This window comes from Natator depressus, chromosome 13, assembly GCF_965152275.1.
Source record: "Natator depressus isolate rNatDep1 chromosome 13, rNatDep2.hap1, whole genome shotgun sequence".
In the NCBI taxonomy this organism is placed as follows: Eukaryota; Metazoa; Chordata; order Testudines; family Cheloniidae; genus Natator; species Natator depressus.
In genome coordinates, this window is record NC_134246.1 from 38,170,908 (window position 1) to 38,445,796 (window position 274,889).

Consider the following 274,889-nt stretch of genomic DNA (forward strand, 5'->3'; position numbering starts at 1 on the left):
CGCCTCCTTCCATTCATCCATCTCTAGATGTATCCATCCATCTGCCCATTCCCATTCACTCCTCCATCCATCCATGACCACAAACCACCCATCGATCCGTCCATCCATGACCACAAACCGCCCATCGATCCATCAGTCCGTCCTTAGATACCTCCATCCATCCAACTATTCCTAGATACACCCCTCCAGCCATCCACTTTTAGGTACATCCATCCATCCATGACCAAAACTCATCATCCCTAGACACACCCCTCTATCCATCCATCCATCCATGATAGCAACTCCCCCATCCATCCAGCAGTCCATCCCTAAGACGCACCCCTCCATCCATCCACCAACCCCTGCCCGCTGTGATGAAATGAAGGATGCAGAGCCTCCCAGGTCTCATCTCACTCGTCCCATGTGGCCGTGGCCCTACACCCTGGCACTGAAGCTTGTTGAATTTCTCTGTGCCTCAGTTTCTCTGCCTGTGAAAGGAGGCTCAGGATCCCTCTGAGGTGGGCGAGGTGCCGGGATGCTGCCATGGTGCAGGAGCTCCCTACAGACCAGGATGGATGGATTTCACACGTGTGCCTCTATGACCCTGATCCCAATGTAACTATACACCCAGAAGCCACATCAGATGGAACGCAGCCACCTCTGGGCCTGTTTATACAGGGCTCTCTTGCCAACCTGGAGTTGCCTCGTCTGTGGGGATTTTGAACACTGTCGTTTTTAAGAACAGAGCCACAAGAATTTTAAGGATGGGATCTAATGTTTCTCTCTGATACATAATAGATGCTGCTCCTTGAAGCACGGTCCCCCCTACTGAGCCCTCTGCCCTAGAGATGTCTGGAGAACAGGTGCATGGATCTGTGTGGGTGCATGTTTGTCTCTCTCTGTGTTGTGTGTGTCTCTGTGTGTAGAAACACGACAGCCCAGGTGGGAGGGTCCCTGGGTCATGCCATGTTACAGGTGTGTCCATCTGCACTGGACTGAACTCTCTCTCAGCCAGCCCGCACACTCTTTCTCTGTGTGCCCCTGCACGGCCCCCAGGATAACAGCCCTAACACTGCCGCTGCAGGCTACCCACTCTTTAATGCCAGGTGCGAGCTCTGTGTGCTGCACTGGTGGGTTTGAGCCCTGCGCTCGCCCATCCAGCCTTGGGGCTGATACACACATGGGGGGGAAGGTGTGTGAGTGAGGGGCTGGGTAGGAGACGGTACTCATGTGGGGGGCCATAGGGGTATCTGCATCATCTGTCCCACCCCACTGCCTGGGCCCCCTATGTCACCAGAGCTAGCGAGACTTTAAGTGAGTCCCTGCTTAATGTCCTCTCCAGATAACAGCCCTACTACTGCTGCTACTTTGTGGGGACTGAGTCCCAGGAGCTGATCCCTGCTGTGAGGTGTTTGCCTTACGTTGTCCTATCTCCCCGTCCCCAGCTGCCACTGAGGGTAAGGGGTGGAGGGAAACCCCTTAGCCTCCTAGCCAGCAGAGGAGGTGGGTGTGGGGGTCATGGTATTTTAATTACCTTCCCACCACTGACTCTTTTTGGCAAATCTCCATGGGGCATCTGCTTCTCTCTGAAGTGGACGGGGGTGTAGGGTAAATTCTGATCCTGATACGGTGCCCCTCTGGGTATGCATGGGTTATAGCCTAGAGGGGATCTTGCCTCATTGAGATGCCAAGGATGGCTTGGCCATCCACCGAGACACCTACTCACCCAGCCATCCCACACTCCATCCATCCTTATCTCTAACCATTTTCTATATCTTCTGCCCATCCATATAGATCTATACCCATCCATTCTCCTACCTCCACATCCATCCATCTCCATCATCATCCCTACCCATCTATCCATTTATCCTCACCCATGTCTTCCATCCATCCATGCAACCCCATCCACTTATCCATCATCCCTTTATATACTATCTATATCCAACCATCTGTCACCATATGTCTCTATTAACACACTCAGTCGTCCATCCATCCATCGCCACATTCACCCATCCATTCATCCTCGTCTATCTGTCACTCACCATCTGTACCAGCCCATCCATCCGTCTGTCCATCACCATCCATCTGCATCGGTACTGATCCATTACCATATGCACCCCCCTACCCATTCATTAATACATCCATCCATCCCCACCTATCCCCATCTCTAGCCTTCCATCTATCGCAGTCCATCTACGGCCATCCATTTATCCATCCCTTCATCCTTCAGAAGGGGTACCCCTCCTACCTTCACCATAGATTTATCCATCTATCCCCATCCACTTATCTATTGGCACCCCACCCGTGAACCATCCACCCATCATTCCCGCAGTGCAGCGCAGTCTAGTGGGATTGGGTGAGACTCTGAGGACACCTGGGTTCTGTTTCGAGCTCAGTAATGGACGTGACCTTGGGCAGGTCCCTTCCCCTCTTGGTGTCTCTGTCTCTTCTCCCTCCTTCTCTATTTAGGTGTGACACTCTCACTGTGTCTGTGCCATACCCAGCCCAACAGAGCCCTCTCTGAGTTGGGGGTGGAAGTGCTACTTTAATCCAAATAATAATCTCTCTCTCTCCTTCTCTCTGTGATATCTGTTGGTCTATTAGTCCTTCCCTCTGAAGTATGTATGTATCCATCTAACCATCTCTCTGAACACCGGGCCTTCCAACTGACCTGGGCTTGGATATGGGCTCTGTAGTATGTGTGTGTGTAACTGTCCATCTACCCCCCTCTCCATCACCGCTTCTGTGTTGTTTTTGTATCCATGTAGCTACCCATCCTTCCTTCCTATGGCACCATTCCATCCTTCCTTCCATGGCCTTTACCCATGGATCTACCCATCCGTCCATGGTGTATATGTATCCACCCATTCAGGATCTGGGAATTGGCATCCCCAGACTTGTAGCATCTTGGCTTCTCCCAGTCTGCAACCTGGGACCTCGTCCACCTTGGGCGACCTGCAGATTTCACCCAGTGACACCACAACAAGGAGACCTGGGGGTGAGCTCAGACTCGTTCTGTTTATTCACTTGTTGTCATTGCGGGCACAGAGATTATTTACAGGAAGCTGTACTGGACAATACTAGCAGTGGGGCTGGGAGGAGATGTCTTCATTTACCGGAGACTTTGCTGATGCTGCGTTGGATGAACTTCATCTGCAGGGCTTCGTGGATGACCATGCAGGTGTAGGTGTCCCCGCTGTTCCAGCTGGCCTTGCTGACTTTCAGCTTGCTGTAGAGGAAGAAGTTTGAGAGGCCGGCTCCGTCCTTGATGGGCTGGGTGGTGAAGTATTCCATGCTCTCATTGGCTTTGTGGTTCTTCATCCACTGCACCGAGATGTCCTCGGGAAGAAGCCCCGCACCAGGCAGGTGAGGCTGATGGAGTCTTCGGAGCTGCTCAGCTCATCGTTGTGGGGGTGCAGGAGGTAGATGCCTGGGCCAGAGCGCCTGCCTTCGGTGCGTGGGGACGGAGGACACAGGGGAGCCATGCACATCACTCAGCTGGGGCCACGTGGGGAGAAGGAATGTGGGTGTGGGTGTGGGGGTAGGAACATCCCCTCTCTCCTCCAGGATGGAGGGGCTGGGGACTGGGAGCTGGTAGTCCTGGAGAGCAGGATGGGGGATAGGATGGTCTCCATCTCACGTGGGGATGCAAAGGGACCCAAGGCCTGGATCCCAGGTTGTTGGGCATTGGGGCTTCCCCTTAAGGAGCATCCCTCCCTGCTGGCGGTGGGGATAGGGGAGTCTCTCCCCTTAGGGACCCTGCTCTCCTCCTACCTGGCTTCTTGGAGATGGATTTCACAAGGGGCGAGGGCAGCTCTGAGTGCTCCACTTTGCAGGTGAAGGTCTCTCCGGCATCCCAGTCGCGGGTGAGGATGGGCATGGAGCTGGAGGCGGTGAAGGTGCCGTTGAACTGCTCACCGATGTCCAGGCGATCAGGGCTAATGGACTCTGGCTTCTCCCGGGACCAGACCACCCGGAGGCTGGAGTTGCTAGGCAGGTTGACCACCAGGCAAGTGAGCATGGGGCTCTGGGCCACATAGAGGGCGGCGGGAGACGGGCGCACCAGGAAGACCTGGATGTTGCTGGGAGATGTTGTTTCTTCTGGGGATGGGAGAGCCCAGGTCAGCCACTAGCCCTGGGTTCCCCTGCCCAAGCCCATCCCAGTCTCCTCTCCCCCCTGGAGCCCAGCCCGGCATCCACCTCCCCAGAGGCGGATTTCCAGTAAAACACAGATTGCCCTGGCACAGGGCCCCCCAACAACAGGGGGCCCCAGGGCAGGGCAGCTGCGAGGGCAGAAGCTTGGTCCTGCCCAGTGGGAGATTTAGAGTTAGTGGGGCCCTGGGCTCAGTTTCATTTTTGGGGCCCCTCCTTGGGACCCAGCCAAGAAAAAGATCATTCTCTCTTATCCCCTCCGCCCCCATTTCTCTCTCTTGTTTTCTTCATCCTCCTCCTGTAAGTAATAGCAAGTAAATGAAAATAAAGGGAGGTACCTTGACTGTTGTTGTCGTCAAACTTATTTTTCCACAGACCACTTGAAAATCCCTGGCGGTCTTGGTGCACACGTAATGATCTTTCCAAATATTGCGTGTACCGTTCGCTAACGATTGTAAAGCGCTTCGGATAAGAGCCCTTTGTAAAAAAATGTAAGAAAAGGTGGGGTGAGGGGTGTGGCCAGGAGTTAGGGTGTGGGAGGGGGCTCAGGCAGGGGGTGCAGGCTCTGGGAGGGGGCTCAGGGCTGGGGCAGGAGGTTGAGGTGTGGAGCGCTTAGCTGGGGCAGCTCTGTTTGGTGCTAGGGGTGCAGGTGGGGATGTGGGGGGGTGCAGGAATCAGGGAGGGCGGGGGGTTTGAGGGGTGTGAGGGGGCGCAGGAGTCAGGGCTGGGGGTGCAGGGTCTGGGAGGGAGTTAGGGTGCAGGAGTGGGCTGGGGCTTGGGGCAGGAGGTTGGGGTGTGGAGCACTTACCCGGGGGCAGCTCCCGTTTGGTGCGAGAGGTGGGAATGTAGGGCAGGGGGTGCGGGAGTTCCTGTTTCATGCTCAGTTCAGGGCTGGGGGTGTGGGGGAGTGCAGGAGTCAGGGCCTGGGGTGGGAGGGCTGGGTGTGTGTGTGGGGGAGTGCAGGAGTCAGGGAAGTCAGGGGGCTGGGAGTGTGTGGGGGAGTGAAGGGGTCAGGGCTGGGGGTGCAGGGTCTGGGAGGTACTTAGGGCATGGGAGGGGGCTCAGGGCTGGGGCGGGAGGTCGGGGCACAGAGCGCTTACCTGGGCCAGCTCCGTTTGGTGCGAGGGGTGCAGGTGGGGATGTGGGGGGGGCGGCAGGAGGTCTTGTTTGGTGATCGGGGCGATCCGGGGCGGTGCAGGTGTCACGTCAGGGGGTGGGGGAGCTGGGGGTGCCTGTGAGGGGGTGCAGGAGTCAGGGCAGGGGGCTGGGGTTGTGGGGGTGCTCCCAGCCCCCTGTCCCGAGCGGCTCACAAGAAGGGGTGGAGGGGGTGGCGTGTGTAGGGGGAGGGCCTGGGCCCTGCCTTTGCTCCACCTCTTCCCCCGGCACGCTTTGGCCCCACTCCTCCCCCTCCCTTCAGGAGCGCAGCCCCACTCCTCCCCCTCCCTTCAGGAGCGCAGGCCAACAGCTGTTCGGCGGCGGGGGAGGGGCAGGGAACAGGTGCGGGAGGGGGAGCTTGGCTGCCGGTGTGGGCGGAGCCTGCAGCAGGAGTCCCTGGAGCCAGCGGGACCAGACGCAGATTTACAGTAAAACACAGGGGTCCCCACACTCCCCCTACACATACCCCTGCCCCCCAGCCCCTTGCCATGAACTGCTCAGGGCAGGGGGCTGGGGTGACTTAGGGCAGGGGGCTGCCCTGACTCCTGCACCCCCCCATCCTCACCGCCACCCTGAGCACCAGACAGGAGCTCTTGCACCCCCCACATTCCCCCCTGCACCTCTTGCACCAAATGGAGCTGCCCCAGGTAAGCGCTCTGCACCCCAACCTCGTGCCCCAGCCCTGAGCCCCCTCCCACACCCTAACTCCCCCCCAGACCCCGCACCCCCAACCCTGAGACCCCTCCTGCACCCTAACTCCCCCCCAGACCCCGCACCCCCAGTGCTGACTCCTGCTCCCCCCACACCTAAAGCCCCCTGCTCCCCCGTACGCCTGCACCTCCTCACACCCCTCCTGCACCCCTCACACCATAAAGGAGCTGCCCCAGGGAAGTGCTCCACACCCCAATCCCCTGCCCGAGCCCTGAGCCCCCTCCTGCACCCTAACTCCTGGCCAGACCGTGCACCCCAACCCCCAGCCTGCTCGTGCACCCTAACTCCCTCCGAGACCCTGAACCCCCCACCCTGAGCCCCTTTCCGCCCCCAACTCCCTCCCAGACCCTGCACCCCCAACCCTGAACCCCCTCCCACACCCTAACTCCCTCCCAGACCCCGCACCCCCTGCCTGAGCCCCTCCCGCACCCTAACTCCTGGCCACACCCCTCACCCCACCTTTTCTTACATTTTTTTACAAAGGGCTCTTATCCAAAGTGCTTTACAATCATTAGCGAATGGTACACGCAATATTTGGAAAGATCATTACGTGTCCGCCAAGACCCCCAGGGATTTTCAAGTGGTCTGTGGAAAAATAAGTTTGACGACAACAACAGTCAAGGTACCTCCCTTTATTTTCATTTACTTCCTATTACTTACAGGAGGAGGAGGGAGAAAACAAGAATTAGAAATGGGGGCGGAGCGGAGAAGAGAGAATGATCTTTTCGTTGGCTGGGTCCCGAGGGGGGGCCTCAAAAATGACGCTGATCACAGGGCCCCACTCACTCTACATCCGCCACTGCCCCGTCTCTTCCGAGGCAGCCTAGCGGGAGTGACCGTCACCTTCGCACTTGCGGGCATGGTCCTGGCTTGTGGTCTTGGTGTCCGGCTGGTGCACGTGGCAGGTGTACGTCTTGCCCTCCAGCCACTCGTCCTGGGAGACACTGGCGTTGCTGCGGGTGCTGAAGGTGTGGCCGTCGGCGTCCTTCTTGGCAGAGTCGGTGTCACCATGAAGTACCCCACGCTTGCCGTCCACCAGCCATTCCACCGTGAAAGGCTCGGGGGAGAAGCCGGAGATGAGGCACACCAGCTGCACGGTGCCTGGCTTGGCGGTACAGGAGTGGAGGACTTCCACCTTGGGTTCAGAGTACGGGCCCTCTGGCAGAAGGGTGGCAGGGGTTAGTTTTTGTACAGACCCCTGCTGAGCCCCCCCGCCTTGCTCCCCGCAGCACGGCGCCCCCGACGGAGCCCCCCTCCCCCCAGACCACGGCGCCCCCGACAGAGCCCTCTGCCCCTTTCCCTGCACTGCAGCACCCATCACTTCTCTCGGCGTGGTGTCTCTCCCTCTCCGTCCATCCACCCACCACAGCGACTCCCTTGGCTCACAGCGCCGGCAGGCTCCCATCCTCTCTCCCTGCAGCAGTCTCCGGATCAGGGACCTGAAAGACCCCCAGCCCCTCCCCTTCCCCCCCCGGGCTGCCCCGCGCCGTCCCTACTTGGGATTTCCTTGGAGATGCTGGAGCTGGTGGGCTGGTGTTCTACGTTGCAGCTATAGGTGTTAGACTCCCAGCTGCTGGACGGGACGGTGACCTGGCTGCTGAGCGTGTAGAGGCCGCTGGAAGGTTGCAGCAGGGAGGGATAGGTCTTCACGCCCGAGGGGGTGATGTTTGGGCTCCACGTCACGGTGACCGGCTCGGGGAAGTATCCTTTGGCCAGGCAGCCGAAGGTGACCTGGGGGGTGGTGCCTTCACCGATGCAGGAGGTCAGGGGGAAGACAGACGGGGCCGTGGGGCTAACTGCAAAGGGAGAGAGAGCGAGGCCATGAGACGCAGCCCCTACCCGGCTCCCTGCAGCACGGGGGCCCTAGCGTGGCACTGGGCCCAGCACTCAATGCCGGGGGAGAGCGTCCCCTAACGGAGCCCCACTCTGCTCCACTCAGCACAGCAGACAGCTTGTGGTGAGACTGTTGCAAGGTCTTGTTAATGTCTGTGCGTAAGTGGGTGCCTGAGAGAGGCTGCCCCCCGTCTTCCTGGTTGTGTCACAGAGTGACCAGGATCAGGGCCCCCAAATCACTTAGTGCTAAACAGACCCTGTCTGTGATCGGGGGCCCCATTACACTGGTGCTGCAGAGAGACACAATGACAGACAGTCCCTACCCCAGGAATTAGGTGCCGAAGTGCTCAAGTGGCAGAGAAATTCTCCTTGGAGAAATCACAGCGTCTGCAGCTAGAAAACAACCAAGTTTTCTACCAAGGAACTGAAATTGGGGGACACTTCTGGGCTCTTGGAAGAAGTGTGGTACCAGAAACGTTTGGGTCTTCCGGTCTCCAGCTGGAGACATGCAGATGTTAGACCAGCAATTTTAGCTTGGGTACGAATATTAAATGTTATATTCTCACTAGGCTCCTAGGTTCATTGCTAACATCATCAGTCCCTAGTGGCCAATTAGCAATTCTGTCGCTCAAACACACGTTATTAGAGTCCTGGGAACTCACTTGAGACACTGGTAGGAAAGACTGGGACTGTCCAAATCAACCCGGGACATTTGGGCCCTTTGGGTTAGAGTTCGGGTTATCATTATACATATGGGAGGAGGATTAAGGGTTAGGGTTAGGTGCTGGGGTTAAGGGCTAGAGGTTGCTGTGGTAGAATTAAGGGTGATGGTTTAATGGTGGGTCAAATATATTTCCACTCTCAAGTTCAATTTTTGACATGTTGTGATTGGATTTCTAGCCAACTTTGCAGCCATTGATCCATCAGATTCCTACCGGTTGTGCTGCCATTTCCCAGAGGGAGTTAGTGAGACTCTTGGGTCCTATTCCTCTTGGGTCCTATCCCAAGGGGCCAGTTTGCCATGATGACTGGAGACATGGAAACCCTAGTGCTCAGAGGGTGAAGGTGGGGAGGTTAGGGTTAGAGCTGGGGTTAGGGTTAGGGGTATAATTGGTCGTTAGTACTTGTATCACAAGTGTCATATTAGAAAACCTAATCTAGGATCAGGGACCCATCGCGCCAGGAGCTTTACAGAGAAATAAGGATGAGGACTTTACTGATCCCAGGACCATTGCAGCCTAAGCAATCTAAAGTCAGGGTTGGGGGGATCAGGTTGGGATGTTAGGGTTTGGGGTTGGGTTTGATGAGAGGATCAGAGTTGGGGAGTAGGGGCTAGAGAGCCGGGGTTCAGCATGAGGATAGGACTATAGGGAGAGGGCGAGGATTAGGGTGTTGGGGTTAAGGAGTTGGTGCATCTGTCCACTGGGGTTAGGGTCCTGGTTAGGGAGTTAGGACAGAGTTGGGGGTCTAAGTAGTTGGGTTTAAGGTTTGGTTTAGGGTCAGAGTTCTGGGGTTAGAGTAAAAAAGCTTCCCTCCCCCAAACTCAGTAGTCGACTGGCTTTCACGTCCCTTCGCACACGACCTTTCTAGCCAGATTCCCACTCAAGAAACACTCATATTCTAAGCAATTTGGATGAAGATTTTGCTGGACACTTTCCTAAACTCTACAGGAGAAATCTCCCAAGAATTCCAGCGGTCTCACTTTCTAGAAGCCCAAACTTGAGGCGCCTTGGGGAGCAGTTACCGGGGTCTGCATCTCCAGTGGGCTTTAGCTGGAGACGTCAGAGCTTGTCCCCCCTGGAAAGGAAGCCCAACGCGTCTCCAGCTGAGTGCGCCGCAAAAACGGAGCCAGCTCAACTCAAAGGCCAAATTAGGAGCCTGAACTCTGAGCTGTTGCCCGAAGAGGGGCTGCCAGTTACGTCCGGCCCCAGGCAGCCAAGCTGACATCTAGCTGTGCTGGGAACTCCCCACGCTCGGCCCTCAGCATGGAGCATGAGCACAGAGCTGGTGGAGGGAGGCTGGGACGGCTCAGAGAGACGTGTTCCTGCACTCGGTGAGTTGAGGGTTTTACCTCTGACAAGGGACATGCTAAAGGGAAATTTATGCCTCAGTTTAGAAAGTTTTAGGTTGCAAATATTTGCTACTGGGCTAAAGAGAGGAGACAACAAAAGTCCCTTAGAAACAACTCAGCTGTTCCCCTAAACCTCTAGTTTCAGCCCCCCAACCCTGAGCACCGCATGTCTGCTTATGTCCCTGAGTCCTGACCCCCAGCCGCCTGCTAGCCCAGCCCTGGGCTCCCCCCAGACCTGCCAGTGCCTCTCACTCCCAACCCATAGCCCCTGCTAGCCCCGCTCTGCCCCACTGCCCTGCCGGTGCTCCTCACTCCCTACCCGCAGCCCCCTGCTAGCCCAGCCGTGGGCTCCCCCCAGCCCTGCCTGTGCCCCTCACTCCCATCCCACAGCTGCCTGCTATTGCAGCCCTGGCTCCCCCCAGCTCTGCTGGTGCCCCTATCTCCCAACCTGTAGCCCCTATTAGCCTGGCCCTGGGCTGCCCCCAGCTCTGCTGATGCCCCTCACTCCTGACTCGCAGCATCTGGTAGACCAGCCCTGGCCTCCCCCCAACTCTTCCAGTGCCCCTCACTCCCAACCTGCAGCCCCTGCTAGCCCAGCCCTGCCCCCCACCCAGCTCTGCTGGTTCCCCTCACTCCTGACCTGGAGCCCCCGGCTAGCCCAGCCCTGCCCCCCAGCCGTGCTTGTGCCCCTCACTCCCCACCCGCAGCCCCCTGCTAGCCCAGCCCTGGCTCCCGCCCAGCCCTGGCTCCCACCCATCTCTGCGGGTGCCCCTCGCACCTGAGCAGCAGCCCCTTCTAGCCCAGCTCGGGGCTCCCCCACCCAGCTCTGCCTGTGCTCCTCACTCCCGACCCCCAGCCCCCTGCTAGCTCAGCCCTCGGCTGTCCCTAGTTCTGCTGATGCCCCTCACTCCCGACCTACGCCCCTGCTAGCTCAGCCCTGCCCCCCCCCAGCTCTCCTGGTGCCCCTCAATCGTAACCTGCAGCCCCTGCTGGCCCAGCCCTGGGCTCGCTCCCTACAGTTCTTTCAAAGCTGTTATCCCAGCTTATAGGTGGAGTGTGAGATAAGCACCTCTGTTCCCCTGTCTCTGCGGGGGCCGGGGGGCACAGTCTGGCCTCCCCAGCTTATCCCCATTTATCTCTCATAGGGTTAAAACACCCTCTGCACTCATGTGAGAAGCCAACAGCAAGCACTTTCCTGTAATTCACTCACCATGTTGGGTCGTGGTCCGGCACTGTAGACCGGGGGGTTCTGTCCGGGAGTCCAGCTCTGCTCTGTGTCTGTCACATAGCTCTTCTGAGGTATCTTTGCCTGTCAGACATCCCCTCTCCTCCCCCCAGAGGGTAGTCAAGATAATTATAGATTGAAAACAAGAGATGATACCCACTGGGGAGCTTTTACTGTTACAGCTGGTGAGAAGGTGTGAAAATTGGACAGGTGGGTGAGCCCAGGGGCTAAAACCGGGGTGAAAAAACAACCTCAGTGTGACTTTCACTTGTGTAAACTTCCCCTTTTCAGTCCATGTTGTTTGTTTGTTTGTTGGTCGGTTTTCCCCAGAGATTCAGCCAGGAAGGTCCCAAAGCTCAGAAAAGATTGAGGCCTCCTGGGGGCTCTTTTTGAGAACCTGCCGTGCGGGAGGGTGAAGAAGGAGACTTTATGGCTGCCCTGGAACTGGGGATAGAACCGAGGAGTCCTGACTCCCAGCCCCCCACTCTAACGTAGGAGATCCGTGACCACTCCCAGAACTGGGGACAGATGCTAGGAGGTGACATTTCAGCCCCATCTGTACTAACCTTTTAAAGACCAGAGAAAGAACCCAGGAGTCCTGACTCTCAACCACCCAGGATGGATAGATTGATAGTGGGTGTGTTCGGGGATAGATAGATGTCCTGTACCTAGGTGCACACAAGTATCATGTCTCCTCCTAGCCATTTTTCTTTCTTTTAGTGTCTCCTGGCACTTTGTCTTTATTATACAAAGGGTCTCTTCTGGTCCTTGCTCCTGTGAAGGTGGTGAGAAGTAGTTGGGTGGTTCCTCGCACCATGACTGGTGGTGGAATGTCCACTGCAATTTCACCTGTTTAGAGCTCATCAATTCGTGGAGTTTCAGGGCCGAGGAAGGGATCACCAGGATCGGCACGTCCCCCGGCAATCCCTGGCCCAAGCCCCCACCTTCTGGTCGAGCAGAGCAGTTAGAAAGAGAGGCCAAAGCTGGCTTTAAGGACTCCGTGTCATGGAGAGTCCACCAGAATCCAGAAATAAGGACTGCAACCCCCAAAATACTGTAAAATTGGGAAAGCCAGCTGGGAGTGAATATTTCATCCTCAGTGAATTTCCCCTGGACCTGTCAGTGTCCCGGAGAGGCAGATTGAAAAGCCCAGAATCCGAGGTGTATGGTTTGAAAGATGTGTTTGTACAGAAGGACAGGGACCGGAGGAGAAAGCGCGCGTGTTGAGTTATCTCATCCATCCATGACTCCTGGAGGGCTCTTCCCTAGCTTTAACAAACGGTCTTGTCATCAAACAGGAAGGGGCTTAAGGAGCTGGCTTCGGTTCCCAGATCTCCCACAGACTCCCCCTGTCACCTTGTGGAAGCCACGTCATCTCTCCAGGCCTCAGTTTCCCCATCTGTTCAACAACAGTACTGATGCTCACTTCACACTGGAGAGCTGAGGAGGGCTGGACTCAAATTGTGAGGCGCGTGGGGAATATTTCTGCCTTCTAAAGGACCAGAGTCTCCTTTCAGCATCACTTGCACAAAACCAGAGCGAGTCCTCTGGAGTTGCTCCAAGTTTACACTGGAGCAGCCGAGGTCAGAATCCCATTTCTCGTGTTTTTCGTCCATCGCTCGGACACCACTTCACAATGGAAAGTTAAAGGGCGAGAGAAGGTCTGCGACAGGCCCACGGTCCCACAGCAGCTGGGAATAGAACCTAAGAGTCCTGACTCCTTTCCCAGTGAATTGGCCACTGGGCCAGGCAGCCATCAGGCCACAGAGGGAGGTGGATGGACGGATGTAGGTAGATCAGTGGCCTGGTTTTCAGAGTTTCCCCCCTTTTGATGGTTTCTCTCATATTCTCTTTCTTTTTCCAGCGACCCCCACAACCCCCTCCGTCTTCCCCCTGGTTCCCTGCTGCAGCAAGACCGGCAATGCGCTCCCGGACACCAGCTTGGCCTGCCTCGTAACTGGCTATTTGCCATCACCAGTGGACATCAAGTGGAATTCTGGCCAAGTGACCAAGGGGGTCAAAACTTTCCCAGAGGTGACGATGAGCAATGGGCTCCACACCCAGAGCAGCCTGCTGATCCCCTCTGACAGTTCCCGGCCGGGCGACCCTTACCAGTGCGACGTGACGCATCAAGGCACAGCAAAGACAGTGTCCGGGAAGTTCCCTCAGGAATGTAAGACATGCTGCGGGGGGAGGAGGGGGCAGCCAGGCTGAGATTTTCAAAGCGCCGAGAGGGTCTGGGAGCCAGTTAATCTTAATCCACATCCCGTAGGTGCCTTTGGAAAATCTCACCCTGAAAGAGTGGGGAAAGTTTGGCCCCATGTTGAAACACACTGAGCCCTGGTGCTTTGTCATTGCAGAACTCCCACCCCCAGCTCCCCTCTCTGTGGGCCCTGGAATGAGGCAAACCTCAGGGTGAAACGCACCCCTGGGCAGAGACCTATGTTCCGCTAAAGGGGAGATTTTTCAGCCCTGCCTAAAATATTTAGGCCCCGGTTCCCCTGGGCACTTGGCATGTAAATCCCTCAGGCACCTTGGGAAATCTTAGACATGCAGCTGGTCTGAAATGGCACCTAAGCCTCATGCTGCCCTTCTGTACAGGGGAAATCTTCGGCTCACTGCCTTACTCCCTCACCCTCGCCCAAACCCAAACTCCTCCCACCGGGGGGGTAGAACAAAGCCCATTCGCTGCTTCAGTCCAAAGGCCAGGTTTGTTCACACACAAGGACTCAAAGCAAAACCAGTGCAACTCAGAGCACAGGCTCCCAGCCACCTGGGGCCCCCCCAGGGTTCAGCCGGCTGAATGGGGAGCACACCCCCCCCTTTCCCACTAGGTCCCCTTTCCCGCATGGTTCCTAGCCCTCCTGCCTGGTCCGCATCTAGAGATTTCCCCCTCAGGTGCTTTCCTCAGCACTGAGCCAGAAGCTTTCCCTTATATAGACTGCAGCAAGCAGCCCCATGAAACTCCAATTCCCAGGAACCGCTGGCCCTATCGGGGCTACACCCCCTTACAAGCTAGCACTCGCTTATACCTCTTTGTCATGGAGCTGTGTGTGATTCTTGCACTCCGGCTGTTCTCGGGCATCTTTTGAAATGGATACAACCCCAGAGCAGCAAACCTAGGCCTTCTGGGGTCAGAACTTGAACGGGTGTAAATCGACTGATCTCCACGGAAGGCAGTGGCCCTGTGCCAACTTACATCAGCTGAGGATTTGACCCTTTTTTCCGTAGTCAGACACAGTCAGTCCTCTCCCAGGTTTTCTTCTGATGCCATGTCATGCTCTACAGCACCACAGTCCCCCTTAAACAGGGGACATTAATTGAGGAAAAGAAGTTCAAAGAAACACAGCTCAAGTTCCAGCTTTGTCCCTGCTGTTTACCAGGGAGAACACACTCCATGCAGCATGTAAAAAAAGAATGCACAGAGGCATTCAGTATTTGCCTAAATGATTTAAGGGCCCTGTTCCCATTTGTTTTAATCCCTTACATGGCTGTGAAGTTAATCCTTAGAGGGCTGAATAAAGTACGCAGTGTAAACACAGCACAACAAGGTGGGGATTTTGCCAGTGCTGGGAGGACTGTAGAGTTAGCACTCTCTCCCGGAAGGGGCGTGGAGATCTCCGGAGAATGACACTGGACTGTGTTTTCCCCTCTCTCTGCTCTCAGCGTGTGGTTCGACCATGCCACCCCAGGTTCACCTCCTGGTCCCCACCTGCGAGGACAGCACCACAGAGAGCCAGCTGGAGCTGGTTTGCCTCCTCCTGAGCTTCAGACCCGGGAAAGCCGATGTGAAATGGCTGGTGAATGGAAAGGAGAGGAGCCCCCCCACCCCGGCCTTTTCCTCTGCAATGGGCACAGATGGCTCCTACATGGGGCAGAGTCGCATGACCGTCACCAGGCAGAGCTGGGAGACGGGGGACATCTTCACCTGTCAAGTGACCCACCCAGCAGTGGGAACAGAGCTCTCCATGCACAACGCCAGCAAGTGCTTGGGTGAGGGGCTACGCCCGTGCATGGTGGGGAGGTGGGGTGGAGAGTTACTCAGAAACCAGCCCTGCCTAAGGGTAGGTGGGACTGCACCTAGATGCCAGTGTGATGGGAGACATAGGAGTACCATAGAGAAATTGATACTGTAGGTGGATGGGAAGAGAAAGAGATATAATGGGGGGATGGATGGATGGATGGGATGGATACTACCAGTGTTCTGTTGGGGATGGATGGATGGATAGATTAGATTAGATTAGATTTCGATAGTCTTTTTCTGCCTTTCCACATTATTTATGCTGGTCAATGACATCTCTTTGAATTTCTCAGCCTGCCTCAGAAGTTCACTTGACCCAACCATCTACTTAACCAAACCCTCCTATGAAGACGTCATCAAAAATTCTGGTCATGTTACCTGTCTAGTTTTGGGTTATGACTTAGCAGCCAGCAGAATCGCATGGAAAGTGGATGGGCAAGTCAGCTCTGCGGCGAAGACAGAAACTCTCAAGAAGAACAGCAACGGGACCACCAGCCTTGTCAGTTCTCACCCTGTGTCACTGGCCCAATGGGGACAAGGCACCATATTTACCTGCAAAGTGACCACACTCTGTTCTGGAGAACTAACCCAGGACATAAGCATGAGCAATACAGGTGAGTAGCCTTGGCATGTCAAAGGGAAAGGCAAACTCCAGTCATTGTTAATTGGGATTAGAGGGTGAAACTCACCCCACACAAGTCCTAGGCAGCCTCTAAGTCCCAGTTAACCCCCCGAGAAGTAGGACTTTAGCGGAGCCTAGGCCCTCAGCACAGGGGTGTATTGCAGGTATAATTATTATTTCTCCTATGAATCATTCTCTATCTCTCAGTAATTTCCACTTGCACAGTTTCCCCAGTATTCCCTGCTTTATCATTAATTTCCAGATTCTCCAAGAATTTCACTCCCTCCGCTCCCTGGGATCCAGCGATGTGGCCTGTTAGGGACTCTGGTCTGATGTGCATATGTACTTCTTACCTCTGGAAATCAGGCTGGTGCTTGTCGCTGGCATCTGGTCTTTCAGGGATATTTCTGATGAGAATCTCTAAGTCTCCAGTGGAGTTAGGTGCCCAAATCCCATTGAAATACCCAAGGTGTCCAAGTCCCTTAGCCAGCCTTTGAAAAATCTCAGTTGTGTTGAATTTTGCTGTAAGTGTTTGAAGGAGGGAAGAGGCTCCATCTGAGTGAGCAAATGGGTTGGTGACCCAATGTCATGATGATGCATGGTGGAGACTTGGGGTGAAGAGGAGATAATGTGGTTCAAGGTTTGGGGTGAGGATTCAGGTTTGGGACACAGGACTAGCTCAAAGCCCCCTGCCCATCTGCGTTACTGTAAAACTAAGCTGAGGATAACGATTAGGATGATGATCTCGAAGGGGATGAAGATGATGATGATGACAATGAAGAAGGAAATGAAGATGCTGAAGGAGAAAAAAAGAAAGAACATTAGAATGCTGGAGAAGATGAAGATAAGGAGGAAGGAAGTGATTCCAAAAACAAGGGAGGAGAAGCAGATGAATATGATGATGTTAAGTTGTTGCCGTTGAAGGTTGAGGATCTGGAAGTTCACTGTGCATTCTGCGGGGAAGGCTTTGGATTTCAGTTGAGTCTTTGGGTGAAGATCCAGACTCTTTGAGCTTCAAGGGAGATGATGCTCAAGGGTTGGGTTTTTATTTTGCCTGGTTTAGCTTCACACGTACCCTGAACAACTGCCCTCCCTGGCCCCTTCACACAGTGATAGCTGCTGGATATAAGTCCGTAAATTAGACAGGCAAACCAAGTCTTATTCTTCTCTTGCCCCTCTTCCTTTTCATTTAGGCATCAGTAAGAAGGAGCCCTCAGTCACTGTCTCCCAAGCCTACCACGAAGACATCTCCGGGAACAGAGTCTCCTTGACTCTCATCTGCGAAGCTAGTGGCTTCTACCCTGAAGAGATCAGCATGTCATGGTTGAAGAATAACTCCCCGGAACTCAAGTCCAGTTACAACCATGGCCCTGTGTCAGGAAGTGGCACTTTCTCTGCCTACAGCATCCTGAAGGTTGAGCAAAGTCAAGGAGAAGGAAATTACACCTGCGTGGTGCATCACCCGGCCATGGAAGAGCCCAAGAGCATTGTGCAAAAGGTGTCCCTCGGTAAGTGGGTTCTCAGAGGCAGGTATTAATTTGGGGATGTCCACATGTGTTCTTATCCCGTCCAGCCAATGGCATAAACAACCGCATGACCCCATGTGAGCCCTGGTGGGGGGAGGGGGCGTGGCAATGAAGGATTTCTTTCTCCATTATGCTGTCGTCTTTGGTGAAACCAAGATTTATTGCAACCTGAGCTGGGTGGGAACCTCCCCTCCACTCCAGTGCAGGAGAGTTCCCTGTATTGCCAAGGCATTATCCAGTCCGAAATGCCCCAAGTAATGGGGATCCCACCCCACTCCTGGAGGAGATGATTCTGCAGCTTCATAGACCCCATCACCGCTAACAGAAATGCAGGAAAACTGTCCTAAGTGCAAGAGGGAATTTAAGGGAGGGTGCAGAATGTAATCTCATTGGGCTGTGATTTGGCCAAGACATTGGGATGGACACTCTTGCTCTTGGGGAAAGTTCACAGAGGACTTTCATGGCAGGGAGGTGGTTCACTGAAAAATTTCTTTCCTTCTTAACCATGGATCCCCCTGGGAGTTGTTTGCTCCACACTTGGATATGGATTCCCAAGGTGGCTGATTCACAATTTTGACCTTATTGTCCCTTTTTATTCCTCAAATTTGTTGCTGGCACATGAGGAATGTCTTCATGGATCTGCAGCCATGACAGGCACCCAATTAAAATCTGTTCTCAAGGAAAAGATGAGCTGGGGTGGGGCAGATTCCATATCGGATTCAGAAGCTGACGAATTCATGCAAACAAAGGAGAGAAACCCCTCAGCTCCATTGCCCCACAGTGGGGCTTGGGCGTCCATATGAATCTGGACTCCCAGCTCCAGCAACATCCACTTTAGAAACTAATCTCATGAGCGACACCATGCATATCCTTCACACAACATTCAATAGAGGATATTGTCCCTGGGTGCCAGGACTCCCGTCAATCTGGGCTTCCCTGCTGAGATTTCTAAAGTGATTCGAGGTCTCCCCTCCTCCATCGGCTTGCAGTGGGAGTTGAGGGACTCATGTCCTGAGGGACCTCAGCAGAGCAGAGGTGTGAAATATAAATGGCCCTTCTGCCTGTGCAGAGGGTAGGGTTTAGGGAACACAAGTTCCGTCCTGAGCCGTGGGTGCAGTGTGGGGTCTAGTGGTTAGAGCAGGAGGATCTGGGTGCCAGTCATGACCATGGGCAGGTCATTTGTCCTGTGTTCCAGCTGCCCTGGGAAATGGGGGTAACTGCACTGAGCTCAGGTGGGTCATCAAGCTCATGAATTTCTGGCTGGAAGGACCCTGAGTTGAGCAACCACGGCGGGTCTGTCCCTGGCCATGTTTTCCACAATGGGGCTTTCTCCCGACAAAGCCGGAGACCTTCAGATTTGCTCTTGGGACCCAGAGACCCAAATAACAATAATTGGACCCAGGAATCCCAAGCCCTCGGTTGGTTGGAAAATCTCAGCCATTTTCCCCACTGCTCCATAAGATGAGGGTCCCGCCCCTTCTACCAGGGAACCCAGTGCCCTATTTCCACCTCCAATGACCCTCAGCCCCTTTCCCAAACAGCCCCTGGGCTTTGCGCCCCTGAAAGAGAGGCACTCAGTTACCACCTCATGCCTGTTGAAATATTTGCTCAGCCCAGCCCTCAGCGCTGCCTCCTGCCCCCCACCAGGTGTCAGCAACTGTAATCGACACCCTCTGGAGGTCTCTCTCCTTCCCCCTTCCCTGGAGGACCTCTACATAGGGCAGAATGCCACCATCAGTTGTTTGGTGAGTGGCATGGAAACCCCCGGCAGCCTGGAGGTCTCCTGGAAGCGGGGTAGTGGGGGCCCGTTGGCCGTGGTCTCCAGGGAGCCAGTGCTGCAGGAAGATGGCACCTACAGTGCAACCAGCATCCTGCGGGTGTGCGTGGAGGAGTGGCAGGCGGGGGAGGAGGTCACCTGCACCGTGAAGCACCAAGACATCCCGTCGGCCATTGTCAAGAGCATCCGCAAGAGTCACAGTAAGAACTCAGCCTTTCCCCTGTAGGGGGCGCCAGCTCCCATCCAGCTGCAGGCTTGGCAGAGTGGCTGGCTCAGGATGTGGGGAATGGGACACGGGACCTTCTGTCTCTAGGGGGCGCTAGCTGTGATCCGGCTTGAGGTCTTTGGGACTGGGAGTCGCAAATTTGTGTTTGGGATGTAATGGGCTAATTTATGAGACAGAAGGGGACAGAGTCAGGACTCCTGGGTTCTTTTTCTGTCTCTGGGAGGGGAGTGGGATGTCGTGGGTTAGAATAGGGAGACTGGAAGCCATGAGTCCTGAGTTCTTGCCCCTTTTCAGGGAAGGTATTTGGATCTGGTGGATTAGTGTGGCCCGAACTCCTGGATTGTATCCATGGGTCTGGGTGGGGAGTGGGGGGTCTTGTGGGATATAGCAGGGCGATGAGGGTGGAGGTTGGTAGCCAGGATTCCTGGGTCCCAATCCTTTGCATTAACCCTTTGCTGTGTCTCATGGCAGTGGTTTCCCTCCGGGCCCCTTCTGTCTACATCTCCCCTCCTCACGCTGAGGAGCTGGCTCTCCGGGAATCGGCCACCATCACCTGCCTGGCCTCCGGCTTCCGGCCCAGAGACATCTTGGTGACATGGACCCAGCAGGAGCGGCCCGTGCCCCAGGAAGCCTACACCAACATTGGCCCCGTCCGGGAGGCCGGGAAGGAGGAGCGCTACTTCATCTACAGCAAGCTCAATGTCTTGGCATCTGAATGGGAACGGGGGAACACGTACGCCTGCGTGGTGGGGCATGAGGGTCTGCCCATGACCTTCATCCACCGGAGTGTGGACAAAGCCTCCGGTAAACCCAGCGCCGTCAATGTCTCTGTGATCTTGTCCGATACCGACGTCACCTGCTACTGAGGAGCAGAGCCGCGTGGGCTCCTCACGGCGTATCTGAGATGGCCAGGGAACCTCGTGGGGTCTGGGATTCCTCTTAGCCTGTGTGTAAAGCTGTGGGAGCTCTGGTGTACAGAGCGTGCCTGTGTGTGGAATATGCCCAAATAAAAATGCAGCATGCTAGAGTTTGTGATGAAGGGTGTGTCTTCTGGCGGAGACTGTCTCTGTGTCTCATCCACCCACCCACGCTTCCTCCCACAATATCTAGATGTATCCCCCCACCTTTCTTTCTTTCTTTCTTCCTTCCTTCCTTATGGATTGTCTACATCAATTCACCCTTCCACAGGATCTATCCATCCATCCTACCCTCTGCAGTACCTGTTTCCTTGATTGCACAATATCCGTCCATCCATGCATGCAAAATTATGCAATCTCCTCTCTGCATCCATCCATCCATCCTCATGCAGTGTCATGTTTCTACCTGCCCATCCCTCTGCAGTGAGTTGCGATCCATCCATTATTATTCATGATATTGCAGCTCCTAGATCTCCTGACTGATGTCAGCGCCCCACTGCATGGGCCCTGTACGAACACAAGCAGAGCAAATGTCCTGGAACCAAGGAGCTGATATTTTGGCAGAAAGGGATTAAAATTGGGAAGCTAAAAGGGAACGAGACACCCAACTCCCATTCAATTGTGAGTTTATTTCACTGGCATCTAATTTCCTAAGAGTCCTTTAAAGTCCCCAGCCCAAGTGGCTTGTCTCTGGTCACACTGCAGGTCAGTGAGAAAGGTGGGAATAGAGCCCTGATCCCCCATCTCCAAGACTTGTTTCTTAACTATTGCACCTGTCCAGCAATGCAGCCCTAGCCACACTGTCGTGGGAACCCTTAGGAGACGCGTCCTCGCTTGACCACATAAGGTTAGAGGCAGAGCGCCCAGGAATTTGGTGTTATGTCTTCAGGGAGATAGGCAGGAGGGTGAGACTGAGTTAGGAGCCTTCATTCCTCCCAGCTCTGTCCCTGGATGTATAAACATGGGGTTGGTGTGCAGGGGAAGTGATTTCACCTCTGTGTACAGGGTTAGGGAGACCAATACTGGAATACAGCATTCAGTTCTTGAGTCAACACAGAGTGACAGTCAGAAAAGGTAACAATGGTAGGAACCATTAGGATGTATTAGAAATGGAGAAGGTACAGAGAAATGGGACAACATTGATCATGGGGATGGAACAGCTTCCGACTGAGGAGAGATTAGACAGGCTGGGACTTTTCATCTTAGAAAAGAAATGACTAAGGGGGATATGACAGAGGTCTATAAAATCATGGCGGGTGTGAAGAAAGTAAATCAGGAAGTGTTATTTTCCCCTTCACATAATACAAGAACCTGGGGTCACCCAATGAAATTAAATGGCAGCTGGTTTAAAACAAACACAAGGAAGAACTTCTTCACACAACAGAGTCAACGTGTGGAAGTAGTTGTCAGGGGATGTTGTGATGGCCCACAATATAAGTGGGTTCAAAAAGGAAATTAGATAAGTTCCTGGAGGATAAGTCTGTTAAAGGGCACCCATGAGCACAGAGCGGTGTGGCCTAGTGCCCATGGTGAATATATCAGCCCTGAAGTGCAGGACTTTGTTTTCTTGGGGCTAGAGTCAATCTAGCAGCCCTTGAGTGTAGGGGAGTGTGGCCTAGCGGCCAGAGTGAATAGAGAGGACCTCAAATGCAGGGCAGTGTGGTAATGGCCAAACCCAGGGGCTGTCACCGGAGGGGATGAGGCAAGGGCGGTGGGACACGGGCTCACCTGAGCGCTCATCTAGGCCAGTCCCCTGCACTCATGGCAGGACTAAGTATTATCTAGACCACGCATGACAGGTGTTTGTCTCACCTGCTCTTAAAAATCTCCAATGATGGAGATTCCAAAACCGCCCTAGTCAATTTATGCCAGTGCTTAACCACCCTGACAGGAAGTTTTTTCTAGTGTCCAACCGACACCTCTCTTGCTGCAATTTAAGCCTATTGCTAATTGTCCTACCCTATGAGGTTAAGGAGAGCAATTTTTCTCCCTCCTCCTTGTAAGAACCTTTTATGTTCTTGAAAGCTGTTATCATGTCCCCTCTCAACCTTCTCTTTTCCAGCCTAAACAATCCCAATTTTTAATCCTCCCTGAAAGCTCACATTTTCTAGACATCTAATCATTTTTGTTGCTCTTCTCTGACTTTCTCCAATTTGTCCACATCTTTCCTGAAATGTGGCACCCAGAACCGGACACAATACTCCAGTTGAGGCCTAATCAGCACGGAGTAGAGCGGAAGATTGTTCCTTCCCAAGTGGAGTCCTTTGCTTTTTTCCTTATTGAATTTCATCCTTTTTACTTCAGACCATTTCTCTACTTTGTCCAGATCATTTTGAATTTTAATCCTAACCTCCAAAGCACTTGCAACACCTCCCAGCTTGGTATCGTCCACAAACTTTATACGTGTGTTCTCTATGCCATTATCTAAATCATTGATGAAGATATTGAACAGAACTGGTCCCAGAACTGATCCCTGCGGGACCCCACTCATTATTCCCTTCCAGCATGAGTGTGAACCACTGATAACTACTCTCTGGGAACGGTTTTCCAACCAGTTATACACCCACCTCATAGTAGTTCCATCTAGTCTGCATTTACCGAGTTTGTTTATGAGAAGGTCACACAAGACTGTATCAGAAGCCTTCCTAAAGTCAAGATATACCATGTCTATCGCTTCCGCCCTATCCACAAGGCTTGTTCCCCTGTCAAAAAAAGCTATCTGGTTGGTTTGACACGATTTGTTGTTGACAAATCCACGCTGTTACTTATCACCTTATTTTCTTCTACATGTTTGCAAATTGATTGCTTAATTATTTGCTCCATTATCTTTCCGGGTACAGAAGTTAAGCTGATTGGTCTGTAATTCCCCAGGTTGTCCTTATTTCCATTTTTATAGATGGGCACTAGATTTGCCCTTTTCCAGTCTTCTGCAATCTCCTCCAACTTCCATGACTTTTGAAAGACAATCACTAATGGCTCCGATATCTCCTCAGTCAGTTCCTCAAGTATTCTGGGGTGTGTTTCATCAGGCCCTGGTGACTTGAAGACATCTAACATGACTAAGTAATTTTTAACTTGTTCTTTCCCTATTTTAGCCTCTGATCCTACCTCATTTTCACTGGCATTCACTACGTTAGACGTCCAATCACCACCAACCTTGTTGGTGAAAACAGAAACACAGTCGTCATTAAGCACCTCTGCCATTTCCGCATTGTCTGTTATTGCTTTCCTCCCCTCATTGCAACTTGCTGACCTTAGACGGGTGGGAGATACCACTCCCTCCACCTCCCCGGGTCACTTCCTACCGGGCTTCCTGAAGCTGCAGTCCATATCACGTTGGGGTCTGCGAGCTCCTCGGAGCAGGTAATTCCCTGGGACTGCGACTGCAGCTGGTCAGCTGAAGGCAACAGGTCCCAGGTCTGTGTCTTGAGATGTCCACCTTCCACAGGCAAGGGCTGTAATGGCTCCTGGGTTGGAGCCTCGACCAAGTGTCCTTCCTCCTTGGTGGTCAGTGCAGAGTGAGCTGGCCTGCTCCTTCTTACCAGCACAGCATTTGGACCTTGCTCAGCATGGTGTGAGGTGAAGGACTTCCTCCACCCCACGGGTGAGATTAACCCTTTCCTGGCTGGTGCGGGTATGCACACCCTGCCACCGGCACAAAATCTGGAAGGGCAGGATTGGAATGAACTGGCATTGGCTGGGAAGATGCCGCTGTTGGATGGGGGTGCATGGCCCCATTGAGCTATGCATTGGCAGGTCTCAGCCCAGCTCTGTTGCTGGCCTGGGGAGGGGAATCGCATGCTCGGGGTGGCTGGGGTGTGTAAAGGAGCCAAAGGGCATGAAATTTAATGGAAGTTGGGGCTGAAATCCCTGAGGCTGCTGTGAGAATTGCAGCCTGTGATGGGGGGTCTCCACCTGCAGCCTGCCCGGTCTCCCCTGGCAGGGACCCTCTGCCTCTGGCCCTGGACGGGGATCTCTTGCCAAGAGCACAGATCGGAGCTCCCCGCTGTGCCCGCTCAGCTCCCTGGGTTAACGAAGAGGCCTCTCTAACCGGCACGTGTGTCTCATCCCCAGCTCCTCTCTGCCTCGTGGAGGACCAAGGCGTCTCTGCTGAAGGAGGAGAGGAGGAATCTGACGGTCTCTGGACACCTGTTGCCTTCATTGCTCTCTTCCTGCTCAGCCTGTTGTACAGCGCCGGCGTCACGCTGCTTAAGGTAAGAGCAGCAGCGACCTTCATGGTCCCGCGTCACTGCTGAGAGCAACAACCCGTGCTCAGGAATCGATCCCACGCCATCAGCATGCAGCCAGCCGCCAGCCGCCATCACCACCCATAGTCAGTGATTGTCAGAGGCCAGAGCCAAGGGCGAGAGCCACAGTCAGGAATTGGAGCCCAGGGTTAGGCGCATGGCTGGACCCAGACGGGAAGAAGGCAGCAGCCGGGCTGCACCCCGACGGGAAGAAGGCAGGAGCCGGGCTGGACCCAGACGGGAAGAGGGGAGGAGCCGGGCTGGAACAAGCAGTCACAGCTGCTATGGCAGCCCTGGGGAAATTCTTTGGGCAGCTGCTTAACTTCTGCTGGGCTCATGAACCGGGCTGCTGACTCTGCCAAGCAATCAGGGCGGAGCCAATCAGGCAGCCGGCTCCAGGCCAGGTGCGCAGGTCAGGTTGCCTGGGACTGGCTCTGCTGCCAGCCCTGATTCCTGACAGTGACCAACGATCAATGAGAGAGAATCAGGAACGATTACTTATTAATAATCCACCACCTGTCATCACTAATTAATGAGCTGACATCAAGGTTAATATGGCAGTGATCAATACATGAGAATCAACAGTCTATTATCAATTCCAATCATTTATCACTGAGAAATCAAAAATCACGGATTGGCTGTCCCTGGTCAGTACCTAGTGATCTGTACTTAGTGCTGAATAGCCATTAATCTGCAATTAATTATCAATAATCAATACTCACAGATCAGTAATTAATGTTAAAGAATCGAGGATCAAGCATCAATAAGCTGCTAATAATTATCAATTGATAAGAATCACTTGTCAATAATGAGGAATTAATGATCAATGACCAAAACTGAATGATCCCTAATTAAGATGCAAGAGGAAATGTTCCAAGAGCAAGGCTCAATGAGCGTCAATCAATAAGCACTCAGCCGTGATCGCTAAGGATCAGTCGTCGGGCCCAGAAGCACAAAGGGCCAGAGGTGCCCGTGAAGTCGGTTCTGTGCCGGGCCGCGGTGCAATGGGGCTGGTACCAGAAGCAGGGAGAATCGGCGGAGGCAGCTGCGGCTCCCCAGGGACTTGGTGTGCGGCACCCGCTGGGCAGTGGCTGTTCCCTGAGGCGGTTTGACAAGGCTGGTGTCTCTGTCTGGAAGATGAGCTCCAGCTCAAGCCAGACATCCTGGCAGGACGCAGGCGTGGCTGGGCGAGGCTAGATGGTCCCAAGGGTCCCTTCTGGCCTTGCTCTCCCAGCCGAGGATGCTGCCCGTGAGCGGCACCGGCTGAACCCCTCTGCTCTCTGTGTCCCACAGGTGCGGTGAGTGCCCGGCTCCGGGCTCCTTGGAGGGGACAGCACTGCTTCGTCCTCTTCATTCCCTCCCTCCATCTTCAGCCCTCCCAGGCTCTGGCCCCCTCTCCGGGCTCCGGCCCCCTCTCCGGACACCGGGAGGGACCATGTTCCACGGCAGCGCGGAGGGCGCGACAACGGCCGCTGAAGGATCTGAGCTCCGCAGAACCCAGAGCAGGGAGGGCAGAGTCCTTCCCCGGACGTCCCCGTGGGGCAGCCCACGCTGGAGCTTGAGCTCAGCCCCGTGCCCCTCAGTCCTCCACCCCCATCCCACGGCAGGGACTGGATTTCCTTGTGTGTCTATGTGTGTGTGTGTGCAGGTCTGTAGTGTTCTGAGGTTTGGTCAACGTGGACTGTGGCGGGGGCGAATAATCTCATTTGCTCCATCGTTTAACTTGCAACTTACATAGGAATTGTGTGTTTGATCTAAAATAAAAGGAGTTAAGAATTGGTAGCTGCATTTCAGGGTGGTGTGGGGGGATTTAACCAAGGAGAACGGTACCCACTGTATGTCCCAGTCCCCCGGTGTCTATCTACGCATCCGTCCATTCTCAGACATACACTCCTTCCTTCCTTCCTTCCATCCATCCATCCATCAGTGGTATTCCCTGCCCCAGAGATCTCCCCTTTCTGCCCCTTGGTCCCAGCTCTCTGGATTCGTAGCTAGGCCCCCATTTCCCGTTGGGGCCAGTGCAGCGGGCATCCTTCATTTTATTCTCCATGCCCAGAGGCGCTCCCTACAGACATGACATGACCCTCTGGAGGGTGTCAGGGGTCCCTGAAAGTCGGGGATGGGGGTTATGAATGAGATGGAGCCTGATTTGTATATTTATTTATTTATTGTCACTCAGTGCACACAACAAAAGTCACACCCACACACCACCCATAAAAATCCCAATGAAGAACTAAATATGCAACATACAGCATGACAGACACAACTCTGGCTATGATCCTGCCCCAGGGCGGGGGGCTGGCTGGCGCAGGGGGTGGGGAAGGGGATATGGGGCCTTTCCGCTCTAGGGGGCGCTGGCTCTGATCCAGTCCCAGAGCAGGGGGCTGCTGGTCTCAGGAGGGTGGGAAGTGGGACTCGGGTTGTTTCCTCGCTAGGGGTGCTGGTTCCCTGCATGAAGCGAGTTGTCTGGTCTCAGCCCAGCTCCCAGGAGGGCAGCGTCCCCAGTGGCTGAGGGCGGATTAGGCCATGTGGGGTGAGCTCCTCGCTCCCCCCAGGGAGGTCTCCCAGGGGCACAGCGCTAGCGGGGGGCAGCTGTGGGACTCAGGGTGGTGTCACCAATAGAGCCGGGAGTCCCGGCCCCTTGTCTCCGGGCGGACGGGGGCAGTGGCCCCTACACCACGCGCTGGATCACGTTCTTGTACTCGGGGCCACTCGCCTGCCTCAGCTGCACCATGGCGGAGAACAGCCACTTCACCTGCAGGGGGCAGAGAGAGCAGGGGTGAGAGGGGTCAGCACTGGGGGAGCTGCTCGGTCTGTCTGTCTGTCTTTGTCATCCCTTCCTGCTTTTATGTCTGTGTCTCATTCACTCAGTCTCTCTCTTATGCACCTATTCTTCTTTCTCGTTCTTTCTTTCCCTTCCATGCTGCCCTCTGTGACGTTATTGAGATGAACTGTGACCGCATGGATCATTGTTGCAACCACTGATATATATTTGCAGGAAATGTTGTACGAAGGTTGTTGTATGAGGTGTCTATGACAAGGTTATGATTTGCTGGTTGTGATGATCCTGTGTGTGTATCATTTTTGTAGCTGAAGTTATGGATATTGGCTATGGACTTGCATCTCAATGTGTTTTGATTCTAAGTAGCCTCAGTCAAGCATTTGCTCAGGTTCTTGGGAAAGGACTATTCTCAGTAAGTGGCCAGTCAAGAAACACTTAACTTACAATGAATTTGGGAGATGCCAATCCACGTCTGAGCTTTCCTGGGAACGTTCAAACTAACATGTAAACAATGGCATCGGCCTGCAAACTGAGCCATGCATGGACATGTGACTTGCCCATGTGACTCCAGACTCCATCTTGCTGCTGTGATTTTCCACAGTAAGAAGAAAGGACAGAGAATATAAAAGGCCCGGAAAACCCCTCCATTTTGTCTTCGATCCTGCTTCAGACCTCTGGAGGAACCCTGCTACAAACTGAAGCTCTGAACAAAGGACTGAATGACCCATCCCAGCTGTTGATGGACTCCAGAGACTGGATTTGAACCTGCATCACTGCTACAAGCCTGCACCAAGAACTTTGCCATTACTCTCTGTGTCATAAATAGAAAGGGAAGGGTTCCAACCCCTCTGTGTGCAGTAACATAAAATCCCTCCTGGGCAGAGGTGCAGAATCGCTTACCTGTGAGGGATTAATCAGTTCAATTAACCTAGTTGACACCTGAGCAGAAGGAACAATGGGGAAAGAAGATACTTTCAGATTGTTTGTGCTCTCTTTGTTGTTCCCTCTCAGAACAAAGAGAGAGATGGAGCAGGTAACCCAGCTCCTAAAAAGATCCTGAAATAATATGTCTAAAATGACAGAAATTGTATGTAATAGCAAGGAAATGTGTTAGATTGTTTTTGTTTTAGCTTGTGAATTTTCCCTATGCTAAGCGGTAATTTTATTCCTGTTTTGTGTCTGAGAAGCAGAGTCAGAGGGGAATCCTCTGTTTTAAATCTTTTTATTTACCCTGTAAAGTTATCTTCCACCCCAATTTTGCAAGTGGCTGTGCTTGACCAGTTTGCTGGGGAGACGAGGTTGCTGAGAGAAGAATGTCTCCGTGCTGATTCTGTAAGTGAGCTGTCTGTGCTTCAGGGTCTGAGGACAGATTTGGCTACAGGGAGGAGGGATAGCTCAGTGGTTTAAGCATTGGCTTGCTAAACCCAGGGTTGTGAGCTCAATTCCTGAGGGGGCCATTTAGAGATCTGGGGCAAAAATTGGGGATTGGTCCTGCTTTCAGCAGGGGGTTGGACTAGATGACCTCCTGAGGTCCCTTCCAACCCTGATATTCTATTCTACTAATGTTTTAGAGCCAAACAATTTTATGGCTGAAGGCTTGAGGATGCAGGGGAGAGACAAGCAAAGTTTCACCCTCAGACTGTTTGGATTGGTGCGGTATCTCTTCAAGACAGAGTCCAGCCTTGGAACTGGTAGCAGTTAAGAATCTGAAAACTGGTGAACAGGCTCCTGTCTGTGTGGATGCAAATTACCTTGGGGACTGGGGGAAGAAAGACTTGCTAATAGCTGTTAGCACAGAGAGCCCACCCTAGCAGCCAGTGAATTCTGTTAAGCAAGAGAAATCAGGGTTTGATCCTTCAGAACAAGGAGGAAAAAGAGAACTTAATTTTGCAAAGGGAAGCCACAGGGTAACCCTAAAATGCCAAAACCCCAGTGGTATTGAGCCAAAGGTGGGGCATGACAAAAATGATTGTAGATGGACACTTGCAATGAATTTGTTGTTCTTGCTCATGGTAATTTTTGTAACGAATGTGTTGCTATTACCAAGAACTGTAAAAATGGGGGTAAGATCTGATTTGTATATTGACCTGGGTCTGGGACTTGGTCCTTTGGGATCATGAGAATTACTGGGTATTGGTTTTGATAACCATTTGTCCCCATAACGAGTGGCATGGGTGGTGATACTCGGAAAGTAGAGAGTCTAAGGGAATTGCTTGTGTGACTTGTGGTTAGGCAGTGCGGTAAAACCAAAGTCCTCTCTGCTGGGCTGGTTTGGTGTGCCTTAGAAGTGGAGAAATCCCAGCCTTGGGCTGTAACTGCCTTGCTCTAAGCAATTTGTCCTGAATTGATACTCTCAGAAGTGTCCCACCAAAGGCAGCATTGTTACAAGAGGCAGCATCGTTACACCCTCTACTGTGCTAAACTCGTTCATTGCTTCATTCCTATGTTCTCTCTCTCTCACCTTGAACAGGGTCACGGTGGCGCTGTAGCACACGCTCAAGAGGAAGAGGGTGACGAAGACCGAGATGGTGGACCAGAGTCCGTCTAGCTCCTTGTCTCCGTCCTCGCTGCAAAACTCACCTAACACGATCACCTCTGTTGGGGGGAGAGAAAGAGACATCAACTCCAACTCAGCCACTGTGACAGAGAGAGCTCAGACTGTGAGTCCAACACCAACCCGCCTATCCCCTTCTCTCTCCATCCTTCCATCCCTCCACTCATCTATCTCTGGATACATCCACCCATCCCTGACCACAAAGCATCCATCATTCCATCCCTAGACACACCCCTCCTTCCATTCATCCATCTCGAGATGTATCCATCCATCCGCCCATCCCCATTCATCCCTCCATTCATCCATGACCACAAACCATCCATCCATCCATGCCTGCACCCATCCATCTGTAGATACTTCCATCCATCCATCCATGACCACAATCCATCCATCCATCCATGCCTGCACCCATCCATCTGTAGATACTTCCATCCATCCATCCGTGACCACAATCCACCCATCCATCCATGACGACAAAACCCCCACCCATCCATCAGTCCATCCCGAGACACCCCCCCCCCTCCATCCATCCATGACCGCAAACCACCCATCAATCCATCCATCAATCTCTAGACACCTCCAACCATCCCAAGACGCACCCCTCCATCCATCCACCCACCCCTGCCCGCTATGATGAAATGAAGGATGCAGAGCCTCCCAGGTCTCATCTCACTTGTCCCATGTGGCCGTGGCCCTACACCCTGGCACTGAAGCTTGGCCGCATGTTGAATTTCTCTGTGCCTTAGTTTCTCTGCCTGTGAAAGGAGGCTCAGGATCCCTCTGAGGTGGGCGAGGTGCCGGGATGCTGCCATGGTGGGGGAGCTCCCTAAAGACCAGGAGGATGGATTTCACACGTGTGCCTCTATGACCCTGCTCCCAATGTATCTAAACACCCAGGAGTCACTTCAGATGGAACACAGCCACCTCTGGGCCTGTTTATACAGGGCTCTCTTGCCAACCTGGAGTTGCCTCGTCTGTGGGGATTTTGAACACTGTCGCTTTTATGAACCGAGCCACAAGTATTTTAAGGATGGGATCTAACGTTTCTCTCTGATATGAAAGATGATGCTCCCTGAAGCATGGTGCCCCCTACTGATCCCCCTGCCCTAGAGATGTCTGGAGAACAGATGCATGAATCTGCTTGTCTCTGTGTGTAGAAACATGACAGCCAAGGTGGGAGGGTCCCTGGGTCATTCCATGTGACAGGTGTGTCCATCTGCACTGAACTGAGCTCTCTCTCAGCCAGCCCGCACACTCTCTTACTCTGTGTGCCCCTGCACGGCCCCCAGGATAACAGCCCTAACACTGCCGCTGCAGGCTACGCGCTCTTTAATGCAGGTGCGAGCTCTGTGCTCGGCACTGGTGAATTTGAGTCCTGTGCTCGCCCATCCAGCCTTGGGGCTGATACACACATGGTGGGGAAGGTGTTTGAGTGAGGCGCTGTTTAGGAGATGGGGCAACTGCATTGTCTGTCCCACCCCACTGCCTGGGCCCCCTATGTCACCAGAGCTAGTGAGACTTTAGGTGAGTCCCTGCTTAGTACCTGCTCCAGCAGCCCTACGACTGCTGCTGCTTTGCGGGGACTGAGTCCCAGGAGCTGATCCCTGCTGTGGGGTGTTTGCGGTATGTTGTCCTATCTCCCCCTCCCCAGCTGCCTCTGAGGGTAAGGGTTGGAGGGAGACCTCTTAGCCTCCTAGCCAGCAGAGGAGGTGTGTGTGGGGGTCAGGGTATTTTAATTACCTTCCCCACACTGACTGTCTGGAAAATTCCCATGGGGCATCTGCTCCTCTCTGTGGTGGATGGGGGTGTAGGGTAAATCCTGATCCTGATACAGTGCCCCTTTGGGTACACATGGGTTAGAGCCTAGAGAGGATCTCGCCTCGGTGAGATGCCAGGGATGGCTTGGTCATCCACTGATACACCTACCCACCCAGCCATCCCACGCTCCATCCATCCTTATCTCTAACCATCCTCCATATCTTCCATCCATCCATATAGATCCTTACCCATCCATTCTCCTACCTCCCCTTTCATCCATCCATCCATCTCCATCATCATCCCTAACCATCCACCCATTCATCCTCCCCCACGTTTTCCATCCATCCACGCAATCCCGTCCACTTATTTATCATCCCTTTATATATTATCCATCTCCAACCATCCATCACCATATGTCTCCATTAACACAATCAGTCACCCATCCATCCATTGCCATATTCACCCATCCATTCAACCTCATCTATCTGTCACTCACGATCACTACCAGCCCATCCGTCCATCCATCCATCCATTCTCATTTTCCTATCACCATCCATCCCCATCGGTACTGATCCACTACCATATGCACCCACCCATCCGTTCATTTATACATCCATCCATCCCCACCTATCCCCATCTCTGGCCATCCATCTATTACAGTCCACCTATGGCCAGCCATTTATCCATCCCTTCATCCTTCAGAACGGATACCCTTCCTACCTTCACCATAAATTTATCCATCCATCCCCATCCACTTATCCATTGGCACCGCACCAGGGAACCATCCACCCACCATTCCCGCAGTGCAGCGCAGTCTAGTGGGATTGGGTGAGACTCTGAGAACACCTGGGTTCTGTTTCTAGCTCAGTAACGGACGTGACCTTGGGCAGGTCCCTTCCCCTCTTGGTGTCTCTGTTTCGTCTCCCTCCTTCTCTGTAAGGTGTGAGCCCTTTGACACAGGGACAGTCTCCCACTGTGTCTGTGCCATACCCAGCCCAACAGGACCTTATCTGAGTTGGGGGTGGAGGTACTACTTTAATCCAAATAATAAGCGCTCTCTCTCTCTCCTTCTCTCCTGTGATATCTGTTGGTCTATTAGTCCTTCCCTCTGAAGTATGTATGTATCCATCTAACCATCTCTCTGAACACTGGGCCTTCCAACTGACCTGGGCTTGGATATGGGCTCTGTAGTATGTGTGTGTGTAACTGTCCATCTACCCCCCTCTCCATCACTGCTTCTGTGTTGTTTTTGTATCCATGTATCTACCCATCCTTCCTTCCTATGGCACCAACCCATCCTTCCTTCTATGGCATCAACCCATGTATCTACCAGTCCTTCCTTCCATGGCATCAACCCATCCTTCCTTCCATGGCCTTTACCCATGGATCTACCCATCCATCCATGGTGTATATGTATCCACCCATTCAGGATCTGGGAATTGGTATCCCCAGACTTGTAGCATCTCGGCTTCTCCCAGCCTGCAACCTGGGACCTCGTCCACCTTGGGCGACCTGCAGATTTCACCCAGTGACACCACAACAAGGAGACCTGGGGGTGAGCTCAGACTCGTTCCGTTTATTCACTTGTTGACATTGTGGGCACAGAGATTATTTACAGGAAGCTGTACTGGACAATACTAGCAGTGGGGCTGGGAGGAGACGTCTTCATTTACCAGAGACTTTGCTGACGCTGCGTTGGGTGAACTTCATCTGCAGGGCTTCGTGGATGACCATGCAGGTGTAGGTGTCCCCCCTGTTCCAGCTGGCCTTGCTGACTTTCAGCTTGCTGTAGAGGAAGAAGTTCGAGTGGCCGGCTCCGTCCTTGATGGGCTGGGTGGTGATGTATTCCATGCTCTCGTTGGCTTTGTGGTTCTTCATCCACTGCACTGAGATGTCCTCGGGGAAGAAGCCCCGCACCAGGCAGGTGAGGCTGATGGAGTCTTCGGAGCTGCTCAGCTCATCGTTGTGGGGGTGCAGGAGGTAGATGCCTGGGCCAGAGCGCCTGCCTTCGGTGCATGGGGACGGAGGACACAGAGGAGCCATGCACATCACTCAGCTGGGGCCACGTGGGGAGAAGGAATGTGGGTGTGGGTGTGGGGGTAGGAACATCTCCTCTCTCCTCCAGGATGGAGGGGCTGGGGACTGGGAGCTGGTAGTCCTGGAGAGCAGGATGGGGGATAGGATGGTCTCCATCTCACATGGGGATGCAAAGGGACCCAAGGCCGGGATCCCAGGTTGTTGGAGGTTTGGGCTTCCCCTTAAGGAGCATCCCTCCCTGCTGGGGGTGGGGATAGGGGAGTCTCTCCCCTTAGGGACCCTGCTCTCCTCCTACCTGGCTTCTTGGAGATGGATTTCATGAGGGACGAGGGCAGCTCTGAGTGCTCCACTTTGCAGGTGAAGGTCTCTCCGGCATCCCAGTCGCGGGTGAAGATGGGCATGGAGCTGGAGGCGGTGAAGGTGCCATTGAACTGCTCACCGATGTCCAGGCGATCAGGGCTAATGGACTCTGGCTTCTCCCGGGACCAGACCACCCGGAGGCTGGAGTTGCTGGGCAGGTTGACCACCAGGCAAGTGAGCATGGGGCTCTGGGCCACATACAGGGCGGCGGGAGACGGGGGCACCGGGAAGACCTGGATGTTACTGGGAGATGTTGTTTCTTCTGGGGACAGGAGAGCCCAGGTCAGCAGGTAGCCCTGGGTTCCCCTGCCCAAGCCCATCCGAGTCTCCCCCGCACTCCTCTCCCCCCTGGAGCCCAGCCCGGCATCCACCTCCCCAGAGGCGGATTTCCAGTAAAACACAGAGTGCCCTGGCACAGGGCCCCCCAATGGCAGGGGGCCCCAGAGCCTGGCAGCTGCGAGGGCAGAAGCTTGGTCCTGCCTAGTGGGAGATTAAGAGTTAGTGGGGCCCCTCCTTGGGACCCAGCCAGGAGAAAGATCACTCTCTCTTATCTCCCCCCGCCCCCATTTCTCATTCTTATTTTCTTCCTCCTCCTCCGGTAAGTAATAGCAAGTGAATGAAAATGAAGTGAGATACTGTGACTGGTGTTGTCGTCAAACTTATTTTCCCACAGACCACTTGAAAATCGCTGGGGGTCTCGGCAGACACGTAATGATCTTTCCAAATATTGCGTGTACCATTCGCTAACGATTGTAAAGCGCTTCGGATAAGAGCCCTTTGTAAAAAAATGTTAGAAAAGGTGGGGTGAGGGGTGTGGCCAGGAGTTAGGGTGCGGGAGGGGGCTCAGGGTTGGGGTTGCAGGGTCTGGGAGGGAGTTAGGGTGTGGGACGGGGCTCAGGGTTGGGGGTGTGGAGTCTGGGAGGGAGTTAGGGTGTGGGACGGGGCTCAGGATTGGGGGTGCGGGGTCTGGGAGGGAGTTAGGGCGCGGGACGGGGCTCAGGCAGAGGGTGCGGGGTCTGGGAGGGAGTTAGGGTGCGGGAGGGGGCTCAGGGTTGGGGGTGCGGGGTCTGGGAGGGAGTTAGGTTGCGGGAGGGGGCTCAGGGTTGGGGGTGCGGGCTCTGGCAGGGAGTTAGGGCGCGGGACGGGGCTCAGGCAGAGGGTGCGGGGTCTGGGAGGGAGTTAGGGTGCGGGAGGGGGATCAGGGTTGGGGGTGCGGGGTCTGGGTGGGAGTTAGGATGCAGGAGCAGGCTGGGGGTTGCGGTGCAGGGTGTGGCCAGGAGTTAGGGTGAGGAAGGGGGCTCAGGGCTGGGGCAGGAGGTTGGGGTGTGGACCAGTTCCCTGGGGCAGCTCCATTTGGTGCGGAGGGTGGGGGTGGGAATGTGGGGGGGTTCAGGAGTCAGGGCTGGGTTTGTGGGGGTGCTCCCGGCCCCCTGCTCCTGGCGGCTCACGGGGGGAGATGTGCAGGGGGAGTGCGGCGGCCCCGAGCGCCGGCAAACAGCTGTTCGGGGGCAGGGGCAGCGCTGGGGAGGGGCAGGGAAGAGGCGGGGGAGGAGGCAGCTGGATGCCGGTGGGGGCGGAGCCTGCAGAGGAGCCCCTGGAGCCAGCAGGAGCAGACGCGGATTGACAGTAAAACACAGGGGGGGGGGCCCAGGGCCGGGCAGCTGCGGGGGAGAAGCTTGGTCCCCGCACTCCCCCTACACATACCCCCCCAGGCCCTGCCGTGAGCCGCTCGGGGGAGGGGACTGGGAGCACCCCCATGACCCCAGCCCCCTGCCCTGATTCCTGGACACCCCCACATTCCCACCTGCACCCCTGGCACCAAATGGAGCTGCCCCAGGTAAGCGCTGTGCACCCCAACCTCCTGCCCCAGCCCTGAGCCCCCTCCCGTGCCCTAACTCCCTCTCAGACCCTGCACCCCCCACAGCCCCCCAGCCACCTGCCCTCCCTGTCTCCTGCACCCCCCCACAGCCACCTGCCCTCCTTGTCTCCTGCAGCCCCCCAGCCTCCTGCACCCCCCCAAAACCCCCCCAGCCTCCTGCCCTCCCTGACTCCTGCACCCCCCCAAAACCCCCCCGCCTCCTGCCCTCCCTGACTCCTGCACCCCCCCACAGCCCCCCAGCCTCCTGCCCTCCCTGACTCCTGCACCCCCCCCCAGCCCCCCCAGCCTCCTGCCCTTCTTGACTCCTGCACCCCCCAGCCCCCCCAGCGTCCTGCCCTCCATGACTCCTGCACCCCCCCACAACCCCCCAGCCTCCTGCCCCCCCACAGCCCTCCAGCCTCCAGCCCTCCCTTACTCCGGCAACCACCAATCCCCCCACCTCCCAGCCCCCTATCCTCCCTGACTCCTGCAGACCCCCACATCCGCACCTGCACCCCTCGCACCAAATGGGAGCTGCCCCAGGGAAGTGCTCCACACCCCAATCCTCTGCCCCAGCCCTGAGCCCCTCCCTCCCCCTAACTCCTGGCCAGACCCTGTACCCCAACCCCCAGCCTGCTCGTGCACCCTAACTCCCTCCCAGACCCCGCACCCCCAACCCTGAGCCCCCTACCTCACCTTAACTCCTGGCCACACCCCTCACCCCACCTTTTCTAACATTTTTGTACAAAGGGCTCTTATCCGAAGCGCTTTACAATCGTTAGCGAACGGTACACGCAATATTTGGAAAGATCATTACGTGTCCGCCGAGACCCCCAGCGATTTTCAAGTGGTCTGTGGGAAAATAAGTTCAACGACAACAAAAGTCAAGGTACCTCCCTTTATTTTCATTTACTTCCTATTACTTATAGGAGGAGGAGGAAGAAAACAACAATGAGAAGCGGGGGCGGAGAAGAGAGAATGATCTTTTTCTTGGCTGGGTCCCAAGGGGGGGCCCCAAAGATGACGCTGATCACAGGGCCCCACTCCCTCTACATCCGCCACTGCCCCGTCTCTTCCGAGGCAGCCTAGCGGGAGTGACAGTCACCTTCGCACTTGCAGGCATGGTCCTCGTTTGTGGTCTTGGTGCCCGGGTGGTACACGTGGCAGGTGTATTTCTTGCCCTTCAGCCACTCGTCCTGGGAGACACTGGCGTTGCTGCGGGTGCTGAAGGTGTGGCCGTCGGCGTCCTTCTTGGCAGGGTCGGTGTCACCATGAAGTTCCCCACGCTTGCCGTCCACCAGCCATTGCACCGTCAAAGGCTCGGGGGAGAAGCCGGAGATGAAGCACACCAGCTGCACGGTGCCTGGCTTGGCGGTACAGGAGTAGAGAACGTGCACCTCGGGTTCAGAGTACGGGCCCTCTGGGAGAAGGGTGGCAGGGATTAGTTTTTGTATAGACCCCTGCTGAGCCCCCCCACCTTGCTCTCCCCTCCCTGGCACCCCCGATGGAGCCCTCCTCCCCCCGGACCACGGCGCCCCCGACGGAGCCCTCTGCCCCTTTCCCTGCACTGCAGCACCCATCACTTCTCTCGGCGTGGTCTCTCTCTCTCTCCGTCCATCCACTCACCACAGCGACTCCCTCGGCTCACAGCGCTGGCAGGCTCCCATCCTTTCTCCCTGCAGCAGTCACCGGATCAGGGACTTGAGAGACCCCCAACCCCTCCCGTTCCCCCCCCGGGCTGCCCCGCACCGTCCCTACTTGGGATTTCCTTGGAGATGCTGGAGCTGGTGGGCTGGTGTTGTACGTTGCAGCTATAGGTGTTAGACTCCCAGCTGCTGGCCGGGACGGTGACCTGGCTGCTGAGCGTGTAGAGGCCGCTGGAAGGTTGCAGCAGGGAGGGATAGGTCTTCACGCCCGAGGGGGTGACGTTTGGGCTCCACGTCACGGTGACCGGCTCGGGGAAGTATCCTTTGGCCAGGCAGCCGAAGGTGACCTGGGGGGTGTCGTCGCCGGTGCAGGAGGTCAGGGGGAAGACAGACGGGGCCGTGGGGCTAACTGCAAAGGGAGAGAGAGCGAGGCCATGAGACGCAGCCCCTACCCGGCTCCCTGCAGCACGGGGGCCCTAGCGTGGCACTGGGCCCAGCACTCAATGCCGGGGGAGAGCGTCCCCTAACGGAGCCCCACTCTGCTCCACTCAGCACAGCAGACAGCTTGTGGTGAGACTGTTGCAAGGTCTTGTTAATGTCTGTGCGTAAGTGGGTGCCTGAGAGAGGCTGCCCCCCGTCTTCCAGGTTGTGTCACAGAGTGACCAGGATCCGGGCCCCCAAATCACTTAGTGCTAAACAGACCCTGTCTGTGGTCGGAGGCCCCATTACACTGGTGCTGCAGAGAGACACAATGACAGACAGTCCCTACCCCAGAGAACTTACAGGCCAAATAGGCAAGGTAAAGGAAGGGTTAGAGGGGAAACTGAGGCAGAGGGTGAGGAAGGGGCCTGGTTACAGCTGGTCAGTGGCACAGCCAGGTACAGAACCCAGGAATTAGGTGCCGAAGTGCTCAAGTGGCAGAGAAATTCTCCTTGGAGAAATCACAGCGTCTGCAGCTAGAAAACAACCCAAGTGTTTGACCAAGGAACTGAAACTGGGGGACACTTCTGGGCTCTCGGAAGAAGTGTGGTACCAGAAACGTTTGGGTCTTCCGGTCTCCAGCTGGAGACATGCAGATGTTAGACCAGCAATTTTAGCTTGGGTACGAATATTAAATGTTATATTCTCACTAGGCTCCTGGGTTCATTGCTAACATCATCAGTCCCTAGTGGCCAATTAGCAATTCTGTCGCTCAAACACACGTTATTAGAGTCCTGGGAACTCACTTGAGACACTGGTAGGAAAGACTGGGACTGTCCCAATCAACCCGGGACATTTGGGCCCTTTGGGTTAGAGTTCGGGTTATCATTATACATGGGGAGGAGGATTAAGGGTTAGTGGTTAGGGTTAGGTGCCATGGTTAAGGGCTATAATTAAGTGTGATGGTTTAATGGTTCGGGTCAAATACCTTTCCACTCTCAAATTCGATATTTGATGTGTTGTGATTGGATTTCTAGCCAATTTTGAAGCCATTCAACCATCAGATTCCTACCGGTTGTGCTGCCATTTCCCAGAGGGAGTTAGTGAGACTCTTGGGTCCTATCCCAAGGGGCCAGTTTGCCACGATGACTCATAATTCTGATGCTGGGATGCTTGATACCCAACTGGAGACACGGAAACCCTCGTGCTCAGAGGGTGAAGGTGGGGAGGTTAGGGTTAGAGCTGGGGTTATGGTTTGGGGTATAATTGGTCGTTAGTACTTGTATCACAGTGTCTAGAAAACCCAATCTAGGATCAGGGACCCATCGCGCCAGGAGCTTTACAGAGACATAAGGGTGAGGACTTTACTGATCCCAGGACCATTGCAGCGTGAGGAATCTAAAGGTTGGGGGGATCAGGTTGGGACGTTAGGGGTTGGGTTTGACGGGAGGGTCAGAGTTGGGGGTCAGAGTTAGGGAGTAGGGGCTAGAGAGCCGGGGTTCAGGATGAGGATAGGACTATAGGGAGAGGGCGAGAATTAGGGTGTTGGGGTTAAGGAGTTGGTGCATCTTTTGGGGGTTAGGACACTGGGTTTAGGATCCTGGTTAGGGAGTTAGGTCAGAGTTGGGGGTCTAAGTAGTTGGGTTTAAGGTTGGTTTAGGGTGATAGTTCTGTGGTTAGGGTAAAAAAGCTTCCCTCCCCCAAACTCTGTAGTTGACTAGTTATAATGACTTCTAGCTCACGAGCTTTCTAGCCAGATTCCCACTCAAGCAGTTACTGGGGTCTGCATCTCCAGTGGGCTTTAGCTGGAGACGTCAGAGCTCGTCCCCCCTGAAAAGGAAGCCCAACGCATCTCCAGCTGAGTGCGCCGCAAAAACGGAGCCAGCTCAACTCAAAGGCCAAATTAGGAGCCTGAACTCTGAGCTGTTGCCCGAAGAGGGGCTGCCAGTTATGTCCAGCCCCAGGCAGCCAAGCTGACATCTAGCTGTGCTGGGAACTCCCCACGCTCGGTCCTCAGCATGGAGCATGAGCACAGAGCTGGTGGAGGGAGGCTGGGACAGCTCAGAGAGACGTGTTCCTGCACTCGATGAGTTCAGTGTTTTACCTCTGACAAGGGACATGCAAAGGGAAATTTATGCCTCAGTTAGGAAAGTTTTTGGTTGCAAATATTTGCGACTGGGCTAAAGAGAGGAGACAACAAAAGTCCCTTAGAAACAATTCAGCTGTTCCCCCAAACCTCTAGTTTCAGCCCCCCAACCCTGAGCGCCTCACGTCTGCTTATGTTCCTGAGTCCTGACCCCCAGCCTCCTGCTAGCCCAGCCCTGGGCTCCCCCAGACCTGCCAGTGCCTCTCACTCCCAACCCACAGCCCCTGCGAGCCCCACTCTGCCCCACTGCCCTGCTGGTGCTCCTCACTCCCGACCCGCAGCCCCCTGATATCTCAGCACTGCCCCCCCAGCTCTGCTGGTGCCCCCTCACTCCTGACCTGCAGCCCCCTGCTAGCCCAGCCCTGGGATCCACGTACAGCTCTGCGGGTGCCCCTCACTCCTGACCCACATCCCCTACTAGCCCAGCACTAGGCTCCCCCACCCAGCTCTGCCAGTGACCCTCAATGCTGACCTGAAGCCCCCTGATATCTCAGCCCTGTCCCCCCCGGCCTTGCTGGTGCCCCTCACTCCCGGCCCACAGCACCGTGCGAGCCCAGCCCTGGCTCCCCCACAGCTCTGCGGGTGCCCCTCACTTCCGACCCGCAGGCCCTGCTAACCCAGCCCTGGGCTCGCTCCCTAGAGTTCTTTCAAAACTGTTATCCCAGCTTATAGGTGGAGTGTGAGATAAGCACCTCTGTTCCCCTGTCTCTGCGCGGGGTGGGGGGCACAGCGCTGCCTATGTTACCCATCCCGAGCTCCCCAGCATATCCAGGCTCTGCAGGGGAGCCATGTTCTGCACCCTGCCCTGGTTTTGGGTCCACACAGGGGGCGTACCCCACTGCCCTTCATAGGTGAGAACAGAGCACAACTGTGCTGGATCCCTGACCCGCTGTTTTAACCTACTAGACCCCGCCCCCCTCCCAGAGCTGGGGAGAGAACCCAGGCCTCTTGCTCCCCTCTCTAGCACACTCTGCCCCCCATTTATCTCTGATAGGGTTAAAACACCCTCTGAACTCATGTGACAAGCCAATAGCAGCCACTTTCCTGTAATTCACTCACCATGTGGGGTCGTGGTCCGGCACTGTAGACCGGGGGGTTCCGTCCGGGAGTCCAGCTCTGCTCTGTGGCTGTCGCGTAGCTCTTCTGAGGTATCTTTGCCTGTCAGACATCCCCTCTCCTCCCAGCCAGATGGTAGTCAAGATAATTATAGATTGAGAACAATAGATGACGCCCACTGGGGAGCTTTCACTGTTACAGCTGGTGAGAAGGTGTGAAAATTGGACAGGCGGGGAAGCCGAGGGGGCTAAAACCGGGGTGAAAAAACAACCTCAGTGTGACTTTCACTTCTGTAATCTTCCCCTTTTCAGCCCATGTTGTTTGTTTGTTTTGTTGGTCGGTTTTGCTCAGAGATTCGGTCACGAAGGCCCCAAAGCTCAGAAAAGATTGAGTCCTCCTGGGGGCTCTTTTTGAGAACCTGCCATGCGGGAGGGTGAAGAAGAAGACTTTACGGCTGTCCTGGAACTGGGGATAGAACCCAGGAGTCCTGACTCTCAACCACGCAGGATGGATAGATTGATAGTGGGTTTGTACGGGGATAGATAGATGTTCTGTACCTAGGTGCACACAAACATCATGTCTCCTTCTAGCCATATTTAATTCTTTTAACGTCTCCTGGCAGTTTGTCTTTATTATTTGTCTTTATTGTCTCTTCTGGTTCTCGCTCCTGTGAAGGTGGTGAGAAGTAGTTGGGTGGTTCCTCGCACCATGACTGGTGGTGGAATGTCCACTGCAATTTGACGTGTTTAGAACTCATCAATTCGTGGAGTTTCAGGGCAGAAGAAGGGATCACCATGATTGGCACGTCCCCCGGCGATCCCTGGCCCAAGCCCCCACCTTCTGGTCGAGCAGAGCAGTTAGAAAGAGAGGCCAAAGCTGGCTTTAAGGACTCCGTGTCATGGAGAGTCCACCAGAATCCAGAAATAAGGACTGCAACCCCCAAAATACTGTAAAATTGGGAAAGCCAGCTGGGAGTGAATATTTCATCCTCAGTGAATTTCCCCTGGACCTGTCAGTGTCCCGGAGAGGCAGATTGAAGAGCCCAGAATCCGAGGTGTATGGTTTGAAAGATGTGTTTGTACAGAAGGACAGGGACCGGAGGAGAAAGCGCGCGTGTTGAGTTATCTCATCCATCCATGACTCATGGAGGGCTCTTCCCTAGCTTTAACAAACGGTCTTGTCATCAAACAGAGGAAGGGACTTAGGGAGCTGGCTTCGGTTCCCAGATCTCCCACAGACTCCCCCTGTCACCTTGGGGAAGCCACGTCATCTCTCCAGGCCTCAGTTTCCCCATCTGTTCAATAACAGTACTGATGCTCGCTTCACACTGGAGAGCTGAGGAGGGCTGGACTCACATTGTGAGGCGCATGGGGAATATTTCTGCCTTCTAAAGGACCAGAGTCTCCTTTCAGCATCACTTGCACAAAACCAGAGTGAGTCCTCTGGAGTTGCTCCAGGTTTACACTGGAACAGCCGAGGTCAGAATCCCATTTCTCGTGTTTTTCGTCCATCGCTCGGACACCACTTCACAATGGAAAGTTAAAGGGCGAGAGAAGGTCTGCGACAGGCCCATGGTCCCACAGCAGCTGGGAATAGAACCTAAGAGTCCTGACTCCTTTCCCAGTGAATTGGCCACTGGGCCAGGCAGCCATCAGGCCACAGAGGGAGGTGGATGGACGGATGTAGGTAAATCAGTGGCCTGGTTGTCAGAGTTTCCCCCCTTTTGATGGTTTCTCTCATATTCTCTTTCTTTTTCCAGCGACCCCCACAACCCCCTCCATCTTCCCCCTGGTTCCCTGCTGCAGCAAGATCGTCAATGTGCCCCCGGACACCAGCTTGGCCTGCCTCGTAACTGGCTATTTGCCATCACCAGTGGACATCAAGTGGAATTCTGGCCAAGTGACCAAGGGGGTCAAAACTTTCCCAGAGGTGACGATGAGCAATGGGCTCCACACCCAGAGCAGCCTGCTGATCCCCTCTGACAGTTCCCGGCAGGGCGACCCCTACCAGTGCGACGTGACGCATCAAGGCACAGCAAAGACAGTGTCCGGGAAGTTCCCTCAGGAATGTAAGACATGCGGCGGGGGGAGGAGGGGGCAGCCAGGCTGAGATTTTCAAAGCGCCTAGAGAGTCTGAGAGCCAGTTAATCTTAATCCACATCCCGTAGGTGCCTTTGGAAAAATCTCACCCTGAAAGAGTGGGGAAAGTTTGGCCCCGTGTTGAAACACACTGAGCCCTGGTGCTTTGTCATTGCAGAACTCCCACCCCCAGCTCCCCTCTCTGTGGGCCCTGGAATGGGGCAAACCTCAGGGTGAAACGCACCCCTGAGCAGAGACCTATGTTCCGCTAAAGGGGAGATTTTTCAGCCCTGCCTAAAATATTTAGGCCCCCGGTTCCCCTGGGCACTTGGCATGTAAATCCCTCAGGCACCTTGGGAAATCTTAGATACGCAGCTGGTCTGAAATGGCACCTAAGCCTCATGCTGCCCTTCTGTACAGGGGAAATCTTCGGCTCACTGCCTTACTCCCTCACCCTCACCCAAACCCAAACCCAGACCCAGACTCCTCCCACCGGGGGGGTAGAACAAAGCCCATTCGCTGCTTCAGTCCAAAGGCCAGGTTTGTTCACACACAAGGACTCAAAGCAAAACCAGTGCAACTCAGAGCACAGGCTCCCAGCCACCCGGGGCCCCCCAAGCGTTCAGCCGGCTGGATGGGGAGCACACCCCCCCTTTCCCACTAGGTCCCCTTTCCTAGCCCTCCTGCCTGGTCCGCATCTAGAGATTTCCCCCTCAGGTGCTTTCCTCAGCACTAAGCCAGAAGCTTTCTCTTCTATAGACTGCAGCAAGCAGCCCCATGAAACTCCAATTCCCAGGAACCACTGGCCCTAACGGGGCTACACCCCCTTACAAGCTAGCACTCGGTTACACCTCTTTGTCATGGAGCTGTGTGTGTTTCTTGCACTCCGGCTGTTCTCGGGCATCTTTTGAAATGGATACAACCCCAGAGCAGCAAACCTAGGCGTTCTGGGGTCAGAACTTGAACGGGTGTAAATTGAGTGATCTCCACGGAAGGCAGTGGCCCTGTGCTGACTTACATCAGCTGAGGATTTGACCCTTTTTCCGTAGTCAGACACAGTCAGTCCTCTCCCAGGTTTTCTTCTGATGCCATGTCATGCTCTACAGCGCCACAGTCCCCCTTAAACAGGGGACATTAATTGAGAAAAAGAAGTTCAAAGAAACACAGCTCAAGTTCCAGCTTTGTCCCTGCTGTTTACCAGGGAGAACACACTCCAGGAGCATGTGCAGAAAGAATGCACGGAGGCATTCAGTATTTGCCTAAATGATTTAAGGGCTCTGTTCCCATTTGTTTTAAACTCTTACATGGCTGTGAAGTTAATCCCTAGAGGCTGAATAAAGTACGCAGTGTAAACACAGCACAACAAGGTGGGGTTTTTGCCAGTGCTGGGAGGACTGTAGAGTTAGCACTCTCTCGGGAAGGGGAGTGGGGATCTACAGAGAGTGACACTGGACTGTGTTTTCCTTTGTCATAAATATAAAGGGAAGGGTAAACCCCTTTAAAATCCCTACTGGCCAGAGGAAAAATCCTCTCACCTGTAAAGGGTTAAGAAGCTAAAGGTAACCTCACTGGCACCTGACCAAAATGACCAATGAGGAGACAAGATACTTTCAAAAGCTGGGAGGAGGGAGAGAAACAAAGGGTCTGTGTCTGTCTGTATGGTGCTTTTGCTGGGGATAGAACAGGAATGGAGTCTTAGAACTTTTAGTAAGTAATCTAGCTAGGTATATGTTAGATTATGATTTCTTTAAATGGCTGAGAAAAGAACTGTGCTGAATAGAATGACTATTCCTGTCTGTGTGTCTTTTTTGTAACTTAAGGTTTTGCCTAGAGGGATTCTCTATGTTTTGAATCTGATTCCCCTGTAAGGTATCTACCATCCTGATTTTACAGAGGTGATTCCTTTACTTCTATTAAACGTCTCCTTGTAAGGAAACTGAATGTTTTTTCATTGTTCTAAGATCCAAGGGTTTGGGTCTGTGGTCACCTATGCAAATTGGTGAGGATTTTTACCAAACCTTCCCTAGGAAGTGGGGTGCAAGGGTTGGGAGGATTTTGGGGGGAAAGATGTGTCCAAACTAGGTTTCCCAGTACACCCAGTTAAAGTTTGGTGGTGGCAGTGGAAATCCAGGGTCAAAGGATAAAATTAATTTGTACCTTGGGGAAGTTTTAACCTAAGCTGGTGAAAGTAAGCTTAGGAGGTTTTCATGCAGGTCCCCACATCTGTACCCTAGATTTCAGAGTGGGGAAGGAACCTTGACATCTCCTCTCTCTGCTCTCAGCATATGGTTTGACAGTGCCACCCCAGGTTTACCTCCTGGTCCCCACCTGCGAGGACAGCGCCACAGAGAGCCAGCTGGAGCTGGTTTGCCTCCTCCTGAGCTTCAGACCCGGGAAAGCCGATGTGAAATGGCTGGTGAATGGAAAGGAGAGGAGCCCCCCCACCCCGGCCTTTTCCTCTGCAATGGGTACAGATGGCTCCTACATGGGGCAGAGCTGCATGACCATCACCAGGCAGAGCTCGGAGACGGGGGACATCTTCACCTGTCAAGTGACCCACCCAGCAGTGGGAACAGAGCTCTCCATGCACAACGCCAGCAAGTGCTTGGGTGAGGGGCTACGCCCGTGCATGGTGGGGAGGTGGGGTGGAGAGTTACTCAGAAACCAGCCCTGCCTAAGGGTAGGTGGGACTGCACCTAGACCCCAGTGTGATGGGAGACATAGGAGTACCATAGAGAAATTGATACTGTAGGTGGAAGGGAAGAGAAAGAGATATAATGGGGGGATGGATGAATGGGATGGATAGTACCAGTGTTCTGATGGAGGTGGATGGATAGATTAGATTAGATTAGATTTTGATAGTCTTTTTCTGCCTTTCCACATTATTTATGCTGGTCATTGACATCTCTTTGCATTTCTCAGCCTGCCCCAGAAGTTCACTTGACCCAACCATCTACTTAACCAAACCCTCCTATGAAGATGTCATCAAAACTTCTGGTCATGTTACCTGTTTAGTTTTGGGTTATGATTTAGCAGCCAGCAGAATCGCATGGAAAGTGGATGGGCAAGTCAGCTCTGCGGCGAAGACAGAACCCCCCCCAAAAACAACAATGGGACCACCAGCCTGGTCAGTTCTCACCCTGTGTCACTGGCCCAATGGGGACAAGGCACCATATTCTGGAGAACTAACCCAGGACATAAGCATGAGCAATACAGGTGAGTAGCCTTGGCATGTCAAAGGGAAAGGCAAACTCCAGTCATTGTTAATTGGGATTAGAGGGTGAAACTCACCCCGCATATGTCCTAGGCAGCCTCTACGTCCCAGTTAACCCCCCGACAAGTAGGACTTTAGCGGAGCCCAGGCCCTCAGCACAGGGATGTATTGCAGGTATAATTATTATTTCTTCTATGAATCTTTCATTCTCTATCTCTCATTAATTTCCACTTGCACAGTTTCCCCAGTATTCCCTGCTTTAACATTAATTTCCAGATTCTCCAAGAATTTCACTCCCTCTGCTCCCTGGGATCCAGCGATGTGGCCTGTTAGGGACTTAGTGTCCTATTTGTGACTCTGGTCTGATGTGCATATGTACTTCTTACCTCTGGAAATCAGGCTGGCACTTGTCGCAGGCATCTGGTCTTTCAGGGATATTTCTGATGAGAATCTCTAAGTCTCCAGTGTAGTTAGGTGCCCAAATCCCAGTGAAATACCCAAGGTGTCCAAGTCCCTTAGCCAGCCTTTGAAAAAATCTCAATTGTGTTGAATTTTGTTGTGAGCGTTTGAAGGAGGGAAGAGGCTCCATCTGAGTGAGCAAATGGGTTGGTGACGCAATGTCATGATGATGCATGGTGGAAACTTGGGGTGAAGAGGAGATCAGGTTTGGGACACAGGACTAGCTCAAAGCCCCCTGCCCATCTGCGTTACTGTAAAACCAAGCTAAGGATAACGATTATGATGATGATCTGGAAGGGGATGAAGATGATGTCAATGACAATGAAGAAGGAAATGAAGATGCTGAAGGAGAAAAAAAGAAAGAACGTTAGAATGCTGGAGAAGATGAAGATAAGGAGGAAGGAAGGGAGGTGAAGAAGATGAATATGGTGATGGAGATGAAGATGATGATGATGTTAAGTTTTTGCCGTTGAAGGTTGAGGATCTGGAAGTTCACTGTGCATTCTGCGGGGAAGGCTTTGGAGTTCAGTTGAGTCTTTGGGTGAAGATCCAGGCTCTTTGAGTTTCAAGGGAGATGATGCTCAAGGGTTGGGTTTTTATTTTGCCTGGTCTAGCTTCACACTTACCCTGAACAACTGCCCTCCCTGGCCGCTTCACACAGAGATAGCTGGTGGATCTAAGTCCTTAACTTAGACAGACAAACCAAGTCTTATTCTTCTCTTGCCCCTCTTCCTTTTCATTTAGGCATCAGTGAGAAGGAGCCCTCAGTCACTGTCTCCCAAGCCTACCACGAAGACATCTCCGGGAACAGAGTCTCCTTGACTCTCATCTGCGAAGCTAGTGGCTTCTACCCTGAAGAGATCAGCATGTCATGGTTGAAGAATAACTCCTCGGAACTCAAGTCCAGTTACAACCATGGCCCTGTGTCAGGAAGTGGCACTTTCTCTGCCTACAGCGTCCTGAAGGTTGAGCCAAGTCAAGGAGAAGGAAATTACACCTGCGTGGTCATCACGCAGCCATGGAAGAGCCCAAGAGGTTGTGCAAAAGGTGTCCCTCGGTAAGTGGATTCTCAGAGGCAGGTATTAATTTGGGGATGTCCACATGTGTTCTTATCCCGTCCAGCCAATGGCATAAACAACCACATGACTCCATGTGAGCCCTGGTGGGGGGAGGCGGAGTGGCAATGAAGGCATCATAATGGAGAAAGAAATCCTTCTTTGGTGAAACCAAGATTTATTGCAACCTGAGCTGGGTGGGAACCTCCGCTCCACTCCAGTGCAGGAGAGTACCCTGTATTCCCAAGGCATTATCCAGTCCGAAATGCCCCAAGTAATGGGGATCCCACCCCAGCCCTGGAGGAGATGATTCTGCAGCTTCATAGACCCCATCACCACTAACGGAAATGCAGGAAAACTGTCCTAAGTGCAAGAGGGAATTTAAAGGAGGGTGCAGAATGTAATCTCATTGGGCTGTGATTTGGCCAAGACATTGGGATGGACACTCTTGATCTTGGGGAAAGTTCACAGAGGACTTTCATGGCAGGGAGGTGGTTCACTGAAAAATTTCTTTCCTTCTTAACCATGGATCCCCCTGGGAGTTGTTTGCTCCACACTTGGACATGGATTCCCAAGGTGGCTGATTGACAATTTTGTCCTTATTGTCCCTTTTTATTCCTCAAATTTGTTGCTGGCAAATTAGGAAAGTCTTCATGGATCTGCAGCCATGACAGGCACCCAATTAAAATCTGTTCTCAAGGAAAAGATGAGCTGGGGTGGGGCAGATTCCATATCGGATACAGAAGCCCATGAATTCATTCAAGCAAAGGAGAGAAACCTCTCAGCTCCATTGCCCCACAGTGGGGCTTGGACGTCCACTTTAGAAACTAATCTCATGAGCGACATCATGCATATCCTTCACACAACATTCAATAGAGGACATTGTCCCTGGGTGCCAGGGCTCCCATCAGTCTGGGTTTCCCTGCTGAGATTTCTAAAGTGATTCGAGGTCTCCCCTCCTCCATCGGCTTGCAGTGGGAGTTGGGGGACTCATGTCCTGAGGGACCTCAGCAGAGCACAGGTGTGAAATATAAATGGCCCTTCTCCCTGTGCAGAGGGTAGGGTTTAGGGAACACAAGTTCTGTCCTGAGCCGTGGGTGCAGTGTGGGGTCTAGTGTTTAGAGCAGGAGGATCTGGATGCCAGTCATGACCATGGGCAGGTCATTTGTCCTGTGTACCAGCTGCCATCTCTGGGAAAGGGGAATAACTGTATTGAGCTCAGGTGGGTCATCAAGCTCATGAATTTCTGGCTGGAAGGACCCAGAGTTGAGCAACCACGGCAGGTCTGTCCCTGGCCATGTTTTCCACAATGGGGCTTTCTCCCAACAAAGCCGGAGACCTTCAGATTTGCTCCTGGCACCGAGAGACCCAAATAAGCATAATTGGACCCAGGAATCCCAATCTCTCGGGTGGTTGGAAAATCTCAGCCATTTTCCCCACTGCCCCATAAGATGAGGGTCCTGCCCCTTCTACCAGGGAACCCAGTGCCCTATTTCCACCTCCAATGACCCTCAGCCCCTTTCCCAAACAGCCCCTGGGCTTTGCGCCCCTGAGAGAGAGGCACTCAGTTACCCACCTCATGCCTGTTGAAATATTTGCTCAGCCCTCAACGCTGCCTCCTGCCCCCCACCAGGTGTCAGCAACTGTAATCGACACCCTCTAGAGGTCTCTCTCCTTCTCCCTTCCCTGGAGGACCTCTACATAGGGCAGAACGCCACCATCAGTTGTTTGGTGAGTGGCATGGAAACCCCTGGCAGCCTGGAGGTCTCCTGGAACCGGGGTAGTGGGGGCCCATTGGCCGTGGTCTCCAGGGAGCCAGTGCTTCAGGAAGATGGCACCTACAGTGCAACCAGCATCCTGTGAGTGTGCGTGGAGGAGTGGCAGGCGGGGGAGGAGTTCACCTGCACCGTGAAGCACCAAGACATCCCGTCGGCCATTGTCAAGAACATCCGCAAGTCACAGTAAGAACTCAGCCTTCTGTCCCTAGGGGGCGCTAGTTCTGATCCGGCTTGAGGTCTTTGGGAGTGGGAGTCGCAAATTTGTGTTTGGGATGAAATGGGCAAATTTATGAGACAGAGGGGGACAGAGTCAGGACTCCTGGGTTCTTTTTCTGTCTCTGGGAGGGGAGTGGGATGTCGTGGGTTAGAATAGGGAGACTGGAAGCCATGAGTCCTGAGTTCTAGCCCCTTTTCAGGGAAGGTATTTGGATCTGGTGGGTTAGTGTGGCCCGAACTCCTGGATTGTATCCATGGGTCTGGGTGGGGAGTGGGGGGTGTCGTGGGATATAGCAGGGTGATGAGGGTGGGGGGTGGTAGCCAGGACTCCTGGGTCCCAATCCTTCGCATTAACCCTTAGCTCTTTCTCATGGCAGTGGTTTCCCTCCAGGCCCCTTCTGTCTACATCTCCCCTCCTCACGCTGAGGAGCTGGCTCTCCAGGAATCGGCCACCATCACCTGCCTGGCCTCCGGCTTCCGGCCCAGAGCCATCTTGGTGACACAGACCCAGCAGGAGCGGCCCGTGCCCCAGGAAGCCTACACCAACATCGGCCCCATCTGGGAGGCTGGGAAGGAGGAGCGCTACTTCATCTACAGCAAGCTCAATGTCTTGGCATCTGAATGGGAGCGGGGGGACACGTACGCCTGTGTGGTGGGGCACGAGGGTCTGCCCATGACCTTCGTCCAGCGGAGCGTGGACAAAGCCTCTGGTAAACCCACTGCCGTCAATGTCTCTGTGATCTTGTCCGATACCGACGTCACCTGCTACTGAGGAGCAGAGCCGCGTGGGCTCCTCACGGCGTATCTGAGATGGCCAGGGAACCTCGTGGGGTCTGGGATTCCTCTTAGCCTGTATGTAAAGCTGTGGGAGCTCTGGTGTACAGAGCGTGGCTGTGTGTGGAATATGCCCCCCAAAAATGCAGCATGCTAGAGTTTGTGATGAAGGGTGTGTCTTCTGGCGGAGACTGTCTCTGTGTCTCATCCACCCATCCACGCTTCCTCCCACAATATCTAGATGTATCCCCCCACCTTTCTTTCTTTCTTTCTCTTTAGCCATCCTCCTTTCCTTATGGATTGTCTACGTCAATTCATCCTTCCACAGGATCTATCCATCCATCCTACCCTCTGCAGTACCTGTCTCGTTGATTGCACAATATCCGTCCATCCATGCATGCAAAATTATGCAATCTCCTCTCTGCATCCATCCATCCTCATGCAGTGTCATGTTTCCACCTGCCCATCCCTCTGCAGTGAGTTGCTATCCATCCATTATTATTCATGATATTGCAGCTCCTAGATCTCCTGACTGATGTCAGGGCCCCATTGGATGGGTCCTGTACGAACACACACACAGCAAACGTCCTGGAACCAAGGAGCTGATATTTTGGCAGAAAGGGATTAAAATTGGGAAGCTAAAAGGGAACGAGACACCCAACTCCCATTCAATTGTGAGTTTATTTCACTGGCACCTAATTTCCTAAGAGTCCTTTAAAGACCCCAGGCCAGGTGGCTTGTCTCTGGTCACACTGCAGGTCAGTGGGAGAGGTGGGAATAGAGCCCTGATCCCCCATCTCCAAGACTTGTTTTGTAACTATTGCACCTGTCTCGCAATGTAGCCCTAGCCACTCTGGCATGAAAAGCCTTAGGAGATGTGTCCTCACTTGACCACATAAGGTTAGAGGCAGAGCACCCAGGAATCTGGTGTTATGTCTTCAGGGAGATAGGCGGGAGGGTGAGACTGAGTTAGGAGCCTTCATTCCTCCCAGCTCTGTCCCTGGATGTATAAACATGGGGGTGGTGTGCAGGGGAAGTGATTTCACCTCTGTGTACGGGGTTAGGGAGACCAATACTGGAATACAGCATTCATTTCTGGAGTCAACACGGAGTGACAGTCAGAAAAGGTAACAATGGTAGGAACCATTAGGAAAGGACAGATATTATTAAAACAGTAAATCTCATAATGCCACTGTATAAATCCATGGTATGCCCACAGCTTGAATACTGCTTGCAATTGTGGTCGCCCCATCTCAAGGAAGATGTATTAGAAATGGAGAAGGTACAGAGAAAGGGGACAACATTGATCATGGGGATGGAACAGCTTCCGTCTGAGGAGAGATTAGACAGGCTGGGACTTTTCATCTTAGACAAGAAATGACTAAGGGGGATATGATAGAGGTCTATAAAATCATGGCGGGTGTGGAGAAAGTAAATCAGGAAGTGTTATTTTCCCCTTCACATAATACAAGAACCTGGGGTCACCCAATGAAATTAAATGGCAGCTGGTTTCAAACAAACACAAGGAAGATCTTCTTCACACAACAGAGTCAACATGTGGAAGTAGTTGTCAGGGGATGTTGTGATGGCCCAAAACATAAGTGGGTGTAAAAAAGAATTAGATAAGTTCCTGGAGGATAAGTCTGTTAAAGGGCACCCATGAGCACAGAACGGTGTGGCCTAGTGCCCATGGTGAATATATCAGCCCTGAAGTGTGGGACTTTGTTTTCTTCGGGCTAGAGTCAATCTAGCAGCCCTTGAGTGTAGGGGAGTGTGGCCTAGCGGCCAGAGTGAATAGAGAGGACCTCAAATGCAGGGCAGTGTGGTAATGGCCACACCCAGGGGCCGTCACCGGAGGCGATGATGGCAAGGGCAGTGGGACACGGGCTCAGGTAAGCGCTCATCTAGTCCAGTCCTCTGCACTCATGGCAGGACTAAGTATTATCTAGACCACCCATGACAGGTGTTTGTTTCACCTGCTCTTAAAAATCTCCAATGATGGAGATTCCAAAACCCCCCTAGTCAATTTATGCCAGTGCTTAACCACCCTGACAGGAAGTTTTTTCTAGTGTCCAACCGACACCTCTCTTGCTGCAATTTAAGCCCATTGCTCATTGTCCTACCCTATGAGGTTAAGGAGAGCAATTTTTCTCCCTCCTCCTTGTAACAACCTTTTATGTTCTTGAAAGCTGTTATCATGTCCCCTCTCAACCTTCTCTTTTCCAGCCTAAACAAACCCAATTTTTAATCCTCCCTGAAATCTCATGTTTTCTAGACTTCTAATCATTTTTGTTGCTCTTCTCTGACTTTCTCCAGTTTGTCCACATCTTTCCTGAAATGTGGCACCCAGAACCGGACACAATACTCCAGTTGAGGCCTAATCAGCACGGAGTAGAGCGGAAGATTGTTCCTTCCCAAGTGGAGTACTTTGCATTTGTCCTTATTGAATTTCATCTTTTTTACTTCAGACCATTTCTCCACTTTGTCCAGATCATTTTGAATTTTAATCCCAACCTCCAAAGCACTTGCAACCCCTCCCAGCTTGGTATCGTTAACAAACTTTATACGTATGTTCTCTATGCCATTATCTAAATCATTGATGAAGATATTGAACAGAACTGGTCCCAGAACTGATCCCTGCGGGACCCCACTCATTATTCCCTTCCAGCATGAGTGTGAACCACTGATAACTACTCTCTGGGAACGGTTTTCCAACCAGTTATACACCCACCTCATAGTAGTTCCATCTAGTCTGCATTTACCTAGTTTGTTTATGAGAAGGTCACACGAGACTGTATCAAAAGCCTTCCTAAAGTCAAGATATACCATGTCTATCGCTTCCGCCCTATCCACAAGGCTTGTTCCCCTGTCAAAAAAAGCTATCTGGTTGGTTTGACACGATTTGTTGTTGACAAATCCACGCTGTTACTTATCACCTTATTTTCTTCTACATGTTTGCAAATTGATTACTTAATTATTTGCTCCATTATCTTTCCGGGTACAGAAGTTAAGCTGATTGGTCTGTAATTCCCCAGGTTGTCCTTATTTCCATTTTTATAGATGGGCACTAGATTTGCCCTTTTCCAGTCTTCTGCAATCTCCTCCAACTTCCATGACTTTTGAAAGACAATCGCTAATGGCTCCGATATCTCCTCAGTCAGTTCCTCAAGTATTCTGGGGTGTGTTTCATCAGGCCCTGGTGACTTGAAGACATCTAACATGACTAAGTAATTTTTAACTTGTTCTTTCCCTATTTTAGCCTCTGATCCTACCTCATTTTCACTGGCATTCACTACGTTATACGTCCAATCACCACCAACCTTGTTGGTGAAAACGGAAACACAGTCGTCATTAAGCACCTCTGCCATTTCCGCATTGTTTGTTATTGCTTTCCTCCCCTCATTGCAACTTGCTGACCTTAGACGGGTGGGAGATACCACTCCCTCCACCTCCCCGGGTCACTTCCTACCGGGCTTCCTGAAGCTGCAGTCCATATCACGTTGGGGTCTGCGAGCTCCTCGGAGCAGGTAATTCCCTGGGACTGCGACTGCAGCTGGTCAGCTGAAGGCAACAGGTCCCAGGTCTGTGTCTTGAGATGTCCACCTTACACAGGCAAGGGCTGTAATGGCTCCTGGGTTGGAGCCTCGACCAAGTGTCCTTCCTCCTTGGTGGTCAGTGCAGAGTGAGCTGGCCTGCTCTCCTTCTTACCAGCACAGCATTTGGACCTTGCTCAGCATGGTGTGAGGTGAAGGACTTCCTCCACCCCACGGGTGTGATTAACCCTTTCCTGGCTGGTGCGGGTATGCACACCCTGCCACCGGCACAAAATCTGGAAGGGCAGGATTGGAATGAACTGGCATTGGCTGGGAAGATGCCGCTGTTGGATGGGGGTGCATGGCCCCATTGAGCTATGCATTGGCAGGTCTCAGCCCAGCTCTGTTGCTGGCCTGGGGAGGGGAATCGCATGCTCGGGGTGGCTGGGGTGTGTAAAGGAGCCAAAGGGTGTGAAATTTAATGGAAGTTGGGGCTGAAATCCCTGAGGCTGCTGTGAGAATTGCAGCCTGTGACGGGGGGTCTCCACCTGCAGCCTGCCCGGTCTCCCCTGGCAGGGACCCTCTGTCTCTGGCCCTGGACGGGGATCTCCTGCCAAGAGCACAGATCGGAGCTCCCCGCTGTGCCCGCTCAGCTCCCTGGGTGAATGAAGAGGCCTCTCTAACCGGCACGTGTGTCTCATCCCCAGCTCCTCACTGCCTCGTGGAGGACCAAGGCGTCTCTGTTGAAGGAGGAGAGGAGGAATCTGACGGTCTCTGGACACCTGTTGCCTTCATTGCTCTCTTCCTGCTCAGCCTGTTGTACAGCGCCGGCGTCACGCTGCTTAAGGTAAGAGCAACAGCGACCTTCATGGTCCCATGTCACTGCTGAGAGCAACAACCCGTGCTCAGGAATCGATCCCACGCCATCAGCATGCAGCCAGCCGCCAGCCGCCATCACCACCCATAGTCAGTGATTGTCAGAGGCCAGAGCCAAGGGCGAGAGCCACAGTCAGGAATTGGAGCCCAGGGTTAGGCGCGTGGCTGGACCCAGACGGGAAGAGGGGAGGAGCCGGGCTGGACCCAGATGGGAAGAAGGCAGGAGCAGGGCTGGACCCAGATGCGAAGAAGGCAGGAGCAGGGCTGGACCCAGACGGGAAGAAGGCAGGAGCCGGGCTGGAACAAGCAGTCACAGCTGCTATGGCAGCCCTGGGGAAATTCTTTGGGCAGCTGCTTAACTTCTGCTGGGCTCATGAACCGGGCTGCTGACTCTGCCGGCTCCAGGCCAGGTGCGCACGTCAGGTTGCCTGGGACTGGCTCTGCTGCCAGCCCTGATTCCTGACAGTGACCAACAATCAATGAGAGAGAATCAGGAACGATTACTTATTAATAATCCACCACCCGTCATCACTAATTAATGAGCTGCCATCCAGGTTAATGCGGCAGTGATCAATACATGAGAGTCAACAGTCTATTATCAATTCCAATCGTTTATCACTGAGAAATCAATAATCACGGTTGGCTGTCCCTGGTCAGTACCTAGTGATCTGTACTTAATGCTGAATAGCCATTAATCTGCAATTAATTATCAATAATCAACACTCACAGATCAGTAATTAATGTTAAAGAATCGAGGATCAAGCATCAATAAGCTGCTAATAATTATCAATTGATAAGAATCACTTGTGAATAATCAGGAATTAATGATCAATGACCAAAACTGAATGATCCCTAATTTTTTTGAAGCAAGAGGAAATGTTCCAAGAGTAAGGCTCCATGAGCGTCAATCAATAAGCACTCAGCCGTGATCGCTAAGGATCAGTCGTCGGGCCCAGAAGCACAAAGGGCCAGAGGTGCCCGTGAAGCCGGTTCTGTGCCGGACCGCGGTGCAATGGGGCTGGTACCAGAAGCAGGGAGAATCGGCGGAGGCAGCTGCGGCTCCCCAGGGACTTGGTGTGCGGCACCCGCTGGGCAGTGGCCGTTCCCTGAGGCGGTTTGACAAGGCTGGTGTCTCTGTCTGGAAGATGAGCTCCAGCTCAAGCCAGACATCCTGGCAGGACGCAGGCGTGGCTGGGCGAGGCTGGATGGTCCCAAGGGTCCCTTCTGGCCTTGCTCTCCCATCCGAGGATGCTGCCCGTGAGCGACACCGGCTGAACCCCTCTGCTCTCTGTGTCCCACAGGTGCGGTGAGTGCCCGGCTCCGGGCTCCTAGGAGGGGACAGCACTGCTTCGTCCTCTTCATTCTCTCCCTCCATCTTCAGCCCTGCCGGGCTCCGGCCCCCTCTCCGGACACCGGGAGGGACCATGTTCCACGGCAGCGCAGAGGGCGCGACAACGGCCGCTGAAGGGTCTGAGCTCCGCAGAACCCAGAGCAGGGAGGGCAGAGTCCTTTCCCGGACGTCCCCGTGGGGCAGCCCACGCTGGAGCTTGAGCTCAGCCCCGTGCCCCTCAGTCCTCCACCCCCATCCCACGGCAGGGACTGGATTTCCTTGTGTGTCTGTGTGTGTGTGTGTGCAGGTCTGTAGTGTCCTGAGGCCTAGTCAACGTGGACTCTGGCGAGGGAGAAGAGTCTCATTTGCTCTATCGTTTAACTTGCAACTTACACGGGAATTGTGTGTTTGATCCAAAATAAAAGGAGTTAAGAATTGGTAGCTGCATTTCAGGGTGGTTTGGGGGGATTTAACCAAGGAGAACGGTACCCACTGTATGTCCCAGCCCCCCGGTGTCTATCTACGCATCCGTCCATTCTCAGACATACAGACCTTTTTCTTTCTTTCTTTCTTTGTTTCTTTCTTTCATCTATCAGTGGTATTCCCTGCCCCAGAGATCTCCCCTTTCTGCCCCTCGGTCCTAGCCTGTATAGGCTGAGGGACGAAGCCCCAGCTCTCTGGGTTCGTAGCTAGGCCCCCATCTCCCATTGGGGCCAGTTCAGTGGGCAGCCTTCATTTTATTCTCCATGCCCAGAGGCGCCCCCTACAGCCACGACATGACCCTCTGGCGGCTGTCAGCGGTCCCTGAAAGTCGGGGATGGAGGTTATGAATGAGATGGAGCCTGATTTGTATATTTATTTATTTATTTATTGTCACTCAGTGCACACAACAAAAGTCACACACACACTCACACACACCACACAAAAATCCCAATGAAGAGCTAAATATGCAATATACAGCACGACAGACACAACTCTGGCTATGGTCCTGCCCCAGGGTGGGGGGCTGGCTGGCGCAGGGGGTGGGGAAGGGGATATGGGGCCTTTCCGCTCTAGGGGGCGCTGGCTCTGATCCAGGCCCAGAGCAGGGGGCTGTTGGGCTCAGGACGGTGGGAAGTGGGACTCGGGTTGTTTCCTCGCTAGGGGCGCTGGTTCCCCGCATGGTACGAGTTGTCCGGTCTCCGCCCAGCTCCCAGCAGGGCAGCGTCCCCAGTGGCTGAGGGCGGATTAGGCCATGTGGGGTGAGCTCCTCGCTTCCCCCAGGGGGTCTCCCAGAGGCACAGCAGTGGTGGGGGGCAGCTGTGGGACTCAGGGTGGTGTCACCAATAGAGCCGGGAGTCCCGGCCCCTTGTCTCCGGGCGGACGGGGGCAGCGGCCCCTACACCACGCGCTGGAGAACGTTCTTGTCCTCGGGGCCCCTCGCACGCCTCAGCTGCACCACGGTGGAGAACAGCCACTTCACCTGCAGGGGGGAGAGAGAGCAGGGGTGAGAGGGGTCAGCGCTGGGGGAGCTGCTCGGTCTGTCTGTCTGTGTCATCCCTTCCTGCTTTTATGTCTGTGTCTCATTCACTCAGTCTCTGTCTTATTCACCTATTCTTCTTTCTCTTTCCTTCTTCTGTTCTTTCTTTCCCTTCCAAGCTGCCCTCTACTGAGCTAAACTCGTTCATTCCTTCGTTCCTACGTTCGTTCTCTCTCTCACCTTGAACAGGGTCACGGTGGCGCTGTAGCACACGCTCAAGAGGAAGAGGGTTACAAAGACTGAGAGGCTGGACCAGAGGCCATCAAGCTCTTCATCTCCGTCATCGCTGCAAAACTCACCCGACATGATCATCTCTGTTGGGGGGAGAGAAAGAGACATCAACTCCGACTCAGCCACTGTGACAGAGAGAGCTTGGACTGTGCATCCAACACCAACCCGCCTATCCCCTTCTCATCCTTCCATCCCTCCACCATTCCCTCTCTAGACATATCCAGCCATCCTAAACCACACACCCCTCCACTCATCCATCTCTAGACCGACCCTGCCATCCATCCATCCATCCCTAGCGATGTCCTGCCCACCTATCTGTGTCAAGATACAACCATCCATCCATCCCTCCATACACTCCCACACAGCCCTCACCCGACCCATCCATGACCACACATCCCTCCACCCATCCATCTTTAGAAAGAACCATCCATCCATGACCACACACCCCTCCCCCTATCCATCTCTAGATACAACCATCCATCCATCCCCACCCACCCCTCCACTCATCCATCTCCAGATACAACCATCCATCCATCTTTAGATGGAACCATCCATCCATCCCCACACAACCCTCCACCCATCCATCTCTAGATACAACCATCCAGCCATCCCCACACACCCCTCCACCCATCCATCCATGACCACACATGCCTCCACCCATCCATCCCTATACACAACTGTCCATTCATCCAACCATCCATTCCACACATCTTCACTCACTCTCTCCATTTGCACACGTTCTCCATCCCTCCATTCCCACAAGCGAGGTGACTCAGGATCCCTTAAAGTGTGTGTGAGGTGCTGGGATGCAGCAGCGACGGGGGTGCCCCCTAAAGACCAGGATGGATGGATTTCATGTATGTTCCTCTATGACGCTGATCCCAATGTACCTAACACTCAGGAGTTGCTTCAGATGGAACGCAGCCGCCTCTGGGGCTGTTTATTTAGGGCTCCCTTGGGTGGCACTGGGATGGTGGCATCTGGTGGCTGTTCATAGGGGGCTCTCTCGGCCGGCACAGAGATGTGGCCCCCTTTGGTGTGGGACACAGGGGCTGTTTAGATAGGGACCCCTTGTCCAAATGCCAAGCTATAGCTGACATGGGGGCTGCGGAACAGTGTCGCTTTGAGGAACAGAGCCATGAGTAATTTAATGATGGGGAGGCTCAGGATCTCTCAGAGGAAAGATGGTGCCCCCTGCAGGATGGCGCCCCCTAGCACAGCAGTGGGGGCATTGACGTCAGCTCTGACTGTGGGGGGAGAACCCTCCATACTGAGCCCACTGCCATGCTCCCTGCAGGTGTGCATGGCTTCTGGATGACGCAGGTCTCATTCCCTACGTGAGGGGGATCCAAGGACTTGGTTGGAGTTGGTAGCTGCTTCTTAGAGATGGGTGAGATATCCCCATATAAACTGACCCCCGCATACCCCACCCAAGAGTCAGACATGTCTCAGTGCTCGGTGAGGGGTCTGTGTACAAACAGCCCCCATGTTCCACCCCAGAGGGGAAGCAACTCAGCACGGGGTGAGGGATTCCTGTAACACCTGTCCCAGAGACGGCTGCATCTTAGAGCTGGCTGAGAGTGGAGGGAGAGCAGGCTGTGTGGCTGCTTCTGGGTGCATGTTTGTGTCTCTCTGTGTTGTGCGTCTCTGTGTGTGTACAAACATCACCGCCCAGGCGGGAGGGTCTCTGGGTCATGCCATGTTACATGTGTGTCCATCTGTACCAGATGGAGCTCTCTCTCTCTCTCTCTCTCTCTCTCTCTCTCAGCAACCACTGCAGTCTCCTACTTTGTGCGCCCCTCCCTGCTAGCAACTGCACGGCCCCCAGGATAACAGCCCTAACACTGCTGCTGCTGGCTACGCTCCCTTTAGCACCATGCGTGGAGCTCTGTGCTTGGCACTGGTGTGTTCGAGCCCTGCGCTCGCCCATCCAGCCCTGGGGCTGACACACACACACACACACACATGTGCCTGTATGTGTGTGGGTGCCCTGTTGGGGCTAGGTAGGAGACAGGGCTCATGTGTGGGGCCATAGAGGAGTCTGCATCCTCTGTCCCACCCCACTGCCCGGGCCCCCTATGTCACCAGAGCTAGTGAGACTTTAGCTGAGCCCTGCTCAGTGTCTGCTTCAGATAACAGCCCTACTACTGCTGCTGCTTTGCGAGCACTGGGTGCCAGGAGCTGATCCCTGGAGCGGGGTGTTTGTTGTATGTTGTTCTATCACCCCCTCCCCAGCTGCCACAGAGGGTCGGGGGTGGAGGGAGACCCCTTAGCCTCCTAGCCTGCAGGGGAGGTGTGTTTAGGGGTCAGGGAATTTGAATTGCCCTCCCTCCACTGATTCTGTCTGGAAACTCTCCCTGCTCCTCTCTGGGGTGGGATGGGATGTGGGGTAAATGCTGACCCTGACACAATGCCCCTCTGGGCATGCACAGGTTCTAGCCTAGAGGACCTTGCCTCAGTGGGATCCTAGGGATTGCTTAGCCATCCATCCATCCTTCTTCATCCATAATCATCATCTACCCATCCCTCCTGATCTGTACCATCCATCCATCCTTGCTCATCCCTAACCATCCATCCACCCTCATCTGTATCTTCCATCCACCCACACAGATCTGTACCCATCCATCCATTCTTGTTCCTAACCATCCAGCCACCCAATGTCCTGTCTGTCTGTCCATCCATCCTCATCCCTCACCATCCATCCATGCAACCCCATCCACTTATCTGTCTATCCCTTTCAGTATTCATCCACCCCTGTCCCTCCATCACCATTGGTACCCATTGACACTAATCCATTCATTGCCATCCATCCTTTCCCAAATATATGTAGTCAGCCATTATCATATTTACCCATCCTTTCATCTCCATCTATCACTCACTCACTATGGGTAACAACCCATTCATCCATCCACCTTCCCATCCCCATCGGTACCAGTCCAGTGCCATATGTAACTACCAATCCATTGACATTCATTTATACATCCATTCATCCCCATCTCCTCCTGTCCATCTATGACAGTCCATCTATTTATCCATCCATCAATCCTTCAGAAAGTGTACCCATCCAACATTCACCATCCATCCATCTATACCCCCATACGCACCCCTCTCTCCATCCGTCCACCCATCTGCGGATCCCCATACATTTTTTCTATCCCTCGGCATCTGTTTATCCATTGGCATCCACCCTCTTTGAGCCATCCAACCATCGTTCCCTGAGTGCAGTGCAGTCTAGTTGCAGGCACACTGGGTGGGACATTCAGGACACCTGGATTCTGTTTCTAGCTCTGTCATTGACATGCTCGGTGATTTTGGGCAGGTCCCTTCCACTCTTGGTACCTCTGTTTCTCCTCCTCCTCTTTCTGTATTTAGGTTGTGAGAAGGACTGTCTCCCACTGTCTGTGCCGTGCCCATCCCAACAGGGTCCTGGTCTCAGTTGGGGGTATAGGAGTTAATTTAATCCAAATAATGATCTTTCTATTTCTCTCCTCCTCCTTGTGATATCTCTTGGTGATATCTCCTGCCCCCTGAAGTATGTATCCATCTAATCATCTCTTTGAACACCTGGCCTTCCAACTGAGATTGGCTTGAATGTGTCTGCTCCTCCGCAGTATGTACGTGCGTATATGTGTAACTGTGCATCTACCCCCTTCTCCATCACTGTTTCCATGCTGTGTCTGTACTCATGCATGCATTCATCCTTCCTTACATGGCATGGACCCACATATCTACCTATCCTTCCTTCCATGGCATCGACTCATCTTTCCTTTCATGGAATCTACCCATGTATCTATGTATCCATCCATGGTGTATATGTATCCACCCATACAGGATCTGGGTATTAGCACCCCCAGCCTTATAGCATCTGGGTTTCTCCCAGCCTGCAACTTGGGACCTTGTCCACCTTGGGCGACCTGCAGATTTCACCCAGTGACACCACAACAAGGAGACCTGGGGGTGAGCTCAGACTTGTTCCGTTTATTCACTTGTCATCACTGAGGGCACAGAGATTATTTACAGGAAGCTGTACTGGACAATGCTACCAGTGGGGCTGGGAGGAGACGTCTTCATTTACCAGAGACTTTGCTGACACTGCGTTGGGTGAATTTCATCTGCAGAGCTTCGTGGATCACCATGCAGGTGTAGGTGTCTCCGCTGTTCCAGCTGGCCTTGCTGACTTTCAGCTTGCTGTAGAGGAAGAAGTTCGAATCGCCATCTTTTTCCTTCATGGGCGGAGTGGTGATGTTGTCAGTCTCATTTTCACCTTCATGGTTCTTCATCCACTGCACCGAGATGTCCTCGGGGAAGAAGCCCCGCACCAGGCAGGTGAGGCTGACAGAGTCTCCTTTGCTCCTTAGCTCCTCGTTGTGGGGGCGCAGGAGGTAGACACCTGGGGTGGAGTGCTTGCCTTCGGTGGATGGGGATGGAGGACACAGATGAGCCAAGCACATTACTCATCTGGGGCACATGGGGATAAGGATGGGGTGTGTGTGTGCGTGTGTGTGTGCGTGTGTAGGATGGTAGGAACATCCCCTCTCTCCTTCAGGATGGAGGGGCTGGGGACTGGGAGCTGGTATCTCTGGAGCACAATTTGAGGGTGTGGATTTGGGGATGGAAAGGGACTCAGGGGCCAGGATCTCAGGTTGTTGGGGGTTGGGGCTTCCTCTTAAGGAGCATCCCCCCTGCTGGGGGTGGGGATAGGGGAGTCTTTCCCCTTAGGGACCCTGAGCTCCTCTTACCTGGCTTCTTGGAGATGGATTTGATGAGGGGCGAGGGTAGCTCTGAGTGCTCCACTTTGCAGGTAAAGGTCTCTCCATCCTCCCAGTCACGGGTGAAGATGGGCATGGACCTGGAGGCGGTGAAGGTGCCGTTGAAGTGCTCACCGATGTCCGGCTCATCAGGGCTAATGGACTCTGGCTTCTCCCGGGACCAGACCACCCGGAGGCCGGAGTCGCTCGGCAGGTTGACCACCAGGCAGGTGAGCATGGGTCTCTGGGTCACGTACAGGGCGGTGGGGGATGGGGGCACCAGGAAGACTTGGATGTCGCTGGGAGATGTTGTTTCTTCTGGGGATGGGAGAGCCTGGGTCAGCCACTACGCTGGGTCTCCCCTGCCCAAGCCCATCCCGGTCTCCTCTCACGCCCTGTCCCCTAAAAAGCCCATCCCAGTCTCCCCCCACCACTCCTCTCCCAGCTCGAGCCCAGCCCGGTGTCCCCTCCCCTTCCTAGGCAGCCTGGCCCCGCTCAGTGTCACCTCTGCACTTGTGGGCGTGGTCCTGCTTTTTGCTTCCGGTGCCCGGGTGATACACCTGGCAGGTGTACATCTTGCCCTCCAGCCACTCGTCCTGGGAGACACTGGCATTGCTGCGGGTCCTGAAGGTGCGGCCGTTGGTGTCCTTCTTGGCAGAGTCGGTGTCACCAGAAAGTTGCCCGGGCTTGCCGTCCACCAGCCATTCCACCGTCAAAGGCTCGGGGTAGAAGCCGGAGATGAAGCACACCAGCTGGATGGCACCTGGCTTGCTGGTGCAGGAGGAGTGGAGGACGTGCACCTCGGGTTCAATGGGGATGGGCTCTGGGAGAAGGGTGGCAGGGGTTAGTTGTTGTACAGACCCCTCCTGGGCCCCCCTCACTCCCTGCAGCACAGTGCCCCCTACTGAGCCCCAGCACCCTGTTGTCCACAGCATGGCGCCCCTTACTGAGCCCCCCACTCCCTGCAGCACTGGGCTCCCTACTGAGCCCTCTGCCCCTTTCCCTGCATTGCAGCACCCATCGCTTCTCTTTGCATGGTCTCTCTTTTCGTCCCTCCACCCTTTGGTGCGTGGCCTCTCTCTTTCCATACCCAACACTATCTACCTGTCCCCATTCACTCCCATCTCTCTGTGGTGTCTCTCTCTCTCCATCTCTCCTCCCACAGTGGTGACTCCCTTGGCTCACAGCACTGGCAGGCTCCCATCCTCTCTCCCTGCACCAGTCACCAGATCAGGGACCTGAGAGAGCCCCAACCCCTGCCCTTCCCCCCACGGGCTGCGTCGCGCTGTCCCTACTTGGGATTTCCTTGGAGATGCTGGAGCTGGTGGGCTGGTGTTGTACTTTGCAGCTATAGGTGTTAGACTTCCAGCTGCTGGACGGGACGGTGACCTGGCTGCTGAGCGTGTAGAGGCCACTGGAAGGTTGCAGCAGGGAGGGATAAGTCTTCACGCCCGAGGAGGCGACATTTGGGCTCCACGTCACGGTGACCGGCTCGGGGAAGTATCCTTTGGCCAGGCAGCCGAAGGTGATCTGGTGGGTGTCGTCGCCGGTGCAGGAGGTCAGGGGGAAGACAGATGGGGCCGTGGGGCTAGCTGCAAAGGGAGAGAGAGCGAGGCCATGAGACGCAGCCCCTACCCCGCTCCATGCAGCATGGGGGCCCTAGCGTGGCACTGGGGCCAGGACTCAATGCCCGGGGAGAGCGTCCCCTAACGGAGCCCCACTCTGCTCCACTCAGCACAGCAGACAGCTTGTGGTGAGACTGTTGCCAATTGCAAGGTCTTGTTAATGTCTGTGTTTAAGTGTGTGCCTGAGATTGGAACCCCCCATCTTCCAGGTTGAGTCACAGAGTGACCAGGAGCAGGGCCCCCAATTTAACTTGTGCTGCACAGACCCTGTTGTACTAGTGATTTTAGCTTGGGTAAATCTCATTAGGTTCCTAGGCGGTAACATCTTTGGCCCCTACTGGCTCGTAAGCATTTCTATGGCTCAAATGCACATTGTTAGATATCCCCAATGAGTTCCCAGGACATTGCAGGAAAGCCTGGGGCTGTTCAAGTCAACCCAGGACATATGGGCCCTTTGGGTTAGAGTTAGGGTTATCATTATACATAGGGGAGGAGGATTAAGGGTTAGGGTTAGGTGCTGGGGTTAAGGGCTAGAGGTTGCTGGGGTAGAATTAAGGGTGATGGTTTAATGGTTTGGGTCAAATACCTTTCCACTCTCAAGTTCAATATTTGATGTGTTATGATTGGATTTCTAGCCAATTTTGTAGTCATTCAACCATCAGATTCCTACCGGGTCTGATGCCATTTCTCAGAGGGAGTTAGTGAAACTCTTGTTTCCTAACCCAAGGGACTAATTTGCAAGTTCTGATAGTTCTTGTTTTGGGATGCTTGATACTAGACTGGAGACATCAAAGCTCTGGTGCTTAGAGGGTCAAGGTGGGGAGGTTAGGGTTAGAGCTGGGGTTATGGTTAGGGGTATAATTGGTCGTTAGTACTTGTATCACAGTGGTCTAGAAAACCCAATCTAGGATCAGGGACCCATTGCACCGGGAGCTTTACAGAGAAATAAGAATGAGGACTCTACTGATCCCAGGACCATTGCAGCCTAAGCGATCTAAAGTCAGGGTTGGGGGGATAAGGTTGGGACGTTAGGGTTAGGGGTTGGGTTTGACGAGAGGGTCAGAGTTGAGGGTCAGAGTTAGGGAGTAGGGGCTAGAGAGCCGGGGTTCAGGATGAGGATAGGACTATAGGGAGAGGGCGAGGATTAGGGTGTTGGGGTTAAGGAGTTGGTGCATCTGTCCACTGGGGTTAGGGTCCTGGTTAGGGAGTTAGGACAGAGTTGGGGGTCTAAGTAGTTGGGTTTAAGGTTTGGTTTAGGGTCAGAGTTCTGGGGTTAGAGTAAAAAACCTTCCCTCCCCCAAACTCAGTAGTCGACTGGCTTTCACGTCCCCTCGCGCACGACCTTTCTAGCCAGATTCCCACTCAAGAAACACTCATATTCTAACCAATTTGGATGAAGATTTTGCTGGACACTTTCCTAAACTCTACAGTAGAAATCTCCCAAGAATTCCAGCGGCCTCACTTTCTAGAAGCCCAAACTTGAGGCGCATTGGGGAGCAGTTACTGGGGTCTGCATCTCCAGTGGGCTTTAGCCGGAGACATCAGAGCTCGTCCCCCCTGGAAAGGAAGCCCAACGCGTCTCCAGCTGAATGCGCCGCAAAAACGGAGCCAGCTCAACTCAAAGGCCAAATTAGGAGCCTGAACTCTGAGCTGTTGCCCGAAGAGGGGCTGCCAGTTACATCCAGCCCCATGCAGCCAAGCTGACATCTAGCTGTGCTGGGAACTCCCCACGCTCGGCCCTCAGCATGGAGCATGAGCACAGAGCTGGTGGAGGGAGGCTGGGATGGCTCAGAGAGACATGTTCCCATGCTCGGTGAGTTCAGGGTTTTACCTCTGACAAGGGACATGCTAAAGGGAAATTTATGCCTCAGTTTAGAAAGTTTTTGGTTGCAGATATTTGCGACTGGGCTAAAGAGAGGAGACAACAAAAGCCCCTTAGAAAGAATTCAGCTGTTCCCCCAAACCTCTAGTTTCAGCCCCCCAACCCTGAGCACCGCATGTCTGCTTATGTCCCTGAGTCCTGACCCCCAGCCTCCTGCTAGCCCAGCCCTGCCCCCCACAACTCTGCCCATGCCTCTTACTCCTGACCTGCAGCCCCTGCTAGCCCAGCCCTGGGCTCCCCCCAGCCCTGCCTGTGCCCCTCACTCCCATCCCACAGCCACCTGCTATCGCAGCCCTGGCTCTCCCAAGCTCTGCTGGTGCCCCTAACTCCCAACCCGCAGCATCTGCTAGACCAGCCCTGGCCTCCCCCCAATTCTTCCGGTGCCCCTCACTCCCAACCTGCAGGCCCTGCTAGCCCAGCCCTGCCCCCCTGAGCCCTGCCGGTGCCCCTCACTCCTGACCTGCAGCCCCGGCTAGCCCAGCTCTGGGCTCCCTCTACAGCTCTGCTGGTTCCCCTCACTCCTGACCTGCAGCCCCCTGTTATCCCAGCCCTGGGCTGCCCCCAGTTCTGCTGGTACCCCTCACTTTTTACCCACAGCCCATGCTACTCCAGCCCTGGGTTCCCCACCACTCTGCCAGTGCCCCTCATTCCTGACCTGTAGCCCCTGCTATCCCAGCCCTGCCCCCTAGGCCTTGCCTGTGTCCCTCACTCCCGACCCACAGCCCTTGCCAGCCCAGCCCTGGGCTCCCCCACAGCCCTGCCGGTGCCCCTCACTCCTGATGTGCAGCCCCTGCTAGCCCAGCTCTGGACCCCTTTCAAAGCTGTTATCCCAGCTTATAGGTGGCGTGTGAGATAAGCACCTCTGTTCCCCTGTCTCTGTGGGGGGCGGGGGGCACAGCGCTGCCTATGTTACCCATCCCGACCTCCCCAGCATATCCAGGCTCTGCAGGGGAGCCATGTTCTGCACCCTGCCCTGGTTTTGGGTCCACACAGGGGGCGTACCCCACTGCCTTCATAGGTGAGAACAGAGCACAACACTCCTGGCTCCCAGTCCCCCTGCTCTAAGTCACTAGACCCCACAGCCCTCCCAGAGCTGAGGAGAGAACCCAGGAGTCCTGGCTCCCAGCCCCCCTACTCTAATCTGCTCCCCTCCCAGAACTGAGGAGAGAACCCAGGAGTCCTGGCTTCCAGTTCCCACTGCTCTACCCACTTGTCCCAGCTCCCCTCCCAGAGCTGGGGATAGAACCCAGGAGTCCTGGCTTCCAGCACCACTCCCGTTCTAACCACCAGACCCCACTGCCCTCCCAGAGTTGGGGAGAGAACCCAGGAGTCCTGCTCCCCTCTCTACAAAGTTTTCTTCCCTAAAGGTGCTCACTCTGATAGGGTTAAAACACCCCCTGTATCACCCCAATAGCAGCCGCTTTCCTCTAATTTACTCACCAAATTATCAGCCATGGTGGGTTGCAGCCTGGCCCTGGAGACTGGAGGGTTCTGTCCATGTGTCCCACTGTGGTCTGTGTCATTTGGATTGTTCATCTGAGGTTTCTTTGCCTGTCGGACATCCCCTCTTCTTCCCCCACAATGGTCATCAAAGATAATTATAGGTTGTTATCTATCAGTGACGCCCACTCAGGAGCTTTTAGTGTTGAAGCTGGTGAGAAGGTGTGAAAAGTGGATTGGATGGGGCGAGTGCTGGCGTGAAAAAACAACTTTCACTTGTCTCAACTTCCCCTTTTTGGCCCATATTGGTTGTTTGTTGGTTTTCACCAGAGATTCAGTCATGAAGCCTGCAGAGCGCAGAAAAGATTGAAGTCTCTGGTGTGTGTGTGTGAGGGTGTCTTTTAGAGAACCTGCCATGGGGGGCGTGTGTGTGAAAAAACAGACTTTACTGCTGTCCTGGAGCTGGGGATAGAACCCAGGAGTTCTGGCTCCCAGCCCCCCCATTCTAAGCCACAAGACCCCACTCCTCTCGTAGGTCTGGGGATAGACTGATCCTGGAAAGGGAAGGATAGTGAGATAATAGCTATTCAAATGTTTCCTTGCAGTGCATCTCTCTGTATGCATCACAAGCTCTTCAAGGAGTGAGTGATCTAGCGGGTTTGTGTGTGTATGGGGGTTGGGAGCCAGGGCTCCTGGGTTCTCTCTAGGACTCTGGGAAGGAGTGGGGTCTGGTGGAATAGAGAGATGAGCAGGCTTACAGCCAGGGCTCCTGGCTCTGTAGAGCCCCCTATGAGGTTGGCGTCCCACCATTCTTTGGGTTTAGGCTTCTCAGTTCTTCACGTCCTGACTTGCCTTTCTCTCTGACAGAGCTCCCACAACCCCCCTCTGTGTTCCCTTTGTTCCCCTGTTGTGACGACATTGCTGGGAGCTCCACTTGTGAGGTGATTGTAGCCTGCCTCATGACTGGCTATTTCCCGGAGCCCGTGGACATCAAGTGGAATTCTGGCACGGTGACCAATGGGATCAAGACCTTCCCAGCCGCGGCACAGAGCAGTGGCAGGGCCTTCACCCTCGTCAGCCAGCTCACCGTCCCTGCTGGGACCTCGTGAACACCACCTACCAGTGCAGTGTGGAGCACAGTCCCTCCCATAAAAAGATAGATGTGGAGATCACGAATGGTGAGCTACATTAGGATGCCAGAGAATGAAGAAAAGACTGAGGCAGAAGTGTGCAATAAAGTGTCAGAGGGAGTGGGGCAATAGAATGACAGAGTCCATGGAAGGGAGGATAGAGAAGAAAAGGGATGGATGTATGGATGGACAGTGAAGAGGGAAAGATGTAGGGAGTGAAAGAGAGAGGGATGGATGGTATGGAGAGTGGGCTAGGTGGGTGGACTGATGGAGATACAGAAGTATGGATGGATACAAGGAGGGACGGCTGGAGCAATGACCTAGACAGAGTGATAGATCGATGAAATGGTGCAGAGGGAAGGAAGGAGGGAAAGGTAAAACTTTCCTCTCTCAGTTGTCATTCAGGACTTGAGCACATTGTCCTCAGAGCTGTAAAACTGCAATTGATTCATGCCTCTGACCTGGTATCCATTTTCTGTCTTTGCTCCCAGTATGTGAGGCTCTCATTCATCCTGAGGTTCGCCTCCTAGGCCCCTCCTGTGAGCGCAACTCCTTGGAGAAGCAGCTGGAGGTGGTTTGCCTCCTCCTGAGATTCAGCCCCGGTGCAGCCAAAGTGGAATGGCTGGTGAATGGCGAGAAGGGCAACCTTCCCACCACGGACTTCTCCATTTGGAAGGACACAGATGGCTCCTACATGGGCCAGAGCCGAGTGAACGTCACCAAGGAGAGCTGGGAGAAGGAGGACGTCTACACCTGTAAAGTGACCCACCCAGCGAGGGGAACGGAGCACTTCATGCACAACACCAGCAAGTGCTTGGGTGAGGGGCTATGGCCATGCACGGTGGGGTGGGATGAAGGGTTACTCAGAAACCAGCCTCGCCTAAGGGTAGGTGGGACTGTGCCCAGATCCCAGGGTGATGGGTGAGATGGAAATACAATAGTGAGATGGATACTGGGAGTGGGTGGGGAGAGGGATGGATGGATGCAGTGATAGATATGGTGGTTGGATGGATAGAGAGATAGATACTGTGGCTAGAAGGATGAATGACTGGAAGGAAAGATGGATATGATGGTTGGATAGAAAGATAGGTCTGATGGATGGATGGAGTGAGAAAGGGGATGTATATATGTGAATAATTATTAATAAATAGATGGAGCCATAGATGTTGCACAGGAAAGTGTAGATGGAGAGGCAGAAAGGGATTGTTAGATAGCTAGAAAGAGGCTTTTTTTTCAATAGTTTCTCTCTTCCTTCCTTCTAACATCCCATGAAATTGAGGGATCACAAAATTAGGGGAATGACAGTATCTCTCTAATCTTCTGTAACGCCCATCACTGTAGTATCCTTCAATGCCCAGGGAATTCATGGAGTCTTCTGCTCTTCTTTCCCTATTGAGATGAGTCCTTTGTATTTCCTCAGCCTGTCTCAGTAACTCAGTGGCTCCATCCGTCTATGTCACCGAGCCGTCCTACGATGACCTGATTGGGGAGACAGCCCGTGTGACGTGCTTGGTGCTGGGCTATATCTTGGTAGATGTTCAGGTGGTTTGGGAAGTGGATGGGAAAGCCAGCTCTGAGGTGGAGACAGGAGCCCCGGAACAAGCCAATGGGACTCAGAGCATCACCAGCACCCACAAAATAACCTTGGAGCAATGGAAGAGCAGGACCAACTTCACTTGCAAAGTGAAACTTCCTTGTTTTGGAGAAGGAAATGCCACTCATGGACACGAGTGAGTATGTCTGTGTTTAAGTCCTGACTCCCTTTGCAAACTCAGCCAAAATCACTTTACTCTTGCTCTGTGCCTGAGCCTGCAAAGTGGGGATAAGGCTCCTTGGTTTCTTTCAGCCAGTGTCTGTTTCTGGAACGGAGCTCTCTTTCACGTCCGTACATCACCTAGCGGGAGGGGGTTGCAGTCTCGGTTTGGGCCAGTAGACCCCACCACAATAATAGTAATGGTGAATGTTTTCAGACCAGCTTTGGCCATGGAAAATGAAGCCCTTGCAATTCACTAGAATCCATTAGGGTTGTGAGGAAATAGAGGAGGATCTGGTGGATATTTCCTGGGTCTTTCAAAGTGACGATTCAGCCAGAGCCTTCACAAGAGGTGATGAGGGACAGAAGATATAAAGTAGGGTTAAGATGGTCCATAAAAGTTAGATTCATTGAGTCTGAGGCCGGAAGGATCATTAGGTCATCTAGTCTGACCTCATGTTTCCCTGGCCAGAGTATTTCACCTATTTACCCCTTTATCAAGTCCAATAACATGTCTTTGACTAAAGCTTCATCTAGAGACACATCCCGTTTTGATTGGAACCCCTCAAGGGATGGAGAATTCACCACTTCCCTTGATAGTTTGTTCTGATGGTTTTCTTCCAGTATTGTTGCCTTACAACGAATTTGAATGTGACTGGTTTCAATTTCTGGCCATTGGTTCCTGTTCTGCCTTTTCTGCTAGATTAAAGAACTTTTTAGTACCCGACATTTTCTCTCTGGGAAGGTATTCATACACTAATCAAGTCACTTCTTCAGTTTGCCCTGAACTGAACTAATATAACTCCTTAAATCTCTCATTTACATCTGTTGAATCGTCATTGAGACTCTTCTTTGAGCCCTTTTCAATTTTTCAAACCACAAAGTTGTGAAATGGGTGCAAAGAAATCTAGAGATTTTAATAAATGTTGGGTTGCTTTTATTTGCTTTCTGGTTGGTGAGCCAGGAAGCTAAAGGGAGTGGGTGGGGATCATGTTTTCAAACTTTTCTTTGCAGTCAGTGGGGACAGACCCTTCCTTTTTTGATTAAATGAAAGCTGAGATTCCCTGGCCATCGCATGAGCTGTGGATTTAAGGAAAAACAGCAAATACCATAATAAATATGGCCAAGGTTGGTCACCCCTCACATGTTTGACTGAGGGACTCAGTGGAGACATATTCCATCTCCGGAAGAGAAATTAGCTTCATATCACATCTCTGTCCCTTCCAGCCTACCCTGCCCATGAGCCTACTGTCTCAGCCACTGTCTCCTGCCCAGACCCAGAGGAAACTCCAGGGAAGAGAGATTCCCACACGTTCCTCTGCGACGTCACTGGATTCTTCCCAGCAGACATCAGTTTCCGCTGGGAGCACAACGGCTCCATAGTTCCTGCCTCCCAGTACAGCAGTGGCCCCATCGTCAGATCTGGCCGGGCCTACTCCGCTCAGAGCATCTTGAGAGTCCCCAGGCCCAAGGGGGAAGGAGAAGCGGGGCCCCAGTATTTCTGCCTGGTGTGGCACATGACGCTGAATGAAACCTTGAAGGTCAAGGTGAAGCCAGGGAATTGTGAGTTGAAGCTTCCAAAGGGTGATGAGAGGGTTGTTCATCCCAATATGGTCAAGGCCCCCATTACCTCCAGGGGCTAGTGAGGGAGCTAGCACCAGTTCAGGCTTCAATGCTGGGGTTTCCAAAGGGATTCACGCTCTCAACTCCCACATCGGCTTGCAGTGAGAGTTGTGGTCTCAACCCCTGAGGGACCTTGGGAGACCAGCAGCCAGAATATCACTGGGGTAAAATATAAACAGCACCTTCTGCCTGTGTAGTGGGGAGGGGTTTCGGGGATGCAAGTTGTATCCTGAGCTCTGGATGTGGGATCTAGTACTTCCAGCAGGGGGCCGAGAGCCAGGACTCCTGGGTTCTATCCCCAGCTCTGGGAGGGGAGTAGTGTCTAGTGATTACAGCGTGGGGGAAAGGAGTCAGGAATTACCATGGGCAGGTCATTTCTCCTCTCTGTGTCCCAGTTGCCATCTCTGTCATCTTCATTGAGCTCATGAATTTCAGGCTGGAAGGACCCTGAGTTGAGCAAACATGGCAGGTCTGTCCCCTGCCATGTTTTCCACAATGGGGCTTTCTCCCATCGGAGCCAGAGACCTTCAGATCTGCTCATGGGACCCAGAGACCCAAATAATAATAATGGGGCCCAGGAATCCCAATCCCTGGGTGTGTTGGAAAACCTCAGCCGTTGTTCCCGACACCACATGAGATGAGGGTCCTTCCCCTTCCATCAGGGAACCCAGTGCCCTATTTCCCACCCCAATGACCCTTGGCCCCTTCCCAAAACAGCCCCTGGGCTTTGCACCCCTGAGACAGAGGCACTTAGTTATCAGCTGGTGCCTCTTGAGTATTCACTCATCTCAAGCCTCAATGCTGCCTCCTGCCCCCAACCAGGTGGCGGAAACTGTAATCAACATCCTCTGGAGGTCTTTCTCCTTCCCCCTTCCCTGGAGGATCTCTACATAGGGCAGAACGCCACCATCAGTTGTTTGGTGAGCAGCATGGAGACCCCCGGAAGCCTGGAGGTCTCCTGGAACCGGGGTAGCGGGGGCCCATTGGCCGTGGTCTCCAGGGAGCCGGTGCTGCAAGAAAATGGCACCTACAGTGCAACCAGCATCCTGCGGGTGTGCGTGGAGGAGTGGCAGGCAGGGGAGGAGTTCACCTGCACAGTGAAGCACCAAGACATCCCATCAGCCATTGTCAAGACCATCCACAAGATTCATGGTAAGAACCTCCTTTCCCCCGTAGGGGGTGCTAGCTCCAATCTGGCTGGCTCAGGGTGTGGGGAATGGGACACAGGTCCTTTTGTCTCTAGGGGGTGCTAGCTCTGATCTGGTGTCAGGTCAGTGAGACTAGGCATTACACATTTGTGGGTGGGATGAAATGTGCAAATTTATGAGACGGAAGGGGACGGAGAGTCAGGACTCCTGGTTTCTTTTTCCAGCTCTGGGAGCAGAGTGAGGGGTGGGGTCCAGTGGGTTGTAGCAGGGGGGTTGTGTGGGGGATGGCAGCCAGGACTCCTGGTTCTCATCCCTCACCATGAACCCTTTGGTGTTTCCTTGTTGCAGTGGTCTCTCCCCGTAACCCTTCTGTCTACATCTTCCCTCCTCACGCTGAGGAGCTGGCTCTCCGGGAATTGGCCACCATCACCTGCCTGGCCTCCGGCTTCCGGCCCAGAGACATCTTGGTGACATGGACCCAGCAGGACCGGCCCGTGCCCCAGGAGGCCTACACCAACATCGGCCCCGTCCGGGAGGCCGGGAAGGAGGAGCGCTACTTCATCTACAGCAAGCTCAATGTCTTGGCATCTGAATGGGGACGGGGGGACACGTACGCCTGCATGGTGGGGCACGAGGGTCTGCCCATGACCTTCGTCCAGCGGAGCGTGGACAAAGCCTCCGGTAAACCCAGCGCTGTCAATGTCTCTGTGATCTTGTCCGATACCGACGTCACCTGCTACTGAGGAGCAGAGCCGCGTGGGCTCCTCATGGCGTATCTGAGATGGCCAGGGAACCTCGTGGGGTCTGGGATTCCTCTTAGCCTGTGTGTAAAGCTGTGGGAGCTCTGGTGTACAGAGCATGGCTGTGTGTGGAATATGCCCAAATAAAAATGCAGCATGCCAGAGTTTGTGTTCAATGGGATGTCTTCTTCTAGCAGGGGCCATCTCGATGTCTTATCCACCAGCCCAGCCTCCCTCCTACATCATCTATATCCATTCACCACCCTTCTTTCTGAAGTATCTCTTACTATCCATCCAGTCTCCTTATGCATTATTTTATGCATTATCTAGATCTATTCATCAAAGCTTCCTTCTGCAGGATCTATCCACCCATCCTATCCTCTGCCATACCTTTGTCTGTTTTTCCCTCTTTACTAGCTGTCCATTTTCCTGCCCACCTGCAGTCTCTCTCTCTGCACTATGTCTGTTTATCCATCTTTCCCTTGGCAATATTTGACTTTGTCTGTTCTCCCTTTTGCAATCCCTGTCCATCCGTCCAACATCTGCAGTGTCATCTGTCTACCTTTGCTTCTACAACATCCATCCATCCGTCCGAAATTATGCAATATCCTCTATGCATCCATCCATCCTCATGCAGTGTCATGAGTCTGGCTGCCCATCCCTTGGCAGTGACTTGCTATAGTTCATGATATTGCAGCTCCTAGATGTCCTGACCAAGGTTAGGGCCCCATTGTGATGGGTGCTGCATGAACACACAGAGCAAACATCCTTAATGCAAGGTGCTCACAGTCTCAGCACAGAGAGGCTGGGAGGGGGTATTTTGGCACAAAAGGATTATATCTGGGATGCTCGAAGAGGTGAGACACCAATCTCCCCCTGGAGTTATGAGTTTATTTCAGTGGCAACTAATTGCCTAAGAGTCCTTTAAAGACCCCAGCCCAAGTGGCTTGTCTCTGGTCACGCTGCAGGTCAGTGGGAGAGGTGGGAATAGAGCCCTGATCCCCCATCTCCAAGACTTGTGTCTTAACCATTGCACCTGTCCAGCAACGTAGCCCTAGCCACTCTGGTGTCAGAACGCCTAGGAGATTCTTTCTCACCTGACCACATAAGGTGGAGGCAGAGCCTCCAGGAACCTGGTGTTATGTCTGCAGGGAGCTAGGCGGCAGGGTGAGACTGAGTTAGGAGCCTTCATTCCCAGCAGCTCTGTCCCCATTGTCCCTGGATGTGTGAACAGGTGGGTGGTGATCAGGGGAAGTGATTTCACTTCTGAGTACGGCACTGGGGAGACCGACACTGGAATACAGCATCCAGTTCTGGGGTCAATGTGCAGGAATGGTCAGAAGCGGTAACAGAATGTTAGGCTCCATTAGGAAAGGGACAGATAATAAGACAGTAAGTACCATATTGCCTCTGTATAAATCCACGGTATGCCCACAGCTTGAATACTGTGTGCAGTTCTGGTCGCCCCATCGCCAAAGAGATATAATAGAAATGGAAAAGGTACAGAGAAGAGCAACAGGGCTACGGAGCAGCTTCCATTAGGAGAGATTAAAAAGGCTGGCACTGTTCATCTAAGGAGACAGCTAGGGGGGATTTGAGAGAAGTCTATACAATCATGGCGGGTGGCGAGAAAGTGAATCAGGATGTGTTATTTACTCCTTCACATAAAACAAGAGCCAGGGGTCACTCAATGAAATTAAATGGCCACAGGTTTTAAGCAAACACATGGAAGTACTTCTTCACACAACACAGAATCAACCTGTGGATGTTGTGAAGTCCAAAAGCATAACTGGGTTCAGAAAAGAATTAGGTAAATTCATGGAGAATAGGTCCATCAGTGGCTATTAGCCAAGATGGTCAGTGATGCAACCCTATGTTCTTGGTGTCCCTAAGCCTCTTACGGTCAGATGCTGGGACTGTATGAAAGTGGATTAATCACTCGATAATTGCCTCATTCTGGCCATTCCATCTGATGCATCTGGTATCAGCCACTGTTGGAAGACAGGCTACTGGGGTAGATGGATGACTGGTCTGATGCAGTACCGCCATTGTTATGTCAACATATTCAAAAAGAAGTTTGAAAAATTGGAGAGAGTGCAAAAGAGAACCAGAAAAATGATTAGAGGGCTGGAGAAAATACCTTCCAGTGAGAGATGGGAGGAGCCGAATCGGTTGAGCTTATGAAAGAGACATTGAAGAGATGGCTTCATTGATATGTATAAGTACCTCCATGGAGAGTGACCGGGGTCCCTGGTGGGCCATGCTGAGATCGCCCAAGTAGGGCATATTGCAAAGAATAGGGCAGACAATCCCCCAAACTGGTGGTTATTCTGATAGATTCACCAAACTAACAACAAAACAGCTTCTACAATACCTTACTGATTACCCAGAATCCAGAAATACAGTTCCCTTAAAGCAACCCAGCCTTGAGCTCCCACCCAGACAGCCAAGTCAAATATGATGAGGATTACTGAAAATCTTGTTAATCATATAAAAGTTCTGCCAATCCCAAGGGATCGGAGACATTGCCCATCAGGTCAAGGAATATTTCAGATCTTACCCAAATAGATGCTTACAGCCAATTCTTATTAACTAAACTATAATTTATTAAAAAAGAAAAGAGAGAGAGAGAGAGAGAGACTTCTGGTTAAAAAGTACAGGTAGGAATAGAGTTCTTAGGTCAGTTTCATAGCAGAGATGGTTAGCTTCAGAGTTGCAACGAGTCCCTTCTAGAATCAGTTTATCAGGTTATAGTCCAATGTCCATGGCCAATATCAGGGTGATCCAGAATAGAACTGGAGGCCTCTGTCTTATGACTCAAACTTCCCCTGACAAAGCTTAAGCAAATCTGAGAGGAAAGGATCAGGGCCCAAGAATTTTTATAGACCCCTAACAAGCTACTGTCAGCCTCTTGACAGCAGGTATTCCTTGGGTGAAGGATAGTGTCTTTGAAGTAACTTCCTATTTCCTAAGCACCACCAGTAATTAGCTACATGGATTAACATAAAGCAATTGCCTACTTCCCACCATTTGCAGGTACTTTACTGTATCTTCTATGATTCTATATACTTAAATTCTCTTTGAAGACAGTGATATCACTACATTCACAGTTCATTTAAATGTCAATATCTCCTTTTGATTTCTGAATCAGCAGAGTACAGTGATAGACAGGAACTGTTTGGTTACATTGTCAACCTCTAACAATATATATGTAAACACACAACACCCAAAGGCGCTGACTCCGTGGGTGCTCCGGGGCTGGAGCACCCATAGGGAAAAATTAGCGGGCGCTCTGCACCAAGCAGCAGCCAAGCTCCCCCCTCCTCGTCTCCTTCTCCCACTCCCCCGAGCGTGCCATGTCCCCCTCCTCCCCCTCCCTCCCAGCTTCCTGCTTCCCCCGCTGCCTAACAGCTGTTTGGCGGCGCTTAGGACTTTCCGGAAGGAGGGGGAGGAGTGGGGACGCCGTACGCTCAGGGGAGGAAGCGGAGAAGAGGCAGGGCAGGGGTGGGGACTTGGGGGAAGGGGGTGGAATGGGGTGGGAAGAGGGCGGGGCTGGGGTGAGAAAAGGCAGGGTGGGGCTGGGACTTTGGTCAAGGGGTGGAATGGGGGTGGGGCAAGGGCAGTGCAGGGGCGGGAAGAGGCGGGGCAGGGGTGGGGCCAGGGGCAGAGCACCCACCGGGCAGAGGGGAAGTCGGTGCCGATGACAACATCACAAACATTATCTACTACTATGTCTCTAAAGAGAAATCTGGGGAACCATTGAAAGACTTGCCAGAAACAGACAGGAGTGGAGGAGCTTCATCACTGCCCGAAATGTCAGAGGCGTAATGGGACCTAACTAACTATGTCTCTGAAGCTTGAATCTGGGTTAAGTAGCCTACTAGTTGTGTAACCCTTTCTGGCCCTGTGTCACAGCGAGACAACACTGGGCACTAACGGTGTCTAACTTAGTACAGAAAGGCTTAAGAGGTGCCAATGGCTGGAAGTTAAATGCAGAGAGAACAAATTAATAATAAGGCACAACATATGGAAGGAAACCTTTGGAACTAACTTCCAGTGGAAGTGGTGAAGTCTCCATCTCTTGAGATTTGTACATCCAGCCTGGGGTCCCTTCTGGAAGATATGCGCCCATCAAAGACAAGTCATTGGGCTCCATAGTGGGCTAGCTGGGTGAGACTCTCTGGCCTGTGGCATACAGGAGGTCAGACTTGATACTGTAACGGTTCCTTCTGGCCTTAAGGTCTACAAATGCACCAGTCAAGGTTTCAGAGCTAGGAAGGTCATGTCAATTATCCACCACCGAACTCTATGGCCCAGGTCATAGAGTGCGTTGGTGGGAGAATTAAGTTTTCAGCCTGTACATCCGGAGAGCTGTGGTCTTCCACTGTAGCTGTAAACCAAACCCAGAGGGAATCACTGTCTCTGGGCCACGATGTTTCAATAACTGTAGTTTCCCAGATAAAGCGGAGAGGGACTGTAATCCTGATGTCCCTTTGAGTGCCCAGGTGTGTACAAAATTAAGGAGGCTCCAGGCCATTTCCCAGGCGATGTTCATGCCATTGACAAGACACATGAACAGGCTCAGGGAATGCTGGGCTGTGAGTCCTTCCAGCTCTTGGGAACGGGTTCCCAGCGGAGCCCAGGCTGGTGGTGAGTGAAAGGGGCTCTGACTGAGTGGTATGCCATGTGGGATGAGTTGGGAGAGGTCCTGACTCAGTCCCCATGACACAACCACATAGACGGCTGAAGGAATTAGAAATGGGCCATGGAGCCATCTGCCTACAGGGACTGAGGTCACTGCTGTGTGATGGTGGCAGTCGCCCCAAGGGAGAAGTCAGTTGGGGGCCATCATTTCTGTTTCCAGTGTCTGACAATATGGGGCAGCTCAGGGTGTTGCTGATGGGGTGGCCGTGCCTTCCCCCCTTTTCATAGGGCTTGAGGGTGGGCTGGTCAAGTGTTGCCCAAATGTGGTGATGGGCTACAGATCTTTCCCCTTCTACGAGCATGGGTTGAAATGGAGTCCAAGGGGGTAGTGGCTTAAAAGTTGTTCCCATCAGATGGCCCCGTTATTAGGTGAATTACAGTCGTGTGTAGAGGTCTCCACTGAGTTTGGGACCCCAATGTGCTAGGAGCTGCACACCCAGAAGAGCTTAATATCCAAACAGAGAAAGGGTGTGAAGGGAAACTGAGGCAAAGAGAGGGGAGGTGAATTTCCTGAGGTTCTGCAGTGTCAATGACAGAGCTGGGAATAGACCCATGGGGGTCCTGAGTCCCATCCTAGTGCTCTGTTCACTGCCCGTGGGATGATACGAGTTGAGGAAGGTCTCAGAACAGCTCTGTGGGTAAATTCCCCAGGTCCCCAAAATAGGGATCGGGGGGAATTGGTGCTTCTGCTGCCCGGGAACTGGTCCCAGCACGGCTCAAGCTGGCATTGGCTGGGAAGATGCTGCTGTTGGTTGGGTGTGCATGGCCCCATTGAGCTATGCATTGGCAGGTCTCAGCCCAGCTCTGTTGCTGGCCTGGGGTGGGGAATCGCATGCTCGGGGTGGCTGGGGTGTGTAAAGGAGCCAAAGGGCGTGAAATTTAATGGAAGTTGGGGCTGAAATCCCTGAGGCTGCTGTGAGAATTGCAGCCTGTGACGGGGGGTCTCCACCTGCAGCCTGCCCGGTCTCCGCTGGCAGGGACCCTCTGTCTCTGGCTCTGGACGGGGATCTCCTGCCAAGAGCACAGATCGGAGCTCCCCGCTGTGCCCGCTCAGCTCCCTGGGTTAACGAAGAGGCCTCTCTAACCGGCACGTGTGTCTCATCCCCAGCTCCTCTCTGCCTCGTGGAGGACCAAGGCGTCTCTGCTGAAGAAGGAGAGGAGGAATCTGACGGTCTCTGGACACCTGTTGCCTTCATTGCTCTCTTCCTGCTCAGCCTGTTGTACAGCGCCGGCGTCACGCTGCTTAAGGTAAGAGCAGCAGCGACCTTCATGGTCCCGCGTCACTGCTGAGAGCAACAACCCGTGCTCAGGAATCGATCCCACGCCATCAGCATGCAGCCAGCCGCCAGCCGCCATCACCACCCATAGTCAGTGATTGTCAGAGGCCAGAGCCAAGGGCGAGAGCCACAGTCAGGAGTTGGAGCCCAGGGTTAGGCGCATGGCTGGACCCAGACGGGAAGAAGGCAGCAGCCGGGCTGCACCCCGACGGGAAGAAGGCAGGAGCCGGGCTGGACCCAGACGGGAAGAAGGCAGGAGCCGGGCTGGACCCAGACGGGAAGAAGGCAGGAGCCGGGCTGGAACAAGCAGTCACAACTGCTATCGGAGCCCTGGGGAAATTCTTTGGCAGCTGCTTAACTTCTGCTGGGCTCATGAACCGGGCTGCTGACTCTGCCAAGCAATCAGGGTGGAGCCAATCAGGCAGCCGGCTCCAGGCCAGGTGCGCACGTCAAGTTGCCTGGGACTGGCTCTGCTGCCAGCCCTGATTCCTGACAGTGACCAACGATCAATGAAAGAGAATCAGGAACGATTAGTTATTAATAATCCACCACCCGTCATCACTGATTAACGAGCTCCCATGAGTGTTGATATGGGAGTGATCAATCAATGAGAATCAACAATCTTTTATCAATTCTAATTAATTATCCCCGAGAAAGTCAGTAGTCAGGGATCTCTGGTCAGTACTTAGTGAGCTGTAATTAATGCTGAATAGCCATTAATCTGCAATTAATTATCAATAATCAACACTCACAGATCAGTAATTAATGTTAAAAATCAATAATCAAGGATCAACCATAAGTAAGCAGGAATTAATGATTTGTTGATGATACGCTATAATCACCTGTCAGTAATAACCAATTAAAAATCATTGAACAAAAGTGAACAATCACTCATTAAAGAGCAAAACTAAATTTTCAAAGAGCAAGGATCAACTAGCATCAATCAATAACCACTCAGTCGCGATCATTAAGGATCAGTCGTCGGGCCCAGATGCACAAAGGGCCAGAGGTGCCTGTGAAGCCGGTTCCATGGCAGGTGTAACCGTGCCTCAGTGGGTCAGAACTGAGGATGCCCAAATTCAGGATGAACTGCTGAGAAATAGGGCAGATACACCCCCAGACTGGTGGCTTATTCCCCATAGGATATACCAAACCAGCAACAAAAGTAAACTCCTGTTTCACCACACTGGTTAACAAGGAGTCATAAAAGCCGTTTCCTTGGCATTTCAGTTCTTATATCACCACCAAAAGCACTGGGTTCAGAGATGAGTGGTTCTTTACAACCAGTTTCATCAAATAAAAGGTTCTTCTGATCCCAAAGGAGGAGCCACACACCCAGGTCAATATATAACTTAGATCTTACCCAAAAATCACGTTGGTACCAATCCTTTAGTATCTAAAAATCTAAAGGTTTATTCATAAAAAGAAAGAAAGAAAGGCTAGAGTTGGAATTGGTTAAAGGAATCAATTACATCCAGTAATGGCAAAGTTCTTGGTTCAGGCTTGTAGCAGTGATGGACTAAACTGCTGGCCTAAGTCAAGTCTCCGTAGTGCATCCACAGCTGGGATGGGTCATTCAGTCCTTTGTTCAGAGCTTCAGTTTGTAGCAAAGTTCCTCCAGAGGGAAGAAGCAGGATTGAAGACAAAATGGAGGGGTTTCCAGGCCTTTTATAGCTTCAGCCATGTGGAGCACATCCCATTGTTCTTACTGTGGAAAATTACAGCAACAAGATGGAGTTTGGAGTCACATGGGCAAGTCACATGTCCATGCCCAATTTTGCTCAATCATTGTAGGAAGCCATTACCTGCACTCCAGACAGCACATTTACATGACAGTCCACTCAGTGTAGATGGGTGTCTCCCATAGTCCATTGTCAACCAAGGGTTTCTTGATGAGCCACTTAATTTAAACAGTCCCTCCAAGATGTGCTGGCCAAATACCTTGTGGATGTTACCCCAGGAGCAAACATTTGAAATCCAGGTATAGAGCCAACTTATAACTTCACATACAAAAATGACACATGCATACAGATAGCATAATCATAACCAGCAAGTCATAACCTTTTCATAGACACCACACTTGACAACCTTTTTACAAATATATAACAGTGGTTACAACAATGATCTATAGGGTCATATTGTAATCAGATAATGTCACAGCAGGGGCATGGTGCAATGGGGCTGGTACCAGAAGCAGGGAGAATCGGCGGAGGCAGCTGCGGCTCCCCAGGGACTTGGTGTGCGGCACCCGCTGGGCAGTGGCCATTCCCTGAGGCGGTTTGACAAGGCTGGTGTCTCTGTCTGGAAGATGAGCTCCAGCTCAAGCCAGACATCCTGGCAGGACGCAGGCGTGGCTGGGCGAGGCTAGATGGTCCCAAGGGTCCCTTCTGGCCTTGCTCTCCCAGCCGAGGATGCTGCCCGTGAGCGGCACCGGCTGAACCCCTCTGCTCTCTGTGTCCCACAGGTGCGGTGAGTGCCCGGCTCCGGGCTCCTAGGAGGGGACAGCACTGCTTCGTCCTCTTCATTCCCTCCCTCCATCTTCAGCCCTCCCGGGCTCCGGCCCCCTCTCCGGACACCGGGAGGGACCATGTTCCACGGCAGCGCGGAGGGCGCGACAACGGCCACTGAAGGGTCTGAGCTCCGCAGAACTCAGAGCAGGGAGGGCAGAGTCCTTCCCCGGACGTCCCCGTGGGGCAGCCCACGCTGGAGCTTGAGCTCAGCCCCGTGCCCCTCAGTCCTCCACCCCCATCCTACGGCAGGGACTGGATTTCCTTGTGTGTCTGTATGTGTGTGTGCAGGTCTGTACTGTCCCGAGGCCTGGTCAACGTGGACTGTGGCGAGGGAGAAGAGTCTCATTTGCTCCATCATTTAACTTGCAACTTACACAGGAATTGTGAGTTTGATCGAAAATAAAATGGATTAAAAAATTGGTTGCTGCATTTGAAGATGGTTTTGTGGCTTTTAACCAAGGAGAACCCTACCCACTGTATGTCCCAATCCCCTGCTATCCACCCATCCGTCCATCCATTCCTCCCCACATCTCTCCTTCTATCCATCTCTCTATCTATCCCCATCCTCCCCACATCTATCTATCTATCTATCTATCTATCTATCATCTGTTAGGTGTCACCATACTGTAGAAGCCAACATATTTTGAATGAGTTGAAAGTTGGGAGACCTGACTAATTGTCATAAATCCTTGGGCTCTTGCCCCTGAGAACTTGGGTACTCCCCAACTGGATCACAGCCTGAGTAATTCTGCCTCTTTAAAGTCCCCATGTGCTCTGACTGCTGGTGGGGTGGCGGATTCTTTTGTCTTTATCCCGTGACCTCAGGATTTTCACTGAGCTGCTCTCAGCCAGTTCTGCAAATCACCCTCGCTAGCACCTGTTCTGTAGGGTAGGGAAAGTTTGTCCAGTTTATAGAGATGGACATTTGCAAACACTGGTACCTAAAGTCACACTCCTTGTTCCCCTTGTGTGGAAGTGACCTGATCTCCAGAGGTGCTAATTACCCATCAGTGTGACTGTTAGACTCTGGATACTCTGAAAATAGAATTTAGGGAGAAATCTGGGCTATGTTGAAGTCATTGTCAGCATTGTTCAACTGAGCCATCATTTCTCCTTGCTATTTATAAGCACCAGGACGGGGGAAGAGCTACTGATGCTAAAGGACAAGACCAGTGGGTATGAATGGCTAGGAATAAACTGAGTCTGGAAAAGAGAAGAAGGTTTCTAACCATCAGAGGAGGGGGTTCAGGAACCATCTCCCCCTAGGAGGAGAGGGGGGCAAAAGTTTTAGGAACTTGCTTAATAAGTTTATGACCCAAGAGGTCCCTTCCAGTCCTGTGTATCTCAAAGGGAATTCCCTTGGAAATCCCATTGAACTAGCCCATAGAGTCCATTAAATGTCCAGTTTATTTCTTAAGTATCAGGAGGGTAGCCACGTTAGTCTGGATCTGTGAAAGCAGCAAAGAGTCCTGTGGCACCTTATAGATGTCTGTTAGTCTATAAGGGCCACAGGACTCTTTGCCGCTTTCACAGGTTATTTCTTCATATTAGACATCCCAAGTCCCGGGCTTGCATTCACCCTCTTAGCTGCAGCAGCATTCTGGGAGCTGATGTTCAGTTGTTCATCTGCCATGAGCCCCTGAGTCAGTCTCAGAGCTTGAGCAAATAGGTTAATTTCAGGGAAGGTTAAATTTACTCCCTGTTTCCCCTTGTATCACGCGCAGAAGGCCTTTGTGGTTAGCCCAAGAACCGTCCCCAGATTTAGCCTGCCTGAGAACATCTGTGTCCTGTTTATCAAAACAACTGGCAGCAGATGTTTCCCCTTTGAGACATTCTGGGGTAGAAGACTGGCATGGCTAGGGGCAGATTTGATTTGTGGGGCTCAGAATGGAAAGACCAGAGATGACTAAGTTAAAATATACAGCCACTGTGGGCTTGGTGGTGAAAAACCAAGTGAACAACATGCTGTAAATTATTCAAACCCTTGGCTCTGCACTAGCAGCTGTCATACAAGTGTTGTTAATTTTCACAGACCCCCCTCACTGTGGGGTAGTTATTATTATAACCATTGGGGAAACTGAGGCACTGGGTTCCCCAACAATGATTCAGTAGTAAAGAAAGGAACAGAACCCAGGAGTCCTGACTCCCAGTATCCCCACTCTAAGCCACTATATGCTACTCCCCTCCTAGAGCAGGGCATAGAACCCAGGAGTCCTGACTCCCAGGCCCCTCTGCTCTAACTCACCAGACCCCACTCCCCTCCCAGAGCCAAGGATAGAACCCAGGAGTTATGGCTTCCAGACCCCTCTGTTCTAACCCACCAGACCCCCACTCCCCAGCCTAGCCCATTTTCAAGAAATGGACATACCATGCTCCGCTCAATATGATAAAGGCCTCTCCATTCGTCAACTCTATGATATAACCTGCGCTAATGAGTTCCTAGCTGAGCACTTGGGGTGGGATTTTTAAAGGGGTTTAAAAGAGTGATGTGCCCAAATCCTTTTGACTGACAATATACATTTTGTGCCTATCTCACTTGGTCACCTTTTGGAAACCGCAGTTTTCATTTTAAACTAGATTCAGGTGGAGAAAGTCTTGTGGAATCGACTCCATGGGTCAGTCCTGCCCTGAGTGGAGATGGAGCAGAGACGACCTAAGGGAGATTCTTTGAGTCTACTGAGGAAAGCTCTTGGGTGATAGACTAAATAGCAACCTTGAGCTGGACGACTGGACTGGATGGGGGCTTTAAAAACACTAGTTTCTGAGATTTCCCAGTAGACAAACCTAAGACCAGGTCGAGAGAAATGCAAAGGAAATAAAGACAGGGAGAGTCATATAAATTTAAGGAGCAGGGTCAACTTTTTCCACCTAGAGGATCTGAAGATGGACATCTTAATCTTAATATTAAAGCCTTTAAAGAAGTGGCTAGATTTTCAGAAGTTCTGCATAAACCCAGATCCTACTCTCTCCTTACTCCCAAAAGTCAATCCATTTGGCTTTAGCGGGGAATATTTTCAATGGTAATGGAACATTGATGGGAGCTGGGCTCTTGACTTACATTCATGGCTTTGAAATTATGATTTTTGCTGCCTAACATTAGGAAGCCATTTTTTAAAATTGGCCTTAGTGTTTTAAAGATTAGCTGATGATTTTCAGAAGGGACTGATGGTAAAATTTTCAAAAATGCCTAAGGGCCAGATTTGGAAAAGTATTCGGTTGCCTAAAGATGCAGATAGGTGCTGATAGGTACATTGGAACATAGGATTGGAAGAGACTTCTATGGTCATCAAGTTTAGTCACCTGCTATCATAGGCAACCCCATTATATAATCCCATTCATAAATGTATCAAGCTCCATCTTAAAACTAGTTACGGTGTCCCATCCCCCCCACTACTTCTGGTGGGAGGTGGTTCCAGAGCCTCCATTTTTAGATGGTTCCCAAGCTTCTAATTTCCTCAACTGCTCATGGGAAATTTACCATTTATTCTTGTGCTTTGACTTCAAGAGCTCCTTTCCCTCCTGGGTGTTTGCTTACCTGGTATATATATACAGAGCAGTCAAACCCCCATTCAGCCTGTGTTTTGCTAGGCTAAACAAGCCAAGCTCTTCTAGTCCCCTCTCATAAAACAGGCCTTCCATTCCCCTAATCATCCTCGCAGCCCTTCTGTGCCTCTGTTCCAACCTGAATTCCTCCTAGCTTAGATAGTAGGAAAAACTTTCTAACTATAAGGGTAGTTAAGTTTTGGATTAGGCTCCCAAGGAAGGATGTAGAATCCTTATCATTGGATGTTCTTAAGAACGGGTTGGACAAACACCTATCAGGGCTGGTCTATGGTTACTTGGTCCTGCCTCAGCCCAGGGGGCTGGACTTGTGACCAGTTGATGTTCCTTCCAGCCTGATGTTTCTATGATCTTTCTTGAACATGAATGCCCAGAGTTGCACATGGTATTCCAGATGAGGTCCTCATAGAGCCTCTTACAATGGCATTACTGCTTCCTTATCTCCGCCGGAAATACCTCACCCGATACATCCTACAAACACATTTGCTTTTCTTATGACCATGTCACATTGGCGGCTCATTGTCATCCAGTGATCAACTGATCCACTTAGGTCTTTCTCCTCCTCTGTCATTTCCAGCTGAAAAACCCCCAGTTTATAGGAGCAATTGTTGTTATTAGCCCCTAAGTGAATGACTTTGCATTGTTTCTTATTAAATTCCATCCATTTACTTTACTCCTGTCCTCTAGGTCATCTGGGTTTCCCTGTGTAATTTTCAAAAGTGCCTAAGCAGGTTAATCACTTATGGCTCTTTGAAGTCAAAATCTGTGGGAGTTAAGTTCTAAATAGCCAAGTTCCTTTTGAAAGTGGGACTTAGGTGCTTTTGAAGATTTTGCCCAGAGAGGATCAGTGACTTGCCTAAAAGTCATACATAGAACTAACCTTAGATCTTCTAGATCATCACACATGGAGTCTGCAGAACTGAACCTAGATCTTAACCAGACGACCAACCCTCCTCTCAGCTAGGTGACTTTTTCTTCATCATTTTTTAGATTAAAAATCAGAACGTTTGTTGATGTCTCTGCCACCATCTCTCAGAGACAGTAGCCTGAAGAACATTTGCCAGCAAAACAGAATGGAATTGGGTGTTATGGAAAAAAAGTTTTATTTAGAAGCCAAAGCATGATGGATGTTCAAGCTAGACAGCACAACTCAAAAAAATAGGTGGTGTGTTGCCACAAAATATGTTACAGTGCGGATTAATGCAATACCATGTGACAGACTGGAATAAACCCAAGATGCAGTGTGATCCAATGGGATCTAGTGTGATATAATGTGATACAAGGTACTTTGATATAGTGAAACATAGAAATACCACAGAACGTAGGGCAGCAGCACACGATTGGTAAAACAATACAAGACATAGGAACATAGGCCTAGAAGAGACTTCTCAGGTCATCAAGTTAATCCCCAGCTGTCAGGAACAGCTCCATCATACAGTACGTATCATAAACAATGCAGTGCACTGCACCACGACCCAATGGAATGGCTAACCACTATGCAACGCAACTCAATGCCGTGCAATGGCTCGTTATCACTCGTGCTGGGTGAATTTTTTTCAGAAGAAACTTCTTTCATTGAAAAATGCAGATTTGGGCTGATTGAAACGTAGCAAATTCGTGTCTTTTCTGGCAAATTGTTTAAATCAAAACGAAAGTCTTTAAAAAACCCCCAAATGTTGAAATTTTCATTTTGACATTTTTGAAATTAAATGTTTCAATTTTTTGGATTGAGATGACTTTGAGTTTCAGAATTTCCTTCAATTTTATTTTTAAAATGTCAAAAACATTAAAAAAATGCCCCCTGAAATTGGAAGAAAATGTTTTATTTCAAGCTGAACAAATTGTTTTGTTTCACCTGAAATGATATTTTTCAATTTTTGATTTGCCAGAAATTCTGAAAAATTTTGGTTTCAGGTCAACCCCAAATGATTTTTTTTTAAAATTCAGAACTGCCAGTGAACCCCCAAATCAGTTATTCACACAGCTCCACTCACATAACACCATGCAATGCGTCTCTGCAATGTGAACAAATGCGGTACAAAGCAGGGACCTTCACACAGTTGCAGAACTTTCTCGAGTTCAAACCGCACTTTCTCTGCTTCGTGCTGATTGGCTGTTTGCTCCAACCCGCTCCTTCCCTCCCCCACTGACTCTTCACCTTGACTCCACATCACACCTGCCTCACTTCTCCCCTGCACTGTCCCCCTCCCCTCCCTTCCGTTCGACGCCCCTTCACTTGTCTTTCATTTAGCTGATCCCCTCCTAATTAAACCCACCTTAAAAAAATCGTAGCATTAATGCGCCATTGGCCACCATCATACTGTTCACTCTGCTGGTGCATTCTACCCCTTCCCCCACCTTGCATCTGTCTATTTAGACTATAAAATGTTTCAGGCAGGGAACGGCTGCTATTCTGTGTTTGTACAGCACCTGGCACAATGGGACCCCATCCTTGGTTGGTCCTACAGAATACCATAATAAACATAATTAATAATAATAAATGTAAGACAAATAAATCTTCAGCAATCAAGATTTAGGTTAGACGTTAGGAAATACTTTCTAGCTATCAGGGTAGTTGTATTCTGGAATAGGCTTCCAAGGGAGGTAGTGGTATCCCCATCACTGGAGGTTTTTAAAAACAGATTGGACAAACACCTGTCAGGGATGGTCTAGATTTATTTGGTCCTGCCTCAGCCCAGGGGGCTGGACTTGATGACCTCTCGAGGTCCCTTCCAAGCCTACATTTCTCTGTTTCTATAGCACTTCATAGCACAACACAGTATAAATTGGTGCGCCACCAGGCAATGCAACAGGAGAGCATGCAAGAACACCCTGTAAAAGCAATGCAAAAGGATGCAGTAAGGCTTGAAGCCAGGCTACAATGCAGTGCAGTCCCAGGCAACGCAATGCGAACGCAGGCAAGTCAATGGAAAGCAAAACAATGTAGGCTGATGCAATGCAACAAAAATGAATGCAGATGCATGTAAATCAATGCAATGTTATTTGTACAAGAAACCCTCGGACCTCAGAATACAATTGCAGTAGCATGGGATGTGAGGCATTAAAGATTGTGAGAGTAACTGGCATGCGGGAAGCAGCTTAGAAATTAGTCATGAAAGAGCTGGGTTTGGAGTTGGCCTCAGACTGGAAAGTGAAGAGTGGAGTTTGGCTATGTATGTATTGGAAGATGTATGGGTTAGGTTCTTGTCAGATTGGGTCATGATTTTGTTGGGGGAGTAGCCATGAACCTTCTGGGGATGGGTAGGGAATGCATTTGGATTGGATTCTTCCAGCATTGGGTGGGAGAATTTATTGAGGAAGAGCATTAGTTTGGAGTCTTGTGGGGTTGGGGCTTTGATAGAAGAAACAGCACTGGGTTGGGTTCTTGTGGGGTTGGGTGGGGAACTTGAGGGGTCAATACCATTGGGTTAGGGTCTTGTTGGGTTGAGTGGGGACCTCCTGGGGGGAATAGCATTGGGCTGGGTTCTTGTGGAGTGCAGTGGGGGATCTGCAGCATTAGGTTTGGCTCTCGGGGGCTTGGGTGGGGAAACAGAACGAGGATGAATTCTTGTGAGGTTGGATAGTGTGGAGTGGCTGTGGGCTGGCTTTTTCTGGACGCAGATTGTTGCAACTGGCTCCATCTCTGTGGTAGGACTAGGGGTATGTATGTATTACCCTAGGAGGTACCAGGGCCCTTGGCAACCTTGAATGGAGAGGGGTTTGTTTTCCACCTTAGAAGCCCCGTGAAAGATGGGGGGTGTATTGTGTCCCCAACTGTGACCCCCTAAGACTCTCAGGAGGGGTAGTGGAGAATAAGATTAGCAGCACATAGGGGAGCTCAGGTAATTTGCTGAGGTGTTAGGGAGCTGATCTGGTGAGGCTGAGGGTAGGAACAGAGAACTTTCTATCAACAGAATCTTTTCGGGAGATGGATTTACCCCCTTTCTCTCCCTTAGCTTGGAGTGTGGATAGTTCTTGGCCTTCATAAAAAGGGCGGGGAACAGTGAAGGCCTTTCTTTGATGTTCTTTCTTCATGTGTCTCTGGAAGTAATGGGAGATCACCATGGCCAGATGATCTACCCCGTAGGTCAGGCCAGCTGCCATGGATAGGCAAGAAAATGGAAGTGGGCAAAAGAACTGCAAATAGAGGGACAGATTGGACCCCATCCCTTCTTCTTCACTGTGTGGAGAAAGTGGTACCTATTTCACCTGTGAAAACATAGAGAGAGAGGGAGATATAAATAGATAGATAGATAGATAGATAGATAGATGGGGTGGATGGGGATAGATAGATAGATAGATAGATAGATAGATAGAGGGAGTGGATGGGGATAGATAGATATTGGGGGTGGATGGGGATAGATAGATAGAGGGGGTGGATGGGGACAGATAGATAGATAGATAGATAGATAGATAGAGCGGGTGTATGTGGATAGATAGATAGATAGTGGGGGTGTATGGGGATAGATAAATAGATAGAGGGGGAGGATGGGGATAGATAGACAGAGAGAGAGATAGAGAGAGAGATAGATGGGGTGGATGGAGATAGATCGATAGATAGATAGATAGATAGATGGGGTTATGGAGATAGATAGATAGATAGATAGATAAATAGCTAGATAGAGTGAGTGTACGGGGATAGATAGATAGATAGATAGATAGACGGGGTGGATGGGGTGCATGGGAATAGATAGATAGATAGAGCGGGTGGATGGGGATAGATAGATAGATAGAGATAGAGGAGGTGTATGGGGATGGATAGATAGATAGATAGAGGGGGTGGATGGGGATAGATAGATGGGGTGGATGGGGATAGATAGAAAGATAGATAGATAGAGGTAGTGGATGGGGATAGATAGATAGATTAGATAGATGGGGTGGATGGGGATAGATAGAAAGATAGAGAGATAGAGGGGGTGTATGGGGATAGATAGATTGATAGATAGATAGATAGATAGATAGATGGGGTTATGGAGATAGAGAGATAGAGGGGTGTATGGGTATAGATAGAGAGATAGATAGAGAGACAGAGGGGGTGGATGGGGATAGATAGATAGATAAATAGATAGATAGATAGATGGGGTGGATGGGGTGGATGGGGATAGATAGAAAGATAGATAGTGAGAGGGGGTGGATGGGGATAGATAGATAGATAGATAGATAGATGGGGTGGATGGGGATTGACAGACAGACATTGTACGCGTGTGGATGGACTGGTAGCTCTTTCTCAGCCAGCCCAGGTTCACCCATTCTCTCCTGGTTCATGCCCAAGCCCCCTTTTCACCTTGATGAAGGTGACGAATCCGCTGTAGAAGAGCGTGACGAGGAAGAGGGCGATGAAGGTGGAGACCGTGGTCCAGACGCATTGGGCATCGTCCAGCTCGCTGTAGTCATCCATGCTGTCATCTCTGATGCTGCAGGGGTTGATGCCCAGGACGGAGCAGTGCCAGGACTCTGCCGAAAGACAGGAGGTGCCAGGGTCATTGGGTGATGGGGATATGATTGATGGGGAGGGACTCATTCAGTGGCACCTCTCCAAGGCAGGGCAGCTACACCAACTCTTCCATCAGGGCTCCTGTGTTAAGAGCCGCAAGAGATGAGGGTCACCTCCCCATCCCCATGGAGAGGTGACTCTGCAGACCCCAGACACCCCTGGGGAATAGGGTGTATCCCCCTGGGAAGATGATTCCACGGCCTCAGAGATTTTCCCAACTGGTTCTAGCAAATATTCCCTGACCTCTGTTCATTATTCCACCCTCCCACAACTTTACTCTCCTCTACTTATAAGTCTCCCATCAAGGCAGTATACAAGACTTCATGGGTGAACGGTGGGATACCAAGTTAGATGGACCAGTTGCCAGGTCTGATATAATAACTGCTACCTATCTAGAGTCTAGATGAGTCTATCTATCTATCTATCTATCTATATATCTATCTATCTATCTAGTCCCATAGATTCTATGACCAGAAGGGCCCATTATGATAATCTAACCTGACCTCCTGCATCACTCTTGTGTGTGAGTGCCTCACAACTATTCCATGATGTCAATTATACCCATTTTGCAGACTAGGAATTCAACACACATGGAAAGTCGGGGCTTGCTTGTCAGACATGGTGGAGCCCCTGCAGCTTCTAATGGCTTTGAATGGAGCTGCAAACTTCTGAAACCCAGTCCATAAATAACTTGCACAATGTCCCAAAGGCAACACTGTGGCAGAGAGAGGAAAAGAACCCAGGAGTCCCTGCCCAATGTCTTTACCACAAGTAAATCCTTCTTCCCTCAGTTATCCCATTAGTGTGGGATTTTCAAACTTTTCTAAGGTACTTGGATGTCCAATCCTCATAATGAATGGTAATTGGGTATCCATATATCCAAGGCATCTTTGAAAATCTGCTAAATAATAAGGGACAGGGTCTTAAATATAATTAGGTGCTTAAAGAAATAGATAGATTGATTTCAGTTGGAGTTAGGTGCCTAGGCACCTAGGCCCAGGTCCTCAAAGGTCTTTGAAATCAATGGGAGTTAGGCACTGAAATACCTTTGAAAATCTGATCCTAAGAGAGTAGGCAGAGATATATAGTAAGCATAGACTATATTTCTATTATAGGCAGTGGTGTAGTGGTAAAAGCTGAAATGAGTAAGCTAACCTAACCTAAACTCCGTATTCTCCAAGTGAGAAGGGAGTAAACTGAGTTTACCTGGGTTTACCCCTGACTAGACTATTGATTATAGGTGTGTTTAGTGTAACTGACACAACATGGCCTCAGTTTGTGATAGGCGCCTCTAGACATTTCAATAATAATAATATTAATAATAATTACTAATTAATAATAACATAATAATAAATTCCTCTCCATCCTTTTGCATCATATCATCCAGATACTTGCAGGAGAAGAGGTAGGAGACCATAAATAAGAGCAAAATTTCCCATTGGTGCAGTTGGGTTATCGTTTTAATAGGCTTGTGAAATGTACACAAAGAAGGCAGGCGAATGATGTCTTCATTGAGACTGAGTCAAAGGAAACACACATAGGGAATAGGCAGAGGCCAAATTGGAAGGAGTGGGGGATAGCCAACAGAGGAATCTTTAGGTTGAGGTGCAGAGTGGATTATGGGGCACTAATGAAGCAGCTAAGATGTGTTTTACCAGTATGGACATTGGCACTTCTTGCTATAATCCCTTCAGAGGAGAGGTGGGCGACTAGACAGCTGTAGGAAGTCCCCAGAATCCATTTGCTCCTGGACACCTCAAGCTTGCTGATCACTGAGCACTGATGGCTGTTATGGTCACAGTCGTGGTTCTCGTTATCAGCCGGAATGTCGACCTCAGCCTGGGCTGTCTTCTCTTGCCACCAGATGGAGATCTCACCGGGGTAGAAGTCTTTGACGATGCAGTGAAGAGTGAGGTTTTGGTTGCTGCAGATTTCCTCTGAGGATGGGGGCAGAAGGTAGACAGCTGGAGCCTTCAGGGAACCTGCAGCATTGGAGGAGAGCGGTGGGGAGAGAGAGCACAAGAATGGCATAATTGAATATAAAGTATCATGGGTCAACAAAGTCATTCAAGGTGGCTTTGATTCCAAGGCACTAAGAAAGTGCTTACCAGATAAGGTGGTCAATTCAAGGCTAATTTACCATTCATTATTAGATGATAGCACTCCTTCTCTCCCTCTCTCTCCCCCTCACCCATATCTATCTATCTATCTATCTATCTATCTATCTATCTATCTAGCTATCTATCTAATACTGGTTTCAGAGTAACAGCCGTGTTAGTCTGTATTCGCAAAAAGAAAAGGAGTACTTGTGGCACCTTAGAGACTAACCAATTTATTTGAGCATGAGCTTTCGTGAGCTACAGCTCACTTCATCGGATGCATACTGTGGAATACTGTCGTCCATCACTGCAGGCCTGGATCTGAGGCCTGGATGCACAAAGGGACTTAGAAATTGCAATGCTTAACCCTACAGTCTATCCCCATCTAGTTCCTTATCACCAACCCTAAACCTACAGTCCATTCCCCAGCCAATGCAGGGTTCTCCCTGACAGTCCATCCCCATCTTGCACTCTAAAATTAACCCTAACCCTACAATTCACCCCTAGCTGCTCACTTATGCTTAACCCTAAAATCTGTTCTTAGCTAGTGCCCTAACTTTAACCCTAACCCTAGAGTCCATCCCCAGCTAATCACGTAACCCTAACCACAACCCTACAGTCTATCATCCAGCCAGTCCCCAGTGATCCATTCCCAGCTTATTGAACATTCCCATGGGCTATTCTCCTGTGTGACTTTGGATAGCTCCAGTGAATCCAGGGTCCTTCTGGGAGGCCAGTCTCTGACCTTTCCCCTAAGTCCTCACCATTCTTTGGGCTGATGCCCAGCACATGCTCCGACAGGTCACTCTTGATCTGGCATCTGACGGTCTCGGTGGAGTTCCATTCACTCAGGTTGACCTGCAGCCAACTTTGCAGCCAGATGCTGCCGTTGAGTTGCTCCATCCTCACAGCTCCCAGGTCTGCCAGCTCACCGTCCATTGTCCAATTGATGCTGGCATTGGCCAGGGAGGTCTTGCATGTCACAGCAGCCATCTTGTTCATGAAAAGCTCTTTCAAAGATGGGGGCTGTATATTGTAGGCGGACAGCAATTCTGGTTCCCAGCAGCCTGTAGAGCCAACCATCAAGGAAGTGATCACACATAATGCTATCTGCCCAATCAGTGGGGGATTTTTAGATTATGGGTCCTTAAAGTTTAGAGTGTAGGGTATGTTTTTTCTGAGCTGCTCAGCTCCTACTGGGTTTCTGTGTTATACATTCATAGCTTCATAGATCTAAGGCCAGAAGAGACCATTGTGATCATCTAGTCTGACCTCCAGCATAACACAGGCCAGAGAACTTCCCTGAGTTACTTACTGCATGAACTAGAGTAGATCGTTTAGAAAAACATCCTGTTTTGATCTAAAAATTGCCAGTCATGGAGAATCCATAGCCTATGGCAACTTTTTCTAGTGGTTAATTACCCACAATGTATACCTTATTTCCAGTCTGAATTTGTCTAACTTCAACTTCCAGCCATTTTCATTTTGTTATACCTTTGTCTACTAAATTTAGAGCCCTCTATTATCAATTTTTTCCATATGTAGCTATTTATAAACGGTGATTAAATCACCCATTAATAGGGCCCTACCAAATTCATGGCCATGAAAAATACATCACAGACCATGAAATCTGGTCTCCCCTGGTCTTTTGTATACTTTTACCTATACTATACTATAGGGTAAAAGTATACAAATGTACATAGTGTTTCTCAAATTGGGGATCCTGACACAAAAGGGACTGCAAAGCTATTGTAGGGGGATTGAGGGATTGCCACTCTTACTTCTGCCCTGCTTTCAGAGCTGGGTGTCTGGACAGCTGCTTTCTGGCTGCCCAGCTCTGAAGGCAGCACAGAAGCAATACTGCAAACCCCTCTTGGGTCGGGACCCCGAGTTTGAGAAATGCTCACTTAAGGGCTTTACATGTTTATATTTTACTGTTTTTAAATACATATTCATCCTTTGATACAACAGCATGAAATTTAAGATTTAAATATTTGAAACCATGAAATTCAAGATTTTAAAAATTCGATGACTGTGAAATTTACAAAAATGGACTGTGAATTTGGTAGGGCCCTACCCATTAACCTTCTCTTTGTCAAGATAAGTAGAATAAACATCACTGTAATTCTTTAATCATTCTTGTAGTCTTCTCTGAAACTGAAAACTGAAAGCTGATCATTGAGAATTGACTTTCGATGTCCAACAACTAATAGCTAAGAATTGATAGATGATAACTGAGAATGGACTTTTAATACTTGGCAATTCATAACTAAGAATTGACAAATGATGACTGAGAATTGATTTTCAATACTTAATGACTGATAATCGAGAATCGACTTTTGGTAAGTGAGAACTGACATATGAGTACTGACGGATGATAATTGCAAGATTACTACTGATGCTGGACTATTCATGACTGAGAATTGACAAACAATCTTTGCTGATGACATGCATACAGAGAAATTAGGGGAATATTCCTAGATCTAAATGGAGAGAAATGAGATGAAAGTTGCAAAAGGGGGCAACCTTCATGAATGTGAGTTTGGGCACTGTTGAGAAGGGGACAATGACAGGAAGCTGTGGCCAGAGAAAAGATACCCAAGAAGGAGGAAGAGATTTTGGACACACAACTTCCATAAATGTCACGTAAATCCCCTAGGAAGTGTGGAATATCTCAGCCTGCGGAGCTAAGTCCTGCTCAGTGCTTACCAGTAGAGTGCAGTGCCTTCTCCAGGGTTGTGTTAGTGGAGCTATGGATCACAGTGCAGGTGTAGGCCTTCAGCGTGCTACTTTCGGCTGCCCTGAGGACCAGCTGACAGCTCTGCTGGAACCTCCCGTCTCCCAGGGCCGTTGGAGAGGAGGGAGAGCTGCAGTTGAGGTGCTGCTTGTTGAAAGTCCATTGCATGTCCAGGTGCTTTGGGTAGAAGCCGGTGGCAAAGCAGGTCAGATTCTCATGCCCACCTATGTCTGGTGCATGGAAGACTGTGACTGTTGGGGGAGATGGCTCCAGGAAATCTGAAACAAAGGGTTGGCTTTTTGTTGCAATTTAATTCATGCAGAAGGATGGGGGGAGGATGCTGAAGGTGTTTGGGGAAGCTAGGAAGCTGAAGAGAAGGTGAACTCTAATTACACCTAGAAATGTGAGTGTTGTGTAGAAGGAAAAGGCAAGGATGGTGAAGGATTTAGCTTTCAGTGGAAATCTCTAACCACCAAGCTCTTCAGATGCAAACTCTGAAAGTGCAGACCATGCCTCCCTATGGCTCTGGGGGATTATCATCATAGTGTGGTGATCCTTAGGTTGCAATGCCAATGCTCCATAGTGACACCTGATCGCATCATGTCATGTTGTGATGCAAATGCTGAGTCATGACACAATCGTATGATGCTATGATGCAACGCAAACCGTGGGCCCATGGCAAGAGAACTGTCTCATGTCATGCTACAGTGCAGATGCTGCTATGCAACCAGGTCATGTCAAGGTGTCATGAAAACACTATGTCATGAAACAACTGCATGGTGTTGAGCTGCCGCCAAACACATATAACTAAACTGTGACACAATTTTTCCATCATTTTGTATCAAGGGGCAGTGCAAATGCTGAATCATGGTGCATTCACGCCATGCTGAGATGCGGTACAAACACTGTTCCATGATACTACCACGTCATGTTGAGATGCAGCATCAGTGCATCCTGGGGCATCTTTATTTTGTCACAGCCAGACGTTAACATTTCACAACATAGCATCAAGGCGACAGGTCATGGCATCAGGAATAATCCCGGTCATGACAGAACACTGCCAGGTTACAGCAAAACATTAACAAAAGTATAATCCTAGCAGGCCAAAATATCAGCATCTCATGACAAGACATCATACAACAAAGAAAAATAAGCATATCACTACAGTGCAGTATACAATAAACCACTAGAAATCATCACCAAGTCATGATGAGACACCATCCCGTGATGACAAGACATCACAACTCATGTCTATGTATCACCACATAATGAAAAAATAGCAATGTCATGACAAAATATCATGATGTGACAAAGTGAGATCTCGCTGTGACATAATAACAACACATCATGACAAAGTATGTCCTGATAGTGTGTCCCGTTTCTATGCAGCATAAATTGTGCCATGCTGGTGTGAAATTACTCTGTGCCATAAAGCCACCATGTCGCAATGCAGCTACATCCCACAGCAACACCACAGTGCAGGGGTGTGAAGCTAGACATCACCATATCATGACGAGATATCAGGAGCTCACACTCTGCACCCTCATATCCCTCCACAGTATCATCATACTGAGATGAAAAGTCATTACTGAATTGTTCCTTCAAGTCGATTTCCCCAGGGAGGGCCACCCAGTCCTAGTTTTAAAAATCCCGAGAAATGGGTTCTCCCTTCCCTTAGGGAAAATGGTTCCCCAGACTTACAGAGCCCACCACTTCTTCCCACTTCTAAGGAATTCTTTCTGGCATCTAGACTCACCTAACACAGTTCTGCTGGTGTAGTGCATAGACGGCAAGGACTCATGGCCTACCAAGCAGGTATATACAGCCCCACTTTCCCACTGAGACACTGGGATTTTCAGGTAGCTTTGGGTAGAGAAGGTTGAATTCCTCTCTTTAGCCACTGGGGGAAGAGTAATGTATCCAGAGGGCTCAATGCTGTGGTTGTCCCTTTTCCATTCAATGAGCAATTCAGATGGGAAGAAATCAGAGACCTCACAGGTGAGCCACACCTCAGCGTTGGGGCTGGGTTGTGCTGGCGATGGGATAACGAGGGATACCGAAGGAGCCTTGGCTATGCTGGCACCTGTATGGAGGGGAAGTGCAATGTGAGTTCATCAAGTCTGACTTGAAACCCTGAAGTCAATGGAGTTGGGGAATTGGATATGGAGCCTCTCCCCTCTTGGGGGCGGCGGCTCTGACTCAGCTCCAGGGCAGGGGATTGGCTGGCTCAGGGGGTGGAGAATGGGAAATGGGGTCTTTCCCCTCTTGTGGGTCCCATCTCTGATCCAGATCCAAGTAGGGGACATTAAATGGCTCATTTGCCAGCTCTGTACTAGGGGGAGCTGTGCTACAGAATTTGGGGTGTTGGACTCTCTCTCTCTATCCTTTCCGATTGGTTGTCATCTACCTATCTATTCTTCCTCTCCTCTAACTATTTATCCCCATAAACATCCATCCATGCAATGCCCCAACCATCCATCCATCCATCCATCCATGCAATGCCCCATCCATCCATCCATCCATCCATCCAGCCAGCCAGCCAGCCATCCAATGCCATTCATCCCTGCATACATCCATCTATCCATCATATGACTACATCTCTCTCTCTCTGGGGCTTATAGTACCTGACCCCTTCCCGTGGGTGGCTGTATTTCAGTAAGGAGTGGGAGGGGTCCCTGTCCCTACCCCCTATAAAGCATTAGGGCAAAGTCACTGATTATTGCTTGAGTCCCTTCTCCTTCTCTCACCCCTGAACTTCTGGATGGTCTCCTCCATGCCCTTGAACAGTGAGCAGGGATGAGTCACTCTACAGAGGATGCTTCTCCCAGAGTCCCAGACTCCCCTAGGGATGGCTAGGTGGCTCAGGAGACTCTGGGTCTGGTTGCTGTGATTTTTGGCTTCTCCCACAGTGGCATTGGCAGTCCAGTTGGCACCATCCAGCTCCCAGGTGAGTCTTGCTTGGCCCAGCTCATAGCCCACTGCCAGGCAAGTCAGGAGGGCTTCGCCTCGAGTGAGCAAGGCTTCCAGGGATGGCTTGAGGAGGTACAGGTTTGGCAGGGGGATGCTCCCCTGACAGGCTGGAGTGGAGAAGAAAGGTAGACATGTCCTTCACATGGTGTGGTGGTGGGGAGAGGCTGCAGGGAGTTAAGGGATAGGGGAGAGGTTGAGGGAGCTGCTTGGGGTAGGGTGAGGGGTGCAGAGCAGAAGCAGGGAAGGGTCGGGGGACAGGGATGCCAGGGGGAGCAATGAGGAGTTTGGGGAGCAGGGAGGAGTAGACCAGGCCTGATCCAGATGGGGTAGGGGGTGCAAAGTGGGAAGGGATGGGGGGATCAGGGTGGAGAGCAGAGGGGGCTGCAGAAGGTGAGGGGGTGGGGGAGTAAGGAGGGGAGAGGGGGTCAGGGAGTGGAGGGGGAGCAGGTAGGGGGAAGGGGAGGGATCCAGGGGGCATTAGGGGAGCTGACTCGCCTGCACACTTGCTGGTAGTGCTGAGCTGGGTGCTACCAGTCCCAGGGTGGGTCACATGGCAGCTGTACTCCCCCAGCTCATCCCACTCTGCCTGGGACATGGTCAGGTTGCTGGAGGAGCTGAATCTTCCATCTTTCCCCTGGAGGAGTCCGACCTGGGTGCCCTCTCTCTCCTTCCCACCCGCCTGCCAGATCAGCTGCAGGCCCCGGGGGTAGTAGCCACTGGCGGAACAGAGCAAGGTGACAGTGTCACTGGCTCCTGGGCTCGGGCAGGCAGGCAGGATGTGGAGTGTCACTGTGGGGGCACTGGGGAGCATCCAGTCTGCTTGGAGAAACAGAGTCACAGTGGGGTGCTGACAGAAACCCTCCAGAATCATCCATCTGTCTGTCTGTCCATGTGTCTAGCTATCTATCCCCATACAGCTCATCTCTCTCTCTCCATCCAAATCCATCCATTCAATGACCCCTATCACCTTTTACTCCAGAAGAGATAAGAATTGCCATGCTGGAATGAACCCATTAGCCTGTTTAGTTTGGTAACCTAGCCTTGCTACCATACTAAGACTATGTGGCAATGTAGCTCAACATCCCCACATCCCATCCATGACTGGTCCATCCATTCCTGTATCTTCTCTCCCTGACGCTCTGAATCAGCCAACTGGCACATTTAGGCCTTTATCACATCACCAGGAATATAAATATTGGTGTTACAGTAGATCATTCTCTAGTTCACCTTTGCCGACGGTCTTCTTGGTCACCTTTCCCCCTGTCTCTTTATGCTCCACCTCACACGTGTAATTTGCCTCTTCGTCCCATTTGTCCATAGTTGTTTCAAAGCTGGCTCTGTATGTACCATCCTCCATCCTTTGCTCACTTGCAGGGTGTACCTTTCCTTGCCACTTGATTGTCACTCCTTTGGGCCTGTAGTCATATGCAATACACTTCAATGTCACAGTTTTCTTCTCCAAGTCTCTGGACTGCAGGAGTTCAACTGTGGGTGTCTGTGGATTGGTTGGGGCTGCAAAAAAACCCAGAGCTTAATCTGATAGCAGCCAGGCTGAGCAAAAGGGAAAATAGAGTAGATATGTATAAACAAGTTAGGAAAGGGCTGACTCACCTGCATGGAGCGATAGCAATCCCTCAGGAGGGTTAGCGAAAGAAAGGAAGGGGTAGTCTTCATGAGGCTACATGCAGGAGCATCAAGGAAGGTGGGCAAGAAAGAGCCTCATGCAGTTTCCTAGAGTGCCACAGTCACCAACAAATCCAAAATGTGCAACGGGTGTGTGCACCTACCGCGCTGAATGGAAGCGTCTCCATTCAGTTGTGTGGGGTGTTTGGAGTTGTTGCCTTTGAAGTGCAGCTTAGAGTCTGATGTCTGCTCTATCGAACATTGTATGAAGGCTATGCCTGGTGTCGCTCAAGAGATTAGCCTTGTAAAGTACATGCTGTTGGAGTTGGGATTCCACATTCATATGGATGCCCAAGGCACACTGTGGGGCAATGGAGCTGAGGGGTTTCTTTCCTGTGCTTGTATTCACTCATCAGCTTCTGAATCAGATATGGAATCTGCCCCACCCCAGCTCACGTTTCCCTTGAGAACAGATTTTAATTGGGTGCCTGTCATGGCTGCAGATCCACGAAGGCATTTCCAATGTGCTGACAACAAATTTGAGGAATAAGAAGGGACCAGAAGGACAAAATTGTGAATCTTCCACCATGAGAATCCATGTCTAAGTGTGAAGCAAACAACTCCCAGAGGGATCCATGGTTAAGAAGGAAAGAAATTTTTCAGGGAACCACCTCCCAACCATGAAAGACCTCTGTGAACTTTCCCCAAGAGCAAGAGTGTCCATCCCAATGTCTTGGCCAAATCACAGCCCAATGAGATTACATTCTGCTCCCACCCTGAAATTCCCTCTTGCAATTAGGACAGTTTTCCTGCACTTCCTTCAGTGGTGATGGGGTCCGTAAGGCTGTGGAATCATCTCCTCAAGGGGTGGGTTGGGATCCCCATTGCTTGGGGCATTTCAGACTGGATAGTGCCTTGGGGGAAAAGGTAAATTTCCTGCACTGGAGTAGAGGGGACATTCCCTACCCAGCTCAGGTTGCAATAAATCTTGCAGTTCTTCGTTTCACCAAATATGGCATCATAATGGAGAGATAAATCCTTCATTGCACCCCTCCCACCAGGGCTCACATGGAGTCATGCAGTTGTTCATGCCATTGGCTGGGATAAGAAAGCGTGTGGACATCCCCAAATTAACACCTGCCTCTGAGAATCCACTTACCGAGGGACACCTTTTCCACAACTCTCTTGGGCTCTTCCATGGCCGGGTGATGCACCACACAGGTGTAATTTACTGCTCCTCTACTTTTGTCAACCTTCAGGACACTGTAGGCAGAGAAAGTGCCACTTCCTGACACAGGGCCATTGTTGTAACTGGACTTGAGTTCCGGGGAGTTGTTCTTCAACCATGAGATGCTGATCTCTTCAGGGTAAAAGCCACTAGCTTCGCAGATGAGAGTCAAGGAGACTCTGTTCCCAGAAATGTCTTCATGGTAGGCTCGGGAGATGGTGACGGAGGGCTCCTTCTTACTGATGCCTAAATGAAAAGGAAAAGGGGCAAGAGAAGAATAAGACTTGGTTTGCATGTCTAAGTTAAGGACTTAGATTCAGCAGCTATCACTGTGTGAAGGGGCCAGGGAGGGCAGTTGTTCAGGATAGATGTGAAGCTAGACTAGGCAAAATAAAAACTCAACCCTTGAGCATCATCTCCCTTGAAACTCAAAGGCCCATGACCTTCACCCAAAGATTCAAATGAAGTCCTGAGCCTTCCCCTCACCCTTAAATGGCAACAACTTAACATCATCATCTTCATCTTTGTCTTCATCACCATCATCATATTCATCTTCTTCACCTCCCTTGTCTTCATAATCACTTCCTTCCTCCTTATCTTCATCTTCTCCAGCATTCTAACGTTCTTTCTTTTTTTCTCCTTCAGCATCTTCATTTCCTTCTTCATTGTCATTGACATCATCTTCATCTCAGTCTTCATCCTCCTCCTGATCTTTATCCTCAGCTTGGTTTTACAGTAATGCAGATGGACATGGGGCTTTGAGCTATTCCTGTGTTCCAAACCTAAACCCTCACCCCAAACCTTGAACCACACTATCTCCCCTTCACCCCAAGTCTCCACCATGCATCATCATGACATTGGGTCACCAACCCATTTGCTCACTCAGATGGAGCCTCTTCCCTCTTTCAAACGCTCACAGCAAAATTCAATACAATTGAGATTTTCAAAGGCTAGCTAAGGGATTTGGACACCTTGGGTATTTCAATGGGATTTGGGCACCTAACTCCACTGGACTCCATTAGAGATTCTCACCAGAAATATCCCTGAAAGGCCAAATGCTGGGCAACAAGCACCAGCCTGATTTCCAGAGGTAAGAAGTACTTACGCACATCAGATCACAGTCACAAATAGGACACTAAGTCCCTCACAGGCCACATCCCCGGATCCCAGGGAGCCAGGGGAGTGAAATTCTTGGAGGAGCTGGCATTCAATGATAAGAAGACAGTGAGTACTGGGAAAACCTCTCAACTGGATATTAATGGTGATCCCCTGAATGAGAGATTCACAGGGGAAATATTAATTAGGGCTGAAATACACCCCTGTGCTGAGGGCCTAGGCTCCGCTAAAGTCCTACTTGTCAGGGGGTTAACTGGGACTTAGAGGCTGCCTAGGACTTGTGCGGGGTGAGTTTCACCCTCTAATCCCAATTAACAATGACTGGAGTTTGCCTTTCCCTTTGAGATGCCTAGGCTACTCACCTGTATTGCTCATGGTTATGTCCTGGGTTAGTTCTCCAGAACAGAGTGTGGTCACTTTGCAGGTAAATATGGTGCCTTGTCCCCATTGGGCCAGTGACACAGGGTGAGAACTGACCAGGCTGGTGGTCCCGTTGCTGTTCTTCTTGAGAGTTTCTGTCTTTGCCGCAGAGCTGACTTGCCCATCCACTTTCCATGCGATTCTGCTGGCTGCTAAGTCATAACCCAAAACTAGACAGGTAACATGACCAGAATTTTTGATGACGTCTTCATAGGAGGGTTTGGTTAAGTAGATGCTTGGGTCAAGTGAACTTCTGAGGCAGGCTGAGAAATGCAAAGAGATGTCATTGACCAGCATAAATAATGTGGAAAGGCAGAAAAAGACTATTGAAATCTAATCTAATCTAATCTATCCATCCATCCATCCATCCCCATCAGAACACTGGTAGTATCCATCCCATCCATCCATCCATCCCCCCATTATATCTCTTTCTCTTCCCATCCACCTACAGTATCAATTTCTCTATGGTACTCCTATGTCTCCCATCACACTGGGGTCTAGGTGCAGTCCCACCTACCCTTAGGCAGGGCTGGTTTCTGAGTAACTCTCCACCCCACCTCCCCACCATGCACGGGCGTAGCCCCTCACCCAAGCACTTGCTGGCGTTGTGCATGGAGAGCTCTGTTCCCACTGCTGGGTGGGTCACTTGACAGGTGTAGACGTCCCCCGTCTCCCAGCTCTGCCTGGTGACTGTTATGCGGCTCTGCCCCATGTAGGAGCCATCTGTGCCCATTGCAGAGGAAAAGGCTGGGGTGGGGGGGCTCCTCTCCTTTCCATTCACCAGCCATTTCACGTCAGCTTTCCCGGGTCTGAAGCTCAGGAGGAGGCAAACCAGCTCCAGCTGGCTCTCTGTGGTGCTGTCCTCGCAGGTGGGGACCAGGAGGTGAACCTGGGGTGGCATTGTCGAACCACATGCTGAGAGCAGAGAGAGGGGAAAACACAGTCCAGCGTCACTCTCTGTAGATCCCCACTCCCCTTCCCGAGAGAGTGCTAACTCTACAGTCCTCCCGGCACTGGCAAAACCCCCACCTTGTTGTGCCGTGTTTACACTGCGTACTTTATTCAGTCTCTAGGGATTAACTTCACAGCCATGTAAGGGATTAAAACAAATGGGAACAGGGCCCTTAAATCATTTAGGCAAATAGTGAATGCCTCCATGCATTCTTTCTGCATGTGCTGCATGGAGTGTGTTCTTCTTGGTAAACAGCAGGGACAAAGCTGGAACTTGAGCTGTGTTTCTTTGAACTTCTTTTCCTCAATTAATGTCCCGTTTAAGGGGAACTGTGGTGCTGTAGAGCATGACATGGCATCAGAAGAAAACCTGGGAGAGGACTGACTGTGTCTGACTATGGAAAAAGGGTCAAATGCTCAGCTGATGTCAGCACCGGGCCACTGACTTCCGTGGAGATCAGTCGATTTACACCCGTTCAAGTTCTGACCCCAGAAGGCCTAGGTTTGCTGCTCTGGGGTTGTATCCATTTCAAAAGATGCCCGAGAACAGCCGGAGTGCAAGAAACACACACAGCTCCATGACAAAGAGGTGTAACCGAGTGCTAGCTTGTAAGGGGGTGTAGACCCGTTAGGGCCAGTGGTTGCTGGGAATTGGAGTTTCATGGGGCTGCTTGCTGCAGTCTATATAAGGGAAAGCTTCTGGCTCAGTGCTGAGGAAAGCACCTGAGGGGGAAATCTCTAGATGCGGACCAGGCAGGAGGGCTAGGAAACATGCAGGAAAGGGGACCTAGTGGGAAAGGGGGTGTGTGCTCCCCATCCAGCCGGCTGAACGCTGGGGGGGCCCCGGGTGGCTGGGAGCCTGTGCTCTGCGTTGCGCTGGTTTTGCTTTGAGTCCTTGTGTGTGAACAAACCTGGCCTTTGGACTGAAGCAGCGAATGGGCTTTGTTCTACCCCCCAGTCGGAGGAGTCTGGGTCTGGGTTTGGGTTTGGGTGAGGGTGAGGGAGTAAGGCAGTGAGCTGAAGATTTCCCCTGTACAGAAGGGCAGCATGAGGCTTAGATGCCATTTCTGACCAGCTGCATGTCTAAGATTTCCCAAGGTGCCTGAGGGATTTACGTGCCAAGTGCCCAGGGGAACCGGGGGCCTAAATATTTTAGGCAGGGCTGAAAAATCTCCCCTTTAGTGGAACATAGGTCTCTGCCCAGGGGTGTGTTTCACTCTGAGGTTTGCCTCATTCCAGGGTCCACGGAGAGGGGCGCTGGGGGTGGGAGTTCTGCAATGACAAAGCACCAGGGCTCAGTGTGTTTCAACACGGGGCCAAACTTTCCCCACTCTTTCAGGGTGAGATTTTTCCAAAGGCACCTATGGGATGTGGATTAAGATTAACTGGCTCCCAGACCCTCTGGGTGCTTTGAAAATCTCAGCCTGGCTGCCCCCTCCTCCCCCCGCCGCATGTCTTACATTCCTGAGGGAACTTCCCGGACACTGTCTTTGCTGTGCCTTGATGCGTCACGTCGCACTGGTAGGGGTCGCCCTGCCGGGAACTGTCGGAGGGGATCAGCAGACTGCTCTGGGTGTGGAGCCCATTGCTCATCGTCACCTCTGGGAAAGTTTTGACCCCCTTGGTCACTTGGCCAGAATTCCACTTGATGTCCACTGGTGATGGCAAATAGCCAGTTACGAGGCAGGCCAAGCTGGTGTCCGGGGGCGCATTGCCGGTCTTGCTGCAGCAGGGAACCAGGGGGAAGACGGAGGGCGTTGTGGGGGTCGCTGGAAAAAGAAAGAGAATATGAGAGAAACCATCAAAAGGGGGGAAACTCTGAAAACCAGGCCACTGATCTACCTACATCCGTCCATTCACCTCCCTCTGTGGCCTAATCGCTGCCTGGCCCAGTGGCCAATTCACTGGGAAAGGAGTCAGGACTCTTAGGTTCTATTCCCAGCTGCTGTGGGACCGTGGGCCTGTCGCAGACCTTTTCTCGCCCTTTAACTTTCCATTGTGAAGTGGTGTCCGAGCGATGGACGAAAAACACGAGAAATGGGATTCTGACCTTGGCTGTTCCAGTGTAAACCTGGAGCAACTCCAGAGGACTAGCTCTGGTTTTGTGCAAGTGAAAGGAGACTCTGGTCCTTTAGAAGGCAGAAATATTCCCCACGCGCCTCACAATGTGAGTCCAGCCCTCCTCAGCTCTCCAGTGTGAAGTGAGCATCAGTATTGTTATTGAACAGATGGGGAAACTGGGGCCTGGAGAAATGACATGGCTTCCACAAGGTGACAGAGGGAGTCTATGGGAGATCAGGGAATAGAAGCCAGTTCCCTAAATCCCTTCCTCTGTTTGATTACTAGGGCCTTACCAAATTCACTGTCCATTTTATTCAATTTCACATGCATAGGATTTTAAAAATTGTCAATTTTATGATTTTAGCTATTTAAATCTGAAATTTCATGGTGTTGTAATTGTAGGGGTCCTGACTCAAAAAGGAGCTGGCGGGGAGGGTCACGAGGTTATTGCAGGGGGAGTTTGTGGTACTGCTACCCTTACTTCTGTGCGGTTGCTGGCGGTGGCCCTGCCTTCAGAGCTGGGTGGCTGGAAAGCAGCAACTGGTTATATGAGGGATAGCTCAGTGGTTTGAGCATTGGCCTGCTAACCCCAGGGTTGTGAGTTCAATCCTCGAGGGGGCTATTTAGGGATCTGGTGCAAAAATTGGGGATTGGCCCTGCTTTGAGCAGGGGGTTGGACTAGATGATCTTCTGAGGTCCCTTCCAGCCCTGATATTCTATGAGTCTATGACTGTTGGCCGGGATCCCAGCTCTGAAGGCAGAGCCACGGCGAGCAGCAGCCCAGACGGAAGGGTGGCCTGGTTTGGTATTACCACCCTTACTTCTGGGCTGGTGCTGGCAGGGCGCTGCCTTCAGAGCTGGGCGCCCGGCCAACAGTCGCCGCGCTCCGGCTGCCCAGCTCTGAAGGCAGGGCAGAAGTAAGGGTGGCCATACCGCGACCGGACCCACCAACAGCAATTCCGGGCCCCAGGGCAGAACAGTCCATGGGCCCCCTAGAAAAGGACGGCTGAGGTTTACGCCACGCACGCACAAGCCGCGCCCGCGTGGACGTGGTCTGTCTTTGCCTTTCACATGCCCGCCCGGCTGCCTTTGCTGCTGCCAGTACCACCCCACATGTGCCTAGGAGCCCTGCGGCCCGCCCGGGTGATTGAAAAGGGCCCGGGGGGGTGGGGAGGACGGGGGACGGGACTGCATATGAAAGTTCAACTAATAAAGCAAAAGTGATAGTTTCCCACCACCACCAGTCTACGTGGGCAGTAGGGAGCCATTTGGGGAGGTATTTTAAGAGGGCGAGTGAAGGGGTATGGAGCAGGAAAACTCCCCAGCAGTGGGGAGGGGGCAGCAGCAGGGGTAGGTGACTAGCAGCTAGCGGCTGCAGGGAGCTGCACTGGGCAGCTGTGGGGGGCAGGAGCTAGGAGGGGGTAACCTGGGGCAGGGCAGTCTCCATTTGCAGAAGTTTCTCCTTCCTGGGCTGTCCCATGCGTTGTTGCTGGCAGAGAATGGGCAGCCGCGTCTCAGGGCTCTGCAAGCTGCACCCACTAAGCCCCTTCCCATTTGGGGAATGACTCAGGGTAACAGTTTCCCACCTGACAAAGGACACTTCGCTGCAGGTCAAACGCATGGGAAAATATCCCAAATCAGAGGACATTTTACATTGACATTGATGAATTAGAGAGAAAATGGGGCAAAATCGGAGGGGGAGACGAGAGAAAGGGTCACTAACGTGAGAGAAAAGGAGAGAAACCTGCCTGGATTTTATATCCATCAGTGAATCAGGGAGAAATGGGGGAGAATTTTCTCCCTCTTGGAGAGAGAAGTGGCCAAATCAGAGGGGATTTCATTAGCCCCCCTCCCCCTAGCACCAGCTCGGCTGCCTCTGGGGGTTCCTGGCTGCACAGAGATAGTTCAACCCCCCTAACCTCCCCCCCCACATTTCACACCACCTTTCCTCTCTCCCCATCTCTGGCTGATTTTCCAGCCCGTCCCTGCCTGACCCCTCCCTCCCAGACACACAAGGGGAAAGCCCCCTGGGCCCCGCCTGCTCTTTGTTGCCCCAGCACTGCCCTGGGGCAGAGCCAGCCCAAGCCGGGGGCCGCAGGAGGGCAGCGGCTCCATCACTGTCCAGGCCCCACCCAGGCACGTGCCCCGCCTGGGAGCAGATCCCCAGTTTTCCCAATTTTACAGTATTTTGGGGGTCGCAGTCCTTATTTCTGGATTCTGGCAGACTCTCCATGACTCGGAGTCTTTAAACCCAGCTTTGGCCTCTCTTTCTAACTGCTCTGCTTGACCAGAAGCTGGGGGCTTGGGCCAGCAATCGCTGGGGGATATGCCGATCACAGCGATCCCTTCTTGTGCTATGAAACTCCACGAACTGATGAGCTCTAAACAGGTGAAATTGCAGTGGACATTCCACCACCAGTCATGGTGCGAGGAACCACCCAACTACTTCTCACCACCTTCACAGGAGCAAGGACCAGAAGAGACCCTTTGTGTAATGAAGACAAACTGCCAGGAGACATTAAAAGAAAGAAAAGGTGGCTACAGGGGAGAAAAGATAGCTGTCTACAAGTATATACATCCTCTCTCTGTCTCTCTCTGTCTCTCTCTCATATCTACAAAATATCTCTCTCATATCTCTGCTGTATCTGGATACTCTATAAAAACATTCAGAATAACATCCTCCCTTCCAAGCATAATATTTTTAACATTCCCGCCAGACCCCTTACTGCAAGCTCCTGAAATGTTTGGAAGAAGTCAGGGAGTAATTAGTCAGGAGAATCAATGAGAAGTTGAACTGATGCCCTTATCAATGAAGCTGTGACAGTTTACAGGCTCTGCCCTTCGGTTTCCATTGAAGTAATAGGAATTGGTAGTTCACCTGCCCTGCCCCCACCCCCTGGGGGCCCAGGCAACCTTGGTACATCAGCCTTCCACCACAGCTGCTTATTCCAGTACATCCACCTCCCCAAACCTCAGACATTTCTTGAACCAAAGCAGATCATCATGAACCTTCTCAAATGCTCACTGAACTTATTTGTTTCCCACTCTGCAGCAACATGTCTCGATTTTGAGTACTTCTCTGGCAGCCATTACCATTGTACCTGGGCACCTCACAAACTTTAATATCTTTATCCTCTCACTTGCCCCACTGAGGTAGGAGGAATACCATCATCCCGATTTACAGATGGGGAACTGAGGCATAGGCAGGCTAAGTGATGTGCCCAAGGTCACGCAGGAAATGTTGGAATTGAATCCAAGTCACTAACCATTGGATCACCCTTCCACACCAGGGCTTTCCCTGCCCATCCTGTTTCTGGGAGCTGTCCCTGGCCTATTTTTGCAAAAAACTTAAGGGCATATTTTTGGAGAAGAATCCGAACACTCAGGGTCTTAATATAAAATAATCCTTTTTCTGCCTCTCACTCGTTACAGTCTCCCAGCTCTGTTACCTACCAGCAGACCCAGTGGACCATTAAAATACGTGCATCTCAGCTACGTCTCACCTGGTGAAATCCAAACACGAGTAAATCTCTACTGAGTGCAGTGACTGTATCCAGTTGCACCAAAGAGCTGGTCTTACCTTGCAAAGGCAGATTTGTATGTCACACCCATCTCTTTTAATGGTGCTTCATCAGTGGCACACCCATGTGATAATTATAGCAGTCTCCATTTTCTTGCTATTGAGCAGAGTTGAAATTGCAGCCTGGGTTCATTGGCCAATGGCTAAGCCTGTCCATGAGGGGACTGGCCAATGGCTAAGCTTGTTAGTCAGAAGACAGGAGAATATCGCTCCTCAATCTTTCTTGCTTCTGTTGCTCAAGTTAAGGTGAGTTATTCACCTTCTGAGGTGAATTGACCTGGAAAAGTAACAATATAAGAACCATTCTCCTTGAATTCCAACCAGGGACTGCTATGAGGTGCTTGGAAATGATTTCATGGCTGCCTTTATACTTCTGAAATCCAGAGGAGAAGAGAATGGGAATTGCTGCCCTCATGGCATGTTTGGTCAGGAGACCCAGAACTCTCTTCAGGGAGAAAGACTTGAGGAAACAAGAAAACATTTGGAGAAGCATCCACAGTTTTCTTGGGCAGGGTGTTGTTGCGATAATTGGGCCTACAAAGTTACCCGCATTATGCGCTCGACTGTAAAAAGCTAGCGTATGTTTGTAAGAGGTCACAATAACCTATCACAACAAATGTTGATGGGAAAAGGCATGAAAGGGAGACAGACTGAATTAATCCAAGCAAAAAGACCCACTGATGTAACTCAAGGACTGTGTTAAGATCATGCCTGGTAAACAAGAACAATGAGAGACAAAAATCAGTGAACCAAAATGGGTGTGTTGAGAATTAGGCCTAATTGGCGGGCAACACAATCAGGGGCTGGGCTATTCTGCCTGACACTTTCTTTTGGAGTCCCTAACCCTAATCCTGAGAGATGTCCTGACCAGACGGACCAGAGAGAGGAACCCAGTTGATACCACCACCTCCACCGGCTCCGGCTGAATTCCAAACACTACCTGGGATGCGAGACTTTGTCTCCCCCGGCCCCCACAATGTGTCCATTTCCTTTTCTACCGTATTTCTTTTCTCTCTCTCTTTCTCCTTCTGTCTGATAATAGTCTGGCTTAGCCGGCCAAGACTAAACATTCTGCAACACCGTTGTCAGCCTGTGACCAGAGAGGGGCCAAACAAAAGCAAGTCTCTAAACACCCTGATGCTGGTCCGAGTTTGCCATATCTCGGAGTGGCTGGTGAAACTGGGTGCTATGCCTGTGTTTCGCCATCAGTGAGGTTGCAAGTGAAAGTCAACACCAGAGACAGAAGCTGCATTTTCTCTCTTTGCTGGTCTTTTCCCTCCCCGTTTTATGTGCGTTTGCTTTGTCTTCTAGGAAACAGGATCAGATTTTAACAACAACAGCGTCAGTGACAGCCCCAGCCCATCTCAACTAACTTCTTCTCTTTTCCCCGAAAGGACAGTTGTTACCATCTTTGATACCATCTAAAAGAACCATCAAACAAGGGCTTTTTTCCTCCTAAAACCTCTGTCTGGCTGAAGGGGAAGGGAACCAGGGATGTTGTTAAAATGAAAGCTGTATTTAACATGTTACATTTCACAGGCTTTACCTGGTTTTCTTCTTTTCTATATTTTCAATAAAAGATTGAAAGGGTTTTTAATGGTGTATTTACCGTGGTGCTAAGCAAGCTGAGGTCTCTGCGTACCAAACCCCAAACCTTGAATGGTGACTGGGTTTATCACGTGTGAGACTGAGTGATGCAAACGATCAGACCAGATTAAGATATTGTGGTGCTGGCGTCAGCTAAGAACCTGAGACAGAGTGGAACAGCATGGCACCCTGCAATGTCAACCCACCATACTGCGTCACACGTTAGGCTTACTCCAGTGTTTTCAACCACCGTTGCAGAACGCTGTAGTGCCTTTGGAAGTATAATTTCCTGTAATCACATTGTAATTTTAAGTTTGCCCATTTCATGTGACAGCAATTTTACAAGTATTTACCAACTGGTTTGATGTTGTTCACCACTCTTCTAGTATTATTATACCCAGCAGACCAAACTGAGATAAGACCCAAATGTGCTGGGTGCAGGTATATGGGCTGGAAAACATGCCTTACACAGAGAGACGTAGAGAGTTCAGTCTATTTAGCGGACCCTTAGAGAAAGTTCAGAGGCAACTGGATCTTAGTCTATAAGTACCTGTGCTGGGTGAAGATCTCTGATAGTAAAGGACTCTTTAATCCAGCGGACAAAGGTGTATCAAGCTCCAGGGGCGGCAAAAATTCAAATGAGAAATAAAAGGCAACTTTTTAGCAGTGAGAGGAATTAATCATTGGAACTGCTTCCCAAGGGAGGTAATGGATTCTCCTTCACTTAGAGTCTTTTAATCAAGACAGGATGTCTCTTCCTAAAGGTAGGTTTCAGTCCAGCCACAAGGTATTGGGCACATAGGGTTTTTTACAGTAGCAGAGTAGAATAATTTCTTCCACTGCATGAATTACTGGGTGAAGTTCTCTGGGCTGTGCTGTGTAAGAGGTCAAGTTAAATAATCTACTGGTCCCTTCTGGCTTTAAACTCTATGAGTTGTAAGGCCAAAGAAAACAATGATTTGTTACTGTGAAATGCTTACACATAACAGTGAGTACCAAGTAACAGTAAGGATCCACAAGAAAGCTCTTGATATGTCAACATAATAAATTTCTTTATTTCAACATGAAAAATATGTACAGGGTGAAAAATACAAATGTCCGGGAAAATGACAAGTTGTGCAATTCGATTACGTATATCCATTAACGTGCAACTTCTTATGCCAGCAGAGATTGCATTTTGCATAAAGCAGAGATTACCAGGACAGAAAGAAATAAAAAACTGCCCAAACGTGCATTAAAAATGGAGATAAAAGAGCATAAACAATAGACAGAAAGTCCAGTTACATTCAAATGATGTCTGAGAACATTCCACAGGCAGGTGAACACAACAATTGCGCAGGTGACAGAGTGGAGCAAAGTTTGGAACTGTTCTTCAGGAAAATCGCTTTCTGTGGGCTCCTTTGGTTGGAACGATCTTGGGCTGTTGGGTTTATTTCACCTGAAATGGTAAAATTACCATTATGTAGGACACAAGTCTCATTCATTGAATTCCAAAGTCTGCCAGCCTATTCGTGTTGAATAATTTCTTATTTTTCTTGCCATCCCATTAATTTCATCACAGTGCCATTTTATTCTGTTTTATTCTACTCTATTCTGTTCAGGTTCTTATACAACTCAGCCTGAGTAAGGAGGTCCAGAATCTGGTCCTAGGACACTTGCGAGAAGAAGAGACAGAAAAACAGATGTTGAGATTTTTTTCTAGGTGGCTAAGGGATATGGATACACAGTTCCAAGTCTAAATGCCCTTAGGCAGATTTGAAAATCTCAGGTGGATGTTTTGAGGCCAGTGTTTCATCTCGGCCTCCAAATTTCCACCTCTGCACAAACTCCTGAATTTGCCCATGTCAGATGGGACTTGACCTTGCATTCTGAGTTGTTGAACAAAGGTTTTCTTTCAAAATTCCACTTGAGCACCTTTGAACACCCTATTTCTAACCTCTGGAGATCTATGATCCCATCAGTTGCCTGGATGCCTGATATATCAATTTATATGTCACCTGTATTATTATTATTAATTATTTCTGTTATGGTAGCATTAAAAGGCCTCAACTGAAATCAGAATCCCATTATGCTGGACACTATACAAACATATAATAAGAGCCATCTCCGCCCTCAAGAGCCTACAGTCTAAATAGACAAGAAAGACACCAGATGGAGAGGAAAGAGTAGCAGAGAGTGGATGTGACTTGCCCAGGGTCAGAATAGACCCAAGGATTCTAGGGTTCTAGCCCAATGACCAAAGGCCAGATTTTTAAAGGGATTTAGGCACCAAGATATCTTTGAAAATCTGGCCCCAAGCCACTATGCCATGCTGCCTTCCTAGCCTAGTTGTGGTATCTAAGCACTTCACAAAGATTAGGTTGGACTGGATATTTAAGTGGATACCAAAAATATGCAGAGTTACGGTCAATGTTGATAATAATTTTGGGAGGATATTAAACCACATGCTTCTAGCTTTAAGTTAGTCTCTAACTATTAGAGATCAGGATGAGAGCTCCATGAGCGACAGAGTCCTGGTCTTCTTTATCAGCGACAAGACCTTCCTTCTTGGCTTTGATGGGAGCTGCAAATTTGCAACTGAGAAGATGAACATGGGTGTTGGCACAATGCCATCTATTCACACCATTTGCTTACATGTGCTTGCACTAAACAACAGGTGCCAATTTAAAGGGCAATTTTTTATTCCATTGACTTTAGGCTCCCTTGAAAAGACCATCCTTGGCCAAAACCAACCACCTCTCTCTCTCTAGCCTTGGTTAATCCCTCAGTTACATGGTGGTGCATCTAGAGTTTGACTTTGACAGTGCTTAGCAGAGAAGTCAGCTGGCCCCATGTTTAGGACACTGGGTTGGATGCAAGAGTCCTGCCCATGCCACAGACTCTCTGTGAGACTTTGAGGAAGTCACTTCATTGCTCAGTTCTCCATCTGTAAATTGGGGGCAACAATTTTGCCTTCTCTAGTAATAGACGGCAAGCTCTTTGGGGCAAGGGCTGTGGCGTCCCATGTGTGCATGCAGTGCCTGTCACAATGGGGCTACAGGGACCTAAATAAGAACAACAGTTGACGGTGTTGTCATAGAAGCTAGAATTTTGGACCCCTCTCTTTGCTTTGCCTGCCTGCTGGATTCTCCACCAATTGCAACCAACCTCCTCTCTAATCTACTATTGTGATCTCATTTGGGTCCAGTTGGCATACCCAGTGCATCTGCCAGGCTGGGAGTTTGATGCCTGACTCTCATTAAAAAAACAATAGGAATTAGGTATCTAACTCCCTTAGGCTCCAACCCCAATTTCCGAGCACTTTCCCCTTGATGCATCACAGTCTAGACTAGGGCATTCTCCTCTCCTCCCCCTCCTGCAGCAACAAATTGCCTCTTTACCTTGATAAGTGTCACTGTGGTGCTGTAGAAAAGACTCAGGAGGAAGAGGATGATAAAAGTGGAAGCTGTTGTCCAGAGGTTGTAGAAGTCTTCCTCTTCAGCATCTACGAACCCATCTAGATAAACTTTGGACAACACACACATACACAAGATAAGGACCGGTTGGGTGGCATCATATGGAGGAATCTCTGAGTACTGCTACGGGGAGCACGTTGGGAGGGGAATTGGGTTAGGTGGAGTTTCCAGTAGGTAGGTTGGAGGTGTTGGTATCAGGGAAGGTCAAGCCATTTCCTTTCCCTCCCAGATCAAGTTATCTGCCAGGTTCAATGGAGGGCTTTCCCCTCCCTGTGGAAGACGTAGAGTTGGATTCTCAGCTGGTGTAAATTGGCATTGCTCCATTGTAGCCAGTGGAGATACAGCCAGTTTACATCAGCTGGGGACCGGGCCCATTGACTCTACTTTGGTAGCTCCCGATCTGATTCAATGGGAGTTCGGAGGTTGGATTTGGCAGCTCAACGGCCTAATCCAATGAAGCAACTCCATAGTCCCACCGTCAATAGCAAGGATGAAAAAAGAGACTAAGGGTGGGATTTCCTACATTGCTCATTTCTCTCCATGCTTTTAAGAGGCTGTTTCTGAAGTGCCTTTAATGGCTAATATTTTAAGAGGTAGAGAGTTTTGTTTGCACTGCATTCATGGGTGAGGAATTGGAGTTGGGGAATGGATAGACAGACCGACAGCAGATGGGTGTATATGGCGATAGATAGAAATACTTAAGACTGGACTTTTCAAAACAACCCAAGGGATTTGGATGCCAATTTCCTGGGAATCTTTTATTTTTCATTGGGAATTGGGCATCCAAGCCCCTTTGGCTTCTTTGGAAATCTTTGGCTAAATTATTCCATAAAAAATACAGATTGAAGCTTTGAAGGGTGAAGGAGAGAGAGAAGGGGATATTGGCAGACCTATATGTCTGTAGGCATGTTCTTCTCTGACCACAGAATGTTACGTATGAATATATTTCTGCCTATAAATGAATATATTTCTGCTCCCTGCAGGCATGTCTCTGGTTGTTCTTGGTTGCAAACTGAAAATGGGTGATGTTAATTTCTATGCAGAGGGGCTTGTGCAACCTCTAAATTCTATTCTGAGGGACTATTAAGAGGGACTCAAATGTTTCATAGACCTTGTGCCGGTCACCCTTCCACCGCATGGTCATTATTCCGGCCAACACTTCTACTTTAAAGGGTGCATGCTAGTATTGCAAGGGCGCATATGGGAGAATGAACAACAGAGAAGAGGAATAGTTAGTGGTAGTGACTGAAGAAGACCAAGTCATGAAGGTTTTGATTCATGAACTGAGAACCATGGAAAGTGACGATGAATAGACTTCAAAAGTTTTGATGATTCAGATCAGAAGCTTCTCTGAATCTCTTGGGTGAGTGGGAAATCTCAGATTCCGCACTTTCCTACTATAGAAATTGGATAAGGGGGAAATGACAATGAGATCTTGAATGACCATTAATGGTCAAGATCGAGTTTTACGTTTCATGCCAAAGAAGGGACTTGTGTGAATGTAAGTTGTATCCAAGATGCAGTGAGGTGTCTTACTGTGGCTTCAGCATGGGTAGTTGTGGGACAACTCTTGTTTTTAAAAGATTCTGCTGAGCCCAGAGTTGGGGGCGGGGGGAATGGAGCTTTATTGCAAAGTGAGTTTTCTGAAAAGATTGGATTTTCATCTGTGAGAGATGCTGTTGGGTTCATGGCACTTTTTATTTGAGTTGGTCAGAATTATTTTTTTTTAAATTCATTGGAAAATTTTTAATTTGTTTGGATTGAAAACTGAAATGTTTCATGCAAAAATGGAACAATTTCAATTTGGAAATGGCACCATGGTGCCTCATGGGAGTTGTAGTTCCGGAGTCTTCTTTGCCCATCCTATTCTAAAGCCCAGGCTCCCTGGTCAGACCACATCTCCCAGGATGCACCACAGTCTTGCCTTTTCTCAAGGAGAGGCAATGCATCACAGGAGAGGCATGCTTACAGTGCATTATGGGACATGAAATCCAGCTGGGGAGCTTGGCCCGGAGAGGAGAATGGGAGCACTCGAACTACAGCTCCCATGAGGCACCAAAGAAGCATTTCAGAGTTGAAATATTTTGGATTTAGAACCTTCCATTTTTGACAAAAAATTAAATCAAAGTTTGCTGTGGAAAGCAGAAACTTTGTGAAAAATATAATTTGACCCGAAACCCTAAATTTCCATCTAAAGCAATTTAGACAGATTTTTTTCAACCATCGCTAATTTTTAAATTTGTATTGACAGGAAGTACATAATTAAGACACTCAACAAGAACTCTCTGTCGCTAGCAGAGAGAACTTCCTGGGATAAGGCCTTCAGTTCATGTAAGCCTGGCAGGTTTGGCTTCCTTCCTTCTGCAGTACTTTTCTATCTTTCCTTCCCTAGTGTGTATCTATTTATCTACCTATCCATTAACCCATTGCAGAATCTGTCTCCATACAAACCCCACTAGACACCTATCTAAATTCTTATATAATGCAATGATGGTACCTATCACACTAAGAACTGGTCTGACACTCACTACATAACAGGAAATATTTTGGGTCACTACTAATCCAGGGTGGGATTGGAACCAGTGCACGAAGGAGGAAAAGACCTCATAGCTCATTCCCCGACCCTGTTGATCTTGCAAATGTGTGGCTGGATTAAAGCTGGTGCCCATGAAAGGGGAAAGGCCCCATATCCCATATCCTGTAGCCCTGAGCCAGACAGCCCCCTGCCCCTGGGGACTGAATCAAAGCTGGTGCCCCCTAGAGGGGAAATGCCCTATATGCCATTCTCTAACACTCCTGAACCAGCTAATCCCTCTGAAGTGGGGTTGGATCAGAGCCAGTACCCCAGAGCCCGAAGAACCCATATGCCTTTCCTTAGCACCTTTATTCTCTCTTTTACTAAATAATTTTGTATTTTGAGATTAATAAGAGTATCATAGGCTGTATCTGCAAATCTCTCCCTGGATGCCAGTCTCATAATGCTGCCCACCATTGGGTTGTTAAGTTGTGTGAGCAGGGTATTTTCCCCCGACTTGGTGGCTGATCAGGGCCAGCTTTGAGAGTGATTGTCTTTTTTGGGGTGATCTGGGTTCCTGTCCTATTAAGAAGTAGACTAAGGCCCCAGTGTACAAAAGGCAGTAGGTGGGGGACATGATGCCTGGCTGGCAAACTGGTGGAACACTTTGGAGTCATGAGGTGATAGATGCTGTGAATCGTACTGTTTTTCAGTGGTGAATAAAACGATTACTGAGTATGTGCAATGCTCCTTAGGGTTCATCACGAACAGAGGCAATGCCCCAAAGCATGGAATCATTGCCACATATGCATGGAGTTTTTATAAAGCAACTTGAAGGGAAAGGTCTACCAGGCATGGATAAACAAACGCTGACTGTTACATCAGAACGGCCAGACTGGGTCAGACCAACGCTCCAGCTAGCCCAGTATCCTGTCTTCTGACAGTAAATTGTGCAGGTATTTGTGTGCATCAGCAAAACACCTCAAAGGGAAATCCCAGTGGGCATGGAAGAATATTGTGATATATTCAACATCATTGTGGTTATGTGTTTTTATATCTCTGATCTTTTATTTTCTTGGGAGACCAGACATTCAAGAGAAACCATGAGCCAGAAGAACCTTTAGGTGCCAAGATTACCCTGTGGGTTGACCATGAATACATCGAATGCCACAAGAACCATATGTGAGACCTGAATACTTCTTGTGAGCCTATGCGTTGGATTGTGAGTGTACTGAATGACACCAGAGATTGCGTATGAGACTGAGTATTTCTTGTCACCTTGTGTGATAATCATGAAAGAATTGGATACCAGAGACTGTGCCTGATTCTCAGTTGCCCCACTTTGGCACTGCAAAGTTACCTTAAAGTGGGCAGAAAGAACCCCCTGAGAGAACTTCCTGGGCAAAGGGTCTCCCAGGTGGATGGAGAACTGGTGTAAAGGTTCTGCAGAAGTACTAGTCCAGTCCAGTCTGGCTGGTGCTCACTGCTATCAGATGTCTATTGTCTGCTTCCCAGGGCCTATAGGAAAGCAGTGAGTATGTTAGAGCAGCCCCGAGGGTGCTCAGAGACCAGGAGAATACAGGGAATGGAAAGAGAATTTCAAGCTACTTTGGCCCCACTCTCTCTTCCAAAGTCACTGAGAATCGGCAGGAATTAAGTAACTGAGGCTCAAGCTAATTGTGTTCAGGGGCATGAGAGGGAGGTGGAAAAGATGAGATTAGCAAGGAGAAGGTTGTGAGAGGGAGCGAGGACTGGAGAGAGAAAGACAGACAGACAGGAAGAGATATGAGAATCATGACTGCAGTGCAAACATGACTGCCCAGTTCCCATTTCATTTGGGCAATGAACTCTTGGAAACCCCTTCCCCATCTCTGGGGACACATCATATGGTATTTTCCCCAGAAAAGGACTTAAATATTTTCCATTTTTTCCCAAAATTGACTTTATTTCTAATTTTTTTTTAAAATATGCAGCCAACGATTTTCCATTCCAGAAACTCCATTATTTTACACACACATAGGAGGGAGCATGTAACCTCTCCCCTTCCAAACAGCAGTCGGAGGAGTGAGAGGCACAATGGGGGATGGGACGGCAGGGGAGGGCGCGACGGTTAGTAGCAGGTATTGGCGGTATCGGACAGCACCAGCGAGACATTGACCAAGGTTGGTTTACCGGTGGACTTGTCCACGGTCCTCTGGGTCACCTGCAGGGGCAGCTTCTCATGTCCGACTAAGCAGGTGTAGGTGTTGCCGGCGTTCCATTCCTGCTCATTGATGTTCAGGGTGCTGTAGGCGAAGTATAGTGGTGGCTGGCTGGACTCCTGGATGGGCTCGGTGTTGATGTACTTGGAGGCGTTCAGCTCCTCACCGTTGCTCAGCCACTTGATGAAGAGGTCAGGGGGGTTGAAACCTTTCACCAAGCAGGTGACGGTGGCAGCTTCGCGGAGGGCCAGCTGCTCAGAGGGAGGAGGGAAGATGTAGATGGATGGAGCGTGGCTGTTGGTTACTGTACAAAGAGAGAGAGTTGGAGAAAGAATGAACAAGTGACCTCGCTTGACCGAGGGGTCCTTGGACTCACGGCTCCTGGCCCTGGTCCAATGCAATGGACATGCACTAATGAACTTGCATGGGTTTCTCTGCCATGGTGGGTTGCATAGACCACTGGCCTGCTCTTAGGTGGGAATGCTTGAGAGGTGATGGGGGTGAGTTCTTAGCTAGAGATACAGACCAAGGGTGGGATTTTCTAAACTCACCCGAAGGAATTGGATGTCAAACTCCTATTAATTTCTAATGGGAGCTGGACACCCAGAGCCCTTAGGTAGCATTGCAAAGCTCAGCCTAAAACTGTTAGAGGAAGGAGAATTCTTTTCCCTTCTGATGGGTATTTTAACCCCTGCCCCACGAAATATCTGGCCCCAGGTCAGTAATGACCAGCTGTGAGCACAACCAAGCTGACGGAAGAGGGTCACCTACCAGGCTGTTTGGTCAAAGTCTCTTCAATGGGGAAGATGCGGTCTGGATGATCCACTTTGCAGGTGTACGAGTCTCCTCTCTCCCACTCGTCTGCGCACACAGAGGCTGTGGCATCCACGCTGAAACGGCCATTGCTCTGCACCTTACGTTCTCCGAGGCTGGTCTTCAGCTCCTTGCCATCCTCTCTCCTCCAGGTCACGTTGAGCCCCTCCGTGGATTGCATGTTAATGACCCTGCAGGTCAGTATGGCCGATTTGCGGATGTAAATATCAGCGAAAGTAGGCGGGATCACCTTGACTTCGATGTCAGAGGGATAGTCAATAGCTGGGAGGCAGAAAGAGATGGGTGAGAGTTCTCATTCGATTACCCGTGGGCTGTGTAATTTTTAAAAGAATTATGTTGTTCTTTGTGTCCAGAAGATGCCCCTACCCAGTACACCTGAGCATCAACTCAATGAGCCAGAAGCTTCCCTTAATTTTAATGTTTGGAGGGGAGGAGGGAGTTTTAATGTGGGATGAGGTGTTCCTCACCTCCTGCCCTAAGCTGTTCTGCAACTTCGCTGTGCGGCTGTTAGACAGCCCCTGCACCCCCCACCCAAGAGGTGGCCATATCTCATTGCTGGACGATGGATCCCTGTATAAGCAGCTGCCTCTCCCCTGTGGCTGCATCTCAGCACTAGAGGAGGGATCCCTGTCTTATTTTAGAGGTCTCATCCCATGCCCCAGTGGCCCATTGCTTACTTAACTTCAATTCTTCTTGTGCCAGGTCCAGTGGCTAATTCACACAGGGCTGTTTTTTGGTTTGGTAGAACACAGAAGAGTTTGAAGGCAATAATCTATTGATCTATCTATGGTGTATACATATAGCTCCTATTACCATAGTATCTGAGCACCTCACAACATCCCAGTGAGAGGGAGATGCGTTTATCCTGATTGTACTGATGGGGAACAGAGGCCCAGAGAGGCTAAGATGTGCCCTAACCACAGTCTCTCCTGGGGATCTATGATGTTCAAAATAATCAAGGATGTTTAGGGGTGCGCTAGGGGAGAGTTAAGGACAGAGTTTTCAGAAGGGCTCCCTGGGAAAGGAGTTATTTTCAAAACCTGGCCCTAAATATGGGTTATGAGCCCTTGGAAAGTCTCAGCCACTTGGCCCTCGGGTTACATGGACACACCCTGAGTGGAGCTGGGGGATGGGTCATGATCGTTTCAGAGAGGGATGGAACCCCTGAAGGTCACAACTTACTTCCACACTCAAAAGACTTGCTAGTGTTAATCATCTCGCTGAAATTCGTGCTCTCCACCTTGCAGCTATATTTGCGGTCGGCATCCCAATCTTTCTCCATTATAGACAGCTGGCTGATGTGGGTATAACCAGTGGGGCCGCTGGAGACAGGGCTATGAGTGGTGACTCCAGAGATGACCGGTGCCCCATCCTTCAGCCATGTGAAGGTAGCAGTCTGGCTGCAGAGATTTGTAACGCGGCAGATGATGGTGGAATTTTTATAGGGCTCTTGGAATTGGTTTCTGGCTGGGGGACGGATGGTCATACTGGGTTCAAGAGCTGTTAACATGCAAGACAAAAGCAAGGGGGTGGAGACGACAGAATTATCACATGTGAACTTGGCACCCAGAATGCAGAATATGCAAAGCTGACAGTGTGTGTATGGGGGCTGCAGGGCCCGTGTCTCTTTCTTTACATCTGATGGGCTCTGCTATCAGCCAGTAGCTGAATGGCCTGCAACCCAAACCACCTTCCACTACAGCACAGTGCTTAGACTGCAAAGGGGTGTCCCCTTCATAAGCTCCACCCACAATCACAAGCTCCACCCCCACAGACCCTGAGCATGGAGTTTCTGGTAGAGTGGCCAGCCACGAAGGAGCTAACATGTTCCCATTTATGTGGTCAACATTAAACTCCAGAACTGAGAAGAGAATTCAAGAGTCCTCTCTCCCATGTCCCAGTCTGACCGACTGGACCCCACTCCCCTCCCAGAGTCACCCAGGAGTCCTGAGCCTATTATGACCTACTAGACCCCTCTCCCCTCCCAGAGCTAGAGACAGAACACAGGTGTTCTGGCTCACAGTGCCTCCCTGCTCTAACCCACTAGACCCTGCTCCAATCCCAGAGTTGGGGATGGAACCCATGAGTCCTGTCCCTAGGAAACATAGGGACCCACTCTTTCTTATGTGTAGATCTATCGGTGCTTTTCTAATGAGCCTCTCCCCAAAGTAGCTAGATGCAATAGCTGAAAGGCCTGCAATTATCCAGTGACTCCATGCTGGGTTGTAAGTAATTGTGTATATTGTCCGGAAGAAGAGAATGAAACTACTTACAACAGGGTACTTTGTCAGGTACTTGGATTCTCCTATTCCCATTTGGGTGTTCGGCTGAGCAATAGAAAATCTCCTGCGATTTGGAGGCAGGGACCGATAGTTGAGTGGTGGCAGTGTAGGTCCCAGCTGAAGTCAGGACCGAGGAGAATTTCGTGATGCCACTGGTGATGCTGATGTTTCCTTTATCACTCCAGGAGAAAGCGATTGAGTCCGGAAGGAAGTCCATAGCCAAGCAGCCCAGTGCGACAGGATCTTGACTTGTGTCGGTCCCGCAGGAAGGGTAGAGCGGGAAAAGAGACGGGGCAGCTGGGGACGCTGAGGATCAAAACAATGAAAGGATGGGGGTGGGAGAAGGGCAGAGAAGAGACATTAAAGCACCACCATGGGGCATGTAGGGGAGCTGCTGAACTTGAGAAAGAGAATTGCAGCTTGGTTCGGGGGAGAAAAAAGCAAGTGTTATCCCACATTCAGATATGCATCGCCCTGGGATGAGTCACTAGGAAAGGGCAACCTCCTGGGGGTGACGTCCCCACGTTGAAGGTCCTAGCTTCCATTGTGTGCACGTATAACCCTGATGTACTTGAATATCCATAGACTCCAAGGCCAGAAGGGACCACTGTGATCATCTAGATTCACATGGGCCAGAGAACTGCCCCACAATAATTCCTAGAGCAGATCTTTCAGAAGAACATCCAAGCTTGATTTAAAAATTGTCATATATGGCCCCAGGTTCATTTTGTTTACAGACCTATGGCCCATCACTCCGTATACACAGACATAGGAACCCAGCCCCCTTGTATATATGGCACAGCCCCCCTCTTGTATACAGACATAGGACCCCAAGCTCCTTATATATATGGTCCAGTCCTCTTGTATACTTGCATATGGCCCCATCTTATGCATCTATGGCCCAGTCCTCTTGTGTGTATGGCCCCAGTTCCCTTGACATGCCTCAATCCCCCTTTGCTTGTGAGGAGACTCCAAGGCCTCTCTGGCCCTGTAGGAATGGAGTGAGATTCAACACCAACTTCTCCCCCTCAGATCAATGGATGGTTCCCAACAGCCATATGCTGAAAGTCCGTGATCAGTTGTCCATTGGTGGTTGAGTCCCCCTTTCCTGAATTTGTCACTCGACCCCAGCAGAGCCCTGATCAGCGACGTCATTACGCTGCCAACCCAGCCAGTGAAAACCTCTGTCCCCACCACTTTCCCATGGTACACCACTGCTGAAAAAGTGGCACCTTTCTGCATTGCCCAAAGGGTCAACCTGGCTGGAAGCCACCTCCCCATATGAATAGCACCGGGCACAATGCAGAGCTGAGGCGTGAGCCAGGCAACCCCGTGGAAAGAGCTAAAGATTTGCTGCCTCGTGCTTGCTCTAAAATGTGCAGTAAAAGATGGTCAGTGCAGCACGTTAGGATGGTACAAATTCCCACCGGGTCCCGGTTGCTTCCAAGAGCCCAAAGCTTTTGGAGATCCTGAGCTCTTTGGAGAAACACAAACATATGAGCGTGTCCTCTACACTAAGCAATGTCTCTGCAGAGCTTTCCTCGCCTCTTTCCTTCCTTCTCCATCTCACTATTTTTCCCCTTCCCCCACCAGTTTTCCTTCACTCTTGTTCTTCTCACAAACCAGAAAGCTTGGCCAGTTTACACCATCTGGGAATCTGGCCCTGCTGATTCGAATGAAGGGACACCTTGTTTACACCAACTGGGGACGTAGCCCAGAAAATCAATCATTTATTGCCTCCTTCACCTTCTTTCTATCACCAAATTCTGGCAAACCCAGAACAAAAGCTCAGATTGGAGGAGACCAAGATCTGGCCAAATTCTGACCCAAACCAGCCCCCAGACCTCCGAAACCAGGAGACTTTTACTGATACGACAAGGGGGCCACAGGTAACAAGGGACCCCCTAGATATGTCCAAAAGCAGCCTGCTACAAAGACCAGGAATGGGTTGAAGAAGGGATGCTCTGTCCCAGCCCCAAATGGGACAGATCTCACTGGGAGAGTTGGTATCACTCAGGATGTGAACGGATCGTGTCCTGCCAGGGGCTGGCCCAGAATTACTAAGGATGGGAACCGGAACCAGAGAAGGACAAACCCTTCAGATCGAGCCCCGCAAAGACAGAAGGTTATACAGAACAAAACAGTACCTGGCAACCTTCACATCAGTATGGGCTAGGACGGCTGGTACCGCGAGGAATCCTCTGATCCAGCTGGTGCTGATAGACTCAGACTCAGACTACAGACTCAGTTAGAGGGGAGCTGGTAACATGGGGTCCTGGCCCCCATAATCAGCCTGGTGCTGATACAGACCCAGCTAGGGGGGATCCGGTATCAGGACCCTGCTCACCCAGACCGGCGCTGTTACAAACCCAGCTAGGGGGGATCTGGTACCACTGGGGACCAGGACCCTGCTCACCCAGCCCGGTGTACCTACAGACCCAGCTAGGGGGGATCCGGTACCGCCGGGGACCGGGACCCTGCTCACCCAGCCCGGTGCTGTTACAGACCTAGGTAGGGGGGATCCGGTACCACCGGGGACCGGGACCCTGCTCACCCAGCCCGGTGCTGTTACAGACCCAGCTAGGGGGGATCGGTACCACCAGGGACCAGGACCCTGCTCACCCAGCCCGGTGCTGTTACAGACCCAGCTAGGGGGGATCCGGTACCACCAGGGACCAGGACCCTGCTCACCCAGCCCGGTGCTCATACAGACCCAGCTAGGGGGGATCGGTACCACCAGGGACCAGGACCCTGCTCACCCAGCCCGGTGCTGTTACAGACCCAGCTAGGAGGGATCCGGTACCACCGGGGACCAGGACTCTGCTCATCCAGCCCGGTGCTGTTACAGACCCAGCTAGGAGAGATCCGGTACCACCGGGGACCAGGACTCTGCTCATCCAGCCCGGTGCTGTTACAGACCCAGCTAGGGGGGATCCGGTACCACCGGGGACCGGGACCCTGCTCACCCAGCCCGGTGCTGTTACAGACCCAGCTAGGAGGGATCCGGTACCACCGGGGACCAGGACTCTGCTCATCCAGCCCGGTGCTGTTACAGACCCAGCTAGGAGAGATCCGGTACCACCGGGGACCGGGACCCTGCTCTCCCACCTGGTGCTGTTACAGACCCAGCTGGGGGGGATCTGGTACCACCGGGGTCCTGGACCCTGCTCACCCAGCCTGGTGCTGTTACAGACCCAGCTAGGGGGGATCCGGTACTACCGGTGACCGGGACCCTGCTCACCCAGCCTGGTGCTCATACAGATCCAGCTAGGGGGGATCTGGTACCACCATGGACCGGGACCCTGCTCACCCAGCCTGGTGCTGTTACAGACCCAGCTAGGGGGGATCCGGTACCACCGGGGACCGGGACCCTGTTCACCCAGCCCGGTGCTCATACAGATCCAGCTAGGGGGGATCTGGTACCACCATGGACCGGGACCCTGCTCACCCAGCCTGGTGCTGTTACAGACCCAGCTTGGGGGGATCCGGTACCACTGGGGACCGGGACCCTGCTCACCCACCTGGTGCTGTTACAGACCCAGCTTGGGGGGATCCGGTACCACTGGGGACCAGGACCCTGCTCACCCAGCCCGGTGCTGATACAGACCCAGCTAGGGGGGATCCGGTACCACCGGGGACCGGGACCCTGCTCACCCACCTGGTGCTGTTACAGACCCAGCTAGGGGGGGATCTGGTACCACTGGGGACCGGGACCCTGCTCACCCAGCCCGGTGTTCCTACAGACCCAGCTAGGGGGGATCCGGTACCGCCGGGGACCGGGACCCTGCTCACCCAGCCTGGTGCTGTTACAGACCTAGGTAGGGGGGATCCGGTACCACCGGGGACCAGGACCCTGCTCACCCAGCCCGGTGCTGATACAGACCCAGCTAGGGGGGATCCGGTACCACCGGGGACCGGGACCCTGCTCACCCAGCCCGGTGCTGTTACAGACCCAGCTAGGGGGGATCTGGTACCACCGGGGACCGGGACCCTGCTCACCCAGCCCGGTGCTCATACAGACCCAGCTAGGGGGGATCGGTACCACCAGGGACCAGGACCCTGCTCACCCAGCCCGGTGCTGTTACAGACCCAGCTAGGAGGGATCCGGTACCACCGGGGACCAGGACTCTGCTCATCCAGCCCGGTGCTGTTACAGACCCAGCTAGGAGAGATCCGGTACCACCGGGGACCAGGACTCTGCTCATCCAGCCCGGTGCTGTTACAGACCCAGCTAGGGGGGATCCGGTACCACCGGGGACCGGGACCCTGTTCACCCAGCCCGGTGCTCATACAGATCCAGCTAGGGGGGATCTGGTACCACCATGGACCGGGATCCTGCTCACCCAGCCTGGTGCTGTTACAGACCCAGCTTGGGGGGATCCGGTACCACTGGGGACCAGGACCCTGCTCACCCAGCCCGGTGCTGATACAGACCCAGCTAGGGGGGATCCGGTACCACCGGGGACCGGGACCCTGCTCACCCAGCCCGGTGCTGTTACAGACCCAGCTAGGGGGGATCCGGTACCACTGGGGACCGGGACCCTGCTCACCCACCTGGTGCTGTTACAGACCCAGCTAGGGGGGATCCGGTACCACCGGGGACCGGGACCCTGCTCACCCAGCCCAGTGCTGATACAGACCCAGCTAGGGGGGATCCGGTACCACCGGGGACCGGGACCCTGCTCACCCAGCCTGGTGCTCTTACAGACCTAGGTAGGGGGGATCCGGTACCACCGGGGACTGGGACCCTGCTCACCCAGCCCAGTGCTGTTACAGACCCAGCTAGGGGGGATCCGGTACCACTGGGGACCGGGACCCTGCTCACCCAGCCCGGCGCTGTTACAGACCCAGCTAGGGGGGATCCGGTACCACTGGGGACCGGGACCCTGCTCACCCACCTGGTGCTGTTACAGACCCAGCTAGGGGGGATCCGGTACCACTGGGGACCGGGACCCTGCTCACCCAGCCCGGTGCTGATACAGACCCAGCTAGGGGGGATCCGGTACCACCGGGGACCGGGACCCTGCTCACCCAGCCCGGTGCTCATACAGACCCAGCTAGGGGGGATCCGGTACCACCGGGGACCGGGACCCTGCTCACCCAGCCTGGTGCTGATACAGGCCCAGCTAGGGGGGATCCGGTACTGCCGGGGACCGGGACCCTGCTCATCCAGCCCGGTGCTGATACAGACCCAGCTAGGGGGGATCCGGTACTGCCGGGGACCGGGACCCTGCTCACCCAGCCCGGTGCTGATACAGACCCAGCTAGGGGGGATCCGGTACTGCCAGGGACTGGGACCCTGCTCACCCAGCCCGGTGCTGATACAGACCCAGCTAGGGGGGATCCGGTACCACCGGGGACCGGGACCCTGCTCACCCAGCCCGGTGCTGTTAAAGACCCAGCTAGGGGGGATCCGGTACCACCGGGGACCGGGACCCTGCTCACCCAGCCCGGTGCTAATAGAGGCCCAACAGAAGGGAGCCATACCAGGGGACCATTCCGACCTCTATCTATCAGTAGCCTTCTATTTAGTCAATTATTCAATTAAATTGTGAATTTAAAAAAATCTATTAGTTAAATAGGAAATCTTTCTAATTAATTACGTATTTCCATTGTACCCGGTGGCTAAGAAATTTTCGATTAATAAGGTTACTTAGTATTTAGGATATCCGGCTAATCTATGAATCACTCCAGGAGTGAATTTGTAATTAAGTTAAGGGATAGATTCTCTAAGCTTTACACGGTGCTAAAACAGGTCAATGAGAGGGAGGAAAAGCATGTAAAACATAGGCAGGCACGTTCATTTCATTTAAATTCCCCATAATCTGCCTTTTTCCCCCCTCAAGAAAAAGCAAATTACTCCCTAAATTAAAGTAAAAGCTGCATTTCTAATTTCATCCAAGTCAACAGCTCTAGCCGCCTCCTTTTCCTCAGGGAAACGAGTCTGAAATCCCTACGGACTGCCAAAATAATTGAAAATAAACCCTGACTCTTTAAAATCAGCTCAGTTCACTGGTCTCTCGCTCTGATTTTACGCCACCACAGAAAGACAAACACAAAGATATTGACTTGGAAAATAAACTCAAATAAACATTGAGGCTAACTTCAGCTAAATTCAGAACGACCCTTCTCATTTTTGCACACAAGTATTATAAAAAATAATTCTTAGAGAAAATTCACTGCTGAACTATATAGCATTAAAAATGAACATCATCTGTCAGGCTCTATCTTATTAACGAAATCAATTGTAATTTCTAAAATATACTATTAGTAATTCAATAAACTAAGTGTATTACGAATAAATCAAAATTAGTTCCCAAATCATATTAACAAATCAAAATTCCAAAATGATGTATAAATAATTAACTGTCTATTTCTTATTAATAAACAACATTTTCTTTTGATCCCTATATAAGTATTAACTGACAAACTGTCTATTAATAAAGTGATATCTACAGCCACCCTGAAATTATTTCTAACAAAGTATTCATCAATATGGATCTACAGATGTGCAGGGTATACTTGTCTTTCAAAGAAAATCTAACGTTATTTTCTAAATTGTTGGAATGCAAATAAATGAGCTTTTAAGGCAAGTCTTAGTGGGGAAATAAAAGGACTTTTGCATCCATTTAACATCATTAGATAAAGATAAATATTCAAAAAGATAATTAGATTTCTTACCAATTGAGTCTCTGTTGAGATGCCATTTTATGTCTTTCTTGACATTCCATTTCCAATGATGGATTAATTAATTGCCTCGTAGATATTTTTTCTTAAATATCTCTTGTCTTCCAAGTAATTTTTACGGCTTGGTAAAAATATCTCAAATGGAAGTGCATGGCTGATAATATTCTCTTTAAAATTGAATTGGGGTTTGAATACATGTTCGAATATTTTCATGAGACACAAAGTTATTAAAAAAATTCTCAATTAAAATAATTTTCCTTGACATAACTTGTATATGATTCAACATCATATAAAGTTTTGATTTGGAAAATGATAAAATATCTGCCACTGAACTTCATTTAAAGCAAATGCAGGTTTATTTTCTTTCAGCGGTGGGTCTTCGATATCAAATTTAAAATCAAATAATTTATTAAATGTTTGTTGATGGTTTTTGGTTTCTACTCATAAAAAATTCTTTTGGATTAAAGCTTGTTTATCAATCTAATTAATTTTATAGATTGAATTCTATTGGATTAAAGTTTGTTAATGAATCTAATTAATTCTATGACTAAAAATACAATTAGGCTATTTTTATTAATTTAAGATTCTATTTTAGATTAAAGTTTTTGATCAATCTAATTACTTTTATTTCATTCAAATTTATAGATAAATCTGATACTATTGGTTAAAATTAGACTGCATTAAAGTGTGTACATGTATCTAATTGCATTAATTATAAATCTGGCTAAATAGTAATATCTATTTTTCAACTTCACATGCTCACAAATTCCTAGCAAAACTTCCCTCAGGTTTCCTGTTAGAAAACTTTAAATAATTAAATGAACAAACTACTACACAGGTTGTGAAACCATCAATCTTGTTTCAGCATTGGGGGTGGCTGGGTGGGGAATAGACCCCTTGATTTCTCTTCCAGCCCTACATTTCTATGATTTTATTATTCCTCTTGTTCATTATAAGATAGACTAGGAAATCACAAATAAATTATTCTCTGAAAAGGAAGATTAACTAAGAAATTGCTAATCTATTTTTCTCCTTTAATAAAAGATCATCGAGGAAAGTAGAATGAAATTATTCTTGTTTAACACAAAGCAGTAGATTTGTGCAAAATAATAATCATTGAAAGTCATTTGCAGGGAGATGTAGCCAATATTGTCTAGTGAAAACAACAATAGCTTAATTTAGCTCAAGACTTTTATCAACATGTTGATCTCTGCCACCTGCTAAGATTTTATTTTCACACCCAACAGATGTGACTTTGTTGTTTGAAACCTTCTGGCCTATCATGCAAAACTGACTCCAAGGGGGTGATGTTTTTGAAACCAGAAAGGTTATTTAAGGAAACATTGGTCTAAAAATAAACGGAACTGAAAAACGAACCTCTGCCAGCTGGAGGCTAAACCACCCAAGGCCCCTGTAGGCCAGAATCGGCCATCTTGGTTCTACACTCAAGGAACACTTTTATTTTATTTTATTCATTATTGTGAATTCAGATTCGGAGACACACTGAGTAGCACTTTAATCCAGCAGTGGTCTTGCTGATTTGAACATGACTGCTCCAGGAGTAAAGTACTACTTAATGGGAGTGAGAGTGTCAAAAATCTCTTTCTTTTTTAAAAGTATTAATAATTGTCAGCATCCATTTTATAATGGACTGAGGCTGAATTGGACATGAAAGGCATTGGAAGTTCCACATCTAACCCCTTAAACCTCTTTGACAATCCCAGTTTGATCTAAAGTGCATTGAAAGCCCCCAGGTCCGTATAGAGAATAATTACGTGGTTTGCACCATCAGAGGAAAATAGATCTTTTGTTAGATTAATCTTTAAAATGAAGCATGTAATCAAAGTTATGAGGAAGATTTTCCAGGGCAAATATGACAGGCAACTAATCTTCCCCATAACATTTATTAGCTTAATAATTATCAAAAAAGCTTTCTAATAATTTCCCCCGTGGTAACAAAACATGAAATATTTGTCTCTGTCTTTAAAAATGCTTACTGAATTCTATTAGAGTTGTCCATTAGACAAATAGGTACAATTTTCAAAAGCAACTAAGTGATCTATAAACCTAAACTCAATTTTCAACAGCGACGTAGGCATTTAAGAATTTAAATCTTAATGAAAGTCATTATTTAGTTTTAACTATTGCTAAGTATTTTTCATCTGAGCCTGAAATTTCAATTGAGTGAAATTTCCCTCCTAATCTTATTGCTTTTGATTATTTATTTTTTTCAGCAGCAATAACGTGAAGAAAAAAAAATTAAATAACCCTGGCCTATGGACCAATAAATGAATATTAACAGAGAAATCAATTGGGCAATTATTTCTAAACTCAGTCCTGTCATGTTAAAAAGTTTAAATCAGATTTGCAGTCTCTAATGCCGGAAGGTTGGGTCAGGGGAAGGCAAAATTTAAAGTTTTTACATGTGTTATTGTGAGGAGGGTAGTTTATCCTCAGAAATGTAAGATAAATAGATAGATATGAAACCCAGGGAGCTCGCAGAGACAGATAGACTATATACATTGATCGATAAATTAGATAGCAAAAAATAGAGTGAGAGATTAGAGACAGAGATTGAATAGACAGATTAGATAAAATTAGATATATAGCAAGAAAGATAGAGTGTGAGAAAGAGAGGTAGGAGTGTATAGGAATAGAGAGAGGTTTGATTTATGATCGGCAGACATAACAATACCCCCAAACTCATTTGGACTTTGGGAGACCACAGACTGCAGAATGGGGCCCGTTTCACACAGAGAACCGCCTTCCCTCACTATTAGACATACAAGCAATAATAATATTGATTTACCTGAAGTAACGGTGACCTGGGTTCCGTTATCCCCCAAATCAAGCCTCTTTTGGGAGTCTGCACAAATACCTTATCTATGCAATGAGTTACTATTTTTACTATGTATTTGGTGGGCTTAGAAGATCTAAAATACTTTTAAAATTTATCCTAGAAAGACCTGATCATGTTTAAATTCAAGTTAAGCATTAAAATACAAGGTGCCATTAAGACTACAATTAAATACCCTAGCAGGGAAATATTTTTATTTTAGAAGGTCAGACTTTTTACTGCCTTTCCTCATTATTATGCACAGAGAAAATCCTTATTTAGTTATTCATTCATGTCTTTATATGGATTAATAAAATCAACTGTCAATTAACTGATGTATTAAAACAGCAATCTGGCAATGAGTTAAAACCCTTGTCAATCAATCAATAGCCTGTCCTATTTTTTTTGTCATTTATGACTAAAAGAATAGAATAAGAAGTTGACTGAGATAGTTAAATATAAACAGGACAAGACCCTAGACCATACCCTAGAAGAGATAATCCTGCATTATCCAGAGGAACTAAATTATCTTCCCATTTATGCCCTTCTAAACACTTACAAATATAGAAAACGTAGGGTTAAAATCTTTTACCTGATGTTACGGTGACCATGGTACCTTGTCCCCAGTAACCGAAGATGTTATCACAATGACACATCAATTGGACAATGGTTCACAAGAACCTACATGCCTGACCCTTTTCTTTAGAATTTTTTTTAATATAAAACAAACATGGGAGAGTTTTATTGCCCTGCCATCATAAGGAACTAGGGCCAGATCCCCAAGTGGTGTAAATCAGCAAAGCTCTATTGAAGTCAGTAGACTATAGAGACAGACTGAGAATCCAGTTTGAAGGGTCTGATCCAGCTCAGCTGGAATCTTCCCATTGGCTCTGGATCAGACCCTAAGAGTCTTGGCTTCCAGAGGATTTCAAAGGAGCCTAATGGACTTAGGAGCCCAACTCCCATTGAAATTCAGTGGGTGCAGAACTATCTTAAGACTCTTTCAAAGCCCCAGCCAAAGAGACTATGATCAGAATAACCCATTTCTGGATGTAGACCTAATTCAAACCTCTCTCTAAAAGGCTGCCACCCAATCACTCTCCAAAGAGATCTTTCCAAGGCATTAAAACACAAAATTAAAAAGTGAACAGAATTTCAAAGGGATAAAAGATTCTGATTTGCTAGGGAACAGAGCAAATGGTCTTTGGTCTAATATCAGAGCATCGGCTGTATGGAAGACAGGTTAGAGTTTTGATCCAAGTCCCAGTAAAGCCAATGGAAAGGGTCCCATTGACTTCAACAGGAGTTGAGTCGGATTCTTGGCAAAGGCAACAACCATCTCAAATGACTGAATTGTTACAAAAGAAAGATTATTTTTTACCTGATGTGACAGTGACCATAGTTCCTTGTCCCCAGTAGTCAAACCAGTTATCACACCGGGACAAGTCTATGCTGGAGTTTTACAATAACCTTGCCCAGACAATTAATTAACTAACTGAGGTTAATAGGATTAGGGACCTGTTTTTTAAAATTAGTTTATGATTTACTGAACTGGAGAAACATCTAAATCTGCCTGAAGTACCAAATTAGAAGCATTTTTGATTCGGTCTAAAAATTGTGATCTGTTATTTTTTTAAAAACACCTTCTCGTTATAATTTTATCCTCCTGTCCTCATCAGACAGATAAATAGCTTGATCAAGGGCCAGCTTCACAGAGATATTTAGCTACTTAAAGATTCAGATGCAATGAATTTCAAGTCTCTCTCTCAATTCTATCAAGTTTTCTCTCTCAAATGATTTTCTACTTGCCCAACCGTCCCCCACCCCAAATTCTTTTTAATGTAATTCAGAGTTAAAGTTTAGACTCTGTTCCCCTGGCCAACAAAACAGAACCAATGCATTTTCTATGCTGCCTCAGACTGCATGTTTTCGAGATCTCCGATTGATATCTAAGTAATAAAACACTATAAAAAAACTCCTCACCTGTTGTCACAGTCACCAGAGTCCCTTGTCCCCAGTAAGCGAAGCCCACAGAAATAAAATATTGGACTCTGGCTGTACATAAACTTCCCCCATACAATGATTTTAAGACCAGAACCAAAAAATTAAACCCATTTTTAAGGGGGAAGGCATTCTTTAGCGAGGATTGAATTAGTACTTTGTCCCTCCATATCGCTGAGAATAGCCCACCCAAAGGAACGGAAAACTGGAAAAGCTACCCCCCCCAACTTAATTTTTAAAAAAATCTCAGAATTAAAAAATAACCGTTTCAATAGGAATAAAAATCATACCTGTAGTGACGGTGACCATGGTCCCTTGGCCCCAGTAGTCAAAGTAATCACATTGCTAGAGTCTCCATTAGACTGCGTACAAAAACCTAAACTGATTCTGACCAGGACCTCTCACCCAACCCTGGCATTAGTTAAAAAAACCCAAACTCTTTAAGACTTTTAGAAGTGCCCTTGTAAATTTGGAGCTAGAGAAATTCCCAGCCCCGATTGTGGCTCTAACCACATTTTAAAGAGTTGTTTTTAAAATGAAAAATAAAAGACCCTCATAAATCAACAACACTGTTCACTACAGCCTAGACCACAAGACAGAAGAGAAATAGTAGAGTTTGGAATTTACCTGTTGTTACTGTCACCAGGGTCCCTTGACCGCGGTAATCGAATTGGTCATAGATGGAAAGACAGTTATTCTGTTAACCTAAGCAATAACCTCAGAGTTCATTAGAATCTTGGTTACAAGACAAGTCCTGGTTTGGTTGAAATCAGTGGACGTTTGCCAGTTACTTCACAGGCTCTAGGGTGTGACTCTACCTTCCGATAGAATTTTTGAAGGTTTATTCTGTTTTATAATTAAGCCACTTTGCTAAGGGAGGGACAGGTCGATGCGGAATTTAAACGGATGTTTAAGAAACTCTGCAGCACCTAACCTCTGGGTTTGAAAAAATGCAGCCTCCTAAGGAGAATACTGGTTTAACTTGCTCACCAATGACTTAATACTACACATAAAAATGAGGAGCTAACTTACCGCTGGAAACGGTCACCGTTGTTCCTTGTCCCCAGTAGTCAAAAGCATTGTAGTCACAGTGGTTCTAACTCATGGCCTAGGTGGCTAAAACTCGCTGACTTTCCCAGTCCAGACCCCTTCATTTATTGACGTTATTTATTTAATTCCCTTTTATACTAGCTATCATTTCAGGTTCGTTTCTGCCCCCATTGCCTTGTCCCCTATGAAAAAACCCTCAAGGACTTGGGGGTGAGGAGTTACTCGTGAGTCTCAAAACTCGATCATTCTATAAGATTTATCAGTTTAACCAGTTAGTGGTAATAGGGATTGGAAAAGAGGAGGAAATTTTTACCTGAAGTGACGGTGACCATCGTCCCTTGTCCCCAGTACTCCAAGGCATCATAATAGTCACACTGATAAAATTGATTGTGCTGTTTGCACAAAAACCTCCTACTGCTTTGATTTTAGTTTTAGCCACAGAGATGTTAATTTAGACAGACTTCTACACTTAATGGGCCAACCCCGATATACCAACATTTCTAGTATGACAAGTTGTCTTTCATCTCACTTTTCTGATTATAACTATTTATCTTGGATTTTCTCTCAGTTTCCCTTATAATTATCTCCAGATTCTTAATAGTCTACAAAGAACCTAGATTTTTTTTAGTGACTATAAATGTTTGACCATTTATTCTTATTTACGATCACTGCCTTCAGTCTAATTTTACCTAATAGTGAATTATAGTCACTGGAATCTATGAAATTTCATCTCATCTAATACTGAATCAATCTACAGACTCAAATAAAGTGCTATTTCTTTTTTTCTTGGGTCTGATCCAGAGCCAGCTCAGTGGGAAGTCAATGGCAATCTTTCCCTTGATTAGAGTCGGCTTTCGATCAAACTCAATATTTGTTAAGTCACTAGAACGTTCATGCACACATTTTGGAGTTCGAAATGATTAGAAATTTTTACCTGCTGTTACAGTGACCATGGTTCCTTGACCCCAGTAGCCAAATGCATAGTAATCACATTGCTCAAATCTCTTATCAGGGTCGCACAAAAACCCATTCCCATTTTCTAATGATTTCAAATAGTTATTTTTTCTAATGGTCACCACTAATCATTTTTATCCTCACCCCATAACTATTCTAGTCTTCACTCTATAATATTCTAACTCTGACACACTTTGGAACAAAATCCACCTTTCAAATTTACGAAAATTGAGAGTCACTCTAAATTCAGTCCTTTTGCCTCATTAAGTTTGGAAGAGAGGAAAGAAAAGATTAAAAGTTACAAGTACCTGATGTGACAGTGACTGCAGTTCCTTGGCCCCAGTAATCAAAGTACTCGTTACACAAAGAGATTTTTGTTGAGTTCTCTGGCACTAAAAGCCTTCTCTCTTCTGGGGCATGTTCAAACCCAGCAGAAAGACTCCAGTTGACTGCACTTGGCCTCTAGTCACCCCTTTGTATTTAATTCCAATTTTATCACATTTTAACTATTTCTACATGATACTAGATACTATTTTAATACCTCCATATTCTTTAACCTGTGGGTTGATTTCATCTGAATTGCTCTACTCTAAAGAAAAAAAAATCCTGGTGATCTATTTCCAGAAGTTATTCAAGAGCATTTCAGATTTCTAGATTTCATACTATAGGATATTTAGAAATTGTATTTACCTGAACTGATGGTCACCATGGTACCTTGTCCCCAGTAATCGAAGTAAGCATAGTAATCACAATGAGACAGGATGATATTCCACGTGCACAAGAACCTACCCTCATATTTCAGGGAGATTTTCAAAAGTGACAGGTGATTTTTGGATGCCAAACCTGAGGATACTTTAAGGTTTTCCTTCTAGATTTTTGTACTGCCATTTTTCACTACAAAATTTAGGGTAAGATTTTCAATGTCACAGAGGCAATTAGGATATCCATTTCCCAACTTTAATCACTTATGCAGCTTTGAAAATCTGTCATACTTTTTTGCTACCATATTCTTGCCCTGGAAGAGGACCTGTCAAAGTGACAGTTCCCCAACCACTAGACTGAACTGTACAACCCACTAAAAGGGAATTAAAGTGCTATTTATCTTTGAAACTCTAAAATAACCTACGCACCCATCCAATTATTCTAACTCTTGGAATTTCACAGGAACCTTCTCATACAAAGACATAATCTTGCACATTTGGAAGAGGGGACATTCATGATCAGCTTTAAGAGATTAATTTAAATAGGTAAGGCAATTTAGGATTGAAAATATTTTCCTGAAGTGACAGTGACCATAGTTCCTTGACCCCAGTGCTCGTAATACCAGTTACACAGAGATAAGTCTGCCCCTTCCCTTGTACAAATACCAATTTGTCTACCTCTAATTTTTTCTGTCGTTATGATCAATGCCATCTTGACATTGCTTCTTTAATCAAGTTTGAACTAACTTTAAAAATAGTTTCCGACAACTAAATTTCCCACACCCCAATTATCTTTAGACACTTACAAGTTACTTGGAGGAAAGAAGAATTTTTAGAGGTTTCTATCTTTACCTGATGTGACGGTCACCATGGTCCCCTGGCCCCAGTAGTCGAGTGGGTAACACATCATTTCTCTTCCCTATTTTCCATTGTACAAAAATTACTCTCCCAAAGTGGCAAAACATTAGCAAGACTTCTTTTAAAGATTTGTGCCTTGATCCAACTCTCGCTAAAGTCAGCTATTGATAGATTTCAAGGCTAGAAGGCACTGATAGTTTGAGCTACATAATGCAAGCCAGGGACAGTCTTTCATTGTCCCTTTAGGAATAGTCAATGTACGCAAGACTGGCAAGACAGGGTAAAAGGTTAGGAACAAAAAGAAAATACATGATTCCAAAATAAGGCAAAATTTTGTTTACCTGAGCTGACCGTGACAAGAGTCCCTTGTCCCCAGTAATCGAAAGCCCAGCCAGAGCACAGTAATCTATTGCCCTAACAACTCTGCACAGATATGCTTGGTCAAGGCCAAGGCAAAAATCTGTCTCCGCAGAATTGAACCTGCTACTGTGAGGACTGGAATAAAGGTTAGAGATTTACCTGATGTGACGGTCACCAGCGTCCCTTGTCCCCAGTACTCAAAAGCACCCCAGTAGCACAGTAAAGTGTTATCCTATGGTCTCTGTACAAATATACTCAGTTGGGGCATAGCAAAATTCTGATGGTGCAAAATTTACCACACTTCTCAGGGTTAAGCCAGGACTGGACTAAAGGTTAGAAATTCACCCAATGTGACCGTAACCACCTCCCTTATCCCCAGTGGCTGCAAGTACCCCAGTTAGAGCACAGTAAGCATGTAGGATGGGACCCAATGCCCTTTGAAGTCAAGGGAAAGACTCCAGTGGGCGGTGGGTCAAGTCTATACACTAAAAGATTCTCTGTATGAAATTTACTCTGCTGCAATGAGTTACACCAAGACCAAGACAAAAACGTTTAGAAATTTACCTGAAGTGACCGTGACCAGGGTCCCTTGTCCCCAGTAGTCGAAAGCATAGCCATAGTAACACAGCAATATAATGCCTTAATGAGTCTCTACAAATACCACACCGCTCTATTCACCTCACTTTAGCCTTCAAATTAGATAATTTGATGGTGCATAGACCTACTGCGGGGTGAAATGTACCCTTAAGCCCATCAAAATCTGATACCACCAGCGCCCTTCCAAGGCTGGTGTAAATCGGCGTAGCTCCATTGATTTGAATGGAGTTACACTGATTAACTCTAGCTGTGGATCTAGTCCCAACAATAGATCTAATTTAAATCAGGACAGGAAAACGTTAGTAATTTACCTGATGTGACCGTGACCAGGGTCCCTTGTCCCCAGTAGTCGAAGTAGCCATAGTAATCACATTGACCAATTCCCTTCCACTAGGTGTGTAAAACCCACTTATCCTTTCAAGGAGAACTCCATTTATGGGGACCAAATATCCCCTTCCCTACCTTAAACTCTGCCTACCGGAGATTATAGTAACCAGTTAAAAATCTAGCTGGTCTCTGTTCGGCTGAGATATTCGTACAACCATTGTGGCGTTCTTTATACGCATCTCAATACCGAGGTCTCTACAATTTATTACTTACCAGAAGTGACAGTGACCAAGGTTCCTTGCCCCCAATAATCGAATTCACCATAGCCCTCACACTGATGTGTCTGCCCCTTATCTCTGTACAGAAAGCTGCCATTTGCTATCTTCCCTCTTTTCTGGTTTACAAGGGAATTTGGGGGCAGAGAGTCTACAGTTTGCTGTGGTCAGAGAGAACTGCAGGATTCCTATCCCCTGAGCAGTTCACTACAGAATAAGATCTGGTTATAAGTCACACCCCAGCAGAGAGAGATCGGGCTTAGCATTTACCAGAGGGGGAAATATAGTCCTTGAGTTTAGAGATTAGAAAAGAAAAGACAGTAAAGGAATGAGTCTCTTCTTACCTGAGCTGACTGTGACCGACGTCCCTTGTCCCCAGTAATCCATACCCCAGTTATCACAGTCCTTCTACTCGCTATTCAACCCTTACAAAAATACTCTTTTAGGGGCCTGATCCAGTCCCCTTTGAAGTCAATGGCAGTCTTTCCCTTTGTATTGGATTTGGCCCTCATTAATTACTGTGGCTGGGAGTAATATAATTAACATCTGCATTAATGCAGCTGGGATTTTCCAAGGTGGCTGAGGGGGTCGGGTGCCTCGCTCCCAGTGAATTTCATCACTCTTAAGAAGTTTTCATAATCTCAACATTCATCAGTTTCCCCCAACAGCATCTATCCTCAGTTATATATTTATGGCTTTTTTTGGCCATGCTTCCTCTGCCCCAACAACTCTTATCGCAACTGCCTGGGTGTGGATAAACTCAGAATACCTTCTTGGCTTCCTACAGAAAATTCTTGGGAAATAAAAATCTATAGGAAGGACAGAAGAATCCACATAACGTACCTGTTGTTACAGTCACCATGGTGCCTTGGCCCCAGTAGTCCAGCTCGTACCAGCACATTTGTATGTCTTCCTAGCCATGCCAAACAAAAACGTGTTCTAACTCCCGTTCCCACTCTATTTTCAGGTGACGTTCCTGCTATTAGAGACCGGAATCCTGGCACCAGTGAAGGTCAATGGAAAAGTTTCCAGTGACTCCAATGGGGACAGGATTTTGCCAGAAGCTGGGAATGGGCGACAGGGGATGGATCACTTGATGATTCCCTGTTCTGTTCATTCTCTCTGGGGCACCTGGCATTGGACACTGTCAGCAGACAGGATACTGGACTAGATGGACCTTTGGTCTGACCCAGTATGGCTGCTCTTATGTTTAGATTTATTAGCTAGGATGAGTTAGTCTCTCTGTGTGTTCCTCTGTCTCTCTAGTTGACAGTATCATTCAGAAGTGAATTGCCTACCCATTCCCTCGCTCCCCCTCCAAATAAACCCAGTCATTCTTTAGGAGCCGAAGACTGAAAGGGAACTCTGGGTCATTGAACCAGTCTCCTGCTACTGCAGACAGCACGGAACCCCAGTGACACTTATCAAGCTCCATCTTAAAATGAGCCAGGTTGTTTTCCCCCCACTACTTCTATGGAGAGGCGGTTCCAGACCTCCCAGCTCTGAGGCTTAGAAATCTGCTTCTAATTTCCAACCTAAATTGATTCATGGCCAGTTTATACCCGTTTGAGGGCTTTGGAACTGAGAACATGAAAGTTCAGCGCAAGAGTCCCTGGCTGGGCTTTGCTTCATCCTTAAACCAAGATCTCAACACCACCGTGACATGTGATGCAGCGTATTCTCCCCAGAATGACAGCTCTCCTGCGGCGTGCAGAGTGAGCTCAGAACCATGGCGAGATGCTCGTTGAAGGCCAGCCCACCGCAGTTATCCCATTGTCCTCAGGAATCTGCCCAGAGCCGTTACGTCGTCTTTGCTTTTGTTCAACTTCAGACATTTTAGATAAAGTTTTTCCTCCCCAGCAACAACAAGAGGCCTCAAAATCTGCCAGGATGTTGGACAATTTCCCAGTTTAGTCAATCGGGGTGATAGGTCCTGAGTGAGAATAAAGAAGCAATCAAAGCACTTTGAAGTAAGCAATGGTAATGACCAGATACAGAGGAAAATTAGCCTGAATTTACCTGCTGGCTCTGCAACTGCTGTCCCTGGTCCTTGGTACTCAGTTGCATCCCAGCAACATATTGCAACTCATGTGCATGTGTCTCTGGGGAAAGCCAATTCATGGAGGTATGTATGAAAATGACCTTCTGGGTGAACCAAGCTCCACAGATAATGAGTTAATAAAAAGCTCCAAGTAAGATGTGTTCAATACCGTGGCAGTGAGGGATAGATACAAGGGATGTATGGGGATAGACAGACAGACAGACCGACCGACCCTTTGTCTGGTCTCTGAAAGAACATGGATGAATCCAATGACAATACTTTCCATCAACACAAACACTCCATTAAAATCCCCAGCCGTTAAGGATCGAGGATACAGTGATTCCAGCTTCTCAGCACAGCTGCAGATTATCTGAAGCAGAGGCCACCTCCGGAAGTCAAGGGATTTTATTTTTTAAAGCAACAGTCAACATTTCCCTCCTGAGACTTCCTGAGATGAGGGGCCCGGGGGTTTGTGCCCTGGCAACATACATGGTTCATTACAGTTGGCTAGAAAAACCCACATCCTGGTTTTAGAATCTAGTGCTGGCTGGAATTGTCGCTGGGACTGAGGAGAGGAATCCAACCCTGTCCTGTCCTTATTTGTGCCCTGCAAGGTCTGCAGGGCCAGATACACACTCCAAGAGCGACCCACGGGCCTCCAGATAGACAGAAACACAAACCGTTCTGCGGGATGTTTTAAATGTTCAGTGGGTATATAGCAGCATCGCTCCATAGACTGTTGAAATCAGTGGGAGTTAGGTGCCTAAGTAACTTTGAAGATCTGGGCCCTGAGGGCCTCTCTTTCAAAATCTGGCCCCAGGTGCCTAACTCCCCCGGATTGCTTTGAAATATTTTGGGTTGTGATTTGGAAAAAAAAAAACCCAAACAAACAAACATAAGAACGGCCATACTGGGTCAGACCAAAGGTCCATCTAGCCCACTCTCCTGTCTTCCAATAGTGGCCAGTGCCAGGTGCCCCAGAGGGAATGAACAGAACAGGGAATCATCAAATGATCCATCCCCTGTCACCCATTCCCAGCTTCTAGCAAATGGAGGCTACTAGGGACACCATCCCTGCCCATCCTGGCTAATAGCCATTGATGGACCTATCGTCTATGAATTTATCTAGTTCTTTTTTGAACCCTGTTATAGTCTTGGCCTTCACAACATCCTCTGGCAAAGAGTTCCACAGGTTGATTGTGCATTATATGAAGAAATACTTCCTTTTGCTGACCGCTATTCCTACCTACATGCCTCCAGCTTTCACCCTGACCACACCACACGATCCATCGTCTACAGCCAAGCTCTGCGATACAACCGCATTTGCTCCAACCCCTCAGACAGAGACAAACACCTACAAGATCTCTATCAAGCATTCTTACAACTACAGTACCCACCTGCGGAAGTGAAGAAACAGATTGATAGAGCCAGAAGAGTTCCCAGAAGTCACCTACTACAGGACAGGCCTAACAGGGAAAGTGACAGAGCGCCACTGGCCGTCACCTTCGGCCCCCAACTAAAACCCCTCCAACGCATTATTAGGGATCTACAACCTATCCTGAAGGATGACCCAACACTCTCACAAATCTTGGGAGAAAGGCCAGTCCTTGCCTACAGACAGCCCCCCAACCTGAGGCGAATACTCGCCAGCAACCACATACCACACAGCGGAACCACTGGCCCGGGGGCCTGTCCTTGCAACAAAGCCCGTTGCCAACTGTGCCCACATATCTATTCAGGGAACACCATCACAGGGCCTAACAACATCGGCCACACTATCAGAGGCTCGTTCACCTGCACATCCACCAATGTGATATGTGCCATCGTGTGCCAGCAATGCCCCTCTGCCATGTGCATTGGTCAGACTGGACAGTCTCTACGTAGAGGAGTAGATGGACACAAATCAGATGTTAAGAATTGTGGCATTCATGGACCAGTCGGAGAGCACTTCAGTCTCTCTGGTCACGCAATCACAGACATGAGGGTCGCTATCTTAAAGCAAAAAAACTTCAAATCCAGACTCCAGCGAGAAACTGCTGAGTTGGAATTCATTTGCAGATTGGATACTATTGATTTGGGCTTGAATAGAGACTGGGAGTGGCTAAGTCATTATGCAGGGTAGCCTATCTCCCCTTGTTTTTTTCCTACAAACCCCCCCCCCCCCCAAGACGTTCTGGTTAAACTTGGATTATTGCTGTGCACATTGTAAGATGAGCTATTGCCAGCAGGAGAGTGAGTTTGTGTGTGTGGTTTTTGGAGGGTGTGTGTGTGTGTGGGGGGGGGGTGGTGAGAAAACCTGGATTAGTGCTGGAAATGACCCACCTTGATTATCATGCGCATTATAAAGAGAGGTTTCAAAGAGGGATGGGCTATTACCAGCAGGAGAGTGAGTTTGTATGTGTGTCTGTGTGTGTGTGGGGGGGGAAGAGTGAGAAAACCTTGATTTGTGCTGGAAATGGCCTTCCTTGATGATCACTTGATGATCACTTTAGATAAGCTGTTAGCAGCAGGACAGTGGGGTGGAAGGAAGTTTTGTTTCATGGTCTCTGTGTGTATATAATGTCTTCTGCAGTTTCCACGATATGCTATGCATCCGATGAAGTGAGCTGTAGCTCACGAAAGCTCATGCTCAAATAAACTGGTTAGTCTCTAAGGTGCCACAAGTACTCCTTTTCTTTTTTCTTTTTACGAATACAGACTAACACGGCTGTTACTCTGAAACCTTCCTTTTGTTTGTTTTAAACATGCTGCCTATCAATTTCATGTGGTGACCCCTAGTCCTTGTGTTATGAGAAGGAGTAAATAACACTTATTTACTTTCTCTAGAGGGAAGTCCAGCTAGATTTACAAAGATATTAAGATATCAAAAGATGCAGATAGGCACATAATGGGGTTTACAAACACATCTCAGCAAAGCGCCTAACTCCCACTGACTTCATGTAAACCTGGTCCTAAATCAAGACACACCAGCTAAAGGATTTGGAGAGAAATCAGCAATATCTCTTGGAAATCTGGCCTTCTGAGACCTCTGGATGTAAAGTACAGGTATAAAGATATTTATGTGCCTAAGGGTGCAGATAATTGCCTAGTGGAATGTTGAGAAATATCTAAGAGATTAAATTCTGATGATTTCAATCCCACTAGGCACCCATCTGCTCCTTTAGGTGCCCAAATGCCTTTAACAGTCTGGGCCAAAGTGCTTTAAGAAAAGAAAAGAAAAGACCAATATCATGACATCTATTTTGTGGATGGAGAAACTGAGGCACAAAGAGGGAGCCATGGGTGGATATGGGAAGAGAAACCTATTCTGCAGGTTCTCAGCTCAGCACCCGTTTTACTGAAACCCACTGCTCTGCTCCCTTTGTGAGAGGCAGGTGCTATAAGGATCCTGATTTCAGCTGAGGGAAGTGAGAGACAGAGAGGGAAATTATCTTGCCCATGGGCAGAGGGGAATAGAAACCAGGTCTCCTGGATGGGTGCCCCCTCTGCTAGACCACACTAATGGGCCCAAATTACTTACTAATCCAACTTTTATTGAAATTGAATTTGAGATAGTCACTCCCATGGGTTCCTTTCAAAATAGATAGGTGTATGGGGCTGGATAGAGGGATGATGGGTGTGTATGGGGGCTGGATGGAGGGATGGGTGTGTATGGGAGATGGATGGATAGTCGCGGGTTTATGAGGCTGGATGTGTTGGGATGGTTGTTTATGGGGGATGGATGTGTATGGGGCTGGATGGAGGGATGGGGGTGTATGGGGATGGATGGATGGATGGAGGGATAGGTGTCTATGGGGCTGGATGGTTGGAGGGATGGGAGTGTATGGGGATGAATGGAGGAATGGGTATGTTTGATGTTCCCCTGGTGTTATCTGGACCAGTGATCTCCTAGGTCACTACAATCCTTGACTCTGGAAGCCATCCTTACCCCGCTCTGCTGTGAGAACCCCCACTCCTGGGCTGTTCATTCACAGCCTCTGGCATGTCAGCTGCTCCCAGCACATGAGTGAGCACTTTTGGCCAGCCGCTGCTTGGATTGTGGAACTGAATGACACTAGCCAATATCTCTGGTCCCAGACACAACCCTGGGAACCTCCATCTTGCAGTGTCCAGTTATGCCTGCTGGATGCTGCAAGCTTATGAGTTTGTCAATTTAACAAAGATATTGATACGTACCAGGCTTGTTATCCCAAGGGGAGTCTCTGACATGCTTCAAACCAAACACACTGCTTCAGGTAGAATAAACAAACAGATTTATTTACTACAAAAGATAGATTTTAAGTGATTATAAGTCAAAGCACAACAAGTCAGATTTGGTCAAATGAAATAAAAGCAAAACGCATTCTAAGCTGATCTTAACACTTTCAGTGCCCTTACAAACTTCTCACCACAGGCTGCCTGGCTGCCCTTTAGCCAGGCTCTCCCCTTTGATCAGTGCTTCAGTCGCTTGGTGGTGGTGGTGTCTGTAGATGGAGGTGGAAGAGAGAGGAGGAGCATGGCAAAAGTCTCTCCCTTTTGGCATGTTCTTTCTTCCCTCTTGGCTTTGCCCCCCTCCTTCAGGGTCAGGTGAGCATTACTTCATCGCAGTCCCAAACTGACCAAAGGAAGCGGGGTGACTCACTCAAGAGTCCAACAGATCCTGTGTTGCTGCCTAGGCCAGCGTCCTTTGTTCCTGTGAGGCTGGGCTGGGTTTGTCCCATACATGCCCTGATGAGGTGTGAACTGCCCCTCTGCTCTTGGAGAGTTTTTGCCTGGGCTTGTTTTAAGCCATGAGGACTCATTTTCAGCCTCATAACTATATACATGAAATTATAACCTATAACATTCCTATAACATTACTGTAACAACAATTACTATAACATCACTAGAACAACAATTCTCAGTGTGCATCATGAGCCTTCCAAAGACACCCGACATGACAAACTTTGCATTGGATACCACACAATCATTTTATAAGGATGAATATGGGGATGCAGGGTATTCCCCCGAGGTACAGAACGTCACAGTGTGTAAGGGGATAGATGGAGGAATGGGTGTGTATGGTGTTGAATGGAGGGATGGGTGTGTATGGGAATGGATGGATGGATGGGTGTGTATGGGGCTGGATACAGAGATGGGGGTGTGTGGGGCAGGATGATGAATGGGGTGGATGGAGGGATGATGGGTGTCTATGGGGCTGGATGGATGGAGGGAAGGGTCGTATGGGGCTGATTGGAGGGATGGGTGTGTATGGGACTGTATGGAGGGATGGGGATGTATGGGGTTGGATGAAGGGATGGGGGTGTATGGGGCTGGATGGGGGGAGGGGTGTTCATAGGGCTGGACAGAGGGATGGGGGTGTATGGGGATGGATATAGGGATGGGAGTGTATGGGGAATGGATAGAGGGATGGGTGTGTGACGTTGCACTCCATATGATGTTATGAAAATATGCTAATGAGTGTGAATATAATGTAACTGGAATATGCTTTTATTCAAAAGGTCTCTTGTAAAGTATTATTACAAAGGTTATAATCTACTGAGTATGTTCATCCTATTTGTATGAATGTATCATTCTTGTATCTGAAACTAGGAATATAAAATATAACTCTGAGGTCCTACTGTAATTATGCAAAGTGTGGGCCATTAATGGTGGTTTAGAATCTTGATGGCTCCCATCAACCAGGACAATGGACTGTAGATGGCTCTGTTTATTTTCAAGCCTTCCTGTGAGTCAGGCCAGGAAGAACGAAGGCTTGGGGTCTCAGAGGACATGTGACCATGTCACCTGGTACTGGAATCTATCTTAAACCTGGTGCTTTTCCATTTAGAAGGTGGGGTGGAAACCCAGAGAGAAACAAAGGATTCCCGCCTTGTGCCAAAGCTATTAAAAGGGGATGGAACAGAACAAAGGGGGCTACTGCCAAGAGAAATCCCCTAGCTACCACCTGAGCTGGAACAAGGACTGTACCAGGGGAAAGGATTGGGCCCAGACTAGAAAGGATTCTAGTCTGTGAAAGGAGCTTATTGGAACATCTATGAGGGTGAGATTTTATGTGTAATTAGTTTTTAAATGTATTAGGCTTAGACTTGCTTGTTTTGTTTCATTTTACTTGGTAACTTACTTTGTTGTGTTTGTTATTACTTGGAACCACTTACATTCTACTTTTTATATTTAATAAAATCACTTTTGCTTATTACTGAACCCAGAGTAAGTAATTGATACCTGGGGGAGCAAACAGCTGGGGATATCTCTATATCAGCTTTATAAAGGGTGGACAATTTATGATCTTACACTGTATAAGCTTTATATAGAGTAAAACAGCTTTATTTGTGGTTTGGACCCCATTGGGAACTGGGTATCTGGGTGCTGGAGACAGGAGCACTTGTTAAGCTGTTTTCAGTTAAGTCTGCAGCTTTTTGGGGACATGGTTCAGACCTGGGCCTGTGTTTGCAACAGGCTGGCATGTCTGGCTGAACAAGACAGGGTACTGAAGTCCCAAGCTGGCAGGGAAAATGGGCTCAGAGGTAGTCTCAGCACATCAGGTTACAGATAAAATCTCACCGTCAGAGATGTTCCAATAAGCTTCTTTCACAGACTAGACTCCTTTCTAGTCTGGGCCCAATCCTTTCCCCTGGTACAGTCCTTGTTCCAGCTCAGGTGGTAGCTAGGGGATTTCTCTTGGCAGTAGCCCCCTTTGTTCTGTTTCACCCCTTTTAATAGCTTTGGCACAAGGCAGAAATCCTTTGTTTCTCTCTGGGTTTCCACCCCTCCTTCTAAATGGAAAAGCACCCGGTTTAAGATGGATTCCAGTACCAGGTGACATGGTCACATGTCCTCTGAGACCCCAAGCCTTCGTTCTTCCTGGTCCAACTCACAGGAACGCTTGCAAGTAAACAGAACCATTCACAGTCAGTTGTCCTAGTTGATGGGAGCCATCAAGATTCTAAATCACCATTAATGGCCCACACTTTCCATAACTACAGTAGGACCTCAGAAGTATATTTTATATTCCTAGTTTCAAATACAAGAATGATACTTTCATACAAATAGGATGACCACACTCAGTAGATTATAAGCTTTGTAATGATACCTTACAAGGGACCTTTTGCATAAAGCATATTCCAGTTACATTATATTCACACTCATTAGCATATTTTCATAACATCATATGGAAGGCAACATCACAGCTTTTGAAAGTATCTTGTCTCCTCATTGGTCATTTTGGTCAGGTGCCAGCAAGGTTACCTTTAGCTTCTTAACCCTTTACAGATAAGAGGATTTTTCCTCTGGCCAGGAGGGATTTTAAAGGGGTTTACCCTTCTCTTTATATTTATGACAGGAGGGATGGGGTGTATGGGGATGGATGGATGGAAGGGCGTGTATGGGGTTGGATTGATGGATGGATGTGTATGGGGATGGATGGATGGATGGAGGGATGGGTGTGTATTGGAGTAGATGGGGATTGACAGATATAGATAGATGGGTGTGTATGGGGATAGATGGATGGGGATAGATGGTGGTCAACGGATACGGATAGATGGGGGTGTATAAGGCTAGATAGATAGAGACAGCTTTGTTATAACTGGAGTATCTAGACTCTCCGGCCCAAATTTTTAAGCAAGGCCAATTTACACCAGTGGGGGATCTGGCCAAGGGATTAATTTCAATGGTGCCTATGTGCTTTTGAAAATTTAGGTTTCAGAGTAACAGCCATGTTAGTCTGTATTTGCAAAAAGAAAAGGAGGACTTGTGGCACCTTAGAGACTAACCAATTTATTTGAGCATGAGCTTTCGTGAGCTACAGCTCACTTCATCGGATGCATACTGTGGAAACTGCAGAAGACATTATATACACAGAGACCATGAAACAATACCTCCTCCCACCCCACTCTCCTGCTGGTAATAGCTTATCTAAAGTGATCATCAAGTTGGGCCATTTCCAGCACAAATCCAGGTTTTCTCACCCTCCGCCCCCCCCCCCACAAACTCACTCTCCTGCTGGTAATAGCCCATCCAAAGTGACCACTCTCTTCACAATGTGTATGATAATCAAGGTGGGCCATTTCCTGCACAAATCCAGGTTCTCTCACCCCCTCACCCCCCTCCAAAAACCACACACACAAACTCACTCTCCTGCTGGTAATAGCCTATCCAAAGTGACCACTCTCCTTACAACGTGCATGAAAATCAAGGTGGGCCATTTCCAGCACAAATACAGGTTTTCTCACCCCCGCCCCCCTTTCCCAAAAAACACACACACACAAACTCACTCTCCTGCTGGTAATAGCTCAGGAGAGTGAGTTTGTGTGTGTGTGTTTTTTTTTGAAAAGGGGGGGGGGGTGAGAAAACCTGTATTTGTGCTGGAAATGGCCGACCTTGATTTTCATGCACGTTGTAAGGAGAGTGGTCACTTTGGATAGGCTATTACCAGCAGGAGAGTGAGTTTATGTGTGTGGTTTTTGGAGGGGGGTGAGGGGGTGAGAGAACCTGGATTTGTGCAGGAAATGGCCCACCTTGATTATCATACACATTGTGAAGAGAGTGGTCACTTTGGATGGGCTATTACCAGCAGGAGAGTGAGTTTGTGGGGGGGGGGGCGGAGGGTGAGAAAACCTGGATTTGTGCTGGAAATGGCCCAACTTGATGATCACTTTAGATAAGTTATTACCAGCAGGAGAGTGGGGTGGGAGGAGGTATTGTTTCATGGTCTCTGTGTATATAATGTATTCTGCAGCTTCCACAGTATGCATCCGATGAAGTGAGCTGTAGCTCACGAAAGCTCATGCTCAAATAAATTGGTTAGTCTCTAAGGTGCCACAAGTCCTCCTTTTCTTTTTGCGAATACAGACTAACACGGCTGTTACTCTGATTCCTGTTGATGAAATTCACTAAGGCTCAGATTCTACTAAATCAATGGAAGTTGGGATACTAGATACGTCTGAGGGGCTCTGCCTAACTCTCTTAGACCTTGCTGAAAATTCTAACCAAATCTCTTGGACCGGGTCACCAGCTGGGTGGAGGGATTCACCCCCATCCCACAGTCCCTGGCTCTGTGTCAAGGAGGCTCGGGCCCCGCTCACTGCTGTGGCTGACATTTATCGCTCAGGCGATGAGGGTTTCCCTCTTGCCTGCAGCACGTTTTTGTATAAGAATGAGTCACTGTGCTCCCCCCACCCACAATGATTGAAACCACATCAAAAACTTCAGCCCCTTCCAGCTTGCCAAACCACCTTGTTCTAAGAAGGAAAATAAAAACAAGTTTATAGATGGAAATACAGAGTATCCACCCAGCCACATTAAGTTGCCTGTACTGTTATCGCAAGCTATCGATGATGAATTATCCACAAATCAAGTATCAATTATCCCTCAATTATCAATAATCAATTTAAAGCCTCCAGTTAGCAATAATCTGGTTTAAAGCCTCAACCATCAATTATTGACCAATCAACTAATCGCCAATTAACTATTAAGCAGCAATCTCTAATTAACAGTCAATAATTGCTTATCAGTTTCAAACTATCAACCATCAATTATCAACCTATCACCAAAGTGCAATTATTACCCGTCATTTATCAACCTATCATCACTTATCAATATGTAATTATCAACACTGATCATTACTTAGATATAATCCGTTATCAATCTTCATTTATCAACCATCTGTTATTGGTCACCATTGCTCGGTTAGGTAGGCAGGGACTGTGGGAGGAAGGGTGGCTAGACAGAGGGGTGTGTAGTCATTGAACGAAGCTTCTGTTATGTCCATCTTTATTTATTGTCCATCAACCATCATCTCAGGGATACTTTGTGCTTCCTTCATCTCTTGCATCAGTTCCATACTTACAGGGTAAGCGCTGATGGTCGGGGAACAAGTTTTGTTTTATGTGGATACAGTGGGTAGCACTATGGGATTCTGACTGGGGTCCCTGAGTGCTACCACCATAGATGATGATAATTTCTTATTCTAATGATGAACTGAGGCATGGGGAAGGGAAGTGATTTGCCTGTCACCCAAGGACTCTGAAGCAAAGCTGGGAATAGACTCAGATCTTCAGTCCTAACCCACTGCCTTAGGCTCTGGATCATCTTTGCTCTTCGCAAGCTTTGTCTGGCGGGGAAATGACAATGCAGTGCTATTTGCAGCATGCATTCAGAAGGGGAATCCTCCTCTCCCTGCAGTCTGCAGCAGGCTCAGCACTTGATTGCTGTTCATAAGCATGGCTTGTGTTCTCGTTCAGGCTCTGAAGATTTCCCAGTCCCTGTGCACAGGGTTTTAATGCAGCGCTGCATCACTGTGAGCCCCCCAGCCCACACCGTGATGAACACCATGACAAAAACTCCAGCCGCCTCTCTGCCCTCCTTGTTATAAATATGAGCATCAAATCTAGCTCCAAGGCTGGAAATGCACCTCCTCCACCCACACTAAATCGCCTGTACGAAATATTGAATTTCCACCTAAGTTGTAGATTCAATTCCTCCCCTAGGCAGAGATTCCTTGTGTGCTGCAGACAACTCAGTTCATCTCCCCGGGCCACAGTTTAGGAACATCGGCAGAGAGCTGGGGAAATAACTGATTTGTTTGGTTCAGCGGCTGAACGGAAAAATCTGTTTGGGGGTTGACCTGCAGTGGCGCCGTTTTGACTTTCCTCACCAAAATGAAAAAAACCCCAAAACATTTCTTTTGGGGTCAACTAAAGATTGGAATTAATTCAGGGAAGTTCTGGCCTGCGTTGTGCTGAAGGTCCCACTCGATGATCATAGAATCCTAGAATCTCAGGGTTGGAAGGGACCTCAGGAGGTCATCTAGTCTGACTCCCTGCTCAAAGCAGGACCAATCCCCAATTTTTGCCCCAGATCCCTAAATGGCCCCCTCAAGGATTGAACTCACAACCCTGGGTTTAGCAGGCCAATGCTCAAACCACATCACAACAGTTCCTCCTGGCAAGGAATCTACGGAGCTAAGGTTTTGCCTGAAAGGGTCTCTGTACCAGTGGCAGGTGATGTATCTCATACTGAACTGAAAGGCAGCCAATTTGAAAGGGTTCAGAGGAAACAATTTGTGTGCAGAACACAATAGTCTGTGTGGATCTCACAGCTACATGTTCTTTTCCAGGCTCAGAGTTCAACACGATTAAACCACAAAAACAAAGCGACAGAGGCTCTTCTCAAGCACCTGGTGCCCAACCGTCTTGGAGAATGGCTCCTCCACCCCGCTTCTGATGCAGTTTGGTCATTTCTTCCCCCAACCCCAATACTTTACTTCTGTGTTCCTAGGGTGTTTTACATGGCGGCCCATCCCCTAACTTCTAGGCTGACTTTAATTTTTTTCTTACCTGGGTGGTCGTTTCTCCAGTATTGCCTCTGTTCTTCTTTTTCTCCACATTCAGCACGCCTGCCGCATAATCAGGGCGGGTGTTTAACATGCCACCTGGGCGTCAGGCCGGACGGATGAAACAGAGCGAACGCCAGTGCTGAAGGAAGCGGTTTGGGATGGTGGATCTCCAACGTTTCTGCTCAGTCGACCACTTCAGAAGAGATGGAACCGTGCTGTGGTCTAGGCTGCAATCGGTGAGCCACCTGCTTGAGCACAAAGCACCACATCTGTAGCACAAGGTTGGCCTTGTGGTCAGCACCAGCCTGCCACCAGCAGAGATTCCTTGGGTGGTGGCAGACAACTCATTTCATCTCCCTGCACCTCAGCTCTGCATATGCAAAACAGGAATGGCCTTTCCTTTGTCTGTTGTGTCTATTTAGATTGCAAACTCCTTACGGCGAGGGGAGTTTTTTGTTACTTGAAGGTACAGCGCCTACCACAGCAGGCCCGTGATCTAGTGCAATACAAATAGTAATAAACATTTCCTTCTGTGTGCCGCTGCTCATCCCTGTCCCCGTGAGAGCAGCAGGTATTTGGTGAAACCATATGATTATAATGGGCCCTTCCACACTTATGAATCTTGTATTAGGCTTTAAGTAATGCCCGGTAATGTTGAGTACAGACCGCATCAGATGAGAAGGGAGCATTTTCTATTGTCTAGTAAAGGATCCCTAGGCTCCGTTTCTTGCCAACTGAGGGAAGTGGGGAGCTAGTGGTTGGGGGGGGAGGTGCAGGAGCCAGGACTCCTGGGTTCTATCCCTGGCTCAGGATGGGGAGTGGGTCTAGTGGGTTAGTGCAGGAGTTGCTGGAAGTCAGGACTCTTGCATTCTATTTGTGGCTCTGGAAAAGGAGTGGGGTTTAGAGGACTGGGAGTCAGGACTCCTGGGTTCTACCCCAGGCTCTGGGAGGGGAGTGGGGTCAAGTTGGGGGCTGGGAGCCAGGATGCCTGGGTTCTGTCCCTGGCTCTGGGAGGGGAGTGTTGTCCAGTGTTTAAAGCAGTTGGGGCTGAAAGTCAGGACTCCTGGGTTCTGGGAGGGGAGTAGGGTCTAGGGGTTAGAGCAGTTGGGGCTAGGAGTCAGGACTCTAGTCCTAAACCTGCTCAGGATTGGGTTTAACTGGCCAAGTAACATGGGGGGGCGAGACACAGTCTTGCACTGGGGGGTACTCGCACTTGCTGGAATGATAGGTTTAAAAAACAGTCTAATATAGACTTACAATCAAATTAACCTTCCTGCAGGAGGATTTTGTAATATACTCCTTCTGTAGATGTCAAATTTAAGGCAGAAATCCTTTGTGGAAGCCCACAGTTAAATACACCCAGCATGGACATTTATTTGGAGGAGTTGTTAGCCACATAAGACAAGTGAAATATGAAGGGTTCTGCCAGCTCTGTGGTTATTAACTGCTACTAACTATGGATCAGCCAGTTCTTGTTTCCTTTCACCATTGATAAATCAGTCTCCTTTACATCCCTCTAGCCTCGGCAGGAAACATCTGCCCTGTTCCCTCCTAGTCACTTCCTTTCAGGAGACGTGGAGCTGAGGTCATAATTCAAGCAGGCATTTCCGTGGCTGGCTGCCGGGGAGGCGAACGCAGAAGGAAGCAAACAGGAGTCGGCGTACACCATCACGTTGCAGCTGGGATGTAGCTCGTGCCGCAGGCCCGAATCAAGGGCTGCGTAGCACTATCCGGACGTGGCAGCTCAGCCTGGAAGAGCTGGGTCCAGCCGTTGGGAAAGGCCAGGTTTACAATGCAGGGGGGCCACTCGAGTCCACAACCCAGGTTAACAGAGCAGTGTGGACATATCCGTAGACACCTACCGAGCTTCTGGGACGCCTGGACAAACCTGCCTCTGTCCTGACACCCCAGTTACGCCAAAGGCCTGGGAAAGATATTCAAACTGGGCCTTCTCCTGCTCATCTAGCCTGTGGGGCCTTGTCTGGGAGACGTACTCAGAGAATGCCACAACAGGCCCCCACAGAACACAGCGGCCAGGTGCCACCCCTCCCCTTTATCGCCAAACCCCTTAGTTAGAGCGTTCACCCAGAATGTGGGAGACCTGGGTTCAAATCCCCATTCTGCCTGATGCAAAGCAGGGACTTGCAGCCAGGTCTCCCACCTCCCAGGGCAGCGCCCTACCCACTAGGTTATGGGGTATTCTGGGGGTGGAGGGTGTATCTTCCTCGGCAGAAGTTGTTCCACTTTGTATGAAATGCTTAAATTGTCATTAAGACTGAGAGAGAGGCTGTGTAGCCTAGTGGTTAGTGAAGTCACCCAGGAATCCAGTTTCTGCTCTGCTGAATTCTTAAGTATTTTATAGAATTCCTTGAAAAGTCAGGGCCTCAGTCACTCTGCCATTTCCCCCCTACACACACATCTGTAAATCAGAGAGGGTAATCCCTCCTTTCTCTCACCCTTTGATTTTTCTGTCTAGTCTCACTCTCAGACAGCCCCGGCAGGATTTCTGGAATACAAATAACCATTGTGTGTATTTTTTCAAGGATCCCAAGGGAATTAGGCACTCACATTTCACCAGGCATAGACCTAAAAGTGGCAATTCTTCAACAAAAAGCCTTCAAAAACAGACTCCAACGAGAGACTGCTGAATTGGAATTAATTTGCAAATGGGATACAATTAATTTAGGCTTGAATAGAGACTGGGAGTGGATGGGTCATTACACAAAGTAAAACTATTTCCCCATGTTTATTTCCCCACCCCACCCCACCCCCGACTGTTCCCTCAGACGTTCTTGTCAACTGCTGGAAATGGCCCACCTTGATTATCACTACAAAAGGTTTTTTTTCTCTCCTGCTGGTAATAGCTCACCTTACCTGATCACTCTGGTTACAGTGTGTATGGTAACACCCATTGTTTCATGTTCTCTGTGTATATAAATCTCCCCACTGTATTTTCCACTGCATGCATCCGATGAAGTGAGCTGTAGCTCACGAAAGCTTATGCTCAGATAAATTGGTTAGTCTCTAAGGTGCCACAAGTCCTCCTGTTCTTTTTGCGGATACAGACTAACACGGCTGCTGCTCTGAAACAATCTCTTTGGAAACCCGCCTCCCAAATGATCAAGCAGTGGATTAATGTGAGAACCCGGCAAATAAAGCACATTTCCTACAGCCATAAAACCATGCCCGCTGTCGGCCGGACTGCCTCGGTCGGACCTTGCTAAGCCATCGAGAGGGCGGGGAGGGGGAGGCTGCTGGTGCTCTGTTTCACGCTGTGAAGAGAGTTTTTGCACGGGAGCGTATCACTGTGCTGCTAGAGTATCCCCCACAGTGATAAACACCACAGCAAAAACTTCGCTCAGGGACAAGAGGCGAGTCTGCTCTGGAAAGGCCAGCACCTGCTGCCCTCTTCATCCCAGGCACAGGAATGGCTGCCAGGGCCCATCTGAGCTCAGTAGCCTGTCGCCAGCAGCGGCTGCTCTCCACTGCTGAAGGAACGAGCAGCGAAGGTGAGAGAAGATGGTCTTTTGGTTATGAAATTGGGCGAGGGCTCCAGAGATACAGGTTCAAGAGACAGGTCTCTTCACCCTGGCTGCCTTTCAGCTTCTCCGTCTGTAAAAATAACAGCTCCAAAGATTTACTTGAAACCACAAGGAAGGAGATGGAGGGACGGACAGACAATCTTTGCAAACAACAACTTTGCTCTAGTTACCCAGCTAAAGAACTCCATGCCCCAGGTGATGGCTCTTCCAGCTGGCCCCTACCTGGGCAGGAGCCAGGAGGTCTATTGAGGGCTTCCCTACCCAGACTCCTTTGCAGAGAAGTGAAGTCCCTCCTGTTCTCTCTGGGCGATTGACAGTTTGTCTAGCCAATCAGCTCTCTTTCCTGCATTCCTGGTTCTATCTGGGTTGCAGGCCCATTGCAATCTGTAAGCTTTTTTGGCATGGGGAGAAGAGGGAAAGGTCTATCTTTTAGGAGGTCTGCTATATCTAGTACCGGGGGTAGCCTTAATTTTGCTTCTAGTTTCTAGATGTTGCTAGAATATGTGTAACAATGAGGTGAGTGTACTCAGTGGGGATTTCCCACGGCTTGATGCTCAAATTTCCATGGGGGTTGGGTGCCCAGGGGCTTGTCTTTACAGGGGAAATGTCCTGGAAATAGCTATCCAGGTGTAATTTAGTTATGCTGGAAAAACTCTTCCATGGGGGTACTCTAGTCTGGAGTAAAAGTGACTGTGTGAGAAGAGGAAATATTCTGAAATAGAGCGGGGAGCTATTATGAATAACTAAATTATATTGGAATAGCTATTCTGTTCAATTTCCCCATACAAACAAAGCCTCATTGTCTTAGGTCCTCTTGCCAAGCCCAGCCAAAATGAACAAGTGGTGGGTTAATAAAAGACACCCATGTACAGCTCCTATTGAAAGGAGACAGTTTAGCCTATTGAGTAGATCATTGCAGTAGGAGACTAGGGTTCTGTTCCCAGCTCTGGATGACCTTGGCCAAGTCACTTCTTTTCTTCATGCCTCGGTTTCCCTACCTGTGAAATAGGAGTAATGATGGCGACCCACTTTAAAAAGTGCTTTGTGATTGGCTGAGGCAGGAACTAAGCATTGGTGGTAGCAGTGGTGTTTGTGGTAGCCCTTAAATAAGGGTGTTAAACCATTGATTTCTATCCCAGGGCATCTGGCCTGCTTTCGTCGGACTTTGATAAACCGCGGCGGCATGCTGTCTCGCTACGTGGGTTGTGCTCAGACCCTGCAGGAAGTTTTTGTACGGGAGTGCATCACTGTGCTGCTATATTGTCCCCACGGTGCTAAACACCAGAGCTAAAACTTAACTCAGCACCGAGGTGGGCTTTCTGCTAGATACAGTGACATCTAGTGCAATGTTCGCAGACAGGGACCGCTGCACTGGTCCATCTGTCTCTAAAAATAGCAGCAGATTGAGGAGAAGGTAGGAGTGAAAAAAAGACAGCCTTAATTTATTATTCCTGTTACCATCGTGCCTCAGAGCTCCACTCATGAGACAGGACTCCATTGTGCAAGGTACTGTACAAACACAGATCACAGACAGCCCCCTCCCCAAAGAGGTCACAATGTAAATTGGTTTGGAAGGGTTCAATTTTTGTTGGTAAAAAAATCCGGGCCCAAAAACCGAGGAAAAAAATCTCCATCGATGATCATTGGAATTTACAGACAGGCCAAGTAGGAAAAAGGCTGCTTGAGAATTTAGTAGAGGTCCCTTCCAACTCTGATATTCTATGATTGAAGGGTATTTCCTTTGCACAGTTTGACATGCGATGCTGACAATTTGTGTTTGAACAACAACAGAGCTCTCACTTTTTGAATCTCAGCATCTACTGTCATTAAATGATTTCTGGTTCCGCCCTTTGTCTGACCAGCCCCACAATTTCCTGCCCCTGTGTGAACATTTCAAGGGATAAAAATAACAGGGCTTCAACCCCATAATTTTGCACAACCGTGAAAATGGAAATCAATAAAAATCTGGAAAATTGCGTAAAACTAAGCATCCGTTGAAATTATAAACACAAATCTTTTTCTGCCAAGCTTAAACAGAAGTCCGAGGCAAGAGACGATAGATGCAAACAGACAGGAGCACAAGGTTTTTCGCTTTCCTCTGCAGTGTGGGGGATGATTTGCCTGCTTAGCTCACCTGGTCACATCTCACCTCATGAATTTCCTGCTGCTGGAGGAGATTCGGGCACCGTGGCAGCTGGGGGTCTTGTGTTCTCTGCCTGTGACTCCTGGTTGAGTCTCCTGAGGACTGAAATGCTTTGGTTTAACTAATGTCTAATCTAGGGACATGTGGGTGAAATGTAATGGGATGTGATGGTTCCTTCTGGCCTTAAACCCTGAGACAATATTGGTCAGCGTGACAAGCAGTGGGCTCAGCACTGTCTCGAGAGATGGGGGTACAATTCCTGACTGCTCCATAGACTCCATTTGAGCCCTTGGGAAAGTTACATATGCTTGTATCTTTGAAAGCCTACAGGGTTTTGATGCATCGTTCCTTCAATAAAAATCCCACCTTCAGTCTCTCCTTGTCTCGGTGTTGGGATTCCTCCGAGACCTCTTTCCACTCGGCATCCCAATAACTCAGTTTGACTCCAGCCTTGGTCACTCAGGTTTCTTTGCTTGGCATACAGCAGTGCCACGCACCGTTGATCCGATTCAGACGCCGGGGGGGGAGGGGGTGTGGATGCTGGGTGTATCACAGCTCAAAAGGTTCATCTAAACCCTCTCCCTTATACACGACACATCTCATTGCGTTCACTATATGGTGCATCACGCATTTGGATGGCTCGGTTACTTTGCCGGAGCCAATCCCTGTGCAGCATGCACTGTCCACTCGCTGTCCATGTTTCCAGTTCCTCTTTATTCCGAAGTTATTTTGTCCCTGGTTATCTAGTTAATAGGAAATGGTTCCCTGGGGGTTCTCCCTCTGACCTTAGCTGGCTCAGACAGTCTGTCTTCTTAGCCTACTGACCTATTGATGTCTCTTATTTAGCACAAACCTGCTGTTTTCAACCTGATGATTCATCTACCTCCTTAATTCTATCTTATCATAGAATCATAGAATCATAGAATATCAGGGTTGGAAGGGACCCCAGAAGGTCATCTAGTCCAACCCCCTGCTCGAAGCAGGACCAATTCCCAGTTAAATCATCCCAGCCAGGGCTTTGTCAAGCCTGACCTTAAAAACCTCTAAGGAAGGAGATTCTACCACCTCCCTACCATCTTCCAAACCATGAGGCTTCCCTTCATGTGTTAATTACTCAGATCACATCAGGTCTTCTTCTTCTCCACGCAGCGCACAGTCAACCTGTGGAACTCCTTGCCTGAGGAGGTTGTGAAGGCTAGGACTATAACAGGGTTTAAAAGAGAACTGGATACATTCATGGAGGTTAAGTCCATTCATAGCTATTAGCCAGGATGGGTAAGAGATAGTGTCCCTAGCCCCTCTTTGTCAGAAGGTGGAGATGGATGGCAGGAGAGAGATCACTTGATCATTATCTGTTAGGTTCACTCCCTCTGTGGCACCTGTCATTGGCCACTGTCGGTAGACAGGATACTGGGCTGGATGGACCTTTGGTCTGACCCAGTATGGCCATTCTTATGGTCTTATGGCTCAGCTGTGCTCTGTTTCCCATCTAACCTACTGCATATGACAGATGATCTTTCTGGCCTTACAAGCTGACCCCTCTCCTGCCCTGTGTCCGTAAGGTCTGTGGGGCGGGGACTGTCTCTCACTGTGCGTCTCTGACGTGCCCAGCACAATGGGGCCCTGCTCTGTAGGGTTTGCCATAGTACACACAACACACACACAGGGTGAAATCCGGGAACCCCTGAAGTCAATGGCAAGACTCCCATTCACTTCAAAGGGGCCAAGATGTCACCCTTAGGTTGGGGTTTGCAAACATGCCCAAGGGTGCGAGGGGTCCACCTCCCACAGAAAGTCCATGGGATATGGCTGCATAATTGCCATAGGGCTCCTTCGAAACCTCTCAGGGCCTGGTGTGAATTCACCTCCGTTTGGAAAAGGTGGGGTAAGGGTGGAACATGTTTTTCAAACCCTTTGTCATTTCTCTCTAGGCTGCTTCCTGGAAACTTACCCCCAGCCACAAATCCACTTGTCAGCATCCTTTGCACGCTGGGGGAAACAGAAGGGGAACAGACTTCCTGTCTTAGAGAATTTACACACCAAGAAACAGAGACACCGGTTCCAACTCCTCTTGCTGCCCGGAAACGGCATTTGTGATGCTTAACTGGCTGCATGGTGCTCAATAACTCCAGAAGCTGAGTTCCTCAAAGTACGGTGATACAGAGCAGCGTGTGGATGGATGTACAGTGAGAGCAGTGTGTGTTTGGGGAAGGATAGATAGTGAGTGTGTGACAGGGGTGAGTGTATGGGGATAGATGCATAGAGAAATATTGAGAGGCTTTGTGTATGGGATGGATAGACTGATAGAGGGGGTGTACGGGGATAGAAAGATAGATAGATAGAGGGGGTGGATGGGGATAGGTAGATAGATGCAGGGGTGTAAGGGGATAGATATATAGATAGAGGGAGTGGATGGAGACAGATAGATAGCGGGAGTGTATAGGGATGGAATAGACAGATAGATAGATGATAGAGGATGTGTGTGGGGATAGATAGATGGATGCAGGGGGTGGATGGGGATGGATGGATGGCTAGATATGTATGTATGTAGATGAATGTAGATAGATAGATAGATAGATAGATAGAGGGGGTATATGGGGATGGATAGATAGATAGAGGGGGTGAATGTAGATAGATAGATAGATAGAGGGGGTAGATGGGGTTGGATAGATAGATAGATAGATAGATAGATAGATAGATAGACGGGGTGGATAGGGATAGATAGATAGATTAGATAGAGGGGGTGTATGGGGTTAGGTAGATAGATGCAGGGGTGTAAGGGGGTAGATATATAGATAGAGGGAGTGGATGGAGACAGATAGATAGCGGGAGTGTATAGGGATGGAATAGACAGATAGATAGATGATAGAGGATGTGTGTGGGGATAGATAGATGGGTGCAGGGGGTGGATGGGGATGGATGGATGGCTAGATATAGGTAGGTTGATAGATTTAATGAATGGAGGAGATACCAGCAGAAGTTTTCATACTAGGTTATTTTACAAACAGCTTCTCCCTGTGGACTTGCTCACTGAGGACCAACATTTTGGATTTAAAGCCATTTTGGCTGGGAGACGATGCCACCGGCTGCTGCTTATGGCTCATGGATTTCAGGTCTGTATTCCCAGCTACGTGGGCATCTAGAGTGAATCCCAGAGACAACCGTGTCCTCTCTTCATGGATCTGGTGGCTCCCAGCTGTGGGTGGTTCTGTAGCTTTGCTCTCCTCTGTGTGGGGATGACTGTAGATTTTTCAAGTAGTGTAATAGGCAGCAAAAGACATTTAACTAGCCCTGTAATGGCCACCTACTGCTTGTTCCAGTTGTTCGTATGCTGGACTAGCTGCAGTGGTGATTTTACTTTGAATAAGGCTGGGCTAGTCAACGGAGCTTTATAAGCATGCTGAAAACATATGTCAGAAATAGGTAGGGTGTTAGGTGGGTGCCTTTCTGGATTGTATTAATAGACACCTGAGGTCTGAGTCTACAACCCTTACAAGGTAGATCTGTCTGTCTCCACAAACATTTGTCTGTCTTTCTCTCCATCCATCCTCCCATAAATCTGTCTCTCTCTATACTCCCTTCTTCCTCCCTCACTTGAGGAATAAGGTACTAGAGTAAACATTAGTAAAAGTGCCCTAAATAAGTGGAATAAACCAGATTCCATGCCCCATTCCCAATCAGTCCCTGTTACATTAAGTACTTCACAACATGGCATTCTCTGTGTCTCTCCCTTCTGTATTTCCCTTCTGAAGCCAACACTGGGAGGGCTTAAGTGGGGATTGTCGTAAGAGACTAATGGGAAACCTCAGCCTTAATTGTTGACTCCAACCATAACTTTGCTAGAAGTTGCTACCCCATGTTTTTGTAGCTTAGATAAAGCACCCTCCTGGTGGTCTGGGGATTCCAAAAGTAGATAAAGAACCTTAGGTACCTAAACCCCACTGAAATTCAGTTGAAGTTGGTCTTCTAACTGCCTCTGGTTCCTTGAAATAACTCCCAATTAGTCTTCTCTAAACAGAAATTATATCAGCAAGGAAAGGTGCATTGTCATAGATTTTTCAGAAACAGACTTTGAAATGGTTTTAGTTGGTAGAAATATAATAATAATGTGGCCTCTGGAAAGAGAAACTCTACCCGCAAGGAAAATTCTTTTCAACATGAATAATGAACTATGTTCCCATGGGAGCTGGGTGTTGCAAACCCTAGACAGCTTTGAAAATCCCACTGTTTATTTTTGTTGCAGAGGATGCTAATGAGGACATGTGCATATTTTTTGATTAGTTAAGTGATCTTGAAGGAGAATCAGCGTCCTAGCTGTACCAGTGACTGTGAAAAGAAATGAGACTGGGTGAGATGCGTCAGTGTGACATTTCCAATAACACTGAAGATCTCCTCAGTCCCTTGGCAAGAAACAGCCAAGCTTTGGGATCTCAGACCTCTGATTCCCAATGTCAGCAGCAACCTAATTAGTTAAGGTGTCCCTCCCCCCGCTGGTATTTGAATGGATGTAAATCACTGTGCCCCCGTAGTGCCCACAATGGTACATCCCCAGACCAGAACGTCTGCTTCAGTTTCATACCACAAACCTGCATCCCAGGGGGAAAGTAAGAACTGTGGAGAAAGGGACAGAGACAGCTTCGAATGTTTCAACCTTCCACTGTCTTTGCGAGGCATCTGAAGTGTTCTTTACAAAATTCAAAGGGAGGTAGGTTCGTACAGAGGTAGAGGGATGGATGGATGGAGAGACAGAGGGGTGTGTCTGAGGATGGATGGATAGATTATGCAGGGTCTGCCATGTACAACTTGATTGCAATGTAACGATAAAATACAAAGTGGTTGTGCCATTAAGGTGCATCTAAAAATGTCCACTGGATTCTGGCATAGAATGATCTCAGCTCAGAGCTCGCCTACCTGTAGCTTGTGTTCAAAGCATTATTCTTTCAGTGTCTGGTAGCAATCTTATCATCTTCCTCCTTTAATGGCTCCATCTTCCCCAAGGCAGGTTTTTAACTCCACCTGATTGGGTGAGAGGTTTGACGGAGACTAAGGACAGTGAAATTTTTGTAATGGCCTTAGTCACAGTGGTACCCAGGGTTGTCACAGTGTTACATGCCTCTACACAAACCTTCGGGGGGGGGGGGTAACTAGAAGCTGTTGAGAGACAGCGAGAGTGGGCAGTGGGGGAGGGGACACAGACTCGTTAAGAAAATGGGCTCGAGGGTAACAGCCAAACAACATTACAGAATGTATCATCCTGGCCAGGAGAGAGAGCGAAATGTGGTGGCGGGTGGGGACAGATAGACTGGTGTGTATGGGGATGGATGGATGGAGAGACAGAGGGGTGTGTATGGGGATGGATGGATGGATGGATGGATGTATAGACAGAGGGTTGTGTATGGGGATGGATGGATGGATGGATGGATGGAGAGACAGAGGGGTGTGTGTGCAGATGGATTGATAGATGTTTTTGAGGACAGATAAACAGAACTATGTTGTGGAAGAACGGCTAGATAGATAAGGTACGTACTCCAGGTGGATGGATAGATGAGGGGGATATGAAAAGAAGATAGATAAATATAAGTGTGTGAGATAATATATCATAATTGTGTCTTTATCTACATCTGTGGACGGATGAATAGATAGGTGCGTGCATAGGGATGGATGGATGGATGGATGGATATGTGTGTGAAGATGGATGGACGTGAATCGGGATAGAGAGACAATAGAATTGGTATATTGAACAATCCCATTACCAATTCAGGTGCATTTTTGCTGCAGTGAGCTTAAGTGACTCTTTTCTCTAGAGGTTATTGGTTTGTAGCCCTCTGAAGTCCATTCTGATTCAACTTCTCTGTAATGGAAACAGCCTTAAGAGGAAAACCTTAAAATATCCACTACATGGGTTATACCTTTGGAGGAAGAGACTTGAGAGTTATTCATAGTTATCTTCTTCCATTGAAGCTGTTGGAAGTGAGGTTCACTTGAGTCTGCTTGTATCTATAATGATATCTTATGTTTGTATCTGACCTCCCCACCCCACCGCAGTATTTGAGCATCTCCCACTCACAGGACCCCAATGAGGTAGGACCATGTATTATCCCCATTTTATAGTCTGGGAACCGAGTCACTGAGAGATTAAATGACATGTCTCAGGTCACTGAGGGTATTTGTAGATAAGCAGGAAAGGGAATCCTGGTCTCCCAAGGCCCAGCCAACCGCCCTTATCACTGGATCTCCCTTGCTCTCCAAAGGCGGTGAAAATATTCAGGATGTCCCTAGCAGCTCAGGAACAGATTCCACGTGAACGGGTAGAGAAGGAGGTAAATGGCTAAGTATGAACACGATAAGCAGACAAAGAGAAATAGCTAGATCACATTCTCTGTGCATAATCGTCACTTCAGGGAGGTTTCTGCTATTGAATTAATTACTGTGGGAACCCCAGCTGCTACCAGCTCACAGTGATACAACCCCGCACCAAATCTCATCAGCTCCTCGGGGAAGCCTGGTCAAGGTGTCCTAAGAGATGTTGATCTTTAATATTTGCCTTGAGCCTGGGTTGTTTTTGCAGGGGGTTTGGTCCTGGTTCTGTATGATTTTATTCAAAATTCATGTTCTGTCCGAGGAGATTAATTCCAAGGTTACGAAGACAGCCCCACAATATTCTACTGCCCCTCAGGGCCAGATTCTGATACCCGGAGGCATAAGCAAGACCTTGGAGCCTACACTACAGCTGGTGTAGTGGACAGAGCACTGGTCTGGATCACTGGATGTTTCCCTGTTCTGTTCATTCCCTCCAGAGCACCTGGCTTTGGCCACTGTCCGAAGACAGGACACTGGGCTAGATAGACCTTTGGTCTGACCCAGTCTGGTCGTTCTTATGTTCTTACTGCTCTGGGACTTGGGTTGTAGCCAGGTCCAGCTCTGCAACTGATCTTTGCTTGTGACCTTGAGCAAATCACTTCACTTCTCTTTCCCCTCCCTGCTCTTATCTGTCTTGTCTTGTAAAACTGCAAGCGTGTCAGGACAGAGACTGTGTCTTGCTGCCTGTTTGTACAGCACCTAGCATCAGGGCATGTGGGTCACGTCTCCGCCCCCCCCACCCCAGATTTGCTGCTTGGCTTGTACTGAGCACGCTCACACGGCCATGCTCAGTAACATCGCTGAAACCGGCTGCCCTCACTCGCCCCTCCCCCCTCACTATGGGCAGGCACAATCTCTGCCTAGCACAGTGCAGCCCCGTGGGGAATACAAATAATGATGTGTGATTGCTGAGCTCCATCAAGCTCAGTTTCTACCATCTGAAGACCAGAGTTTAGATTCCGAGGCCTTTCCTTGTGTTGAATGGTGCCTTGGGCCGGGAGTTTCTTTCGTGGGTGCTGGTGGCCTTTTGAAAAGTCTGAGTGCGTCTGTGCTTTTTGCAGAGTTGCCAACGCGCACAGGTTATCGTCAGGGTACCTTTCCCTGCGGTCTCATCGTTATACGTCTACCACCTATTACTCCAGCAGCTGCAACACAGTGATCCAAGCTGATGCCAAAACCTCCAGTGAATTGGAATGTTTGCCCAAGCTAATGAGCTCGAGAGTAATTAGTGTACTAAGTGGCCCAACAGGTAAGAAACATGAATTAGTTATTTCTTTTTAAACGAGGTCACTTTTTGTTTTTGTTTTGCACTCAGGAAACTGGGGGCCAGATTGCCAAGGTCTTTCGGCACCCAAAGATGTGAAGAGGTGCCCAGGAGAATTCACAAAAAGACCAAAGCAGGGTTAGGCACCTAACTCTCATTGAGCTCAATAAATGCCCCTCAGTCCTCATGGTTTTCTGGAATTCTTTGCATCTCTGATTTAATCTTCCCCAGTTTCTGTGTTTTCCAGGGATCCACTTATGTGTTATTTGACAAGAGCATTTCAGAAGATATATTTTTTTACCCAATGGAGAAAGTAATTTTTTTTTAAAGAAGTTGCTTCTGATCGAAACGTTTCCAAAATGCCGTTTCTCTAGGTCTGACTTGCTGGCATAGCCGTGACCGTACGGAGGTTTTTGATATGGTGTTTGTCATTGTGATAACTCCAGCTACTGCTTAACACAGTGATGTGTGCCAATACCAAATGTTCGTTACCGCTGGTACGTAGGAGGCGATCACATCTAACGGGAATTGTACGTCAAGATTCCTTGAGCGGCTTTCAAACTCTCATCCTCCTGTTCCCATGATGGAAAGTATGTGTCTTTTAATCGTTACTCATACGTCCATGGTTTTTGTTAGGGGATATATCACTGTGACCGTAACTCCCACTATAGTAGTATACACAGTGATATACAGCCCTGCAAAATCTTCCTCATCTCTTCCAATATCCGCAATCAGATACTTATTAGGATAACTCATCCTTCCAGTCCTGAAAACAGTGTAATAGGCAGGAGACAAATTGCCAATCCCTTTAAAAAACATTGAATTAGGAATACAGGATGATGGGATGTTTAAAACTAGAACAGAATAGAGGAAAGTAGAGTGGAATAGAATAAAGCAGAGTGGGATAGAATAAAATATTGGAAAGGAGCATGGACTAGTCTAGAATGTTTAGACACAGGAATATAGGAATTGCTAGCATGGGTCAGGCCAGTGGCCCATCTAGTACCCCTTTGAAAATATTTCAGGCTGCGATGACCCCCCCCAACAAGTGACAACCCCCCCATGCCATGCTTGCAGCAGCGCTGCCTTCAGAGCTGGGTGCCCGGCCAGCAGCCACTGCTCTCACGACCCCCCCCCCCCCCACAATGCTCTTGTGATCTCCTTTTGGGTTGGGATCTCCAGTCTGAGAAACTCTGTTGTCATACAATCTCCTGTCTTGTGACCAGTTCCAGACAATGCAGAGGGAGGTGCAAGAACTGCCCCCTAGTGGGCAATATGGAATAACCTTGAGATGGGCTTGCATCAGTTAGAAGTTGGCTTATGCCCTGACAGAGACGGGTTTACATCCTCTGCAAAATTCGTTCCCCCTCCATACTTACTGTTGTAATTCTGTGTGTTCTCCTTATCATTACAAGTATCCCTTCTCTTATCGAATCCTGATGAGCTCTTGTCCTCATTGATACTCTGTGACAATGAGTTCCACGGATCAAATGTGCAGAAGAATGCATCTTGTTTAATCAGTTTTAAAATTGCTGAATTTCAGTTGGATTTGAAAATCCCCGTGTTTGTGCTTTGAGGCAGTGTGAACAGAAGGGCTTCATCTGCCTTTTCTCTAGAGTTTATTGGTTTGAAGCCCTCTGAAGTCCATTCTGATTCAACTTCTCTGTAATGGAAACAGCCCCAGGGAGCACTGGGAAAAGTTGCTTAGGACGGTAAGTCCCACTGATTTTCTAGGAAACTTGTGCTGCACGTCATGTCACAATTTTTGAAAGTCACACCCCTAATCTTTATCAGCTGGGATTTTTAAAAAAGCCTAAGGTATTTAGGCACCCAATTTCCAATGGGAGTTGAGCACCTCACTCCTGTAAGAACTTTGAAAATCCCAGTCTGTTTTTCTTTTTCTAATCTTTTTTTTTTTTTTAGAAAATTGTGGATAGATTTAGTCACATCAAAATCGGTCCTGAAATGGATGACATTCCTATATTCTTCCTCTTCCCCGGCTATAGCCAAAGATTGGATCTCAGAGATCTAGTGTTCAAAGGTGTGAATTCAAATCCTGGTTGAGTCAAGGTAGTCAGTTCTCTGGGCTGGTATTTTCAAAGGAGCATGAAGGTGTTTTTCCTCTGAAACTCCTAATCCTAGTTTCCAGCCAGGTTTTAACGTCCAGGTGTCATGAAGAGTCTCTTAGGTCCCCTTCAGGAACTAGATATCCCTAAATAGATATGCCGGTTAACATGGCTTTCCTTGGTTCTGTGGTTTTCTGTTGCATTTGCATTGGCACCTCTACGGCCGTGTGTGGTTTTTGGCATGAAGTGCGTCACTGTGGTAGCTCCCGTACAAAATCTTCTAGGGCCAAGATTCTTCCATAGCGGTCTTAGCAGCTTGGGCAAGTGTTCAAAAAGGTGGGAACTCTTAACAGCTTCTCTAAAGTATGCCCCTTATTTTGGGGTGTTAATGCTAAAATTCAGGGTGATGAATATTATTACTCTTAGGGAGCAGCCAAACCATGCTAGGATCTTTCCAGACATTCAGGAAGGATCTCAAATGCTATTCTATTGTGGTCTTGTCCAGTGTATTCTAGTCTTGTCTATTTTATTCTAGCCTAGTCTATTATGGTTTACCTTAGTATAGGATATTATATTCTACTCTAATCTATTATAGTCTGCTTTAATATAGTCAATTTTATTGTAGCCTAGTCTACTCTAGTCCAGCCTACAGTAGAGTCCCTATTTTTTTTAACTAATTAGGGACTGAGGACTTCATAACATTGAACATCTCAAAATGACGGTACATCAGTTGCAGTATGGTGCACTGCATTGCTTTCTTCTTCTTCAAGCCACTGTGAAGCGATTTCCAGTGAATCGAAGGCATCTGAATGTGAAGGGATGTCGACTTGTTTGTCATCAACTTCTTTCATTGTGTGATCCCCACCCACCCACCCACATCAGAAAAAATAGCTCATATAACTGATCATTTGTGAGACTTTTTTTGTAAAATCAAGGTTCTACTGAATTATAGTCTAGTATATTCTAGTTTATTCTAACATATTCTAGTCTAGTCTGTTGTATTCTAGTTGAGTCTAGAGTTGTCTACTCTAACCTCTTCAAGTCTTCACGCCCTTCACAGTGGTATCTGAGTCTAAGAACAGACAGACAAGTCGGTAGATTTTGGGGGAAAGGAACACAGAGTAGGAACTGGGTAGAGAAGTCAAGTCAGTTGACTGTAGGGTGTCCAAAGGATTTCAGTCTTTCAGAGGATTTAAGGGATTTGCAAAGCAGTTTGGTGGTTAAATTCCATTGAAATTTGTTGTCTTCACCTTCAGTGAGGACTGTGTCTCTGACTGCCTTGGGAGGCTTTGAAATTCTTAATATCTGGCCCTTCGGAATGAATATTGGTGAGACAGAAAAATGTCTTCCTCAGCCCCCTGGGTCTGGCTTACTGAGGTGAGGGCTAGGACATCCAGAACTTTGCTGTGGGATATGTCATGGTGGTGGCAACTCCCTTCCCCCCGGGTAATATTATGTGGCGGTGTCTGCAGCTGGTTCTTGGGAGGGTCCCTGGCCAGGGCTGTCCAATGGCAGAAGCCAGAGGCGGAATCAGAGTGTCAGTGGGGTTTGCTATCGTAGCCCAGTTGAGTGTCTCCAGACTTCACTGCTCCAGGGGTGGATGGAACCGGTTGAGTTTGGGACAGACCACTTGGAAAGAGGGAGAATGAGGGTTATAAAAGGGAATAACCTCAGGCGGAGCCCAGCGCTCTCCCCCAGAAGCACCCACCTTGCGTGAGAGCCAGCGCCCGGTGCAGAAACAGCAAAGATTTTGTGGTGCTGCAGAAATCCGGAGTTGCCCATGGAGCCTGGGGGGGGGGGGGGAATGAAAGGGGGCAGATAATGGGGGTGCTATTTTAATAGGTAGCCTGTAGAGGGTATTTACATAAAGGGTCCAGGATCAGACTTCTGGCCCGCTCAGTGGCCAGTGCCAGCTTCTTCATAAATTCATGGCGGACAGGTCCATCAATGGGTACTAGCCAGGATGGGCAGGGATGGTCTCCCTAGCCTCTGTTTGCCAGAAGCTGGGAATGGGCGACAGGGGGTGGATCACTTGACGATCACCAGTTCTGTTCATTCCCTCTGGGGCACCTGGCATTGGCCGCTGTCGGAAGACAGGATACTCGGCTAGATGGACGTGTGGTCTGACCCGGCCTGGTCGTTTTGTATGTTCAGAGAAAGGTGCAAATGACCGCTAGCTTCCGATGATGGAATAACCTGACTAGAGGAGAGTATCTTCTTGTCTGAGAAGGGTGGGGTGTGTGGTGGGGAAAGAGAGACTAGTTCCAATATCCATAAGTAACATTGCAGAAGATATCTATCTATTTTAGGTACTGATATGATCACCCTCCCATTAGGACAATATCAACCTATCTCACAGTCCTTATTTACCCTTGTGACTCCCCTGTGAGGTGGGGGATTGCTATTTATCCCCCATTTCAGAGAGAGGGAAGTGAAGCATAGCGATGCTAAGGGACAGATTGGTAAAGGTCTTTAGGCACCTAGTGGGATTTTCAAAAGCATCTAGGTGCCCAAATCCCATTAAAAGCAATGAGTTTTGGGTCCTACGTGCTTTTGAAAATCCCATTTGGTACCTAAATGGCTTTGAAAATCTGGCCATGAATGACTTGCTCATGGAAGTCTGCGGAAGCGCAAGGAATCAAACAGAGGTCTCCCAAGTGCCCAGCTATTGCCGTAACCACTGGGCCATCCATCCTTTCTTATCCTCAGGGGATCATGAATAACAATTCTCTCATGAGTACGTGAGTATTGGTGTGGTGGGGAGATTTTGGAGTTGCTTCCTGGTCAGAGTTCTTCATCGGGCACGGCAGGGGTGGTAAAAAATTTCTCGTTGGGAAAGTTGTGGGCAAAAAATGAGGTTTTTTGGGTCAAAAATGGATTTTTTCCAGTAAAATGTTGACATTCTAATTTTTAAAAATCTGATTTTTTTTTAATTTTCAAAATGTCTCCTTTCAAAATAGAGAGAAACTCTTCAGTTCTCTGAATTATCAGTGGGGAAAAAGAGGGAAATGAAAAGTGAGAGGAAGAAGGAAAGAATGCCACTTTCAAAGTGAAACAAAATGCTTGTTTCACTGTTTTTTCCCCCATCAAGTTTCCCCCAACCAGTTCCCCAAACCAAAGCTGAATGTTTTGGAATAAAGTAAACATCCGGGGTACTAAAGGGGTCTTGAATCTACCAGCGAAAGGTAGAATGAGAACCAATGGCTGGAATTTAAACCCGAACAAATTAAACTTAGAAATAAGACACTTTTTTTTAACAGTGAAAGCAATTAACCAGTCCCAAGGAAAGTAGTGGATTCTCCATCTTGATGTCTTAGATCATGACTGGATGCCTTTCTGCTTCAGTCAAACACAAGTTATCAGGCTCAATACAGGGTAACTGGGTGAAATTCTACAACCTGTGACCCACAGGAGGTCAGATTAGATGATCTTTCCAATGGTCCCTCTGGCCTTAACATTTAAGAAATTGTTGGAGATCCTTCATGTTCTTCTGCTAGGCAAACCACCAAGGAAAATTCCAGCCAGCTCCAGGGTCTATGTTTTTGATAGGGGCCGTATCACTGTGGTACCAGCTACCCACCCATCACAGTGATACAGACTCATACAAGATCCTTGCCCATCTCTTGCGAATGAACATTGGGGTGATGGGAAAGTCTCTGGAAAGCTCTCTTGTTGGAAGAATGTGGAAGAAGAGGGGCTGGATGGGACTTGGGAATCTTGGGTTCATCTCCTCAATTCCTGGTGTGTTTTCTGGTCAGTCACTTAGGACCGGATCCATGGCATTCCTTTGATTCATGTCCTTATATCACTCCGTACCTCAGTTTCCCTAGCTGTAAAATGGGGATTTGGGGATTTAGAAGCACATCTCCCATTAATTTCAATTGTGATTGTGTGTCTAAATCTCCTTCGACAATCTATTTCCCCTCTGCACCGGGAAGTACTCAGATGCTGCAGTGATGGGGCCACGTAAATGCACAGGTGCCAGATTTCTTTCGCACAGTCATTGCTAAGAGATTCAGGAGTGTCTCATTGTGGTAGCTACTCCAATCAGCAGTGGTATGGAGACGTACAAAATCCCCTTTGTATGAAATGGATCAAGGTTTTCCCCGTGTGAGTTTTTTGGGGGGCGGCGGGAGAGGCGAAGATGCAGTTGAAGGAGAGAGATGTGAAACATTTTTCTCTTTCCACATATCCTGGATGAAATTGTGGCTCTTTGTATGTTGGAATAGGTCAGAGATTCATAGAGTATCAGAGCCCTGTGATTATCTAATCTGACCTCTTGCATAATACAGGCCATAGGACTTCCCTGAATGAATTCCTATTTAAACTAGAGCAGATGTTTCAGGGGGATTTTAAAATGGCCAGTGATGGAGTATCGTAAATTGTTCCAAAGTTTAATTACCCTCCGTGTTAAAAGTTTGTACCTGATTTCTAGTATGAAAAACTTGCCCAGCTTCAACTTCTAGCCACCTTTGTCTGCTAGATTGAAAAACTCTATATTTGGGCATTTCTGTTCACTGTGTAGGTACTTATAGATTGTGATCAAGTCACCCCTTCACCTTCTCTTCATTAAGCTAAATAAAGTAAGCTCCTTGAGTCTTTCACTGTGAGACATGTTTTCCAATCCTTGAATCATTCTCGTGGCTCTAAGATGAGGCTCTCCTGGTTTTACTGGGTGCAGAACGGAGGAACTTGTGTGTAAAGTAAATGAGCTAATGGCTCTGGGACAGGACCTTCTAACCAGATGACTAGATCTACCACACAGCTGTTTCCAGGACTCCGTGAGGCACGGTCAAGAGATCAAAGTTGGGGAAGTTTAAGGCTCTGGGTCCAGAATTATGTACTGTGTTTTCAGAGTCGCGAGTGTGTCTGGGTTTTTGACAGGAGACACTGTGGGAGCTACCGCTCCACCTAGCACTGTGATACTGAGCAGTATGAAATCCCTGTCCCCCTCATGGGAACTGGTGTGAAGATCTGAGCAGATTCCATTTCATCTGACTTCTTATCACCATCGCTAATGTGCTCCAGGTTTTTGATAGGGGATTTTTCACTGTGGTAGCTACTCCACCCGCTATCACTGTGGTACACAGTCGTACAAAATCCACCCTTGTCTCGTGGGAACAGATGTTGTGATGGAAAAAAATTTCAAAGGCAGCTTCCTTGCCTCCGCACCGGAGTGGGAGCCAGGTGAGCTGGGTTGAAGTTGTGGCTCTATTACATACTTCTTGCATGATTGTAGATAAGTCATCTGGGACGTGACCTCCAGCCAGCTGGAGTTAACAGAAACACTCCCCTGGATTTCAATGGGTTTTGGCTCAGGTCCTTAATCCCTCAGGCCAGATTGACAAAAGTTTTGTAGATGCCTACTGGTGCAGTGGGAATTACAAAGGCACCTAAGCAAGTTGGGTGCCCAACTCCCATTGATTTAGGGTTAGTACCTGATTCCCATAGGTCCCCTCAAAAAATCCTGGGGATAGAGATATTTCAGAAGAAGTCAGAGGTGTATGCTTACATATTTATTTTCTCACTTGGGAGCTATTGTTGCGGTGATGGAAACTTGTGTGAGAACTTTCCTTGCCTGGTATTTTTGTGCAGCTTCTAATAGGGTCTAGATTTTTGCTAGGTGATTTGTCACTGTGGTAGCTACTCCATCTAGCACCGTGTTACTCAGCTGTACAAAATCCTTGGCCATCCAATAGCAACGAATGTTGGTGTGACCAAATATTTTTGGAGCATGCCCTTTGTTGGGCTCCACATAGCTGCTAAAATGACTGTGTTTTTGATAGAGGACTTTTCACTGTGGTAGCCACTGCCCAGTATGACACAGTGTTACGGAGCCATACAAAAATCTTTTTGGTCTTGTCAGTGAATCCACGTGGAAAATACAGCTTTGGGTCATTCATCCCTCTAGTTGTGAAGAGCTGCATATGTCAGAAAGGTGAATGGAGAATTTCTTCAAGCTCAAATCATTTTCTTCTCTGTCGGACATTCACAGCGAGCCTTACATTTTGCGGCAAAGGGTGGCCGAAAGATGGATAAATAGAGAGATTCCATCCATCAGAGAAGTTTCACTGAGCTTTGAGATTTGATCCTCAATCTTTCTATGACTCTGCTTCTCCATCTGCAGAAAGGATGGTCCAGTGCTTATGACCTGAGCCTGTGACTTTGGGAGATCCCAGTCTGATTCCCTGTCCTCACACAGACTGCATATCTGACCTTGGGCAAGTTCACCTACGGCCAGACCTTTAAAGGTATTTAGATTTCTAAAGATATAGGCATCCAATTCCTTTACATATTTGGCATTTAGTCTCTCTTCCTTGGGTCTCCAGCTGTCTCACAAGGGGATAATGTGGATCAACACATTAAAGATTGTGAGGTCCATAGGTACTATGGTAGTAGTGCCATGTAAGTGGCTTAGATAGATATGTAACTGCATCTCCCTGTGAAGTGGGGGGTCAATGTTCTCCTCTGTGTCTTTCTGTCCTTACTTCGCAGCTGTGCTGAGAGTCTAAATCTATTCATGTTTGTCAGATGCCCAGACTCTGTGATGACAGGACCCCTGCTAGAGAGATTTCTTTCGGTCGTTGCTGCTGGACATGGGTTTTTGTTTGGGGTTTTGTCACTGTGGGAGGTACCCCAGTCATCACAGTGATACAGAACTGTACAAAAACCTCCTCCACTGGAAGCGGAACCATTCAACCCTGTCAATGCCTTTTTGCAGAGCTCTTCCACTCAGTTCCAAAGAGTTGCACCTGGGAGAGGAGTCAATTAGTAATGTCCCCAAGATCAGATTGTTTTCTTTTCTGGTGGATATTCCCAATGAGAAGTAGATATTGCAGCAGTGGGTGTTGATATAAGACCCGGGGGTGGAGGATGGGGAGGGGGGAAGATAGAGAGACAGAGAGAGAAAGATGGAGATTCAATCCAAGGGGGATGTGGATAGGGGAAACTGACTTATATGTAAATATTCTGACAAGAAAAACACCGTTGAAACTCCCACAAGAAATCCAGAGTTAAGGTGAAACTTAAAAGAACCCAAACCTTTGATGGGATGGGAACTCACAGGGAAGGTACCGAAGTTACCTTGAGTCTGGGTGGGATTTTCAAGGGAATTTAAGGAATTTCACAGAGCTAAAGTTCATGACTGGGTAGCTTAGCATTCTAATTCTTAGAGCCCAGAATGACAGGGGTGAGTTTCAGCCACAGTCCTCTCTAAAGTAATATATAGTGTTCTCGCTAGCCATATGGTCTGGGAATTTCAAAGGGCAAGATCCACAAAGGTAAGGAGGAAGCTAAAGGTGCACATAGGTGATCAGGTTCGGCACCTAACTCCCAAGGTTTGTGCCTGACTCCCCTTGGAAAATCCCAGTGTGGAAGAAGCACAGCTCGTTGTTACAGGTGCACACCTGAACATTTATTTCCTCCCCTGGGAGCTTTCCCACCCCCCTTTTTGCTATGATGGAAAGTCTATGAGAACTTTCCTTGCCTGAATTCTTTGGGCTGCTTCTAACAGGATCTAGGCTTTTTATAGCGGGAGTTGTCACTGTGGTAGCCATCCACCCATCACAGCGATATCCGGTCAGACAAAATCCTTGGCCATCCAATGGCAATGAATATGAAAATGTAGGAGTGCGCCCTCTGTTGGGCTCTGTTGCACAGCTTCTAAGATTATCATGTTTTTGATAGAGGACTTTTCACTGTGGTAGCTGCTACTCCATAGGACACAATGGTACAGAGCCATACAAAAATCTCTTCTATCTCATCTAACTTGGCCAATGCAGTTTTGGATTTTTCAGCCACCTAGCTGTGAAGAGCTGCTGGTGTCAGAGAGGTGAATGGAGAATTTCTTTGAGCTTGTATCATTTTCTTTTCTTTTGGATTTTCACAACGAGCCTTAACATTCTACAGTGATGGGTGGAGGATATACAAAGCTAGAAACATGAAGAAACAGGTAGATTTAATCCATTCGAGAGAGAAAAATGCTGCATCCCCAGCCCCCATGTTTGTTGTTCTCAGGACAAAAGGGAGGCTGTTAAGGAGCCCAATATATTTACCTTATAAAAAAGGATACCAGGTATGAAGGGCTTTTTAATCTAACACAGAAAGGCAGAAGAAAAGCCAATGGCTCGAGGTTAAACCCAGACAAATTCAAGCTGGGAATAAGGCACTGGGTTTTTTAAAGTCAAGTTTACTAACCATTGGAACAAACTATCAAGGGAAGTGACAGACTCTCTGTCTCCTGAAGTCTTCGGATCAAGCCTGAATGCCTTTCTAGAAAATATGCTTTAGTGAAACATATGTAATTGGCCTCAGTACAGAAGTAGCTGGCTGAAATTCTCTGGCCTATGTTTATGCAGGTCAGACTCGGTGATCTAATTTATATTTTCTGGCCTTAATATCTACAAAATTGTGAAAATTGGGAAAACACAGTTCCGATATTCTTAATGAGAATCAATCCAGTCTAGAATGTGTCCTACCCATTTCTGGAATGGCTGAGTTACTCAGGAGCTAGAAGTAGTAAACTGGGAAGTACTGGTATGGATAAAGAGTGCAATTCTGGTCAATTTTCAAGACATCACTGGAGAAATTTCGTGTCTGGGACAGGGAAATCTCAGTAGGAGAGAGAAGCTTTATTTCTCATTTCCATGGAAGAAGATTAGTAGGGGAATAAGATAATTCTGAAGTATCTTAGGTCGACTTACCTGGCCATGAGGACGGCGGCAAGTCGACCGCTGCCGCTGCCCCGTTGACTCCTCTTCCACCTCTCGCAAGTGCCGGAGTCGACGGGGAGCGCATTCGGGGATTGATTTATCATGATTCCGCAGGTAGTGAAGACCTGCCTGAAACAGAGATCTGAAATTTCTGATAAAAAAGGGACATATTTTTCCCAAAACTTTTTCTGAAAACTTTTTTTCCTTCCTTTTTTCTGGACCAACTCTACTTAGAAATATAGTCTGAGATTTTTCAAAGCCCTCTGCAGGATTCGAGGTCACATTTACAAAGATGTTTAGGCACCAAAAGGTGCAGAGAGGTATCTAGTGGGATTTGCAAAAGTGCATAAGCAGGTTAGGTGCCCGACTCCCATTGGACGCTCCTGTTCATTTCATTGAGAACCTGGCATCAAAATGCCTTAGATGGATTTGTAAATTTCAGTCTTCAGCTCCGTCTGATGGAATACTAACCTAGCAGCCGCCTGAAACTGGGTTGCTTTGCACAGCTGCCGGCAGAACGAGGTTTTTATAAGGGCTTTTGTCACTGTGGTAGTCACTGCAGTACACAGTGATGCATGCCCATACTAAATCTCTCTCCGAGACAGGAGATTTACACCGCGACTGGAGAGAGAACAGTGGTAGGAGCCGGGAGGCCAATTCCTATATTTGAATTCAGCTGAGATCTTTTAGAACACTAGGACCAACGTGAGACCAGCACTTCAGAAGGTATGTCTGCTTAAAATCTCTAACTCTTTGGAGAGGAGTGGAATGATTGGGTAGAGCACTGGATTTGGATTTGCGACACCTGGGTTCCTTTCCTAATCTGTCATTGACCCTGTATGATCTTGGGCAAATCACTTCACCTTCCGTGCCTCCATTCCCCTTGCATATTTAGACTGGAATTTTCAAGGGAACATAGAGTGGAGTGAAGAGCCCAGATGGCTCTGGAATTTCAGGCTCCTTTGAAAACCTGGGTTTAGATTGCAATGAATTTTGGGGCAGGGACTATCTCTTCCTATGTTTATATACAGTGCCAAGTACTATAGGACCATGATCTAGGTTGGGACCTATGGGTGCTACCAGTATAATAATAACTAGGCTCTGCTTTAATAATATCAATAAAATGGTCCGCCAGGGGTATAAAATGATATAACTTCATGGAAGTGCATGGAATGACCAGCTGAGGCCCAATGCATTTCAATCAAATGTTGAGCCTAATGAGAAGTTGTCCTGAGTCTGTCTTTTCTCACAGGAGTGCCAGTGTGCTTAGGTTTTTGATAGGAGGTGTGTCATTGTGGAGCCCCAGATATCCAGTAACACAGTGATACACAACCGTACCAAATGTCCTTTACCTCATCTCTAGCTGGGCACCGCAACGTCTCTACTTTTTAGAGACGGATGCAAAGAATTCAAGCTATAGATAGAATCCGTCTTTCTTTCTTTCTTTCTTTCTTTCTTTCTTTCTTTCTTTCTTTCTTTCTTTCTTTCTTTCTTTCTTTCTTTCTCCACTATTTCTGAGTCCACAACCCTGAAAACTTTAGGAAGAAATAGCCTCCATGGGGCGTCATTCCATAGTCGTCCACTGGGGGTCACTCTTGCACCTCTCAGAAGCAGCTGGCGCTAGCTGTTGCTGGTGATGAATTACTAGACAAGACTGGCCCGGTAGCTCCTTTGTCCCTACGCATCAGTATAATTATTATATGATGTCTCCTCAGTGATCTTTGTATTCAGCAAGACACAGTGATTGTCTTCTGTTCCGGTATCTGAGTGTCTCAAATGTTTCATCTCTGAGCTTTCAGCTTGATAAACCGTTCAGAGTAAATTATATTGACCTTAAAATAGTGACTTTAAGGGAAATTCACCTTCCTGTTTCTACTCAGTTCTTCTTTCCCATTTCAAAGATTTCTGATCGTCGATGGCATTTTTATCCAGCGGACAAAGGCAGGACACCATTCAAAGGCTAGAGGATGAAGCTAGACAAATGGAGACGAGACATACGGTGAAAATTTTTAACAATGAGGAGAATTAACCATGGAAAATAATTTTCCTGGGGACACGGTGGATTTTCTGTCACTTTCAGTCTTTAAATTAATGCTAGATAGCTTTCTAAATGGTGAAGGGGAAAATCTGTGTTTGTATGTGCTGTGTGTGTGTGTGTTTATGCATATGTGTGTGTTTGCTTATATGTGTGTTTGTGTGTTTGTACATGAGCGCATGTTTGTGTTTGTGTGTGTGTGTGTGTGTGTGTGTAAACTTCGTTGACTGTGGTTGACATTATCAGCCAAGCGTTGGCGTTACCGGAGGAGCTTGATGAAAGTGGGGTGTGCGCTGTCTGTCGCTGTCTGTTGGAGATAGAAAGGGTGTTCCTTGTGAGAGTTTGGAGTCTGCCACAAAGAGAAGTTAGTGCGGGGAGCGGGTGTGATGCTCCAGGAGGGAGGAGTGCCTTACTTTCCATGTCTTTGTTTCCAGACTGTTGAATTTCAAAGAAGCCTGAGTTGGAAGTGAGTTGGAAGCCAAGTGCCTACGCAGTTGTGTGTCTACTTCCCTTTAAGGTGCGCGTGGTTGGGTGCGGCACTTACGGAAAACTTAAATGACTTTTAAAGAAGAGTTTTGTGGCAGTACATGGGAAATACCCGTCACTCGCCAAAGCGGCCCTCTCCGAGCGGTTCCATAGCCGGAGAATGGCCCGGGGCCTCCATGTGAAATGTGTCAGAGCTGAAGGTCATGCCCTGGCGAGCTGGGAAGAAATCCTGGCTCACCATCCTACAGAGCGAGGAGCGGATGGGAGGCAAGAGGCATTAAAGCCCCTGAGAAGCGGCTTCCCCTTTTTCTGCCACTCCTTGCTCGTGTCTCTCCGGGCGCAGGAACAGGCGGCGGGGTCCCCGGCTGTCAGCGGGCGGAGCTGCAGGGGGACCTGGTTCTTGGCGGGGTCTGCAGAGATGGTGACTCGGCCCTGGAGAGACGGGGCGTAGTTTGCCCCCCTGCTCTATGGATATGCCCGTCCCGTCCACTCCTGCCCTTGTGGACTGCCAGATCCAGTGCCAGAAATAATACTGAGCGGAGCTGGAGACCCCGGAGACAACGCAGCTCAGGGTGAGGGTCTCTCCAGGCTTCACCGCCCTCGGGCCGGACTAGACCAGCTGCACCCGAGAGAGGACACCTGGGAAAAGGAGAAAAAGGCAAAGATAATATTAGCCAGTGAACAAATCCGTGGGTCTGTCCCTAGTTCCCCCACTGTCCCATAGACACTCACAGTTGAAGGCAGAGAACAGGGAAAGGAAAAGCAACAGAGATGGCAGTCTCGTTTCCATGGAAAGAGAGAAACTCCCCAGCGGGCAGGAACGAGCAGGTCTGTGTCTGGGGGGAGACTGAGGCGCCTACAACGAGAGGTTTGTGTTTAAAGAGGACCCCCCCGCCGGCAGAGATTTGCATGTGTATTTCTTAGAGTGGGTCTAAGAGATGAGGGGGGTGAGCGCTCAGCACATGGCGTTGTCCCCTCGGGGACAGGGGTCCCCTTTACACCCCAGAGAGACCGGGCGCTCAGCTCAGCCCACCTGTAGTGACAGAAGGTGGCTGGGAGGGTAGGAGGGAGGGTCCAGGGCCCTGGACTGGGACCGAAGTGAACTCCATAGGCTAAAGATTGGCATGTGGGTGTCACCCAGGGAGGATAAACTCCCAGGGAGACAAGGCAGTGCTGGGTAGGAGAGTCCTACATCGCTTTCGTCTCTGAGCAAGTGACTGTCTCGCCAACACAGAAGTGGCTATTGCCAAATGTGCTGGTTAAATAAAATAAATACAAATAGTCCCTGGGAAAGGCCAAGGCAGATGAGACGCTCCTAGGAATGTGAGATCGGGAGGAGACGGAGCTGCAGGAAAAGGGTGATTTTAGGTAGCAGAACCCAACAGACCCCTGCAATGAATGGGGAGGGGACGGGGCAGCCCCGGCCTTGGTCAGAACAAGCGCTGTGAGTGCAGGGACCCAGACAGAAAGAGACATTAGAGGGGGATGGGCCGCTCAGTGTGTTAGGGTGCTGAGTACAGCAGGGCAGGTGCTCTCTGAACCAGGGAGAGGGACCGACTGCCGCCCCCTCAGGGAGGCGGTGAGTTGGGGGGGGTATTATTATAGAAATGTGTGTCGTTAATCACGTCTTCTGCAGGGAGACCTTTGTACAGTGCCCCCCACATCACCCCAAGCTGCCTTTGCTGCTTGGTGTAACTCTGTATGTCCCGGTGTCTCCCCGTGTCTGTGCCTGGACCCATTTGGCTACGAGCAAAGAATTTTATTTCCCGGCTAAGTTCCGCTCGAGCCCTCGAAGGTGAATTGTGGGTGGAGAACCGGGCAGCGGCTGGGTGCATTTTGGAAAGAGCTGGGGATCTGCCTGGTTTTTCCTACTCCGCTCGCGGTGTGTGGCTCTGTCTGGGGCTGAGCGATCCCTGCTAACCTCGCCTTGCTGGGCTGAGCAGAAGCCGCCCCGGTTTTTGTACCGGTCCCTGCATTGCTCTGTGTGTCCGGCGCAGGACCTGTCGGCGGCTGTCAGCGAGGGGAGCGGCAGGGAGAGCGCATGTTTAGCCGTGTCCCTGGAGAAGCTCAGGCGGCTCTGGAGAGACGGGGCGTAGCCTGTGCCCCCGGCAGAGCCTATACACCCGAGCCAGTCCAGCCCTTCGCCGGGGGCTGCCAGTCCTAGAGCCAGGCACAGCTGCGGTCAGTGGTGGAGACACCCGAGACAGCACAGGGCAGGGTGAGGGTCTCTCCACCGCGCCCGGGCCGGACTGGACCAGCTGCACCTGGGAGAAGACACCTGGGGAAAGGAAAACAGAGCGTTAAGGCCCCAATTCTGCTTCAAGGAGTCGATCCTGTCTCCCAAATCCCCCTGGACACGCACCCGGGGCAGCGGCCAGTGACAGCACGAGGGGGAGCAAAGATTTCATGTTGGTCTTCAAGTGAGACGCAAACCAATGAAGATGCGGGTCAGGCCCGGAGCAGGCGGGTCCTGGTGAGAACCCAGGAGCTGCTCTTTACACGGGGAACAGGGAAAATCTGTGTGTGTGTGTTACACGGGGAACGGGGAAAATCTGTGTGTGTCTGTGTTACATGGGGAACGGGGAAAGTGTGTGTGTGTGTTACATGGAGAACGGGGGCCTGAGATTTGCATAAAACACCCCAACCTCCCCCTTCCCTCTTGAAAAGGAGCCGGAAGAAGGAGCGATCTCCGGCGCCCATTGGCCAGTTTCCCCTCGTTAGCTGTGCGACAGGGCAGGGGGTGAACCGAGCATTAGCGACCGGCTCATCAGCACGGCCCGGTTCCATCTGTCCGGGGTCTGAGGCTGGCGCCCATCACCGCGAGCATCCCCCCACCTGCCAGGGACTAGCATGTGGGTATCCCCGAGTGGGGATAAACTTCCCGGGAGGCCGGAGTGTTGTGTGGGGGATGGAAGAGTCAGACCCCCCCCCTCCTGTCTGAGATTGTAAAATAAACATCTCAGCAGCGGGTGCTGCATCCGTGGGTGGGCAGAGACAATAAGGGGAATGGATGTCCCGATGCTGAGACTCTCCTCGGAGTAGCTAATGGGCGAGGAAAGGTCTGGGTTAGGAGCACAGACTGAGGAATAGCTCTGGGGAAAGGGGAGTGAACTGGGCCCTGAGAATAGATGCAGTCTTTGGCCAGGGGTTGTAGTGACAGGAATGAGGAACATGGGAAATGGAAAGCTTTCCCTGGGGGCCTTTTTAAACAGACACACAAGGCACAGTCAATCTGTGGAACTCCTTGCCAGAGGATACTGTGAAGGCCAGGGAGAGCGCATGTTTAGCTGTGTCCCTGGAGAAGCTCAGGCAGCTCTGGAGAGATGGGGCATAGCCTGTGCCCCCAGCAGAGTTTATATACCTGAGCCACTCCAGCCCTTTGCCGGGGGGCTGCTGGACCAGTCCCATCCATAACCGCTGCTAGTGATGGAGAACCCAGAGACAGTGCAGGTCAGGGTGAGGGTCTCTCCAGGCTTCGCCGCCCCTGGGCTGGACTGGACCAGCCGCACCTGGGAGAGGACACTTGGGGAAAGCAAAACGAAGCAAGGAAGGAATTAGCCACTGACTGTGTGTGTGTCCCTAGTTCCCCCACTGCCCCAGAGAGACTCACAGGTTGGGGGCAGAGAGCAGGGAAAGGAAAAGCAGCAGACATGTCATTCTCATTGTCATGCAATAAGGGAAACTCCCCAGCAGGCAGGAACGGGCAGTTCTGTGTCCGGGGAGAGACAGAGGCTCCTAGAATCAGGGGTTGGTATTTAACCAGGAACCCCGGGGGCAGGGATTTGCATGCGGGTTCCCCAGGGTGGGTGTAAGAGATGAGGCGGGTGAGCGCTCAGCACATGGCGCTGTCCCCTCGGGGACAGGGATCCCCTCTATCCCCCTGAGAGCCCGGGCGCTCAGCTCAGCCCACATGTGGGAGGAGGTGGCTGCGGAAGGGTGGGTTGGAGGGTTCAGAGGACAGTTGCCAGGGCTGGGACTCAGGGGAATCCACTGGGACCAGGATTTGATTCTTGGTTTCACCTGGTGGAGATACTCTAACAGGGAGAGCTCTGGCTAGGCCGTGCTGTCTGGTGGGTAGGAGAGCCAGGGTGGGAGGCAAAGCCCAGTGCAGGCCGTGCTTGTCTCTCCACTGGAGAAGTACCTGCTGCCGAATGTCAAATAATATAAACAACGCCCAGGGGCCAGAAAGTGGAGCGACGCTCTCCTGGGAATGTCCGATGCGGAAGGAGCCAGAGCTGCAGGGACAGAAACTTCCTTTGTGGGATCAGAGAATTGGGACCCGAGTTCTCAGTCTGAGAACCAACTTTAATGGAAAGGGAGGGAATGGGGCAGGGAGAGGAGATGCAACTTCTGGGCTTTGCCTGAACAAGGGCGGTCATGGCAGCAATGCCGGAATGAGACATCCCCCAAAGAACTACGGAGCATGGTAGTTGGAAGTTAAGCTGGTATTGACTTGACTAGCGCCTTTTATGCAGCCTGTCCTAAAACTAGGCAAGTATCTAGATGAGCTGATGTAGCCCCTGGAAGAGCTCTGTGTACCCCAGGAGTACACGTCCCCTTGGTTGAGAACCACTGCCCTGGTGCATGGCATACGTCTGGTCCCTGTGTATCTTTGCACCGGGCAGGGTTCAGGACTTGACTCGCTTCCCTTCCTTTAAACCTACGCAGGGAGGAGGCTGGGAGGAGGGCCCAGGGGGCAGGGCACTAGACTGGGACTCAGGAGAACCCGCAGGGACTGGGATCTGCATGTTGGTTGTCGGTGAGGTTGACGTGATTCCTGTGGCAGCTCCGAGGTAACCAGAGAAACTCGGTGGCAGCTGGAGGCATTTTTAGAAGAATCTGTTAGCTGCATTCTCCCCTCTGCGCGTCTCAGGCCTCACGAAGCTCTTGAGAACCCGCTTCCCCTTTCCGTGCCAGTCCCTGCTCTGCTCCGTGTCCCGGGGTCTCTGGCGCGGGGACAGGCGGCAGGGTCTGCGGCTGCCAGCGAGCGGAGCTGCAGGGAGACCCAGTTCTTGGCGGTGTCTCCAGAGCTGGTGACTCGGCTTTGGAGGGATGGGGCCTAGCTTGTGCTCCCGCCATGTGGATAAATCCCTCCCACCCACTCCAGCCCTGTTCCAGGGGGCTGCCGGATCCAGTCCCAGCCGTAGCTGCTGTCAGTGATGGCTACACCTGAGACAGCACAGGTCAGGGTGAGGGTCTCTCCGGGCTTCACCGTTCCCGGGCCAGACTGGACCAGCTGCACCTGAGCGAGGACACCTGGGGAAAGGGAAAGAAAGCGAGCACAGAATCAGCCACTGAACACCTCTATGGAGCTGCCCGTAATCCCCCCCCCGACACACACACACCCCGCCCCAGAGACACTCACAGCTGGGGGCGCAGAACAGGGAAAGGAAAAGCAAGAGAGATTGCAGTCTTGTTTTCATGCAATGAGGGAAACTCCCCAGCGGGCAGGACCGGGCAGTTCTGGGGGGGGAGGGAGAGGGGGAGACTGAGGCTCCTAGAACCAGGGTTTGTATTTAACAGGAACCCCCGGGGCAGGGATTTGCATGCGGGTTTCAGACAGAGGCTATAAATTAAAAGGGAGATCTCTAGCTAGGCAGTGGTAGCTAGTGAATGGGGGAATCACACACCCCCTTCATGTCTTAGGATGTAACACAAACTGTATTGAAGTCACAGGAGTCTTTCATAGGAAATCAATGGGCTTTGGATCGGTCACCCAATTGGGGTTTGCGGGACCTTCCAGCAGGGCCGTCTGCAGAAAGCCCTGGGCATAGCTGAGAAATAAGAACAACAGAGAGGAGATGCCCAGACGAGTGACACTCTCCTGGGAGTGTCAGAGGGGGAAGGCGCCAGAGCTGCGGGGAGAGAAAGGCTTGGCTGGGGCACCAGAGCATGAGACAGCTTCAGTGAATTGGGCCTGGCGAGAAGATGCAGCTCCTGGGTTTTGTCAGAACAAAGGCTGTGATGACAGGGGCACCGGGGAGAGGCTCAGCCACATGCAAGGGACAAAACTCAGCATCTGACTGAGGGTGGCTGGAAGGAGAAGAGGTCGGTTTAGTGATGGTAATATAGTATTTGGGCCTGTTTATTAGCCTGGGCTAGAACTTTGGGTGCATCTGATGAATTGAGGTGTAGCTCAGGAAAGCTTATGCTCAGATAAATTTGTTAGTCTCTCAGGTGCCACAAGTCCTTCTTTTCATTTGACTTTTGATATTCGTAGATCCTTAGGAACAGGTGGGAACAAAGACCAAAGACATTGTGCGTTGGGTCTGCCCACGGCCAGGTGGGGTTTATCGCACAATGAGAACAGATAAGGAATAGAGTTAGTGTTGCTGGCCATGGTGGGAGTTTAATATCTGAGCTACACTGAAGGCTGCTCCGCTCCTCTCCCAAGCCAAGGTCAAGCAACCAGTGGGGAGGGGCGAGGGGGATGGGGGCAGGTATAAGAAACACTAAAAGCCAAAGAAACGGTGACCCTGGCGGAAACACAACCTCACTCCCTACCCCTCCCATGGGGTACAACAGAGGTGGTGCCGAAGCCCCCAGACTCAGGACCCTCCAGAAGGGACCATGACCCTAAACTGAAAGGGGTGGGAGCAGGGGTGTGCAGTACAGGTGTAAATAAGCCTGCTAAGAAAGTGGAGGGGGACAGCTGTGGGGAACAGCTCGGCTGGTGTACAGAGCTGTGGATTATGCTTGCTTGGTAACCTCAATAAACATGGCATTGCCGGCACTCTGGACTCTGGCCTTCTGCTTTCGGTCTGGTGAAGGGAAGCCCTGACAGTAGGGGTGTGTGTGAGTGAGCGAGTGAGAGATACTGCCCCCTGCTGGAAGACTGGAAAGTTGCTTGTTCCTCTTTGCATGGGTGGTGTTCCTGTCATGTGCTTAAGGCAAGGAGATATCTTAGCGTACACAAACCAAGCACACTCACTCCCACGGCCCCAGGCAAACAGCCCCACGCAGGCACTGACGCTAGGTCCCGAGTGACTTTGTTTCACTCTGTACTTCCACAACTTTTCCCCCACCTGTTCCTATGTGCATGTCAATGTGAACAAATCACTGAGTTTGGTTGGTGACTTTGACATGATTCCCGTGGCAGCTCCCAGGTAAATCATGTACAGAGGAACTGGGTGGCTTCTGGGGGCATTTTCAGAAATAGATGTTTGTACGTGTGTTTTTCACAGTCTCCCCACTGCATCTCTCTCTCTCTCTCTCTGTGAGGGGCTCAACTCTCCCTGTAACCCTGGCCTCACTGGGCTGCTTAGAAACCGTTCCCCCTTTTTGTACCAGTCCCTGCTTTGCTCTGTGTCACTGTGGGGCTCTCTGGTGCAGTAATAGGCGGCGGTGTCTGCAGCTGTCAGCGAGCGGAGCTGCAGGGAGACCTGGTTCTTGGCGGTGTCTCCAGAGATGGTGGCTCGGCCTTGGAGAGACGAGGTGTAGCCGGTAGCCCCTTATATGGGTGCACATATCCCATCCACTCCAGCTCCTTTCTGGGGGGCTGCCGGATCCAGTGCCAAAGGGAATTCTGAGCAGAGATGGAGATCCCGGAGACAGCGCAGGTCAGGGTGAGGGTCTCTCCAGGCTTCGCCGCTCCCGGGCCGGACTGGACCAGCTGCACCTGAGAGAGGACACCTGGGGAAAGCAAAGCAGAGCAAAGAGAGAATTAGCAACCAAACAAATCTACAGATCTGTCCTTGATTCCCCCATTGTCCCATAGACACTCACAGGAGAGGGCAGAGAGCAGGGAAAGGAAAAGCAACAGAGATTTCATTCTTGTTTTCCTATAAGGGATATCCCCCAGAGGGCAGGACTGGGCAGTTCTGTGTCTGCGGAGGGACTGGGGCTCCCAGAGCCAGGGGGTTGTGTTTATACAGGAACCCCCCCGGCCGGGATTTGCATGCGGGTTCTCCAGGGTGGCTATAAGAGATACCAGGGGGTGAGCGCTCAGTACATGGCGATGTCCCCTCGGGGACAGGGGTCCCCTTTCCACCCCAGACAGATGGTGCGCTCAGCTCAGCCCACATGGAATGGCAGGAGGTGGCTGGGAGGGGAGGAAAGAGGGTGCCAAGGACAGAGCTGTGGGACCCAGGAGAACTCGCTAGGACAGGGATTTGACTGCTGGTTTTGCCCAGGGAGGATGAAGTAGCAGGGAGACCCCCTAGCCAGGCAGGGCTGTCTGGTGGGTGACAGAGTCACACCCCCCCTTCATGTCTTAGGGTGTGACCCAACCACGGGCCTTCCCTGCACTGGAGCAGGGGATGCTACGGAATGTGCTTGGCAAAGAAAATAAAAAACATAATCCAGGTACAGCCACTGTCAGCACCAAAGAGACTCTCCTGGGAACGTGGGACGGAGAAGCAGCCGCAGCTGCTGGGAGGGAAAGGCTGGTTTTAGGCACCAGCGAGTGGCACAGCCTTGGTGAAAGGGGAGGGAACGGGGCGTGGAGAGAAGAGGCAACTTCTGGGCCTGGTGACAGCAAGTCCAATGAGGGCAGGGCCACAGGAGTGGGATGGACCCTGGAGAAATGTAGCCCCTTTTCATGCAGAATAGAGGGGTGGGTGATTCCTGCTTCGTTGCAGAGGGAAGGAGACATGGTGCACATGTGTGTTTGTGTCAGTCCTCTCCCAGCTGCAGGGAATGAATCCTGATCTGTGTTTGTCTTAGCAGGGCACAGGGACAGGACTGTATTCACTCCCCCGCCCCAGCCCTGTAAATATATTCAATGTCCAGCCACTGTTGGAAAAATTGCTTTCAAAGGGCCCTGGAAAATGCTCCCCCCTTTGTACCAGTCTCTGCTTTGCTCCGTGTCACCGGGTAGCTCCTAGCACAGCAATACGTGGCGGTGTCCACAGCTGTCAGGGAGCGGCGCTGCAGGGAGACCCGGTTCTTGGCGGTGTCTACAGACACCGTGGGTCGGCCTTGGAGGGACGGGGTGCAAGCTGTGCTCCCGCCATGTGGAAAAATCCCTCCCACCCACTGCAGCCCTTTTCCAGGAGGCTGCCGGATCCAGGCCCAGACCTAGCTGCTGTCAGGGATGGAGACCCTGAAGACAGCACAGGTCAGTGTGAGGGTCTCTCTGGGCTTCACCGCTCTCGGGCCGGACTGGACCAGGTGCACCTGAGAGAGGACACCTGGGAAAAGCAAAGCAAGGAGAGAATTAGGCACGGAATGTATCTATGAATTTGTCCCTAATTCCCCCACTGCCCCATAGACACTCAAAAGTAGGGGCAGAGAACAGGGAAAGGATAAGCCACAGAAATTTCATCTCATTTTCATGCAAGGAGGGAAACTTCCCAGCAGGGAGGAATGGGCAGTTCTGTGTCTGGGGAGAGACTAGGTTCCTAGAACCAGGGGGTTGTATTTAAACAGGAACCCCCCAGGGCACTCGCTCAGTACATGGCGATGTCCCTCGGGGATAGGTGTCCCCTTTACACCCCAGAGAGACCGTGCACTCAGCTCAGCATGCAAATAAGGACAAGTGATGCCTGTTTGAGGGTAGGAAAGTGGGTCCAGAGGACAGTTGCCAGGGCTGGGACTCAGGAGAACCCCCTAGGCCAGGCATTTCCATGCAGATTTCATCCAGTGAGAATAAACTAGCGGGGAGACCTCTAGGTAGGCCAGTCTGTCTGCTGGGTAGGAGAGACACAGCCCCCTTCATCTCTTAGGGTGTGACCCACAGGCCAGGGAAGTCAATGGGTTTCTCTCCATTGGAGCCGTGGCTACTGCAGAATGTGCTGGGCAAACAGAATACATACAAGGCATGTCCAGACTCTGCCAATGGAAACGAAGCTCCTGGGAACATCTGAGGGGGACGGAGTGGCAGCCGCAGGGGGAGCGAAAGCCTGGTTTCAGGCACCAGAGGCTGACAAACAACTGTAGCTGAAAGGGAGGAACTGGGCATGGAGAGAAGATGCATCTTCTGGGGCCTCCCATCCTGAGAGCTGGGACTGCAGGAGCCCTGACGGGAGACGCCCAATCGAGGGGGCGGAACGGTTTTGTTTGCAGGCGCCACCCTCTCGAGAGAGACGTGGCCAGCGTCTTGCTCCCGGCTACAGTTGCATCGCTCGTGCAGGTTCACACGCGGCTCCCTGTGCGGGCGGAGCAGGTCCACACTTGGCTCTCCGGCGGGGACAGAGAGAGCAGTGCACCCTGGGTAGCTGTCCCACGGCGCAACCCACCACCAGCCGCTGCTCGGAATTGTGGGAATGGGGAATGCATCGCAGTGCATCATGGGCGCGGGCTCACTCTCACCCGGTGCCGTTTTCTCTCTCCCATCATTCCCTGGGCTTCCCACCGTGTCTTGTGCCGTTTCTCAGCAGCGCCTGTGAAGTGGGGACCCGCCGTCTCTGCCTGGAGTCGTGGGAGAACTGGTCTGGGACCCCGCACGGCGGGGACGCGGCCCCTACGCTTCGGGGCTGTCCTAGTCCAGAAGAACCGCTAGGGGGAGAACTGCTGCCCCCTACTGGACAGAGTGAGACTCACACACAGGCAAACCGACCGACACAGGGCTCCTGCGTGATGTTTGTGTAACTGTATTGCCATGAATCTCTCTCTGCTTGTTACTCTAATAAATGTAATGGAACAAGTGACACGTTTCCCGGGAAGTCGGCAACGCTTCCTGTGGCAGCGGAAAGGTGAACGGGGTCCGGAGAAACAGGGTGGCCGCTGGAGGCATTTTTACAAGACGTCTCTTAGCGTGCGGCTTGTTCATACTCAATCCACTGTGTGTGTCTTCATCTCCGAGGGGCTCAGCGAACCCTGCTTCTCGGACCTCATTCCGCCGCCTAGAGCCGCTTCCCCTTTTTGTGCCAGCCCCGGTCTCCCCGTGTCACCGTGTCTCTGGCGCAGTAATATCTGGCGGTGTCCGCGGCTGTCAGCGAGCGGAGCTGCAGGGAGACCTGGTTCTTGGCGGTGTCTCCCGAGATGGTGACTCGGCCCCGGAGAGACGGGGCGTAGCCTGTCTGCCCGCTGTTATATGGGTACACATACCGCATCCACTCCAGCCCCTTCCCAGGAGCCTGCCGGATCCAGTGCCACGCGTAGCTGCTGTCAGTGATGGAAACACCCCAGACAGCGCAGGTCAGGGTGAGGGTCTCTCCGGGCTTCACCGTTCCCGGGCCCGACTGGACCAGCTGCACCTGAGAGAGGACACCTGGGAAAAGGAAACAAAGTGCGGAAAGTATTAGCGCCGAACAAATCTATGGTTCTGCCCCTAATTCCCCCACTGCCCCATAGACACTTACATGTGGGGGTGGAGAACAGGGAAAGGAAAAGCAACAGAGACTTCATTCTAGTTTTCACGCAATGAGGGAAACTCCCCAGCGGGCAGGACCGGGCAGTTCTGTGTCTGGGGAGAGACTGAAGCTCATAGAGTCAGTGGTTTGTATTTAAACAGCAACCCCCTGGGGAGGGATTTGCATGCGGGTTGCACCCAGTGGATATAAGGCGACAGGGAGCCGTCTAGGTGAGGAGTATTGTCTGGTGGAATCAAGGGAAACACGTCTTCATCCCGTCTTGGCTGGGATGGAGAGGGCGCTAAACTTTCCATCTTTCCCTGTCCGTGCCCTTACATTATTTTATTTCTGTTTCACATAATTCTCCTGGCACGTCGGGTTTTACCGATCCACATTTTCACTGAATTTGTGTCTCACAACAGAACTTTGGGACAGTGTTTTGTGGGACATCAGGCAGACATTGCTCTGGATGGGGCACGCATAGAAAGAAATTACCTAAAGCTTCTTTTGTTTAATGCAACTGTTTATGTATTGTGTTCATATTCGATTCACTTTGGGTTAGTCTATAAGTGTGTGTGTGTGTGTGTGTGTGTGTCAGAAAGAGAGAGAGAGAGAGAGAAGATTTTTATTTTTGGTATCTGGTGTTCAAATTCGATTTACTGCGTCAGTCTGTCTGTCTGTGTGTGTGTGTGTGTGTGTGTGTGTGTGCAGGGGGATCGCTGTGTATGAGCTTGTGTTCATGTGAATGTGCGTGTCACAGCCAGGATACGATATCCATCTAAAAGGGGTCTCACTGCACTGCATAGAATCTGCTCCCCCCTTTTTAGGGAGTTAGATAATTAAATAATGTTAAAAATCTGGTCCTAAGAACATTACAGTTCCACTTATTTTGATTCTATATTGTCAACGTTCTTCCTATCAAGATAAAGAATCACTTTACTTCAGCTGTCCAAAACCATCATTTTATTTTTTTCCATTATACCTTTCCCCTAACCATAACCCTAAACATAGCCATAACCCTTGTGACTGGTTCAGTCACAGAGACCCCCTTGGGACTGTCACCTGATGTGCTGAAGTTATCTCTGAGCCTCTTTTCCCTGCCAGCTTGGGACTCCAGAACCCTTCCTTGTTGACCCAGACACGCTAGCCTGCTGCAAACACAGACCTGGGTCTGGTCCACACCCCCAAAGCCACAGGCTTTAACCAAAAACTGCTCAGCAGGTCACCTATCTCCAGCACCCAGGCACCCAGTTCCCAATGGAATCCAAACCCCAAATAAATCCATTTTACTCTGTATAAAGCTTATACAGGGTAAACTCATAAATTGTCTGCCCTCTATAACGCTGATAGAGAGATATACACAGCTGTTTGCTCCCGCAGGTATCAATCACTTACTCTGGGTTCACTAATAAACAAAAGTGATTTTATTAAGTATAAAAAGTAGGATTCAAGTGGTTCCAAGTAAAAACAGACAGAAGAAAGTAAGATACCAAGCAAAAGAAAGCAAAAACACACCAGTCTAAGCCTACTACATTAAGAAACTGTTTACAGGTAAAATCTCACCCTCAGAGATGTTGCAATAAGTTTCTTTTACAGACTACAAAAAGAAAAGGAGGACTTGTGGCACCTTAGAGACTAACAAATTTATTTGAGCAATAAGCTTTCGTGAGCTACAGCTCACTTCATCAGATGCATTCCGATGAATGCATCCGATGAAGTGAGCTGTAGCTCATGAAAGCTTATGCTCAAATAAATTTGTTAGTCTCTAAGGTGCCACAAGTCCTCCTTTTTTTTTTTTTTTGCAGATACAGACGAACACAGCTGCTACTCTGAAACCTTTCACAGACTAGACTCCTTCATAGTGTGGGCCCAATCCTTTCCCCTGGTACAGTCCTTGTTAGTTCCAGCAGACATCTTAGATGGAAAGCAGGGGCTTTCTTATGACTGGCTGCCTCCTTTGTTCTGTTCCACACCCTTTTATAGCTTTGGCACAAGGTGGGAATATTTTGACTCTCTGGGTCTCCACCCCTCTTTCTAAATGGAAGAGTACCAGATTTAAGATGGATTCCAGTATCATGTGACATGGTCACATATCACTGTAAGACCTCATTCTTCATTACCCATAGGCTGGCCTACAGGTCCACAGGAAGGCTTGCAGGTAAATAAACCATCTACAACCAATTGTCCTAGTCAATGGGAGCCATGAAGATTCTAAACCACCATTAATGGCCCACACTTTGCATAGTTACAAGAGGACTTCAGAGTTATACTTCATATTTCTAGCTTCAGAGACAAGAATGATACATGCATACAAATAGGATGAAAACACACAGTAGATTATAAGCTTTGTAATGACACCTTACAAGAGACCTTTTGCATGAAGCATATTCCAGTTACAACATATTCACACTCATTAGCATATTTCCGTAAAACATATGGAGTGCAACGTGACAACCCTAACACTAACCCTGCATTTATCTCTAACCCTAGCCCTATTCCTAACTCTATCTTCTAGAGTTAGGGATGTCTGTTTTTTTGGCAGCCTGTCCCACCCCTCCAACCCTGCTGGATCCATGACCAATGGCAACACCCACTAAGGACTGTAGACCTGGAGGAATCAGACGCATCACAGAGCAAAGAGAACATAAGAAAGGCCACATTGGGTGAGACCAAAGGTCCATCTAGCCCAGTATCCTGTCTCCCGACAGTGGCCAATGTAGATACTTCAAAGGGAATGAACAGAGCAGGCAACCACTGATGATCCATCCCCCATTGTCCAGTCCCAGCTTCTGGCAGTCAGAGGTTTAGGAGCACTCAGAGCATGGGGTCGCATCCCTGCCAATCTTGGCTAATAGCCATTCATAGACCTGTCCTCCATGAACTTACCTGATTCTTTTGGAACTCTGTTACAGTTTTGGCCTTCACAGCATCCCATAGCAATGAATTCCACAGGCTGGCTGTGCAAGTTGTGTGAACAAGTGGTTCATAAGGATGGACATACCATGTCATACCAAAGGTCCATCTAGCACAAGTGAAATAATAAATCCAGGCTAAAATCCTCATATAGGATCAGGTGAGCCTGAAACCTCATGTGTGAGTTCAGAGAATGGAGTAGAGAATGTGGGGCCAGTTTGAGGTTATTTCACCAAGCAGTTCCTCACATACACCCCTGGCCCAAAATGAGCCATCTCTAACTCTGCTCTTAAACATCTTAAACATCTCTAAGCCCCTTCAAAGTCCCAGAAACCCTCTTAACAGAAAAGGAGGACTTGTGGCACCTTAGAGACTAACAAATTTATTTGAGCATAAGTTTTCATGAACTACAGCTCACTTCATCCGATGCATTCAGTGGAAAATACAGTGGGGAGATATATATAACAAGTTTTTTCAGGAAGTTGATAGATTTCCACTCCATACTTAACAGTGTGTTGTTGTGGAAAAGAGGAGTCCAAAACTCTCCAGAAACTCATTTCCTTGTCCTTGGAAATATAAGGGTGAGTTTTCAAAAGGTGCCTAGGGGATCTGCAAGTTCCCCGTGATCCCTTAATCTACCTATTTTCAAATATATTCAACGATGCCTATTGCCTTTCCAGCTGGGCATGTGCAGTGTTTTCCAGCGAGAGGAGCAGTCTGTGCCTTTTCCTGTATCTCTCTTCGGTTTTATACATATGCTTTTTCCAGCAATGAAAACACCATTCATCCCACTGCCCAGGGACAGACCCCGTGAGTCTCTCCCATCCTCTTATTCCTCTTCTTGAAACGGCTCAGCTGCAATATCTCAGGAATTTCTTGGAACCACAGACACCAACAACCTCCCAGCCATCGCGGATTGAGAGTTAGGCATTGACAATTCTATCTAGCAAAGAAAGAACCCGTAGAGATGAGTGTGATACACGTCCCTGCTCTGAGTGACACTGATAGATAGATAGATAGATAGATAGATAGATAGATGTGTGTGTGTGAGAGAGTATGTATGGGGATAGATAGATAGATAGATAGATAGATAGATAGATAGATAGATAGATATGTAACCCTTCTTCCAGGTGGATCCAGTAGTGACAAGGGCTGGTTCAGTATCTAGTGGTTCCTTTTCAACAATACAACACACAACCGGCTCAAGCCCCCCCGCCCCCCAGTGACCAGGAACAATTACACAACATCCCCTGGGTGCCTCTAAGAGGCAATACTTCCCCTCTCGCAAGCACAAAGTCTGAGTGTAGCAAAAACTTTTAATAAAAGGAGGGCTCAGCATTAATTTGGGAAAACACTGCAACTAGGGTTCATAAACACAAACCTTGAGCAAAAGACCCACCCCAAGTAAGTTGGGCAGGGTCCTTTTCCCCTCAGGTCTTAAGTCCAGCAACCCAAGAGTCCCTTAACGTGCCCGACCCTTCTCTGTACTGCACTCACTGTTGCTGTTCTTGGCTAGTGCAGCCCCGGAGTTCAGAGGTTCATCTGCAGAGTTCACTTCCCACTCTGTGTGGAAGGCAGGGGTGGGGGTAAGGAGGCACCTTACACACTGCACTGCTCAGGCGTTCGCTCATCACCCCAACGGCTGCCTCCCACGCCTCTGCGGGGCTCTGCTCTGGCCATCTCTGCCAGCCACCCTGCTAGCCGCTTGCCACGCCTCTCCGCCAGTCACCCTGCTGGTCGCACCTCTCCACCAGCTGCCCTGCTGGCCATTTGCCACGCCTCTCCATCAGTAGCTCACTCACCAAGATGTCTTCAGGGCTCTCTCCTGGATATGAGTCAACAGTGTGCCCTTGTTGCCAAGAAGGCCAATGGCATTTTGGGATGTATATGTAGGGGCATTGCCAGCAGATCGAGGGACGTGATCGTTCCCCTCTATTCAACATTAATGAGGCCTCATCTGGAGTACTGTGTCCAGTTTTGGGCCCCACACTACAAGAAGGGTGTGGAAAAATTGGAAAACATCCAGCGGAGGGCAACAAAAATGATTAGGGGACTGGAACACATGACTTATGAGGGGAGCCTGAGTGAACTGGGATTGTTTAGTCTGCAGAAGAGAAGAATGAGGGGGGATTTGATAGCTGCTTTCAAGTACCTGAAAAGGGGTTCCAAAGAGGATGGCTCTAGACTGTTCTCAGTGGTAGCTGATGACAGAACAAGGAGCAATGGTCTCAAGTTGCAGTGGGGGAGGTTTAGGTTGGATATTAGGAAAAACTTTTTCACTAGGAGGGTGGTGAAGCACTGGAATGCTTTACCTGGGGAGATGGTGGAATCTCCTTCCTTAGATATTTTTAAGGTCAGGCTTGACAAAGCCCTGGCTGGGATGATTTAGTTGGGGATTGGTCCTGCTTTGAGCAGGGGGTTGGACTAGATACCTCCTGAGGTCCCTTCCAACCCTGATATTCTATGATTCTAAGTGGTCCATCCCCTGTCACCCATTCCCAGCTTCTGGGAAACAGAGACTAGGGGCACCATCCCTGCCAATAGCCATTGATGGACCTATCCTCCATGGACTTTTCTAGCTCTTTTTTGAATCCTGTTGTAGTCTTGCCCTTCACAACATCCTCTGGCAAGGAGTTCCACAGGTTGCCTGGTGGGGAAGCAGCCGCAACTTCAGGCTGAGACAGACTGATTTTAAACACTCATCTGACAAACAGCCTTAATAAAAGGGGAGGCAACTGGGCATCAGGAGAAGATACAGCTTCGAGCTTTGTCAGAATGAGGGCTGTGTGTGTTTGTGTTTTCGTGTTCATCACTTTTTCCTGCTATGGGGTGGAATAAGTCCTTTTCCATGTCTCTCTTTACAGGGAACAAGGTTGAGTAAACATAATTTATTCCCTTTGGCTCCCATAAATATTCCCAGTCCCTCAGCCACTACAGGAGAAATTGCTGTCCAAAGGCCCTGAATGGGTTTGTGGAAACTACTTCCCCTTTGTGCAGAAATGTTTTGCTCTGTGTCACTGTGTGCCTGCCTGGAACAGTAATAGGTGCCGGTGTCTGCATCTGTCAGGGAGCGGAGCTGCAGGGAGACCTGGTTCTTGGCGGTGTCTGCAGAGATGGTGGGTCGGCCTTGGAGAGACGGGGCGTAGCCTGTGCTCCCGCCGTATGGATACATCCATCCCATCCACTCCAGGCCTGTCCTGGGAGGCTGTCGGATCCAATACTAGCCAGTATCGCTGCTAATGGAGGTCCCAGAGACAGCGCAGGTCAGGGTAAGGGTGTCCCTGGGCTTCTTGGCTCCTGGGTTGGACTGGACCAGCTGGGTAGTGGACAGGACACCTCAGGAAATTAGAGTTAAATTGTAACTACCCTTTCCAAGGGCTCAGCGATCATTTCCCCACCACCTCCGCTAGACACTCACGGGCAAGACGGACAGCAAACACAAAGCACATAACTAAGATTTCATCTTTGAGTAGGAGACTCAAGCAAAGGAAATCCAGTTCCCTGGCAGCCAAGAGTGTGTGAGAAACCAGGGTTTGCCGTTTTATGGGGGAACCTGAAGCTGAGATTTGCATAAACATCACACCCAGGCCACCGCACTTGAATAGAAGTTCATACAAAGTGTGATCTGTAGCAGTCTCTCCATAATTAGTGTCCACTTTGAGTCTTTCTTTCTTTCTTTCTTTCTTTCTTTCTTTCTTTCTTTCTTTCTTTCTTTCTTTCTTTCTTTCTTTCTTTCTTTCTTTCTTTCTTTCTTTCTTTCTTTCTTTCTTTCTTTCCCTATACTGGCACCCATGACCATAAATTTTGAGTTCTTGTTTGTGATTTTAAAGTTTTTGGTCCTTTGAGATCAAATAATCACCCTTTGTGTTGCAAAAATGACTGTTTTTTCTCCTCTTCCCCCCCACCCCACAGCAATACACAGATGTACAAGTCCTTTCACTCCTGCTGACACCTTGAAAACCTGCAAACCACAGGCCAGGCCCCAAGGGAACTGTTGGCGTTTCCCAGACAGGCTGCTGTAGAATTAACTCTCTGCCCCTCCGGGCTTTCATCGCCTTGGGTTGGGGTCGGTGGAACTCCTTTCTGCTCGGGCACAGCGCACCCTTCTGGTGAGACCCAAAGCTGCAGCTGCTGCTGATGGAAAGGCTGGTTCAGTGCTGCCCGGAGGTGGGAATGAGAAGTCTGGGTGGGAAGGGGAAATTCCTGATTTTCACCCTGACGGCTCAGACACAACTTCTAGCCATCAGCGCCAGAGTCCCCTCCGCGAAGAGCGCCGGTTTCCCTGCCTGTCCGCGCCCCTTGTTTCCCCCCAGAGCAGCAAGAGCTCCCTAGCCAGGCCCGGCTGTAGTGCGGTGGGTGAGTGGAAAACCACTGGTGACACGGGTTGGGGGGTGGTGCTCTGTTGCTTATTTTTCACATTAAACATTGACCTCCCAAGGTGTTATCAAAGTATGGGCCTCTGAGTCCATCCTTGCAATGAGATTTTACTATTATTAATATTACTAAAGACATTCCAGGCCTCAACCAAGACCATGCCCCATGGTGCTGGGCGCTGTACAGACTCACAGTCAGAGAAAGTTCCTGCTCCAAAGAGCTTATGATCCAAGTACAGAAGTCTGTCCCTCTTTGTTTAAAAGGGGAACTGAGGCAGAGATTGTGACGAAGTGGGACTGTTCTTAATGTTTCCTCTGAATAGTGTGGGGGTGCCTCAGTTTCCCCTAGGCAGTTCTTAAGTATCTAGGTGGTGGGGTAAGGGTGTATGATCGTTGCAGAGCCCTAGAGGGCAGGTGCATGCAGGGGTCTGGACACAGAGGATGGCCGACACCCTGTTTCCTGGCAACGGATGGACTGGCCCTTCTCCCCTGCAAGGTGAGAGCTAAAGGGTTGGAGAACAAAGGAATCCGGTGACCTCCTGGCCTGGGAAAGGGACAAAGCCCAGAGGAGGAGGGGCTGGAGGGAGTTTCAGTTTGGGGCTGGCTGGGACATGGAGTGAAGGGCAGTGTCTGGCTCACTGCCCCCCAAAATGGACCCAGCTGAGGGGTCCTGTTCTCTGCACCTACAAGCTCTGGGTTAGACCATGTTCCTGCCATCTAATAAACCTTCTGTGTTACTGGCTGGCTGAGAGTCACGTCTGACTGCGGAGTTGGGGTGCAGGACCCTCTGGCTCCCCCAGGACCCCACCTGGGCAGACTCGCTGTGGGAAGCGCACGGAGGGGCAGAGGATGCTGAATTCTCCGGGGTCAGGCCCAGGAAGGTGGAAGCCGGGTGAGCTGTGTGTCCTGCAGACAGGCTGCTCCCAGAAAGGAGACTTCCCCAGAGTCCTGCCTGGCTTCGTAGGGAGCAGTTCCAGAGCATGGCCCAGGGACTCCGTGACAACAGATGAAGTAAATTCCCCACGGACAGTCAGGGAGCCTAAGACAGAGATGAGAACTGAACCAAAATTCTTAAACTGAGTCCAGCACATTTACCGTAAAGCTGTCCTTCCTCTTGCGAGAAATTGAAATTTGGGGACTGATTTTCAGAGGCCTTGGGCACCTGCAGCTTCCATTGACCTCAGCTGGGGTGCGCTTGGGGGAGTCTGACATTTCCACCGCATGTCCTAAAAGTGGTTTCTGGTGAGTCTGGGAGTCTCACTCTTTGGGATCCCAGTTCGAGACACGACAAACCTGATTCCGGGGTGGGGGTGGGGGTGACGACACCCTCCCATGTAGGGTGCTCATTTCAGTGCACAGCAGGAGGAAACAGAGTGTTTGAAATTCCTTGGGGGAGGGCCTGGGACGGGGTGGGATGCAGGGCAGAATCGGAGGTGGCCATGCCCTGCCTGTCTCATCCGCTAGGGCACAAACTGAGAGTTAACCCTGGTTGACTATTTAGAAACCCACTTCCCCTTTTCGTGCCAGGCCCTGCTTTGCTCTGTGGATCGAGCACAGTAATAGGTGGCCGTGTCTGCAGCTATCAGAGAGCCCAGCTGGAGATAAACTTCATCCTTTGAGATGTCCCTGGTCATGGTGACACGAGGTTTGAAAACTGAATTATACTCTGTCGTCCCTCCTGCTGCAGAGCTCTGGATAAGCCTCATCCACTCCAGCCGTTTCCCAGTGCCCTGCTGGGCCCAGCTCCAATGGTAGCTGCTGATGGAGACACCAGAGACTTTACAGGCGATACTGAGGGTCTCTCCGGGCTTCCCCGCTCCCGGGCCGGACTGGACCAGCTGCACCTGGGAGAGGACACCTGGGGAAAGGGAAACAAAGGGAGGAATGAATTAATTACAGCACAAATCTGTGGATCGGTCCCTAATTCCCCCCAACCCCACCCTGCCTCCCCCACCCCACCCCACCCCACCGTCCCATAGTCACTCACAGGTGGGGGCAGAGAACAGGGAAAGGAAAAGCAGCGGAGATTTCATTCTCATTTTCATGCAGTAAGGGAAACTCCCCAGCGGGCAGGACCGGGCAGTTCTGTGTCTGTGGACAGACTGAGGCTCCTGCAATCAGGGGTTTGTATTTAAACATGACCCCCCCGGGGCAGGGATTTGCATGCGCGTTCCCCAGGGCAGGCATAAGAGATGACGGGAGTGAGCGCTCAGTGCATGGCGCTGTCTCGTCAGGGACAGATGTCCCCTTTACACCCCAGAGGGACCGTGCGCTCAGCTCACATGTAATGACAGGCAGTGGCTGTGAGAGGGTAGGAAGCAGGGTCCTTAAGACAGGGCCCTGGACTGGGACTCAGGAGAACCTGCTCGGCTGGGAAGTGGTCTGAGGGTTTCATTCAGGTGGGATAAACTAATTGGAAGGCCTGTGTATCTTGGGGGCACTGTCTGGTGAACAGGGAGTTATACACCCCTTCATGTCTTAGGCCGTCACCCAATTGACATGAACCGGTGTGTTTCCACTGAAGGAGCAGGGGTTGCTACAGAATGTGAGGAGCATGTCATACAGAAATGGGACTGGCCTGGGAACACCGGGTGCGAAGGAGCGGAAGCTGCAGGGAGGGAAAGGTTGGTGTTATGTGTCCATGGCTGAAAACAGCTGTAGGTAAACGGGAGGGAAGTGGGCGTGGAGAGAAGATGCGACTTCTGGGCTTCATCAGGACAAGGTCTGTTAGTGGAGAAACCAGTAAACAAGACACACGAGAGAAAATAGCCCTGTCTTGCAGCAGCTTTTCAAAAGTATTGGGTGACTGAAGTGTAGTCTCTCTGTAATTCGTGCCCACTTTCCGTTATTCTATCTAATCTATCGATCCCCATCCACCCCCTCTATCTATCTATCTATCTATCTATCTATCTATCTATCTATCTATCTATCTATCTATCTATCTATCTATCTATCTTTCTATCTTTCTATCTATCTATCTTTCTATCTATCTATCCCCATCCATCCCCTCTATCTATCTATCTATCTATCTATCTATCTATCTATCTATCTATCTATCTATCTATCTATCTATCTATCCCCATCCACCCCATCTATCTATCTATCTATCTGGGCGTCCATCACCATACATTTTGAGTGCATGTTTGTCATTTTAAAGTTGTTGGTCCTTTGAGATAAAATGACCACAGGGCGCTTCATTTTGCAAAGATGACTGTCGCCCCTCCCCTCCCCTCAGCCCTGCCGCCCTACTATACACAGATTTAAAAGTCCTTTCCCTCCTGCTGACACCCTGAAAACCTGCAAACCAGGGTAACCTGGTCACTGAGCGCGGAAAAATCGCAAAGGTGCTTCGGACATGTCCGGGGTTTTTGGCTCTATTTCTGGAAATAGTTTTGGAGTCACTGTGGCTTGGTCTGAGGAGAAGGGTCAGAGCTCTGGAGATGGGACAAAAACCATCCCAGTGCAGAGGGGCAGCATAAGGCTTCGCCAGTGGACAAATCCTGCAGAAGGTTTAGGCGGGGCTCGGGAGCTGGAGAGGACCTTGTGCTGGCTTCTCTGCAAAGGGGTGAGTTTCAACCACAGAGCATGATCGGCCTCCGTGGAAAAGCGATAGAGGATCACTGACCCCTCCCGCCCCCACGTCCATAATCCTCCCTCAGGGCTCCGCAGTCCCACTGGTTTTCGCTAAGGGCTCAGCGTCTCCGTTGACTTCAGGGGGAGAAGGAGGGAGCCGTAAGCTGCAGAGTATCTGCTCAGAAAGCCCCGGTGGATCTCTGGGGGCCCCCACAGCGCCAGGGCGGATGCTCCTGTTCTTCCCTCCTGCTCCGTGAATTACACCCTGGGCATCTGCTCCCTGTGCTCCCCAGGGGGATGGGGTCAGCAGCGCCTCTGTCTGCCAGTCCGGCGCTGTGCGGTGTCCATGGGGGGGAGGTAGTATTTTGGGGCCGTTCTCACAGCGGTGGAGCGTGAAGGCCGCTAGCAGGGTGCTCCGCTCCCGGGCTCCGCAGCGGGAGGTTTTTGTCTGAGCTCAGACTCGCTTCCCCTCACTGTGTGTCTGGCACAGTGATACCGGGCGGTGTCCTCGGGCTTCAGGCCGTTTATTTGCAGATACACCCTGTTGGCGGAATTGTCTCTGGAGACGCTCAATCGCCCTTCGACAGCCTTAGCATACCACTGGCTCGACCCGCTCCCAGAGCTAATCCCGGCCACCCACTCTGGGCCCTTCCCAGGCGCCTGGCGGACCCAGTGCATCTCGTAGCTGCCGAAGGTGAACCCGGAGGCTTCGCAGGAGAGGCGGAGAGTTTTCCCGGGACTTCTCGCATTCCCTCCGGACTCCACCAGCTGGACCTGGGACAGGGCACCTGGGAATACAAGGCGCGTTATGGATGTTAGTATTAAAAGAATGAGAATAGAACATTTACCTGATTCTGAAAATTACTGCGGGCACAAAATCACCTTTCAAAGATGCTACAGCGAAAACTAAGTGAATCCAAGGCCCCATTTCCCCGTGCGCTTGAAGGGGAATTTCTCAGGGGGGTTGGCTGGTAACTGCACAATTGCAGAGCTCTGGATTATCTCTGCGGGTGAAGGCTGGGCAGAGAGGGAGACAGATTTAAACAGGAAAGTGCCGCCCTCGTTTGCATATCCCGCTCCTTATAAGACACACAGACCCCTTCCGTTGATGATCTGAATTACCTGCGCCGGAGCCCAGATAGAAGGACGGATCGTGTTTGTGCAGCGTGCCCCGCACTGCGTATGATGTCAATGACTTCAAATCCCGAGACATTCATTGCTAGGGATTGAACTAAAATCTGCTGTGATCAAGGCAGACGCTCTCTCTGGCCCTAGTGGCTTTGGATCACCCCTGAGAGGCAAGAATATTTGGCTACCTGGCAGGAGAGATGCAAATTAAGCTCCCTGTGATTATTGGAATCAGATAGGTGTGAAAGTTTATCCTCTCTTTCAAGACGGGGTCGGAAGTAGGGCTGTAGGCCTGGAATTTCAACGGAGGATAATGGAGTTAGGTTCCTAACTCCCGCTGGCCGTCACAAGGATTTTGGCACCTAACTCTCTTAGGCTCCTTTATAAATTAGAGCCAGAGTTTATAGCTCGTTTGCAGTTTTCACCCCCCAAGCACTCTCCGACTGCACTGTGCGTTTTAAATGGAGTGTATACGTGCCACTTTCACACTTCTGCCCTTTCACTGACGGTGTGATTTTCAAGGGCACCTGAGGGAGTCAGGCGCTCAGCAAGCGCTGAGTTCCCGCATCAATGCTAATTAAAGACCTAACTCCTGTAGTTCCCTTTAAAACCACTTCTGTAAATAAAAACTTTCACTTTTAACTGATTCCCAAGGGACAATGTACCGGAGCACTGGGCAGATGGTGGAAAGGCCCCATTATCCAGGTGTAGCAGAAATCTCTTTCTGTATCTGTATACTAGGCTGGGTCACCGCGGTGTCCATATCCGGCACAAGTCACGGAGCGGTGCGCTCGGATCTGGGGCTGCTCATTGGCAAGGGCAGCGGGTAGGCGCGATGCCACAGCGCTGGTTGGTGTTTTTAGCCTGCTCTAGATTCTCACCTCTTCTACCTCCATTCCCTCAGCCTCCTCTTCCTCTTTTCGTGGTGGTTTAAGTAAAGGGTTTGGCCTGGAGCTGCAATGAAATGACAAAAAAATAACTAAACATATCCGGAATTAGTCTACCTCTCCTGGAGGGGCAGCGAGCCTGCGATGGGTGGGAAAGGGGAGGGTGGGGGCGCTTCAGAGAAGTTTTATGTTTGTATAAACCGCTCCCTGTTACCTGGTGTTTCTGTTAAAAGACCCGAGGGAAATAAAGCAAAGAAGTGATCACTGGGGACGCTGTGGTAACACCCGTGACATCCGAGGACCTGTAGGGAGGCTAAGGTTTACCTTGGGAAACTGCTAAAAGGACAAGTGAGTGGAAACACAATCTCATCTTCCTGAGGGTGGAGAAATGAACGTGTCCAAGGATGGGGAGCCAGTGAGGAAGCGTAGAGAAGCCGGAGTCGCGGTACAGGGGGAGATGCAGGGACAGGGAGGCATGTATGTATGTACATGTTTGTATGTGTGTGTTTATGTGTGTCTGGATTCATTTATTTGTTTCTCGTTGCACTTGCTTTTTTGTGTTTCGGTGTGTATTTGTTGTTTGAGCGATCGTTTATATTTATGTGTTTTCATGCTTCCTCTGTGTAGGTGTTTTTGTGTAGCAGTGATTTCCTGAATGGGCCTATGTGTGTTTGTGTATTTTTCTGTGAGCAGCTCTGTTATGTTTGTGTGACTGGAACAGAAAATGGGGGGGCGGGGGGGTGGGGGGGGGGAAGAGAGAATAAATCTTTCCAGCACCCTGCGTGATGCTCAGAGGGGTTCCAGGGGGAGTGAGTGAAACCGATTCCGAAACTGCACCAGTCTGCAAGTATTTCTAGCCAGGGAGACTTTCTCCGGGCTGCTCCCATCGCCTGTCCCGGGCAGTCGCGGGCTGGTTCGCGCCCGCAGCAGCGGACACGTCGCGCTGTTACTGCAGGGGGAGGTTTTTGGCTGAGCTCAGACTCGCTTCCCCTCGCTGTGTGTCTGGCGCAGTAATACACGGCGGGGTCCTCCGCTCTCAGGCCGGTCGTTTGCAGGGAGAAGCTGGTGCTGTCCTGGGAGGCTGTGAACGGGCCCTGGACGGAGGAGGCGTAGTACTTGCTTCCCTCACTGTAATAGTCAGCCAGCCACTCCAGCCCCTTTCCCGGCTCCTGTCTGATCCAGCCCATCCAGGTGCTGCTAAGAGTGAACCCGCTGGCGGCACATTGCGGCTTATGGGTCTCTCCGGGCTTCGTCAGCGCTGGCCCCGACTGGGTCAGAACCACCTGCGAGCGGGCCCCTGGGGGAGAAGGGGAAAGAGGCATATTATAAATAAAACCCCACATTAGCAACAGATTGAAGGAGCGAATTAAAATCAACAAGAGACCAATGAGCCGCATTTTCCAATAACTTGCCTCAGACCCCAGAGTAGAACTCTGTTATCAATCGCAGCCATTGCCCTGTGTGACGAAGTGGGACTGTTCTTAATGTTTCCTCTGAATAGTGTGGGGGTGCCTCAGTTTCCCCTAGGCAGTTCTTAAGTCTCTAGGTGGTGGGGTAAGGGGGTATGATCATTGCAGAGCCCTAGAGGGCAGGTGTGTACAAGGGTCTGGACACAGAGAATGGCCAACACCCTGTTTCCTGGCAACTGATGGCCTGGACCTTCCCCCCTGCAAGGTGAGAGCTAAAGGGTTGGAGAACAAAGGAATCAGGTGACCTCCTGGCCCCAGAAAGGGACAAAGCCCAGAGCAGGGTGGGGCTGGAGGGAGTTTCAGTTTGGGGCTGGCTGGAGACATGGAGTGAAGGAAAGATGTGGTTGTCGGGCTCACTGCCCCCCAAAATGGACCCAGCTGAGGGGTCCTGTTCTCTGCACCTACAAGCTCTGTTTTAGACCATGTTCCTGTCGTCTAATAAACCTCTGTTTTACTGGCTGGCTGAGAGTCCCGTCTGACTGCGAAGTTGGGGGGCAGGACCCTCTGTCTTCCCCAGGAGCCTGCCTGAGCGGACTCGCTGTGGGAAGCGCACAGAGGGGCAGAGGATGCTGAATGCTCCGAGGTCAGACCCAGGAAGGTGTGAGCTGTGTCGTGAAGACAGGCTGCTCACAGAAAGGAGACTTCCCCAGAGTCCTGCCTGGCTTCATGGGGAGCAGTTCCAGAGCATCGCCCAGGGACTCTGTGACACAGGCATAGAACAATAAACCTTCTGTCTCTGTAATGTGTTCACAGGTAGGAAAATATCTTCCCAAACTGCTAAAATGAAAACGAGGTGGACCCAAAGCTTCATTGTCTCTGGTCTGACAGAGCAAGTTCTATGGGAGAGTCTCTGGGAACAGCCCAGACCCAGGGGGCTGCGGATTGTCTTTCCAGGTGCAGCCTGGGCAGGGAGAGAGACAGATTTATACAGGAACCTGTCATCCCTACTTGCATATTCTCCTCCTTATAGGAGGCTGAAATTTCTTCCCTTAGTGGTCTTCATTATATGCAGTAGGGCAAGAGACAAGGATTCAGACGGTCTGTGTGCAGCGCCGAGCACCATGCGCTGGGGATCCTGACTATATATTGCATAAGAAAAGAATGAACAGCCACTTCCAGTGAAGACACGACCTTGGGGCCCAATTGCTGTCAGTCTGTAGTGGGGTGGGAGTCTCAGCCCTGGAGCCCCCGCCCAGGCGTATGGGGCTGTGGTAAGGCAGGTCAGTGGGGTCAGTGCCAGGGGAGGGGTCGGGTCACAGGGTTCGTTTGGGCTGAGGCACCCCTGGGACAGAATAAGGCCCCGGGGCGCTGGGAAAGAGGTGAGATTGCCCCGGCCCAGTCCCCTTTCCTAGAAGCAGCCGGTGGCAGGTGGCTGGGCCGGGTGTGTGTGTCGGGGGCAGTGCGCGGGGGCCGGGGCTGGGGCGGTCCCAGTGGCCGCCGCTGGGTTCCCTGACCTGGCTGGCTGGCGGACGCGTCCCTGCCCCGCCGCTGCTCCTGTTCGCTGCCAAGGGAGCTGTAGCGGCTGCAGCACGGGAGAGCGGAGACCCCCTGGCCTGCCCCTCCCTTCCCCTGGCCTTTTCCCGGGGGCCGCCAGCAGCAGGGCACGCCAGGGACTGCACCTGCGCTGCCCGGCGTCCAGAGGAGCAGGACAGGCCCCGGCAGACGCCCCATCAGGGGAGCGCGCCCGCTTCCCCTACAGCGCACCCCCAGCTGGCCCCTCGCCTGCCCTTCTCCCCTGGCAGCCAGCGCCAGCCTGCAGCAGGAGCCCCGGGAGGCAACAGGAGCCCGGCTCATAAACGGCTCCCTCCCTGCTCTCCCCCACTGCTTCTGCCCCGCAGCAGTCCCCACGCAGGGGGTGGTGGTCGGTGCTGGGCTGCCCGGCCCTGGGGCCCCCTGTAGTTGGGGGGCCCCATGCCAGGGCACTGTGTGTTCCCTTGTAAATCCGCCTCTGCTTATTGCTAACCCTAACCTTAGGCATAACCCTAGCCCTAACACTGTGATTTATGCCATTTTATGTTCATATATTTTAATGAGGCTGAATTTTCCTCTCCCTACATTTCGCTCAGTGACCTGTCATTGCTGGGAGGAGAGTGTGTTTTTCCCACTAGAAGCACCAGCGTTTCAAGCTCTTCCTGTGCGAATACAGCAGGTCTCAGGGGTTGCCCCAGGGGATGGTAAATCGCCCTTTCTCTGAATCGGCGTAATCTGTGCGGCTTCCAGAGCTGCCTGTGGAAACATGCCATGCCCCATTCCAATCCCCTTTTGGGGGACCCAGCCCAGCCAGGACCTGCTAAAGGTGAACCCGGAGGCTTTGCAGGAGAGGCGGAGAGTGTCTACAGCCCTGTGGAGTCTCTGACTCCACCAGCTGGACCTTTGACAGGACACTTGAAAATCAAGAGACGTGAAGAATCGGGCGATTCTGACCGAGAAGAAATCTCAGGACCCCCCGCTCTTTTGGGGGAGAAAATCACCTCTGAGCGCAGCGGTAGTGAGGAAGAGATGGAGCCAAAGTCTCATGTCTCTGCCTGGGTCGGGGGTTCTCGGGGATTAACTCTTTCATTGCCCGGCCTCACAAGGCTCTGGCTTCTCAGTTTGGGAGCTGCAGGGTCGGGGGAAGGGCAGGGGTTAAGCAGGGAGCTAAGTAACTCCATTTGCATATCCTGCTCTCAGTATGGCGCTGATAAAGCCAGACTTGACATCCCAAAATCGGAGCTCAGACATGAGGGTGTGTGACTGTGTCCTTCGTATACTGCCCGATACTAGATCAGAGAGTCAACAGTGTCCCTACCAGAGAACTTTTGGTAGCCAGGTCCTATGGAAAGTGAATGGTATTAGGGCACCAGCCTGTGTTAGTGTCTTCGAAAATCTCCCTGTCCTTCGCTATAGCAGAGATACCCGGAGAGCCACGTTTTGGTCTAGTTCAGTCCCTAGCTCTAAGCCAGGGAACGGCTCATAACGTGACCTTGATCTTCTGTGTCCCTGGGCTTGGCAGAGATGAATAGAGTTCAGTCTGTGAAATGTTTGTGCCCCTTTCCCGTGGAGTCTTCATCAGCAGGTTATTTATGTTGTGGCTCTGATCACCTGACAAATTGGGTTTCTCCCCCTGGTCTATATATCAGCTGACGCGCACTCCAGTAATGGGAGGTGAACCTGCCCCGGTTCTGAAAGTGTAGGAGGCGCTGAACATCAGAACAGGCCCACAGCCCGTCTGCTTTGCAGGCTAGGTTAGAAATGGAACGCAAGGTGCCGAGCAGGGGAGAATCCGGATTGTTCATCTCTAAGCGTCTGCATGGGATTGAGCAATTCCTCTGGGTGAACTCTGCCTTGTGTTTGGAGGTGACGGTGTAACTGAGGCACCGAGTGTACCTGTAAAAGTGGATCTCTGTCTGGGAATAAAGACACGTTACAAATATTGGTATAAAACCAAACACAATATACTATTTGTTTAGCTCTGCCACTTCTTCCTGAGCCACTGCAGTGAAAATTAAAAGAAGCAAGAATCTAATTGTCGCTGGTGTTGGAGGGGGAAATTCTCAGGGCGAATAGCTGGTAACCGCACAAACACAGGGGGCTGGGGATTGTGTTTCCAGGTGCAGCCTGGGCAGAGAGGGACACAGATTTAAGCAGGAAGCTATCACCGTAATTTACATATTTCCCCCTTTATAAGTGGTACAAACATCTTTCATTGATCACCAGAATGACGGTAACTAAGGCTCAGAGGGGACTCCGTCTGTGTGTTTGTGCAGCGCCTAACAAAGTGTGCTGGGGTCTTGAATATACCTTTGCTGAAAGGAAAACAATTACCAGTTGCCTTCTTCGACCTCAAATCTCTAGACAAGGTGTGACATTATGCAATTAAAATATGGCCATATAGATCATTGTTGCAACCACTGTTATATATTTGCAACAAATCTTGTACAAAATGTTGCATGTAAGATGTTTATGGAAAGGTTATGATTTGCTGGTTATGATTATACTCTCCGTATGCATGTATCGTTTTTGTTTTTGAAGTTATGAATATTGGCTTTATGTCTGGATTTCAAATGTTTGCTCCTGGAGTAACGCCCACAAGGTAGTTAGCCAGCATATCTTGGAGGGACCATTCAAATTGGTTGCCCCTCAAAAGGACACTGAACTCACGACAGCCCATGAGAGACGCCTATCTACAGATAATGGCTTTCTGCTATGCCTAAGCAAGATCGAGGCTCAGCCGTGAACCCTGAGGTGTGAATGGCAGGTGAGTGGGAGGGAAGCAGCTGGGGATGAGAGAACATGGTGAGAGTTGGGGTTTGCCTGTGTGTGATTTCCTTGTTTAACCCTTAGTCCTGCAATGAGAAGTGACATTCTTGTCACTGCTGTTCTGCAATATCAGGGCATCGTTTCCTTGTGTGAACTTTCTGAAATCATGTCTCGAAAAATTCTCTCCTTCTCGATTCCTGCCTGTGTCCCTCTGAGAGGAAAATCACAGCGTTAAATGCCCTGAATGTCTGTATAGAAACCGCTTCCCCTTTTGGTACAGGTCCTGCTCTGCTCGGTGTCACTGTGTCTCTCCTGGCGCAGTAATAGGTGCCGGTGTCTGCGGCTGTCAGCGAGCGGAGCTACAGGGGGACCTGGTTCTTGGCGGTGTCTGCAGAGATGGTGACTCGGCCTTGGAGAGACGGGGCGTAGTTTGTGCTCTCACTAGCTGCAAATACATACCCCAGGTACTCCAAGCCTTTCCCAGGAACCTGCCGGATCCAAGCCCAGTAGTAGCCAGAAGAAATGGTGTAACCAGACACGGCGCAGGTCTGTGTGAGGGGCTCTCCAGGCTTCACCACGCCCGGCCCGGACTGGGCCAGCTGGATTTGGGACCGGACACCTGCAAAGACAGGAAACGTTACAGTTAAATCCTGACCGCTCTTCCTCAGGGTTTGATCATTTCCCCCCGGATTTCTCCTCCTGACTTACAGGGCGAGAGAGCGAGTAAAACCAGAAGTGACAACGCCTTTTCCATCCTCTTGAAAAGATGAGAAAAAAGGACAAAGAATGAAATTCACTTCAGCCCCTGAGCAGGCGGGTCCCGTGAGAACCCAGGAGCTGCTATTTAAATGGGGAACCCGACTGGGAGATTTGCATAAAGATCAGACACGCCGGCATCACGGTTGAAAAGGAGCTGAAACCACCAGAGCTCCTTTGTTCAGTGGCTCCCTCAGAGCTGTGTGACAGGGCAGGGTAATGAACCAGCTATGAGCGAATGCTGGGTGATCTGACCCTTTCTTTTTCTTTCTTTCTTTCTTTCTTTCTTTCTTTCTTTCTTTCTTTCTTTCTTTCTTTCTTTCTTTCTTTCTTTCTTTCTTTCTTTCTTTCTTTCTCCACCTTTGAGTAAAAGGTGTCCCTGTATTGGAGTGGTGGCTATTCGGAAAATGTGTTGGGCATATGAAATAGATATAAACAGTGTCCTTGGGGAAATGACACTCTCGTGGGAATGCCAGATGGGGAAGGAGCCGCAGCTGAATGCGGAGGAAGGGCTGGTTTAGGCCACAGAACCTGACAAGCAGCTCTGGGGACAGGGAAGGAAAAGGGAATGGAGAGAAGATGCAGCTCCTGGGCTTTGCCAGAACACAGGCTGTGATGGCAGGACACAGGGCAGAATCTGAACCGTAGGATGGGTATTTCTACCAGTCCCTGCTTTGCTCTGTGCCCTGTGTCTCCAGGCACAGTAACACGCGGTGGTGCCTGCGGGTTTCAGTGAGCGGAGATGCAGGGAGACCTGGTTCTTGGAGGACTCCGCAGAGATGGTGACCCGCAGTTTTCCCCCCAGGAATTGAAATGCAGGGGTGGGGTTCGAATTTATGGGAGGGAGGGGTCAGGGCCAATGGGGGTGAGACCATGAGGGTGAAGGTGGCTCTATGGCACCATAATAAAAACTGAAAAATGTTTCATGACCATTTTATTAGATTTAACTCATGTTTTAAAATCATCACACAAATTAGAGTTGGCTACTCAAGCCTTCTATGAAGCACTACGTCTACATCCTTCTTGGTTTCTTGTTATAATTTTCCACAACTCTGTTAATGAACTTCTTGAATGCCATGTGTTCATCTTTGGTGGCTTCTTGCCTGTCCGGTATTTCCATTCCTTCCATGGATATGCTCATTATGTTCATTCACATGATCAGGCAGAAGGCGACTTCTTTCAGAACACAAGATTCTATTCAGTGATGAAAAACAAGGCTCAGCTGTAGCTGTTGTGACTGGGAGTGGCAAGAGATGAATTCCTACTTCTTTCAGCCCAGGAAACAGAGCACAAAGATCGGGTCGAGCCACTAGCGATGATAAAAAAGAAGATGAGGTCAAATCTTCATTCATTCGTCGTATGGTATTCCACTCTGTGTTCAAATTCTCTATTCTGTCCTGAACACAAGGCAGCCCCATTGCTGGTAGTGCCTCACTCCACTCAACCATCAGTGTTTTATAGGACAGGGATCTGTAAAAGCTACGTAGAGGTTGAGTAGAATCTAGAAGTCGCTGTTGTAGATTTTTAAGAATCAAGTCTGTGTACTTTTTCAGTTGTCTTAACAAACACTTCTTGTCCTCTTCACTTAAGGATTCAATATAAATGCCTTCATTAGTCAACTTCTGGACTGAAGTCTTTGCTTCTTCCAGTACTTTTTCAATGGATAGCTCTCTGATTGATCCAAATGTAGCCTCTATTGCTGGACAAAGATCTACTACTGTCCTAGCAGATGCCTGGATGGCATTGTTTAATGACCCAAGTGGTTTCAACAGTAGACTTACGCGAGAGAGAATGGCAATAGTCTTCTCTGAACATAGTAGCAAAAGTATCCACCAGCCTCACTACTTAGATCCATCCCATCTTGGTAGATACTTTCCAAAGCCAGTAATAATGGCTGGAGTAATTTTAAGACAACAGCCAACGATCGCTCATGAGAAAGCCAGCGGGTTTTCCCAGGTTGGACGAATATGAACTTCAGTCCCAGTGTATCTTCTATATTTTCCAAGATATTCAGTCTTTTTGGACACTTGCTGAAAAAAGAATATAAAGAAGACATTAAATTTATAGCTTTTTAAATGTCTTTTGAAGAGTCTGCAGCTTGTACTAGTGCTAGCTGGAGTAGATGGCCTCTACAGTGTGTATAGGAGAGATTAGGGTTACACTTTTCTTTGAGCAAAGCTTGTACTCCACCATGTCTTCCAGAAAAGTTTGCAACTCCATCAAATGCACAAGCAGCCATCTATCTGGGGTCCAATTGACAAGCATTTAACTCTTCTAAGATGTGGGTTGTCACAGATGCAGCCGATGTGTCTTCTATAACTTGAACATCTAGAAATGCATCTACTGGTCTACCACTGACATCAGGATAACGTACACAATGACTTAATACTTGATTCCCATTTGCATCGGTGCATTCATCAGCCATGTATGCAATTTTTTTGAATGTACAGAGAGATTTCTTCACTTTTTCAACTGTTGAGTCTTTCAATGTTGCACCGCATGCTTCTAGCCAGTCAGCTGAGTTTCTTGCAGAAAGACAGTGAGCATTTGCTGGTCTTGTTCAGAACCAGTGTTCAACTTCAGGATGAATAAGTGACAATGCACTTAACAGTGGCCTCCAGTTTGCAGTGTGTGGCATGGGGGGAGGGATAGCTCAGTGGTTTGAGCATTGGCTTGCTAAACCCAGGGTTGTGAGTTCAATCCTTGAGGGGGCCATTTAGGGATCTGGGGCAAAAATTGGCGATTGGTCCTGCTTTGAGCAGGGGGTTGGACTAGATGACCTCCTGAGGTCCCTTCCAACCCTGATATTCTATGATCTCTTGCTTAAATAGAAAGTATGGTGCCACAGCCATGTTTGTTCACATATAAAGTTGTTGAAGCTCCTACCTCCTGTTGATTTAATGTGTTAGGCCATTGAATAATGTTAAAAATCTAGTCCTTGTTGCTTTAGAGTTCTACTTATTTTGACTCCATATTGTCATCATACCCTTCCTCTAACCATAACCTAAGCCTACTTTTATTTCTAACCTTCTAATCCTAACTCTGTCCTCTATCTCAAACTCTACTCCCTGTTCTAATTTGAATTGGAATCCTGAGCCCTCGCCCTAACCATAAGCCTGTATTTATCCCCTAAGGCCAGTCCCACATTTTTCTTTAACCTAACCTTAACTGTACCCATAATCCCTTTCACTTAAGACCTAAAATATATTATTGCCCTGTCTATGGGTCTTCTCTAAATTCTCAGCTAATGGACAACCAGGAGAGGGAAGAGAAACCCCAAGACTATTCCATCCCAAGTGTTTGTTTATTAGGGACAAATGGCCCCTGGCACCCGGAAATCACCAATTCGGCCCCTGCACAACTCACTAGGTTGCTGCAATACCGAGGCCTGTGCGATTTTGTGCCAGGAGGATAAATATGACTTCCGGTGCCTCCGTTTTTGTGGGTGTCTCACCTAGATTGTTGGGTGCTTTGAGCTCTTTGATAATTCCAGTCCCACTTGTCTCATTGAGACTCTCCCCTTGGGTTAGCAGCCAGATCAGCTCCACCCACAGTGAGTTGATGGAAGGACTGTCTCTGACATGTGTCTGGGCTGGAAGTAATATTCTGGATCCTGTGAAAATTACTGGCCTGTAGCCTAGCAAAATGGGAGATAATTTGGGATGGCAGAGTTTGGGTTTTTAAAAATTATTGTTGTGACAGCCAATATTGAGGTTTATTTGAAAACATTTTTAAGGGTTACATAGTTGCACCAAATTATGAGTTTTAAGCTTTTCTTTACTTTGAAAATTTGTAGATTTCAGTGATGATGGATGGAAATAGGTCTTTGGAGGCAGGGCAGGGGCTGTGTGTGTATTTGCTGAAATTTATGTTTACCAGCTTTTATCAATAAAAATCCAATCCATCCAAGCCTACAGGTAATGGAAGTTGTGAGATGTTAAACGCCCTGCATGGAAACTTCTTCCCCTTTTTGTACCAGTCCCTGCTCTGCTCCGTGTCACTGTGGTGCTCTCCTGGCACAGTGATAGGTGGCGGTGTCTGCAGCTGTCAGCGGGCGGAGCTGCAGGGAGACCTGGTTCTTGGCGGTGTCTCCAGGGATGGTGATTCGGCCCTGGAGAGATGGGGTGCGGTGTGTGTTGCTGCTGCTATATGGATACACCCATCCCGTCCACCCCAGCCCTTTCCTGAGAGGCTGCCGGACCCAGTCTCAGATGTAACTGCTGTCAGTGATGGAGACCCCAGAGACAGCGCAGGTCAGGGTGAGGATCTCTCCGGGCTTCACCGCTTCCAGGCTGGAGTGGACCCGCTGCACTTGACACAGGACACCTGGGGAAAAAAAATAAAGCAAGGAGAGAATTAGCCACTGAATATTGGTGTGTCTCTGTGTATGTGCGTCCCCCTAATTCCCCCACTGCTCCATAGACACTCACTCCTGGGGGAGGAGAACAGGGAAAGGAAAAGCAGTAGAGATTTCATTCTTGTTTTTATTCAAGGAGGGAAATTCACCAGTGGACAGGACCCGGTAGTTCTGTGTCTGGGGAGAGACTGTGGCTCCTAGAACCAGAGGTTTGTGTGATGGTGCACCCCGTAAGGCTTTATGGAAATATGCTTATGAATGTATATATGACTTAACTGGAATATGTTTTATGCTACATATGCCATGTAACATATCTATGTAAAGATTATGATCTACTGAATATATTCATCCTATTTATATGCATGTGTCATTGTTGTATTCGAAGTTATGAATATTGGCTGTATACTTGTTTGATTTTAAATAACCTTAATAAGGTATTTGGTCAGCTTCTTTAGAAAGGAATTTGCAAGTTAAGTGCCCAGTCAAGAAGCACTTAATGGACAATGGATCTTGGAAGGCTCCAATCCACATAAGAAGTCTATATGAGGACGTTCAAGGTAGCATGTGAACCATGGCTGCTACCTGTAAGTTCTGAGTTATGCATGGGCATGTGACTTCTCCATGTGACTCCAAAACTCCATTTTGTAGCTGGAATTCTACACAGGGGAAGGGAGGGGTCTCCACCCACAAGAGAAAGTCTATTTAAACCCCTGGGAGACCCCTCCATTTGGTCTTCAGCTGGCTCAAGTGATAGCCTCTCCACCCCCAAGGATACCTGAAGGAAACTGGAACAAAGGACAGTAACTACAGGGGGGTGTGAGTGATTGCTGAGCCCAGACTAGAAGGAGATTAGTCTGTAAAAGGAAGCTTACTGGAACTCCTCTGAGGGTGAGGTTCTATCTGTATTCAGTTTTCTTACTGTATTAGGCATAGACTTGCAGGTTTTATTTTATTTTACTTGGTAATTCACTTTGTTCTGTCTGTTACTACTTGGAACCACTTAAATACTACTTTCTGTATTTAATAAAATCACTTTTTACTGATTATTTAACCCAGAATAAGCATTAATACGGGGGGGAGGGGGAGGACAGCTGTATATATCTCTCTATCAGTGTTGTAGAGGGAGAACAATTTATGAGTTTACCCTATATAAGCTTTATACTGGGTAAAACAGATTTATTTGGGGTTTAGACCCCATTGGGAGTTGGGCAACTGTTAAAGTCAGAAACACTTCTTAAACTACTTTCAATTGAGCCTACAGCTGTCAGGGGACGTGGACATGGTCTGGGTTTGCAGCGGGCTAAGGGGTCTGGCTCAAGCCAGGCAGGGCACTGAAGTCCCAAGCTGCCAGGGCAAGAAAGCAGAAGTAGCCTTGGCACATCAGTTGGCAGCCCCAAAGGGGTTTCTGTGATCCAACCCCTCACAGTTTGTATTTAACAGGATCCCTCCAGGGCAGGGATTTGCATGCGGGTTATTCCGACGGAGATAAACTACCAGGGGGAGGGACGCTAGGCAGGGAGCACTGCGTGAGGGATCGGAGAGTCAGACACTCCCCCCGATGTGTGAGGGTGAAAGCCCCGGGAAATCAGTGCGTGTCTCTCCCTTGGAGCACGGGCTACTCCAGCACGCGCCGGGCACCTGCCATGGACCCAGACCATGCCCAGGAGATGTCCGGAGCTGTGGGTCTCTCCCGGGAGGGCCGGATGAGGACGGAACCGCAGCTGCAGGGAGAGGAAGGCTGGTTCCGCCCCGGAGACTGACCAGCGGCTGTAGGGAAGGGGAGGGAATGGGGTGTGGGGAGCCGGAGCAGCTTCCGGGCTGTGCCCACCAAGGGCGGTGCTGGCGGGACTCGGGGCAGCGGCTGCCGCCCACGCTGGGGAGGACGCGGCACCTTCGTCTGCGGCGCCTCTCACACGGGGCAGCCCCGCGGGGGGGGGGGGGGGTGTCGGACTGCTGCCACCTACTGGGCAGCCTGGGATTTGCGCTCTCTCTGTCGCCCCCTGTATGGGTGTGTCGGACTGCTGCCGCCTACTGGAGAAAATCGGACTTCTTCTCCCTCCTTCCCTCCCTCCCTGCGTGTGTCTGTGCGCGCGCCCCTCACTCTCTTCCGAAGGCAAAGACCGTGGCCTTCCCGGTGCACACCTGACACGCACCGTGACACACACACGGGGAACGGACACACGGTGCGATTATTTTGTGGCTCTGAATTCCGTGAATCTTTTCCTGCCCGCTCCGACAGCCCTTGGAAAGGGAGGAAACACCTGTGTTTTGTCCGTGCGTTTGCCATGATTTCTGTGGCAGCTCAAAGGCGAGGCGTGTCCGGAGGAACTGGGTACATTCTTCATGGTTTAAACCAAACAAACAAACAACCCCCGCCCCCAGCTATTTGGATGTTTTTCACAGTGAGTTCACCCTGTGTGCCTCTTTCTCTGCAGGGCTCCACTCTGTAACTCTGGCCTCCCTGGGCTGTTCAGAAACCGCTTCCCCTTTTTGTGCCAGCCCCGCTCTGCCCCGTGTCACCGTGTCTCTGGCGCAGTAATAGGTGGCTGTGTCCGCGGCTGTCAGCGAGCGGAGCTGCAGGGAGACCTGGTTCTTGGCGGTGTCTCCAGAGATGGTGATTCGGCCTTGGAGAGACGGAGCGTAGCTTGTGCTCCCGCTACTATACGGGTACACATACCCCATCCACTCCAGCCCTTTCCCGGGGGGCTGCCGGATCCAGCTCCAGCTGTAATACTGAGTAGAGATGGAGAACCCGGAGACAGTACAGGTCAGGGTGAGGGTCTCTCCGGGCTTCACCGCCCCCGGGCCAGACTGGACCAGCTGCACCTGGGAGAGGACACCTGGGGAAAGGGAAAGAAAGCCAGAAAGGCATTAGCCACAGAGACACCCCACGGATCTGTCACCGATTCCCCCCCACTGCCCCATAGACACTCACTGGTGGGGGCAGAGAGCAGGACAAGGAAAAGCAACAGAGATTTCATTCTCGTTTTCATGCAATGAGGGAAACTTCCCAACAGGCAGAAGCGAGCGGCTTGGTGTCTGGGGAGAGACTGAGGCTGCTATAACCAGGGGTCTGTATTTAAACAGATGCCCCCCCCCGGGGCAGGGATTTGCATGTGGGTTTCACCCAGCAGGGATGGAGATGAAAGGGGCCGGCGGGACAGGCTCTGGTTGGATGGAAAGGGGCCACGGCTGCATTTGCCAGGGCGAGAGGGAGCCTCCAGCTCTCTGTACGTTCCCCCGGGGAGAGTCAGTGAGACCGGGCAGGGCTCCCAGTGCCTCACCAGAGACCATCGCTGCCTTCACTGCCAAGGGGCTCGGAGCTGGCCCTAAATGCTTCTCTTATAGAGTGAAAACTTGGTTGGGAGTCACAGCTCCCCGGAGTATAAAGCAGGGCGAGAGCCCATCTTCCCACTCCCCCGGATCACTGGGTATTTCCCCTCCCAGCACGGAAGGAGACGGGGAATTGCTGGGGTTGGTCTGACTCAGAGTCCCGCTGTTTGTGTCCGCAGCCAGGGACAGAAGCTGCGGCGGGTGGCGCCAGGCTGCCCCCTAGTGGGATGTTGTGGAATATCCCGCTGAGAGGGGAAGTTTCTTCCTAACCCTCCCCCTGAGTTACCGGTGGGTTCGCGCTCCGAGGAAGCCTTTGAACCGATTGACTCATGGAAAGTGTCATAAAATGTCCCGCGTTCACCCCAACGTCATCTACCTGGAGAGAATTTCTATTGGTGTGTCCCTGTGGGTACCAGGGAACATTCTGCATGGCTGGGGAAGGGGGTGGGCGATATGGGAACATGGGCAAGGAAGTTTCTAAATTTGAATTGGCCGGAGGGTTTGTAAAGGGGTTGAAGCTCTTCCCTCCCCTTGATTTCGGTGCGCGTTAGGCAATTAGATAAGATTAAAAATCTGGTCCGAAGGGTATTAGTGTTCTACTTATTTTGATTCTGTTTTGTGGACTTTATCCCTATCAAGATAAAGAATCACTTTAACTCTGCTATTCTTTTAATTTTTTTCATTTTACCCTTCCCCTAAATTTAATCATAACCATAATCACACACTGATTTCTAACCTTACCCCTAATCCTAACTCTGTCCTCTATCTCGAGCTCTGGTCCCGATCCTAATTTTAACTTGCCTACTGAACCCTTGCCCCAACCAGAACCCGATACTTATCCCCTAACTCCAGTCCTCAATTATTCTTTGACCTAACCGAAAACATACCCCTAATCTCTGTCACTTAACACCTAAAATACATAATTTCCGTCTCTCTGTCTGGGTCTCCTCTAAATTCTCACCTAAAGGCAGGCTGGAGAGGGAAAAGAAACCCCAAGACTTTTCCATCAGGAGTGTTTTTTATTAGGGATAAATGCCCCCCCCCCCCCCCCCCGCACCAGGAATCATGAATTCGGCCCCTGCACAGCTCGCTCTGGGTTGCTGCAATTCCTTGGCAGGTGGGATTTTGTTCCAGGATAAATATGAGGATAAATATGATTTCCAGTGCCTCCTTTTTTTGGGTGTCTCTCCCAGGTTGTTGGTGTTGATTGTTGGCGCCTCATAATCACTCCTCTGGTTCCATCTATCCTGGTGCTGAGACTGGCGCCCATCACCGTGGCATCTTGGCACTGTGTGTTCGCGAGTATAAAGTGGGGTTCCTTTGAGCTTCAATCAAGGCAATGACAGAGGGTTTGTTTGAGCAAGGAGGGCTTTGCCCTCTTTGCCCAGAGCTCACAATTAAAAGTCCCTTTAAACCCCCAGGAAACCTGGAAATGACGGGACAGGACACAAGGGAATTGTGAGCATCACCCCTACCATTCCAAGTCATGTGGGTATCTCCGACTGCGGATAAATTTTCCAGGAGGCTGGAGCGCTGTGTGGGGGATGGGACAGTCAGACCCCCGCTTCCTGTCTAGGATTGTAAAATAAACTTCGCAGCCGTGGATACTTAAAACTGCGGTGGGCAGAGACAATAAGGAGAAGGGATGCCCTGACGCTGAGACTCTCCTAGGGGTATCTAGTGGGGAGCGAAGGCCAGTTTTAGGAGCATGGACTGACAAGCACTTGGGGGAAAGGGGAGGGAACCAGGCCCTGAGAAGAAGACTCAGGTTCTGGGCTGGGTTTGCAGTGATAAGAATGAGGGACGTCTTGGAAAAGGGACGTTTTCTGTAGGGGCTTTTTAAACACGGAACTGCACAGTCAACCTGTGGAACTCCTTGCCAGAGGATGCTGTGAAGGCCAAGACTATAACAGGGTTGAAAAAAGAACTAGGTAAGTTCATGGAGGACAGGTCCATCAATGGCTATTAGTCAGGATGGGCAGGGATGGTGTCCCTAGCCTCTGTTTGCCAGAAGCTGGGAATGGGTGACAGGGGATGAATCACTTGATGATTCCCTGTTCTGTTCATTCCCTCTGGGGCACCTGGCACTGACCACTGTTGGAAGACAGGACACTGGACTAGATGGACCTTGGGTCTGACCCAGTCTGGCCATTCATATGTTCGTATGTAACAGTGAGTGGGGTGGGTGCGCTGCTCCTGGCAGGCTGGGATGAGGCCTGGGTGATGTTTTGGGCTCCAGGGAAAGGAACAGCCACAGAGAGTTCCCGTTGGGGGTTGAAGCAGGCAGGGAAACGTCCAGCCAACAACGAGCAGTTCGGCTTCTGGGGGGAGACTGAGGCACCAGAATCTGTGGATTTGCCCCAGGTTCCCTGCGCTGCGCTGAGTGGGAGGGGACTGGGCAGGGAGAGACGCTGCAGGGTCTGGGCGTTGTCAGAACAGGGGCTGCGCTGGCTGGACACGGGGAGAGTCTGAACCAAGCCCGGGGGAGAAATGCAGCAGCTTCTTGTTGGGTGCTTTCCACATAGAAAAGCCGGAGTGTGTGCGAGAGAGCGAGACTGCGGCCCCTAAGGAAGGAAGGAGGATTGGGGGGGTTGGGGGGGTGTGCTGAGGGTTCGTGCTGGAAATAGACCTTAGTCTACACAGACATGCAGAGACACTCACAGGCAAACAGATCGACACCTCCCCCGGTCCCTGCCCGCGCCGGACTCTGCACATCCGTGAATCGGTCCCGCCTGTTCCTAGAGCCACTGAAATACAAACAACTCGCGTGTTTCGGCGGTAGCTGGCCGGGATCCCTGGGGCAGCTGGCAGGTCATTCGGGTGCAGAGAGACTGGGCTGCTTCTGGGGGCACTTTTCATAATATCCCTGGGGCTGTTTGTCCTGTTCTAGCCACTGTGTGTGTGTGGGCAGCGCGTGTGTCTGTGTGTGTCTCTCTGTGTGTGGGCAGTGTGTGTGTGTGTGTGTGGGGGGGCTCAAATTGGCTTTGTCCCTCTGGCCTGACGTTGCTCTTTATCAGCCGCTTCCCCGTTTTGTACCAGCCCCGCTCTGCTCTGGGTCACTGTGTGTCCGGCGCAGGACCAGGCGGCGGTGTCGGCGGCTGTCAGCGAGGGGAGCGGCAGGGAGAGCACATGTTTAGCCTTGTCCCTGGAGATGGTCAAGCGGCTCTGGAGAGACGGGGCGTTGCTTGTGCCCCCACTCCTGGGATTAACCCTTGCCGGCCACTCCAGCCCTTTGCCGGGAGGCTGCCGGACCCAGTCCCGACCATAACCGCCGCTAGTGATGGAGAACCCGGAGACAGCGCAGGTCAGGGTGAGGGTCTCTCCGGGCTTCGCTGGCCCCGGACGGGACTGGACCAGCCGCACCTGGGAGACGACACCTGGGCAAAGCTAAATGAAGCAAGGAAGGAATTAGCCACTGAATGTCTGTGTCCCTAGTTCCCCCACTGACCCAGAGACACTCACGGGTGTGGGCTGAGAACAGGGAAAGGAAAAGCAACAGGATTTCAGTCTCGTTTTCATAGAATGAGGGAAATTCCCCAGGGGCTAGGAACTGGCAGTTCTGTAACTGGCTTCTAGAATCAGGGGTCTGTATTTAAACAGGAGCCCCCAGGGCAGGGATTTGCATGCGGGTTCCCCAGGGCGGGTATAAGAGATGACGGGGGTGAGCGCTCAGCGCATGGCGATGTCCCTCGGGGACAGGGGTCCCCTTTACACCCCTTTACACCTCAGCTCAGCGCACATGCAGCGACAGGAGGTGGCTGGGAGGGGAGGGAGGAGGGCCCAGGGGGCAGGGCACTGGACTGGGACACAGGAGACCCCGCAGGGACCGGGATCTGAATGTTGGTTGTCGGTGAGGTTGACGTGATTCCTGTGGCAGCTCCGAGGTAAATCGTGTCCAGAGAAACTGGGTATCTTCTGGGGGCATTTTTAGAAACATTTGTTTGTACATGTGCTTGTCCTACTCGCTCCACTGTGCTCAGTCTCTCTGTCTCTGCGGGGCTCCGCTGTCCCTGTATCTCTGGCCTCCCTAGGCTGTTTAGAAACCACCGCCCCCCTTTGTGTGCCAGTCCCTGCTCTGCTCTGGGTCACCGTCTCTCCTGGCGCAGTAACACTGACCCTCGCCTTAACCAGAAACCTGCATTTATCCCCTAACCCCAATCCTACATTATTCTTTAACCCAACCGAGAACATCCCCTAATCCCTTTCTCTTAACACATAAAATATATTATTCCCCCCTCTCTGTCTCTCTCTCTCTCTCTGGGTCTCCCCTAAATTCTCTCCTAAAGGCAACCAGGAGAGGGAAGAGAAACCCCAAGACTGTTCCATCCATCCCGTGTGTTTGTTTATTGGGGATAAGTGGCTGCGGGCACCCAGGAATCACCAATTCGGACCCTGCACAGCTCGCTCTGCCTTGTTGAAATTCCTCGGGAGGTGGGATTTTGTGCCATCAGGATAAACATGACTTCTGGTGCCTCTGTTTGTGGGTGTCTGTCATGGAGTGTGGGGGAGTCCAGGCCCTGCACCCCTCTTCCTGGGATTCACTGAGACTCTCAGCCAGCCAGTAAAACGGAAGGTTTATTGGACAACAGGAACACAGTCCAAAACAGAGCTTGTGGGTACACCCGGGACCCCTCAGTCAAGTCCTTCTGGGGGAGCAGGGAGCTTAGACCCCAGCCCTGGGGTTCCCTTCGTTCCTCCACCCAGCCCCAAACTGAAACTAAACCCACCCAGCAGGTTCCCTGCTGCTGCCTCCGTCCACATTCCTGGGCAGAGGTGTCACCTCCCCCTCCCCCTCCTGGTTCAGGTGACAGGCTCTCAGGTCTCCCGTCCCCAGGGCACATTCCCAGGTCAACACTCCCCCCTCCCTACTGCGTCACATCGTCACAGTGTCTCACCCAGATTGTTGGTGCTTCGAGCTCTTTGATCATTCCCGTCCCTCCTGCCCTTTGAGACTCGTCCTTCGTTAGCTGCCAGAGCGGCCACAGAGAGCTGACGCAGTGGCTGTCCTTGAAATATGTAAGGACCTATCCTGGATCCTGTGAACATTACTGGCCTGTAGCCAAGAGGAGTTTGGAGATAATTAGGCTCCGCAGAATTTTTTTTTTTAAACAGTTTTGACAGCCAATATTGATGTCTATTTGAAACCATTTTTGATTGTTATATAGTTGCACCGAATTGTGTGTTTCCAGCATTATTTTACTTTGAGAATTTGTACATTTCAATGCTGGTGGAAGGAAATATGTTTTCGGGGGCGGGGGTGGGAGGGTTTCTGAGTGTTTGATGAAATCTGATCCGTCCAAGCCTGCAGATAGTGCAAGACCTGGGATATTAAAAGCTCTGCATGGAAACTCCTTCCCCTTTTTGTGCCAGTCCCGCTGTGCTCTGGGTCACTGTGTATCGGGTGCAGTAAGAGGTGGCGGTGTCCGCAGCTGTCAGGGAGACCTGGTTCTTGGAGGAATCTGCAGAGAGGGTGACTCGTCCCAGGAGGGACGGGGCGTAACTTGTACCCCCGCTATTTGGATGTAGGAGTCCCATCCATTCCAGCCCTTTCCCGACAGCCTGTCGGACCCATTGCCAGGAGTAACTGCCGTCAGTGGCGGAGACCCCGGAGACAGCGCAGGTCAGGGCGAGAACCTCTCCAGGCTTCACCGCACCGGGGCCGGACTGGACCAGGGGTACCTGAGACAGGACACCTGGGGAAAGGAAGCAAAGCGAGGAATGATTTAGCCACTGAATGTCTCTGTGTGTGTCCCTAATTCCCTCACGTGTCCCAGAGACACTCACGGCTGTGGGCAGAGAACGGTGAAAGGAAAAGCCACAGAGATTTCATTCTCGTTTTCATAGAATGAGGGAAACTCCCCAGCGGGAATGACCGGGCAGTTCTGTGCCTGGGGAGGGACTGAGGCTCCTAGAACCAGGGGTTTGGATTTAAACAGGACCCCCAGGGGCAGGGATTTGCATGCGGGTTCCCCAGGGTGGCTATAACAGATGACGGGGGCGAATGCTCAGTACATGGCGATGTCCCCTCGGGGACAGGTGTCCCCATTACACCCCAGAGAGGCCGTGCGCTCAGCTCAGGGCCCATGGAAAGGGAGGAGGGGCGGGTTGGGGGGTCCGGAGGAGAGGGTCTGGGACTGGGATTCAGGAGTCCCTGCTGGGCCAGGGATTTGCATGCGGGTTTCAGCCAGTGTGGAAAGACTACCAGCGAGACCCCTGTCCAGGGAGTGCTGTCTGGTGCCCGGGAGAGCCACACACCCGCTTCATGTCACAGGGTGTGATCCGAAGCCTGCTGAAGTCTATGGGTGTCTGTGACATTCTCTGATTAGAATATGACCATATAGATCATTGTTGCAACCACTGTTATATATTTGCAGCAAATATTGTACAAAGGTTGTCGAGTCAGGGTCTATGACAAGGTTATGACTTGCTGGTTATGATGATGCTATCTGTATGTAAGTATCATGTTTGTACTTGAAGTTATGAATATTGGCTCTATAGCTGGATTTCAAATGTTTGCTCCTGGGACACAGCCCACAAGGTAGCCAGTCAGCACATCTTGGAGGAACTATTCAAATTGAGTGGCCCATCAAAAGGTCACTTCACTGACAGTGGACCATGGGAGATGCCCAGCTACCCTGAGTGGACTGTCCTATAAATGTGCTTTTTGGGGTGTAGGTAAGGACGTCCTGAAATGACTGAGCGAAACTGGGCATGAACACGTGACTTGCCCATGTGACCCCAAACACTATCTGGTCACCTGGGATTCTCCACTAGCTAAACTGAGGTTTTTGTTTGAAATAATGGGTTTCCCTCACCATGGCAAAGGGTATAAATGGCTCTGGAAACCCCTCTATTTTGACTTTCTCCTCCTCCAGCCTCTGTCCTGCTCAAACCTCTGGACTATGAACTTATATTAATGGAAGCATTCTAACCAAGGATTGAGGACCTTCCAATGATTTGGAAGCAGCTAGAGACTTGACTTAAGTCAGCGGTTTATTCCATCACTGCTACAAGTCTGAACCAAGAACTTTGCCATTACTGTATGTATTTGATTCCTTTAACCACTTTTAACTCTCACTTTCTTTCTTTCTTTCTTTCTTTCTTTCTTTCTTTCTTTCTTTCTTTCTTTCTTTCTTTCTTTCTTTCTTGCTATAAATAAACCTTTAGATTTTAGATACTAAGGGATTGACATCAGCGTGACCTTAGGGTAAGATCTAAGTTATGTATTGACCTGGGTGTGTGGCTGGTCCTTTGAGATCAGAAGATGCTATTATTTGATGAGACTGGTTCTAAAGAACCACTCATCTCTAAATCCAGTGTTTTTGGTGGTGACATAATGCCCAAGGAATCTGCTTTTATGACTTCTTAGCCAGTGTGGTGAAATAGAAGTTTACTTTTATTGCTGGTTTGGTATATCCTATGGGGGATTAACCACCAGTTTTGGGTTGTGTTTGCTCTATTTTTCAGCAGTTTGTCCTGAATTTGGTATCTTCAGTTGTGACCCACTGAGGCACAGTTTACAGTGTCTCTCCAACAGAGCAGGGGCTAATGCAAAATGGGCTGGGCAAATAAAATCAATTGATATAATGTACAGGCCGGGTCAGTAGAGGTGAGATTGTCCTGAAAATCTGTGTTGGGGGTGGAGAGAAATCAGCCGAAGTGGCGGGGAGAGAAATCAGAGAATGGTAGGACTGGAAGGGACCATGAGAGGTCCTGTAGTCCAAGCCCTTGCGCTCATGGCAGGGCGCAGTGTGATCTAGACCATCCCTGACAGGTGTTTGTTTCAGGCATCAGAGACCAACAAATACGTTCAGTGAGCAGAGAGGGGACTGGGCATGGAGAGAAGATGCATCTTCTGGGCTGTCTTGTGATTATAGAGGTGAGGGGCCCTCAGCTAGGAATGAAGAGTCCAACTACTGCGGTGTGTCACTGGCCCTGCTGTGTGATCTTGGGAAGCCATTTCCCTAGGCTGTGCCTCTCCTTCCCCTTTGTCTGTGCAGACTGTGAGCTCTCCAAGGCAGGGACAGACAGCACCTGCCCACGGCCCCTTCTCGGCTGGGGAGTGTGGGCGCTAATGTCATATTCACAATCACAACAACTCCTAATTTCCCGTTATTTACACCAGGAATGACAATATATTTACTCCGGTAGGGAAAGTGGCTGAAACCTTTTGCAGGATCATGTTTCAATGTGCGACATTTACTCTCCCCAGGCTTGTGAATCTGGGTGGTAAGGCGGGGTGATGGGGCGTCCAGGGCCTCTCTAGGGTTCTCTAGTCTAGTCTAGTCTCTGTCCGTTCTGATACAGAGGTTACCCCAGCGTCTGGGTGCCTCCCTGTGCATTGCTCTCACTCACCTTGCAGTTCCTATCACTGTGTATCACTGCTCGCAAATTACCATTTCCCTGTCCCAGCCCTAAGCTCATGGGCAACACCAGTTCTTCCAGCGAGGCTCAGCAGTGAACCCTGAGGTGTGAATGGCAGGTGAGTGGGAGAGAAGCAGCTGGGGATGAGAGAACATGGTGAGAGTTGGGGGTTGCCAGTCGTTCCCTTGTTTAACCCTTAGTCCTGCAATGAGAAGTGACATTCTTGTCACTGCTGTTCTGCAATATCAGGGTATCCTTTCTGTCACGGAGTCCCTGGGCGATGCTCTGGAACTGCTCCCCATGAAGCCAGTCAGGACTCTGGGGAAGTCTCCTTTCTGTGAGCAGCCTGTCTTCAGGACCCACAGCTCACCCAGCTTCCACCTTCCTGGGTCTGACCTCGGAGCATTCAGCATCCCCTGCCCCTCCGTGCGCTTCCCACAGCAAGTCCGCTCATGCGGGGCTCCTGGGGAAGACAGAGGGTCCTGCACCCCAACTTCACAGTCAGACGTGACTCTCATCCAGCCAGTAAAACAGAGGTTTATTAGACGACAGGACCATGGTCGAAAACAGAGCATGCAGGTGCAGAGAACAGGACCCCTCAGCTGCATCCATTTTGGGGGGCAGTGAGCCAGACAACCACGTCTGCACTTCACTCCTCCTCCCCAGCCAGCCCCAAACTGAAACTCCCTCTAGCCCGTCCTCCTCTGGGCTTTGTCCCTTTCCCGGGCCAGGAGGTCACCTGATTCCTTTGTTCTCCAACCCTTTAGCTCTCACCTTGCAGGGGGGAAGGGCCAGGCCATCAGTTGCCAGGAAACAGGGTGTCGACCATTCTCTGTGTCCAGACCCCTGCACACACCTGCCCTCTGGGGCTCTGCAACGATCATACACCCTTACCCCACCCCCTAGATACTTAAGAACTGCCTAGGGGAAACTGAGGCACCCCCACACTATTCAGAGGAAACATTAAGAACAGTCCCACTTTGTCATACTTTCCTTGTGTGAATTTTATGATATCTTGACCCTTAGAGATCCTCTGTCCTTCTCTATTCCTGCCTGTGTCCCTCTGAGAGGAAAATCACAGCGTTAAATGCCCTGAATGTCTGTATAGAAACCGCTTCCCCTTTTCGTACAGGTCCTGCTCTGCTCGGTGTCACCGTGTCTCTGGAGCAGTAATACGTGGCGGTGTCTGCGGCTGTCAGCGGGCGGAGCTGCAGGGAGAACTGGTTCTTGGCGGTGTCTGCAGTGATGGCGATTCGGCTCTGGAAAGCCGGGGCGTAGTTTGTGCCTCGGCTAGGTCCGTATATATACCCCATGTACTCCAAGCCTTTCCCAGGAGCCTGCCGGATCCAAGCCCAGTCAGAGCCAGAAGAAATGGTGTAACCAGACACGGCGCAGGTCTGTGTGAGGGTCTCTCCAGGCTTCACCACGCCCGGCCCGGACTGGACCAGCTGGATTTGGGACCGGGCGCCTGCAAAGACAGGAAACGTTACATTTAAATCCTGACCGCTCTTCCTCAGGGTTTGATCATTTCCCCTCGGATTTCTCCTCCTGACTTACAGGGCGAGAGAGCGAGTAAAACAAGAAGTGACAACGCCTCTTCCATCTTCTTGGAAAGGGGGAAAAGGGGGGAAATGAAATTGGCTTCAGCCCCTGGGCAGGCAGATCCCCGTGAGAACCCAGGAGCTGCTATTTAAAGGGAGACCCTGGCTGGGGGATTTGCATAAAGATCAGACACTCTAATATCACCCTTGAAAAGAAGATGAAACCACACGAGCTATTCAGCTCCTTCTGTTCAGTGGCTCTCTCAGAGCTGTGTGACAGGGCAGGGCAATGAACCGGCTATTAGCGTATGCTGGGTGATCTGACCCCTTTCTTTCTTTCTTTCTTTCTTTCTTTCTTTCTTTCTTTCTTTCTTTCTTTCTTTCTTTCTTTCTTTCTTTCTACCTGCCCTGGCCTCGTGCTGCTCAGGGAAGTGGCCGGGACGTCTCTGTGGCCCCTAACGGGGAGGCAGAAAGTCGCTGTACTTGGCCCCCACCCTGGGCACCGACTCTGCAGCTCCCATTGCCTCTGACTGTCAGAAGCTGGGACTGGACTACAGTGTAAGGACCACTACACACATAGCCCTGTTCTCTTCATTCCTTCTGAAGCATCTGGCACCAGCCACTGTTGGAAGACAGGATACTGGGCGAGATAGACTAATGATCTTACTGACCCAGCATGGCTGTTCCTATGTTCTAGACTAGGTTCTTGTACCGGTCCCCTTCACCATAGTTGTGAGCAATTGTGTTTCTTATTGGGGTTATAAAATTGTTGTTCCTTTGAACATTGCGATACAAGAACATTTAATCTTGCAAAGAGGCTCTCAAATTCGTTGTTCCGGTCCTTTCAGTAAAAATATTATTACTCTCCCTGACACCCTGAAAAGCCGGAAATGGTGTGACAGGACACGAGGGAATTGTTGGAATTTCCCACACATTTTGCTGTATAACCAGCTCTCTGCTTCTTTTCCCCCGGGACTTTCCTGACCAGACACCGCCACTTATTATTATTTTTGGAGGTGCTGGGCCCCTGCAGCTCTCACTGACCTCAGGCAGAGCAGCGCCTGCTTAGCACCTCTGACATTGGCTCCCCTGGAGCAACATTTCTGACACCGGTTTCTGAGTTTGGGAGCGTGAATCATTCGGTGCCCAAGGCCAGTCACAGCAAGCCAGATTCCCAGAAGTGGATAATCCCCCACAGCAGTGACTGAGGGTCAATCAGAGACGCAGGGGCCGAGCATCTTTTGGAAACCAGGCCCAGAGTATCCCACCGTTAATGTAGCCATCACCCCGTCTCAGTGAGTCCCCGGGTCCACATGTCAGTGCGCAGCACGAGGAAGCGGTGGAAGGGGCTGGGAGAGGGTGGGATGTGGGGGGAGAAACGGGGTTGGTTCCTGTGATCCCACTGTGGGCGAATGCCCTGTCTGTCTCTTCTCCTAGAGCACGAATTGAGTGTTCAAGTCTCCTGACTATTTAGAAATCCGCTTCCCCTTTCTGTGCCAGTCCCGGCTCTGCTCCGTGTCACCGTGTGTCGGGCACAGTAACAGGTGCTGGTGTCCGCAGCTGCCAGGGAGCGGAGCTGGAGATAAACTTCCTCCTTCGAGGGGTCCCTGGTGATGGTGACCCGAGGTGTGAGAGCCGAGTTGTACTCTGTGGTCCCCCTCTGTGCAGTGCTGCGGATAACCGCCATCCACTCCAGCCCTTTCCCGGGGGGCTGCCGGGCCCCGCGCCAATGGGAGCTGCTGACGGAGACTCCGGAGACTTCACAGGTGATGCTGAGGGTCTCTCCGGGCTTCACCACGCCCGGGCTGGGCTCGATCAACTGCATCTGGGAGAGAACATCTCGCGGGGCGGGGAGAAAAGCAAACGTTACCCACCGGAAAAGTCTGCGGCTCGGTCCCTGATTTCCCCCACTACCTGACAGACACTCACAGGCCGGGGCAGAAAACAGGGACAGGAAAAGCCACAGAGATTTCATTCTCGTTTTCATAGAATGAGGGAAACTCCCCAGCGGGCAGGACCGGGCAGTTCTGTGTCCGGGGGGAGACTGAGAATCAGGGGTTTGGATTTAAACAGGAGCCCCCCGGGGCAGAGATTCGCACGCGGGTTCCCCAGGACGGGTGTAAGAGTAGGCGGGATTGAGCGATCAGTACATGGCGATGTCCCCTCGGGGACAAGGGTCCCCTTTACACCCCAGAGACACAGTGCGCTCAGCTAAGGGCACATGTACATTGGTCTGGTGATTCGCCTGGGTCCCCAGGAGCGAGGACAGAAGTCGCAGGGTCAGATCCTAAATAACTCAGACCCTCCCTGTTGCCGTTGGGTAAATCCACGTCGGGGCTGTGGGGGCACAGATACCACTCGAGTTAGTGGGAGGTGGGTGCCCACATACCCTAGGCCAGTGGGGTAATCTCCGCCTTAGTGTGTCCGGGCCTCAGTGCCTCGTCTGTAAAATGGGGTTAAGGAGACTTCCCTGCCTCAGTGCGGATTGTGAGGGTCAAATCCAGGAATCAGAGTAGCAGCCGTGTTAGTCTGTATCCCCAAAAAGAACAGGAGGACTTGTGGCACCTTAGAGACTAACCAATGTATTTGAGCATGAGCTTTCGTGGGCTACAGCTCACTTCACCAGATGAATAGAATGGACCATATAGTAAGAAGATAGATACATACATACAGAGAAGGTGGAAGTTGCCATACAAACTGTGAGAGGCTTATTAGTTCAGATGAGCTATTATCAGCAGGAGAAAAAACTTTTGTGGTGATAATCAAGATGGCCCATGTAGACAATTGACAAGAAGGTGTGAGGATACTTAACATGGGGAAATAGATTCAATATGTGGAATGACCCAGCCACTCCCAGTCTCTCTTCAAACCCAAGTTCATGGTATCTAGTTTGCATACTAATTCAAGCTCAGCAGTTTCTCCGTGGAGAAATCCAGGAATCGTTGGGAGTCTCTCACAGGGTCTGGTGACACTGGGTAGAGAAGAACAGAGACCGGCTGGGGACTGGGCATCCCCAGTGAAATCCAGGGAGATTCTGGCTCCTAAATATTGCAGGCTTCTTAACCCCGCAGCCTTAATCCACGGAGTCCATCTCCTGAGAGTCGTACAGCGGGGTGGGGGACAGGTGTGTGGCTAATGTGAAATTTGCAGATATGGGTGGGGTTTTGGAACAGGATTTAAGGGAATTGGGATCCCCAAACCCACTGGATATGGGCGCGTTTTGAATTGTTGACGTCATGTGAGTGGGGTTGGAAAGAGAATTTGGAACATGGTTGTACAGAGGCAGATGCTCACACAAAACACAGGTGAAAGCAGCCAAGGGGAAGCAAGAGGATTCAGAAAATGGAGAGGGGATTTGGGTAAAGGGGGCCCGGGACCGGGAGGGTGAGGGCCAGCTCTCTTTTTCTGGGTTTTTCTAGCTCAGAGGCCACCCCATCTAAGTGAGAGAGGGAGAAAGGTTGGATTTGCCCAAGTAAGCTCGCAAACACCTTTCAGGGCAGGGAGGGAGGCCGGGAAGTTGGCAGACAGGAGAGCGGCAGCTTCTGGGCTGCATCCAAAGGAGTCCTGTGATTGTGGAAGGTCAGGGCTGGGGCTGGGGCGCACACTGGAGAGGGGGCGGAATATGGCGGGGATGTTAAACCTTGTCCTTAAGGGTTTAACCCCGGGTGATAGTCACACCTCAGGGGTTCCGAAGCCAAATCAGTGATCGACACCCAAAAGAAACACAGTAGTGTGAATGGAGGGGAAATATTTAGTGAGTGTCTACACATATAGACGCACACAATATAGATTTAGTATATGTACAAACACACACGCACACAACTGTAATTGTGGTAAGTCAGGCGCGGGGCTGGGACACGCACTGGAGAGGGACAGAATTTGGCAGGGATGTTAAACCTTGTTCCTCAGGGTTTAAACCAGCGACATTCGGACCTCTGGTGCCGAATTAGCGATCAAAATCACCCCAGTAATGTGTGAATGACAGGGGAAATGTTTAGTGTGTGTCTACACAGAGAGATATGCACTGAATAGATTTAATATAGACACATACATGTGTATATATTGTATTTGTATTGATATGTGTATATCTGTAGCTATAAATCCTCCCACACCGATGGGAATGAGACCTGCGGGTGGTTGTCTGATTGATTCCCCCTGGGGAAGCCGTGAGATGTGATCTCTGGGTGTCCGTGTTAGGAGGAGCTGAGTTAGTAGACCAGGAATTTTCCCTCCCCGATGTCCACCTCCTAAACCTCCTTTTGGCCACTGTCTCACTCCGCTTCTAATGGAGACGTGAGTGTGAACGGGCCCCGAGTGAGTCTAGACAATCCGCTTCCCCTTTTTGTACCAGCCCCGCTTTGCTCTGTGTCACTGTGTGTCTCTGGCACAGTAATACATGGCGGTGTCTGCAGCCGCGAGGGAGGCCAGCTGCAGGGAGAACCGGTTCTTGGAGGTATCCGAAGAGATGGTGGTCCGGCTTTGGAGAGACGCGGCAAACCACTTTCTCCCGTCGTGTGGGTATATACGTGCCACCCACTCCAGCCCTTTCCCGGGGGGCTGCCGGACCCAGCTCCATGCGTAGCTGCTGTCAGTGATGGAGACACCCGAGACGGCACAGGTCAGTGTGAGGGTCTGTCCGGGCTTCACCACGCCCGGGCCGGTCTGCACCAGCTGCACCTGGGAGAGGACACCTGGGGAGAGGAAAAAAAATATGGACGAAATTAGCCAGCCAATGAATCTGTGCATCTGCCCCCAGTTCTCCCGCTGTCCAAGAGACACTCACAGCTGGGGGCCAATAACAGGGGAAGGAAAAACCACAGAGATGTCATTCTCTTTTTCATAAAACGAGCGAGACTCCCGAGCAGGCAGGACCGGGCAGTTCTGTGTCTGGGGAGAGAGCTGAGGCTCCTAGAACCAGGGGTTTGTATTTAACCAGGAACCCCCCGGGGCAGGGATTTGCATGCGGCGTTTCCCCAGCGGGTATAAAGGGAGGGGCCCCTCTAGGTAGGGAGCTGTCTAGTGGGAAGCAGAGTCACACATCAACTTCATGTGTTAGCGTGCGACCAAGGGAGGGACGGTGCAGGTTCTGGGCTCTGCCAGAATAAAGGCCGTGAGGGCAGCAACCCAGGGACAGTCTAGAGCGCACGCTCGGGGGAAACGCATTGCCTTAGGGTCCGGTGCTTTTCCTTAGCCGAGAAACCTGTGAGGGGGAGAGAGAGTGTGAGAGAGACACTGCTGGGCCCTGCTGGAGGGAGTCAATCTTGCTCTATGTGCAGGTGTGCATTAGGCTGGACCCAGACAATCCCTTACACTGACCTGTAAAGTATCCGGTGACTCCGTTCCAAGCTATGCGGTTCGGACATTGCTGAGAAGAGCAGGGAATGGCTCGGGGACACCTAATATTCTGGGGTTATACACTCTGCCCTTTCTCTCAAACACTGGGACGTCCAAGGAGAAGGCGGACAAAATGCCTTCTCATGACCCAGAGAAGAAAGAGGATAAACTAGACTGGAGTAAGGCACCTTTACTCGGGTATAACCTCATCCAGAGTAGGCCTTGCACTGTTATAACCACATGGACGAAAACATTACACTCCTAACTCAAGCAGTTATATGAATACAAAAGCTGTGTGTAGATCAGATCTGAGTGCTCTAGGGAGTCAGGACTGGTTTATAAACAGACTTGCTCCAGTTTGTCTTAGGCCTTGTCTACGGGGAAATTAGTTTTGGTATAACCTAAAATGTGAATTTAAATCCATGTGTACATATCTTGGTCTAACCCCAAGTGTGCACTCTCATTTGGGTAGAAAAGTGCCTTTCCAGGGTTTATATCCCCTGGTCTACACTTGAACTAACTCTTTCTTTCTTTCTTTCTTTCTTTCTTTCTCTCTCTCTCTCTCTCTCTCTCTCTCTCTCTCTCTCTCTCTCCACATTTGAGTAAAAGGTGTCCCTGTATTGGAGTGGTGGCTATTCGGAAAATGTGTTGGGCATATGAAATAGATATAAACAGTGTCCTTGGGGAAATGACACTCTCGTGGGAATGTCTGATGGGGAAGGAGCAGCAGCTGAATGCGGGAGAAGGGCTGGTTTAGGCCACAGAACCTGACAAGCAGCTCTGGTGAGAGGGAAGGAAAAGGGAATGGAGAGAAGATACAGCCCGTGGGCTTTGCCAGAACACAGGCTGTGATGGCAGGACACAGCACCGAATCTGAAGAGCAGGATGGAGGGAAACACAGCACCTTATTATTAGGTGCTTTCCAGGTAGAAGAACTGCCTCGGAGTGAGGGTGGGTGTGTCATAAACATAGAAATAAGGGTAACATAAAATCCCTCCTGGGAAGCTGTACTGAATCGCCGTAAGGGGTTAAGAAGCTCAGATAACCTAGTTGGCACCTGACCAGAAGGCCAATGAGGAAAGAAGATACTTTAAAATCTGGCGGGGGCAGGGAGGAGGTTTTGTTTGTGCTTTTTTTATTGTTCTCTCTCCGGATGGAGGGACCAGGAAGGGACAACATCTCCTGAAAATAAAACCTGAAATGATTCATCTATGATTACAAAAATTGTAAGTAAGGCAAGGAAATGTGTTAGATTATCTTTTGTTTTAGCTTGTGAATTTTCCCTATGCTAAGAGGTAGTTTTATTCCTGTTTCTGTAGCTGTGAAGCTGAGTCCAGAGGTGAGTCCTCTGTGTTTTAAATCTTTTTATTACCCTGTAAAGTTATCTTCCATCCTGATTTTGCAGGTGTGATTCTTTTACCTTTTTCTTTATACTGAAGCTCTTCTTTTAAGAACCTGATTGATTTTAGTGTCCTAAAGATAAAGGGTCTGGTTTGTACTTACATTTAAGGCAATTGGTTGGCATATTATTCTCAAGCCTCCCCAGGGAAGGGGGTGAAGAGGCTTGGGGGATATTTTGGGGGGGAGGGCTCCAAGTGACCCTTCCCTGAATTTTTGCTTAAATTACTTGGTGGTGACAGCAATACCATCCAAGGACAAGGAAAAGAACTTGTGCCTTGGGGAAGTTTTAACCTAAGCTGGTAAGATATGCGCTTGGGGGGGGGTCTTTCATGAGGGTCCCCACATCTGTACCCCAGAGTTCAGAGCAGATGGGGTCGGGGAGGGGGGGGAACTCTGACGGGGTGTGAGAAAGACTGCTGCCCCCTAAGGCAGGGAATGAGATTTGTTGTGCTCATTTTGGTTTGTGTGGGCCTGAGTCAGTGTTACCTTCTACTGGAAGGAAAGAGACTTTCTTGGTTCACAGAAAACATACTCCTGTACACACCTGGATACACGGAAATAGCCACAGATTCACATGCTGATAAGAACATAAGAACGACCATACTGGGTCAGACCAAAGGTCCATCCAGCCCAGTATCCTGTTTGCCGACAGTGGCCAATGCCAGGTGCCCCAGAGGGAATGAACAGAACAGGGAATCATCAAGTGATCCAACCCCTGTTGCCCATTCCCAGCTTCTGGCAAACAGAGGCTAGGGACACCATCCCTGCCCATCCTGACTAATTGCCATTGATGGACTTATCTAGTTCTTTTTTGAACCCTGTTATAGTCTTTCCTTCACAACATCCTCTTGCAAAGAATTCCACAGATTGGCTGTGTGTTGTCTGAAGAAATCAGGGAGCAGAGCCCCTGGGGCCTGAGTGATTTTGTGTAATCTACATTTCCATTAATCTTTCCCTGCCTGTTCTTGGAACCATTGTAATGAAAGCAAATACATTTATTTTCTCAGGAAGTTTGACGAGATCCTGTGGGAGCTGAAAGGCAAACTGTGTCCAGGAAAAGGGGGTAAGTTCTGGATTCTCTGAAAAAAATCTCTTCATATCTGTTTTTTCATATTAAATTTACTGTGTGTGTCTCTTTCTGGGTGGCTTAACTCTCTCTGTAACTCTGACCTCATTATTGTTTACTGACCTCTTCTCTTTTGTATGAGTCCCTTCTTTGCTCTCTGTCAGTTGGCTACCTCTGGCACAGGAATAGGTGGCTGTGTCTGCAGATGTCAGGAAACCTTGCTGCAGGTGGTGTGCAAACACTGAAGGTTAAACAGAAGGTGTGAGCCTAAGTTCTTGTGTTAATTATTATAATTAAATGTCTTTCTTTTTTCAGAAAGACCTAAGGCAGTAAGGCAGCCAAATCTCATTGAAAGTAAAATTCCATTGAGTTTTCACATAATTTCATTTCATTTGCAATCACATTGGGAAACATTCTGTAATTTTAATAGATTCATAGATATTAAGACCAGATGGGATTACCAAGGGACTTGATCATCTAGTCTGACCTGCTTAACACAGGGCATTGAACCTCACCCAATGATTCCTGCATCAAGCCCATAAGTAATCTTCGAGTTTTAGTATCTGTTTTCGTAAAACCTATGTGTGGCACAGATTATCACCCATCTGCTTATTGTGTGGGTTTTACACCTTCTTCTGAGAGACAGAGTGAAATAATATCTTTGATTGGACCAACTTCTGTTGGTGAAAGAGACAAGCTGTCTGGCTACACAGAGCTCTTCTTCAGGTCTGATATTTTCCAGACCTGCAGAGAAGATCTGTGTTGCTCAAAAACGTGTCTCTTTCACCATTAGAAGTTGTTTCAGCAGCAGATATTACCTCACCCACCCTGTGCATCTTAATATTTTTGGGACCACCATGGCTACAACAACACTGCAAACAACCTTCCTCTGAAGCATCAGCTACCGTTGGAGGTAGGATACCGGATTAGATGGACCTTGAGTCTCATCCAATATCTAATCATGTTTCTATGAGAGAGAGAAAACTCACTTGTTCCTTTACAGAGTTTCGGTATACAAGAGCATTCTCACTCCCTCTCACTTTCTCTCTGTGGATGCTTGTATCACTGCTCCCCCTTCTGGAAGGAATGAGATCTGGTGTGTGTGTGTGTGTATGTGTGTGTGTGTGCGCGCACGCGTGCACGTATACACACTTTCTCCACTCACAGGGGTGATGATGTAAGTAACAATGTGATTCCAGTCCCATTGAGATTAACCGTTTTGACTTTCTGTGTGTGGACACTCTTATGCATTGGTTATAAACTTTGCTTCCAGCAGTTTTCCTGGTTCCCAAGATGAACTGCTGGAACGAATTTGAAACCAAAATAGGAGAGTGCACACACAAAAGTGGCACCCATTTAACTAAACTGATTTATATTAATTCGGAGTAATTGATTTTTGTAGACTAGTCTCCAGGAAGCGATAGATGTTGATTCTTCACCGTGCCAAGATTCTCATGAATGTTTAGCATCGAAGGAGTCTATTTGGGGAGAGGAGGGAGTGAACAGGGGAAGCAGAAGATGTCCCTTCATTTCCATCTAGAGGAAATTTCATGTGTTTGTGTTTCCCTTTCTCTAGACAGATAAACTACAGCATGCCAGAGGCCTGAGAGTATGTTCAGAATCCACATCCCCTTTTTGCACGGGTCCCTGCTTTGCTCCGCGTCACTGTGTCTGCCTGGCGCAGTAATACGTGGCGGTGTCTGCAGCTCCCAGGGAGGCCAGCTGCAGGGAGAACCGGTTCTTGGAGGAATCAGAGGAGATGGTGATTCGGCTCTGGAAAGATGAGCTGTAGTCTGTGTACCAGGTGGAACTGCTGTAATATCTCCATCCCAGCCACTCCAGCCCTTTCCCAGGAGGCTGCCGGACCCAGTGCCAGCCGTGACCACCAGTGATGGACTGACCTGAGACTGTGCAGGTCATGGTGAGGGTCTCTCCGGGCTTCACCGCTCCCGGGCCGGACTGGACCAGCTGGATTTGGGCAAGGACACCTGAAAAAGGAGGGAATTTGTTTCAGGAATTATAAGGCTGTTCAGATACTCCCCGGGGACTCCCCCTGCTTTGCTGAAGTCAAAGGACATTTCTCCCTCCAGTACAAGCGAAGCAGAACTTTCCCTACCCCCTCCCACAGACACTCACAGGAATGGGTGGCTAAGAGGAATAAGAGGGTGAAGAACGAGTCCGTGATGGTCTGAATTAATGAACTGACTCCCCAGCAGCAGGGACCAGACAATTCAGTGTCTGGGGAGTGACTGAGGCTTCTAGGACCAGGAGTTTGTATTTAAACAGGAACCCCCCTGGGTAGGGATTTGCATGCGGGTTTCACCCATCGGGGAGGGGAGATGAAAGGGGACAGCAGGGAGCTGGTTCTGGGCTAAATGGAGGAAACAGATCGAGATGCAGCAGCTGCTGCCCTGCAGCGGAACAGGGGAGAATTGACTGGCTGATAGATTAGGTCTGGTGGCAGGTGGGGATCTCTCTGGGGCCTGGCCCTTTTCATCAAGCAAAACTCAGGATTCTGATCTGTCTGGGAGATGATCTCTTCAGAAGCAGAAAATTAAAGAAATTTAATCTGGGTGTCATAAATATAAAGGGAAGGGTAAACAGAGCTGTTTAAATCCCTCCTGGCTAGAGGAAAAACCCTTTCACCTGTAAAGGGTTAAGAAGCTAGGATAACCTCGCTGGCACCTGACCAAAATGACCAATAAGGAGACAAGATACTTTCAAACCTGGAGGGGTGGGGGCAGAAACAAAGGGTCTCTCTGTCTGTGTGATGCTTTTGCCAGGACCAGAGCAGGAGTGCAGGTCAGACCTCCTGTAAAGGGTTAATAAGCAATCTAGTTGGGTATGCGTTAGATTCTGTTTTGTTTAAATGGCTGATCAAATAAGTTGTGCTGAATGGAATGTATATTCCTGTTTTTGTGTCTTTTTGTAACTTAAGGTTTTGCCTAGAGGGATTCTCTATGTTTTGAATCTGATTACCCTGTAAGGTATTTACCATCCTGATTTTACAGAGGTGATTCTTTTACTTTTTCTTCAATTAAAATTCTTCTTTTAAGATCCTGATTGCTTTTTCATTGTTCTTAAGATCCAAGGGTTTGGGTCTGTGTTCGTCTATGCAAATTGGTGAGGATTTTTATCAAGCCTTCCCCAGGAAAGGGGGTGGAGGGTTTGGGAGGACTTTTTTTTTGGGGGGGGGAGACATTTCCAAGTGGGCTCTTTCCCTGTTATATATTTGTTAGATGCTTGGTAGTGGCAGCAATAAAGTCCAAGGGCAAAAGGTAAAATAGTTTATACCTTGGGGAAGTTTTAACCTAAGCTGGTAAAAATAAGCTTAGGGGGTTTTTCATGCAGGTCCCCACATCTGTACCCTAGAGTTCAAAGTGGGGAAGAAACCCTGACACTGGGGAACTTTGAAATAACCTTAAATATAGGTAGGGCCTGCTTCTGCTCCCTGTGAAATCAAGGCTAATATTGGTGGGGTCCAGTCCTGCCCTCAGTGACTGGGATGAATACCTAAAATAATCCCACAGATATTAGTGATGTGATGCTGGGTTTGTACCAGTGTAACTGAGAGCAGAGTCTGGTTTACATTGACTGAGATAACAGCAGGATTGGACCAGATGGAGAATGGGTCTGATTCAGTAGAGCTGGGTATAAAGGGGGTTGTTCCCCCCCCCCCGAAAAACTTTTTGTTAAAAAAAAATCTTGAAAAGTAAAAATTTAAAATCATCACCAATCATGGACTTTTTGGCCAAAACCCAAAATATCTTTCAACCAAATGCCCAAAAGAGATTTTCTGGAAAAAAACTTTAGCTAAATACTTAATTTTCCATTGCAGAAAAGCTCTAACAGGAAAATTTTTACTATCCACTTCAGTCATTGATATGCCCTAATTACCATATCAGAGGGGTAGCCCTGTTAGTCTGGATCTAATTGTTTAATCCTGAGCGGATGGGGTCAAATTTACAAATGAACTGAAGCTCTGCAGTTTCTCTTTGTAGTCTGGTCCTGAAGTTTTTTTGCTGCAGGATGGCGACCTTTAAAAGTATGAATTTAAAAAATGAACATCAGTTCATTTGCAAATTTGACACCATCAGCTCAGGATTAAACAAAGACTGTGACTAGCTCACGGACTACAAAAGCAGTTTCTCCTCCCTTGGTGTTCACATCTCAACTGCTAGAAGAGGGCCTCATCCTTCCTGACTGAACCCACCTCGTTATCCCTAGCCTGATCCTTGCTTGCATATTTATATCTGCCCCTGGAAATTTCCACTACATGCAGCTGACGAAGTGAGTATTCACCCACGAAAGCTCATGCTCCAAAACGTCTGTTAGTCTATAAGGTGCCACAGGACTCTTTGCTGCTAATTACCATAGTGTCTGAGCACAATCTTTAGTGTGTTTTGTGCTCTTAACTCTACTGTGAAGTAGGGAAGTGTCAATATCCCCATTACACAGATGGGAAACTGAGGCAGAGAAAGCCAGATTCTCAGAGGCATTTAGGTTCCTAAACATCCAGATAAGCAACTATTGGAATTTTCAAAAGTACCCAGATGTCAACAACTAATTGAAATCAATGGGAGTTAGGCAAATATCTACACCATAAGCACCTAAATATCTTTAAAATAGCTGGCCGGGTATGAGCTAAACTGCTAAGGCACTTAGGCATCTAGTGAGATTTGCACATCTGCAACTTTAGGTGCCCAACTTTGAAAATCTGCCCTGGAGAGACTTGTGGAAGGTGAGTCTTGTGCTTAGGGAGGCTGTGGAATCTCCATCACTGGAGATTTTAAAGAGCGGGTCAGACAAACACTGCCAGGGATGGTTCAAAAGAGAAAACCCAGTCCTTCCATGAGTGCAGGGGACTGGCCTAATGACCTCTCCAGGTCCCTTCCAGTCCTATGATTCCATGATTCTAAGTCTTTGGTAGACCTGGAGCATGTGTGTGTGTGTGTGTGTGTGTGTGTGTGTGGGGCGGGGGGGTGGGGGGTCACAGAGACTAATGAATGGCCAGATTTTTAAAGGTGTTTCAACGGGAATTATTAAAAATCTTTAACTTTAAAAGTCTGGCTCTAAGTGAATTGCCTCAGGCCTCGCAGAGCAATAAACAGGGCAGACGCGCCTCTGGCCAGCTCCCTGATCCCTGAATCACACTTCCTCCCGGTCATTGAAGATTCCAGCTAAATAGGAGAAACTCCCTGGAAACATGTCGGGGTTGGAAACGAGCTAGCAGCTCCAAGGGGGAAAGCTCTCCGGCGCCTTAGGAGAGCTAGGAAGATTGTAACAGGGAACAGATGTAGCCGACTCATTCAGGGAGACTTTCCCCACCAGGGGCTTGTCACGGAGTGTATCACCGTGGGTCCCACCTGGTGCAGTAATAGGTGGCCGTGTCTGCAGCGGTCAGGGAGCGGAGTTCCAGGTAATACTCGTTCTTGGCGTCATCTTTGGCAATGTTCGCTCGGGTTTGGAGGTCCGGGGCGTAGTTCGTGCTCCCGGAGAAATGGATGCGCCCTACCCATTGCAGCCCTCGGCCGGGGAGTTCGCGCACCCAGTTCCACCAGCCGCGGGTAGCGATGGAGTCCCCCGACACTTTACAAGTCATAGTGAGGGACTCTCCGGGCTTCACCGCTGCCGGGGCGGACGGGACCAGCTGGATCTGTGAGAGGACACCTTGGCGAAGGGAGAGAAAAGGAGAAGTGACGCTCCACGCTCCACTGCGGGCAGGGAGCGAAAGCGGGGTCTGCGTGTCCCCGAAATACTCACCGAAGGGAGCGGCCAAGAGGCCGAAAAGAACCCCCCGCAGCAACGCCATGTCGCAGAGGTGTAGCAGGAAGGGTCTGGGGATACTCCTCAGCGGGAAGAAACGGGCCAGCGCCCTGCGGTGCCTGAGGCCCGCAGGATCGGGGGCTGGTGTTTAAGCAGGGCAGGGATTTGCATGTGGGTTTCGCCCAGCGGGGGTGGGAGGTGAAAGGGCTTGGGGCGGGAGGGCTCTGACTGAGCCGGAATAGTCTCTTTCCACAGGCCTGCGCCGTGCACCGGGGTGAGACACGGAATTGCTGTATTTGTGGGACGCTGGGCCGGCTCTTCAAGTTACACCGAACACTTTTAAATATAGTCAAGACTCTGACACGGAGCATAAAACCCGTTAGCTCTCCCTCCTAGCTGCTTGACCCCCTCAGTGTGAGCGACCAGACCCGTGCTCTCCGCTGCTGTGTGTTTGCGTGTTGATGTCCCCGGCGGGGTGTGAAATAAGATCTGGGTCTTGTCATACGTGGGATTGTTTGGATGTTGCGGACCCCTGCTGGGTGGACCGGGTATGACTGTCTTGCTGTGTGTCCCTGCCGCCGGTTGTTGGAATGAAGGAGAATTATCTCTATTTTAGGGATGGGGAAACTAAGGCACGGGGCGGTGAAGTGACTTCCCAAGGTCATCCAGCAACAGAGTCGGGAACAGAGCCCAGTTCCCCTCAATTTTAATCCTCGAGGGGCACCCTGCCTCCTTGCAGGACTTTGTCACGGCGCATGGGTGCAAATCCATTTGTGTATCATTGTTGCTGTCTGCTGGATTGAATGAGTCCCGCCCGAGAAGAAAGGCCAGGGTGTGTTTGCGAGGCCTCCTGGCTCCTGCTAGGTAGAGAAAAGACCAACTCGTTCTGTATGTGGATGTCCATCCCATGCGGACGAGCAGGGAAGGAGTCGGAATCAGCTTTTATGTGTTTCTGTCGTTGCTACCTCTTAGGAGTAATAAACCCATCTCTCTCTCTCTCTCTCTCTCTCTCTCTCTCTCTCTCTCTGTGTGTGTGTGTGTGCACGTTTGTCTATTTTACTGCTGCCTCCTGCTGAAGGAGATGCGACCTGCTCTCTCGCTCTCTCTGTTTGCTAGTCTCGGTGGGAGTGCGGCATGCGTGACTTCTGCTCGCTTGCCGGCTTTCTCAATGTCTGTGTGTCCGCGCTGCCGCCTGCTGAAGGAGATGCAACGGGCTCAGTGAGTGTGTGTGTGTGTGTGTGTGTTTGCTACTCTTTCGGTGAGAGTGCGTGACTTCCACTTGCTCGCTTGCTTTCTCTGGGTCTATGTGTCCGTGCTGCCGCCTGCTGGAGGGGATGGGAAGTCTCGAGGTTGGGTGTGTAGATACAGGTGTGTTTTTCATTACTGCTCCCAACGGAATAAGACCCGTGCAGTGTGTGTTGTGTTGCAGGGGACTTGATACACGAGGTATTTTCCTAACTTCCCCTCCTGAAAACCCCTCCTGTCAGTGAGTTCCTCTCCCTCAGCTCCTAACGCCCGGTGCTAAAGGGCGGTTTGCAAACCGGTTTCCCTTCTAGCTCCAATCCCCGCTTTGCTCTGGCCCACTGCCTTTGTCTGGAGCAATAACACACGGCGGTTCCTGCAGCTGTCATGTGTGACGAAGTGGGACTGTTCTTAATGTTTCCTCTGAATAGTGTGGGGGTGCCTCAGTTTCCCCTATGCAGTTCTTAAGTCTCTAGGTGGTGGGATAAGGGTGTATGATCACTGCAGAGCCCTAGAGGGCAAGTGTGTGCAGGGGTCTGGACACAGAGAATGGCCGACACCCTGTTTCCTGACAACTGGTGGGAGTGGTGGGATCTACTGCACCCCATGGATGGCACTTCCTGCAGTAAGTGACTGGGGAGCAGTAAAACAAAGGGGGATTGATGGGGACCAGGCATGCTGAAGGCTCAGAGAGGAGCAGTTTCGGGGGGCAGTTAACCCCCCGGGAGTATGTGACCAGCGAGAAGGACTGTGCAGTAACAGGGTTCCCTGGGGACTGCGATGAGCAGTCTCAGGGGCGGAGGAGCCTGCGGCTTGGCCCTGGTAGAGAGAAGGACTTTCGCAGTAACAGGGTCCCCCAGGGGATTGCAGCGAGCGGTCCCAGGGGCGGAGGAGTCTGCAGCTCGACCCTGGCAAAGAGGTGGTGACCTTGAGAAGGGCTGGCACACTAGGGGTTCTCCCTGGAAACCCTGGGGAGCTGAGAGCACACAGGCCTGTGAGTCCACAACAACTTGGGAAGAGCGGAGTGATAGCCTGTCACCGTCTCCTTGAGAAGGACATTGTAACCTGGTGCAGAAAGAGAGGGTTGAGCATTGGAAAGTTCACCAAAGCACAGTTCATCGTGCAGCTGGAGGAGGATGACCGCTCTAAGGAACAGATTCCTGACCCCAAATGGGGCTATAGCAGGATCTGGGAGCAGCTGGAGTGGGAGCCAGGCATCCCCAAGACTCCTGTCCCTGACCAGACGGGGGTCTTCGCGATCAGGTTCCCCATCGGGGGATCGGAGACGGACGGGATTGGAGCTGAGTCCGAAGGAGCGAGAGGACTGTGAGAGACAGCGAGAGCCCGAGAAAGAGCTGCAGAAGCAGCAGCAGCATGAACTGGCAGTGGGGGAGCAGAGAGGCCTAGGGGACCTCCCAGGGGTGAGTGGGGATAGACCCTGGGGAGCCAGTTCCTCAGGGAACCTCAAGACTAAATTGCTGCCCCTGGTTAAGGAGGGGGGGATGTGGATGCCACCTCACTGCCTTTGAGCAGGCTGGAGATTTGAACCAGGGGGACCCTGCAGAAAAGCCCAGGTGTCTAGCTCCCTTGCTGGGTCCCAAGGCCATAGACTCCGTCAGCCAGATGGGTGGGGAGGTGGACAGGCTCCCACTCCTGGTCCCAACCTATATGCCTGTGTGGAGTTTCCTGGGGCCAGGCCCCTCGGACCTCCAGTGGAAACGGAAGGTGATGGTCAATGGGGAGACATTCCTGGGGTGGCGAGATCCTGGGACAGAGAGAACTGTTGTCAGGCCCTGGGTGGTGCAGCCTCAGATGCTGAGGGGCTGTGTGAGCTCGGTGAGGGTCCCAGGGACAAAGCCCCTCGCCCTGCCTATGGCCCAGATCCCTGTGCAGACACAGGAGGGGTGGGGCTGGCTGGCCGTTGGGGTTCTCCAGGATACCACCTGCGAGACCCTGTTGGGGTGTGACTGTGTCTCTTTGGGACAGGATCCAGGCCCTGCTCCTGTAGCAACCAAGGGTTTGAATTTGAATCCAGGGAACCAATCGGCGGTGAGGGAAATGGTCAGTGAAAATGCAAATGACCTGGCTGGCAGCGGGAGGAGCGGCTAGGCTCAGGCTACCTGCCTGCCTGTAACCAGACCCCTGGGGCTGCGTGGGACAAAGAGATGCTCCCCGCCACCCTTGCACACCGGAGCAGGGGGAGGGGGGCTCAGGCTGGCTCTGATGCAGTGAAGAAAGCAGGGAGCTCGCTGCCTGACCCCACTGGGACAGCAAGGGCAGCGCTGAACACAGCGGGAGCTGAGACCCCAGCTGAGTGGGGGGAGACACAGGCAGGGCAGGGGATCTGTTGGGAGTGGCAAGGTGCTCTGTAAGGAAAGTTTGGATGAGCCTAGGCAGCCTTGTGAGCTGATGGCTGTGTCTAGTCAGCAGGGTGGGAAGGCGAGGAGAGTGGAAGACGAGTGTCCCTGGACCTTATCTGTTAGCTGGGTGGAGAATTGTGACAGAGAAGGAAATGTGCCTGTGTCTGTCAGGGGTATTGACTTGCCTATGGAGGGAGCTACCCTGATCTCCAAGCAGTTGTCTGTGACCAGCCTTGTGTGCTGGGACAAGGCGAATGGGATCCCAAGCTGTGTGTCTGGGAAAGGAGAAAGTGTGTCCGGCTCTTCTTTGTCTGTGGAGCAGACAGAAGGGGCCTTTCAGCCTGTGATGGTTGAGGGTAGTGCAGTTGTTTCAGAGTTGGTTCTGGATTCAGCTAAAGCCCAGGAAGGGAAGGGTCCCAAGTTTGTGTCTGCTCAGGAGAATGGCCCTGTAACTAGGTCGCATCCAGTTAGTGTCTCTGTAAAATCCCAGAGACCAGACAATTCTGGTGCTTGTATTTTGCCTGTTGCTAGTGTGTTGTTGGGAAAGGGTGTAGCAACTCTGTCTAATCAGGGTGAGATCTTAGCCAGGGCACAAGGACAGCATGAAGGTGATGTGATTGCGTTATCTACTGAGGGTGTGGAAACCTGTAGCAAGAAGGAAAAGATTCCGGAACTTGTGTGTGGCAAAGGGAAGGAGAATGCTTCTAACCTTTTCTCTAGGAAGTCTGTAAGTTTGCCTAAAAGGGGATTGTGTAGGAATCCGCCGGATGGGCCAGAGGTAATTCTGGATGTAAGAGAGACCCAGAAAGAGTCTGTTGTTGCTCAGGAAAGTGTTTCTCTAGAGCAAGCCCTAGGTAAAGAGGGTAAGAGCAGAATTTCTGTGAGGGGTGAATTGTTGCATAGAAAAGCCCTAGGGAAAGGAATCCTCATGGAGTCTTTGCAAGCAGTTTACTGCAACTGAAGGGTGTGAAAGTGATTTAAACAAGAAAGTTTCACTTCCTAACAGCCAGAAATTTTCTGTTGTGAATGGATCCACTGACTTTCCTGTTGAAAGACCCAGTGTGGATAGCTTTGAGAAGGTCTCAGATGAAGTGAAAGCTGTTAAGAAAGTTAAACAGTCCTATAACAAAGTGGCTGTGTTTGGCCAGCTTGTGGGGGAGAAGACCCAATCCCAGTTTGACCCCCTGGGGTTTTGGAGTGGCCAAAGGGCACGGGCCGCATAAACCTTCCCCCATGCGGCCTGCGAGTGCTATCGACCACCCCCGACCTAAGGGAGGGCGTGAAACTGGAAGGGCCTGGTGTAACTCCTACCAAGGAATGGGAGAGATGCTGGGGCATCCATGGGAACGTTGGTGGCTTCGAACTTCCCCAGGTCACCGGCTAAAGTGACCCTGCTCAGTTCGATCTCAAAGGGGGGAGAGATGTGATGAAGTGGGACTGTTCTTAATGTTTCCTCTGAATAGTGTGGGGGTGCCTCAGTTTCCCCTATGCAGTTCTTAAGTATCTAGGTGGTGGGATAAGGGTGTATGATCACTGCAGAGCCCTAGAGGGCAGCTGTGTGCAGGTGTCTGGACACAGACAATGGCCGACACCCTGTTTCCTGACATCATGTCACTCAGCTGTTGACAGAACTCGTCTTCAGGGGCATTCCCAGAGATGTTGAGTCTGTTTTGGAAGGACGAGCAGTAGGAATGTAGGGTTCCCAGTCCCTGAAACCCACCCTCTGGGGACTGGCGGATCCAGTCCCTCTCCACAAGATAATCACCGAAGACTTTATAAGTCAATTCGAGGGTCTCCCCTGGTGTCACCAGCTCGCAGTCGGAATGGACCAGCTGGATTTGGGAATGGTCATATTGAAGGGCGAGGGGACAAAGAAATCAATAGGTGACACCACCCCGCTGGGGGTGAATGGCTTGGAATTTTCATAAGAATGTAAGAACATAAGAATGGCCATGGTGGGTCAGACCAAAGGTCCATCTAGCCCGGGATCTTGTCTGCCGACAGTGGCCAGGGCCAGGTGCCCCCGGGGGAATGAACAGAACAGGGAATCACCAAGTGATCCATCCCCTGTCACCCATTCCCAGCTTCTGGCAAACAGAGGGTAGGGACACCATCCCATTTCACTCAGCTTCCTTTGAAATCTTCTGCCCAAATCAATACAGGAGCCAGAAATACTCCACAGGATGGAGCAGCGGAGGGACAAAAAGAAAAAAGAAAAAAAAAAAAGCCCGGTTTCATGAGGGGAGCTGGTGAAGGAGGAGATTGTCTGAGGTGGAAAGGCCAGTTCTGTGTCTGAGCAGAGGCTGAGGTTCCAACAATCAGGGGTTTGTATTTAAAGAGGAACCCCCTGGGCAGGGATTTGCATGCAGGTTTCACACACAGGGGATGGGAGATAAAAGGGGGCTGGCATCAGGAGCTCTGGCTAGATAACTACCCCCCCCCCCCGCCCCGAGTCTCCTTATAAAAGCACAAAGGAGAGACACAAGATTTCCCTTTCCCTGGGAAATGTTCCCACTCCCAAAGACCTGCATGTGGTAAGAATGATTCCACAGAGGATGGAGCAGCGATGGGTGCACATATCCTACGGGAGAAAACGGAGCTGCTTTGGGGGAAAGCTTGGCTCTGATCCAGGGTCATACACCCCATCTCGTTCTTCACCAGTGTTTTCTGATAGCTGTTGTCTTTCCATTATGAATTGCTTTAGCGTTGGCAGGTGTCAGAAGCTTTGTTCCACCACCATATCCCTTTAGAGAGAGGTCGAATTTTAGGCTAAATATTTCCACAGGTGGTGTCCGTGGCCTGCCTGCCTTCTTTCTTTCTTTCTTTCTTTCTTTCTTTCTTTCTTTCTTTCTTTCTTTCTTTCTTTCTTTCTTTCTTTCTTTCTTTCAATAAAACGCTTTAACTGTCTGTTGTTAGCCCACTTCCCCTTTCTGTGTCACTGTGTCCGGGCACAGTAATAGGTGGCGGTGTCTGTGGCGGTCAGGGAGCGGAGCTGCAGGGAGAACTGGTTCTAGGGGGAATCTACTGTGGTGATGATCCTGCTTTGGAGAGATGGGGCGTAGTTCGTGCTCCCACCTTTAGCTATACGTCCCATCCATTCCAACCCTTTCCCGGGACTCTGCTGGATCCAGCTCCAGGAGCAACAGCCCCTAGAGATGATACCGCTGGACTCTCCAGAGACGACGCAGGTCAGGGTGAGGGTCTCTCCGGGTTTCGCCGCCGGACGGGACCAGCTGAACTTGCAAGTGGACGCCTGGGAAGAAGGAAAATGATTACTGGTCTTATTATTCCTACCCCAGTTTTACTCCATAGACCTGAAGTTTAGGATATGAAAGTTCCCTGCTTTCTCCAGAAACACTCACAAGTCAGGGCAGATAACAGCAACCCGAAAACCAAGAGAGACTCCATGATTTGCTACGGCAGCGCTCAGTCAGATATCACCATGTGGCAGTGTCTGAGCTGTGGGAACCAGAGGTTTATACTTAAAGAGGAACCCCCCTGGGGCAGCGACTTGCATGCCGGTTTCACTGGGGGGTTGGTCCTCACTGAAGCCTGTGTATGTGAGAGGAGAATCAGGCTCAGTATTTCAAAGACTTGACACTGGGGCCCTTTGAAATGAAGGGGACTTTTCCATTGGGAGTAGAATAAGGAGATAAAAAAATAAGAATTGGAGGGGGTGTGAATGGAGCACAAGGGAACTGACTGTCAAGGGCAGTTGGGCACCTAATTCCCCTAGGCTTTGACAAACCCTGCCATATCTTGTGCTGCATGCACCTTGGTCCCATTTCTATAGTCAGTTTAGGGTGGGATTTTCCAAAACATCCAAGTCCCTTGGGAAGTTAAGGTGAGATTTTCAGAAGAGCCTAGGATCTTTCTACATGACGGAGCTCAGAAAAGTTAAGGTTATTTAACTAAAGGTGTGACGAGACCATGCATTAAGCCCTTGCGTGTGCTCTCATTGAGAAGAAAAGTGGCTCTAATTCCCTTAAAGGGGGCTTTTCCTGAGTGTCCCCATGTATGGAAGCACAGTCAAGCAGCACAGTGTCAGAACTGGAATCCAGGGCTCCTGATCTCTAGTGCCAAGCCTAGACTACAACACAAATCTTCTGACTCCCAGTTAGCCGCCCTACCCATTGGGGGTGACTTCCTCTCCTTTCTCCTGCAGGATGATGACAGGTGTCTCCCCCCTCCCCACCTCCCCATTCGTATTAACTGGTTTTGGGAGTGGCATTAGATCAGCCTCACTGCACTGTATAGAAACACTCCCCTTTTTTGTTCTCCTCTGTTTCACGGTGTCACTCTCTGGCACAGTAATACGTGGCAGTATCTGCAGTTGTCAGGTTACTCAGCTGAAGGGAGAATTCATTTTTGGAAGCGTCTACAGAGATGGCTAATCGTCTTTTAAGAGACTGGGCAAAGAACGTCCTCCCATCTCCATACATCTCTGCCATCCATCCCAGCCCTTTGCCCAGGGACTTCCGGATCCAGGGCCACCAGTCCCCACTAGAAATGGAGTAACCGGACACAGCACAGGTTAGTCTGAAGGTCTCTCTGGGCTTCACCAGCTGAACCTCTGAGAGGACATCTGGAAAAATGGAAAATAATAAGAATATCAGTGCACTTTAAAACCAAAGTGGACACATTACGGTTTTACACCAGTCTTCCATAATTACTTACATGAAGGGGCGGCCAGAAGGAAAATGCATAAAGACACCATCGTCTCTAGCAAGGACACTTTCTCTGGGGCAAATCTCCAGTTGGGTTTCAGAAGAAGCAGCTAGAAAATAAATTTCCGGCTGCCCTACAGGAGGAGGACAGAATCGGAGTAGAGCGAGTAGTTTCTATTTGAGAAGAAAGCCCTAACCAGCAATTTGCATGAAGTTTCAGCACACAGGGTATATGAGAGAGGAAAGGAGATTACTGGGAACTCCTTCCCTACGCCTCAGGTGGACGTGGCCCATGACCTGTGGTCTGATCCAGCATGCACTAACCTGACAGGAACTGCTGCCATGGACTTTAGTGGACACCGGAACTGAGCTGAATGAGGAAGTTGTGATTTAATAGTAACATTTTGGGCTGAACCTCAGCTGGAGTCAGTTCTTGTTTTTGGACACGTGTCCCAATGACTTTTCACTGACTAATTAGAGGAGGCGCGCTTGGAAATCGCCCCTCCCATATGCTATTTTCTAAATCTGTCCATAAGCGACCAAATCCCATTCACCCAGTGGCTAGGTGAAAGTCAAAACAAAAAGTACAGCAAGAGAGGCTAATAATGGTGAAAACAAGTAGTAAGAATTTCTCTGTGTCTCTTGCCTTCGGTTTCCCCAACCAACACACACACACACACACACACACACACACACACGCACACCCCTTACCTTCAGGCAGCACACATACTCACAGAACACACACAGCTGCATCCCAACACGAGCTACACATACAGCACCCGCACAACACACTTTCCACAACCCTACAATAGAGATATACACAGCCAGACCAACATCACACACACACACACACACACACAGTGCACACACATACACAGCAGCACCTCCCCGATGTTCATACTGTTTAAATAATGTCTAGTAACATCCACATGGATGAATAGTACTTAAAACCAATCACCATTAGCAGCATTTCTTCTCATTTTAATTGCTTTCTAACACTGACAGGTTTCAGAGTAGCAGCCGTGTTAGTCTGTATTCGCAAAAAGAAAAGGAGGACTTGTGGCACCTTAGAGACTAACCAATTTATTTGAGCGTAAGCTTTCGTGAGCTACAGCTCACTTCATCGGATGCATACTGTGGAAATTGCAGAATATCATTATTATATACACAGACACCATGAAACAATAGTGGTAATAGGATAGTGGGGTGGGAGGAGGTATTGTTTCATGGTGTCTGTGTATATAATAATGATATTCTGCAATTTCCACAGTATGCATCCGATGAAGTGAGCTGTAGCTCACGAAAGCTTACGCTCAAATAAATTGGTTAGTCTCTAAGGTGCCACAAGTACTCCTTTTCTTCTTACACTGACAGAAATTGTTCTCATGATATGAATGAAGAGAGAAACTTCTAGACAGGGATTTTCAAACGAACCCAAGAAAACTAGATATCCAGTTCCCATTGGATCTGGATGGCATGTGGGCACCTCTCTCTCTTAGGTGTCTTTGAAGAATCCCACTCCTACTTCTTAAGAATACTAGAATCTTTTTGGGGGGGGGGGACAGAAGTTTTCTGGAGTCAGGGAATACAAACTTTGAGGAAGCACCAAAGTCAGTGTAGGGGTTCTCTAGCTCCAGCATATTAGAAGCCCAGGGGAAACCAGGAGGTAAAGAGGAATGCAGCCCTTTTAGAAAAGCTCATTCCCCAGCTCCAGAGACACCCTCTCTGGGTAACATGGATCTATTCTCATTTCAGGAATGTCCTTGCAGGACTCTGGTTTATTATGGATTCAACACTGCCGCCGCATGGCAGCTGTGAGAAGAGCAGTATATAGGCAGGTAACAAACATAAGCTTGGTTCTTTTGGGTGGTGCTGGAAGGCAAATATTGTGCAGCAGGGAGAGTGTGAAAGACTGATAAAGCCAGAGGAGGTTTTACAGTAAAACACAGAGTGTCCTGGCACAGGGCCCCCAAACGACAGGGGGCCCCAGAGCCGGGCAGCTGCGGGGGCAGAAACTTGGTCCTGCCCAGTGGCGGATTTAGAGGGAGTGGGGCCCTGGGCCCCTCCTCGGGACCCAGCCAAGAAAAAGATAATTCTCTCTTATTCCCCCCCCCGCCCCGTCCCCGTTTCTCATTCTTGTTTTCTTCATCCTCCGCCTATAAGTAATAGGAAGTAAATGAAAATAAAGTGAGGTACCTTGACTATTGTTGTCCTTGAACTTATTTTCCCACAGACCACTTGAAAATCACTGGGGGTCTCGGTGGACCACTTAATGATCTTTCCAAATATTGTTTGTACCGTTACCTAGTGATTGTAAAGCGCTTTGGATAAGAGCCTTTTATTAAACAATGTAAAAAAACCTTTGGGGTGCGGGGTCTGGCCAGGAGTTTGGATGCAGGAGGGGGCTCAGGATCAGGGCAGGAGGCTGAGGTGTGGAGCGCTTACCTGGGGCAGCTCTGTTTGGTGCGAGGGGTGCAGGTGGTAATGTGTTTGTGTGTGGGGGGGTGCAGGAGTCAGGGCATGGGGGGGCTGGGTATGTGTGGGAGGGTGAAGGAGTCAGGGAGGGCAGGGGGCTGGGTGTGTGTGGGGCAGGGGTTGTGTGGGGTTGCATGAGTCAGGGCTGCGGGTGTGTGAGGGGGGTGCAGGAGTCAGAGATTCCCCACTGATCTGCAAACCCCCGGTAGGACATTTGTAGGCCACTTAAGGCAACCTTTGCCTCAGTTCCCCATCTCAGAAAATGTGGAGGATCCGATCCTGTTTCAGAAGAGAGGGGTGGAGATAAAATCAGTCAATGACTCTGAGGTGCACAGATGCTAGGGAGCAGAGAGCTAGAAAATCACCTGGACATTCAGGAATGTATATTAATAAGGAGTGTACTCAGCCAAACTACAAGTGCAGGCCAGCACCTTCTTAGGAATGAAGGAATATTTGGAGAAAAGAAATTATACCCCTTCTGTTTTGGTTTCTGTTTCAAAAGATCCCAAGAGAGTTAGAACCCTACTCTAATGGACATTCGGTTGGATATGGGCGCCCTTAGACGCTTCTGCAATCCCGTGCTCTAAAAAGATATGCATTATTAATGAGGTATCTCCTGTAGACGGAAAGCAAGTTCGCAGCCCTATTGTGCTAAACGCTGCACAGACACACAGTCAAAGACAGGCAGTCCCTTGGTAAGGTGCCGCATCCTTTACCCTTATACGTATACTATTACCAGAAATATTTATTCGAATCATTGACTCTGACCTCCAGCATTATGCGGCCCATGATGATGATGATGGATGAAGATGATCATGCTACTGAGATGAAGCAGACCGGCTTGTAGGGTGGAGCTATAAACAGGGACTAAACCTGCGTGCTCTTCCTGGCTTTGCCACTGGCCTTCTGGGGGACAGTGAACAAGCCCCTTCTCCTCCCTATAGAGCAGTTTCTCCGTCTATGAAACCGGGTGTAGTAGAAAGAGAGTACTTGAGACACAAGACCTGGTTGAGGGGCCTGGTGTAGGGTGTAAGGCCTTAAGTAACGTCAGGCCCAGTTAATATAAAGCAAAATTAGCAAGAGGCAAGCTATGAGCAAACCTCACACCCTGTTAGAAAGCAGATCTCTTCTTGCAGGCTCACTGTCCGATACATGAACTTGTCAAGGGCTGGGGCTGCAAAAACACAAGCACTCCTAGGCACTGAGTATTCACATAAACACTTTCCAGAAGGGTAGTGGCAGAACATCCCAATGCAGGGCTATGGTGTAAACACAGGTCCCAAAGACAAAACGAGGACACACTGACCCCTCTTAAAGATCCGGTCAGTATGACAGGGTGATGGATAGAAATGTTTTGATTGAACCAACCTGTATAAGGTAAAGGCTGCTAACTAACAATGTCAGAGGGCAATATATACCTTCTTTGTATCAGTGTACAAAAGAGGAGTTGCCGATGGGGTGTCTTTGTCTGGCTGAGAGGGGAACGGAAAGTTTCGCGGTGAGCTGAGCTGGTCCATTGTCATGGGCACACATGTTCTAGTGTAACTGTAGATACTGATCCGGGGAGCTAATACCAGGTGCTTTGTCAGCAATAAGCCAGGGTAAAAGCAATGGAGAATCACATCTAGAGTCCACCCCCACCCCCGGTGTTACCAATGGCACTGGTACCCAGTATCTCTGCACTGTTGAAAAACCGCTTCCCCTTTCTGTGCCAGTCCCCGCTTTGCTCTGTGTCACTGTGTCTCTGGCCCAGTAATACCTGGTGGTGTCTGCAGCCATCAGCTAGCGGAGCTGCAGGGAGACCTGGTTCTTGGAAGTGTCCTGTGCGATGGTCGTTCGACTCTGCAGAGAGCTGGCATAGTTCGTGTACCATTGGCTCGGTCTGTAGTAAATGCGCCCCACCCATTCTAGCCCTTTCCCCACAGGCTGCCGGACCCAGTCCCAGGTGACGCTGGTGCTAGACACCGAGTCTCTGGAGATGGTACAAGTGAGTGTCAGGGACTCCCCGGGTTTCACCGTTCCTGCACTTGGGAGAGGACACCTGGGAAGGAAACACAGAAATGATTCAGCGATCATAGAATCATAGAATCATAGAATATCAGGGTTGGAAGGGACCTCAGGAGGTCATCTAGTCCAACCACCTGCTCAAAGCAGGACCAATCCCCAATTAAATCATCCCAGCCAGGGCTTTGTCAAGCCTGACCTTAAAAACTTCTAAGGAAGGAGATTCAACCATCTCCCTAGGTAACACATTCCAGTGTTTCACCACTCTCCTAGTGAAAAAGTTTTTCCTAATATCCATCCTAAACCTCCCCCACTGCAACTTGAGACCATTACTCCTTGTCCTGTCATCTTCTACCACTGGGAATAGTCTAGAACCATCCTCTTTGGAACCACCTCTCAGGTAGTTGAAAGCAGCTACCAAATCCCCCCTCATTCTTCTCTTCTGCAGACTAAACAATCCCAGTTCCCTCAGCCTCTCCTCATAAGTCATGTGTTCCAGACCCCTAATCATTTTTGTTGCCCTCCGCTGGACGTTTTCCAATTTTTCCACATCCTTCTTGTAGTGTGGGGCCCAAAACTGGACACAGTACTCCAGATGAGGCCTCACCAATGTCGAATAGAGGGGAACGATCACGTCCCTCGATCTGCTGGCTATGCCCCTACTTATACATCCCAAAATGCCATTGGCCTTCTTGGCAACAAGGGCACACTGTTGACTCATATCCAGCTTCTCATCCACTGTCACCTCTAGGTCCTTTTCCGCAGAACTGCTGCCTAGCCATTCGGTCCCTAGTCTGTAGCGGTGCATTGGATTCTTCCGTCTTAAGTGCAGGACCCTGCACTTATCCTTGTTGAACCTCATCAGATTTCTTTTGGCACAATCCTCCAATTTGTCTAGGTCCCTCTGTATCCTATCCCTACCTGCCACCGTATCTACCACTCCTCCTAGTTTAGTATCATCCACAAATTTGCTGAGAGTGCAATCCACACCATCCTCCAGATCATTTATGAAGACATTGAACAAAACCAGCCCCAGGACCGACCCTTGGGGCACTCCGCTTGATACCGGCTGCCAACTAGACATGGAGCCATTGATCACTACCCGTTGAGCCCGACAATCTAGCCAACTTTCTACCCACCTTATAGTGCATTCATCCAGCCCATACTTCTTTAACTTGCTGACAAGAATACTGTGGGAGACCGTGTCAAAAGCTTTGCTAAAGTCAAGAAACAATACATCCACTGCTTTCCCTTCATCCACAGAACCAGTAATCTCATCATAGAAGGCGATTAGATTAGTCAGGCATGACCTTCCCTTGGTGAATCCATGCTGACTGTTCCTGATCACTTTCCTCTCGTGTAAGTGCTTCAGGACTGATTCCTTGAGGACCTGCTCCATGATTTTTCCAGGGACTGAGGTGAGGCTGACTGGCCTGTAGTTCCCAGGATCCTCCTTCTTCCCTTTTTTAAAGATGGGCACTACATTAACCTTTTTCCAGTCGTCCGGGACTTCCCCCGATCACCATGAGTTTTCAAAGATAATGGCCAATGGCTCTGCAATCACAGCCGCCAACTTCTTTAGCACTCTTGGATGCAACGCATCGGGCCCCATGGACTTGTGCATGTCCAGCTTTTCTAAATAGTCCCTAACCACTTCTTTCTCCACAGAGGGCTGGCCACCTACTCCCCATGCTGTGTTGCCCAGCGCAGCAGTCTGGGAGCTGTCCTTGTTCGTGAAGACAGAGGCAAAAAAAGCATTGAGTACATTAGCTTTTTCCACATCCTCTGTCACTAGGTTGCCTCCCTCGTTCAGTAAGGGGTCCACACTCTCCTTAGCTTTCTTCTTGTTGCCAACATACCTGAAGAAACCCTTCTTGTTACTCTTAACATCTCTTGTTAGCTGCAGCTCCAGGTGCGATTTGGCCCTCCTGATTTCATTCCTACATGCCCGAGCAATATTTTTATACTCTTCCCTGGTCATTTGTCCAATCTTCCACTTCTTGTAAGCTTCTTTTTTATGTTTAAGATCCGCAAGGATTATACTGTTAAGCCAAGCTGGTCGCCTGCCATATTTACTATTCTTTTGACACATCGGGATGGTTTGTCCCTGTAACCTCAATAGGGATTCTTTGAAATACAGCCCACTCTCCTGGACTCCTTTCCCCCTCATGTTATTCCCAAAGGGGATCCTACCCATCAGTTCCCTGAGGGAGTCGAAGTCTGCTTTCCTGAAGTCCAGGCTCCTAACCCCTGGGAGTGGGGAACAGGTGAAAATAAAACACCCCGCGAGAGTGCCTGGGAGAGTGAGGCACCCAACTGCCACTGGATTCCATTGGGGTCTGGGCACCTCATTCCCTTAGGCTCCTTGGAACATCTCTTCTGCAGTCACTGCAGCAAGGGACCTTCCTTACCTGCCATAGACATGTACCTGAAGGGGCCTCCAGCATGAACCGGAAAACCAGTAGCAGGTTCATCTACAATGAAGGTGCATACTGTCCCCGGCAGGCAGGAAGGAGCACTTCTGTGTCTGGGGAGAGATGGGGACTCTTCCAATCCGGGATTTGAATTTAAACAGGAAACCCCCCACCCGGGGGCAGGGATTTGCATGGCAGTTTCACAGAGTGAATATAAGGGATGACAGGGTGTGATTTTTGTCTACACATGGGGATCTGTCCATGGGACGCGTGTCTCCCTGAGAGAGTGAATTCAGCTAGAGCAAAATGTTAACCCCCCTAAGGTATTTGGATGCCCAAATTAAATTTAAATAAATATGATTTGGTCATTTAATACTCTTAGTGGTCTTTGAGCTTCTCAGCCAAATATAAGTGCAGGACAGCGCCTTCTTAGGAATGAAGGAATATTCGGAGAAGGGAAATTATACCTCTTTTCTTGTGTTTTTTGTTGGGATTCTTGTTAGCCAACACACTAGACTGCCTGAAACCTATTAACACAGCATTTAAATAATCATTAGAGCACAGGTTTCAGAGTAGCAGCCTTGTTAGTCTGTATCCACAAAAAGAACAGGAGGACTTGTGGCACCTTAGAGACTAACCAATTTACTAGAGCATAAGCTTTTGTGGGCTACAGCCCACTTCATCGGATGCATAGAATGGAACATAGAGTAAGATATGTATGTGTATACATACAGGTAAGTTGGAAGTTTCCATACAAACTGTGAGAGGCTAATTAGTTAAGGTGAGCTATTATCAGCAGGAGAAAAAAAAACTTTTGTAGTGATAATCAAGATGGCCCATTTAGACAGTTGACAAGAAGGTGTGAGGATACTTAACATGGGGAAATAGATTAAATATATGGAATGACCCAGCCACTCCGAGTCTCTAGTCAAACCCAAGTTAATGGGATCTAGTTTGCATATTAATTCAAGCTCAGCAGTTTCTTGTTGGAGTCTGTTTTTGAAGCTTTTCTGTTGCAAAATTGCCACCTTTAAGTCTGTTACTGAGTGGCCAGAGAGGCTGAACATTTTCCTACCAGTTTTTGAATGTTATGATTCCTGATGTCAGATTTGTGTCCATTTATTTTTCTGTGTAGAGGCTGTCCGGTTTGGCCAATGTACATGGCAGAGGGGCATTGCTGGCACATGATGGCATATATCACATTGGTAGATGTGCAGGTGAACGAGCCCCTGATAGTGTGGCTGATGTGATTAGGTCCTATGATGGTGTCCCCTGAATAAAGATGTGGACAGAGTTGGCATCAGGCTTTGTTTCAAGGATAGGTTCCTGAGTTAGTATTTTTGTTGTGTGGTGTGTGGTTGCTGGTGAGTGTCACAGAGTGTGGGGGAGTCCAGGCCCTGCACCCCTCTTTCTGGGATTCACTGAGACTCTCAGCCAGCCAGTAAAATGGAAGGTTTATTGGACCACAGGAACACAGTCTCAAACAGAGCTTGTGGGTACAACCAGGACCCCTCAGTCAAGTCCTTCTGGGGAAGCAGGGAGCTTAGACCCCAGCCCTGGGGTTCCCTGCATTCCTCCACCCAGCACCAAACTGAAACTAAGCCCCCCCCCCTGCTGCGTCACATCGTCACACATGGAAAGGGAGAAAATACCTCCCAGAGCTGCTGCAATGAGAACGAGATATAACCAAAGCCTCGTTGTCGCTGGTGCTGGAGGGGAAAGTTCTCAGGGGACTGGCTGGTCACTGCAGAGACCCAGGGGGCTGAGGATTGTCTCTCCGGGTGCGGCCTGGGCAGAGAGAGGGACAGATTTAAACAGGAACCTCTGACCGCTCTTTACATACCCCCTCCTTATTAGGGACACTGTATTTCCTAGCGCTAACTCAGATTGGGAAGGTTGAGAGAGAAGGGCCGGGGGGTGCAGGGTGCGGCAGGGGGCTCAGAGGACGGAGTTCGGGTGCAGGAGGGAGTGCAGGGTGTGGCAGAGGGGTGGGGTGCAGGCAGGAGGCTCAGGGCAGGGAGTTGAGATGCGGGGTGCAGGAGGGGTTCGGGTTCCCGCCTGCACTGCTTACCTGGAACGGCTCCGGGGTGGCAGGGCCGTGCACCAGGGCCAGACAAGAGCAACGCAGGGAATTATCTGCTCCCCCTCCCTCCGGGGCAGCAGGGAGTTGGGGTGCAGGAGGGGTGAAGGGTTTGGCAGGGGACTCAGGGCAGTAAGTTTGCAAAGCTTCCTGTGGCAGCGGAAAGGTAAATGGGGTCCAGAGAAACAGGGTAACTGCTGGAGGCATTTTTACAAGACGTCTCTTAGCGTGCAGCTTGTTCATACTCAATCCACTGTATGTGTCTTCATCTCCGAGGGGCTCAGCGAACCCTGCTTCTCTGGCCTCAGGCAGCCGCTTAGAGCCGCTTCCCCTTTTTGTGCCAGCCCCGCTCTGCTCCGTGTCACCGTGTCTCTGGCGCAGTAATATCTGGCGGTGTCTGTGGCTGTCAGCGAGCGGAGCTGCAGGGAGACCTGGTTCTTGGCGGTGTCTCCAGAGATGGTGAGTCGGCCTTGGAGAGACGGGGCGTAGCCTGTCTGCCCGCTGTTATATGGGTACACATACCCCATCCACTCCAGCCCCTTCCCAGGAGCCTGCCGGACCCAGCTCCACACGTAGCTGCTGTCAGCGATGGAAACACCCGAGACAGCGCAGGTCAGGGTGAGGGTCTCTCCGGGCTTCACCGTTCCCGGGCCCGACTGGACCAGCTGCACCTGAGAGAGGACACCTGGGAAAAGGAAACAAAGTGCGGAAAGTATTAGCGCCGAACAAATCTATGGTTCTGCCCCTAATTCCCCCACTGCCCCATAGACACTTACAGCTGGGGGCGGAGAACAGGGAAAGGAAAAGCAACAGAGACTTCATTCTAGTTTTCACGCAATGAGGGAAACTCCCCAGCGGGCAGGACCGGGCAGTTCTGTGTCTGCGGAGAGACTGAAGCTCATAGAGTCAGTGGTTTGTATTTAAACAGCAGCCCCGTGGGGAGGGATTTGCATGCGGGTTGCACCCAGTGGATATAAGGAGACAGGGAGCCGTCTAGGTGAGGAGTATTGTCTGGTGGAATCAAGGGAAACACGTCTTCATCCCGTCTTGGCTGGGATGGAGAGGGCGCTAAACTTTCCATCTTTCCCTGTCTGTGCCCTTACATTATTTTATTTCTGAGTCACATAATTCTCCTGGCACTTCGGGTTATGCCGATCCACATTTTCACTGAATTTGTGTCTCACAACGGAACTTTGGGACAGTGTTTTGTGGGACATCAGGCAGACGTTGCTCTGGATGGGGCACGCGGCAGAGAGAAATTACCTAAAGTCTGTTTTGTTTAATAAAACATTTTATGTATTGTGTTCGTATTCGATTCACTTTGGGTGAGTCTATAAGTGAGTCTGTGAGTGTGTGCGTGTGTGTGGAGTGTGTCAGAAAGACAGAGAGAGAAGTTTTTTATTATTGGTAGCTGGTGTTCCTACTCGATTTACCGTGTCAGTCTGTATGTGTGTGTGTGTGTGTGAGAGAGAGAGAGAGAGCACTCACACGCATGGGGAAATCGCTGTGTATGAATTTGTGTTCATGTGAATGTGTGTGTCACAGCCAGGCTCCAACACTCCATCTCAAACTGGTCTCACTACACTGCATAGAATCCTCTCCCCGTCCCCCTTTTTGAGCGTTAGATAATTAAATAATAAAAATCTAGTCCTAAGCGCATAACAGTTCCACTTATTTTGATTCTCTATTGCCGACTTTCTTCCTATCAAGATAAAAGAAAAGGAGGACTTGTGGCACCTTAGAGACTAACCAATTTATTTGAGCATAAGCTTTTGTGAGCTACAGCTCACTTCATCGGATGCATAAAAGTGGAAAATGCAGTGAGGATATTTTTATACACACAGACCATGAAAAAATGGGTGTTTATCACTTCAAAAGGTTTTCTCTTCCCCCATCCCACTCTCCTGCTGGTAATAGCTTATTTAAAGTGATCCTTACAATGTGTATGATAATCAAGGTGGGCCATTTCCAGCATAGATCCAGGTTTTAACAAGAACGTCTGAGGAACCGGGGGGGGGGGGGGGCTGAAATTGTGGAAAAGCAGCATTGCTTACCCCACAACCTCAGCCATGCAGAACACAATGCCATCCACAGACGCAGATACAACTCTGACATCATAATCAAAAAGGCTGACAAAGGAGGTGCTGTCGTCATCATGAATAGGTCGGAATATGAACAAGAGGCTACTCGGCAGCTCTCCAACACCACTTTCTACAAGCCATTACCCTCTGATCCCATTGAGGGTTACCAAAAGAAACTACAGCATTTGCTCAAGAAACTCCCTGAAAAAGCACAAGATCAAATCCGCACAGACACACCCCTGGAACCCTGACCTGGGATATTCTATCTACTACCCAAGATCCATAAACCTGGAAATCCTGGGTGCCCCATCATCTCAGGCATTGGCACCCTGACAGCAGGATTGTCTGGCTATGTAGACTCCCTCCTCAGGCCCTACGCTGCCAGCCTCCCAGCTACCTTCGAGACACCACTGACTTCCTGAGGAAACTACAATCCACCAGTGATCTTCCTGAAAACACCATCCTGGCCACTATGGATGTAGAAGCCCTCTACACCAACATTCCACACAAAGATGGACTACAAGCCGTCAGGAACACTATCCCAGATAACTACCCCCCCGCCCCTCCCCTCCCCCCCCCCCCCCGTTCCTCAGAAGTTCTTGTTAAACCCTGGATTTATGCTGGAAAAATCCCACCTTGATTATCATACGCATTGTAAGGATCACTTTAAATAAGCTATTAGGAGCAGGAGAGTGGGATGGGGGGAGAGAAAACCTTTTGAAGTGATAAACACTCATTTTTTCATGGTCTGTGTGTATAAAAATATCCTCACTGCATTTTCCACTTTTATGCATCCAATGAAGTGAGCTGTAGCTCACGAAAGCTTATGCTCAAATAAATTGGTTAGTCTCTAAGGTGCCACAAGTACTCCTTTTCTTTTTGCGAATACAGACTAACACGGCTGCTACTCTGAAACCTATCAAGATAAAGAATCACTTTACTTCAGCTATCCAAATCCATCATTTTATTTTTTCATTATACCCTTCCCCAAACCATAATCCTAACCCTAACCCTAACTCTGTATTTATTTTTAACCCTAGCCCTAATCCAGCCTCTATCCTCTAGAGTTGTGGGTGTCTGTTTTTTTGGCAACCTGTCCCACCCACTCCAACCCTGCTGGATCCATGACCAATGGCAACACCCACTAAGGACTGTAGACCTGGAGGAATCAGACACATCACAGATCAGTGTGAGGTTTTCCCTGCGAGAACATAAGAACAGCCACATTGGGTGAGACCAAAGGTCCATCTAGCCCAATATCCTGTCTGGGGACAGTGGTCAATGCCAGATGCTTCAAAGGGAATGAACAGAGCAGGCAGCCACTGAGTGATCCATCCCCCCTTGTCCAGTCCCAGCTTCTGGCAGTCAGAGGTTTAAGGCCACCCAGAGCATGGGGTCGCATCCCTTCCCATCGTCACTTGTAGCCATTTATAGACCTCTCCTCCATGAATTTGTCTCATTATTTTTTGAACTTCAATAGAGTTTTGGCCTTCACAGCATCCCCTGGCAACGAATTCCACAGGCTGACTGTGCAAGTTGTGTGAACAAGTGCTTCATAAGAACACAAGAACGGCCATACTGTGTCATACCAAAGGTCCATCTGATTCTAGCCCAAGCGGAATTAAAAATCCAGGCTAAAATCCTCATAGAGAATCAGGTGAGCCTGAAACCTGTTCTGCCAGTTCAGAGGACTCGGAGTAGAGATTGTGGAGCCGGTTTAAGGTTATTTCACCAAGCGATTCCTCACATACACGCCTGCCCCGCTGCCCCAAATTGAGCCATCTCTAACTCTGCACTTAAACATCTCGGAGCCCCTTCAGAGTCACACAAACCCTCTTCCCGATGTGTTGTTATGGAAAAGAGGAGGCCCAAACTCTCCAGAAACTCATTTCCTTGCCCTTGGAAATATAAGGGTGAGTTTTCAAAAGGTGCCTAGGGGATCTGTGCTGCAAGTTTCCCGTGATCCCTTAATCTACCGATTTACAAATATAGTCACAGAAGTCCCCCATCTCTTACATTGCCTATTGCCTTTCCAGCTGGGCATGTGCAGTGTTTTCCAGCGAGAGGAGCAGTCTGTGCCTTTCCCTGTATCTCTCTTCGGTTTTATACGTATGCTTTTTCCAGCAATGAAAACACCATTCATCCCACTGCCCAGGGACAGACCCCGTGAGTCTCTCCCATCCCCTTATTCCCCTCCTTGAAACGCCTCAGCTGCAATATCTCAGGAATTTCTTGGAACCACTGACACCAACAACCTCCCAGCCATCGCTGATTGAGAGTTAGGCGTTGACAATTCTATCTAGCAAAGAAAGAACCCGTAGAGATGAGTGTGATACACGTCCCTGCTCTGAGTGACACTGATAGAGATAAATTGGTTAGTCTCTAAGGTGCCACAAGTACTCCTTTTCTTTTTACTGATAGAGAGGGCGTGGCTGGGGATGGACAGATAGATAGATAGATAGATAGATAGAGACAGACAGACAGACACACAGACACACAGACAGATAGACGGCACTCCAGAGAGGTGTCATTGGTCCCTGGTGAACAAGGGAGAATACTAATGGAAGTTGTGAGGCATTAAATGCCCTGCATGTCTGCACGGAAACCTCTTGGCCTTTTTCTACCAGTCCCCGTTTGCTCTGTGTCATGTGTCTCCCGGCTCAGTAACACGCGGCGGTGTCTGCGGCTGTCAGCCGGCGGAGCTGCAGGCAGACCTGGTTCTTGGAGGACTCCGCAGAGATGGTGACTCGGCCCGGGAGAGACGGGGCAGAGCCTGTCCCCCTGCTGCTATACGCTAACATAGAGGTTTCATGTACATATCCCACCTACTCCAGCCCTGACCCGGGGGCTGCCGGAGCCAGTGGTAGCCGTAACTGCTGTCAGTGATGGAGAACCCGAGACAGCGCAGATCAGCTTGAGGGTCTCTCCGGCCTTCACCGCCCCCGGGCCGGACGGGACCAGCCGCACCTGGGAGAGAACACCGGGGGCAAGGAAACAAACCGAGGAAAGATTTAGCCAGAGAGTTTGTCTGTGTGTCCCTGACTCCCCTAAGCGTCCCAGAGGCACTCACAGGTGGGGGCGGAGAACAGGGGAAGGAAAAGGAACAGAGATTTCATTCTCGTTTTCATGCAATGAAGGAAACTCCCCAGCGGGCAGGACCGGGAAGTTCTGTGCCTGGGGAGAGACTGAGGCTCCTCGAACCAGGGGTTTGTATTTTACCAGGAACGCGCGCCCCCCCCCCCCCGGGCAGGGATTTGCATGCGGATTTCAGTCATGGGGTTGGAAGTGAAAGGGGCAGATCTGGTGGGATGGAGATGCCTCTCTGGCCGTGCATGCATTTTACACAGAGAGAGACAGAATCCAGCTCTCTGCACGTTCCCCCGGGGAGTGTCGGTGAGACAGAGCCGCGCTCCCAGGGCCTCACCAGAGACCATCGCTGCCTTCACTGCCAGGGGGTTCGGAGCTGGCCCTAAATGCTTCTGTTTTACAGGGAAAGCTTGGTTGGGAGCCACAGCGCCCCGGAGTATGAAGCAGGGCGAGAGCCCATCTCCCCACTCCCCCGGATCACTGGGTATTTCCCCTCCCAGCACGGAAGGAGACGGGGAATTGCCGGGGCTGGTCTGACCCGGAGTCCCGCTGTCTGTGTCCGCGGCCAGCGACAGAAGCTGCAGAGGGTGGCGCCAGGCTGCCCCCTAGTGGGATATTGTGGATATTCCTAACCCTCCTCCTGAGTTACCGGTGGGTTCGCGCTCTGAGGAAGCCTTTGAACCGATTGACTCATGGAAAGTGTCATAAAACGTCCCGAGTTCACCTCAACGTCATCTACCTGGAGAGAATTTCTATTGGTGTGTCCCTGTGGGTACCAGGGAACATCCTGCGTGGCTGGGGAAGGGGTTGGGTGACAGGGAAACACGGGAAAGGAGGTTTCTAAGTTCGTATGGGCCAGAAGGTTTGTAAAGGTTTTGAAGCTCCTACCTCCCTTTTATTTCAGTGGGAATTAGGCAATTAAATAACTTTAAAAATCCAGTCCTAAGAACATTGGAGTTCTACTTATTTTGTTTCCATATTGCCGACTTTCCTCATATCAAGATAAAGAATCACTTTACATCTGCTATCCAAAACCATCCTTTTCTTTTTCATTATATCCTTCCGCTAATCATAACCCTAACCTAACCCTACCTTTATCTGTAACCCAGCCCCTAACACAGTCCTCTATCTCGAGCTCTCGCCCCTGTTATAATTGGAATTAGAATCCCGAGCCCTCGCCCGAATCCGTAAACCTATATTTACCCCCAACCCCAGTCCTAATCCTAAATAACTCCTTTAACCTAACCTTAACTGTACCTTTAATCCCTTTCACTTAACACATAAGATATATGATTTGCCCCCTCTCTGTCTCTGCCTCCACCTGGTCTGATCTAAATTGCCACCTAAAGGGCAGCCAGGAAAAGGAAGAGACATCCCAAGAGTGGTCTGTGATGGGTTCGGTCACAGAGACCCCCCTTGGGATTGTCACCTGAGGTGCTGAATTTACCCCTGAGCCCCTTCTCACTGCCATTTTGGGACTTCCATGTCCCTGCCTTGTTGAGCCAGACACACTAGCCTGCAACAACACAGACCCAGGGTCTGAACCAGGCCCCCAAAGCTGCAGACTAACGGAAAACAGCTCAGCAAGAACTTCTGTCTCCAGCACCCAGACACCCAGCTCCCAATGGGATCCAAACCCCCAATAAATACGTTTTACTCTGTATAAATCTTATACAGGGTAAACTCATAATTTGCCAGCCCTCTATAACACTGATAGAGAGATATGCGCAGATCTTTTCTCCCCCAGGTATTATTCACTTACTCTAGGTTAATGTTTTTCAGGTCTAGGGGAGGGGTTGTGCATGTTTGATGAAATCCACATTTACCTCCTTGTACCAGTAAAAATCGGATCCGTCCAAGCCTACAGATACTGGAGGTTGTGAGGCAATAAATGCTCTGCGTGTCTGGATGCATTTTGAAAATAGCTGTGGCCGTGCGCGCTTTTCCTACTCCGCTCGCTGTGTGTGTGTCTGTCTGTCTGGGACTGAGCGATCCCTGCTAACCTCGCCACGCCGGGCTGAGCAGAAGCCTCTCTGGTTTTTGTACCAGTCCCTGCATTGCTCTGTGTGTCCGACGCAGGACCAGCTGGCGGTGTCGGTGGCTGTCAGCGACGGGAGCTGCAGGGAGAGCGCATGTTTAGCTGTGTCCCTGGAGATGGTCAAGCGGCTCTGCAGAGACGGGGTGTTGCTTGTGCCCCCGCTGCTGGGATTAACCAATGCCGGCCACCAGGGGTGAAAGTAAATCTAGGGATTTACCGGTATGGGGCTGGGCTGGGCCGGCTCTGGCCCCAGGAAGGGGTGGGATCTCGGGTCAAAGGGACGGGGCTGGGGGATCAGAGCCAGCCCCGGCCCACCCTGTACCGGTAAGTGCCTCCTTCCCCTTCCCCTCCTCCCCCTACCGGGGTAACAGTGGCAGCCGGGGGCTCTGGCAGCGGTTTAAAGGGCCTGGGGCGGTAGCGGCGGCTGGAACCCTGGGCCCTTTAAATCGTCCCCAGAGCTCCACCGGCGCTTCTCCAGGGCTCCGGCAGCAGGGCTCCGGGGCTGGGACTCCAGCCGCCACTACCACTCCAAGCCCTTTAAATTGCCACCCCAGCCCCACCACCGCTACCCCAGGGCTCTGGCAGCAATTTAAAGGGCCGGGGGCTCCAGCTGCTGCAGGGAGCTGCAGGCCCTTTAAATTGTGCATGGGGAAGCTGATCCACCCTGGTATGGGGCACCGGCTCTTGCCAGTACCCGTACCGGGACCTACCAGCTTACTTTCACCTCTGCCAGCTGCTCCAGCCCTTTGCCAGGAGGCTGCCAGACCCGGTCCCAATCATAACCACTGCTAGTGATGGAGAACCCAGAGACAGCGCAGCTCAGGGTGAGGGCCTCTCCAGGCTTCAACGCCCCCGGGCCAGACTGGACCAGCCGCACCTCGGAGAGGACACTTGGGGAAAGCAAAACGAAGCAAGGAAGGAATTAGCCACTGAATGTATATGTGTGTGTGTGTGTGTGTGTCTAGTTCCCCCACCATCCCAGAGACACTCACAAGTGGGGTCAGAGAACAGGGAAAGAATAAGCAGCAGAGATTTCATTCTCATTTTCATGCAATGAGGGAAACTCCCCAGCGGGCAGGACCGGGCAGTTCTGTGCCTGGGGCGGGACTGAGGCTCCTAGAACCAGGGGTTTGTATTTAAACAGGACCCCCAGGGGCAGGAATTTCCTTGCAGGTTCCCCAGGGTGGCTATAACAGATGACGGGGTAAGCGCTCAGTACATGGCGATGTCCCTTCGGGGACAGGTGTCCCCTTTACACCCCAGAGAGACCTTGTGCTCAGTTCAGTGCACATGTAATGACAGGAGGTGGCTGGGAGGGTAGGAAGGAGGGTGCAGAGGACCGCGCACTGGACTGGGACCCAGAAGAAGCCACTTGGCCAGGGATTTGCACTCATAGACTCATAGAGTTTAAGGTCAGAAGGGACCATTATGATCATCTAGTCTGACCTCCTGCACAACACAGGCCACAGAATCTCACCCACCCACTTCTGCAATAAACCTCTCACCTATGTCTGAGCCACTGAAGTCCTCCAATCATGGTTAAAAGATTTCAAGGTGCAGAGAATCCTCCAGCAAGTGACCCGTGCCCCATTCTGCAGAGGAAGGAGAAAAACCTCCAGGGCCTCTGCCAATCTGCTCTGGAGGAAAATTCCTTCCTGACCCCAAATATGGCAGTCAGCTGAACCCTGAGCATGTGGGCAAGACTCACCAGCCAGACATCCAGGAAAGAATTCTCTGTAGTAACCCAGATCCCACCCCATCCAACATCCCATCACAGGCCACCGGGCCCATCTACCAAGAATAGTCAAAGATCAAGTAGCTACCAAAATTATGTTATCCCATCATACCTTCTCCTCCATAAACTTATTGAGCTTAATCTTGAAGCCAGATAGGTCTTTTTCCCCCACTGCTTCCCTTGGAAGGCTGTTCCAGAACTTCACTCTTCTGATGGTTAGAAACCATCATCTAATTTCAAGTCTAAACTTCCTGATGGCCAGTTTGTATCCATTTGTTCTTGTGTCCCCATTGGTACTGATCTTAAATAATTCCTCTCCCTCCCTGGTATTTATCCCTCTGATATATTTATCATATCTCCCCTCAGCCTTCTTTTGGTCAGGCTAAACAAGCCAAGCTCCTTGAGTTTCCTTTCATAAGACAGGGTTTCCATTCCTCGGATCATCTTAGTAGCCCTTCTCTGTACCTGTTCCAGTTTGAATTCATCCTTCTTAAACATGGGAGACCAGAACTGCACACAGTATTCCAGGTGAGGTCTATCCAGAAGGGATAAACTACCAGGGGGAGGGACGCTAGGCAGGGAGTGCTGTCTGGTGGATCGGAGAGTCAGACACTTCCCCCCTCCCAATGTCTTTGGGTGAAAGCCCCTTGAAATCAATGGGTCTCTCTCCCTTGGAGCACGGGCTACTCCAGAATGCGCCGGGCATCTGCTATGGATACAGACCATGCTCAGGAGATGTCCTGAGGTGGGAGGCTCCCCCGGGCGGGTCAGATGAGGAAGGAACCGCAGCTGCAGGGAGAGAAAGGCTGGTTTCCTCCCCGGAGACTGACCAACGGCTATATGGAAGGGGAGGAAATGGGGTGTGGTGAGTAGACGCATCTTCAGCAAGGGGGGGTGCTGGCGGGACTCAGAGCAGGGGATGCAGCCCACGCTGAGGAGGAAAGAGGCACCTTCTTCTGAGGAGTCTTTCATACAGAGCAGGTGGTGTGTGTGTGTCCCTCACTCTCTTCCGAAGGCAAAGACCGTGGCTTTCCCAGTGCACACCTGACACACACCGTGACACAGAGACGGGGAACAGACACACGGTGCGATTATTTTGTGGCTCTGAATTCCGTGAATCTTTCTCTGCCCGCTCCGACAGCCATTGGAAAGGGCGGAAACACCTGTGTTTTATCCGTGAGTTTGCCATGATTTCTGTGGCAGCTCAAAGGCGAGGCGTGTCCGGAGAAACTGGGCACATTCATCTGTCTGTCTGTATGTTTTCCATAGTGAGCTCACTGTGTGCGCGTCTCTTCCGGGGAAGCTGGGAGAAATGTTTTCTTTTCGGGTGCCGGAAAGGCCCGGGGAATAGTGATTTCTAAGCAGGGGTTTCACATTCACATATCTTCTGTGTGTTGGTGGGTGGGTGTGTTCCTGCTGCTCCCTGCCGGAGGGACTGAAACCTGCCAGGGTCCCTGTGTGTGTAGGGGACGGGTCTGCACTCAGCACTCCCTGCTGAACTGGCCTCTCTGCTCTGCTTTGAATCCGCTTCCCCTTTTTATACCGGTCTCTGCTGTGCTCCGGGTCACTGTGTCTCTGGCGCAGTAATAGGTGCCGGTGTCTGCAGCTGTCAGCGAGCCCAGCCGCAGATAATACTTGGTGTTGGAAGAATCCACGGTGATGGTGATTCGGCCTTGGAGAGACGGGTTGTAGCTTGTGCTCCCGCTCCAGTATCCCATCCACTCCAGCCCTTGGCCCGGAGCCTGGCGTACCCAGCTCCAATAGTAGCTGCTGGTGACGGTGCCCCCGGTGACAGTGCAGGTGAGTGTGAGGGTCTCTCCGGGCTTCACCACCCCCGGGCCGGACTCCTGGAGCCGGAGCTGGGACAGGACACCTGGGAAAAGCAGGGATCGGTCAGATTCAAACCCACCTTCCCCGCAAATCAGCACCGCCTCCCGCAGCCCCCAGCAGCCACTCACCCGGGGCCAGAGCCAGGAGGAGCAGGGGGAGGAGCAGAGAGTTCATTGTGCGCTAGGCGGGGACAACAAAGAGCTCGCAAGGGGCAGCTCAGCGCCTGGGGGACACGGCGGGTCTGAGCGCCCCGGGGCCGCTACTTCAACCCAGAGCCCGGAGCGGGGATTTGCATAACGTGGGAGCGCCCCAGGAAGGAGAGAGAGAGAGAGCTGATAAAAAGGACAGGGTGGGGGCCTCTGCCTCTCTGTGTCCACACTGGACAGACAGAGTGTGTTACACACACACATGCTCTGCTTGATTGCTGCAGGGGAGGAACATACAACAATCCATAGTAAATTAAATTCTCACACCCCGCTGCTGGATCTCTCATCAGTTTCTGGTGTCAATTCATTCACTAGTGTAGTCAAAGGAGGTGCTGAAGAAGTCGAATTTCGGGCCCAGTAACATCAGTTATTCGGTACCTTTCCGTGTTTCAAAGCCCCAAACACTTCCCCCTAATGCTTCCCAAACTCAACTGTTATTGATTATTGATACCTGTTTATTTGTTAGTGATAGGATGCACAGGTACGCTGCTAGGTAGGCAGTTAGCTGGCTCTATTACGTTATTAAGGGGAACTTGAGGTCCAGATTCCCTATATATCTTTGCAAATCTCACCCTTGTATTTCCGAGTACAAGGAGCTCAGTTTCTGGAGGGATTTGGACAGTGCTCTTCTCTTCCGTAACAACACGTTGGCTTTAAATAGGCTCAGACATCTTCCATTCCAGCACTGGGGAAGAGTCACTTTGGGTGGGGGGCATGGTGTATGTCAGGGATCTCTCAGTGAAATAACCTCGGATTGGCACCATGATCGCTACTCCAGCCACTGCACGGACACAGCAGTTGTAACGCTGATCTGACTATATGGGGACGTTAACCCGGATTCATTATTCGGCTTCCAACCAAATCCCTAGTGCAATCTTCGCTATGGCGCCACAAGCAGCCTCTGAATAATGTGTTATTTCTATTGTCTACACTACAAAATTAGGAATTTATAGAAGTCGGTTTTTTAGAAATCGTTTTTATATTGTCGATTGTGTGTGTCCCCACAGAAAATGCTCTAAGTGCATTAAGTGCATTAACTCGGCGGAGTGCTTCCACAGTACCATGGCTAGCATCAACTTCCGGAGTGTTGCACTGTGGGTAGCTATCCCACAGTTCCCGCAGTCTCCGCTGCCCATTGGAATTCTGGGTTGAGATCACAATGCCTGATGGGGCAAAAAACATTGTCGCGGGTGGTTCTGGGTACATGTCATCAGGCCCCCTTTCCCTCCCTCCCTCTGTGAAAGCAACAGCAGACAATCGTTTTGTGCCTTTTTTCCTGAGTTACCCGTGCAGACGCCATACCACGGCAAGCATGGAGCCCGCTCAGCTCACTGTCACCGTATGTCTCCTGGGTGCTGGCAGACGTGGGACTGCATCGCTACACAGCAGCAGCAACCCATTGCCTTGTGGTGGCAGATGGTGCAATAGGCCTGAAAACCATCATCATCATGTCCGAGGTGCTCCTGGCCGAGTTGGTAAGGTCAGTCAGGGGTGCCTGGGCAGATATGCGTACAGGGACTAAATTAGGAGTGACTCAACCAAGTCATTCTCTTTAGTCCTGCAGGCAGTCCTATTGCACTATCTTCTGCTGAGCATCCAGGAGATGTGGATGGCTTGCAGTCCTATTGCACCGTCTGCTGCCAGCCAAAGATGTAAAAGCTAGATGGAGTGGATCAAAACAAGAAATAGACCAGATTTGTTTTGTATTAATTTGCTCCCCCCTCCCTCTGTGAAGTCAACAGCTGACAATCATTTTGGTGAGGTCTGTTGGGGCACCTTGAAAACTTTAATGGAGATTCAGTCCTGCCTGAAGTGCCAGAGGGACGGATAGCTTAATGGGTTGAGCATTGGCCTGCTAAACCAAGGGTTTTGAGTTCAATCCCTGAGGGGGCCATTCTGTATGACAGTTGTTTTTGTTTCTCCTTGATGTAAAGCCACCCCCTTTGTTGATTTTAATTCCCTGTAAGCCATGTTGTCATATCCCTATCTTGGCACTGGAGCACCAAGCCGGCGAGTACATGAACCGCAAGGGGTACTTTTCAATGGTGCTGCAAGCATTGGTGGATCACAAGGGACGGTTCACCAACATCAACGTGGGATGGCCGGGAAAGGTACATGACGCTCGCATCTTCAGGAACTCTGGTCTGTTTCAAAAGCTGCAAGAAGGGACTTTATTCCCAGACCAGAAAATAACCGTTGGGGACTTTGAAATGCCTATAGTTATCCTTGGGGACCCAGCCTACCCCTTAATGCCATGGCTCATGAAGCCGTACACAGGCAGCCTGGACAGTAGTCAGGAGCTGTTCAACTACAGGTTGAGCAAGTGCAGAATGGTGGTAGAATGTGCATTTGGATGTTTAAAAGTGCGCTGGTGCAGTTTACTGACTCTGTTAAACCTCAGCGAAACCAATATTCCCACTGTTATTACTGCTTGCTATGCGCTCCACAATATCTGTGAGAGTAAGAGGGAGACGTTTATGGTGGGGTGGGAGGTTGAGGCAAATCACCTGGCCACTGGTTACACACAGCCAGACACCAGGGCAGTTAGAAGAGCATAGGAGGGTGCGGTGCGCATCAGAGAAGCTTTGAAAACCAGTTTCATGACTGGCCAGGCTATGGTGTGAAAGTTCTGTTTGTTTCTCCTTGATGAAACCCCCCGCCCCTTGGTTCACTCTACTTCCCTGTAAGCTAAACACACTTCCCTCCTCCCTTCAATCACCACTTGCAGAGGCAATCAAGTCATTGTTGCTTCACATTCATGCATTCTTTATTAATTCATCACACAAATAGGGGGATAACTGCCAAGGTAGCCCAGGAGGGGTGGTGGAGGAGAGAAGCACCGGGGGCGGGGGGGCGGGGTGGAGGAGGGAAGGACAAGGCCACACAGCACTTTAAAAGTTTAAAACTTTAAAAATTATTGAATGCCAGCCTTCTGTTGCTTGGGCAATCCTCTGGGGTGGAGTGGCTGGTTGGCCGGTGGCCACCCCACCGCGTTCTTGGGCGTCTGGGTGTGGAGGCTATGGAACTTGGGGAGGAGGGCGGTTGGTTACACAGGGGCTGTAGTGGCGGTCTGTGCTCCAGCTGCCTTTCCTGCAGCTCAACCATATACTGGAGCATACTGGTTTGATCCTCCAGCAGCCTCAGCATTGAATCCTGCCTCCTCTCATCACGCTGCCGCCACCTTTCAGCTTCAGCCCTCTCTTCAGCCCACCACTTACTCTCTTCAGCCCACCACCTCTCCTCCCAGTCATTTTGTGCTTTCCTGCAGTCTGACCTTGTCTGCCTCCACGCATTCGTCTGTGCTCTGTCAGTGTGGGAGGATAGCATGAGCTCAGAGAACATTTCATTGCGAGTGCGTTTTTTTCACCTTCTAATCTTCACTAGCCTCTGGGAAGGAGAAGATCCTGTGATCCTTGAAACACATGCAGCTGGTGGAGAAAAAAAAGGGACGGTGGTATTTAAAAAGACACATTTTCTAGAACAATGGCTACACTCTTTCACGGTAAACCTTGCTGTTAACATTACATACATAGCACATGGGCTTTTGTTACAAGGTCGCATTTTGGCTCCCCCCACCATGTGGCTAGCCCCTCTCCCCTCCCTGTGGCTAACAGCGGGGAACATTTCTGTTCAGCCACAGGCAAACAGCCCAGCAGGAACGGGCACCTCTGAATGTCCCCTTAAGAAAAGTACCCTTTTCAACCAGGTGACCATGAATGATATCACTCTCCTGAGGATAACACAGAGAGATAAAGAATGGATGTTGTTTGAATGCCAGCAAACATACAATGCAATGCTTTGTTCTACAATGATTCCCGAGTGTGTGCTACTGGTCTGGAGTAGTAAAGTGTCCTACATGGTGAACGAAATAAGGCTGCCCTCCCCAGAAACCTTTTGCAAAGGCTTTGGGAGTACATCCAGGAGAGCCACAAATGCCAGGGCAAATTAATCATTAAACATGCTTGCTTTTAAACCTTGTATATTATTTTAAAAGGTACACTCACCAGAGGTCCGTTCTGTGATGCAGCAGGGAGGGGGGAGTGTTGACCTGAGAATGTGGCAGGGGAGTTTCACTGGGGACGGGAGACCTGAGAGCCTGTAACCTGAGCCAGGAGAGGGAGAGGGAGGTAACACGTCTACCCAGGAATGTGGACAGAGGCTGCAGCAGGGAACCTGCTGGGTGGGTTTAGTTTCAGTTTGGGGCTGGGTGGAGGAACACAGGGAACCCCAGGGCTGGGGTCTAAGCTCCCTGCTCCCCCAGAAGGACTTGACTGAGGGGTCCCGGGTGCACCCACAAGCTCTGTTTGAGAGTGTGTTCCTGTTGTCCAATAAACCTTCCGTTTTACTAGCTGGCTGAGAGTCTCAGTGAATCCCAGGAAGAGGGGTGCAGGCCCCGGACTCCCCCAATCTCCATAACACCTTCTCCACCTGGCGGGTCTGGGAGGCAGCCTTGGGTGGGTTCGGGGGGTACTGGCTCCAGGTCCAGGGTGAGAAACAGTTTCTGGCTGTCGGGAAAACTGGTTTCTCCGCTTGCTTGCTGTGAGCTACCTACAACTTCATCATCATCATCTTCCTCGTCCCCAAAACCTGCTTCCGTATTGCCTCCATCTCCATTGAAGGAGTCAAACAACACGGCTGGGGTAGTGGTGGCTGAACCCCCTAAAATGGCATGCAGCTCATCATAGAAGCAGCATGTTTGGGGCTCTGACCTGGAGCGGCCGTTTGCCTCTCTGGTTTTCTGGTAGGCTTGCCTCAGCTCCTTCAGTTTCACGCGGCACTGCTTCGGGTCCCTGTTATGGCCTCTGTCCTTCATGCCCTGGGAGATCTTGACAAAGGTTTTGGCATTTCAAAAACTGGAACGGAGTTCTGATAGCACGGATTCCTCTCCCCAT

At 50.1% G+C, this 274,889-nt stretch overlaps 9 gene segments (V, D, J or C); 3 read left to right on the top strand and 6 right to left on the bottom strand.

The window, feature by feature from the left end:
• Positions 1–3,087: 3,087 nt before the first annotated feature.
• Positions 3,088–9,005, bottom strand: LOC141997132 (Ig gamma-1 chain C region-like). The segment is given in 5 exon segments: positions 3,088–3,427; positions 3,754–4,080; positions 6,841–7,155; positions 7,494–7,793; positions 9,002–9,005. Coding segments are annotated over 5 exon segments (1,286 nt in total).
• Positions 9,006–9,822: 817 nt separating this feature from the next.
• On the top strand, positions 9,823–25,764 carry LOC141997133 (Ig mu chain C region membrane-bound form-like). The segment is given in 9 exon segments: positions 9,823–9,883; positions 12,991–13,299; positions 14,793–15,119; positions 15,441–15,761; positions 16,963–17,277; positions 18,943–19,272; positions 19,770–20,102; positions 24,290–24,429; positions 25,756–25,764. Coding segments are annotated over 9 exon segments (2,145 nt in total).
• Positions 25,765–33,221: 7,457 nt separating this feature from the next.
• LOC141997134 (Ig gamma-2C chain C region-like) lies at positions 33,222–38,964 on the bottom strand. The segment is given in 6 exon segments: positions 33,222–33,562; positions 33,889–34,215; positions 36,917–37,231; positions 37,570–37,866; positions 38,160–38,193; positions 38,950–38,964. Coding segments are annotated over 6 exon segments (1,329 nt in total).
• Positions 38,965–39,022: 58 nt separating this feature from the next.
• LOC141997135 (Ig gamma chain C region-like) lies at positions 39,023–56,372 on the top strand. The segment is given in 9 exon segments: positions 39,023–39,098; positions 42,839–43,147; positions 45,440–45,766; positions 47,095–47,196; positions 47,575–47,865; positions 49,519–49,616; positions 50,271–50,589; positions 54,894–55,033; positions 56,364–56,372. Coding segments are annotated over 9 exon segments (1,671 nt in total).
• A 1,398-nt stretch (positions 56,373–57,770) lies between these two features.
• Positions 57,771–66,005, bottom strand: LOC141997136 (immunoglobulin heavy constant gamma 2-like). The segment is given in 7 exon segments: positions 57,771–57,854; positions 58,092–58,225; positions 62,218–62,550; positions 62,882–63,208; positions 63,396–63,713; positions 64,186–64,482; positions 65,978–66,005. Coding segments are annotated over 7 exon segments (1,521 nt in total).
• A 262-nt stretch (positions 66,006–66,267) lies between these two features.
• On the top strand, positions 66,268–74,234 carry LOC141997138 (Ig alpha chain C region-like). The segment is given in 6 exon segments: positions 66,268–66,328; positions 69,459–69,785; positions 70,388–70,645; positions 71,996–72,283; positions 73,166–73,495; positions 73,840–74,234. Coding segments are annotated over 6 exon segments (1,659 nt in total).
• A 25,088-nt stretch (positions 74,235–99,322) lies between these two features.
• LOC141997636 (immunoglobulin delta heavy chain-like) lies at positions 99,323–100,901 on the bottom strand. The segment is given in 3 exon segments: positions 99,323–99,690; positions 100,079–100,399; positions 100,811–100,901. Coding segments are annotated over 3 exon segments (780 nt in total).
• A 12,615-nt stretch (positions 100,902–113,516) lies between these two features.
• On the bottom strand, positions 113,517–217,954 carry LOC141997013 (Ig mu chain C region membrane-bound form-like). The segment is given in 9 exon segments: positions 113,517–113,587; positions 115,530–115,654; positions 120,292–120,624; positions 121,092–121,415; positions 122,337–122,654; positions 123,428–123,742; positions 139,043–139,115; positions 217,494–217,813; positions 217,909–217,954. Coding segments are annotated over 9 exon segments (1,863 nt in total).
• Positions 217,955–232,579: 14,625 nt separating this feature from the next.
• LOC141997139 (immunoglobulin heavy variable 4-30-4-like) lies at positions 232,580–235,548 on the bottom strand. The segment is given in 2 exon segments: positions 232,580–232,902; positions 235,491–235,548. Coding segments are annotated over 2 exon segments (381 nt in total).
• Positions 235,549–274,889: the final 39,341 nt, after the last annotated feature.